The sequence below is a fragment of the Stegodyphus dumicola genome, chromosome 3 (assembly GCF_044657685.1).
Source record: "Stegodyphus dumicola isolate Sdum_Otavi_A_Nest chromosome 3, ASM4465768v1".
Lineage (NCBI taxonomy): Eukaryota > Metazoa > Arthropoda > Arachnida > Araneae > Eresidae > Stegodyphus > Stegodyphus dumicola.
The window spans coordinates 241,120,492-241,360,846 of NC_140770.1; the positions used below are offsets into that span (position 1 = coordinate 241,120,492).

Here is a 240,355-nt window from a genome sequence, read left to right on the forward strand (position 1 = left end):
TAGAAACTAGTTTTAAATCGTAATAAAACTATACACACACACACACACACAAAAAAAAAAAAAAAAAAAAATCTGAAAGCCTTTAGATTTTATATTGCGCCGAAAGGGGCGTTTTTTAACACTTTGCTTGTTACCTTTATTTATTAAATATTGTGTTCTTCGCACTTAAAACATAAAATTCGTTCCAACAGCAATATCACGAAATAATTTTTAAATGAGCATATCTTTAGAATTTCCGATACACAGTCTCGCGCGCGGGAGATAAAAATGTTTTTTCTTCCGTACAGTGTTCCCATTGCTTGCTCTGAAATCGTTGAGTTTCTTAATTAAAAACTCATAAATGCTTTACAAAATATGAAACTAATAATAAAACAAATTCTAAATTCCAATTTTGGGCTTCTAGATGCCCATATTCGGGTGGGAGGTTTTGTTATTCAAAATTTGATGGCTCTATGTACCGTTGTTTTATCACAATGCGGGAAGCATCATACATTTGTGCAGTTTCTTCATTATTTTAATTTCTTAAAATAAAATACAGGGCGATAATATTTGGTGGCAACAGTTTGAAAAGTGAAACACCGTTTATAGTGAAACACCACAAAATGCCAAAACGAAATTAATAACCCTTCTGGGCTAAAATTTATTTTCAAAAGTATCACACTAACAGTAGTAATTCCACTGTTATATTTTAAAATAAACTTAATTCTTGCTGTACAAATAACTTTTTCATGTTACTGTGATGTTAATCTAACATTTAATGACTAAGATTTAATTTGAAATTCCTAATGCCAAATTAAAACTTTGTTACAGCATATAACACAGGAATAGTTTTACTAATTCAAATGTAAAAGCTTTGTCTCTAAAAAATGCATAATAATCTAATAAAAGATACTAAAGAATGCATTGATTATAATAATAATTTTAAAATGCATAATATTCCTTATCCTCTACCAGGATTAAAATTTTAATTTTTAATAACCATTTGTTTATATAATCAGTTCATGCAATTTCATAATTTTCATAAGTTATTTAATATGCTATCTGTATTTGACCCACAATTCATTTTTGATTGCAATAATGGTCTGTCCTTATATTTTCACTTAACAATGGAAGCATTTTAATCATAAGCAACACCCTGTTCTTTTCCATTTATTAAAAAAGCCTACTTGAAACGGAAGAAAAGAGGAAAAAATAAGTTTGCATTATTTATCTGAGATTAAAAGAAAAATGTAAGTATTCTGTAATTCTTCTACAATTTCCAAAATTTTGTTTAATTTCAATCCCAAGATTGCCTGCTTTAGCTGCGAAAGGCAGCAATGAGTATGCTTTATTATTTATAAGCAATTCAGATCCTCTGATGTGTTATATAAATTCATCTAATTGTCATCAGGCATGGTATAAATGTTATTTACCTTAATAAATAATATAATAATCATAAATAGGTTTGGTTTATTTTAAATTTTCAAGTTTTTGTTCTTGCGCATCAGATTTGTGTAACCACTGCTGCATCCAGGGAAAAAACAGGGTCCATTAGATGCTTTGTCTATACATATATTTTTTTAACATATAATTCATTGACTAGAGTGGGACCAGTCCCACTCAACACAAACAAGTGATAAGGAACAAAATGTAAAATTTGGAACATAATTTGGTCTGAAAGAAAAAGTCAAATAGTCTGGAATTCTTCTCTTGCCTGCCAGTATTTGTCATATAGATGTCCAGTCACTTTAGGGCATTCCCACGATGTATAAAGATATACTCCGTGGGCATTCCTTAAGATGAGACGAATGCAGGACAGTGTCTCTCCCACATAGTATTCAGTTAAGGGATGAAAAGAGGCCAAATATAAATAAATATCCCGCAAGGCCATCATGTCCAGTCTTTAACCACACACAGATCGTATTTTATTTTCGAGTGTCAAGATGTAGAAACTTCTTTCTACTCGACTGCAACAGCGATTATCCATAATGGAAATATTGTTGCGTGCGTACGGGTTCGTTATGAAATGAATGCACAAGTCCGATGAAAAATGAACAAAAATTTATTATTATCACAACAGAAATGCTTAAATTTTCTCAAATTATCATGCAGTATCACAATATCTCACAGTAGTTATCTTTTAACTACTTAAATGTACAATAGAACGTAATTCAAAACAGCTAAAGAACGCTAATCCGCGAATTCGCTATAATCAACAACGGCAGTTTTCTAAACAACAACAAACTAAGCAACTACTACAAACTGAGATGTTTTCCTCCTTTTATAAGATTTTAAAATCACGCGCTAGAATTTTCCAGCACTTTCTCGAAATCAAAAAGAGATATTTATTTATTTAACGCACGCGCTCTTGTATTTTTAATTTTTCCGGCTTAGCTTTCTTTTAATATTCGTCACGCGCTGCACTGCGCGAGAAATAAAACCATTTAATTTATAATTGAACTAACATTAGCTTTTTAAACACCAAATTCGTAACACTGCCCCCTTCCCAAGGACTGCACGTCCCGGGCAGTACAATCCCTGGACAGGAAGCTAAACTTACAACTGTGGCATAAATGCAACTGAGGCATAAACATTACATTACAATATCAAACAATATAAACAATAAATGCAATAACTAACTTAAACAAATCAAATGCTATCAAATACTAAATACAAAACAAATACTAAATACAAATCAAATCAAATACACATTTATAAACAAAAAGGACCATGGTCTGATACTATTTACAATTATTTACATTACGTACTATGGCCATAGTAATAAGCTAACCTGTCGTAAGAGTTCGAAGACTCACGGGTCCGAACCACGACGTCATTCGTGTTCAGCACTGTATATGGACCATTCGAAGGTGACTGTAATTTAGGACTCAGTCCTTTTCGTTGAATTGGGTTCCACAACCACACCTTGTCTCCTTTGTTGGATCTCTGTCTAGTAGCTCTTGTGTCGCATCTGGTCTTCATTTTCTCCGTCGCCAAGTTGACTCGCTTTCGTGCAGAACGGTGCATCCCCTCAAACCGGGCCTGGGCATCTTGGATGTGTTCCTCAGGCGATGAAGGCGCATCCGTAGGGCGACTAAACAGGCGTTCACAAAGCAGACGAAGGTCTCGACCGAAGAGCTTCTGGGATGGAGAATAGCTGATAGTCTTGAGTTTCTTTTCGACCCTGGTATGATTTCGGCAGCTTCCCGAGCTCGATCTTTCGGACAAGGCGTCGACATTTCCAGGCGAGGATCCCTTTTGAGGATGGATAGTCATGCCATCAGATGCTGAAAGCAGCTTATTGTTTTTGAAATCTAAGGAAAAATTGTATTTCCTTAAAAAGTCCAATCCGAGTATGCATGGACCTGTAATATCCGCCACATATGCCGTGTGATGGTAGGCGGCACTTCCAAACGTGATGTTTACGTTTAACTTCCCAGTTATGTCGATCTTGTCACCAGACGCAGTCTGAAGGGTAACACAGGATGGCGTCCAAATAAGTTTATCTTTAAACTGTTCAGCTAAATCTTTCCTAATGATGGTAACATTAGCTCCTGTGTCAATGATCATATTGCAAGGAACTCCATCGATATTCCCATTAATGGACAGTCCGTTACTGTTGCCACTCACTGTATAAATTTTAAGCGCTTTAAAACAAGGTTTTTCATTATCTGGCAACCTCCGTTCCTCGATATGGTCACTAATTTGTTTACTGCGTCGTTGCTGAGAAATGGTCTTATTTTCCGTATCTCGGGGTGTTTTGCAGTTTCTTCGTATGTGCCCTTCAACTCCGCAGTTCCAGCACTTTAGAACCAGTTTCTTTTCACTTCTGTTCCGTCTCAAGCCACTGACTTGTCTGGTAAAATCATCTGCTTTATATTCCGTACCCTGGGGCGTTCTGCAATTCCGTCTTAGGTGACCTTCACTACCACATCTCCAACACCTTGGAGCCACTTTCTTCTCGCTCCTACTTCGTATCAAAGCTTCGACTTGTCTGGATAAATCATCTAAACGAGCGATCAATTGGTCCCCTGGGTCGTGGACTCGCACAGCTCTGACTGGGTAGCGATCTCTAAGAGTTGCTTGCTGGGCTGCCTCCAATTTCATGGCGTACAACAGAGCGCTTTTTATGTCCTTTACCTTTGTCATTCGAAGAGCTTTTTGTATTTCACTTATTAGTAATTATTAGTATTATTAGTAATAATACTTACTCTATATATGTTAAATTTAATTAGAATAGTTTCTTCGCGTCTCTCATTTTGTAAAATGCTTAGATACACAGCTTGATATAAACTGTGGCGAAATTTTAATTAAGCTTATAGAATTTTTTGCTTCAGTCAGTAAATTTTCTTGTCTATCATAATAAGTTATTCTTTTTTATGAATCAAATGTCAGTTTTGATTTTGATATTTTTATCGTTTTCTGTTAAAAATTTCCATATCTTTGTTATTTGAGAAGTATGTTTCAAATTGATTTCAAAAGATTTTAAAATAGAATTCGGATTTGAATTCAGTTAAGCATTCTGAACTATATTATTCATAATTAAATATAAAGAGCAAAAAATATTGACTAATTCAATCTATCTTTAATTTTGTCCTGCTTGAACTAACTTCTAACCAATCAAATGCAGAAATTAATGTTAGCAATAAATTTGATAAGCTAGGTGAAAATGCTAATGCAGATAATACTGCCACTAATAATGATATGGAAGTTAGTGAAGAGAATGAGGTTATTGAAATGCAACAACCGAAGGTGAAACCGATAATGGTGAAGCCTCCAATTAAATTTTCGGATTTCTCTAAAAAACTGAGGGCTGAAACTAATTTAGACTTTGCAGCTAAAGTTACTGGTGAGTTTTTAAAAGTTTCTCCGAAAACGGAAAATGATCACCGTCAGATAACAAAATATTTGGATGAAAAAAGTGTAGATCATTATTTAATTACCAGAAAGATGGATAGGCCCATCAAAATAGTTATAAGAGGTTTACCTATCGATTGCCCCTCAGATGACATTTTTGAGGAGCTGGTTAATTTAAAGTATAAACCTCGAAAAGTTACCCAAATGCACAGAACCAAATCTAAGGCTCCTATGCCTTTGTTTCAGGTTCATTTAGAGAATGTACCAGGGGTGCAATCTATTTATGATGTTAAAAAACTGCTATGTTTCTTTGCTGAAATACATCCTTATAAAGTGCGTGGAAATGTTGTGCAGTGTCACAACTGCCAACACTTCCATCACAGTAGTGAAAATTGCAAACTACAACCAAGATGTGTGAAATGTGCAGGTGCACATCGTACTGATAAATGTAATGTTAAAAAATTAGACTCTCCTATTTGTTGTAATTGTCTGCAAGAAGGACACACCGCCAATTATCGCGGATGTCCGAAATTCCCCCGACGCATAGTCGGAAATAAAACTGTGAATAAGAGTGCAAACTCAGAAAATGTAAATAATCGTGTTAAAATGCCTAGTACTTCTAATGCAAATTTGAGTTATTCTGCTGTTGCCTCCGGGCGCAGTTATGCTAGTGTAGCCAAGGGTGACGTTCAAAGATCTGTAAATACTGTTAATAATTTTAATGTTGATATGCATAAACAGACTGTCAGCAGTGGTAATGCTGCTAGTGCTACTGTTGGTTCGGGTATGTTTATGGACTTTCTCAAAATAATCAAAGAGGTGTGTGATGTTTTTAAAGGCACCACAGTTATGAATGTTTTTCAAAAAATCTCGGCAGCCATGCCTGAACTGCGGGCTGCGGAGCATTCAATCGATAAGTTGTTTATATTATTTAATGTTTTTGACAGTGTGTTTTCCAATGTTGAATAATTATGTATAGTGTAAACAATAGGTACGTAAGTATTATTACTTGGAACGCAAATGGTTTGTTCCGTAAGATTAATGAATTGCGGGATTTTGCAAGTGAGCACAGTCCCGACTTATTTTTCCTACAAGAACACAAGCTTGACCCTAAAATACCATTGTGTGTGGCAAATTACTATACCTACAAGTCGCACAGAAGTACTACCGCTCCTCGCCCACGTGGAGGTGGCACTGCACTTCTTGTCAAACGCTGCATTCCCCATTATCACGTGAACATTCCACAGCTCTCAGCCGTAGAGGCCACAGCTATCTGCATCACAACAGACACTAACACTCCATACATTTTTGTCTCCACCTACATTCCTCCCATGAGACCTGTGGCTGTCGTTCAGACAGACCTTGAAATTCTACTCACACTTGGTACACATGTTATTATTGGTGGAGACTTGAACGCAAGACACCGCGCATGGAACTGCTACACTTCTAATGCAACAGGCAGACTGATTTATTCCTTGGCCGCGTCGGCACGGTTTAAATTGGCAGTTCCAAGTACCCCAACACGGTATGCTGCTGGGTCCACCGCAATTATTGATTTTTTCTTGTTGCGGAACACCAGTTCTCCACTGAATATTTCCGTACTGGACGAACTTTCAAGTGATCACAATCCTGTTAGGATTATTCTGGACCTCAGCAGATATACTACATCAGACACCAGGGCCTTTCGTACAGACTGGCAGGTCTTTGCCAAAGCCCTCTCCAACACTCAGTACACTTTACCCACGATACACAAGGGGAGTGAAATTGATAGTTTGGTCAAGGACCTCACTGAAAATATACAAAATGCTTATGCGAAAGCACAAGTTGAAGTTAAACCTGGTATGAAACACAAGCCTCAAGAGCTCAGATTATTGATTAAAGAGAGAAATGCTGCAAGACGAGCGTATCAACGCACCAGACACCGTGATGATAAAAGGAACTTCAATCGCCTGTGCGAAGCGGTCAAGTTTCTCACAAATAAACTCTCACAAGATCGCTGGACTAACTACCTCAGATCTCTTTCTGCAGAGGATAACTCCTTATGGAAAGCAGTGAAGAGGTACAAAAAATGCTATAACGCCATTCCGCCCCTTCACGGCCCTCAACGGATCCATTACACCGGAACTGAGAAAGCAGAACTTTTAGCTCAGCATCTGGAATCTCAGTTCTGCATTAACAACATTTCAGACTCAGACACTGAACAGCTTATTGCTGACTTCCACTCCAATTTTACAACACAGCCATGCACAGACAACATTATCTCAGCCATGCCATCGGAGGTCTGTCTCTATATCATGCGAATTGCGAAAAGGAAGAGCCCTGGAGTAGACGGTGTCACAAATGAGATGATCAAGCACTTCCCTGTCAAGATAATACTCTACTTCACCAAGTTAGTGAATATCATACTACGATGGCAATACTTCCCAACTTGTTGGAAAACTGCCAAGATTGTCCCTCTGCTAAAGCCCAACAAGCCTGCGACTGCTCCTGAGAGTTACCCACCAATCAGTTTGCTAAGCTCAATTAGCAAAATCGTGGAAGCAGTTATTCTACATAGACTAAACATCTTCCTGGATGAGCAGAAGATCCTCATACCCTATCAGTTTGGGTTCAGGCGTAAGCACTCGACAACGCATCAACTCTACAGAGTTGTTGAGTTAATAAGCAGTGGGATGCAACAACATCGTGTCACTGGTGGACTTTTCTTAGATGTCGCCAAAGCCTTCGATAGAGTATGGCTGGATGCCCTCATATACAAATTACACAACCTGGGACTCCCAGGCTACATCACAAACATAATTAAATCCTACCTAACCGGTAGACACTTTGTCGTTCATGTTTCTGGTTCATTATCCACAAACCGGCCTATACGGGCTGGTGTTCCACAGGGATCCCTTCTGGGCCCTACCCTATTCAATATTTACGTGAACGACATCCCCACTACACACAACACAACACTAGCCATGTATGCAGACGACACAGCGATCCTTACGCAAAGTGCATTTGTTAGTTCAGCAATACAACAGCTACAACACCACATCCACTCGCTAGAGACTTGGCTGACCAAATGGAAAGTCAAAGTGAATGTCGACAAGACACATGCCATACTGTTTACTACTAAGAAGAATTTCCCGACTCACCTGCAAATGTATGGTGTGGACATTCCCTGGGTCAAGCAGGTCCCTTATCTTGGGGTGATCCTCAGTAAATCTCTTACATGGAATCCACACATTACACATATTCTCAGGAAGTTTCGAGCTAGTAAAGCTTCACTCTTCCCCTTAATTGCTCGAAACAGTGTTCTATCTATTGATAATAAGTTGCTCATTTACAAAACCATGTTGCGTCCAATTCTTAGTTATGCATGCCCCGTCTGGGCATACTCGTGCAAAAGTTTGAGAAGGCAGTTACAAGCTGCCCAAAACGGGGTATTGCGTATGATATGTAATGCCCCCTGGTACATTCGGAATAGCCAAATTCGTAAAGAGTTAAGAATAGAGGATCTTTGTGATTTTTATTGCCGCCTATCTAGGGCATTTTATGATAAACAGGAACTTCTGGACAATCCTGTGGTTGTTAACTATTGTTATGATACTAGGGACCCCAATTTCAGTAAGCGCCCAAAGGCGATCCTAAATGTTAGTAATGTGTAATTTTGTATATGTGTTATGCAAATTGTTGCTTAAATTCTTTATTGTATATTGTTCTTTTTTCCTCCTGATTGCTTTTTGTTTTTACTAGTGGCACTGAGGCGTCGCACTTCGTATTTTGTTTCTCTTGTGTGTACATGTATTCTTCTGTGAAATTGTTGTTTAAAAATAGTTAATTATGTATGGATTAGTAATTAGGTACTTAAGGAAAAAATATGTATTTAACTATTAGCAATTATGAATTTAAACTCTTGCTCATTTAATTATTTAGCACATTCAGTTACATTTCTCATAATTCGAAACTTTTATCATGTTATTCGATGAGGGGTAGGGCTATGGCGCCCAGGCGCCCTGGTGGTTAAGCACCGCAGTTCAACAAGTAACCAATAAATGCAGTATTTTAACTAAAAATATAATGCAAATCTTTTTTATTTGAAAAGTACATGTCCTCTTTTCTTTCCAAAGGAGGAAAATTCTATCCCATTCAATAGCCTAAAAGATGAGTTTCTTATGTTCAGAAAAATTTTATCACAGTTATAATGTTATGATATTTTCTCGCTGTAAAGTTTCAAATTGGTACATGTAGCTTTTTTGAAAAAAATGCTTTGCATGTGTTATGTTTTACTGGAAAAGATCCCCTATTTTTTATTTTCATTTATTGAACTGATCATTTACTAATAGACTCTAATTATATTTGTTGCAAAAAACTACCAGTTTAATATCAGAATACCTAATGTATGCTTGCTGCGGTATTTAAGAAATATCATTAACTACATAAAACTAAAGTCTGTTTTCTCTTGCAGCAATTATTTACTTTTTTTATTCTCAGTTTATTCTCTTTTTCAACGATTAAAGACTCGCAGTGAAAGAAACAAGTTTAATTAAATAACAAGCAGCACAGTGTTCATTTCCATTTATTATAAAAACCTACTTCAAACGGAAAAGAAGGGGAAATGAGTTAATCTTCTTTTCTGTAAATGAAATAAAGAGACAAATATTCCATCATTCTTTCATAATTCCAGAAATTTATTTGACTTTAAAATCTCAAGATTGCCTGCTTTCATGCACGAAATGCAAATGCACATAAGTTATGTGAAATATTTAACTAATTTCCAATTTAAAGTTATGTGAAATATTTAACTAATTTCCAATTTAAAGTTCTGTGAAATATTTAACTAATTTCCAATCTAATACTTTTTAAATACCCTCTTAATTACTAGCAATCCAGACGTTCTGTAAAGTTATATAAATTCGTCTGATTAGGCATGATACTATAAATGTTGCTCACCTTTGGAGCTCTAAATATACTTGGATTCTTGATTCCCAAGCTTTTATTCTTCTGCCTAACAGATGTATAACCACTGTTGCATCCAGGGACGAAGCAGGTTGCATTACAAGAATTACTCATGATGGAAATTGATATCAAATCAATATTTTCTGTATTGCTGCCTATGTCAAATCCTACGAAAAGTAGAAAAGCTGACGATTGCAACGCCCTCTATAAATAATGCAACAAAAGTGGACCATTTTTGAGAAAAGTTGTAATACCAGTTTTCCCCTCCTTCTTTACACTCCGTGATTTCGTCTCTTCATGTGGCGGGCAGAAAAACGTCCGCGTAACAAAACACCGTCTACTTTGTCTGCTGGGTCTAATAACTGTACAACTCTACTCCTGCATTAAGCAGGCATGTGTTTTGATAGTAAATAAACTTTTGTTAAAATCAAGCAAAACTCTTCAGTGCCATAAAAAGAAAAAATACGCTCAGTTATAAAAAAAAGGACTAATAAATTAATACATTTTTGTAACGATACTAAGAGTTCCATGTCGTCGGATTCAGTTTTTCAATCCGAAACTGTAAGAAAGGTAAAATTTTTTTCATAAAATAATTTTCTTGATTAATCTCTGACATGTGTTGGCTTTTATGAGAGAATTAAATCATTAATACAAATGCATAATAGCATCATTTATTTGGCTGTGAAAATTCCATAAAATGTATTTCTTTGTATAGTGTGTTTTCTAGTTCACGTTAAGAGTTTTACTAACTATTCCAGATGTGCTTAACATCTTAAGCTTTATTATTATTATTACTTTGTCACATCTTTTCTTCTTCAAATAAAATGTATTTTTCAAATAACCTGCATTATATCGAAAGTTGTTCGAACTCTTGAACAGGTATTTTCGGAAGCACTTCCGCAGAGAACCCGGTAAATGTAAACATCGCCAACTTTGGCGATAGTAGTTCAAACCTGGTGACCCATCGGATTTATCCTATTCGCTTGTTCGAAGTTTGCAACATTCCTCTTGCGACCATTTTTTTGAATTATCACTGTCATTGTTCGCATTTGCAGATCTATATTATTCTTCTCTTATTTATTATTATTTTTTCTGAATTTTTTAGCAACGAATAGATAGAAATATTTTCGTAGGTAGATGCCGGTTCTCGTTTCGGGATCGATGAAAGGAGGGGTGAATGCTAATTTGTAACACGGCTGTTCACGTTGTGTTTTTAATTATTAACAGCCCTAAGAACCATGAGGTTTCCAACCTCTAAAATAATTTGTTTTCGTAGACCGCAAAAATGTGCATATGCATTTTAAATAATTAAGTAATGCTTTTATTTTTATTATTGGTTATTGTCATCTAAAATTATGAGAATAAATCAATTTTTATGGCGTAAAATTTTAACAATATATTGTTAATGCTTTTCTAACAACAATCTTTCAGAGGATCGCAGGTGTGACATAAATATATGATGAAATTGAAATAAAAAATATTATTGATTATCTAAGATGACAGAATAGTTTGATGCATCACCATGGTCATCAAATTCAGCAAACCACTGCTGGTGTAAGGAATATATTGTTTTCTGTGTTAACTGGAATTTAAGACAAATTTTTTTCGTATATCACGTTTAACCGGTTAATTTCAGTATATTAATACTAATTTATATTTTTTAAATGAATTTTTATTTCCGTTATAAATGCTTATATATTGTCTTATGCTTAATAATATATTCTTTTCTGTGCTAACTTGAATATAATACAAATTTATTTTCGTATATCATGTTTAACCGGTTAGTTTTACATCTACATGCTTATTATCTGTGAATTTTTACTACCATATGCTTGTATATTGTTTTGTCTGCTAATTTGAATTTACATGCACTAAATATCACGTTTACGGCTCGGCTCATTGTCGATGAACCGCGAGCTTGGCGAGTAAAAATGCAACGGGTTCTCTGCGGATGAAAACCCGTATTTTCTTTATATGTGAAGGTCACTATAAGATATTCTTTTAAGGTATCTTGAAGTCTTTTATAAATTATTCGCTTTAATATAATTTTTTATTTAAGTGATACACAGTATTAAACAAAAGTGAAACAATTCAAAAAAATTATATAACCTGTAACTCCTTTACTGGCATTTTAAGAAAACACTTTTAAAATTTATTTTTAGTTTGTTATCACATATTTGCTATACATTTCAAGTACAATGTGATACATTCTTTCAACTTCTTATCAGCACTTGTAAGGGTTATTTCATTATTAATAACCTGAATAAAGTAAGTGGTTTTTAAAAATTTATGAAGACTGATTGCCCAATTTCTAGTTTGTATCGTATATCTCTGAATCGCAAATAAAATCTAATAGTTATGAAACTTTGGGCTAATCTTTGGAATATGGTAACAGGTAGTTTGGCGACATTTTGTAAGGCGATAAAAGTTACTAGCTAGGACTTTAGCAGTGTACATGTATAAAGTCAAGAGTGTGCACAGTGCCATTTTTGTGCAATTCTGGGATTTTTTTTAAGTGAAAATATGTCGACGTGTACATGGATGATACCGTGTATGTGCAATTCTTAAAAACATGGCAAGCAGTGGGTGATTCTGCACTTTCTCCCAATTTCGCACCTAATCTTCGTCATGATTAAGCACTTTTGTTCCATAAAAGTTCTAGCATAAGCGTAATTCGGCTAACAGATTGATGAAAAAAAAAAATGCCTTTACTTCGTGAAAACAAAATGCTGTCCAAAAAAAAGCAGGGTTGGTCGCCAAAAAATCGCCAAGTTACCATAATCCGAAGATTAACCAAACTAAACTTTGTAGCAACTTATAAGAGTGCAAGCTTCTATCACTCTCAATTGAAATTCTGGGTGAAGAGCAAAATCGCCCACTTATTTGGCCCGTTATGTTTGGCACTTTTTACAAGAGTAAGAGGAATTGGATTTTTGTCAATTTCCTTTGACTCTTTAATTGAAAACACATTTATGTGTACATAGACAAAGGGAGTGCGCAATGGCGAATTTGTGCAATTCTCTAATGTTTTTTCAAGTGAAAATAAGTCAATGTGTACATGGATGCCGAGTTTGTGCAGTTCTTTAAAACGCGGCAAGCAGTGGGTGATTCTGCACTTTCCCGAAAATTCCTTCTGAGTTAAACTTTAATTTGATTCAACAGAAACATGCATTTTTAATATTTTGGTTTCAAACACCAAATGCATGACAAATGGATACTATAGCTTTTAAAATTAAAATGCTTTCGAGATCAGTTTTATCTTTATTTAATAATAGAGATTTAATTTTATGAATCCACAGGAGCAGATATTACTAATTAAAATTTTTCAGATTGCAGATTTTTAAATGGTTATATTATATTAATTTATTTTTTAGATTGAATATCTTTGTGATTCTTCATGGTATATGAGCATAATACAGAGTACATAATTTTGGTTGATCTTTGGATTATGGTAACTTGGCGATTTTTTGGCGAAAATTTGGCGACCAACTCTGCTACAGCAACCCTCTATTTTTTTCGCCGTCTTTTTGTCTTCACGAAGTAAAGACATGTTTCTTTTCTTTTTATTTACTGAACACTTTTTCCAACAATCTACTAGCCGAATTACACTTATGCTAGAAATTTTATGTAACAAAACTGCTTAATCATGACAAATATTAACTGCAAAATTGGGAAAACTCCTTGCGCGTTTTTCAGAATAGCACATACACATAAACCATTTACACGTTGACTTATTTTTACTTAAAAAAACATCCCAGAATTTCACAAAAATGGCATTGCACACACTCTTAACTTTATCCATCTACACTGCTATTTTCTCATAAATTACAAAAATTTGCACGAAAATGCAAAAAAAAAAAAAAAAAACTGTGAATCTTTAAACTTGGTAAAAAGTACATATATGAAATTACCTGATCGTGAAAAAGTATATACCCTTTCCAAGGATGAACATTTCCACATATAAAATAAATAAAATATCCAAAAACATTTACCTCTAAATTATCTATTATATTATAAACGTCACCAACGAATTCATACCGCATACATTACAAATGGTTACAAATACTTAGTGTCTAATATTTAAATTATTTCCATACACATTTACTTCAACTGAAACGTATACCAAATTCCTACAAACATCAAATTCACAAAATAACTATCATTTAATTAAAATATCACTAAACCATGTACACGTCGACTTATTTTTACTTAAAAAAACATCCCAGAATTGCACAAAAATGGGATTGCGCACACTCTTCACCAGTGGCGTAGCTAGGGTGGGGCAAAGGGGGACATCTGTCCCCAGGCGCAGCATCTAAGGGGCGCCAAATTGATGCTACGAAATAATGGAATGTTTTCCATTCTTGGCACACAGAAAGGGGCGCAAATTCTTCAGTTGATGATCCCAGGCGCTGGAAACTCTAGCTACGCCCCTGCTCTTCACTATATCCATGTACACTGCTTTTTTCTCATAAATTAGAAAAATTTCACGAAAATGCATGAAAATACTCAACGTATTCTACTCAAACGTATTCCAAAATACTACAAACATATAATTCACAAAATCACGATCATTAAATTAAAATATAATTAAATTAAAAAACACTACTTAGAATATAAATAAGCACATACATTAAATTAATAAAAATTAGATTACAATCCTAATTACTTTAATCTAAATCATTGCTAATAACAATTTTCCAATAATATCATATTAATTTATTTACTCCTTACATTTAGAACAATGCATAAAAATAATATCCTCAAATGATTAAAAATGCTAACTTACCTAATCTTCAGAATCTTCATTATGTGGCATGCACACTCCACTATTTCACACAACACACAATGAAGCTTAATACAAAATAATATAGTACTACAGCTTTCCAAATTCCCCCCCCCTTTTCCGATTAAAGAACTGTAATTCGTCCATTAATGTCACATGACATATCTCATGATCTCTCATTTCCCTCGCAGAAAATAATACATAATCGGAACTGGGTACTTCTCACATTATTACCGCAGTCCTAAATAGTAACCTTTATCGCCTCCAAAATGTCGCCAAACTACCAGTTACCTTATTCCAAAGATTAGACATAATTTTTTATATAAATTAAAACCAGAATTAGCTATTTTTTTTTTTTTTTTTTTTTTTTTTTGAAAGCATAAAATTTTAACATGATTCTGTATCCATCAATAAAATTTGTGCAATTCCTACTTTAGAAACCCTTAATGTAGAGGATGAGTGCATTTTTCACTGAACCTAAAATGGTACAAATAAAGGAATATTAAAAACACATGCTACTGTTTGAATAAAATTTAAAAAAATAGGGTATGTGTATGTGTGTAATGGGATGATTGGATAGGTCGCTGTTGAACCTGAGATATTTATCTGTGTCGTAATTATTTGGAGTGGCCTTAATGCGTAGATACAAGAATGACAGTTATAGACAGATGTGGCTGAGTCCAATATAATGTTATTGCAGGATAAAGCACTTTCAGAACCACAGTATTGATTCACATATTTTTGTTATGGGTGAAATATGCACAATTTGTACAACTTAACATCTTATTTAGACAAAGGACAATAGCGGGACAGGAAACTATATGTGGTTAGCAGAAGCAAAGATAACCAGGGAAAAAGGGTCAGCAAAAGTGGCAATGGTATTTATTGTGAAAAGTTCCTTTAATTTGATTGGACAAGAATTTTCTCAGATGATGTACTTTAGATTCCAGGAAGGAGATGTAGCCAAATTAAAATGAATAAATTTGAGTTTCATATTTTTTTATCTTACACACACACACATGTGTATATGTGTGTGTGTGTGAAGAGAAGCTTGCATTGTATATTAATACACAATTTTTATCACTATCTTTAGATTTTATTTGTAATGCAGAAGACAGTAGAATTCCACAAATTAGAAATTTTGCTATTAATCTTTATAAATTATTAGAAACATTTTTTATTTGTCCGAAAAGAAGGTCTTTTAAATGATTAATTCACCTTGTGCATGGTATTTTAGAACATTGAATTAAAATTTTTAATAGAAATAAAAATTGTATTTTTTATCCTGTGGTTACCTTATGTTTCAGCAAAATAAGGTGAGTGTTTGTATGTATCCCTTATAAGATAGCTTTTAAAGTAAAAATAGTGCCAAGGTGTCTCCGATGTATTTATGTATACATTAAGTATGCATAAAGTCAATATCTAACCAGCGGAAACTAGGTGATAAGAGAATCCAATTATCTAAGCTTACAAAACTCCCTACTGTCTTGAAGGAAACATTGTAAATATAACAAAGCGAAAGCAAGTGAGACATGAGAAAGACAATTTATGATTTTCATTTCAGTGCCGTTAGTAAGGACCCTAGCTAAGAAAACGACAACACTGTAACTGCTTCCATTGTTAGTAAAAGGCCATAAACCAGGTATCTCCTCGCAACCATCTCCTGTCTATGTTACACTACAGTTTGAAGAACTACAACCTAAATAAGGCTTTAACAATTTAAGAATACTCATTTTACAATTTAAGAATACCAGATTAAAATTTACATGAGTACAAATAAAAATACTAGAGTAATGAGAACTTAAAACAAACATTAATATAATTAAAATTTGCAACATAACATTTCCTCCACGAACCAGGGAAAAAATTTTGAGCATCAGAATTTTTTCAAAACAAAACAGCATTTCAAAATAGTAGCAAGTCAAGTGCCACACAAATAATCAACTCCAAACTAGTTGTTACGGAGAGCAGTGATAAAAAAATTAAAATTTACTCACAAATCATTAAGTTTAACAAATTCAACTCGAAATCTAATTACAACGCGAATAACCCATTAAACAGCAGCAGGAGTGGAGTGTCATTAAAATCGAATTGCAAAAACAAGTTAATAAAATGCACACAAACCAAAAAAAAAAATTAAAACACTAGTGAGCAAACAAGTACGCTTTAAACTTCCAGCAAACCATCAATGACAAGAAAAAAATACTAAATGAAATAAACACTGAACTGAACCAGAAGTTGAAACTTTACCAAAATACCAAAAATCAAGACTAAAGAATCTAGAGTGTTACCGAAAATCTAAGACTAAAGAATCTAGAGTGCACCTAGAAGCAAAAAGGGAGAAAAAAATTAGATAAACTTACTTCAAACAAGGAAATGAAAGTTCCTACAGCCAAATAAATCCTTAAATGCAGAACACTATTGCGTCAAGACCTCGAAACCGAAACTAAAAGAAATTCACACTAATGGAGACAACTACTAAATCCAAACCAGTTTGCAAAAATACAGAGGAAAAACTTGAAATACTCCTTCAAGAAAACAAAACTAACACTTCAAAAACAATTGAAATTCAAATTCATAAACAATTCAAGATCAAACAAAAAAATTCTGAAATTAGTCAATTTGAATTCAACAAAAACTGAACCGAAGCAGTTTACACACCCAGGATTTCCATTTAAACAAAAAAGTGTCCAACAAAAGAAAAAAAAAAATTGCCACAATTTAGAAGAAAACCAAACTACATCAAGGTTCATAAAGAAGTGAGTCACAACGAAGAACAGTTGTTATCCTTACCATTGACTGACATGAAGAAATGTAGAGAAATTGATACCGCGTCCATGTAAGTCGGGAGAAGTAAGGGAATTTAATGAACAATACTCGCGATTCAATGCATTCCCTAAACAAACCACCAGCCCCACTGAAAGATAAACTCAGAATCCACGTCTAGTAAAAAGGTGATGTACCGAACTAAGGCTGCAATCAAACACAACTACCGTGAAAGACACAAATAGTTCTCAAAACAAAGTCTACTCTCCGGAGAGTAATCGAGTTCTGGAAATGAAGTGTATACATTGCACTCTAGGTAGCAATCGAAAGCATAACAACTTCACAACAAGACTAAAAAACTTCAGTCACAAAAGTGCAAAAGCTCACAAGAGGTAAGTGCTTAACTAAAAAAAATTCTTAAAAGTAAAAATCTCAAAATCCATAAATCTCCGAAAACTCAATTCTATGCTCTTTTTAAACCACTTCAAAACACAACTCCTTAAAATACATTAAGCTTCTATAGCAATCACAGTTTTTCAGATAACCACACAGTGTCCACCAGAAAATCAGGAAAAAAATCAAAAGAAATTTGAAAGACAACAATCTTGAAAATAGAAACTAAATACAAAACTCAGTGGAGTTAATTACTCTTAAAATCTCACAAATCAAATCAAACTTCTTCACAAAAATCTCCACAATACGAAACTCGCATAAGTAAATTCTAATTTCACAAAATCAAGTTTAACTTCTTAAAACAAATTTTCACTTCCACTCAAATCAAAGTTTACATTTCCAAAACACATTTCACTTTCACTTTTAAAGTTAAATCTAACACTGCAACAAGTTCAAAACCAAAGCAATGAAAGTATTAAAGCTAAAAAATTGACAAGTTAAAAAAATACAAATTTAGATCACTGTTAAAACAATGTTACACCACTCACTAGTAAACACACTGTCAAACTACCTTTAAACCACTTGAAAAGCCAAAACTATGAGTACAGAGCAAGAATAATATCTTTTAACTACAATTCAAAATTTCAAACAAAACCAGTTACACCTTAACAATTTTTTTTTTTTTTTCAAAAATCTCAACTCGCAATTGCTGTAAAACACAAAACTCACTAATCCTACTGTTATCACATTTTTCTCAGACAGCAATAAATGTTCACAAACTAGGTAGAAATTCATAAAGCTAAACAAGAAACTTCACTCCGGCTGAAAACTCACTTCCAAAAATTCAATTAATCTCTAAGTAAACTATCACTAGTCCCGCGCAACTTTACAATCTAACCAAAATTAACTTAAAGAAACAAACATTTCAGATTTTTCCAAAAAATTAATTCAAAATCAAATTTTTAACTCAATTCTATTAGGCACAAATTTCATAAAATCTGTTAACACACTTCAAGAAGCTTAAAAAATTACTATTTCTTGAACACAAAAATAGTGCTCTGACATTAAATCAATTAATTAAAATTCGAATCTCCAAAGCAATTAGCAAAATCAACTCAACACAAATGCAATTCTCACCAAAAACTTTAAACTAAATGATAAATGGATCAAACATCTAGGTGAGTGCACAAATTTCATCACTTATAATCAAAAATGTAATATTCATACAACATACAAAAACAAAATAGAAATCAAATATAAAATAATACTCAAATAATACACAAAAAAATTATTCTAGTGGTCTGCCAGTAGCCTGGTCATGGCACCATTGTTGAATATCTGAAAATTAGGGGGTTTTGAAACCTTAACACATGGTGTCAGACAAAAACTAACGAAGATGAACAATTCATCATAAGAACAATCATACAGAGGTAGTACAATTAAATTTTAGGTACGCATTGTGAGTAAACCTATGCAAAAAAAAAAAAAAAAAAAAAAAAAAAAATCAATAACAATAACACCAAATTCAATAAAGCTCCATGTTTCTTAAAAAGCCTCCCGACTCAAACAAATGGAGTGACATGACAAACCACCAAAAAAAAAAAAAAAATATATATACACACAAGATAAATAAATGCAATAAAATTATAAGACAAATGCATTTATTAATTTTCTTGAATATTATTATATTTCTAAATAATGGGTAACTGATCAGTCAATCCTAATGTCACACACAATTCAGCTTACAATAATTAATAAACCTTAAGATGATCTTTAACATGTATACTTTAACTTTAACATAACTTAATACTTAATACTTTAACGTGTATCTCATTCTAAATGAACATACTCATATTAATTTGTAAGTTTACTATTTTTGGCATTCAATAGCTCACCATTTAAGCTGATAAAACAAATCTTAAACCTTCATTTACAGACTTAAAATTAAATGGACATTATTCAAGATATTCTAATCACTTAATCTTAAGTTTACACATATAAAACTAATGTTTTTTTTTTTCTAAGTAATTTAAAAGATAGAGAGAAATAGACAAAATTAGAAAAATCACTCGCAGATTTTCCGGAACGTATACCATATTTGACGGCATATAAGATGCACCCTTATTTAGAAGGCCACACACAAGAAAAAAAGTTTCAATAGTCCGTGCGACAGCATCGTACCACAATAATTTAAAATATGGTTTCTTTTAGTTCTCGTATTTCATAAAAGCCAAATAAACAATTATTGAATTCAATTACCAAACATATTTTTATTAAGTAAAATTAACAAACGGTAAGCTATTTTGAACATGGTATGTAAATTTCAATAATGAATGAATGGCAAGAAATCAAACATGATACAAAATAAAGCAGAAACAACAAAAAACACAGATTCAAGGAAAACGTTGCCTATCATGAAATTAGACTTTAATCACTTTCAAAACCATAAAAATCCTTTTCGCTATCATCATCATCGAAAGCGAGAATATCGTCATCGACCTTCTTTGAATAATGCGTCGTCTTCTGTTCCGTCAAGAGCATTACTGATTCTGCACTTCGTAAAGGAGTTAACAATTACTTCAGGCTTTACGTCCTCTCAAGATATCTTTACCCACTCGCACACTTGTGAAATAGAGGGCCGCTTCATTCTACCTGAGGGTGTGATGTTGCTGTCCTATCCACTTGTTCCATCATTCTCACACTTTTTCCTTAAATGGCTTATTCACCGATACATCTAAAGGTTGTAATTGGCTAGTCAGTCCACCAGAAATGACTGCTATCTGGGTTTTTAGTTCTCTCGCTTTATTCTTTATGGTTTCAATTCTATGGGCGCTAAACTGATCCAAAACCAAAAGAGAGGGTTTTCTTAAGAGTCCACCAGGTTGCCTCGCTCCATACGCTCTGTAACCACAGTTTTATTCCAGCTTCGTCCATCCAGCCTTTTGGATGAACCCGTTGGAAGTTTTTCTTTCGGATGAGTTTTTCTTTTGAATATGAAAACTGGCGGTAGTTTTGTGCCATCAGCTTAACATGTTAGAACTACCGTATATTGGGTTTTTTCATGACCTGTGGTGTTAATGGTTATTGATTTAGACCCTTTAATACTCACAGCCTTGGATGGTTCATCAGATGTGAGTGGAATTTCATCCATATTTCCTATTTGACCGAGCTCAAAAGAAGTTTTCTTGCGTGCATTTATAACAAACCTATGAAATGCTAGTATTTTTTCTTAATAATCTGCTGGCATTTTCTGTGCAATAGTTGTTTTTGTGCGCATTGATAAGCCTTGCCTCTTCCTGAACCTATAGCACCAGCCCTCAGACCCTGAAAAGTTCGGATTCCCATGTTTTTCTGCAAGTTCTTTGGCCTCATTGATTATCATTTTGGGGGAAACACTTATCCCAGATTTCCTCTTTCTATCACCCAAATTTTTACGGCATTTTCAAGTTCAGGCCAAGATGAAGCTGGGCATCGAAGGTTATGTTTTTGTTTTTTAGCAGTCTTCAGTTGATCATCCTGCAGTCGCCAAGTACGTATAATTTTTTCAGTAGGCGGTGGACCGAAATGCCTTGCTGCTGCTCTGTTTCCACGCACTTTGGTGTAGTTTAACACTCCTAGTTTATACTGAATTGTATAGCTCAATCTCTTGTTTCCTGTAGTCATATTTTCCAGGGTATTTTTAAAACAAATAGTTTTAAGCACTGATACCAACACATTTATACAGAGTAGCACCGATACCGACACGTGTGTAGGCTGAGTCAAGGAAAGTCTATGTAAAGAAGGGAAGGCTCCATAGACGTAACGTGACCGTCGAACCTGTTCAAACTTCGACATCAGCTTCGAGCTTTGGCGCTTTTTGGCGACAGATATTTCACGCATGCGCAAAATAATTATGGCAGATGTAGAAAAGTTATGTGTGTCTAGACCTTTATCTGGGTTAAAAATAGCAATCAGTATTGAAAATTAACCTGTGTCCTTCACGTATAAGACGCAGGTAACTTTTTTGAGACCAAATTTAGGAAAAAAAGTGTGTCTCATATGCCGTCAAATACGGTAATCCTTCTACTCACAGAGAAAAGTCTCTTTCCTTTTTGTGAATTCATCTCTTTAATTTCTTCTGAAACATACAATCCTTCTACTTGCAGAAAAAAGTCTCTTTCTTTTTTCGTGAATTCATCTCTTAGATTTCTTCCGAAACATACAATCCTTCTACTCACAGAGAAAAGTCTCTTTCCTTTTTCATGAATTCATCTCTTAGATTTCTTCCAAAACATACAATCTTTCTAGTTACAGGGAAAAGTATCTTCCCTTTCCTTGATTTCATCCCTTGGATTTCTTAGGAACATGCAATCCTTCTACTCACAGAGAAAAGTCTCTTTCCTTTTCATGGATTCATCTCCTAGATTTCTTCCGAAACATACAATCCTTCTACTCTCCGAGAAAGTCTCTTTCCTTTCCTTGAAGTCACAACTCTGTTGTGGGAGGTAGTTAACATAAGAGGTAGGTTTCAGCACCATTAGTAAGGCCCACAGCTAAGAAAACAACACCGTAACTGCTTCCACTGTTAGTAAAAGGCCATAAATCAGTTGTCTCCTGTCTTTGTTACACTATAGTTTCAAGAACTACGAGCTAAATAAGGCTTTAACAATTTAAGAATACTCTTTTACCAGATTAAAATATACATGAGTACAAATAAATATACTAGAATAATGATAACTTCAAACAAACATTAATATAATTAAAATTCGCGGCATAACAGTTGTTAACAGAAGAGTTTGGGAATAATGTTGTTGCTTAGTGAAACCAATTCTGAATGCCACATGAACACATGATAAAAACTCATGACTTAACATAAATTAGACCTTTGTTTCTGCTGATGCCTAAGTAGTTCCTTCTTCATTCAAGATCTGGTCTTAATGTTGACATAGAAACTTCATTTTTCATCTCCTATGATAATGGAATCAGCTTGATGTTAGTATAAAGATAACACAAAAATGTGTTGCAGGCATTCAAAAAACATTAGTATCAGATTTACAAAAAGTAATGGGTATTGGATTTCAGAACAAGAATGGCAACATTTTGGAAACTGTAGTTTGTGATCTGGTCACATACTACTATGGTGAAGGTGTACTGTGAATGGCAAAATAATGCTGCACAAATTGAACATTGTGTAAATTTGTGAACCCCACAAGCCATTAGACGTTTTAGCTATGTTGCTCTGTATTGGGTGCACAGCAGGTAGATGAAGACAACTCCTACACTAACAACTGTTCATCAGTAGAAGAGGTTGAAATTTGTGCTGCAGTACCAACTATCGACTTCCACTGATTGGTTTAAGGTTGCCACTGCCCAAAGAATCACGTATTTTCGCTTTATTGGATGAATGTATGTTAGCTCATACAAGAAGAAATATCAGAGAACAAATACCCCTCAATCTGTAAATGAATGCAAGTTGGCAGAGTTAATGTAATGATCAGGGGAATGTTTTCATAGCATTTATTGGGTCCATTCATTATTGTAAATGCTGCTGTGGATTGCATTGTATGTGCATCCATCCTTGTAAACTATAATTTTTTTTCTCTTGGGAAGGATGATATTTTCGAGCACTACAGTATAATATGTCACACAACTAAGAATATATGTGTGTGACTGGAAGAGTATGAGGAAAACTTTATAGTACTTTCCTGCCCTTCTTCCCCATAAAATTTTCCAGGTTTAAATATGAGAATCTATAGGATCTCCTTGATCAAACTGCTCATTCTGTTGATATTCTGCCTCATACTCTCCAGCAGATGTTAACTGTATTGCAGTTATCATGGTTCCATGTCTTAGCAAATACTTTCCAGCATTTTAATGTGCTCCTCTCAGCCCACGTAGTCACTTTAAACATTGCACATGATGGTTATTCTGGACATTAACCAGTGGTCACATTAATGTGAGTTGGCTATGTGAGTGTGTATGCTCATGTATGTATCTATTCTCCAAAATCCAAAATATAGAGATTATCTTTGAATATTTAAAGTGGGTAGTTAAATGATTATTCCGCAACACAGATAATTCCTTTGATTTAAAATACAATATTACTAAAATTAATGTTATTTCAAATGATATTTTTAATATTTGTTCTAAAAAATTGTATAAAACAGAAATGTTATTTTAGTTGTTGAAGTTAAATCTGTATGTTTGAGGCTATATGTTAATATATATATTGAACAAAAAAACTAATGGTTTCTATATTTATACATATTTATTTTATTTTATTATAGGTAATTATTGATAGTGTAGCTCAAGCAGAAAAAAAGTGAGTATATGTATATCAGCTATTTACATCAAATAACTGCAATTGTTCTTAAACAGGTGTATATCTTCGTCTATTCTTATTCAGTTATATTTAGGTTATTTCTTTCTCAGGGAAGAAAATAGTTTGTTTATTTTTAAGTAAGCTTTATTATAGTTATTTTTAAGAAATACAAGATTGAAAAGGGGATTATGTTAAGCATTAAAAAAAAAAGTTATTCTTCCTTTCATAGTTATGTTGTAAAAATAGAAAAATGTATTCTTCCAGATATCCTGTCAAACGTTCTACAATTTTTAAACTGTAATTAGTACTTTTTTGAAAATAAACAGCTTTATTTATCTGTTAAATCATATGACCATATGTTTCATTTCTTTAAAAAATAAGTTTTCAGAAATTAGTTTTTTTAATCCACAACAAAGAATTGCAAATCTGAGAAGAGTTAACATCCAATGAATGGCTAAAAGAGATCATCAATTTAAATCTGGTAAGATGGCATGCAGAAATTATACAATTAAAAATATGAAATTGTAATTTATGAAATAAAGGACAATTATGATCTAGAGGGTATCATAATGTACAAAAAAAAAGCTTAATATTTATTTGTTTACTTTATTAAACATTTCTTTCAATGTAAGTTGTGTTAAGATGCTTCCACAAAAAATTCAAAAAGTTCCTTTTTCTTTCCAATGCCATACTCCTTGCATAATTTTGAGACGGATATGCTTTTATCAATTTTTTGCAGCAATTCCACTTTTTGTTTAATGGACATCGAAACATTCTTTGCTTCGTAGATCTTTTGACAACTCCAGAGTTGGAAACTCTTTTCGACATAATCGAAAGTAGAAGCTTAGTTTTTATAAAATTGCCATAATAATAACAGGGTGCAAAAAATAATAAGCTGGATCAAATTAGAAGATCAAGGAGCAGCACAGTCTGCTACATTAATTGAAATGCCTTAGAATCAGTAAAGATAATTTTAGCCTAGCTTAATAGCATCCGTTATACATTATTGGCTGTGTATCATAAGATTGGTGACGAAAGCCAAGTTGTTTCTCTAAATTTTGTCTTGCTCCTACTGCGTGCTGAATTAAGCCTGAATTGTATTAGTTTAGTTATTTACTATACCTACGTTTATTTCTTGTACATGCTTCAAACTAATCCAAGTCCTGAATAAATAAAATCCCACATATACTTAAGGCTTTATCTAGGGCCGGGGCTCGATATCGCGTGGTGCAGTCTCAACGGGTCCTAAATTCTGCTACAAAGTTTTTCATAAGTTCTAAATTTTCACCGTGCCTAAACTTTGGATCCCAGTGCTTTCCCTAAATCAAATTTCATCTTCCCTAAATTCTGCTGTCTGGTTCCGACATATTCTGCCACCGCTTCTGAGTTTATGGTGAATAACATATCAGTTGTTCTTAATTAAAATAGCGCTAAATGTAATCTTTTAGCCTATGAGTTTTGTTAACAAAATCTATTTTTAGCATATGAAAAGAAATTTTTGGGGAATTTTTCCTCGTGAACATTTCTTAGAGCATTTAAAATTCCATAATCGTCGCCAAGCGTAATGTTAGCATAAAAGGTTGCCATACTCTTGTTATTCAATTACTAATATAAAAAAAAAGTTTAGACATCACAGCATGAGTTTTTACTGAAGCTGTCATGTATTGATAAGAATGTGGTGATGAAAGCAAAATATAATAGATAATGACTAGTCGGGAATATAAAATAGGTGAATGATTTTGGTTTGAGATCTATGTCAAGTAGACACTCAGCTACGAAGCCAAATTTTTAATCTCACAAATTTATGCTTACATGATCGTTTTTCCATAACAAGGTATTTTATTTAGTACCTAAGGCAAATTAAGAATCGGAATTTTTAAAGCCAGAATCTCCACAATTTTATTATATAAGGAAAAATAAAATGTGCGTGCGTAAAGCATTAATTAAAAAAAAAAAAGGTTTGTGACTTGAGGTCTGGACTTTAGATTATTCTGGATAATGGACGTCCGGATTTCGGACTTTGTACTGTATTAATATATATATATATATATATAAATCTGAAAGTTTTTAGATTTTGTATTACGGCCAAAGGTTCGTTTTTTGATGTTTTGTGTGTTACCTTTATTTATATATCATATTCTTAGCACTTAAACCATAAAATTCAATTCAATAGCTGTATCGCAAAATAATTTAAATAGAGCATGTCTTTAGAATTTCCAATACACAGTCTCGCAAGTTGGAGATAATTTTTTTTTTCTCCTGTACAGTGTTGCCATTGCTCACTTTGAAATCGTTGAGTTTGCTAATCAGAAATTCTTTTATGTTTTACAAAATAAGAAATAGGTAATAAAGCAAATTCCAAACTTGGGCTTCCAGATGCCTGTATTGGAGTGGAGGACTACATTATTCAAAATTTGATGTCTCTAGGTATCATTGCTTTTTCACAGTACGAGAAACGTACATACCTTCATTCAGAATTTCTTTAAATATAATGCAGGTCTGTACTATTTGATGGCAGCAATTTGAAAAGTGTTTATAGTAAAGTGCCACAAAATGCCAAAACAAAATTAATAGCCTTTCTGGGCTAACACCCTTTGGGCAAATTAATGCAAAACGTTCCCATGATCTTAGAAAAGAAAAATATATATATATATATATATATATATATATATATATATATATATATATTCTATATTTTCTATGGAATATAAATTAAATAATATCAATACAATCCTTTTATATTAATTGTATTATTATTGATAATATTTTAGTGTCATTTGCTATTTATTGAAAAGAAACTTTTAATATTTCCATTTAAAAATTATAAATTATTAGATGGATTATTTTTTGAATATATAAGTTACATTTCAAAAGTATAAGAATTAAAGTATAAGATTATAGTTAAATATTTAACCTTTGTTTAATATGAAAATACACAGATCTAGTTAAACTGACGGTATGTAAGAGTACATGCTTTTCTTCAATTGAAAAAATGCCTAGGCCTGGCTCTGATGAAATGTAATTCTAAGGTAAAAAGTACCTTTGCACAATGGCTCTTGCGTTGTTCCGTGGAATTTTTTCCATTATATTTATAATTGTACTAGCACTATACACTCCAAAGCAAATTTATAATTAGACAAGATTCATAATGCATAAAAAACTCGTATTGTAAAGAGTGTGAATTTAGCTTATAAAAGCTATAATTCAGAATTTAATGTAATGTAAATGAGTGCAAATGCTGTATATGTGTAATTGATCATTTAAACATATTTTTACATAACCAATCATAGCTTTATGTCTTGTAATATTTCGGTACTTACATGTCAACTGCTAACAGGAGCTTAGCATGAAGATGACTTTTGCAATGATCTGAATATGGCAGGTTTTGATTTGTCCTCTTTTTCAATTCTAAGAAACTTCTTGGGAAAAATCTTCTAATTTATAATACTTTTATCAGCCAAATCCATTTCTTCCTCAAATTTGAGATGTTAACTCCTTGCATCTATAGTAAATAAATTGTGTCTGTCATAAATATGAATTGGCTAAAATTGACTTTCAAATTATATTCTTATCCTCATTCAGGTCTCGCCAGTGGCTGGTAAAGACTGCCGAATACTATAGTTCATCCAAGTTTAAATTCAAGCAAGCAGTCTGGTTACAATATGGGTTTTTTTGGTTTTCCACATTTGTAACATAAATACAAGCCAGTTTTTCTTAGACATACCTTGCCTTAGGCATAAAAAACTCATATTGTAAAGAGTATGAATTTAGCTTATAAAAGCTATAATTCAGAATTTAATGTAATGTAAATGAATGCAAATGCTGTATATGTGTAATTGATCATTTAAACATATTTTTACATAAGCAATCATAGCTTTATATCTAGTAATATTTCGGTACTTACATGTCAACTGCTAACAGGAGCTTTATTAGCAACAAGATGACTTTTGCAATAATTTGAATATGGCAGGTTTTGATTTGTCCTCTTTTTCAATTCTAAGATGCTTCTTGAGAAAAATCTTCTAATTTATAATACTTTTATCTGCCAAATCCAATTCTTCCTCAAATTTGAGATTTTAACTCCTTGCATCTATAGTAAATAAATTGTGTCTGTCATAAATATCAGTTGGCTAAAATCGACTTTCAAATCATATTCTTATCCTCATTCAGGTCTCACCAGTAGTTGGTAAAGACTGCCAAATACTATAGTTCATCCAAGTTTAAATTCAAGCAAGTAGTCTGGCTACAATATTGGTTTTTGTGGTTTTCCACATTTGTAACATAAATACAAGCCAGTTTTTCTTAAGACATGCCTTGCCTTAGTCAAATTGCCCTCATATGTTTTGCCATATTTAAATAGCTTAGCACTGCTTTCATTCTTATCATCTTTGTACTCTTTTGAGTATTGCATTTATTCAACACATTTTCTTTTATAATGCATTATTCCATTGTTTGGAATTAAAACATTCTAAAAGTTCATGCAATATTTCATATTTTGAATGGGTAATTTTCACTTAATTGTTTGGCAGGTCTTGTAGATCTAATAAGAAAATAAGAAATTTAGAATATGTAAGAATTAAACTAATAGGAAAAAAATGAGTGCATGGTTAAAAGAAATGAAAGTTCAATGGGAAGCAACATTTATTGACAAGAAATTATATTGGTCTATCTCTGGTAGTTGTTTTTGTGCAAGTACCAAGATTTCCATTTAAAGTTTTAAAATTTATATATGCGGCTCTCCCCCCCCATATTTTCTCTAATGCAAAAGCCAAAAGCAGCTGTTATAATTTGTTTGTCTGATTTATTAAATATAAAAGAGTAGTAGCTTTTATATAAAAAGGAAGATTTCTTTTGGGGGGGGTTATTTTGAATGAACTATCTTTTAGAAATGATTTACTCAACATATGAAAATTTCTTGCTTTACAAGTCATTTCAATTAAAGATAATTGCTTGTAGTTATTTTCTAACTGTATTTTATATTTTCAGGAATATCCCTGCATGTGATATTTGCTACATAACAGCTACTTCCTTCAGCCATCTTGAAGAACATTATAAAGGACGTAAACACAAGCAGAAATTGTAAATAGTTTACTTCCTACAAAGAAAATGCTTCCTGAATTACATTATTAGAGTGTACTTGTTATTAATTTTACTGTAATCATTACATTTTATAAATTTTTCTTGCTCACATTTGCTTTTCTTACCTGTTTTAATGTACCAACTGAAAAGAATATAGGGTCTCATCTACTTTTACTCAAAGAATTGAAAAGAGCTAGTAGAGATGCACCAATTGCATGACAGACATCTGTTGTCTGGCTTAGTTGCTGAATATTTGACAACTTGATATTACGATCATCAGCAAATTAAATATATTAAAAAAAGTTTTTATCCCTTATATTTTTTCAATTTGAATTACATTAAAATATTATGGCAAAATATTCCTATATTAAAAACAAGAAAATAATATTCTTTGCCTCCCCCCGGCTGATTTTACAGAATACCAGAATATTTTGACTTCTTTAACCCTCTCAATGGCACAGTTTTTTTTTTTTTTAATATGCTCATGGAGACCTGTATTTAAGCAGCATTTATTAACTGAATTTGTACAATAGTCTCTATTTTCATAAATTTTGATTTATTAAAATGATATTTACAGCATTAAAGAAAGTAAAATATTTTAAATTATAAGCTAATATATACCAAGTGGCAAAAAAACTCCATGAATGTCCAATTATCAAAGCCAGCTATTCCACTCTGGTTTGATGAGTATTTATGTACTTTTGTAATTTTCAAAATTGATGTATTTTTGGTGAAATTCAATTGCATTTCTTTTTGTGAAGTATACCGCCTTTTGAAAACATCCTCTCGGTGTACAGAACACAACAGGAAAGATGATCACAATTTTAAGGGGTGATGGAACTAAGACAAAAGTATTAATTTGTGCAATACAATGTGTGGTCAGAAGCCAAGTGATTTGCTGCAAGACAGGTCTCTAAAGTATATGCCAACCATTGTTGTCATTGTGATATTGTAGTTCAAGATCTTTCATTTAAACATTTTTTTTTTTTTTTTTTTTTTTAATATCAAGCATTGTTTCTTGTAAATTTCCATAGTTAAAATGACTTTGGTTTTCCAAGTTCTGTGTACTTAATGTGTTTCTGTATTCACATTCCACCATGAAATGTATTATGAAAATTGTTTCTTTAGCCATATTCTCTCTCTCCATAAAGTTGTCAGTGAAGAGAGATATTTATTAGCCTTTTATGTGTATTATGATAATTAGCAGAATGCTTATTACACCAGGTGAATACTAATGTTCTGTTTTTATGATTGTCTCAAATAAGTATTTAAATTTTAATTATAAAATGAAATTAATTGGTCTTAGGATTGCATATTCTGTGTATCTGAAGTATAGGATACTTCTGTAAAGCAGTCCCCCAAAAATGTATTGATCTAATTAATATGGTCAGCATTTTCAGTATTTTGAAGATTATAATTCTATTAAAGATGCATTTTCTTTGGTAAAATTTTGAATGCGAATTTTATGTTTCATTTATTATAATAAAACTACTTAATGTTTTATCATTGATCCTTAATGGAAAACAGTTTTTTAAAAAGCAATTACCAAGTGATTTTGGCCTTCTGTGATGATGGTCACTTTGGAGTAGCGATGTTCACTGGCAATACTTTTTCATGTTCTTAGAAATTCTCATCATTTTCAGAGATGATCATCTAGAGATGTGTAGATTTACCATTCTGTAAGTCATCTATAGTATATCACAAGAGGGTCAAATTCCACTTACTTCTAAAAAGTGTTTAGCTAAGTCATTGAGAAATATTTGTATTTCTTTTCAGTATGTTTTTCATGGTTCTAAATATCAGATAATTTGCCAATACTAATATAATTGATTTCAAGCATCAATTTAATGCATCTATTATTGAATGGCTTCTGAAATTGATTTTTACTATTGTGTTTCTTTACATGTTTCTTTGGAAAATCCAAATAAATGCAAACAATTTTCATTACCAATTACAGATGCATTCATTACATTCAGTAGCATCTAAGTGCTATATACAATGAATTTGGTGTGCTGTGAATGTGTTGCTTATGAATTTCAGCATTACTTTAAGTACTTCTGAAACTATTAAAATTTATTTTAAAAAAGCTTAATAATCCAGAAATTTCCAATGGTTTTAACTGGATTCAGATTTGTTAAATAATTAAAATTAATGGGGTTTTACATAACAAACTGAATGATATATAATTATTCATTAAACATAATTAAAATTTTAATACGTTCTCGTGAACCTCATTAGTTTTACCAATGGCTGTAGGTTAAGACTGCTGAATATTGGTAGTTCAATCAAGGTTTAAAGCAAAGTGAAGAGGTTGATTATAGTGGTGTTTTTTTGGTTTTTCCCATATGAACCATGAATACAAGGCAGTTTCCGTGAGCAAATTTGGTACTAATGTATTATCGACCATGAAAGATGGCTTCCATCAAACCATGAAAGTTGGTGGAGATCCTGGCAAAGTTGTGCCAGTCATTCCTGTAGAATTCTGAGCCACACTTTTATCTGCAACTCTTACAATAAAATATTAATCTGTCTCCCTGCACAACCCGCCAAATAACCTCTGCTGCAAGTATTCAAATCGCTTCATTTTTATTTTTCTCTTTGTAAAAGGGCTTTTGTCAATTTCTGTTGTTTTGTTAGGCCCATTGATTTTACCAGAAGATATAAGAGAATGCTCTGAGTTAATAGAATACTCTGAGTATAGATTTCTCACATACGTTTGTTCTAGTCTAATATTGTTCTGTCAGCCGTATCCAACCGTTCTTTTTTTCCATTCAAAAGATGTTAATTCTCTTAACCAGCTACAATTTACAATGAACCATAGTATAGTCACACGTGTGATTCTATAGCCCTCAGTCTCATTTTTTTTCCAAACTACAACAATACCAATTAATTTATATCACTGTTTTTAAAAGTAAAAGGTGTGATATTGAGAATCAGTCAAGATTGCAGTAAACAAAAGGGCAGATGTTGTGAGTGTGTTGTGACATTATGCTTATTTGTAATTAATATCAAATCACTGTGTTTGGTGACAGTTTCATAGATGACAGAATAATAAATAATGTCTGTGAAAGCATCCCTTCCTTTAGGCAGGTTTCCTGTATTAAATAACCCAACCTAACCATAACTTTATTTTCTAAGCCTACTCTTTACTTCTATTGCTTTTTACAGATATTAAGTATGTTATAAAAGTATTCTTCATTAATTTTAACATTGTTTTGTATAGAATTGAACAAAATTAATTTTCACCTCAAGCCATTTAATATTAGGTATTTGATATCTGGTCAGTTTGATAGTTGTTGCATTCTTGGAGCTAAGTGTTAATCCAGCCTTCTCTTAAACGTAAAAAATTGAAGTAAACAAACACATATCAAATGTTTCAGACACCCTTTATAACATCCTTATGTCTGGATACTAGTATTTAGTTAGTAGGATATTCCTGTATATGTATCAGCATTTTTTATTCCTGCACTCGGGAGACATATATAAAACAGAGAGGGTAATTCATTTTTATTTGTAATAGATTTATAAATGCATTATTCCTGTTTCTTTCTGCTTTACAAATCATACAGGAGCTATCAAAGGGTTATTTTCTATGTTTTATACTTAAAGACTAGATTTAAGCACATATTTTGGTAAAAGTGCCAATAATATTTTTAAAAAAATGCATATCCTCTTTTTTTCATTGTTATAATTATTGTCATAACTATATACTTAAAGTAGTAATTATTTTTATTATTAATATCAATTTATAAAAATACAGTTTTAATGTAGTAAACATTTCATAAATTAATGTTACTTATGTAACATTAATTTATGAAAATGTTACTTATGTACATTTTATTAGTTTCTATTAGTTGTTGACATTTTCTGTTGGTTATAACCAGTTTTTACCTCAAGCAGGGCAAAAACTAATTTGTACTAGCAGAAAGCCATCCCTGATATGATGAAATTCTGTTTGTATGTTGTCTGTATGTTATATTTCCTGCATTTCATTAATTCTGTCTTAATTATGGTCTTGAACCATGCTTTAATTTAAAAAGTTAACACCATCTTCTCTTTCACCTTCCAAAGAAATTTCATAAATTTTTAAAGAAAGTGATGAAATAAGAAACTCTTCTTCCTGAATATTGATTCATCTTTTTACCTTGTTACTGATTGCTTAACTTTCTGCTTTTTTCATGATTTATCATTGTAATTTTTCAAACTGTCTAAAAGTAGAATTTTTTTCAATTTTTGTACTCATTTATATTTTGTACCTATGAAAGTAAAAAGGACTAGTAAGGAAATATTCTTAAGTTAGCTGAATGCATTAAACTAAATTGATTTTGCCCCCCACCAAAAAAAAAAAGATTTGAGTTTTCAAGATACTTTCTTCAAAATCAATCTGAAAAATAATTAATGAATAAAGTTTTCGGAGTTGATAAATAAAGTTTGAATTAACTGAATAAAGTTTTCGGAGTTTCTTATTCAAGGTAAAAAATAACAAAGAAAAGTTTAAAAAAACTTTTTTATCATGAGAGTTTTATTAAATTTGTTTTATCTTCTTTGCAGTATACCCTCTCGAGAAACATTTTGGGTTGCTATTATTCCTGCATTTAGCATTTTAGTATATAGTTCCACAGAGAATTGCAAATGTTCAATTTTCCTGTATTTGTTTTGGTCAGTAATTAAATAAGTGCCCCCATCCCGGTCTTTTTGAAGTAGAAAATTGATTATTTTAGGATGCCTTTGAAACAATTCGAGCATCTAATATTCATAGAATGAAACTAATTTTAAAAGTTTTAGAATAAAATCTTGGAATGGTAGGAAAGTGTCTGTATTTGTTTTACTATTTTTTTACAATCTTGCTTAACCCTTTGCGTTGCACTATACTTTGTGGTGCTTTATAAATCTTGCTTAAGATGGTATTGAATCTAATTTATTTGCTTACTGACTAGATGAGCTTTTCTAGTTTTTTTAGTAGTCTGTAACCTCCATCTACCTTCGATCTTTTATTGCTGTCAGCATTACTGTATTCCTCTTTCTGAATATCCTCAAAAGCAAGGATGGAATATTCCAGCTAAATTACAATATATTGTAGATAGTGATATATTGATTTTTTTAACATCTAATTCTGGTGGCATAAACATGTTTATTGACACTAAATGCAGAGTGATACTTTCATTGTTGAGAATGAGGCTAATATAATGCAAAAGTTAACCCATAAGTTTTGTTTATAAAGGCATTGTAATATTATCCTTGATATCATCTGGAGTTATCGTAGAACATTAAAGTTAGAAGTTAAAAAACACTGTTCATTTTCTGAAGTTAAATATGAAAATAGTTAGGTACTAGTGATTACTTCAAATTCATCTTCTCTTAAATTTTCAAGCAAGATAGTGCTGCCTGTTTGAATTTTAATTACAGTGATTATATTCAGTTATATGCTGAATTTTTAAAATTATAAACTGAATTTATTGTAAATAATTACCTTTCTTCTCTGAATTTTTGCATAACTTTATAATTACGTTTTCCTAATTCATGTGTGTATAAGATCATCCTGCTCATAAAGTTAACTTTTCCATATTTGTTTGGGATAACCTTACAACAAAATTTGACTGTATTATTGTTATATCGTAATTAATCTTGCAGTGGCAAGTTTGAAATCATTTTAAATTATAGCATTATTATATTTGTCCGCAATCAAAGTGCTCATGTGTAATGAATAGAGTTTTCCCAGCTGATTTTTCTCTGTCCCTAATTATTTACTTAAATTACTTTTTATTTGTAGGAAGAAATGGAAAGACAGGAACTCAAAAAAATTGACTGAAAAAAACAGTGTACCAATGCAAAACATCCAGACAGACTTTTCTTCTAGTGCATTTTCTCATAGCGGTGTACAAAATGAAAATTCCGATACTAGTCATCAGATTGCTACTTGCAGCACAAGAAATGAACATTTAAACGCACTGCTGGAAACACCAAGACATCAGAAAACTAATGTTGAAAATGAGGTATTTGGGAACTCTGGCAGTGCTTACTCAAAAAATAAGTTTTACACTAGAAATGAAAGATTAAATGCAAAGAGAGACAGATATTTTTCAAGAAGTGAAATGGAAGGGTCATTTGATCAAAATCATTTGCCTTATTATGATAGAGAATTCAGATTTAATACAAGGAGCAAATCGGGGAGAGAAAACCAATATACTTATTATGGGCCCAATTATCAAATTGATGATAATTTTAGACAATCTTCAAACAATTATAGAGACAATTGGCTTGAAAACTCTAATAACTGTTCAAAGTGGAAGTATGGAAGCAGGCATTCAGATGACTATGATACGCGAAATACTGAAGTCAAGCATTATCATTCCAAAAATATATTAAATAAACCATATGAAAAAAGGTCTCGTTTTCATAAAACATATAGCCCTGTGGCAGAACCTTCATCTAGTAAAACTATGAATAATGAAGATATTTACACTTCAGGGAATGATTTTCATTCTAATGCAAACATTGAAGCACCACAGAACTCATCTTTATATGGAGTACAAAAGAATAATAAATATGAAGACAAATCATGTAGAAACTCTTCTGGTATGTTAACATCTGTTGATAGTAATGAGCATAAGAATAAAAAAAAATTGAGTAAAAGCTCTGAAATAGCCAGTACTTCCTCAGCTGTATGCAAGACATCTGTTAATTTTGATCTGATTGAGGAGATACCCCTAACTTTGAGATCTTTCTTAAAAGCAAAAAGATTGGATACTGACGCAGAGCATATTAATTTATCTCCAAACACATCAGGGGCAAGCAAAGAAATTGGGAGTGACAGATCAAATGAGAAGAGGCCCCTAATATCTGAAAACATGCCTGACAGAATTGCACGTTTAATAAATCCTTCCAATCAGAAAGATAAAGCTGTCGTGAGTCATTTAATAACTGAACTTTCAAAGACAAAGAAAAAGCTGAATCTCTCAAGACTAAAATTGCAGTCTAGTGTTATAGGAAATGAAAAAGATAAAGAATCAACTGAAATGATGCATGAAATCATAGGAAGTTCTGTGGATGTGCCCTGTAATGAGGAAGAAAGCATATCTCCAAACGTTCCTGCTGAGAATGGACATCTATTGGAAAGAAACAATGTCTCTAATGCATATGAAAGGCAACCAGAATGCAGTAGTCAAAATTCAAAACAGTCAGACTCTAATAATATAAGTACAGCTGACTTTTTGTTAGAAAAAAGCCCACAAGTGAGTGAATCCATTTCTAAAAAGAAGAAAAGTATTAGAATTTCTACCTCACCAAAGTTTTCTAAATTGGAAAAAACACGTGTCTTTGAAGAATGTTCTACTGGTGTTAGGGATGCAGATGTAGTTGTTACTGAAAATACCTATGATGGTTCTAAAGGAAATAAAAGGAAGAAAACATCAACAAATGGGGCTAGTAAAAAGCATAGGTGTTCTTCAGCAGAGTGCCTTGAAGCTTGTATAAATGATGCCATAAATCAATCTAGTAATTCAAAGGCTGTGGAAACAGATAATAGTTCTCAGGTTACAGAGGTATGTGTAATTTATATGTGTTTCTGCTATATTTTTAATATTTTGAGAGCTGTGATTGTTTTTAGATAATTAGTTAAGGCTATTAGTGTCTGTGTAACTAGAGTAGTTTTAATTCTTTTTAGAACATGAAATATGAGCGTAATTTCTTGATATTTAACATAAATGCCCATGGTAGTATCCTTTTGTGGAAATTAGTCTTGAGTTGGCCTTTTATGTATTTTCCCATAACCTAACTTGCCATTTTGAAAATTAAATTTTAATGCTATTATTTCCCTTTAATTTCAAAGTTCCATACAACAGATTTTAGATGATAATTTCATAACTAAGAGACATGAATGGATTCATTTTCCTAATACATGGTTTAGCATTTATAAGCCATTTATAATTAATTACATGCATAGACAAGGTCAAAGTTTTCCAGTTCAAGTTGTAAACCATGTTGGGATCTGCTTTTTGTGCCTGATTATTATTGCCTAATTATTAGTGCATATATTCATTTGGGACAAAAGATATTATACCAGTTTAAAACATTTTAATGCATGATCAATAAACATTTTTGAGATTGTTTTATTTGTAAATTGTGTACTTCCTGATTATCCACATTCTTGCTGAAAAGTCATCAAAAAAATATTCTTGAGTCAAAACACTAAATTGCCAAAATAGTTACGCGGCAACTATGAATGTCACAAAAACTGTGTGGCAACCTAGGTATGCAAGTAGCATATCTGTTTTCACCAGGTCGCAATGCTAAATCACAATGATGCCAGGTTTGTGATTTTTTTTTTTTTTTTTTTTCTGTTTTCTTTAAGTGAAAACAAATTGCTGTGTACATAAAGAGAAAAACTGCACAAAAAGATTTTTTTTTGAAAAAGCTAAGTGTTTTATTACTAATGTTTCTTTCTTTTTTTAATTTAATTGCTCTTATGTAGAATTGTTAACATGGCAGCATTTTGAAAATAGCTATTGCCTTTCACGCATTAGTTTGGCGAAAAATCACTCACCAGTGATTTCGCAAATTTTTGGTTGGAGTGTGGATAATTAAAAAGTATCATTAATTGTGCTATAGCTTTTTTAGTTTTGCATGTCTTCAGATTTCATTTTTCAGTTTCTAACATTTACTTGCATATTATTATGTTTTCTTGCATCTGATTGCTGCATTTTGTAAAATAATTCTAAGAATTTGTAATCTTTTTAAATCCATGCTTTCTTCAAATTATTAGTCCAAAGGGGCTTTGTCCCTGAAGGACTATTGTTTTCGTTTTGCGATTTTGCGTTGAATCACAATAAACGGCGAATCACTTTTCAAACTGTTGCCACCAAATGTTAGAGTCCTGCATTATATTTGAAGAAATTAAATCATGAAAAATTTGCACATATGTTTGTATATTTCTCACATTGTGATAAAACAGCGTACATAGAGCCATCAAATTTTGAATGATGTAATCCTCCTACGAATATGGGCATGTGGAAGACCAAATTTGAAATTTGGAATTTACTTTATTATCGTTTTCATATTTTGTATTTGATTACTTCAAATGGAGCAATGGTGACACTACGGAAAAAAAAAAAAAAAAAAAAAAATTATCTCCAGTGTGCGAGAGTGTGTAACAAAGTTTCTAAGAATATGCTCATTTTAAAATTATTTTGCTACATTGCTATTGAACTGAATTTTATGGTTTAAGTGCAAAGAACATGATATTTTATAAACAAAGGCAACACACAAAACATTAAAAAAATGCCCCTTTGGACATAATTTAAAATGTGAAACCTTTCAGATTTTTTTTTTTTTTTGTAACTTCTTATTCATAGTCAAGTATGCATAGTATACATTTTTAGCATATTATGTTATGATAATAAAACTGTGTTAATTTTATGTTATTAGTAATTGTTTGTCATTTAAGTAAATGTAAATTAAAATGCCATATCATAAAATATATTTCCTTAACCTTGAGCTGTGAAATATGTGTATAATATGAAAGCATGCAATTTAAAAACACATTCTTGTTATGAGCTGTGTTCTTTTTTCCTGTTAAAATAGGCATGCAAGTTTCATTAGTGTTTAATACATATGAATTACTAGCATATATTAAATGATTCTTGATAAACGCGTATATGAACAAGTGTCAGCCCACACAGAAGAATTTTTTGACATTCATACATTCAAGTTGAATGTATGAATTTACCTATATGTAAGTGAGTGAATGTACCTATATGTAAGTACCTATATGTAAGTGAGTGAATTACCTATATGTAAGTGTATGTAAAGAGTGAATTTTTCAAAAGTTGCATATGTGTTTACCTATATAGTACAAAGTCCATAATCCGGACTCGTCAGGACTTCGGCGATTCCGAATTAGGGGTTTTTCCAGATTATAGATCATCAATTTAAATCTGGTAAGATGGCATGCAGAAATTAAAAGATTAAAAATATGAAATCGTAATTTATGAAATAAAGAACAATTATGATCTAAAAGGTATCAAAATTTACAAAAAAAAGCTTAATATTTATTTGTTTACTTTAATAAACATTTCTTTCAATGTAAGTTGTTTAAGAAAAATTTAAAAAGTTCCTTTTTCTTATGTCATGTATAGTGGACTTTCCAATGCCATACTTCTCGCATAATTTTGAGACGGATAGGCCTTTATCCATTTTTTGAAGCAATTTCATTTTTTGTTTAATGGACATCGAAACATTCTTTCACTTTGTAGATCCTTTGGCAGCTCCAGAATTGGAAACTCTTTTTGACATAATCAAAAGTTGAAGCTTAATTTTTATAAAATTGTTCTAACAGTCTGCAAAAAATAATAAGCTGCATCCAATGAGAAGATTTAAGGAACAGCGCAATCTGCAACATTAACTGAAATGCCTTAGATAATTTTAGCCTAGCTTATACCGTCCATTATACATTAAACGCACATGTGTAAACGCATTATTCGTTTACGCATGCGCATAAAGTTTGTAGCTTTGAGGTCTGCATTATAGATCATTCCGGATTACAGACTTTGTACTGTATGTGAGTTTCAAAAAGTGAAAGATTTTTCAGAACTCTATACAGGTTAGTAATGTGTTCCATATTTGAAAGTATTGAAAGAAATTGGCAATGTGCCTGTTTCTTTCAATACTGTATTTGTAATTATATTGTAATTGTTTCAATAATAATACTGTATTGTAATTGTTTCAATACAGTATTGAAAGAAATTGGCAATGTGCTAATTTCTTTCAATACTTTTATAATTTAAAAATAAGAATGGTGCTTTTGCAAAGGTATGGTATAGTTGCCATCTCTCCCAGTTTTTTGTCACATCTTTCTTCCAGTCTTACCAAATCTCTTTGTGCTTTAATTTTTAGCCTTTAATAAGTTATTAGCAATAACTGATATTGCACAAATTTCAATCTTCTACCACTAGTGATTTTCAACATAACTTTTCTTATTAAATTTTATTTGATTTGAAATGTCTTAATATACTATATACATTTGTAGAACATTTTATGAAATTTGTAGAACATTTTATGAAACTTAAATATCAAATCATATTTAAGTGGTTAATATTTGTTTACAATTTTGTTTTATATCAACATATTGTTTTTTAATTTATACGTTAGCTCAAGCACCTTGACTAAATTTGATTTTTTATACAAAAAACTGAGGATAAATTATAATTTTGTAAAATTATTTATTACATGCATACTTATTATTATGTACACCTTGCAAAAAAATAAAATGGGACATTTCTATATGTTCTGTTCTACTGGACTGATTGTTGAAATTTAACTTGTGTTTTCCATTTTTCAAAAGCACTACATAGGATATATATTAGATGTATATTATTGTTCTAACATAGGTATTTTGGCACAAAATTGGACTTTTTCTGAAATAACACACCAATTGTTTTCCATATTTTGATTGTACAACTCAAATTATGGGTATTTTGACACAAAATTGGACGTTTTCTGAAATAACATACCAATTGTTTTCCATATTTTGATTCTCTGATTCTATGCCTAGATATTAAATTTTGTAATTTCTGGTGAGAAATTTAAAATTTTATCTTGGTGCATTTTTTTTCAGTATATGCCAAGAATAATTCACTTGACAAACTTCTTAATTTATAGCAACATATTTACCTTTCCTTTTTTTCATTGTGCAGAAGCGGAAAAAATGTCATCATTCATACTTTCAGATAATTTTAACAAAGTGTGTAAACCACATTTGGCGTTATTGTCGCTTTTAACAAATTTTAAAATACGCCAGTATGTAAATTCATGTTTATCTTAGGAAATTTTGCATAAAAAACTCTTAATTTTTTTGCAGGTATGCTTAGTACTACATCTGATGCTTTAAGATGATGGTAAAAATTTTATAGATTATAATACAAAATGTTTTTGAAAAATTTATAAAAATTGTTTTTAAATGCAAATTTTAAAAATAAATCATAAAGAATAGGTAAATTTTATTTGGAATGAACTTAAATTTTGAAATGTGAAAGGCAGAATCAAATAAGTTTAAAGAAAAAAAAAGGAGAGATTAATAAATATATACCAAATTCAATTAACATGGAGGAGCTAATTTGAGAACTACCCATGTGATTTTTACAAAACTTGGCACTTTGGTATAATTTGTGTCATAGAATCGAAATATAGAAAAATCGTAATGTCGTTCCAGAAAAAGTCCAATTTTGTGTCAAAATACCTATGTTAAGAACAAAGCCATATATAAATCTAATATAAATTCTAAGTCATGCTTTTGAAACATGGAAAACACAAGTTAAATTTTGACAACTGGTCCAGTAGAATGGGAGATATAGAACTGTCCCCTTTCTTGGGTAGGTTTACATTTTAATTAAGTATTTATTCTGAAAATCAATCAAAAAATCTACTTACAAACAATTTTTGTTTCTGTTCTTGTGAAAATTTCTTGGCAGTTGTTTTAAGAATTGCTTCAAAGCAGTTCTTTTCTTTAGCAATATTGTGACAAAAAACTGTTGCGTTCCAGGGGTTCACAGATTTGGAGTGATTGATGACAACACACTAAGTATAACTAAGTATCAAAACTAAGTATCTTTGACTAAGTATCAAAACACAATTTATTAGCCAGTATTACTCAGCTCCCAAAACATGTTTACAGTTTTCGAAAATCTACAACAAACACTCTGAAACAATCAGCGACACAGCCATCAGGCTGTAATGTTGAAGACAGCTTTATGGCAAAGTACAGCTCCCGACTTGGTTCGGTTGTTCTCGTAATCCAACGTACTCTCTAGACTCTGCAACTCATGATGTATTCGACAGTATATTCGCAATACACTTAACAACCAACTCAACACTAGACTATTACTCCACTTACAGGCAGAGTTTATTTAGCTTTTGGCCTGCCTGAATGTTCTGGGCCAAACTGGTAAGAATTCCTTCCACAATGTTCTCCATCTGTTTATGGCATGCCGCCGAGTGAGCAATTTTGTGCCAAATATGGCAACCCTTAACCCCTTTTGTGGGGAAGCTATCATACTACGGCTGGGCATTTTGTAACACTGCCCCTCCCAAGGACTGCACATCCCGAGCAGTACAGTTCTTGGTCCGAAGCCAAATTTGATACAAACAAAACGTAATAAGCAACATAGCTAAAGAAACAAATGTTTACACTATGTACAAGTTATATACATAAATTAATCACATAACAATTTTAAATTATACCAATTAAAGTTCAGAATGAATTTCAATCTCAAGCTTTTAATCAAGTTATACCTGTGTTAAATACTTTTTCTCTGCAGTTCTCAGATGTGTTTCTGTTTTGCATATCACAGTCTGAAGATTCAATCCTTTCAGACTTTTCATCCACAGGAAGATCTGGAAAGGTTTGTTCACCACTCTCTAGTTTATTCGCATCATGTGTACAGTTCACCTTGGTACTTTTAGCAATTTTTGGTATACGCTTATTTCCCCTATTTCCAGAGAGCCAGTTATAAATAGAATCCAATTCTTTACAAACAGAATTATCCTGGTTTAGGATCAAGTTTGTGTCTCTACTAATTGTATTTTGAGAAGTGATTGTATTTTCTTGCAATACCAGAACACGCTGCTCAAGCTGTACATCGACTTAGCTCCACTTTCATCTGTAGGAGCTAGTCTCACAGTTTTTTTTTTTTTTTTTTGGCTGTGTTTTATTTCTCTCACAAACTTTTCTTGTCCAACCTTCATCTCTTCATATCCAGCTTTAATCTCATTATATCTGGCTTTTGTCTCTTCCAATTCGGCTTTTACAGCTCCTAAGAAGTCCGTGAAATTCATTTCCTTTGCCATGGCTTTCTCCTGCAGGCATTCACTTGCAAAACTCACTCCTGACACCAGTTCTTCCATGCTATGGGTTTGCGGAGGAGTGATTGTTGACAACACTTGATAAAGTATCAAAGCACAATTTATTAGCCTGTATTACTCAGGACAGCTCCAAAAACTCGTTTACAATCATCGGAAAACTACGACAGAAGCAATCAGTGACACAGCCTTCAGACTATAACGGTGAAGACAACTTCATGGCAAAGCACTAGAGCAGCGGTTCTCAACCTTTTGACTAATGCTCACCATCTAAACAAAAATTGAAATACTGTAGTACTACCACTGCATTTTGCAGTGACTATTTTTCACTTTCTCAATAGAAGTATTAAAATAAATATATATGTGTAAGAAAAATAAATAATATGTAAAAGAATAAATTAGCAGCGTAAATTAATTTCCCTTCTCTATTTCTAAAAATAGTAACCACTATTTGCACTGCGTCATTTTTAGATTGATCCATGTCATATGACTCTTACATAATTCTGATGATGTAAATGGAATTAAAACTCAAGCAACCAATAGTAATTTTACAACACTATTAACTAGCCAGTCAAAATGCACTGAGAACCAAAACTAACTCAGTCTGAATTAAGATTTCACCTTGAACATAACGCACTTTCTTTCTGTGCTTTCGCCTAGCTTGACTACAGTCTGTCTGCTCCTTTTTTCTTACTGCAGATTTATCTGAAATGTAAATTTTTTCCGTTTAGGCACAATTAATGTGCCAAATATAACATATTTGTTGAAATAAAAAAGGAAGATTTATCTGTCTTTGCCTCCAGTTTCCTATTCATTGTGGATCAACACTTTTACGTCATGAAATTTCTGCTCGTCATTACTTCTAAATTTGTTTTTATCACATATATATATGTGTGTGTAAGATAAAAAATATGAAAACAAACTTCTAAATTTAATTCACTATAACCTCTTTTGTTTTCTATTTCATTTGGAACTTCATCTATCTGTCCTAATAATAGCACTTAAGTCTAAACTGCGTCATTCAAATTAATCGTGCGATCTTACGTAACCCTTAATGCAAATGCCTCTTGACCAATCACCGAATTGTAAACCAAAACTAAAAACTGAAACTTTTGGCTCCCTCCCTTTTTTCTATGAACTGATATGTCATTTTTGCTTGTGCTTTCCACTTGGCCAGACGCCTTTCTGCAATCGTGTGTGCAGCTGCTTTCGTTTCTATGGCAATAATATCAAAATTGTAAGTGTTCTTTTAAATAAATAAAAGGTATATTAAATAAATAAAAGGAATTTAATCTGGCTCGACTGTTTCTTCTTCAAAAATGGAGGGACAATCTAAGCATCAAGTATCTATGCAATTAGTATTTCTACCCATCTACGTCTCAGCATTCGTATTTCAATGCTTCTGAAATTGTTCTGTCATTACATTCTTTGGCCAGTTCTAATTATGAAAAAATCTACGAGTTTCTTAAGCTATGTTCACAGTGAATCATGGGAAAAGTCCTGTTTATTCAGAAATTTTAACCTTTTGAGGCCGGGGCTTTGGTAGCAGTAAAAGCTACCAAAGGACGGGGAATCTTGAACTGAATGCTTTCCCCCTTTAAGAAATCACCTCCTATTTGCAACAAAGATTCTTGTGTGTAGTTTAATGGATTCTCAGAGGGGTGCATCTATGTCGCAAAAGGAAGACCTTTGAAAGAGATAAGAGGTTAAAACCCTAGAGACGTCATATTTGACATTTCACCCTTGAAAATGGGGGAAAAAGATATGGCCACTAAAGTGGACAACCCCGTCTTTTCAAAGGGAGGACTCTATGGCCTCTATAATGGCCATCCCGTCTTCAAAAGGTTAATGCAAGTTTGTACCGCATTCAAGATCAAATCATTCATGTCATGTCATCCAACCACAGTTTCATTACATATATATATATATATATATATACATATATGTTGCCATTTGCACCATTTATTGGCTATTTGTATTAAATATGCACATATAAAAAATTAGATTAAGAATTGGTTACCATTTTAAGTATCAAAATTAGAGTTATTATTCTTCAATTCTAATGTTTAGTGTGGAATTTGGACCCGTTTAAGAGAGATTAATTTCTTTATGTCTGATTTTATTTCACTTGGTTTTAACCATAAATTAGGATCCATTTTTAATTTTGTTCTGTATTTATTTTTCAAATACAACATGAAAGAAAATCCTTGTTCACACAAATAGGTTGTGCAAAAAGGCAATAAAAATTTAATAGCTTTATTTAAAATGTCTTTAAATTCTTTTTTTTGGCTCAACCAAAAGCTAACGAGTGTGTTATTTTTTAAATCTTTAGTGAGAATTCGACCACAGGAAATTTCTATCAATTGTTCTTTTTCTGCTCGCGATACAATTTCAGGTACATTTGAACAAAATAGATTTCTAATCCGAATTTCTTTTTTATAATCCTAAGGAAAATACATAGTGAAATTATTTATCAAAGAAAAGCAATGATTTTTAATATCTCATGCTAATTCTTCTTTTATTTTCAAATTTGTTTTGGTTAGAAAACTTAACTTCGGTTGGAACTAAAACACGTAAAAAGCTTAACATGTTAATATCCAATTCTTTGATTATTAGCTAGAGTTTTTTTCTCATTGCATTTATTTTTTCTCTAATTGTAAACAAATTAACACTTTGTCCTTGTAATCCTAAATTTAATTCATTTAATTTTCTAAAAATATAAGCTAAATAGGCTAAATGCACCAACCATAGTTTACTAAATAAACAATTTTGCAATTTATATTTTGAATCACAGAGGAAAATTTGAATTTCTGATCAAAATTCAAAAAGATGATTTAAAACTTTGCCTCTTGATAACCATCTTACTTCGGAATATAACAAAATCATTTCATATTTGCTGACCATCTCTTATAACAATTTTCACAGCTTGATTCAAAACTATTTTCAGATTTTTGGGGAGTGTTTTAGCTACTAAAGCTTCACAATGGATGGATCAGTGAGTAAATTTAGTTTCAGGTCGAACTTTAACTCTAGAATGTTTTCCTGTCAAAGCTTGAGCTCTGTCACTGTGCACGGCAGTGCACTTATTTCAAGCAATATCATTCTCAGATATAAAATTGTCAATTTAAAGAATTTAGGTACTATTCCGTTTTGAGAACCGTAAAAAAATTGCAGCAAAAATGTATACGCAAATGCGCCAAATCTACCGTACGCACTAATTTCAGATGGCATAAGTTTATATAATTCTATATTTCTTAACATGCCATTGAAATACTAGTTTAATTTTTAAATCCTTTTTTGATATCCTATGGATTTAACATTTTGGGAATTGACAATGACGAAAAGTCTGCAATCGAATTTTGGGTAAAGTGAAGATTCACCCACTGCTTGATATATTATTAAGAATTGCACAGTATTCGGTATCCATGTACTCATCAACCTATTTTCACTCCAAAAAAAAATATATATGTGTAAAAAAAATAATCCCAGAATTGCACAAGAATGGCACTGTGCAAACCCTTGACTTTATCTATGTATACATCAACCTATTGTCACTTAAAAAGTAAAAGAAAATTGACGAAAATCCAATTGTTTTTACCCTTGTAAAAAGCAGCAAACAAATAAGTGGGTGATTCTGCACTTTACTGAGAATTTTTTTCAAAGAAAAGCCATCTTTCATTATAGAAAATTATGTTTGAACAACCAACGAGATGAAATTATGCTATAGCAATAACTCGGTAGTGAAATAGCGATGCAGGCATCCATTCATTATGTATAGCAATTTTTATATAAATTATAATAATGATCTGAAATAGTTATTCACTCTTATGCTTCCATTCAGCCATGTTTAGCCTTTTTTATATAAATTATAATAATAAAAAGGTATTATATGAAATTAACCTTTCATCTAAATTAAAACATCAATCTTAAATAGTTATTTACTATTATACTTATACTTCCTTTCTTGCATTAGTGTTGCCGCAATTATTTTTTGCAGCACTAGCATCAACAATAGTTTGGCTATATTTTACGGCCCTCAAAACCGAATAGTACCATCAGTTATTTTGAAAACTTCATTTGAAGTTGCTCTATCATGAAGATATTCACAAAATAAATGCTCTTTGGCAATTCATTTATCTTCTTTGAAATGTATGTAAACTAACAACTGAGCATTAAAAATGTATGTAAACTAATGATTCAACATTTAGTTAATTATCTCAGTACTTTCATCCAGTTCCAATGTGAAATACTCACTGTGTTTTATTTTTTTTTTTTAATAAACGTCTCTTTTATGGAATTTGCAATTTCATGAATTTATCGACTTACTGCATCATTTGATAATGGAATATTATTAAGTTTTTTAATAAATAGGCCTTTCCAAAGCTTTTTCACTTGAAGTAGCAAAATTTTGCATTACTTGTTTACTATTTTTGAACTGATAATTTCCTCTTATCAATTCTTCAGCTTGATAGAATAAAATATTCTTCAGATTTATCCTTTAAATTGTTGCGCTTATAATCGGAATTAAAAATGGAAACAGCACATTGAGGTTCAGAGTCCATTTCTTCTCTATTCCAAGTAAATCCAAATGATAAATAACTTTCATTATATTTTCTACAAACAATATTTTTCTTTTCGTTTCAATATTCTTGGTGCTAGTAGATTGTCCTCTATGAATCATTACTTATCTGTTAAGTCATTATCCAAACCATTTTTTCCATTTTGAAAACCTAGGTTTGTTTTATTATTTTTTCACAAATATTCAAATGTACAATATATTACGAGTTCTTAAAAACAAATGACAATATTCTCAAATCGCATAGAAACATAAGGAACACAAGGCAACAAAAAGGCAATACTGTTAGAAACAGCAATGAAAATAGAGCAATAAGAGCACTGAAATAGTGAAGACATAAAGTATAGCCTTGCTAATAAATCAATCAACTCTAAAAGAATTAACGAGATAAAATTATCTTTTTATGGGAACTTTTTTTTTATTTCCTATTAAATATGACATCCATTTCTAATACTCCTTTTAAAAACATCATTTATGACCAATTTTTTTATGTCTATGGCTAAAAGAATATTCCTAAAATCTATGAGCTGTTATTGGCCTTGAACAAAGCTCAGATTGCATGCATTTACGAGTGTTAGAGAAAAAACTTAAACAGGGTGTTAGGGTATTTAATTTTTTAATTTATAGTTAAACATACTTTGTTTCTTTGTGTACCACCAGTTGAGAATCACTGCTCTAGAGTACAGTACCCCGATTCAGTTTGGTTGTTCTCAGAACTCAAGGTACTCTTGAGACTCTCCATGTTGCAGTTCGTGATACATTCGACAGTACACTCGATAGCCTCAACGATACACACTCATGATACACTGACAAGACACTCTCGCAATGCACTAACTCGTGATAAGCTCAACAACCAACTCAAAACTAGCCTGCTACTCTACTTACAGGCAGGGTTTATATAACTTTTGGCCTGCCTTTGAGAACATTCTTGGCCAACCCGGTAAGAATTCGTTCCAGAATGTCCTCCATCCCTCTGTGGCATGTCGCCAAATGGGTGATTTTGTACCAAATATGTCAACTCTATCTTTCCTTGCCATTTTCTGGTAACCCTAAGCCCACATTGTGAAGAAGCTGGCCTATTGTGGCTGGGCATTGTGTAACAATGCTGTACTTCTCCAGAAATTTTACCACAGTTTACTCCATTGCAGACAGTTGCCAACGTGCTTAATTTTATTTGACCTAGAAATGAGAACAAACAAGTTTGATAACTGCAGTTCTGCTGATGTTTTAAAATATACACTGGTGTACAAAAGGGAATTTGTACATTTTATTGATTATGATCAGAACTAAGGAGAATATTTTAAAAGAAATTTTCTGTAAGCATTAGTGGATATAATACATGTATTAAGATATTTGTATGTATACACATCGCACAGTAGTCTTGATACACACACATGGTAGTACATAAGACTCATTGATGGTGGAAGATCAAACAAGAAAGGAGGCTAAAAGGAGCTATGGTTCATTCTACTAGTCATACTGCTCTCACAATATGAAATCATACTGGAAATAAGGCACTTTATGAGACCCTATGGCAGTCAGGATTCTGGGAGAGAAAGAGTAAAGGTGAGTTGCCGTGGTTCTCCCAAAGAGCATCCCAGATGTATATTCTACAGGGCTTAGGATTAAATATTGACCTAATCCATCCAGTTAATGTCCTCGTATACCAAAATGTCAATAGTGAGATTGGATTAGCCGTATGTGAGCATTGTGATTCATAATAATTATTAGTGTCGAGTGTATCTCTGAAAAAGCAAACATGGAGCCATAAGATCACTTATAGCTCCATGTACTGTATATATGTACAGTTCTTTAGCCTCTGTCAAAGACATGAGCATCTATGTACACATTCTACAGGATGCTTTTTGAGACATCAAACCTCTGTTGCTATATTGATACTTTCATGAATGATCTGTGTTGGGTACTAGGTCCTTCTTTCTCTTTAGATGTAGGTAGATTGAAAATCAGTGGCTAGGTTTATTGAAATACATCTGTGAAGAGAACTTCGCCTACTGATGCTTGATCCAAAGTCAATATTGTCTGCACTACTCTATATAGACTGGCTTTGGCACAGAAATGACCATGATGTGAACAATAGGTTTACATACAAATTGATGTGATTGAATGGTTAACACTGCTAAGTGCTAGGAGTTTGGTCCTGGGTGAGCAGGCTGGTTGCATAATTAGTTTTTCCCATCTGTAAAGTGAATATGAGCCTGTTACCTTAAGAAAACTCTTCATGAAGCCCCCCTTGGCAGATAGCCCTTGTGGGCTTTGCCATGTTCAAAAAATCTTCCAAACAGACAAAATCCAACTGTGTTGAAGATAAGATCCAACTCTTTCACATCCCCCTGTGTTGAAATTCTCTGCATTATTTTAAGAACTTTTGTGATTGAAATTGAAATATCTAGTATCAGTATGTAAGGGATAAAGCCTTTTGTAGACACATTTTGTATATCACAAATATTAAGTTCGTGCATATGCTGATATACATAAATAATAATAATGTTAGAAGCTATCTAGAAATCTTTTCTTGGAAAGAGAGCTAATACTTGAAATCATTGTAACCATCCTCTTCTTGTGTTGTAAGCAATCTGTTGAAAACATCACTAATACTCGTCAAGTTATTAAACTGTGATTTATTTACATGAATTAAAAAGGATAAGAAAAGAAGATTCATCAAAACATACGTCTGAATTGGTCATTGTCTGCATACTCATCTAGATGGCTCCTTATGATTATGTAATTATGTTACAATTACAGTTGCAAGTCCATATCTTCAGCATTTATTCCATAAGTTAAGATTTTAATAGTATTCCTTTTCTAGGCAAGTTAGTAGTTTTTCTTTTTAATAGAAACTTTCTACACTTCAATGGCTGCTTTAATGATTAGCCCTAACTATATGTTTATTTTTTATTTTCTTTTTAATCTAAATCAAATGATATTTATTTTTAGATCAGAAACACAAACCAAGCAAATATTCATCATTTAATAAGATCTTACTGGAAGGCAAAAATATACCATTATTATATATTAACACTGAAATTCTGTCTAAATCAACTCAGAATTTTTTACGACTATTTTTGTTTCTGTAGTTGATTATGGCAAAACATACAAGGGCTCTATGTGACCATTGTTAACTACCTCTGCAACATCATACCATCTAAGAAATAAATTCTTTTTTATTTAATATATGTGAAGATTGTTAAATACCTCTGCAACATCATACCATCTAAGAAATAAATTCTTTTTTATTTATATATTATATTTTTCAGAGTCAAGGTGTTACAAATTCAGCTTCTGTAAATTGTGAAATTTTTGTGAAAAAAGAACCTCCTGATCCAGGTAACAGCAGCTAATAGTTATACTTATCAGTTCAGTTATTTTTTATTTTTACATTTAACTCGTATAAAGTGAATAGTTTGTGGAAATGAAATGTTGTTTGAAATGTGCATAAATGCATGTTGCATGCTAATATTTTCTTTGGTGGAAAAATGATTAAAATAATAGCAGTCTGTCTTAGTATCATATCTGAGTGCCAACTGAGAGCCAATGTAAATTCGTTTCTTTCTGATGTGAGTTATGTAAGATGACATAAAAAAATAATGAAATAATTAAGACACAATAACACGCCGAATAAATACTAATTCAGAAGTCAAACAACAAAAACCAGCGTTATATTTACAAATTTTGTAAATATAACGCTGATTTTTGTTGTTTGACTTCTGAATCAATAATGAAATAGTTTTTTGGGAGGGTGAATATTTCCATTTACATGCGTATGATATGTAAATTTAAAAAGTAAATGAATAAAATTCTTTTATGAAAAAATTTACTTTTTTTATGCATGATATTTAAGTTAAACAGCAATAGTGAAGCTACAGAATTCTTAAAAAAGAACACTGTTGAAATAAATTCCAGCAAATAATTGGAAAAATTTGTTGTCTTTTTATTTTAAAATAAATATCAATTGTAGCCATCTGACTAATCAGATCCTCTCTGTTAAATTATGTTAAAACTTAACTCAAAAAGTGTCATTTTTAAAAATAAATTTTTTTGTTTTCTTTTCTCATTCTTGAATGTAAAATTTATGAACAAAAAAAAAATATCAAATTGTTATTGAAAGCATTTAATTAAAATTATTATAGACATTTTTTATAACAAAAATGTGCTGATATAATTTCCATATAAAATGCTGCTAAAAAGTATAAAATTTTGAATATGTTCCACAAAGACATGAAAGAAATGAAATTTAAAACTAGTGCAATCCCAAAATCTCCCAATAAAAAAATGTAAAAAAAGCCCATCTTTCTCAACATGCTGCACAGTGTGTTGAGAAACACTGTTTGGGTCATCACTGTTGTAGCTGGTGGTGATTTTGGCTGTTGTAGATCTTAGGTCATGGCGAACAATGCATAGCAATCTCCGCTTTCCTCTGGAATCTGTGTGCTCTAGACGACACACTGCTGGCTGGTAACTTGTTGTTTCACCATTCGTACACCACTTTCAATATGTCCTCACAACTGCTGCACATGTATACAGCCTACTAAATATGCCGTTTCTGATATTCCCAGTTGTTCTTGATGTTCTCAGTCGCCGAGCCATAACGATTTGATCTTTATCAAAGTTTGATAAATATGCTGCTTTTCCCATTATGTTGCTAATTGCGCTATGTTTGGAAAAACAATCCATAGCCACTTTATATACTCCAACATCAGCCTTTCACGTGCAGTTGTTTTTTTTTTTTTTTTTTTTTTTTTTCTTTGCAAGGCCCATTGTTATAACCCCAGGGTGGTCATAATGTAATGGCTCTTCGGTGTAAACGAATACAGTTAAAAATTTTAGATAGCCCCAAATAACAGCTCTAGCACTATTAATTTTTATTAGTTTCTTTCCCTTTTTTACTACCAAACTCTTCCTTTATAGTAATATGCATTGAACCAACAAACTGAAAAGCAATTAATATGCAACTTAAATAATGGTACCAAATAAAATTCATGCAAAAAACATAACAAATGCACAATTTGAATGTTAAATCTTTAAAAATGCAAAATCTTAAAATCATAAGTTTTTTAAATTTTAGCAAATTCAGTATTGTGTATTTTAATTTTTTTTGGGGGGGATGTTCCTTGCATAACAGGATAATTAGTAAATCTTTCTGGAAATTTTTTAAAGAGCTAATTATACAGTTGTTGGGTAGCTGGTGGAAAAATTTTAGCAAATTGAGAAGAAAATTAATTTTCTTATTATTAAATTATGTTTTGCATTAAATATTTATTGATACTTTTGCAAGTTTGACCTTCATTTTTTATTTAATCTTGTTTTTGTTTTAAAATTTCTTCTAATTTTTCTTTTGGTATTATTGACAGGTTATAGTATTGTTTTTCTATGTATGTGTATGTTAATTTGTTCTTGTTACTGCTTGAAGAATGGTTCAGAATACAGTCAAAAGTCGTTAATTCGGACACCCATAATCCGGACCTCAAAGCTAAAAAGTTTCTGCGCATGCGCCACATTGACACATGCGCATAGGCGTTTACGCGTGCGCCTAAGACCTTTTAGGACTGCGCATATGCGTGTGTGCAAGTGCAGAAAAGTTTTCGCGTGGGCGTTTTATGTATAACAGACGGTATAAGCTAAAATTATCTAATTATCTATTTCAGTTAATGTTGATGATTGCGTTGTTCCTTAATCTTCGAATTGGATCCGGCTTATTATTTTTTGCAGACTGTAAGAGCAATTTTATAAAAGTAAACTTGAACTTTCGATTATGTCAAATAGAATTTCCGATTCTGGAGCTCCCCAAAGGATCGCACAAAACGAAAATGTTTCGATGTCCATCAAACAAAAAGTGGAATTGCTGCAAAAAATGGATAAAGACGTGAAGAATGTGACAGAGAGGTTAGTGAAAACAAAAAAATTTCAGTTGACAAGTTAGTCGGTATTCTCGGCACAGCAATAACCGGGACTTGAACGGCGGAACTTTGTAACTGAACAAGAAATCATGTCTGTTTATAGAATTAAAGAGAAAGTAATATCACATAAAACAAAGCAACTTAAACGACTTACATTGAAAGAAATGTTTAATAATGTAAAGAAATAAATATTAAGCTTTTTTTTTTTTTGTAAATTTTGATACCCTTTAGATTATAATTGTTCTTTATTTCATAAATTACGGTTTCATATTTTTAATTTTAGAATTTCTGCATGCCATCTTACGAGATTTAAACTGATGATCTATAATCCGGAATCGCCGAAGTCCCGACGAGTCCGGATTAACAACTTTTGACTGTATGAATTATTGTCAAAATTTAATTGATAACAAAAGCAGGAGTATGAAACTTATAATACCCTGTTTGACAAAGAAAATGTCATACCACAAAAGAGTGATTTGAAATGAACTAGACTAAATACATAGCGAGATAATCAAGTACTTAACAAATGATTTAATTTTTAAAGATGTACAGAGTTAACATAGATATACAAGACATCAGTAAGATGTTTCAGCTACATTTTCGGCAGTTTTTTAATACATCATTGCATCAACCAATAAGTGTCTGAATCATTTGTGCACTTTGAATTTCAAATGTGATCATGGAGCTCATTTTCATTCATAGCAGTTTTAAGATATTTAACCCTTTAAAGGGCATTGGTGTATAAAATATACCAGTTGTTGTCAATTTTTTAACATTCTAAAAAAGGCTAATTTTTCTACACCAAAAGCTGTAATCATAAGTTTTTAGTATTTCCTTTTGATTGTTATGTCGTTTTTGAAAAGTACCTGAAAGGTAACCTACTAGTTGACCATAACACTTAAAATACTCTTACAACAGTAAAGTACTAGTATCAATAAAATCTTATCGCATTGTGTAAACCGGATTAACCCTAAAATTAATTTGAGAAGTAGACTGGTGAAAATCATGAGCACACAAAATAAAATAACCATTGACTGATCTAGAAAGTGAACCTATTTATTAAATTCTTCTGCAATTACTATATCCATTACTTAGTAAATCAAAATATATTCAAACAGTTCTGTAAACTATTGAGTTTTACAATCCATACTCTTACTGAGTAATATTACTTTAACTTTAGCCTTTAGAATATCTATTATAATTACTTTTACAATCAATTAAACATACCAGAAATAGACTATGAATAAATGAACAGTATCCTCACCGGGGAGAAAAAAAATAAAATAAATTTAACAAGTTACACTTTCCAAAAAAAAAAAAAAAAAAAAAAAAAAAAAAAAAAAATACTGCAGACTGTTGCACTTAATACCATTAATTAAAAATAGATAACTTCAGTTATTGCACATAATAATTTTCTATTTTTTTAAGTATAGTTTAACCGAATAAAATATTAATCTAATTCAATGCTATTTCAATCTTACAAGCTTAATCCCTGAGAGGAGCAAAGAGGCTCAAATAATGACACTATTACAAATCAATCCTTACCATGAGGGAACTCCAAAAGTTCAATTAAATAATTTCATGAAGAACTTATTTTTCTTTTACAATTAAACTAAGTTACAATAATTTAAATAAGGTTATAATTCCTTAGTCAATCTAATACTTTTACTTAATCGACACACAAAAATGATTTCTATAGAGTTAGGTTAAATTTATCAACTACAAAAAAAAATTAAAGTTCAACAAATTAAATCATTTCAATCCTTTTAACTGCAGAAATCTATTACCTCAGATAATTAAAGCAAACAAAAAAAAAACTTAGCTTTAACTTCCAGACGGACAGCTATGAGATGGGAGAGAGGACAACCATCTTGGAACAAGTGGATGTTGGGTTACAGAATAAGGCGCAGTCATCTGTTAATAAGAAGCAGGCGAAAGTTCAGAAAAATGGCAATTTACACTATGCAAGATGTAAGACCGAACAAGGTAGGTAGGGCAATGGTGACAGCAGGAAACCATCCCTCATAATGTGGACGACACCGTCCATCATAATGTAGACGACACAGCCGATTCAGTTGAATTGGAGCAAACTGCCGCTAAGATGACTCGCCGATGCTCACAGGGAATATTTTCGTTAAATTCGACTCTGAAGTAGGTCTTAACCCGCGCTTAAGATGAAAGTTCAATCCGGATGCAATGTAAATGATGAAAAGTTCCTAGAACTCCGAGGAGCAAGAAATAGATGCCACTATATGAGAATCTTCATTACTCTCTGGTTACGACGTATTAGTTGTTTTCTTCACGACGATTAGACCCAGGGTTGGAAGCACTTGATGACATATTGAAAAAAAAATGAGTAATACGATGGAAAATTTAGCTAGTATCGATGCTTAAGGTATATAAATATTCTATTATCTCATTCCGTTATTTCACTTGAGCTGACGCAGAAAATTTCTCGGGCCGAAGGCCACGAGAATCCGATACTTGGATAAATCATTAAGTAAGCCTCAGGAAGCCACGGCCTAACAATGGCCATTCCACAAATGGAAATCGCTCGAACATGATTCTGAAAAATCAGCTGCCGCCTAATACAACATCAGTTGGCAAGTGAAAGAGTCCAAAAGGTGACCTCGTCCCTCAAAACAACCCGTTAAAAGTGGACGCGCCGGAATACCAACTTGATATAGCTCACTCTCCGCCAAAAATTAAACCAGTTGCAATTTCAGCATTCCTTCATGTTAACAATCTTGCCAAAGCCACCACTTTGAAACCCCAACGGAAATTCTAAGTCGCCAATCAACCATGCCTCGCGAAGGGGGAGAACTTGGAATTTCAACAACCCTGTAAGCAGTCCCAACGAAGGAATGCTGAAAACTCGAAAAAACGACTATTTTACTGGAAAATAGGGCACTTCTTCCCCCAGAGTAGAAATCACAATGACAACGGAAAATACTATTAATTAAAGCTCATAACTAAAATGCAATTAAAGTTAGGAAAACGAAAGTTATGTCAAATTAAAGAGCTAATTTTTCTGCAACCAATGATATTAAATACTAAGAAATCGACTTAATTTTTATCATAAAAAATGAGTTTATTACATGAAAATTCACCTATATCCATTGTCTGAGTGTACAAGATTGAAGACACTGTTCGCATAAACTCGAATAGCCGAAATAGATTACACTAGAATTAATAAGCCAAATAAAAGAATATATCCAAACTTGTTGTGTAGCTAAAATTTTGAATATTTACAAATTAAAATTTTGATTTTTATGATTCACTTAATTTCATTAAATTTGCTACACAACATTCCTCCGATGATCGGGGAAAATGTTTGGCAGATCCAAACATTTTAGGTCCCACAGACAATGGAAAAGGTTTACATAAGGAACTAATTAAGAAGAGAAAAAAAAAATCATAGTAAGTGTTGGTACCACATGTTAATCACAAAGAGGGATACATTAACCTATTTACAATTAATCCTACCATGAGTCATGGTTAGCACATATATAAATCCTACCAAAATCAATGGTTAGCAAATCCAAATCCTACCATAATTGTATGGTTAGCAAAATCAAATCCTACCATAATCAGTGGTTAGCAAATATCCATTAGTGAAACCGAGCAAGAGGGTCAAGAAGTGTCCCTGGCACATAACTAGGCATACATCAAAACAAAAATAAAAGTGACACACCCTAAGATAAAATGTGTAAAGTAAAATGTAAAATCACGATACCCCGCAAAGGCAAAATCAAGTGAAAAGTGTGTAAACAAACAAAATATGTGTAAATAACAAACAGCACTGAGTATACGGGTGTTCAAAGCAAAACAATTTAAGAGCTACTGGCGCTTGACACACAACAAAAATGTAAACAAATTAAGTTCTTGCAATCACCACTTGAAGTGACACTACCAACACAAAAGTATGTTTAAGGAAATGTCTACTGTATAAATCATAATTTAATTTCACTAAGTACTAACACCCCACCAATATGAGAGGTACGAGTAAACACCGCAACTGTACAGCGCAAACTAAATTACTAATAAGTCCTTGGCAAAAGAAATTAAAGTGAGGTTGCACTAATATGAACAGAAGACAATCACCACGAAGTGTTGGCAATCTAGTCAAAATTCTAACCGAAACAAATCCCGACTACCATGGCTAAGGGATTTCAAGAAGAGAAAAAAAAAATTTTTTTTTGAACTTAAGGAAGGGGAGAAATGGCGGGGACCAGCCCAGCAAAACCAAAGACAACTTGATCACAACTTCACATGCCAAAACATGTAAAATCCAAATGCAACACTCGACCAAGGATAAGCCAAGAAGACTACACAACAATACTAATTGATTACAAAATTTAGCCACCTAGAATACAGTTACCAATAAACAAATAATAATTTAATCAAATTGTATACAAATCACATTATATAATCCAAAATATTCCAATTCACTTTTTAGACACAAAACCATGTGTATCTCTAGGCCTTAGATGGTAAGGTGAATCATGTGACGAGTTCTGTACATTATCTGTCAAAATTGAGTCATCCTTTTGAAGTGTGAGAAAAGTATTTCTCTCAGGTACCTTCGTGAGTCTGTCCACATGTATCGTCTGAATCCGATCAGGATTTGTAATTAAAGAAATTTTATAGTTGACTTTAGTCACTTGCTCAATAACCCTGAATGGTCCCTGATTCAACTTAGAGAGTTTTCTAGCCATACCTGGCTGAACTACTGGTGTGTATAAATACACCACATCTCCCACTTTTATGTCCTTATCACGAGAAGTCTTTCCACGTGAATTTTCCTGCTTATCCGCAGCCTCCGTTAAATTCTAATTGACTAATTTAAAAGCCTTTTGTAATCTCAAAACCAAATCTTTAGAATAGTTTTTTGTGTCATCATAAGTTCTAAAATTGGTTTGCAATAGTAAATCAATTGGTAAACATAAATCCCTGCCATATAAAATAAAAGCTGGACATTCCTGAAGTGCAGCACTATGACGACCAGTTCTGTGTGCCAATAAGGCAAAAGGCAGATGTCTATCCCAATCCTCCTGAGTTTGAGAAACTAAGTGGCTAAGTGAATTAATTAAAGTGGCATTTAATCTTTCAACTACACCATCAGATTGTGGATGATAACTCGTAGTAGTATGTTTAGTAACCCCCAATTTCTTATAAACTTCCATTATAGCTTGAGAAATAAAATTAGTACCTTTATCTGTAACAATGCGCTGAGGTATACCATGAGTTGAAATAAATTGTTCTAATTTCTCAATTATGGATCTGGATGTGGTGTCCTGCAAGGGATAAGCCTCAGGCCATCGTGAAAAATAGTCAGTTACGACCAAAATATATCTGTTGCTTGCCAAAGTAACTGAAAGAGGACCCACTATATCCATCGCAATTCGCTCAATGGGACGGGTAGCCATAGGCATTCTCATAAGGGGAGCCTTATGAGCAGGTCTATGACCCCTCCTCTGGATACAGGAGTGACAGGACTTGATGTAATTGTGTACCTGTTTATGCATACCCTTCCAGAAAAAAGACTTTTGAACCCTATGAAGTGTTCTGTGATAGCCTGAGTGTGCAGCAGTAGGAGAATCATGATGTTCCTGCAAAATTCTTAATACTAGTGTTTTAGGAACAACTAGCCTATCTTGTTTCTGCCAACGTGACTTGGGTTTCTTGTATTTGCAATATAAAATATCTTCCTTTACAAAAAATATCTGAGAATTAGGTGTAAGAGACTTATTATTCTTAAGATCATTTACAATCTGCTGGCAAGAAGGATCAGAAGCTTGTTCTTTTTTTTGAATAATTCTAACAATTCTGGAGTAATGGAAGTTTGAATTAACTGCGTAACATTTACTGCTCTAGATAAATAATCTGCTGTTAAATTTAATCTACCAGGTTTGTGAACAATCTTATAATCAAACTGGGATAAACCCATAATCCAACGTGCAATTCTAGAAGTGGGATCTTTAAGTTTTAAAACATGAGATAATTAAGCTTGATCAGAATAAACTGTAAATGGTTTACCAAGAAGATATTGTCTAAAATGTGCAGTGGCCCAAACAACTGCCAAAATTTCCCTCTCTGCAGTACTGTAACGTGTTTCAGGACCTTTTAATTTTCTACTAGCATAACAAATTGGATGTTGGAAACCATTAGAATCTTCCTGACACAAGACAGCACCCAGTGCATAATTAGAAGCATCAGTACACAAGGAAAAAGTTTTAAGAAAATTAGGTAAAGCCAAAATAGGTTCATTCAGAAGTTCAGCTTTTAAAATATCAAACGCCTGCTGAGCTTCATGTGACCAATAAAATGGAACTTTATCTTTAGTTAGCTGAGTTAAAGGAAGTGCCTTTTGGGCAAAATTTGAAATGAACCTTCTGTAAAAGCCAATAAGGCCTAAAAATCGCCTAACTTCCTTCCTATTTTTAGGTGCAATAAAACTCTGAATGGTCTTTAAATTTTTATCGTCAGGCTGTATAATGCCTTTGGTAACTTTATATCCCAAATACGTAATTTGTTCTTTCAGAAAATGACATTTTGAAGGCTTAAATTTTAAATTATGCTGTTTTAGTGTATCAAAAACTAACTTCAATTTTTCCATATGTTCCTCAAAAGTTTTAGAAGCAATGACAATATCATCAATGTAAATCCCTATTTTTAATGGTGAAAAATTGGCCAAAACTATAGAACTATAGACAAACCTTACAAACTATAGACTATAGACTATACAAAACTATAGACATCAACCTTTGAAAGGAACTAGGAGCATTTTGCATGCCAAAGGGTGTTCGTAACCACTCATAGTGCCCAGAAGGAGTCGAGAAACTACTTTTAAAGGTGTCATCAGGATGAATTTTCATCTGGAAAAACCCTGAAGTTAAATCAAGTGTGGAAAAATAATTTGAATCTCCTAACTGCTCTATCATCTCAATTATGGAAGGCAGAGGAAAACTGTCTTCTATAGTTTTCTCATTCAACTTGCGGAAGTCAGTGACTAAATGGTAGGTGTTATCCGCTTTCTTAACAAATAAAACAGGAGCACTGTAAAGGCTGTCACTTTCTTGAATGATGTTAGCTTCAAGCAGCTCTGCCACCTGTCTATATCTAGTTCATCCCTGAGATGGTAAGGTACTTTATAAGGCTTTTGCCTAACAGGAATATTATCACGCAAGTTGATGTTGTGTAAGATGGTGTCACACCCTGTTAACTCGGTGACTAAGGCAGCAAAGATGTTACTATACTGATTGAGAAGGTGTGATAATTGTTGTTGTTGCTGCTCAGGTAAATGTGTAAGATCAAATTCACCACCCCAAGATTCGAAATCCTTACCTGTTTCTATGGTGGTACTGTTTACTAGTTCAGAGTTATGTGCGATGACATTCACAGGTTGGGCACTGGCCAATTTCATTCCTTTATTGAGATGTAGAGTATTTGGTGAAAAATTTGCAATTTTGACATAAAATTCCTGAGATGGAGAAGGCTGGTTAACTGACCTGGCTATGGAAAATTTACTTTGAGCATGTTTTATTAAAGGTTCAATCAAAACAGTATTAGTAGTAAAATTCGCAGAACGAGTAGTGAGCTTAATGATATTTTCTGAAAAAGGTGGTAATTTACGTTTGGTTACAGAGTAGCAAAATGACTGAGAAACTGAAGTAGAGAAAACATTACTATTCATAGCACTAGGCTGACTTAGATTCCATTTAAGAATTACATTTGATCCTAACAAGTGAGAAGTGGAGAAATCTAAATGCATATTATTGTGTACAAGAAATTAAGTTCCTAATAAAGCACCATACTGAGATGAAAGAGGTGTGTCAGTAATCAAAAATTTTGTTTCAAAATATTGTTGTTGAAATTCTACTATTAAATTGATCTTCTTAGTTATTTTTACTTTTTCTGCAGCTATACCCTTTAAATATATATTACATGAGTCCAATGAGATTTTACATTTACAGTTGCCCCTGACTAGAAGAGAAACACGCTAATGTGACAATCAAAATCGTAAAAAACAACCTTATATTTAGCGTAGGTATAATGAAACACTCAATCGATTTCGAGGGCAGCTAAAGGTCCCTCCTCATCAGGAGAAAGAAATACATAGAAAGAAGAAAATAGGAGAAGGAGTCACAGAAACACGTGGTGCTTATCAGCACTGCACGTGGTTATAACTAGATTTTTAATCAGAGTTGCACTGGCCGCCTACTTTTACTGAGCCAGGCTGTCTGATCGAGCATAAAGAAATATTAGCGAAGTTAAAATAGGGAGCGAGGGGCAAATGCACCTTACGCTCAAAATCTGAACTTTAAATAATGGAAAGCAACCACTGAACGGATTTTTATACCCTCTGGTAGTACCTAGCGCGAGGAGGTAACGCCATCTATCGGCAAAAATAATTGAATTAAGATAGTAGAATTTTAAAGGCATTAGGAAGGACTGGATTGGACTTCAAATCATTAACTAAACTTTCTAAATCTTTGTGAATATGAAAAGCCTCAAGAAAATCCAATTCACCTATGGAAGAAGCCTTTTGGATGATTTTTGAAGACCCAAAATCAAAATTATGGTTAAAAGTCCAGCTATGATACGCTATTGAAGACTTGTTAATTTCGCCTTTTTTGACATAAGATTCATGTTCCTTGATACGAAACTTCAACGCTCTTTTTGTTTGGCCAATATATCTTAAACCACACTGACATGATATACTATAAATTCCCCAAGAATTCAAGACAGAAACGCAATCTTTTAGAATCGAAGGGTGAATTTTATTAATAGGGGAGAAACCGACTTGAAAATTGAATTTCTGGAGAATCCGTACAATTTTATAGCTAACAGAAGGATAAAATGGAAGCACGACAAGGTCATTAATATTATTTCTAACAGTGGAATGTCTTTTTTGATGGGAATCTGAAAATTTTTTGACAGCTTTATCAATAATCACGGGAGAAAATCTACGGTCAATCGCAACTGCTCTCAAATAATTAAGTTCATTGGTAAGCAAAGATTCAGAGGAACAAACTTTTAGCGCGCAGAAAACATAATAGTAAAAAGAAGCCATTTTTTGCTTAACAGGGTGGCATGACTTGGCATGGGGTGGTAAACAAACTGCAAAGGGTTTACGGTACACAGTGGTGCTAAAATCGGTTTCATTGCAGATTATAAGAATATCGAGGAAGGGGAGGGAATTGTTGGATTCAATTTCAAGAGTGAATTGGATGGCTGGATCAATTGAATTCATAATAGATAGAATCTCGGATAAATCCTCTTTATAACCGTCAAAAAGTGCGAAAGTGTCGTCAACATACCGAATCAGTCCGGTACTTGCTGACATTTATATGCACTATTTTGAGATGAAATTATTTGATAAATTATCTTTTCGTCTTTGGATTTGGTTTCAAGAGTGAATTGGATGGCTGGATCAATTGAATTCATAATAGATAGAATCTCGGATAAATCCTCTTTATAACCGTCAAAAAGTGCGAAAGTGTCGTCAACATACCGAATCAGTCCGGTACTTGCTGACATTTATATGCACTATTTTGAGATGAAATTATTTGATAAATTATCTTTTCGTCTTTGGATTCGGTATGTTGACGACACTTTCGCACTTTTTGACGGTTATAAAGAGGATTTATCCGAGATTCTATCTATTATGAATTCAATTGATCCAGCCATCCAATTCACTCTTGAAATTGAATCCAACAATTCCCTCCCCTTCCTCGATATTCTTATAATCCGCAATGAAACCGATTTTAGCACCACTGTGTACCGTAAACCCTTTGCAGTTTGTTTACCACCCCATGCCAAGTCATGCCACCCTGTTAAGCAAAAAATGGCTTCTTTTTACTATTATGTTTTCCGCGCGCTAAAAGTTTGTTCCTCTGAATCTTTGCTTACCAATGAACTTAATTATTTGAGAGCAGTTGCGATTGACCGTGGATTTTCTCCCGTGATTATTGATAAAGCTGCCAAAAAATTTTCAGATTCCCATCAAAAAAGACATTCCACTGTTAGAAATAATATTAATGACCTTGTCGTGCTTCCATTTTATCCTTCTGTTTGCTATAAAATTGCACGGATTCTCCAGAAATTCAATTTTCAAGTCGGTTTCTCCCCTATTAATAAAATTCACCCTTCGATTCTAAAAGATTGCGTTTCTGTCTTGAATTCTTGGGGAATTTATAGTATATAATGTCAGTGTGGTTTAAGATATATTGGCCAAACAAAAAGAGCGTTGAAGTTTCGTATCAAGGAACATGAATCTTATGTCAAAAAAGGCGAAATTAACAAGTCTTCAATAGCGTATCATAGCTGGACTTTTAACCATAATTTTGATTTTGGGTCTGCAAAAATCATCCAAAAGGCTTCTTCCATAGGTGAATTGGATTTTCTTGAGGCTTTTCACATTCACAAAGATTTAGAAAGTTTAGTTAATGATTTGAAGTCCAATCCAGTCCTTCCTAATGCCTTTAAAATTCTACTATCTTAATTCAATTATTTTTGCCGATAGATGGCGTTACCTCCTCGCGCTAGGTACTACCAGAGGGTATAAAAATCCGTTCAGTGGTTGCTTTCCATTATTTAAAGTTCAGATTTTGAGCGTAAGGTGCATTTGCCCCTCGCTCCCTATTTTAACTTCGCTAATATTTCTTTATGCTCGATCGGACAGCCTGGCTCAGTAAAAGTAGGCGGCCAGTGCAACTCTGATTAAAAATCTAGTTATAACCACGTGCAGTGCTGATAAGCACCACGTGTTTCTGTGACTCCTTCTCCTATTTTCTTCTTTCTATGTATTTCTTTCTCCTGATGAGGAGGGACCTTTAGCTGCCCTCGAAATCGATTGAGTGTTTCATTATACCTACGCTAAATATAAGGTTGTTTTTTACGATTTTGAGTTGCCCCTGAGTCCAATAAAAACTTAACTTTATTCCCCAAAATTGATCCCTCTACAATAGGCAAAGACGCCTCACTAGTGGATATTGTAAAAACTGATGGCACCTCCAAAAGGGTTTTAGGAGACGAAACGGAGACTGGTTTCTCCCCACCCTGAATTAGTTTAAATTAAAACTTGGTGCTTGGGGATTCAAAGCATTAGTAGCCACACTTGTGGTATTTGGAGTACCCGAAACAGCTGGTGTAGTGTTATTAGGATGTCTCCTGGCTGTTTGGTTATTTCTAAATCTCTGTTGACCCTGTCTAGAGTGCTGATTAGGCACAATATTTGCATAACAGTCCCTGATAACATGCCCAATTCTGTTGCATCTGTAACAACGAGGCTGTATGGGTCTTGACTGAGTATTTTGTGATATTAAACTCTGCACCTGTGTTTGAAGAGAACCCATCATTTTAGTAAGCTGAGCTATATTTTCTTGTTGCATTTTAATAGCTGTAGTGAGCTCTGAGTTGGTTACTGATGGTGTTGTAACTGACTTTTCGATTGCTGGCTTAGCAGCATTCACAGCTCTAACCTCAGCTGTTGCAAAATCACTACTAGCATGGCTCTTAGCCCACATGTCTTCTTCAATAATTGCATGCTGTTTAGCAGATGCAAAAGTTTTGTGATTCTGTTACAGCAACAAGCGTCGCAAATGGAATTGCAATCCTTCGATGAACACTGACAGAAGTAAATCCTGCCTCTGTGCTTCTGCTGCAAGGTCACTGCTTCTTTCCACTGGTACAGTTTTGTACGAAAGAGCCTCTATACGTGCTGCAAATTGGCGCACTGACTCGTGTGGTTTCTGAAAAGCCTGTATAAGAGCATGGATGTTAGAGTGCAAATTGTGCACTGAACTGAACCTCTCCTTCAGCGCTTTCACGACATACTGAAGACTAGCTTCTTTCTTTAACCTAGGATTATTCCTAATTAATTCAGCAGCCTCACCCGCCACCTTGACTCTGATCACCGTTAACTTGTCTTCATCTGACCAACCCACATGAGTAGCAATGAGATTTATCCTATCTAAGAAGTCATTTAGACTAATTCCCGTGTCTTCACCTGAGAACAGAGGGACAGAATCCAGAGGATCAGAACAAAAAACTGATAGAGCCATGACTTCTTGACTCTCCTCCCAGTATATCATACTATTACTAGCCGCTCTGGCTGCTCGTTTTGACCCTTTCTTTGGCATTTTAAAACTGCAATCAGCAATTGCCAGCACATAAAAGTAGGGATGTATCCCAATGTGCGATTAACAAGTGTGCCTTTTAACCTTATGTTGCAAACATACAGTTGCAAAAATGGGAATCAGTAATCCTCAAACTCAATATGTAAAAATGCAATACAAAATTTTGCACATAAAGAAAATACTTAACTAAACAAATTAAGGTACTGCGTGAAAATGTTTGTGTTTGGATACAATAAAGTTTCAAAGTCCAAATGTGTATCAGTAGTACATGTGTTATGCTACTTCAAGTAATAAGTATAAAATAAGGCACAAAATATGACCACTGTATAGGCCTGTCACTGTAACCAACTAACGAGTAGGGTTTCAGTAAAAGGCCTAGACATGTGGAAGAAAAATTTCACATATATATGCAATACTACACATGACAATCACCAGTCTCAATTCAAAATTAAGTTCAATTATAAGAGCAAGCCAAAAGGTGGTGCAAAAATCACAGCACCAAAAATGTTAAGTTTCGAAAGTCACGGCACCAAAATGTTATGTCGTTATTGAAAAGTACCTGAAATGTAGCCTACTAGTTGACCATAACACTTACAACAGTAAAGTACTAGTATCTTAATACTCTTACAACAGTAAAGTACTAGTATCAATAAAATCTTATCACGTTGTGTAAACCGGATTAACCCTAAAATTACTTTGAGAAGTAGACTGGTGAAAATCATGAGCACACAAAATAAAATAACCATTGACTGATCTATAAAGTGAAACTATTTATTAAATTCTTCTGCAATTACTATATCCATTACTTAGTAAATCAAAATATATTCAAACAGTTCTGAAAACTATCGAGTTTTACAATCCATAACTCTTACTAAGTAATATTACTTTAACTTTAGCCTTTAGAATATCTATTATAATTACTTTTACAATCAAGTAAACATACCAGAAATAAACTATGAATAAATGAACAGTATCCTCACCGGGGAGAAAAAAAATAAAATAAATTTAACAAGTTACACTTTCCAAAAAAAAAAAAAAAAAAAAAAAAGAACACTTCACACAGAATAATCAATACAAAACAAACAACAAAAAAAAAAAAAATTCTGCAGACTGTTGCACTTGATACCATTAATTAAAAATAGATAACTTCAGTTATTGCACATAATAATTTTCTATTTTTTTAAGTATAGTTTAACCGAATAAAATATTAATCTAATTCAATGCTATTTGAATCTTACAAGCTTAATCCCTGAGAGGAGCAAAGAGGCTCAAATAATGACACTATTACAAATCAATCCTCACCATGAGGGAACTCCAAAAGTTCAATTAAATAATTTCATGAAGAACTTATTTTTCTTTTACAATTAAACTAAGTTACAATAATTTAAATAAGGTTATAATTCCTTAGTCAATCTAATACTTTTACTTAATCGACACATAAAAATGATTTCTATAGAGTTAGGTTAAATTTATCAACTACAAAAAAAATTTAAAGTTCAACAAATTAAATCATTTCAATCCTTTTAACTGCAGAAATCTATTAGCTCAGATAATTAAAGCAAACAAAAAAAAACTTAGCTTTAATTTCCAGATGGACAGCTATGGGATGGGAGAGAGGACAACCATCTTGAAACAAGTGGACGTCGGGTTACAGAATAAGGCACAATCATCTGTTAATAAGAAGCAGGCGAAAGTCTAGAAAAAATGGCAATTTACACTATGCAAGATGTAAGACCGAACAAGGTAGGTAGGGCAACGGTGACAGCAGTAAACTATCCCTTCATAATGTGGACGCCACAGCCGATTCAGTTGAATTGGAGCAAACTGCCACTAGGATGACTCGCCGATGCTCACAGAGAATGTTTTTGTTAAATTCGACTCTGAAGTGGGTCTTAACCCACGCTTAAGATGAAAGTTCAATCCGGATGCAAAGTAGAGGATGAAAAGTTCCTAGAACTCTGAGGAGCAAGAAATAGATGACACTATATGAGAATCTTCATTACTCTCTGGTTATGGCGTATTAGTTGTTTTCTTCACAACGGTTAGACCCAGGGTTGGTAGCACTTGATGACATATAAAAAAAAAATGATTAGTACGATGGAAAATTTAGCTAGTATCGATGCTTAAGGTATATAAATATTCTATTATCTCATTCCGTTATTTCACTTGAGCTGACGCAGAAAATTTCTCAGGCCGAAGGCCACAAGAATCCGCTACTTGGATAAATCATTAAGTAAGCCTCAGGAAGCCACAGCCTAACAATGGCCATTCCATAAATGGAAATCGCTCGAACATGATTCCGAAAAATCAGCTGCCGGCTAATACAACATCAATTGGCAAGTGAAAGAGTCCAAAAAATGACCTCCTCCCTCAAAACAACCCATTAAAAGGGGACATGCCAGAATACCAACTTGGCATAGCTCACTCCCTGCCAAAAATTAAACCAGTTGCAATTTCAGCATTCCTTCATGTTAACAATCTCGCCAAAGCCACCACTTTGAAACCGCAACGGAAATTCTAAGTTGCCAAGCCGTCGCCAATCAACCACGTCTCGCGAAGGGGGAGAACTTGGAATTTCAACAACCCTGTAAGCACTCCCAACGAAGGAACGCTGAAAACTCGAAAAAACGACTATTTTACCGGAAAGAGGGCACTTCTTCCCCCAGAGTAGAAATCACAATGACAACGGGAAAAAAATATTAATTAAAGCTCCATAACTAAAATGCAATTAAAGTTAGGAAAACGAAAGTTATGTCAAATTAAAGAGCTAATTTTTCTGCAACCAATGATATTAAATACTAAGAAATCGACTTAATTTTTATCACAAAAAGTGAGTTTATTACATGAAAATTCACCTATATCCATTGTCTGAGTGTACAAGATTGAAGAAGCTGTTCGCGTAAACTCGAATAACCAAAATAGATTACACTAGAATTAATAAGCCAAATAAAAGAATATATCCAAACTTGTTGTGTAGCTAAAATTTTGAATATTTACAAATTAAAATTTTGATTTTTATGATTCACTTAATTATATTAAATTTGCTACACAACATAATTATAAATGTCAGCACTACCCTATGAATGCTCAATATTTTGCAGTTATGAAATTAATATACCTCATTCCAAGGGCATCATGTTTGAAGATTCATAAATTCTATTGGAGGGGAAGACAAAGTTCAAAATCTGTAAATATATGACGTATACATGTGCAATCTTATATTTACTTAATTTCAGTCAGAAGTGATAATTAACAAAAGATTATTTATACAATTTTTAAACCGGTATGCCCATACTGAGGGTACCACGCCAGTAAATGGTAGTACCAGTCTTCTTCTTTTCTACTGTGTGAGATGACAGAATTTCTCTATATTATAACAGTTTATGACGTAATAATTTTTTATGATTAATTTACAAGTTGTTTAGTATTCAATATTATGTTCCCTAGAGGATGGCGAGTTTACTGACCCTGCGCTAGGACTGGATACAAATATATTAGTTTCTTTTTATTCTTTGTTTACTCCTCTACAATTTCATTAGTCTCTGTTTAGCTAAAATTTTAATTTCAGCACTTCATCCTTTCCCAGGACAAAGACTTGTTGTTTTCAAACTTGTTGTCTGACGTCAAAATATTACGCAATTGTAGGGGTTAAAACATGGCACATCAGCCCTGAAAAACAACTGCTGATTTGTGTTTTCCAGAATCCTAGAATGCAACGAAAATTAAAAGTGCTGATTGACAACTAATTTGTCATTCAATGGAAATGGACTTTAGGTCCGTCTCTTAGTGTAATGAAAAAACTGCTGATTTGAAAAACATGATTTTATTCTTTTTGATATTGTCTTTGTTAGTTTCAGATGAGAGATTAGGGAACAGAAGAGAAATTTTCCCTCTGTTGTTAGGATACAAATAAGTGGTTTTTGAAATAAATTTTCACAGTTGGTGAAAGGAGGGAAAATATTTTTAAGGCCAGTTTTAGATGCAAAGCAAAATTTATCCAAAAGTTGAAAAGGGGCCTGTAGGAGGCCAAAGGGGTTGAAAATCGAAATAAGAGCTTTGAGGTGTATCAAATAATACAATCATTTAACAACGTTTGAGATCCGGATGTCCAATATCCAGAATGATCTAAAATCCGGACCTCAAAGCCACCACCAACCATTTCTGTTTTAAGATTTTTTTTGGTATGCTTTATGCATGTGCAAAATCAAAATTTTTCTCCCCCTCATAATATACTGAAGCATTCCGATCCTTTGGCACTAAATAAAAGACCTTATTATTCAAGAAATAATCATTTTAGCATAAATTTGGGCCATCAATAATTTCACTTTGTAGTTGCATATCTGCTTGGCATACATCTCAAACCGAAACATTCTACGTAGAAACCAAAGAATCTCCTTAGATATTCTTTGGTAGAAACTTTGTTGATTTTACACCGACTAATATTTTATATCCTTGATGCCAATCTGGAGAATCATTATTTATTATATTTTTCTTTCATCGTTGCATGTTTATCAACACATGAAAATTTGAGTGATGACTCATGCAGCAATGCCTAAACTTTTTTTTTTTTTTTTTTTTTGTATTAGTAATTTATGATAATCTTTCCTGTTGCATGGTATCCTGTTGTACTGGTATTTTATGGAGAGTATGGTAATCTTTCCTGTTGGCATTACACTTGGCGCCGATTACAGATTTAAGTTAAATGTACTAAGAAATGTTGATGAGGAAAGATTTAACAAAAATTTCTTTTCATATGCTAAAAATAGGTTTTGATAATAATACTCATAGGCCAAAAGATTAAATTTAGTGCTATTTGAATTGAGATTTATTTTCACATAAAGCCAGAACTCGCATGGCCGAAGCGGGCGGCAGAATTTAGGGAAAGAGAGTAGTTAACAGAAGTTTTCCATTGCGATGACAATGCCCCAATTATCAATCAATTAACAGGCGGCGAAATCCGTAGTGTGGTTCTAGATCCAGAAAATACCGCTACCAATAGTGAAGAAAGTGACATAGAGGTTACTGGAAATGAAAAAAATTCAATTGACAGGTTAGTTGGATTTCTCGACCCAGCAATTACTGGACTTGAACAATAGAACTGTGTAACTGAACAAGAAATTATATCTGTCTATAGAATTAAAGAGAAAGTATTAGCACAAAAAACAAAGCTACTTAAACAATTTAATTAAGCTTTTTTTTTTTTTTTTTTTGGTAAATTCTGATCCCTTTTAGATCATAAATGCTTCATTAAATCATGATTTCGTATTTTTAATTTTAAAATTTCTACATGTCATCTTACTAGATTTAAACTGATGATATAATCTTAAATCCGGCATGTCCGAAGTCACGACGAGTCCGGATCTCGGTCTTTCTGCTGTATTACAAGCTATTTGCAAAAAATAAAAAAGGGGAACTTACAGTCCTCGATAATCTAAAGTGGGTATGTGGGGGGGGGCAATGCTTGGTATCATAACATGAAGCATGGTCTTTTTTATGTATTATCTAAAGCATAAAATATTGTTACAAAATGTACAGGCGCGGTAAGATGTCTCCGCAAAGCAGGTTTAGGGTTCCATAAAATGGCAAGGGAAGGCAGGGTTGCCACATTTTACGAGAAATCGCCCATTTTTCAACAAAATTGGCAATATGCCATGGACGCATGAAGAACCTTCTTGAACGAATTCTTACAGGTTTAGCCCAGAATTTTCTCAAACACAAGCCGAAAGCTATATAAATTCTGCTGGTTCACAGTTATTTAGTATCGAGAGTGTGTCTTGTCTAACGAGTTAGTTCGTGCGGAGTCGATCGAGTTGACAGCCGGGCAGCGATTCTCTACTGTGATAACCTGAAGGCTGTGTCTCTGATTGTGTCAGCGTGTTTATAGTAGTTCATTAACGACTGTAAAATATGTTTTTGGAGCTGTCGTGACAATACTGGTAAATAAAGTGTGTTTTGATACTTCATCAAGTGTCGTCGTTATTCACTCCAAATCTACATGAACCCCGTACAAATGGGAAGGAAGGAAGAAAATAACGTAACAACTGGTGTCAGAAGAAAAGAAAGGTGCAACAACTGGTGTCAGAAGTGGGATTTGTGATTGAATGCCAATTGTTACGGTTTTCGTCTGACACCAGTTGTTACGTCATTTTCTTCCTTCGTGTCCGTATGGGGTTCGTAGATTTGGAGTGAATAACGACGACACTTGATAAAGTTAGTTAGTTAGTTCTAAGCACTGGCTCCCAGCCCACCTATCAGGCAAAACCTACCATATGGCTATGAGGGGACAGGCCAAGCCACAAACGCATACAAAAAAAAAAAAAAAAAAAAAAGTAAAGTAGATACATACATTCAAAGCACTCTCGGTGAATTAGTATATAAATGCTTCGTTTCCATTTCTGACTTTTTTCTGAAGTTTAAAATCTTTATAAGTTTTGCTTTCAATTAGTTATTATTATTCAAATCTTCTTTATATTATCAAAATTCATCTTAAATTTATAAGTTACCTCAATTATTTCTGTTTTCAGTAAGATTTTCTGCTTTGTTGTATCTCGATACCAATATTCTTCTTATTCTCATTCACCGTTTGCATAATATCTCTTGCAAATTTTCTAAACAATTTATAATTACTAAATAAATCCTCAAACTTTGCAAATTTATATTTTTCTCTTAACTTCCAATCAGGCAACAGTCCCCGACGAAATGCTTTGAATCGCCAAATTTATTACAAACCTTACATATATCATTCTCCTGGAGGTGGAACCTTTTTAAGTAAGCAGGGAACCTTCCATGTGCAGTGAGAATTTGATTAACATCTGCATCTCCTAAAATTCCCATTTTTTTTTGCTAATTTTTAAACATTTTAGATAGTTTTTGTTTCTTTCGGAGAGATCCCATAAATTTTTCCAGTCTCTAATAAGCTTGTCATATATTATAGTACATGTCTTCTTTTTCGAATCTTGAATAAAAACCTTTTCGGTCCCAACCCCCAGGGAGGCTTCTTTCGCTAGAGCATCCACAAACCAATGTAAATTCAAAATATGCTTCTTTCGTAGTTCTAAATATATATGCTTAATTTCATTAACAATATTATTCTTTTGAAAAGGGCGAGAGAGAGCCATAAGAGCAGATAAGGCATCTGAGTATTAATTAATGTAATATCCCACGGATAATTTCTTGATCCAGGATAAAGCCCTTTTAATTGCCAACAATTCTGCTTTATAAACTGAATTTCTTGGTTTTAAAGTAAATGTTTTATAATCAATTTGAATACCATGGAAAAATACAACAAAGGCACAGCCGATGCTCTCTAAAAACCCTGATCCATCTGTATAAATTTCAATTTCTCCAGCTGAAATATAGTCTTTATCGTAGGATATACCGTAATATTCGCTAGGATGGCTTGAAGTCAGATCGTGTTCTAAAAAAGCCTTGCTGGTAATTGCTTTATCTTCATACATTATTATCTGTTTTATACCATATTTCAGACAAAATTTGTCATAAGTAAATTTGAATTGTTGTGAGAGAGGCGGTACATCAGCCAGTAAGCACGCAACTTCTGTTCTAAATGATCTTGTAATTGCAAGTGTCCAGGCCCCCTGCAATGAGTCTAATTTCTGCCTTGTCTTGACCAGCTTCCCTGCTCGATCACCCCGTGTGCCAATACCATAAAGAATTTTCTGTATAATAACATTTTTGTAAATATCCCTCAGGATAAAGCTTTTGTCAGAAAGAGTGATTGGAGTAAAAGTATTTTTATAATAATTTAAAATTTTTTCTATCTTTCATTGTATTGACTTAAAATGCTCTATAAAATTTAACTTATTGTTGATCACTACACACAGGTATTTAAAGGTATTCACAAATTTTATTCTTTTTTGATCATATTTCAATCTGGGGGGTCTAATATTTCTCCCTCCCCGAGGAAAAAACATACCATTTGTTTTTTCAATATTAAATTCTAAATTTTGCTCAGTACTCCATTTCTTAAAAACATTTTCAAGCAGGTTAAAAGTAGCCTCTATTTTTCTGAGGGAGTCTCCTGCAATAGTTACCATAATATCATCAGCATAACAGGTAATATTCGTATCAGGTACATTTTCTTGTAGTAATTTATTTGCTATGAGCTTCCAGAACAGGAGAGCACTACAGAGCCCTGGGGACAGCCTTTTTTCAATTTTATAATGAAGATTAATTGTATTAGAGTTGATCATAAAAATTAGTTCTCTATTTTCCAGATAAAATTTTAATTATATCAAATAGATCTCTTGAGATGCCAATTTCTTTTCCTTTTAATATAGACAATAGGGAGAACCAGCTAATATAGTCAAATGCCCCTCGGACATCGAAGGAAACCAGGACTACATGTTTACTTTGTCGCTTTTCTCTGACTTGTTGGATCACATTGTATAATGCTAAATCAGTAGACATATTCTTTTGAAGACCATATTGGTTTGAACTTATAATATTATTTTTCGCTAAAAAATGCTCAAGTCTTTTTGTGATGAGTTTATCTAGGATTTTTGCATGGGTCTTTAATAAGCAGATGGGTCTATGTTCACCTGTAGATTTAGGAACAAGAATCAATTTTCGAATTTTCCAAATATCAGGAAAAGTTGTTAAAACCATACATTTGTTGTAAAGTAATATATAAAAAGAGGTGAATTCCCCCAAAAGAATTCTAATTAAAGTAGTCCTGATTCCATTCAGTCCAGGGGCAGTGCCATCTCTGAGGCTAGAAATAACATCAAATATCTCTTCATACATAAACGCCCACTCTACCTCCTTGTTGCCTTCTATAAAAACATTTCGATAATCAGGATAATTAGAACAATAATCCAGCCTCAGGGTGTCTTTAATCAACTCATCATAACATTCCATGGCAGACGTGGATGCACTACAATTATCTCTATATAAAATAACTTTTTCCTTTCTTTTATTTGTAGCATATTTATAAAATTTGTCATAATAAATCTTGTTTTTATTGAACAAATAATTTCAAAAGTCTCTTTTTGTTTTTTTAATTGCTTTTTTAAATACCGCTAAAACTCTTTTGTAAGACACTTTATCTGAGAACTTTTTCTTGCAGCTTTTGTCTTACATCTTAAAATATCTAATTCAAGGGTCCACCAGGTTGTCCTCTGACACCCATTCTTTATTTTACGTCTTGAAAATTTATACATGTTTATTTTAATCTTTTTTTCCAGCCCGAGGACCACATTATTCAAACTGTCTCCATCTCTAATGGACACGAGTTCATTTTCAAGTTTCATAATTTCTATTTTCAGTTTGTTGACAAATTTTTTCGTTCTAAACGAATTGTAAGAATAAGAGAATTCGTATAAATTATTAATTTTTATAGCATTTAAATCAACATAAATATATCTATGGTCACTCAGGGTAGGTTCATCTAAAACGTTCATTTCCACAAAGCTAAAATCTATACTTGGTGACCCTAATACCAAATCGGTCCAACCAACTTCCCACCCGGGAGGAGAAAGTCGGAGGTGAGTCATCTTTGTTGAAAAGTTTCAAATCAGGAACCATGATAAAATCATAAACTAAAATACCTCTTTGGTCCAGTGCCGTAGCACCCCAATTAAAATCACCTAATATTATAAAGTTAAAATTGTACAATTTTAAAATGTTTTCTAAAGCATATAAATGTGCATTCAAATCCTCCGCCAGTGTGAAGTAAACCGAAATAATACCAAAGTTATTTTGACCATCAGACGTGGAGACAGCCACAATACAATCTTGTACTACGTCCACTACAAATTCAAGTTGTTTCTTAGTAATAATGATTGTGGTTCTACCCATTTCTGCATGCACAACTCTCCAAGTCCCCAGAGCATGCGAAATTTTATTTTAAATATAATAGGGCACTTGTAAAGTAATAACGTCTAGTGTTTCTTTGATAATGCTATCAATTGCAGAGAGCCTACAAGCAGCGGCAGCGCAGTGATTTAAATTACAGTTTAAAATTTTCATAGATAAAAAGGTTTAAGGTAAAAAGAATATAAATACATAATAAGATAAAATATGAGTTTACTACCATGTTACATATATTTTATACTAAAATTGGTATAATTAGCTAAAATTTTTTTATAATTAAAATCATAAAATCACAGTCTTTAGATCAATTATAAACAAAATCTAGAACAGCCGCTGTGCATAAAAGATCAAAATTAAAGGTAAGGGAAAAATCTTTTCATTACAAAAATTTACCAGAGTGCAGAAATGTAAATCACAAATAAGGACTATGATTTAAAATGTCCTAGCCGACGAAAATAAAAAAAAAAAATAAATAAATAAATAAACTTTATATATCAAGATGATCCTTAATAAATCTAATTTCTTCCAAATACACAGTACATTCCTTAGAAAGACCATCATGTTCCTCATTATATTTAGTACTGAAACGCCGATTGTATTCCTTGCAATTAGTACAGCGAACGAAATCAGAAGAGCACTTGGAACGCAGGTGATTCTCTGCACACACTCCACAAACGGTTGTGTTTTCACAAAATCTTCTAGTATGCCCAAAGGCCAAGCAGTTGGTGCATCTTTTAGGACGAATATATAATTTTACAGAATAAGATTTCCAATCGATTTTTATTCTGTGATCCTCCAAAATAAAATTTTTACACTCTCGTGAAACATGAAAAACTCTATGCGATATTTCCTGTTCCGAGGCTTTCATTTTAAACAGTGGGCGAACGCAGTTAGCACTACATGAACATTCCATTTCTAATACTAATTATAAGTATTTCGTCTGAAAGATAATTAGAAACATTGTAAATAATAACCTTAGGTCGTATAAATTTTCTACGTTTGGGCGTTACAAGTTGATTAAGTTTTTTGTTATCAATAACCGCTTTTTCCAATTTTCTACATTCTTCTCTGCTCTTTAGTCTAACTACCATATCCCCATTTTTCCTGCAAAAAGAACCTACATCACCGATTCCAATTTTTTTGGGATCAATATTATTTTTTATTTCATCACATACATCGGTATCTTCCTTGAGGGGTTTTAAGATGATTTCTTTATTTCTCCAGGAATCGGTATCTTCATTCCTTTTATAATTGTATGTTTCACTTAATTTTTCTTCACCTCTTCCTCTATACATTGTCAGTTTATCGTGATCTAATAAATCACGAATCTCACAAACTTCTTTGGCACTAAAATCCAGTTTGTCTTCCTTATGTAGATCCCTTTGCATTTTGACATGTTCCAAATTCTTTAGCGCAATCCATTCTGTAATCTTATTAATACCAGAACTCAAAGTTTCAATTAAACCTTTATAAACACGTTTTTCTTTCAAAGTTTCCACTACTTTGTTAATATCACATATCGTATTAAAGATATCATCTTTTGTACAGGTCATGTGCAAATTCTCTCTCACGCTCAGCAGTAGTTTTCTTAGATTCAGACATCTTATGAGGTCAACAATGGGACAGAAACAACAATTCCATACATAAAGATAAAATTTCAACCCAAAATTTAGTGCTTAAAATTTTATAAATTCAGTAAAAATTAAATAGAATCCTTAAATGAAACGCATATATGCACAAATATAGTCACGAAGCAGTTAATAATAAACCGAAATAATACCAAAGTTATTTTGACCATCAGACGTGGAGACAGCCACAATACAATCTTGTACTACGTCCACTACAAATTCAAGTTGTTTCTTAGTAATAATGATTGCGGTTCTACCCATTTCTGCATGCACAACTCTCCAAGTCCCCAGAGCATGCGAAATTTTATTTTGAATATAATAGGGCACTTGTAAAGTAATAATGTCTAGTGTTTCTTTGATAATGGTATCAATTGCAGAGAGCCTACCACCTAAAATTTGAAAATACATAGAAATATGCTCTTACATAAAAGCACAATAAAACTCGAAAGGCAAAAAGTTTTTGTATAGCTGCAAGACAACTTTCAAATGTAAACAAACAGTATCCTTGCAAAGCTTATCTGAGTCCGAAGTTTCATATATTCATAAAAACATGAAAACGGTGTTAAAATCCATGCAAATCAGTTTGTAGGTAAACAAAACCATGTAGAATCACAAAAGTACTTCGAAAGTTGTTTTCATAGTACATAAAATTCAAAAGAACGTCGAAAGCACTCAGTCGCCGCCAGGTCAAGGTCAGCTACACTTAAAAGTAAGATTGTTTATAAAATGCAAAATAATGCATTTAAGCACACAGAAAATAGATAAACATGCATCGGAACATCTACAATTTAAGAAAATATCACTCAAAACCTATAAAAGGATTCCACGACCAAAAATAGCCCCAAAATAGAGCTCACCAACTTGCGTGTTGTTTCAGCCGAGTTGAGTTGGTCCTTCTCAGAACAACTCCATGTACTCTCTAGACTCTCCACGCTACAACTCGCAGTGCACTCGATGATACACAAGAGTATAGCTCTCGACTCAGCACAGTCTAAGAATTAATTTGTGATACACTAAAAGACTCTCTCGATGAACTCAACAAACAACTCGGCGCTAGACTTCGAGACACTCGCTCAATGACTGACTATCAGCTCGCTAGACGAGGCACACACACTGACTGACTGCTGATCAGCAGGGTTTATATAGCTTTCGGCTTGTGTTCGAGAACACTCTGGGCTAAACCGGTAAGAATTTGTTCCAGAAGGTTCTCCATCCGTCCCTGGCATATTCCCTAATGTGACAACCCTGCATTCCCTTGCCATTTTATGGCCCTAAAACTGTTTTGCGGGGAAGCTATCTTACCACGCCTGTACATTTTGTAACACTCAAGAGTACTTGGAGTTCCGAGAACGACCGAGCAGAGTTGGAAGCTGTACTCTGGTGCTTTGCAGTGAAGTTGTCTCCACCGTGATAGCTTGATAACCTGAAGGCTGTGTCGCTGATCGTGTCAACGTGTTTATAGTAGTTCATCGATGACTGTAAAACGTGTTTTGGAGCTGTCTTGATAATACTGGCAAATAAAGTGTGTTTCGATACTTCATCAAGTGTCATCGTTATTCACTCCAAATTCTACGAACCCCGTACGAATGTGAAGGAAGAAAATAATGTAACAACTGGTGTCAGAAGAAAAAAACCGTAACAATTGGTGTCAGGAGTGGGGTTTGCGAGTGAATGCCATTGACTCACCTGCAGAGGAAATGAAGACTTTGATGGACTTCCTAGCCGAGATAAAAGCCGGATATGTAGAGATGAAGGCCGAAATGAAAGCCGGACTGGCTGAGATAAAAGCTGAATATAAAGAGATGACAGCTGAGATCAAAGCTGGACTGAAAGAGATGAAAGCCGGACTTAGAGAGAAGAAAACCCAATCTGAAGAAATAAATGTCGGCCAAGAAAATGTGCGAGAGCAACTTCGACAGGTAAAAGGGGAGCTTACAGAAGAAACTAGATGCTGGAGCTGCCAAAGAATCTGTAAAGCGAAAGCATGTTTCGATAGCCATTAAACAAAAGGTGGAACTGCTTGCTTCAAAAAATGGATAAAGGCATGAAGAAATAGACAGAGAGGTGATTTGTTTCTCTAACCATTCTGAAATTTCACGCTGCTCTGCGGAAGGGAGGGGGGGGGGAACATCGCTACGCGCAATGAACTGGAAGTTGATCTGTCAGCACTATCCTTATCTTCAGGGCAGATGTTTTTATTTTATTCGGCTCATAATTCCTTACTAAATGTATTATTTCATCTCGATGTAATCCGTCTTTGATATGATTTAAGTCAAATTCCTTGTCATTATAAATATCAGGAATACACATCAAATAGTTTTCTGGTTTCAATTTTCTAAATTCGACTATGCGTAATGTATGCTTTATGCATGCGCGCATTGAAAGAAATGTTTAATAAAGTAAACAAAGCTTTTTTTTTTGTAAATTTTGATATCCTTTAGATCATAATTGCTCTTTATTTCATAAATTACGGTTTCATATTTTTAATTTTATAATTTCTGCATGCTATCTTACCAGATTTAAACTGATGATCTATAATCCAGAAAAACCGATAATCCAGAATCGCCAAAGTCCCGACGAGTCCAGATTAAAGACTTTTGACTGTAGTATAAATATTTGTTTCTTTAGTTATGTTACTTGTTTGTTTTATGTTTTGATTGTATCGAAGTTGGCATCTGACCAAGGATTGTACTGCCCGAGACATGCAGTCCTTGGGAGGGGGCAATGTTACAAAATGTACAGGCGCGGTAAGATGGCTTCCCCGCAAAGCAGCTTTAGGGTTGCCATAAAATGGCAGGGGAAGGCAGGTTGCCATATTTGGCGAGAAATAGCCCATTTGGCGACAAAGTTGACTATATGCCATGGACGAATGGAGAACCTTCTGGAATGAATTCTTACCGGTTTAGCTCAGAATGTTCTCAAACACAAGCCGAAAGCTATATAAACCCTGCTGGTCCGCAGTTAGTTAGTATCGAGAATGTGTCTCGTTTAGCGGGTTGATAGAGTTGGCAGCGAGGGCCGAGTGGGTCGTCGAATGCATCGAAGGAGTCTGTTAGTGTATCACGGTTAGTGCACCGTCGAGAGGGCGTGTTGAGCTCCGGGAATGACTGAACAGAAGAGTCGGGACTCGTGGTCTGTGTGTCGTCGAGTGAGTCGCGAGTTGTAGCGTGGAGAGTCTTGAGTGTATGTGGAGTTCCGAGAACGACCGAGCAGAGTCGGGAGCTGTACTTTGGTGCTTTGCAGTGAAGCTGTCTCCACTATGATAGCCTGATAACCTGAAGGCTGTGTCGCTGATCATGTCAGTGTGTTTATAGTAGTTCATCGATGACTGTAAAACGTGTTTTGGAGCTGTCCTGACAATACTGGCAAATAAAGTGTGTTTCGATACTTCATCAAGTGTCGTCGTAATTCACTGCAAATCCACACGAACTCCGTACGAACGTGAAGGAAGAAAATAACGTAACAACTGGTGTCAGAAGAAAAGAAAAACGCAACAATATAATAACTTCAAAAATGCAGCATACTTTTTCAACTGAGTCATAGTGTTTCATTTTTCAAGTTTTTATTTTTCGCTTGAGACATATCTCCTTGTAGCATTATACTATTTCAGTTACAGCATAATACTGTTTACACATGCAGTGTTATATTTGCTAAATTTTTTCCATAAAATAATAATATTGAATTTAAATCAATTTCAAAAGCTTTTTACATAAGTATCTTCAGCTGGGTTGCATCATCAAAGTGCATAAAAACAAATTATTTTTAAAATTTTAAATTTCTAGGAAAATTTTAAGTAAGTTTTTGTTTTCAGACTTGCATAACTATATTCAAGAACCCATCGCTATAGATGTGCATCAAAAGTATGCAAAATTAATTTAAAAAACAAAAATTTAAATTGGCAGCTACCTGGAAAAATATATATATATATCGGAGTGTGCTCACTTATATGAGTTACGACCCCATTCGTATTTTTTGAAGAAAAAATTGTAAATCTGCCGAAAAAGGGTTACATCTATGCCAATAAGAAATTTTATGATCAAAATATGCACATTAAAATTAATCATTATTATTTGCAAAAAATTAAACATTAAAGTTTAATTTTTTGCAAATGCTTTTATGAAATAAAATTTCTTAAAGGTATAACAAATCATATTATATATTAGCATAGGAAAAAAAACACTGTATCTCTGTGTCGATTCTTTATTTTCGTTATTAGCTCTGTTTTTTACTCTGTTCGATTCTTTATTTACTTCTTAGCACAGTAGACATCGAGAAAAAATGCAACAACAAATGTTAGCAGCAAATGTTAACAACAAATGTTAGCAATGATCTAAGTGTTGTGTGTTCCAAATAGAAATGTTTTTCACATTCGGAGCAGCGCATTTTCGTTTTTGTGTGCTTTTTCGCTGGATAACTCTGCGATTTTTTTAATCGTTTCCGATAATTTTTTCCTCCAATAAAGCAATTTATATTTCACAATCTATATCAGTTTCTGATAATTAGTATCATCTGAACTCAAAATTCAGGATCACTTCCATCCTCATTTTCTTCAACACATTCTTTGCCAGTTGATGCATGTAATAACTTTTGCAACATTTCTTCCTTGTAAGATAAATTACGTGACATGTTTCCTGCTTTCTATACTATCACAAATCAACTATTTAATAGTAATACGAATAGGCACGCTGTGTCTAAAAGGCCCAATCCGATCAAAATCATGACTGCTAATCAAAGCTCCAGTGAAAAAACTTTGGAAACATAAAGAGGTTGACCTCAGACATGACTGCGCTGAACCTCAACAATTTGCGTGAAATAGGCGTATTTTGAGAAACATTTGTTTAATCACGCAGGTCCACTATACCCAGTGCGTGCACTCACGGGTTAAAATAAGCATATCTTTAGAATTTCCGATATACAGTCTTGCGCGCTGAAGATAAAAATGTTTTTTTCCCCCGGCACAGGGTTGCCATTGCTCGCTTTGAAATCGTTGAGTTTGTTAATCATGAATTCATTAAAGTTTTACAAAATATGAAATAGATAATAAAAGAAATTCCAAATTTGGGCTTCCAGATGCCCATATTTGGGTGTAAATGTACGTTGTTTAAAATTTGATGGCTTTAGGTACCGTTGTTTTATCACAATGCAGGAAACATGCATACATTTAGGCAAATTCTTCATTATTTAATTTCTTTAAATATAATACAGGGCTCTAATATTTGGTGGCAACAATTTGAAAAGTGAACTGACATTTATAGTGAACCAACGCAAAATGCCAAAACAAAGTGTATAGTCTTTCTGGGCAAATTGCCCCTTTGGTCTAATAAATGATGATTCGCCATATTGACATCAGTGATGTAAAATATTAGTAGCTGTAAAATCAACAATGTTTCTGTGTAGAATGTTTTGGTTTGAGACCATATGCACAACTATGGAACCAAATTATTGATCACACAAATTTATGCTAAAATGACTGTTTCTTTAATAGTGAAGTATTTTATATTTTGCTGAAGTGAAATTAAGGACTATGCACATGATTTATTATGAAGGAAAGAAAAATCAAATGAACATGCATAAAGCATAGAAAAAAAAAAAAAAAATGGTGGTGGTGGCTTTGAGATCTGGATTTTAGATCATTCCGAATGTTGAACATCCAGATCTCAGATTTTGTAATTTATTATTATATATTACATGAGAATCATATTTTAAATAGTTTAATAACCTAAATCATATAATGTAAATTTAAATTAATTTGGAGGTTATTTAAAATGGCATCACCTGCAGTGTTAAAAGCTCCCGAAGTCTCCAAGTTTTTGTGCAGGAAACTCCTGGCTTGCTGCAGCACCATTACAAATGTTCATGACGATGGCTCGTTGTTAATGATAGCCTCATTGTGAAACTATGTGCATTGAGAGGAGCAATGGAAACATTCTGTACACTTTCTGTTATGTCTTGTTGTAGACCATAGAACAGATTCAAATCAATATCATGTGCGATGATTAGTGCATTCTGCATTTCTTATGATATTGTGCAATGATCAACTAGCAATACAGAAGACTAATAAGTTGCAAAGATTCAGTAACTTTGAAAACGACATAATAAAGAAATTTTTTTCTTTCAATATTTCATTGTAAATTTATTTCCCATTGTTGTTTATTTCCTAAATAGAGATTTAATACCAAAATTTGGGTTTTACTCTTCTTTATGTAAACTTAGTTATTTGTTTTTATTTCAGATATTTGGAACTCGGGAAATATTTATGCTGAAGCTGTAGGTAATGCTGGAGAGACCTCTGGTAATATTTTTGATCATAGCTTGCCACCAGTGGAATCTATGATGAATATGTTTGCATCAGGTCTGGTGAAAGTAGAAAAAGATAATGATTTTAGTGATCCTGTTATTGATACCATTAAAGAAATGGATCCCCAGGAATTTTCAAGATTTGTTTCTGATAAGATCCATAGTGCAACTACAATCTTAGGATCTTCAAAACCGCAGGATACTCCTGTTGTATCATCCAATTCAGATTCCGTTATTAAAATTGGTTCTGTGCCTACTTTAAATATGAATACAGATGCAGCTTCCCCTGCAAAAAATGATGAGTTTAACCTTAATAAAATTAACCAAAACTCATTTCTAACCACAGATTCTGTTGCCATAAATGTAAATGTAATTGATGCATCAACAACTGCCAGTTTGAGGAAAACAAGTGAATCTTTATCTAATGGTGAAAATATCAATTATTTGAATGATTTGCTGTCTGTGACAAATTCAAGGAATGAGAAAAAACTCTTGGTAACCTGTGAAGATCTCCAGTCATTATCAAATGAACCTCCACAGTTAGAAGTTTTGGTGAACAAATTAACTCAAATCACAACTTTTGAAGAAAAAGTGAAAAATGATTTACAAGAAGCTAGGCAGAAAATTCACGAATATCAGACTCTTTTAGAAACATGGAGAGATAAAAAGAGACACGTATGTATTTTTTTTAACTAGTTGGGCTCAGTTGAAATTAAATGTATTTTGTATAAATACTGAAAATTTCAAAGTAATTATAAAAAAAAAAAAAAAATTAGCTTTTTCGTTAAAAAAAATAAGTTACTTTTGGTTCACATTGGAAAAAAAAATCTTACGAAATTGATTTTCTTAAAAAAAATATATTATAATGTTAATTTCATTTATTTATTTTCATTATTTGATACAGTACAAAGTCTTTAATCGAGATGTCCATAATCCAGAATGATCTATAATCCGGACCTCAAAGCTACAAACTTAGCTTAGTAAATGTATTATGCACATGCATAAAGGTATTATGCGCATGTGTAGCTTTTACGCATGCACATAATACCTATATGCATGTGCATAATACGTTTACGCATGTGCGTTTAATGTATAACGGACAGTATAAGCTAGGCTAAAATTATCTAATTATCTAGTTCAGTTAATGTTGCAGATTGCTTTGTTCCTTAATCTTCTAATTGGATCCAGCTTATTATTTTTTGCAGACTGTTAGAGCAATTTTATAAAACGTAAGCTTGAACTTTCAATTATGTCAAAAAGAGTTTTGATTCTCGAGCTGCCAAAGGATCTACAAAGCGAAAGTATGTTTCGATGTCCATTAAAAAAAAAAAAGTGAAAATTCTGCAAAAAATGGATAAAGGCATGCAGAAAGTGACAGAGAGGTTAGTGAAAACTAAAAAAATTTCGATTGACAAGTTAGTCGATATTCTCGGCACAGCAATTACAGGACTTGAACAGCGGGAAACTTTGTAACTAAACAAGAAATTATGTCTGTATATAGAATTAAAGAGAAAGTATTAGCACATAAAACGAAGCAACTTAAACATATATGGTTATCTTTTGAATGGGTTTATGGGTTATAATTTGTTTCTGTTTCTAATATAATTGATGGGATACTCGAGTTTCTAAGCATTTCAAAATTTATTTTCTCTAATAAAGAGTTCTTAAACAACTTTTCGCTTTTGGAGATGTGAATTCTTTTATTAAACGTTTCTAAATTTGGCGACTTATCAACATTTTGGCGATTTTAAGATCAGTTTCTTTAGAAAATTTGTAATTCTGAGATCTGAGAATTTTTGGACGATTTTTTTTAAAACATCCTAACATTGATAAATTTCATTAAAATAATGGTAATATATTGAAATTATATTTAAAAAATAACATTAAAATAAAACATTTTTAATTTTCGCTGTCATATTATAAAATTTCATTTTGGCAACTTATTATACAATATTTTGACTCTGAAAAATAAAGAAGGTATAATGCTATAAAGTACAATTTACAAAATGACTCTTAGCAAGAGCAAAATTAGCTATGTAATTAGTTAAAAATATCTTCTTTTTAATTTTTTCATAGTAAAAGTTTTTCCCATGTAATTGTCTCAGAATATGTATCAGTTTTCTCTATAAAATTAATTTTACACTTTTTCCCTCCTTTTTTTTTCCAAAATATTTCTAGCTTTTTGCTGTTACTGAATTGGTAGAGGTAATTTTTCTTTAGTATTTTAGTCATTGCGGCTTGGAAAGTTTAGAAGGATTTGAAGGTTATATATTGGAAAGTTAGAAGGATTTGAAGGTTATATGATTGGTTATGAAGGTTATATATTGGAAAGTTAGAAGGATTTGAAGGTATTGCCAAAATGTTGATAAGTCGCCAAATTTAGAACCGTTTAATAAAAGAATTCACATCTCCAAAAGCGAAAAGTTGTTTAAGAACTCTTTATTAGAGAAATGAATTTCGAAATGCTTATATCCCACGATTCTAGAAGATCCGAGAAATATGTGACAAAATGAAAAATGTCTCCATGGTATCAACATGTAATGGATGTATTTTACTGAAAGTTTGCTACGAATTTCTTACTTTTTGGAAAAAAATAATTGTCTGGAAGAACAATGAAAACATAATATTTGAATGTTTTACTCCTGAGACTAGAATCATTTTCTTAACATGTTTATCTTTTCTTTATTTTCTCTACTTTTCACTAGACACAAGCATGGAAAATATCAAAAATGCTTCTAATCTTGTCACATGGGCAGGTATTATAGAAAGGGATTTTTTTATTAATAAAGAAATTAAAAACTTACAATTTGAAAGATTCATCTAATATGTTTTAATGCATCATACACAGAGCTGGCACTAGGCATTTTCCCACCTGATGCAATCTCTGTGGAGCCTAAATTCTGCTTCCAATACCTGCTCTAAATTCTAAAAGTTTTGCCATTTCTAGATTTTGTTGTTTGGTGTGTCACTAAATTCTAAAAATTCTGCCACAATGGCTCTGTAACCGGCCTTTACCATATATATTTCTTCTGAATGTTCATAATACTAAAGAAATAAAATTATAAATTTTCTATATATTCTAAATGCATTTCATGTTTTTTAGAATAATGGAAATCTTTAATTAAATCCAAAAATTCTAAAATGAAAAGGAAACGTGTTGAAGAAAGAAAATAATAACGACAAAGAACATTATTCTTCAAAGAAAATGTTCAGTTATTATTATGTAAATTACCCAATTGTTTATGATTTCTGCCTTTACTATAATTTCCCATTTCTATTTCCTCATTTGATAGAGTTACTGAGGCAGATTAAATTTAAATTAAATTGTATAATCTTTGACCCACTAGTCGACACTTTTAGTTTGAATTTGACTGTTCTTGTTTAATTACGTCACCGTGAGCTGTAAATGATTTTGTTAGCATCAGAACATGCCTTTGTATTCTATGGTCTTTTTATATAAGAGGCTTATTTAAACCTTTGTCTGATATTTTAGTTATTTTCAGACATAGCGATAGTTTGCTTCACATCATTTGGGGGTTTTCGACTATTTAACTTTTACCAGATCAAGTAAACAATCATAGGTACATTGTAGAGAGGTTGTCAAGTTAGGAGATAAAGCAGTTAGGTTGATGCAGAAACTAGCGAGAGCATTGGTTTGCATTTTGAGACAAATCTCTAATTCTTAGAAAAGATGCTTAAAGAGAAGGAAATCGATATAAAATAGCCAAAATGTTTGGGAAGGCTTCAAATTAAAATGACGGATGAATATTTTGTTGAGTGTTCTTGTTGAGTGTTTTGTTGAGTATTGTTGTAGCTTTTAATGTGTAATTATCCTAATATCGTTTAAGAATCAATGTTATAAATTACATGCATTTTAAACTGTGAAATTTGATTAGATTTTAATTTTAATTGGTCTTTTTTAACAAATATTGCTAAAAAATAAAATTTAATTGGGGCCATGTAAATCCATAATGACTAAGGTTATCTAATTACCTAATTTAATTATTTATAACTGACTGCTTGCCTTTAAAATTTATCTCTACGTATTAAAGTGAGTTATTGCCTTTCATTTATACTCACTGTGGTCACAACATAAAACACAAAAACGTAAAAATTCAAGTAAAACTTATTCTTTGCATCTAGTGAGACTTAAAATAATACAATACAACTTATCAACTGTGGTGCTTTAATAGCTTATTGGAACTTTAAAGTATATTAACTGGGTTACAACCCCTGAAACTCTAAACGAAGCTGACACTAACTGCATCAAACAGAGCCCGACTAACTTTCAACACTTGCGAACCTACATCAGGCCTTTCAGGTTTGTTCTAATGAGCAGGTCTTTCTCTAGACAAGCAGCAGTAACTACATTCAGTCTTTTAAGACAAAATAACATGCCGAACAAATAATAATTCAGAACTCAAACAACAAAAATCAGCGTTATATTTTCAAAATTTTCATAGTGAAAATTTTGTGAATATAATGCTGATTTTTGTTTGGGTTCTGAATTCAGTCTTTTGTTCTGAATCATGCTGATTATGATCTTACTTCTCATTTTAACCTATACCGTTTGACATAAAATCTACCTGCTATTTACTCAACCTCTAGACTAACCAAGTACGTGACAAAATCAGACATTTAAAAAAATCAACATAAAGCTAATTGTGAGTAAAACGTAAATGTCACTTATCTTCTTTCAAATATGTCCATCTGTTGTTAGTGTAAAATATTTAATGCTACTTGATAAATTGCATAAAGTTTATTTTATTCTCAAACTTATTAATAATTATGTTAATTAATTCATGTTTAGTAATAATGCAGACTACTTAAAGATCTATTTTATTTTTAGGATGATATCACAAAAGTGAAATTCAGGCATAGATAACATTTTTAATTGAATTTATTCAGTTCCCATTTGCTCATAGGTCCTTAATTTTTTTCATTAATGGTCCTTAAAAGTACTTAATTTTCATGCGCAGAAATGTGTATGAACCCTGGAAAAGCTTTTCATAAAATTTCGAAGGGTATTGGTTTCCATTACTTTCCAGGGTTATCAGTCGGGGTGGGTTTATGTTAAAAAGAGCTCTTTTCAAGAGACTATAGACATAATGGTCTATAGGTGAAATATAAGGGGACTTTGCAGGAATATATTGATTTCTGTATCAGTCTGCATTTTTTCAAAGAATGCCGTGACATTTTAAGTGTGATAAAGAAATGGAATGGGATTTCCTTTGTAAATATTAAACCTAAAAGTTTTTCTTGATACTACATTCAGTTTAATTTAACATTTTTTTGTATTCTTATTTTTAATTTCCAACTGTAAGAAAATCTTGCGACAATCATAAACTCCTTACTGAAACAATCTTTTCATTGATGATGGAACCAAGTTTATACATTTCTTTCTCTCTTCTTTATTGATAATATATAATATATTCTGTTATGATCATTTAGGTGAATCCATGCTTCATCATGGTTACAGTGTGTTACCATTTATCCCCTGCTAAATAGTTTTCGTATAGAGTTCTACAAATTTTTCTGTGTTGAGCCACATGCCATGGTAAAAGCTGGTGAACATTATGTTTTTTAGCATTTTTAAGTTGTAAATCTTGGTTTATTAATTTATCTATTGTTTGCTACAGGTATGTTTAAAGACTTTGCAATTGATTTCTGCGTCGGCAGATTTTTCTCTTATAACAATTTTACTTTCAAAATGTTAGAAACAAAACCTCCTGTTTTCAGGTATTCATTTGGAATGTTCTATTGAACTATGCTATATTTTTTGGTTTATCATCTCTATGTTGCACCATTGTCATTTTATACTGAGCAGTAGTTTGACTTGGTCATCTTGAGTAACTTAAATCTTAACTTAACTTAAATCTTATTCAAGCTTCACATGAGATTAGACCTACACTGGATCTTGCCTCAACTCATTGCCTCACATTATGCTAGTAAATGCTATGCTTATCTTGATATGTGTTCCATTCAATATGTGGCTTATGCCTAGGAGCTTGTTTCATGCATTTAAGTATTGGAATCTTCCTTCCATGTAGAAGTAATAATTGAGAATTTTACATTTTCCTATTAATAATTTTTTTTTTTTTTTTTTTCCTCTTGCGAATTTTATTACCACGCATTTCACAGTGTTTTTGAATTATCAAATAGGAATATTTCTCTTCAGGAAGTGCAAGAACATATCCTTCAATCCATAGCTTGTTTACATGTCATATTTTAAAAGAAGAATATATTTAAAAGTAACAGATAATGTTTCTCATTTTATATAATAAGGTGTTGTCAGAAAGTTTATTCCTAAACATTTGCTTTTTTAAAATTGTTTATCAAAATTGTACTAAAAATGTATAAACACCATCTGTATAAACATAATATGATTTCCATGGTGCATTGTCTAATTGCTAAGCAATTAGGGATATGTTAAGCAATTAGGCATCTTTAGGCCTAATTGCTAAGCAATTAAACCTAAAGATGCCTAATTGCCTAATTGCAATTAGGCACTCTGTGGACTGCTCTTTAGGCCTAATTGCTTAGCAATTAGGCCTAAAGAGCAGTCCACAGAGGCAATGTCCCAGGGCTTCAGATGAGAAGGGAATTTTTTTAATTTTAATGGTGAAGATTTTATTTTAAAAAATTTAATTTTGTTAGCTGTATTTTTATTTTAACTTTTAAAGACAAGAAGTTATTTATCTAATTAAAAGAAAAAGTTTATTTGTAACTAAATAAAAAATTATGCCTTCAAATGCATCACTGATTAATCAGATTTTGTCAACAGATGGCATTATTATACAAGCCAGGTTAGATGAAAGGCTTCTGTGTAAAGCTAGGGGTTATCAAAAAGAAAAAGCAGTACTCGCTTGAATGTTTTAGTAGAATCTTGCAATTAGCTTTTCTAGAAGAAATTTAATTTTGTCCTTCTTTTGGTTATACAATGCAAAGTTTTTTTAAAGCCTTTATAATTTGAAACCGTAGATGTGTTATTAGCATATAGATAACTGGAGAATGCCTTGCTTCAGATTATCAAATTGCAAAGAAATTGTGTTTTACCCAGTAATAGGTACTTTATGCATTCAAATTCTAAATCATTTCCAAGGTATAAAGAATGTTCTTGATATTTACCAACTAATTGAATTACAATATCTTATGAAAGCAAATGAAAAAGAGAAAACAGTTGACAATAAACAATTGATTTTGTGTGAAAGTTTCTAGAGAATGGGTCAACATTTCCAGTTATTTTTAATTAACACATCATAAAGTTTTCATTTTATTAAAGTGTATAGAGCTGCTTTAATTATTAAGAAAAGGATCACCCATAACTAGAAAAAAAAATATGGTTAAGGTTGGGAGAAACAATAAAGAGGATGCTCTGTTGTCATCTTGGAGCCCCCAAGTCTCTAGGTACGGCCCTGATATCCCTATCTCTTATAATATAACTACAGTAGTGAGTTGACTGCCACACGGCATGTATCTTTGTTGCTGAAGCATTGCCAATTTATTAACCATCTTTTACAAAATAATATGCACTCTTAGTTCCATTCAGCATATCTACTGTTGATTTTTAACCAGCACTTTATAAAAAAAGGATAAGAATTTGTTATTTTGAGCAGCTAGTACAGAAAATAGATTTCTGTTTATCTTGAGTGTATGCCAGACTTCCTTTAAGTAATCTTTCTGACATTTCTGCAAGTAATTGTCTTGATGGAAGTTGTTTCTTTTTTAAGTACAATTAAAATTTTATTTTCAGCAATCTTTATGCTTCAGAGACTGTGAGCTTTGTGATATAAATTAAATATACTGAACAATTCATGAATCTTGTGTTTGTTAGCTGTCATTCTGAAATGAGTTAAATCAGTCTCCACGTGTGCAGGTTTTTTTACTACTGATCATCAGGCCCACATTGGCAGTAGTTGTATATGCTTCGATGGTTTGTGTTAACTAGTCCTTTGCTGGTTTTGCATCAGTAACCCATTGTTTATGATTAAAGAGATTCGTCAGTCCATTTTCACTAGTCTTGAGACCATTATTTAGCTCTCACTCCACAAATTTCTTAATTTAACTAGAACAATAGAGACATTATCTCTTAATGTCCTATTAAAAGCAAAAAGAACTCAGTCAAGATCTTTAGTTTTAAAGGTTTTGAAATTACTTTCTTAATAATTTATATATTGGAGCTTCTTTTAGCTTTGCAATAAAGATCAGAATTAAGTACTTAATATTTTATTTTAAAACTTCTGTTTTTTTTTCTTAGTTTGTCACTTATAACATCAAGTGCTTCTTCATGTAAATTTAGCAAAATTTATATACAGTCAAAAGTCGTTAATCCGGACTCGTCTGGACTTCGGTGATTCCGGATTATCGATTTTTCGGGATCATAGATCATCAGTTTAAATCTGGTAAGATGGCATGCAGAAATTATAAAATTAAAAATATGAAACCGTAATTTATGAAATAAAGAACAATTATGATCTAAAGGGTATCAAAATTTACAAAAAAAAGCTTAATATTTATTTGTTTACTTTATTAAACATTTCTTTGAAAGTAAGTTGTTTAAGTTGCTTCGTTTTTTACGTGATAATACATTCTCTTTAATTCTATAAACAGACATAATTTCTTGTTCAGTTACAAAGCTCTGCCCGTTCAAGTTCTATAATTGCTGTGTCTACTGACTAATTTGTCAATCGAAATTTTTTCGTTTTCAATAACCTCTGTCACTTTCTTCGCTATCGGAAGCGAATTATAATGACGAGGAATTTGATTTAAATCATATCAAAGACGGAGTACATTGAGATGAAATACTACATTTAGTAAGGAATTATAAGCCAAATAAAATAAAAACATCTGCTTTGAAGATAAGGATAGTGCTGACAGATCAATTTCCAATTCATTGCGTGCGTGCTGCGCGGCGTTAAAGATAAACAAAGTTTAGATAAACAAACGTTAAAGTGTAGATAAACAAAGGATATGCCTTTATCCATTTTTTGCAGCAATTCCACTTTTTGTTTAATGAACTTCGAAATATACTTTCGCTTTGTAGATCCTTTACATATTAGTAAATATATATCAGAAATTCTATTTGACATAATCGAAAGTTCAAGCTTACTTTTATAAAATTGCTCTAACAGTGTGCAAAAAATAATAAGCCGGATCCAATTCGAAGATTAAGGAACAACACAATCTGCAACATTAACTGAATTAGATAATTTTAGCTTAACTTATACTGTCCGTTATACATTAAACGTGCATGTGTAAGCGTATTATGCGCATACGCACACGCGTATTCGCAGCCGTAAAGGTCTTACGCGCATGCGTAAATGCCTATGCGTCAAGGCAACGCATGCACAAAAAGTTTGTAGCTTTGAGGTCCGGATTATGGGTGTCCGAATTAACGACTTTTGACTGTATATATGTATGTATGAATACAAAAATGAACATTGCCAAGAAGTTTATTTGAAGTTGCTTTTAATTCAGATAACTATTATGTAATTGGCAGCAACTATAGTTATCAGTTCTTTGCAAATTATTATGGGTATGTAATAATCAGTTGAAAAATAATTGATGAGTATTTGAGTGCTAAAGAGTGTACACATTTTGTTATTGGGTTAATTCATAATTATATCATACATATGATCTACGTAATAAAAACATGACTAATAAATAATAAGAAATGTAACAGCTGTGCATTTATAACATTTGATTACTTAAAACAGCGCACCACTGATTATCACCTTCATGTCTGTTTACATAATGAATTGCACTTTCCAATGAAGTGCACGGGCCTACTAATGGCCGAAGCGTCGTTGAACACTGGTAGTTCTGTCTCAGGTTAGAATGCCACGAACGGGCTGGCTACATGACGTTTCCTTGGTTTGCCCCATTTGTAACTGGTAAACGAGCCAGTTTTAAAAAATCTTCAATAAAGGGATCCTCCTGTTAGGCAGATATCCCTCGAGGCTTTGCCGTAATCACATAAAACAAACTCGTGATGTGCACCACCTAATTTCTAGAGTTGGTATAATTAATGTGTTTTAGGTGTATTACCGAGTGTTCTATGGGGCAGTAAACAACTCGCACATTGCTCATGTATTCATATGCTTTATTTGATCTTCATTTTGCTGAATAGTATCTGCTGGCTGTGAGGATGTAAATATCAGCCATATAGACTGTTGTCATAAAAGGTCTTTTTTTTTCCCCCCCCCAGTTGTTGTTGTTGTTGTTGTTGTCTGTTTGTTTGTTTGAATGGACAGAACAGTAATTATGAGCCATAAAGTTAGTCAAGGTCAGAAGGTGGTCACCAGGTCACAAATTTTCCAGTGAGCTATCAAATTTTCATTGCAATGCAGACAACAGAAAATACACATAGATAATGTCTGATAAATAGACTTATCCAGCACATGTTTTAAACTATTTTTAGTGTATACAGAATTTGGCTATTACTGATATAATTGATTACTATAACCAGAAGTGTGTTTATCTGTTACTTGAAGTGTCAGAGTGGAGATCAAAGTGATTATCTTGATAGCAATCACCTTTCTATTATCTTCCATTACTAACAATAAAGTTTAAAACGAAAAGAATGTGAGCGATACAAAACAACACAGAAGAAGCAAATGTCACTTCAAAGGAAATGTCACTTTCGCCAATCTGAGTGATAACTGATTCTTGTTTGGCTTTCAGCCTGTTTACCAAGTGAAGATGGTAACCCTATTCCACCAAAGGCCGTTTCTCAGAACTGTTGCTGCAAACATTTTGTTCTGGCAACAAATATCGTAATGTGATAAGGGTTTTACGCGCATGCGTCGCGAAAGTTTGTAGCTTTGAGGGCCGGATTATGGGTGTCCGAATTAACGACTTTTGACTGTATTATGTTTCTTCATGTGCCACTCAGTTTTTTAATTGCATTTAACATGTGTAGTCAGGTATTTCCATTTTGCATGCAATTATAATTCACATAAGAGACTACTTGATTTTTTTTTTTTTTTTTTAATTTTTGGCTTATTTTCTAAAAATAAGTGGTTGGGCATTCACTTGGATAAGCAACCAAAATTATTTTTCTTTCAAGCTTCCAGTAACACATTTCCAGATTGTTACTGCAAAAACTTTTGCCACATGAAACATTGTTTTAAAATTTACTGCTAGTCTGCATATTTATTATTATTATTATTATTTATTTATTTATTTTGTTTACTTAGGCCTATAACCTAATATTATTCTCGAGCTGAGAATCATCACAGTATATACCAATTAGAATATCAACTAATAAGTAGGAAATTTACTTAATTGCTTAATGCAAGTAATGTAAGTTATTGCATGCAAGTAAAGAAATAATATATTGTCATCATTTGCCAGTATGAAAACAACTGATCTATAAAAGGATGACATATGATACTATGTAACTATTGAGATTATTCAGCTAATAATTTACTGTTTATTTTCGAAATAAATTTTTTATAATAGAACTTATATCAAACTTATTGTCCTGTGTAATAATATACTGAGTAATTTTTAGGAAAATTATCCTAAATGTATATTTAAATTATTACTGGAATCTTCAGATGACTTTTTTTAATTATAAAAACTAACTTTGCTTTTCTAAAAAATTTAACTATGTTATTTAATTCTGCAATGAATTTATTTATATCTCCATAGCTCCTAGAAGAGGAGGAAAAACTACGAGCCATACGAAATGAAATAATCAAAGCAATGCCTAGTAAGTTTTATAATTTTTTTATATTACATTAAGAATACTATTCTCTTTTTAAAGATGCTATGTTATAAAAGTTCCAATGGCAAACTGAAATATAAATATTTAAATTCTTTAAGGGGGGAGGGGACAAAAATCCCTTCAAATTTGTGGAATCACAAATTTAAAAAAAAAAAAAAAAAAAAAAAAAAAAAAAAAACCTCAGATTTTCAAACCTTTTTCATCGTTTGAATTTGAACCCTGACCAACTTTGCAAAGATTAGTTTTATTATTTCAGTAGGAACATTAATTAAAAAAAAAAGAATGTGATTATTGCAATTTCAGTGGTCATAGATTACCAGTATTGGTGGTAGCATTGAGTGTTGTTAATTTTCTGAAGAGAATTTAGCTTTGCGTGTTAAGTGTTTGCCTAGTTCTTACTAATAAAATAAGCCATTTCCTCTTGCTTAAATTTAATTTGATTTTTAGAAAATGTAAAAGGTTTTTGTTGAGAAAAATTAATTTAGAATTCAAGAGTTTTAATTATGTATTTCATTTATTATACTTCATTTGTATCTATATATATATATTGTAACTTTTTATGTATTTTATTTGTATACGTTTTTAAAAGCCATTCTTAATTAATTAAATTTTTTTGTTGTTTTTGTGTTAATCTATCCTTTTTTCTTCTCATGTAAAGGATTTGGGAACTTTTTTGAGCTGGGGTTCAAGAAAATTTAGAGTTTGTCCCAAATCTACATTTCTTTATACCTATTACTCCCCTTCATTTATAGAAAGGAATTTTTCTATTAATAAAGAAATTGAAAACTGACAATGTAAAAGATTCATCTTATATGTCTCAATGTATCATAGCATCATATACATATACTACGCATTTTCCCACCTGATGCAATCTTCGTGGACTAAATTCTGCTGCCTAGTGCCTTCCTAAACTTTAAAATTTTGCCATTTCCAGATTTTCTTGCTCGGTGTGTCACTAAATTCTAAAAGTTCTGCTACACCGGTCCTTACCATATATAATTTCATATTTATTCTGAATGTTCATATTACTAAAGAAATCAGCACCTTTTCTTATATATTCTAAATGCATTTGGTTTTTTAGAATAACAAAAATCTTTAATTAAATCCAAAAATTATAAAATGAAGAGGAAACGTATTGAAGAAAGAAACCAAACACATAAAGAGAATGAAAATTATTCTTCAAAGATATGTACAGTTATTATTATGTAAATTAAGCAGTTGTTAATAATTTCAGTCTTTGCTATTATTTTCCGTTTCCTCACCAGAATGAAAATCATTTAGATAGTTTTAAACTAAGGTTTTGGGGTTGTAAGACAGAATTTGTTTCATATTGTTGCCGATATTTGAATTTGTTATGCGATTACCACAAGTTACCGAGCCAGCTTAGATTAAAATTAAATTGTGCTGCCTAGTCTTTGACTACTAGTCCACATTTTTAGTTTGACTTTCAGGTTTGTTTAATTGTATTACCATAAGCTGTAGTTGATTTTGCTAGCATAAGAACATGCTTTTGTGCTCTAAGGTCATTTTAAATAAGAGGTTTATTTAAATCTTTATCTGACTTTGTAATTACTTTCAGACACAGTGATAATTTGCTTCACATCTGTCAGGGGTTTTGGATTATTTAGCTTTTATCAGATCAAGTAAAATCTCATACATACATAGTTAATAGATTGACAAGTTAGGAGATAAAACACGCAGAAACTAGAGGGAATATTGGTTTCCATATGGAATCAAACTTCTAATTGTCAGTAAAGATGCTTAAAGGAAGTTGATATAAATTAGGGAGAATGTCTGGAAGGCTTCTTATTAAAAAGATGCATAAACATCATTTAAGAATCAATGTCATAAATTACATGTATTTTAAATTAATAGATTGTGATTTTAATAGTGCTTTTTTAACAAATATATATATATTTTTTAAATTTAATAGTGGCCATGTAAATCTTTAATGACTAAGGGTATCTAACTAGCTAATTTAATTATTTGTAACTAATTGGTCACCCTTATAAGTTTTCTCTGCATATTAAAGGGAGTTATTGCCTTTCATTAATCTTTAACTTGGTCACAAGATACAGCACAATGTAAAAGATAATGTAAAACTTAATTCTTTGCATCTTACGAGATTTAAAATAATACAAAACAACTTTTGACCTCTGGTGCTTTAGTGGCTTATTGGAACCTTAAAATATATTAACTGGGTTAAACCCTAGGAACTCGAAGTTATGACACTAACTGCCTCAGATAGGCAGAGCACAACTAACTTTCAAAACTTGCCAACCATGCTTACATTAGTCTTTCAGGTTTGCTATGATCAGTAGGCCTCTCTTTAGGTAAAGAGCAGTGGTGTCATCAGCCAGTCTTCTTAGCAAATCATGCTGATTATGATTTGACTTCTCATTTTAACTGATGCCATTTGACATAAAATCTACCTACTATTTACTAAACCTCTAAACTGAGCAACTATGTGACAAAATGAGACATAAAAGAAAAAATCAACGCAAAGCTAACCATTATTAAAGCATAAGTAAAATGTCACTAATCTTCTTTCAAATATGTCCAACATGAGGGTAAAACATTTAATCCTACCTGATAAATTTCTATAAAGTTGATTTTATTCTCAAACTTGTTTTATAATTATGTTTAATAATAATGCATTCTACTTGTGGATCTATTTTATTCTTATGACTGTGTCTTAACATTTGGGATAAAAAATTATTTATAGTTTTAAAAGACAACTGAACCATTCAGTCAAATCTAGCATAAAGTTTATTTTTATTATTATTTATTTCTTCTTAATAATATTTATATCTTTTATTATTTATTTATTTATTTCAATATAGGAAACAAGTTATTTCACCTGTGTTTTTTATTTATATTTGTCACTCAACATTATTTATATACTTTTATTTTTACAAGTAGCTGCATGTATTTGAGTTTTAATCAAAAAGAGAACTAATCAACTATGAATAAAAATTAAGGAGCATTTACTCAAACTGTTTTCAGTACAAAGAATCATATTTTAAACTCTTTTGTGTGATAAAAGAAATTCAAATGAAGTCTTGGATTTGGTTTATTTGTATATATCGCCATATGAAAGTATTTAACTGGCCTTTTGTTCTCCAGAAACTGAAAAACTGTATTTTGTAGCTTTGCATAAAACATACGTGTTTTGATTTTCTCCTTTCTTTTCCCATTTAGAAGTTTTACCGAAAGGAATTTCTGAGTCATGCATGGTTCAATCAAAATCTAATATTTCTGAACATAGTTTATCTAGTACTATGGAGGCAGATGCAATGCAAAAGCTAGGTGCAGATCTAAATAATAAAACCTCTTCTGAAATTGCTTCCTTAGATACAGACAAAGATTCCATAACTCAGAATGATGTCACTGATAAACATGATGAAGATATATGCATCCTTAGTCCAACTACTGTTTCTGATGATAATGTAATTCCTGTGATTGATTTAGAAGCATCTCCAGTAAAAGATGCAAGTGCTGAAACCTCAACATTGGATGAGTACTGTTTATTTTACTGGGTTTTTTTTTTTTTTTTTTTTTTTTTTTTTTTTTTTTTTTTACAGTGATATTTTTCTTCAAATTAAATTTATAAATTCTTAGAAAATAGAATGTTATATTCGGAACAAATCAGATATTACATTTTAAATACATATTGAATTTTAAGTATATATATATTTTGTAAGAGATTATTCTAGAAGATTTATATCTTTAAATTATTTACATATTTTATTGTGATGTATTTCTTTTTGCATTTAATATATTTTATTTTCAGGGTGCCTTTTTTAACTAACATGAAAACAGAAGAGAGTAAGTCTAGATATTATTATCTACTTTTTAATATTTAACCATGCATGTAACATAGCCAAAATATTATGAAATTTGGGGCAGGGAAATTACTTTATTTACATTTAAAGCAATTATATTAGACCTAAATATTCTGTCATTTCCAGATGAAACTTTACATGAACTGGAAAACTTTAGTGTCCATGGAACAATAGTGAATTCTATGTTGGTATGTATATATAAAACCAAAATTTTGTTTCTGAATTCATTTAAAGTAATTTATTTAAATCGTTAAATCTTTATTAGTTTTAACTCAGATGGTGCTCTAAATTTTTATATATTTGTGTATATTAGTGTATAAGATATTAAAGGAGAAATATTATGAATCAAAGATTTAGCTTGAATCCTAAAAAGTGTAATGACTTCAGTGTGTAAACTTAAATGCAGTCATGTGGATTTTTTTTGTTACATTATCATTATAAGGTAACAGTTAATATATGTATCTGAAATAATTTGGAATGTTGATGACATGAAGTGGTAGTCATGGTAAGATTTAATATTTCTTTGTTGTCCTCGTTGACAAATAATTTTTTGTAAATTCAGATGATGGGATTCAGCAAGTGCCTGTTCTTGCAAAATTTGAGCACTATACAGAATTTTGAATTATATTCAAAGCAAATAGCAGCAACAAGTTGGGAATAGTAATGCAGGGTTAGTGAATACGACGTGTCTAAGATGGAAGTTTGATAAAAGACTGATTTTCACTTTCTTTTGATCAGTTGTTTGAGTTTTAGTTTGCAGATTTATGTTATTTGCATTTTTCAAGAATCACATTATGTAGATTGATTTTGAAAAGGTGCATTTTAGAGAGATTTATTATAAGCTAATACTATTTTTATGATGAAAAGGGGGAAACACTTTAATTAAAATACAGAATTAAGGGACTATTGCAAAGTAAAATTAGAATTTTGCGTTACATACTTTTTTGAAACCTTGCATATTCCTCTCCTCCAAAGAGAAAGAAGCATAATGACAGGAAAGTCTTTTGAAGCAGCCAAAAATTGTTAAAGCTATGAAAATGAAGAGGATTGTTATACTATGGAAATATTAATCTTGAAATTTTGAACTAAATAATATGGAACACAAATTTGGAACATTATACTTTTGAAAATGAATGCAACTTTTAGAGTCCTATAGAAATTTCAATTCAGTCCAGTTTGGAAAGGTTCTATTCAGGGAAGGTCTTTTAAACTTTCCTTTTATCACACACCTAAAAGCTCAGAAAACTACATAACCAATGCTTAGATTTGTAAAAATGTATAACATTCTAATTTTCATATTTATAATTTATATTTTAACATCATAAATACTGTAATGTTATCAAAATCCTAAAAACAATCTTGTATTTAGAGTAAGTATAATGAAACACTCAATCGATTTCGAGAGCAGCTAAAGGTCCCTCCTCATCAGGAGAAAGAAATACCTAGAAAGAAGAAAATAAAGGAGAAGGAGTCTCAGAAACACGTGGTTCTTCGTGGTTATAAGAACCACGTGTTTCTGAGACTCCTTCTCCTTTATTTTCTTCTTTCTAGGTATTTCTTTCTCCTGATAAGGAGGGACCTTTAGCTGCCCTCGAAATCGATTTGAGTGTTTCATTATACTTACGCTAAATACAAGGTTGTTTTTACAATTTTGATTGTCACATTAGCGTGTTTCTCTTCTAGTCTACTGTAATGTTATACTGAAATTATGGTTTAATTCTTATTTTATTTTTTATTTTCAATTCTGAATTACACAAACTGAAGATTCCACAGTTCTCTAAAGACTAATATTTTCTTCTAAAAATTGAGCATATACTCTTTAACTAACTAGTTAGTATGTTACTGTACTAGTGAATAAGGAAAAGTTGACAGTTATGTGAAAAGACCATTGTTCCTTGTTTAACCCTTTCCGGCACGCTACCGTTTAAAGTTGAAATTTCGATTTAAAAAAAAAAAAAAAAAAAGGTAGGCAGTTTAATTAGGTCTAGAGGAGTACACAAGTAAAATTTTGTGAAGATAGCACATATCATTTTACTTTTGTGGGTGTGCCCAAAGCGGGCACACAGATTGAATAGTGCTTCGAAAAGAGTTCTGAAACGAGCATTGCTGGGAAGCGCGTCAAAGAGTAAGAATTTTTGCCTGCATTTCAAAAATACTAGACTCCGAATACCATAGCAAATTTAGCATTACCTTGGGTGTGCCATTGGAAGACCTGCTGCTCTACACCCCCTAAAAAACTCTTTTTACTTCCTTGTACGAAGTAAAAAGAAAGTATTGTAAACGCGAAAAGTTTCAGGCAGCATATTTCAATGAAAATATCCATTTCGACTGCTATCGAATGCAATTTAACAGTGTTTTTGCATGACATCTGTACGTAAGGACAGAATAAAAGACTTTTCCTCCAAAAAAATTGTAAAACTACTTTAAAATGAATTCTGAAGAGAATATTTCATGGTGTCCGTACGTACGTATGTATCTCACATAACTCAAAAACAAATAGCTTCAGAACATTGAAATTTTGTGTATAGGACTGCTGTTGCAACTCTCAGGGCTACAACATGCAGGTTGCAAATTAAATAATCACAGCAGGGATTATTAATATAAAGATTTTAATATGGATATCTCACACAAGTGGAAAACGTTACATTACTCTAACAAGTGCATACATATAACTGAGTGAAAAGGGAATTTCAATGCTTAGTTCACAGTTAAAGAAAAAATAAGAAGAATAAAAAATAGTCCAATCAAATGCGGCCCTCCTTCTGTCGACTTCGAACAGCCGTTACATAATCGTCTGTCTGAAGCAGCCATCTCCTACATTCTACCTCAGGTTGGCTCAAAGACATACAGTACCTGGTGGAAGAGATCTAATTTCTGAGGCACCTTGATCACACATGCAAATCTTGACACTTTAGCACCTTGCAGGATGTTACTAGAGTCATTAGAATCTGAATGCTCATCACTAGAAATAGAAGAAATAGGATTAGTAAAAGATTTAGTGTATGGGATCAGTGGGTGTGTCTGTTAACTGCACTTCCAATGCAAAGATTTGCTGAATGGGACGAAGCAGCATACCAGCTTGAGTCTTTAGTTCTACAGTTCTCACCTTGCCATCTTTCCCAGGAATTAGTCAAATGACTAAGCAAAAGGCCAATACATCTGTTTTCGATGTCATCTCCTATTCGGACAATTTTACCCAACCGTAGCTCTGACGATGGACCCTTCTTATTTTGGACCAGAAGGCCTAAATATTCTTTCCTAAATCTATGCCTTAAATCATCAAGTAGTTTTTGGCAATGTCTAGCCCTTTTTTCAAAGACCTTTTGAATTGCAGAAATCAACATTGGGAACACCTAAGCTACGATTCTCGTTGAGAAACATGGCTGGGAAATGTGGGATTAAATTATCCGGATTTTCAGACAGATAGGTAAGAGGTCTAGAGTTAATTATTAACTCGCAGTCTCGCAATACTGTGTACAACCTCTTGGTTGTATGAACTGCATTACCGAATGTCCTTTACTACACGAACTAACCTCTTCCACCAGCCTCCCGCACCAAGGGGCTGTGGGAGGATTAAACTTCCATATTATGCATTGTATAGCCGTTTGCCTCAAAATTTTTTCCCAATCGATGTTACTAAGTTCTCTTTGCGCTTCTCTAAATTAGTTCCATTGTTGGAATAAATTATTCTCGGCCTCCCTCTTCTGGCTACGAATTGTCTCAACGACAACAAGAATGCGTCGGTAGACAATGAGGAAGTCAATTCCAAATGAACGGCTCTATATATTGCACATGTGAACAAAACAATCCAAACTTTTTCACTTCCCTTCACATACAAGGGTCCTGCCAAATCAACTCCTACCAACTCGAACACTACTGCTTCATTGACACGATCGCCTGGTAGGGACACCGGTTTGCCATCGGGAGACTTGGCCTTGTATCGATTGCATTTTACACAATTTTTTACGACTTTCCTGGCCGCTCTTCTGCCCTTCACTATCCAAAATCGCTCCCTTAATATTCTGAGTAATATTTGGGTTCCAGCGTGACAATTTTATAAATGATAATATTCGATCAAACGCTGGGTGAAAATGCACCGGTCTGGTAAAATAATTGGACAAATAAATTCAGGGTTGTCTGATCACTCTGTAATGCACGTTTTCACCCTTTTTATACCCTCACTGTCTGAAATGACACTCATATTGGAAATAGAATCGACGGAGGGAAAATACTTATTTAGTACAAATTTTATAAGAGTTTTTTCAGCATATTCCATCTCATGAATGGTTAAATCTCCAGTCTCTCGAAATGCATGTTTACTTTTTGTATTTGTCACAAACCGCAATATCTGTGCGACTAATTGAATGATGGATTGAAAATTCGAAAACCTAATTGCATACTAAGGTATTCCGTTTTCAACTGAATTAAGATTATAACATCTGACCTTCCTTTTTTCTCGTTCTACCTCACAGGTCTCATAAGCCAAATGTTCTAGTGGCCAGTTGTTAATAGATTCCAGGAGCTAGGACGGACCCTCCCACCAAAGAGAATCGGAAAATGAATGAGGGGAAATGCCTCTGGAAAGTATATCTGCTGGGTTTATATCACCTGGAACATGGCACTAACACTGAGAAGGAATCGGACTGTTTATTTCTTTTACCCTATTCGCAACAAAAACTGACTAATCACCATGGTTCTTAATCCACCAGAGTGCTACCATAGAATCACTCCATGCAATAATTTTCAAATCAGGGAAATCTAAGGTGGCTTATACTGTGTGAACCAGTCTCGCACCAATGCAACAGGCCATCAATTCTAACTGGGGTATTGTCAGAGATTTTAACGGTGTTATCCTGGATTTGGCTCTGATCAATCGAATTTCGACTTCGGCGTTACGGTTCTAATGTAGACACATGCACCATAGGAGCTCTTACATACATCAAGAAATAGATGTAGCTCTGAATTCTCATTTATCTCTACATATCATGGAATACTAATTTTCTCAAGATATTTAATTTCATCTTGCCACTTCTGAAAAGTTTTCTGAATGTTGTCTGGCAAGGGGTCATCCCATTTAAATTTCATAGTCCAAGCCTCCTGTAATAGTAACTTAGGTAATAAGGTAGTTGCACTCAAAAAAAAAAAACCCTGCGGATCAAAAGTTTCTTGCTGTTTGATATCGTGAACCCCAGTGACACAATTGTCAACATAAAATGAATGCTTTAATTTATGGGTCACATCATCAAATTCAGCAAGGGAATTATCCAAGAGATGCTCTATCGATGCTAAGAGTTGGAATGGAGATGAACAAACAGCGAACACCTCTCTGCAGTGTCTGTAAATCATAGGTTCTTCAAGAGTTGGAAGAAAAAAAACCTCAAATAATCTCTGTGTTCTGGGATAATACTCAGCCGAAGAAACGCTTTCTCTATGTCCGATGATAAACCAACTGCATACAGGCTAAACCTGTCAATTATATCAGGTATGAGTTGGGCTGAAGCATCGAACACTGGCCGTACCTTCATTGTCTTTCTAGTATGCTTTATAACATACTAGAAAGACAATACTAGGTCTATGGGGCAAATAATAACTCAAATTATCAATTTCAGTTTCACGAACCTTTTCTATTACTTTTAGGTCTTCCTATTGATTAAAAACTACCTTATAGTCATCTAACTAATTTTCCTCATTAATTCATTGACACATTCTTTGATGCCTTTTAAAAGTCATAAATTTATTGTTAGGTAACAGAATTTCTGATTTAAAGGGTAGTGGCAATTCATATCGGCCATCAGAAAGAACGTTTAAATTCTCTTTAAATTGCTTAATGGTATCAGAGTGAGCAAGTTTACATTTAACATCTTCAGTTGGGTCTGTTACGCCAATGGCATCTAAATTCCAGAGTTCGGTTATGCTAAGATTAGCACATTGCAACGAAACTACATTATTGCATAAATTATTTTCTAGTAATGCTGAAGTAATAGCTGAAGTAGTTTCTCTAGATAAGCTGTTTACTTTACCAATCACAGTGTATCCGAATTTAGTCTCAACTACAGTTAAGTTCGAGTTCAGTTTCAGAGAGCTGCCAGTAATAATGTCCCCAATGGCATCTGCTCCTAAAAGCAACTCAATATCATATTCTTTAGCTTGCAAATCGGACAAGGTAATATTTCTTTCTTTTAAGTTATTGGGACCAACTACTTTTGGAGCACATCCACATATTTTGTTTTGAGAAAGTACTTCAAAGTTATGGTCATATGTGCCCTCAAAATTTCTTAAATTAACATCAAACACTAAATGGGAATGAGAACTTGTCTCACTCCCCCCAAACAAACCATGTTTAATTTAGGATGCAGTTGCAAAAACGTGATTACCCTTTCTGAAAGATAAGATTTCTGTGAACCATTGTCCAAAATCGTACGAACTGTAAGTTGCCTACTTTCGAATACTATTTTTAAAACGAGTTTTTGCAAATACACATTTTCATTAACAGTTGACTGATTAGACGATACATTACTTGAAATAACAGTACTGTCAGTTTCATTTGGCTTTACAGGTTTGCCATTTGAGCACATAATGGTATAGTGAAATTTATCACAAGTTAAACATTTTACTTTATTTTTGCATGCCCGTCAACTATGTCCAACTCGTAGGCAGCGAAAACAGGCGCGCTTTTGCACCAAAAGCTTTCGTTTATCTTCTAAAGACATTTTGCAAGCAGAAAAACATTTGGCAGAATTGTAAGATTTCTCACAAAACATACAACGTAAATTTCGCCTACCTGTATTGTCTTGAAAATTTACCAAGGCAGCAGCTGTAGAGCAACCCAGATCATCTGAATGTGGACGCGAATGTGCAGAACTTGAAGTTCCCAACCTGGTACGAGGGAGCTTAATCATCTCCTCACTTTGCACTTCTTTCCGAAGAAAGCACAAAAGTTTATCCAAAGAACGCACATTATCTTGCTGTGACATAGAATCTTCCATCAAGCAGCTTCTTTCCAACGCACAAAGAACAATCTCTGATAAACAGGACTCAACAAGTGGCTCTAAAAATTCAGCAAATTTTTCCTTAGTTCTACCGAGGGTTTCGAGTGCCTTAAGCTTGCTCTCAAGTAAATCATAACGTTCAGATAAATCTCCTTTTATCCGACCAGCAGCATTTTTCATTACTATGGAAAGTAGATCCCGTACATAAATTTGAACCAAAAGTTCATCTCTCCCAAAGCATTCTTTAAGTTGTGCAATCACATTTGAATAGTTTGTGGGAAACTTGTTACCAGTCTTGATGCTTTAGAATCTGCTACCACACATTGTAACAGGTATTAAAATTTCTCTTCATCCACAATAGAATTCGTGAATCGTAATCTTCATGAATTTTTTCAAACTGGGACCAAAAGGCAAGAAAGTCTTTCAGTTCTCAACTGAATTTCCTCAATTCAAGTTTCGGAAGCTTGAATTTCCTTTTTTGTTTGGTTGTTGTTTCTTCTGTAACCGAATTTCCCTTCTTTGCATTTTCTAACAGCATACAAATCAAGCAGAACTTGTCTCGGTATTCTTCTGCTTTCAAAAAATCTTCGGAATATTTGTCTTGAAGGATATCGTCACTTAGCAACAAATTAGAAACTTCTTCTTGAGTTGTTTCTAAATCTGTGAATTTGTCCTGAATCTGTTTAAACAATGTACTGACTTCGTCATTTCCTAAAGTTTTGTTTTCGATCTTCTGAGCTATATTGTTGCAGCATACCATAAATGCTGTTCTCAGCGACTTTTGTTTTGCTTTCAAAACTTTTATATCCATATTTCATCAAAAATATAAAGTAGCAGACGTCAGATTTACTATGTTGCAACTCTTAGGGCTACAACGTGCAGGTTACAAATTAAATAATCACAGCAGGGATTATTAATATGAAGATTTTAATATGGATATCTAACACAAGCGGAAAACGTTACATTACTCTAACAAGTGCATACAGTGAGTGAAAAGGGAATTTCCCCGCTTAGTTCGCAGTTAAAGATTCGCAGTTCAAAATTTCGTATAGTCTGAAAGGAGCCTTAGCCCCTCCCCCCTAGCACACGTGACTATCGCACCCCAATCTACGCTCTTCTCCTGGCCAACTTCGGTGCTTTCCTGACTTACACTCATTCAGCCTTCATCCGCCACCACTGCTGCCTGCGTGTTTTTCCGATCGACACTCTCCGAAAGTATTCATCCTAACTTGCCGTTCCCTTTGCCATTATTGCTTATTCTACTTTCCAGGCTCGAATTGTATCTCAAGACTCTTCTACAAAAAAATATGAAAAGGAAACTTATGCCATACTTCAATGCTTATCACTTCTATTTTTCACTTCACGATCAATAACGTTCGGAAACAGATCCATTTATTCGACTGGGATGAGTCTTACCCAGACGCCCACAGAAACCTGAACTTCGTTCACGCATCGGGAAACAGAATAGTAGATTTGCCAATTTAGAGAGACTAAGCTTCGCAACAACAAAGATAACGCCTTCATATATTATTGCGAATTAAATCATGCTTAATTCCTTTCTGGAATTTTTTTCTAGGAAATAAGTGTTAGACCCTTTGTGATGCACTACACTTTAAAGTTGGTATTTCAACAAGAAAAGTTGTATGCAGTCTATCTAGGCTTAAAGGAGTATACAGATAAAATTTTGTAAAAATTGCACTTACCGTTTCAATTCTGTGGGTGTTCTATGACGTGGAACACTGCACCACCAAAGCTCTTAAAAGTGCGACTAAGCAAGCATTGCAGTGAAGCACGGAAATGAGTAGAAGCTTTTGTATAGTAATGAAAAACACTGTATTATTGTATACATGGTTTTCTGGATATACACAACTTTCTTGAATATATGTGGATAAATGAGATAAATATATGTATATGTACAAGTCCTATATACAAAAATATTTACAAATTTTTCGATTTCATAGCATCGTGAAATTTTCAAATCATGTCACATCTTTTTGATAGAATCATAAACCAACTTTGCAGGTTTTGAACAAAAAACTTGTTTTGTGCGGCTTCTGTTCCGTGCAACAATATGTTTAGAATTCCAAGTAAAAAGAAACTCTTTCCGAGGAGGAAAGAGTTTTCCTGCCATTTATGGAAAATTAATAATAAAAAATTAACTGCAATTAATATTAACAATAAAGAAAAATAAGCTATAAGATATACATACACAAAAAAATCTACACAATTATTGTAAATAAATGGGAATGAGACTGAAAAGCGATAGCAAAATAATTCGTGCAGCTTCCCTAAGTAAAGATGACTCAAGCTACTGATAAGATTCCCCCCTGAAAACTACTCACAAAAATTTCAAGATGCCCATATTAGGACTTCCATAGAACAACCAAACTTCACCCCTCAAGACTGCTTTGTTTGAATCCATTTCCCCAAAACAATGCAAATAGAAAACATATACAACAGATGTCTTCTCCTTAGACAGATGTTCTGATGTGTAATAGCGTGAGATCGCTAAAGGCGCAGTGTTCCCGCTAATGGAACACCCAGTTTTAGTCAATGATTCTGTGCATGCTTTTTGTATGAAAAATGTAAAAAAATATATAACAAATAATAGAGTACGACCAAAATCATATGGAATGTTTTTTTCAAACAAATGTTTTTGTATCACAAAAAAATATAGATAATAAGTGGATTTTAATAACACATCATAAATGAAAATTCTGGGTCTCCTTGTGATATGCTGCCATCGACTATTTAAAAAGAGAAGTTTGAAGTATATTATAAAGGCATTTTTATCCATTTACGGTTGAATTTAACGGTTTCAGAAGCGATTCAATTTGGGTGTTCCATGTAGTGTAACACTGAGCAACAAAGGGTTAAAATTTACTTCATAATTTTTAATATAGATAGTTTGAGTTTTTATGTTTTTTGCCTTGTTGCGAAGTGAGAACTGAATTAATTGAATGAGAAATACTGAATCATCTGTGAAAACTGTTTCTTTTTTGGTTTGTGTGCTTAATTTCTTTTATACATCATTCTAGATTTATTATAGTATTTGAACGGAACATGTGGCAACGATTAGATAATTCTTCAAATGATATAAATTTTGTGCATTCTGAGTTGTAATATGAACGAAATATAACGCTGTTAAGTAAACCTAGCACCAGAGTGTCGCTATGGTAAACAAATAATATAGTGAATTCTAAAGAGTGCATTTATTCTATTGCATCTAATGCGCTATCGATGAAATTGATTTAATTCAACCCAATAAGTTTAAATGAAATGCAAGAAAAAATGTGTATAATTTAATATTCCATTCAAGGAAGTCATGTGGTGTACACATCAGATTTTTTGGTTATAGGATGATTACATGCATATGAATGGAAAAAAAGTAACTTGGGTATATGATATTTACATTTCATATTTACACTTTAGTCTATTTTTTCATGGTGGTACTTCTCGAAGAAAGTGACATCACCTGTAAAAAAGCACAACCCAATATTGCATTTTTTGCACATGTACCAGGATCCATATCAGATTGATTATCTGAAAGCAATTCATGTAGCACTTTCAGTGCTTTAGAAAGGGTCAGCCCTCTCCGATCCCTTTAGAGGCCCACCAGCGGCCGAGCGGTAAAGTCGCTGAACACTGGTAGTTCAGTCCGAGGTTCGAATCCTGCGAACGGGCTGGCTGCATGGGTGTTTTCGTGGTTTTCCCCATGTGTAACGTGTATACGAGCCAGTTTCCATTAGAAAGTCCTCCACGAAAGCATCCCTCTCCTTAGGCAGATAGCCCTAGTGTGCTTTGCCAAAATTAAATACACCACCACCAATCCCTTTAGAAAATAATTAAAAATCCGAAACAAATAAACTAATATTATATCTACAATTAGAAATTATAAACTATAAAATAAAATTAAATAAATGTCTACAACTCAAAACTATTAAACGTAGCACTAAGAAAACTTTGAACGAAAGTGAAAGAGACTGCTCTAGGGAAAAAATCAAACAGCTAACTGATAAAATTACCCTTGACCTTCAGAAAATCACCCTAACAATTTGTTAGTTGATAACCAAAAGTCCCCTCCCTCCCCCCCCAAAAAAAAGGGGGTAAGGAAGAGAAAAACAGGAAATGAAACACAGATGTGGACCCACCTTTCTGTTGTCAGTGACCTGACCGAAGATATGCGTAGAAACAAAGAATACGGGCTCTCAGTTGTCCTAGCTTTTCGGTGAGCCTGATCTGGGAACACCTAGGTTCAGCGTTCGATTTTAGACAAGATTTCAAGGTAAAAATTTAAAACTAATATAGAATAAGGAGATTAGCATTCAGCCCCCCCCCAAAAAAAACATAGAAATTTATTTTCAAACGATTCCTTCTATACCTAAAAAAATCTGGAAGATTTCTTTGAAAAATGAGGGTGATTGGTAAAACCATCGAAACTAGTCCTGTGAAAATTTTGTAAATATAACGCTGATGTTTGTTGTTTGACTTCTGAATTAGTATTTATTCGGCGTATTATTGTGTCTTAAATATATGGACGTGTTTGTGTTCAGCTGCCATCTACTTTAAATAGAGAAGGTTCAGAGTAACCTATAAATCCTTCATTAAATTTTTCTGTGCATACAGAAGGAAATTTTTAGGTGTGGCCAGAACAGGCACACCATGCCGCAAAGTGTTAAGAGGTCCTTTTGAGAACTGCATTGCAACATTCAAAATTGAGATAATAATAGGAGTCGATAGCTCTTGTGTCGTATCGGTTCTTCATCTTCTCCATTGCCAAGTTGACTCGCTCTCGTGTAAAGTTGTGCATCACTTCAAACTGGGCCTGCAGATCTTGGATGTCTTCCTCAGGCAATAAAGGTGTATCTGGAGGGTGTCTAAACAAAAGATCACAAGGCAGACGAGGGTCACGACCGAAGAGCATCTGAGATGTTGTGTGTGTACGAGTTTGTAATGGATTGAATACACAAATCCGATAAAAAGTTAATAAAATTTATTCTTATCACAAGAAATAAAACAAAATGCTGAAATTTTTCCTCCGATATATTTGTGTAATATCACGCAGTATAATCAGTAGCTATATTTTAAACTACTAAAATGTTAAATAGAACATAATTCAAAGTGCAGAGAAAGCTAATCCGATCTCACCTTGAATTTACTACAATCAATAACAAAAATTTAGTAAACAATTGAGGAGATGTTTTTCTCCAGCTTTTTAATGTCATAAGAAGCTTCCGTTTTCTCGACATTTCTGGAAAAGTAGAATTACGAGATATCAATTTATTAAATGTTAAATGCGCATGCTTCTGTATTTTTACATTTCCGGCGTAGCTTTTTCTTAAAATAAGTCTCATGCTTCATTGCACAGGGATATAAATCAATTTTAATTATAATTCTACTAAAAATAGCAAACTAAATACAAAGTCAGTAACAATATGTTACTGCATTAGTGGTTAAGGGAGAGTTGACAGTTAAGTCAAAAGACCATTGTTTCTTGTTTAAGGGGGTCCTTTTGAGTATTGCATTATAACATTCAAAATTAAAATAATAATAATTCTATGAAAATATATTTCATTTATTGATTTATTGTTATAAATGCCTCAGCCTTTTTTTTTTTTTTTTTTTTTTTTTTTTTTTTTTTTTTTTTGCATGAGAGAGTGAAAGAAACAACTACTCATAGGTAGAAATACTCTTGATTCTGAACCAGCATACCCTACAATATACTTTACTCTTTACAAAAAATTATTCATTTGTATAATTATAACTATCATGCATACAAATTAAATTTTTGTACTTTCCACTTTTAAATTACATTACTCATATTCAGTTTTATTGTAACTACTCACTTTTAATGTTATTGCATGCATATGGGCTCATAATGGACTGAATGCATACAATACCAGTGAAAGCTTGACAAAATTTATTTTCTCACAAGAAACACTTTACAGTTGTGGAACATTCCACAAAAAGTACTCATACAACTCTTCTTAGTATAATAGAGCACAATCAGTACTTACAGCTCAAACTACTAAGAATTTTAAACACAGCACAGTGCAAAGCTCATTCAAAAGGCGAAGCTTGCATGGAAATGTCTCAGTACTCCAAAGTCAGCTCTGAACTAAAATTTAGGAAACTAATGCTCTTTTCAGTCTTATATAGTTTTCCTCCAGTCGCCAAGATGTTTCCAGTACCTTCCATTTCTGGAAATTACTGGAAGACATATACAGTTAAAGTTACATATAAGGACTGAATACTGTTAGTTACATATAGTTGTATACACAGTTACATATAGGAATTAAATACAGTATCAAAAAGAGTTATATAGGGACCAAACCAGTTGGCCAAATTTGGCAGCAGAAACATTGCACACACATTTAGTTCAACCAGCTCTCTGCATCTCGTATTTCTGCTTATATCAAAGTGTTTGGTACATTTTAATATCATAGAAATATTAGTCTTTTTCTTGACCTAAATGCAGAAACTTTGTGAAGGTGAGCAATCCAGCTTCTGATCTAAGAGTTGATTTTTATATTAATAAAGCTTCTGGCCGATTATAGGTTGTCAATCATCAACTTTTGTGGAAGTTTTGGTATGTATAACTTTTGGTAATATGGGAGGTCAACATCTCCAACCTCTGCATTGTTTCAAAAGTATATCATTATTTGTTATTGCTGTTGACCTTGGTTATATTATGTACTTCTTATTCAAATAAATTTAGTGTAATATAAAAGATATATCATATTTATGATGTGAGCTTCTGCAGTGTGCTTACTGATATTCATTGTTTGTAAATAGATTTATGTTTTCAGTTATTATTTCTGTATTAGGTTTTTGAAGACTTCCTATATACTTGCTCTAATGACTTCACAGCAAAAAGATTCAGTTTGAAGGTAATTTCATATATGAAGATAAGTCACATTTCAGTTCAAACGTTTATTTGTTTGTTTTTAGACCTTTAGAGTAATATTTGTTAAATATTATTGCAAGGAAAATTGCATAATAATATGATTTCAGAGGAGTTTTAATGATTGGAATGACTTAATTGATGTGGTGTTCTACTCAATTAAATTTTAAATTCTAATTGCATTTCATATAAATTTTAGTATCTAATTATTATTATTACTATTCGCATTTTCTAGGCTCCTACCAACATCGTAAGGTACCGTTGCAAAGCACGGAATGTTACAAATTTAGCTGTTGAAAATGTACATAGTAGGACACTAGTATTTGCATCAGGAAATACTGGGTTTCTTACAGTTTACCTTGCTAAGGTAATCATTTTTTTGTTTTTATAGGTTGTGGTGTTAAGGGCGCCTCTTACTAACCTCATTCATTAAATTTAAAACCATATGTTATTGAAACCTAATTTTAACCAGTCTGACCCTCCCCCTCAAAAAAAAAAAAAAAAAAAGAATAGTCCAAGAGGGAAATAAAACTGAAATATATTTTGACAGTAGTTTATATATTAGATGACAGTGCGAAATAATAATAAATTCTTTACTGTGAGAGTATTTATTTATAAAACCCTTGGCTGCATAAGGAGGTAATTTATTTAATATATTGTAAGCCTCGGATAAAATTTAAATCATGTGGTCATCATATATGAAAGAAGGTGGGATTAAAAGCATTGCCATTTTAAATGCATTAAAATATGACACAGAATACTGTATATATGTGAAAATTAGAGCCCTCTTAAATTTTAAGAAATAAAAATTTAAGTAAATATTTAATGAGAGCATAAATCTGATTAAGATCCATCTGTTTTTGATCAGAATGAAAAGCTGTCTACCTAATTAAATAAAATAAAAAAAATAAAATTTTGCTATAGTCTTTTAAGAAAAATTAGTAAAAATTAATCTACATTTTTTGTTTTCAAGTAACCAGTGTGGATGCAAATCTAAATTGAAATTCTCAGCTGGACATAGCTATTATAATTAGCAATAATTATGGATTTTATGATAGTTAAATTTCTTCATCTTATTCTACAATTTCATTAATTAAAATACCTCATTATAAGAGCCTACAAGTTTTGGAGGGGGGAATGTAACAATAGAAAGAAGGTCTTTTTTTCGGGTAGATATGGTATATGCTTTTATCAAATAATCAAACTTTCTTTTATAGTAATCTTAAAATTAATTGCAGTTTTTTAAACCAGGCAGAATGAATGAAAAATGTGTTAAAGCATTATTTTTTTAGCATACACAGTACAAAGTCCTAAATCTGGATGTCCAATAAATGGAATTATTTGTTATCTGGACTTTTCATAAAGAATTTTCTTTTTCTCTTGAGGTGTAGGAAAGGAGAACATGATACTCAAGAAGAAGAAAATGTGTTGTAAATAAAGTTTTATCTCTAATAGGTGAGATTTTTTTTTTTTTTTTTTTTTTTTTTGAGGGGGGAGAAACAATATTATCTTCAATAATATTGATCATTCTGCTGGTTATTTAGTTTTTAAACACCTGCCAGCAAGTAAATCACATTTTCCTTTTCAGCCTTTGAGTAGTTGTGGGAGGACATTTTTCTGTTATATCTAGCCCTATACGCAGTAAATGAAGTCTGAAGGCCATTTATTTTGGCATGAAATGTTACACATACTGGTTTTCTTTTGCTGGTAAAGCAGTGAAGAAGAAAGAATTAATTTCGGATGCATTTGAGCTTAGTTATCATTACAAATTGCACTCTTCTTTAGCTTTCTGATTAGACCCATCTCTCTTTGTTCAATCTCAACAAATGACACCATCTTGCTAGGTCTCATTTGTTGCTCTTTCTAACTTGACTGCCAGTTTTTCACCAACCCAAGAGGCTAGGACCTCATTTTTCTCTTCAGTTAAAGATTTTCCTTAAGGAGCACTGTGGTTATGTATGCTTGATTTCCTCATTCGGAGATTACTTGAGATGCCAGAAATAGCATGATAAAATTCACCCTAATGCCTGCTTATATTAAAGAAAGTTTATCTAAGTATCTATATTGCCATAGTTCTGTGCCTAACAAAAACACAGGTTTCTTTGTATAATAATTGTAGTTGCAGGCTCATTTACATCTCTATTCTAGTGCATTGTAAGCAAAATGCCCTAATGCTGCTCTAATTATGAATAAAAACTTGGTTCTCTAGTCATACTATGCGATCACTTTCTATTCTTAATGTTGCATGTGAACGACCAAAATGGACTTCGTATCAACTCGTTGACCACCCCTGGTATATGCGGTCTAAATTTTTTATGACTGACTAATATGTTCTGAATGCACTATATTGAATGTTAGTTCAGTTTCCTAGTAATTTAACTAATATTTATATTGGGGGTGTTTTCATTTTGTGTGCCATCTACAGATACCTCAGGAAGATGACAGATGAGTTATGTAAGTAGCTTACAAAAGTTAAAAATAAGTTTTTTACTACATTACAAACAAGCCAGTTCTGCCAGTTTTTTACTGCACTTTCACCAAATCTATTTATAACGTATTTTTCTTATTCTGAAAGTCTTTCACTGCTTTACAGACAGGCCAGCTTTCCCATTTTTTACTGCACTTCCACCATTTATTGCTGTTATGTTATACTTCCAAATGTCTCGAGATGCAATGACTAATGTGAATTTTTTTTTCCTTTATTAGCTTGTGTTCGCCTTTCAGAGCATTAGATTATGTAATCTATGTTTTGGGGAAATCTGCCAACTTTTGGCTCTGAAATTTTGATTATAGTCGTACTAATGTTGATTACTGTTATGTGAATGCTTATTTTTTCCATTCTCTTAATAAACGCTTGTTATCCCTGTGATGAAGTTATAATTAAATTTATTTTATAACACATGTTTGTCTTGTTCTTAAAATTTCTCGTGATTTATTAGTTCATTTTAATAATTCACAATATCTGCCTAAAAAATGTGTTTTTCACCATCTAGAATCATTTGCTTTTTTCTTCTGATTACCTAAATTTTTTACCACAAAATTTTGCTTAACTCCTACCACTACACGGAGAGTATATGTGTTTGAAATTGGCGTTATCCAGTTATCTATTGAGCATCAAGTGCAGCTGTAGGTCATCTGCGTATATCAGTCAATGTCCAGAGTAAGATTGAAGCAGTTCTGTGCATTTCTGGTGTCACAAAACAGTTCCCACTTTTTTTTTTTTTTTTTTTTTTTTTTTTTTTTTTTTTTAAAGTTGGATGACTTTCCTTATTTCATCAGCCTCATTGCAATTTTCTGGTTTCTTTTAATAGAAGCAGAAGATGTATTTAAACATATATTCACAAACTTTTCTGTATGCATAAAGAACCAAAAAGTTACTATGCAGAATGATCTGTTTTCTACTCTGAGTATAATCTATGGATACTCAGTGGAGTCTGATCTTAATGCTCTATAAAGCCTTAGTTGGAAAAATGCTAATGAATAGTGAGCTTTCTAGAGGAGGGGTTCTAAACTGGAGAGAATGCAATCAGCCTTTTATTTAGCTATTAATATTTAGTTTTAGTTTATGAATATAAAAAGCTACCTATATTCAAGTTTTGGTAATTATCAATGTTTTCCTATGCTATTTTTCTAGTTTAATTTTTAAAAAGTTAAAAAATTAACTAAATCAAAATAGATGTATATATATTTTTTGAGTTTGGGAAAAGGGCAATGGTCTTCAAACTCTGTCGATTCACAGAACTCTTAGAACTATAAGCATGGTTCGTAGTGGTCCTTGCAAGTGCTTATAAGTCCTTATATTTGAAAATAAAATATAAAGGCCCTTATAGATGCTTACTTTTTCTTTAAAGCCCTTATTTTTTTGTTTTTAGTGCTTATTTTTTGCTTTTAGTGCTTTTTTTTAATCCCCTTTTTTTAATGAACACGCATTTTTTTCCCGTACCAAGGCCGAAACTAAATTTATATGCAACGTTAGATGGTGAATCATACTCCCGGAAATTGCTTTTCCCCTTTTCTCTGCATTAACATAACCTATGGTGTGCGCGAGGGTACAGACAGGTGCACGTCGTTCTATTGGTTAAAGAATTGCGAAAACGGTAGAAAATTCCGGTACATTCGGTATTCTTTTCCTCCCACCCAAATACTGCACACGTTTGGATTTCTATCAAGATTTTAATAATTTGCATTCTCGTTCCGCGTGGTCAGTTCGTATTCGTGTTTATTATGATCGTTATGCTTATATTATGAGTATATGCATGAATATTTATAATAATATCGTTGCAGTAACTGCTGAAGTATAGATAAACTTCCAAAAATAGGTGTGTTTTTACACAGATTATCTTTCTAAGGAATAATATTCGGAATAGCTTAAATAAAAGAAAAAAAAATCGAATAGTCAAAATAATTTCTTTTTTTTTTTTTTTTTTTTTTTTTTGCCAATACATTATGCAGTACGGAGGTTGGGAGGTTCTCCCCTTTCTTGGCAAAATCTCTAATATTGAAGCAGCAGACTTTTTTTTTTTTTTTTTTTTTTTGTCACTGTCCAATCTGCATTGAATAGAACTTTGCGTTTTTTTTGCTATGTTTTTGCGGTCTGCCCAACCGAAGCAAAGATTGATTCTATTCCGGAAATTTAATGCGGTCTGTTGAAAATTAGAATCAGAAACACCCCAGATTAGTAAGTCTGTTTCTTTTCCTTTATTTAGTTCTTTATTCTTCGAATACCGGCAGCTGTTGATTCCGATTGCGTAATATCACATGTGGAAGAATTACGCAGCGCGTATTGCGCAATAACGTTTGCCGTATTTTGCAGAGATAATTAATTTTGATGTTCAGTCCGAGATTTAGAATATTTCTGAACTCAGAATATTTCTGAGTTCCGTTGGTCTATTTTTATATGATGCACATACCGAAATGTCAAGATAATTCATTTAGGCGAGAAATCTAGAGAACGGCTACAATCTCCCCCACTCCTCTTTTTCCAGTTACTATCCCGAATATTCTAAGTATGTGGGTTAGTTAAGCTTTCACTGCTAAAGGATGACTGCTTGAAGCAATTTCCCGTCTTCTGATTTCAGAAATGTGCCTCTTTTTTACTTAAATTACTTTGCTTGGAATGTATGTTAAGGGAAAACTGTTATGCAATGAAAATTTAGAAAATGTTCAGAATTTTGATTTAAGTTAAATTATTTAAATATTAATATGAGTGGAAAAATAAATTGTATTTATTATTAGGTGCCAAACGAATACAATTAATATGCTTATTATTTATTTTCTATATATTGAACTGAAATTTCATCATTAAATCTTGTAATATAGTTTAGTTCTGCATAGTTTTTTTTCCTCTCATTGTAAACGAATTCTGTAAATTGAACTGTCATTTAAAATTAAAAAAAAAAAAGTTAATTGTTTTCCGTGGTTGAGTTAATGCTTATTCTCTTAATAAATATTGCATTGCTCATATTTTAAATTACAAGTCTAATTTTTCTTTTAAGGTTATGCAGTTGTGTATAATGTAATTAAACAGGTGCTTATTTTTTCCTTAAAATGTGCTTGAAAAGTGCTTATAGGTGCTTATTTTTTTAACTAAAATGTGGCTATGAACCCTGTATAAGGTTTTTTTCAGGAAACCCCCATCCCACCCTCAGAAAAATATATCTTGATTTAATAATATTTCAAGTAGATCAGTATGTTAAAGGTACTTTTTGTAAAGGAAATCAAAGAAAAAAATTGCGTTTCTTATTAAAAAATTTTAACATAAAATTAGTGTAATTTATTTATTAATAGCATTAATTCCTACTCCAGGTATCACCTACGCTTGTAGTGACAAGAGTGTGCTTGTTTTCTTTAACACAAGCTGTGAAAGTGAAGATACTATGTCTCTATTGATGTTATCTGCAGTCATATTTCATATTCTGTATGTAATTTGTTTTTATATTTTGTTTTTTTTGCCACATACATTGAGAAAGACTTTTCACTTAAAAAGGTTGTCCCGAATGACATTAAAATATTTTCAACCATGTGAGAAATTCTTAGGCATTCTGCATAAATCTAGTCAAAATTTAGAAGCTGCTCTTTCTTAAATTTAGATTTTAATATTGAGGCTATTGATATGTTGATGTTTTCCCCTTTCCTTCATTGGAAAGCATTCTGATTTATCATAGTACTTGAATGGATTTTTTATAAAATAAAGCTTACTTATTTCCTTCTTGAAAATATTCTCCTATAGTTTTCTTCAATTGAAAAAAGAACCCCATTGTATAATTTTTAACACTGTCATCTGAATTCAGTTAATTTTACATTAGAAACTTATGCAAACTATTAGTTTTGCATAGCTTTGCATATTATAGCATATTATGGCCACATGTTAAGTCTTAAAACTAATCTATAACTAAATGTATCTTTATATTTTTTAGTTAATAAATGCTAGTGAACTATTGCGAGTGCTTTTTAATTTTATTTCTGATTTTTTTTTTTTTTTTTTTTTCTTATATAATCCTAGGGTTTAACTCACAGAACCCTAGGGTTCCAAAAACACAGTTTGAAGACCACTGTTCTAGGGTAATGTTGTCATCTTAACAATTCCCCATAGCAATGCAGAGTGTGAAAGAGTTTTTCATTCTGTTATAAATATAAGGGTTAAATTTAGATCCAGTATGAATGATGACATACTGGAAAAACTGACCTATTTGACAACTGCTTGGAATAAAATTATGATGCTTCTTTCTTAAAGGAAGCAGAATTTGCTTCTGTTAACAATTGCATGAAAACAGACTAAACTATATTTCTATAAACATTTCAAATAATTAATATATTTTTGTCAATATATTTTATAAAATTAAAGCTTCATGATTGCTCGTTCAGATATTATTAATTAGACAACATGCATAGTATATTATTTTAAAAATTTATTTTTTGTTTATTTTTACTGTTTAGAAATTATTTTTATTTCTGAAAAATTTCTCAATTTTAGAGTTTAGCAGGTCGGCTGTTTTGACAGTAGATTTAAGATCATAAAACTCACCAAATTTGGCAGCAAAAAGCTGTGGTTCTTAATCATGAAATTGTGGTGATTATTTTTCCTGAATTGTTCTAAGGAATAATAAAATAAGAATATAATATATTTATGTATCCTGAGGTACAGACATCACAAATTTCAATTTGCATGAATTACAGTTAGTTTTCATTGTACATTTATTTTTTATATTATTGAATTCTTATTGGCCATATGGAAAATTTATGCTAAAAGTCTCTTGTGCTTTGTAAAATGTAGTTTCCATTACAAATCATGTATATTTACACTAGCAAGAAAATTACAAATTATTATTCTCTACCAGTATTCCCTAATTTGAAGGTAATTACTAATCAACATTCATTGTAGTTTTATTTATCCTTAATATGATCTTAAGGAAAAAATCAAGGAAATTTAACAAATTTTAAGTAAAACAAATTATAATGAACATTTCAGGACTGTTGATGCACTTATGAAAAAACAACAAATACATCAAAAATTTTCATTGCAAAATTTTACTCATCGCAGAATTGCCTTTTCTGCAAACATCATTTTGTGAGATGTTGCCATTGTAACATATATTGCATTCCTTTCATAATACATATCCCAAGCCAAAAAAAAAAAAAATCTGTACCTATGTAAAACCTTGCATGTCAAAATTTCATTGTTAGGATTTACATTAGTTCTGTTAAGAATAATTAGTAGCATCCATAAAGTACTGAGTTTTCCAAAAATTGCAGAAAGAATTTCTAGTAAAATAAGATTCTTTTATCCCATGAATTTTATTTTTTCTTGTCTATGAGTATGTAGTTAATGATTTAGGAAATAATTTATGTGCTGTACCTAAGTTTAATGAATTGACATTGAACAGAGAAGCATTACAGCACAATCTATAATACCTAAAATATAAATGCTACTTCAGTTAAATGGGATATTACTTTTCTGTTGTATTTCTATTCGGAAAACACATTTCAGGAATCAGTAAGTGTGTTAAATTTAATGCGTTTGTCTAATAAAGTAAATTTTTTTCATTCATGATTATTTATTTATAACAGTTTATGCTTTTTGCATGCTTATTACAAAGTTTATGAAGAATATGATTAGCTGATCTTATTTAAAGTCATGAAATAATTAATTTTATTTTATTTATCTATTTTTAAGAATTTAGGTTTGGATTTGTAAATCTGTTAAAAACATTCACAATACAAAAGCAATTTTTTTTAATTTTTTGATATTATGTAATATTATAATTGTTTTAGAAAGTGATTTGTTTTTGTTTCTTAAGCAGTAATAGGAAACTGCTGTACATTGATCAGAAATGTGGAGTACCAACAATACTAATCCACTGTTGTGAATCATTTATGCTGCTCTTGATTTTGAGTGTCTTATGTATTCAATAAACAGTTACCTCTAATAAATTTTCATATGTAATATTTAATGCTGTATTCATTATTTTTTGCAGAATGGCACATTTTTGAGGGATTTTAAGTTTAAAGGTGGAATTTCTAGTATCTGTAAAGGCTGGGGTAAAATATATGTGGCTCTAAGAGATGGATCTATCTACATATGTGATGAAAGTGTAAGTCTCAGAGGTTTCAGAAATAATATTTTACATTACATAATTTATTCTATGTTTTACTAAACTGTTTTTAAAAAATTTTACTTGTGTAAAACTGGTAAGCAAATTGTTCTTTAAAGTGATGTCTAAGGAAATGCAGATTAAATATAGTTATTTTTTGTGTCATTCATTTTTGCTAGTTTGTATGCATTTTTTTATATTTCAATATAAACTAAGACATTTTTTAAATAATTTTTGTCAAAAAAAAGTTTTCTCCATAAACAAGTTTCGTATATGATATCCACAGCCCCTAAATTTTCCTTTTGGCCTATTTCTTTGGGAGGGGGGTAAATTTATCCTTTTGGCCTATTTCTATTTGAAATTTACCCTATTATTTTATTAATTTACCCTACTGGCCTATTAAAAGGGTAAATTTTCCTTTTGGCCTATTTCTTTAGGGGTAAATTTCAAATAGTATGGAGACCAATCATTGAGCCATTTTTTAAACTCCTTGTCATTGTCAGAGGAAGTATTTCACATAGTGTTGAAAATCATTTAGATGATGTAGCATTAAAAAGAAGCTATCTGCAAAGAATGTGGCATGTTAAATAACTCTCTTTCTTGTCTATCTTTCTTCTTTTGCAGTAAAGCTCCTTCAGAATTTTCTATATTCAGTTGAGCAGCTATACAGAATGAATACGCCAAGGTGATTTTCTGTGTCAAGTCTACAGCTTTTAATATTACTGACAGTAAAATTTGGCTTTAATAGTCATGTGTTTCAGGAAATTCAAAATAATATGATGCCCTCATAATCTCACCTGTCTGTCTGTTGAGGGCTTAATTCAGTATTTTCCTTTCCATGAATAAAAACAAATTTCAAATTATATAACTTTCAAAGAAATATCAGATTGAAACTTCTCTTTTCCAAAGACTTTTTTCAAGCCATAGAACTGAAACTGCACCATAGATATTCAGAATATTTTCTACTGCTTGAGATCATTGAAAACTTTGATTTGAAGATAAATGTGAAAGGTTTCAGAACAGATCATTTTTCTGTATTTTGCAACTTTAATATAAAACAATAGCCAAAAATACAGTTCTCAAACTAAATGGTAACAGTATAAAACATCCTGAAAGGATCACAAAGAGAACTGACATGCACTGTTTTTGGCATAAATTTGCATTTATAAAAAATGCTGTAAACTTATTTACAGTTTGTCATATTATTCATTCATTTCTACTAATACTAGCAAATTGTCTTAATGAAATGATAGACATTCTGTTTTACAAAGCATGCCTTTATCTGAAAGAAGAAATTTCTTTTTGTTTGTTTACAAATATAAGCCTAGTGCTTTGAATAAAATAAGATTTAGCAAGGTAAGAGAACAGAAGAGAACAGAACATAGAATTTCAATCTGCCATACATATTCTTTGCCAGAGGTCGAGTAAAATGCTTTTCTAATTAAAAGCAAGAACTTTGTCATATCTTAAGAAGATATATTAAAATTAAATACTCCTTTATTAGTTAGCCAGCTTAGCAAATATTGTGATCTTCATGAGGTTTTCTTTCTGTATGGTATCATAAGATAACAGTTAAGAAAAGAACAGAATTCTTCAAATTTAGTTAAGCTGTGCTTAAAATCTTTAGGCTAATTTTTTATTACTAAAGGAAATGATCTGTGACCATCCTTCAAGGTTGGAAGTTTTTTTTTTTTTTTTTTTTTTTTTTTTTCCTTCCTGCTTTGTTTTATTTCCTAAATATTACTGTGAGTTATAGATTCCTGCACCTTTTCCTATGAAAACTGTTTACATTGGTCACATCAAATGAACAATAAGCTTTGAAAAAAATTAGTAAAAAAAATTTGAATGTTTTGCAATGTTTTTTATGAGAAGCTTAGCGACACCTAATGAAAAGTGTAATAAAACTTTGGTATTATTTGTGATACTATATCTTTGTAAATGGGATTTCTTATAGTCCGTTTGAAAGTAAAAAAATGATAGAATGTTTGATATCAATATTCACGTTGACTTGCTAAGATCATACTGAAATTCAGCATGCTTGTTAAATAGTAAATGTCTGAATGTCTCTTATGAGATTATGGAAGAATCCATGCTCAATCCTGCTCATATGGGGCTCCACTTTATAAATTAAATAAATTAAAAAGCTATATTTAAAAAAATCTGAGTGCTAAATACATGCAGAAAAAAAAAGTTGTTAAGATTGCTAAGGATAAATTCCGTATTAAAACAATTTATCATTAATTAGGATTATCTGCATATATTTTATACCACATTTATAGAGGCATCCCATTATATCTTAATGAAATGATAGACATTCCATTATATCCCATTATATCTATAATACACAAAACTATCTATGGGGGGGGGGGAAATTGACAAAATCATTTAATGAGGGCAAAATTATGCTCACTTAAACTGGAACTATGGGCATACAACTAACTAACTATTCATATTTAGTTATGCAGTCATTTTGAAAATGTGGGTTATATATATATAGATGTATATATAAATTTTTGCTGTGTATTGAAATATGTTAAGTTTTGCAGTTATTGAATTATAATTTTCTTTCAGGAAGAACAGAAATTGGTAACTACAGAAGAATCTATTAAAAGTATTGCTTCGACTTATCAAGGACGCTTACATGTTCTTGTAACCTTGTCATTCAATGGACAAATTTGCATACGGAATGCTGAAAATGGCCTCTTAATTAGATGCCTTAATATGTCTGTGAAAATGCATTCTTCTATGGTTATTTATAATGACTGTATATATTTTAACAGTGCCGATAAGAATCTTCACATCTTAAATATATCAGTAAGTAACATGTATTATTTTAACAGTGCCTATAAAAAATCTTCACATCTTAAATATATCAATAAGTAACATATATTGTTATGAATTATGTATATGTATGGATAATTTTAGTAAAATTATGTGAGAAATTGTGTTTTTCTATATAATCTAGAGCAGCAGTTGCCAACTGGTGGTCCACGGATGGTCCGTGAAAACTTTTTGGTGGATAACTAATGCAGAAAAATTGGGACATTATTTATATTTTTATGAAGATTGATTTTAAAAAAATGATGAGTAATAAAACCTATTATGGAATATGGATTATGCTTTTTTTAAAAAAATTGTAGCTGCTACTTTTAGCAAAATTCCTTCTGAATTTAGCGACTTTTTAGCTACTTTTGCTGGTGTATCAAGTGATATTTGAAAGTGAGAGTTGGCATCCATGAATGTGCTGCTGTTATCAATAATAGCATGAACTGGAATTCTCTTCCCTTTTTAATTACAAACATACATAATGGATTTAATTACATAATGGATCCACATTTCGTCCATTGTCACATACTGATGCAAAAAATCCTATTTATTGCAAGTAAACAGTGACAAACAGCTCTGTGAATCATAGACTCATTATTGCTTTTGTTCCATTGTGAGCACACAAGGCACCCATTTAAAAAACACTTTTTTCATGCCCAACATTTCATGTCAAATCATACACACACTTCCAGTTGATATGTTTACCATCTCAGCAATCTCACGAACTTACACTTTGTGGTCATTCATCATGGTTTTCAACACTTGTTTCATAATTTTCCGTAGTGACTGCTTCATTTGCCCTACCCAAGCATGCCGCATCATTTGTATCCATGCGACTGCACTTGAAATCAGCATACGAACGCAAATGTTTGTTTTCGATAGAGCAGAGTCTGGATAACATTTTTCAAGTCATTGCTGAGCTTGGACAGTAATTTTACCCATTAAATAGCAATGTTTGATCAACACATGAAATTTGTTTTTCTCCATTTTGTCCACAAATGCCCAAGTAGTGTTACTTTTACCACAGTAGCTTTGCTGTTTCTGGTCTGAATGTGAATCAGACACGTGTCATTTCAAGGTTAGTTCTTTCGAACAACGAAGTCAAGTTGATATTACTACGCCATCTGACAGGGACTTATTGAATGATGTGTTATACACATGTAAGATTTTAGATGAATTTCATTTCCTTAAATTTAAAAAGAGGGTGGAGATCTTTTAATTTCTGTAAAGTCTTCATATATTGAACTTAGCATTAAAATTTAAATTTTTAGTCATTTTCTAATTTTCCCATTTAGTATATCTTTAATTTTCATAGCCCATAGATCATAGTTTTGTAGCTAATAATCTTATGTATCTCTTGTTCCAGTCTATGAGCACTTTTGTGTGTTTTCAGTATTGTTAATACAGTACAAAGTCCATAATTTGGACTCGTCGGGAATTCGGCAATTCCAGATTAGGGTTTTTTCCGGATTATAGATCATCAATTTAAATCTGGTAAGATGGCATGCAGAAATTGTACAGTTAAAAATATGAAACCGTAATTTATGAAATAAAGAGCAATTATGATCTAAAGGATATCAAAATTTACAAAAAAAAAAGCTTAATATTTATTTGTTTACTTTATTAAACATTTCTTTCAATGTAAGTTGTTTAAGTTGCTTCGTTTTTTGTGCTAATACTTTCTCTTTAATTCTCTCTTATATAAACAGACATAATTTCTTGTCTAGTTACAAAGCTCCACTGTTCAAATCCTGTAATTGCTGTGTCAAAAATACTGACTAACTTCTCAATCGAAATTTTTTCGTTTTCAATAACCACTATCGGAAGTGCGCATGTATAAACGCTTTACTGGCTTTATGCGCATGCGTAGCGGACGCACGCATCAGACGCGCATGCGTAAGTTTGTGGTTTTGAGGTCCAGATTATAGATCATTCCGGATAATGGACGTCTGGATTACGGACTTTGTACTGTAATAAAAGCATAGTTTTTGCATAAATTTGTAGTCAACAATATGTTTGTATGACTCTCATGTAAACTATTTGTCCCAATCTAAAAACACATAAAGAAAATTCCTGACTATTATTCCATTATCTCATTATAGTTTTTCTCTCAGTATGATGACATAAAGTACTGCATTTTTTCCCATACTTTTCTTTGGGAGATACATCTGTCTACCTTGCAAAAACAAAAGTGGGTAAAACTCCTTTTTTCTGAAAGCAGTAAACAAGTATATGTAAGTGTGATTGTGATTATGCGTGTCACCTTCCTGTGTATTTATCCAAATTATCTTTTTACCGAAAAAGAAATAGAATAATTTTTAATGGGATTCCATTTGTTATTAATGCAACTTTACACAAAGTTATGTTATTTTTCTTTTTAAAAAAATCAAATTGAAATGACTTTTGCTCCATACTCTGTCCCCCCCCCCTTAGTAAAGCAAAAAAAGCATCAGGACAACTTTTAAGATATTTATTTTGGTATTTATATTTAATATTTATGTTGATATATTTACATTTAATATTATAACAGTTATTTTGCACTGACAAAAGTGTCAGTAAAATATCTGTTACAATACAAATTAGTTAGGTGCATTAAACTTTGAAAAATTCTTTATATATGACTATCTTTCAAGAATATCATGTTCAGAATAAGTTGAGCTACTACTTCAAATTAAATTCTGTTTTGTCCCTCCTTCAGCTGAATGCTAGACCTTTATTCATTATTTGGCTTGCACATCATACAGGAATATTAGAAATTTCTTCAAATTGCATAGTGTTGATAATTGTTGGGTTAAACTTTTTGTTGTTTCCATATGTCCTCCCAGTATTTTTTATACTTCATGGAAACTAATTGTTTAGAATCCAAGAGAAGATCCTAAGAACAATTCTGACACATCTTGTAAAACAATAAAGATCTGTATCGGTTTTTCTTGTTGTTTCCTAGTAATACTTTTTGACAGTGCTTCTGTTGCCAGTATTGTTACTGTCCTGTTAAGCACTCTCTTTTATCAACTGATATTTACTTACAGATTTTGCAAGTGGTCAGTAAGTGCTTTTAGTTCTGAAATTACCAAAATTTTTAGTTTCTCAAAAATACTTTGTTGATTATAATTAGGATACCATAGTGAAAGTAAAGGAGATCATATAATATCTAACAGAATGAGAAATGTAAAAATTCAAATTTCCAGTATTACAAAATAATGTTTGAGGTATTAGGTTGAAAGTAAAAATTTCATGTGTAAATTTTATCTCATTCATGAGAGAAAGAATTATTAATTAATTATTATATACAGTCAAAAGTCGTTAATCCGGACTCATCGGGACTTCGGCGATTCCGGATTATAGATCATCAGTTTAAATCTCGTTTAAATTCTAAAATTAAAAATATGAAACTGTAATTTATGAAATAAAGAACAATTATGATCTAAAGGGTATCAAAATTTACAAAAAAAAAAAGAGCTTAATATTTATTTGTTTACTTTATTAAACATTTCTTTCAATGTAAGTTGTTTAAGTGGCTTCGTTTTATGTGATAATACTTTCTCTTTACTTCAATAAACAGACATAATTTCTTGTTCAGTTACAAAGTTTCGCTGTTCAAGTCCCGTAATTGCTTTGCCGAGAATACCGACTAACTTGTCAATCGAAATTTTTTCATTTTCACTAACCTCTCTGTCACCTTCTTCATGTCTTTATCCATTTTTTGCAGCAATTCCACTTTTTGTTTGATGGACATCGAAACATACTTTCATTTTGTGCGATCCTTTGGGGAGCTCCAGAATCGGAAATTCTATTTGACATAATCGAAAGTTCAAGTTTACTTTTATAAAATTGCTCTTACAGTCTGCAAAAAATAATAAGCCAATTTGAAGATTAAGGAACAATGCAATCATCAACATTAACTGAAATAGATAATTAGATAATTTTAGCTTATACTGTCCATTATACATAAAACGCGCACGCGAAAACGTATTCTGCACTTGCGCACACGCATATGCGCAATCGTAAAGGTCTTACGCGCGCGCGCGCGTAAACGCCTATGCGCATGTGTCAACGCGGCACATACGCAGAAAGTTTTCAGCTTTGAGGTCTGGATTATAGATCATTCCGGATTATATGTGTCCGAATTAACGGTTTTTGACTGTAGTATGATTTCCTGATTCAAATTGTGCTGTCCTTTTTCTTCAACAAAACTAATAATTGAGAAATGAAACATTATCAATGCTGTTTTCATGCATAGTGGTTATGAATGCTGGTTTAGGAATAAACATTTATAAATAATTTGTGTAACACTTTACTCTATTCAGTTAGAGAATGCAATCATTTTTTCCTTCCTTAGACTGGTGAATTGGTGTCAAAATTATGTCTTCCATCTGCAGTGACTGGTCTGGAAGTATATAAGGATTTTATTTTCACCATATCTTACAGTGGTTTGGTACGCTGTTACAGCAAATTCAATGTGAGTGCAAATTACACATAATATGTTGTAATGGTATCTGTAGCATTTTGTTTAATGCATGCTCCAATTTTATAATTAAAATAATACATATTGGTGTTTTTATTTTTTAAATTTTTACTGCATTTTATGTATAAAATATGTAAGCTGTAGTTTGGTTAGATAATTAAATGAAGAACTTCATTGTCATGAAGAAATTTTAAACATATTTATAATTTTTAAATATTTATCTTAATAGAGTTCCTTGTTTATAGATAATTACATATAAATAATAGTGAACTTTATAAAAAAAAAAGTGCTTGCATAGGAAAAGTATCTTCTTTTTTTCCTTTTGTTTTATGGCATAGGAATTAGATTCTTCTCATTATGTAAATTTATCCAAAGATCAGAATCTGATTAACAAAAGCTTAGCTTATCTGATTAACAAAATAACAAAAATCTAGTTAAGCAAAAAAATTGAATTACCCCCCCCCTTCAGACCTTTAAATAGCAAAAAGATTTGAAACTTCCAAATGGCATTATTTCTTTCTTCACAAAAAGCTTTCCATCTTTTTGTTCAAGTGGTTTATCCTAATTTCATTGACATATAAGCGTTTGCCATTCCGTTGAAACTGGTCAGTTAGAAAAGGACTTTCGCTGCATAGACAAGTGAATGAATTGCTGCACAAGAATTTGATTGAAAAATCATTTGAGCTGGGAATAAAGAGGTTGGGCTGGGATTTTGGAAAGGTTATATCATAATAATATATGTTCATAATTAATATGTTTACATTATTATACAGCTTCTTTCATCACTAATAATTTAAATGTGTTAGAAAAAAAAACAGATTTTGATAATTTGCCATTTTGTATAAGTATAATGTCCAAAAATTATTACTTTATTGAAAATAATTACTTCTAAAATCTATTGCAGGAGGGACCTTTATATTTTAGGTCCTAATGCAGTAATGTGATACATCACCTGCATACAATGGTTAAGTTATACCAAATTTTTATGAAATCCAAAATTTGTTGAAAGTGTTGATGCAGAAATGAGGTTTATATCTGAAGTACTACCGAAGGGGGGTGAGTTGTGTCAGAAATATAAGTGTACAAGAACAAGAAATGTGCTCTTGTGAAATTTTGTGCTTGTGTGGTTATTGTGTTTTAATATCTACCTAAATTAGCTCATTCGATATTTTTATAGTCTTTCTAGCTCTTGTCAAAGAATTACAAAAGCTAGGAAGATTTACAAAAACAAATTTTGTATTTATTCGGCGTGTTATTGTGTCTTAATTAGGAAGATTAGTAACAGTGATTAGTAACTTCTTACTATAAAGAATAAGTGAAATTCATATACAGTTTCAAGCATTTGCTGTTATATTATTCTAGTAATATCAATAATTAGATGTGGAAAAGTGTCAAAGATTATAAGAAGTGTTGTTGTAAGTGTATGAAGACAGCAACAGTCATAACTAACTAGTAAATGTGCATGTTTTAGCAGTTTATTCTCTTGTTGGTATTTTAATTAGGATTACCTTGTTTTGGAAATGAGCCAGTGAAAGATGTCGAAAGTAAAAAAGTATTTAAGCACTAGTATGAAATATGCAGTAAAATAAGAATTTTTATTTGTTGCAATTCAGTCAAAATTATTTGAGCCTTGTGGACTATACAGTTAAAACTTAATTTATAAGTTTTATTGATGAATATTTAAAAGAACTTCAGAATAGAAGAAGTTCATTCTAGAGATACAGAGATCTGTAGAAAGAAATACAATAGTTTTCCTTCTGCACTTAATTAATATTGATTATTCTCTACTGGAGCAATCATTCTGTATGTGTTTTGAAGTCAATATTAGCTACAATAACTGTTTTTACATAATGCCAAATGCTATTGCAGCATATTCATTCTAATCATATTATTTCTAATTTTCTTTGATTTGCATTTTAAGATTTTTTTTTATTTTTGAAGAAGATTCTCTTTTTTATGTAAATTAATAACTATTGATTTTAGAAAATACATAGAATCTTTATCTAAAGAAATTACCCAATAAACGGTTTTATTTTTTCTTAATTCAAATAATTAGTATCTTATGGGCTACTTATCATCAGATTAATTTTTGAAAAGTAATTGTTTCTGAGTCAATGTTAGGTACTGTTTGAAAATAAATACAATAAAATAAAAGAAATTGAAAGTTTTTAAAATCTTGTTTGATTTTAAATTTAAAATGATAAGGCAGGGTTCGTAGTGGTCCTTATAAGTGCTTATAAGTCCTTATATTTGAAAATAAAATATAAAGGCCCTTATAGGTGCTTGCTTTTTCTTTAAAGCCCTTATTTTTTTTTTTAGTGCTTTTTTATTTAACCCTTTGCGACACGCATATTTAAAATATATTTTAATCTTTAAAAAAATGCCTTGGAATAAGTCAGATGGACTTACTTAAGTGCCTTTAAGGCTTGAAAAAAATTCTGCGCTTTTATTTTTTACGGTGGAAGGTGGGATACCGTTTGTCCCACCATGCAACTAGCACATGTCTTATAGCATATTGGTGTATAGCAGGGAAAAAAATTTATATGTGGAATGAATAAACAAAATAAAGCGTGCATTCTAAAATATTCATAATAAACACACTAAAATGCATTTTGTACTTATTGCATATATGCATGACTTGTAAAATTTTGCATATGCACATTTTACATGTAGTATATATTTAATATTTTTAAATTTTAGGAACAAAAGAAAATATTTTCTTGAATATTATTTTAAGATTAAAATTTGATACTCGTACATATGATACTAAATAAAATATTAAAATTGGCACTTGATTCAAAAACATTTATATATGACTAAAATTGAAAAAAAGTCACTTTCATGAAACTTTGAAAAACATGTTGTTTCATTCTTTTGTAAGCATAGAGGCACTTCACATGTTTCACACATGCAAAATGTTCTTCGTTCTTCTTTCGATATGCTGCAATATGCACATCTCCTCCTGCTCGTTCTCTTTGGTGTTTTACTTACATTTTTTAGTGTCTTTTCTGGTTGTACGAACAGGTTTTTAGTTTTATTTGAACTGGGGATTTCAGTTTTCTTTTCAGCTCTTTCTTGCCTGCAAGTGCCATTAGACCTTCTGTAACTGAGAGAAGAAAATCTTTCATTGTTTTTACATCATAATCAGGTCCGCGAACAAACTTGAATAAATGTGTTTACTATACTCGCATCTAAAAAGTAAAAAAAAAAAAAATCATGTGCCACCATTTCTTGCTTTTGCGGTCTATTTCATATAGTCCTTTCAGTTGATCTATCAGTCGACATATCCCATATTCTTATTGTGTGAAATAATGCTGTTTGGGCACAGTACTTTTTTTTGTCTTTCCATCTCATTCCTTTCTATTAATTTCTTTCATTTCTGTTGCGTTTTCCAAGCAAGACAGGATAGAAACGGATCTTTTATCCTTCCATTTTATGCAATAAATTGAATCATCGCTAACTGAAAAGTCTATATTCTCTTGACATAAATTTGTCTTTTAAATTTTTGGGTAGATACTTCCGATCCATATTTACAGTGCCACATGCATAGATGGGTCTGTGTCTTTAAAAAGCGAAACAAATTATGACTACTTCCCTTTCTTCTTCAGCAATAACTTCAACCTCAGTTATTCTCTCCTGGATTTCAATTTCATCTGAATCAGAACTGACATATGAAACATTTGAGTCGCAATCGGATGGCAATTCAGCAAAAAGATCCAAAGCTACCTGAGGTGTTAATTTTTTCCTAGACATTTTAGCACATCAGAGCATACAACGGATGTAAAAGCGCGCGCAATCACGAAAAAAGTAGATGCAAAAAAGAAAAGAAAAAAAATAATCGTGAGTGCTGCCATCGAGCGGAAATTCAAGTGTGTGGTGGGACAAATTTTAACCCACTTATTTCAACTGCAAAATTAATGTTATAAAATATTGAATACAATTAAGATTTTTGAAAATAAAGTACTTTTGAATATTAAAAAGTATCATACATATCATAAATTGTATACCAAAATTTTTAAAATATTGAAAAATGCGAGATACAGGGATATCACTCTTGTGATCCTATTTTGAATATTTTTTGCTTATAAACTTAAGCCCTGGTATAGTAGTAACATCTACTGAGAAAAATAATAACTAAAATAGATTATTTTTAAAAGATTAGAAAATTTCTAACGGAAATTGCTAACTGAGAAAATAAATATTAATTAGGTGGGACATATATTGACCCACCATGCCGCAAAGGGTTAATGAACACGCTATTTTTCCCGGTACCAAAGCCAAAACTAAACAACTTTTCTTGCTAATATGGAATGGCAGATGGTGAGTCATACTCCCTAAAATAGCTTTTTCCTGTCGTTCTATTGGTCAAAGAATTGCAAAAGCAGTAGAAAATTATGCTACATTCGGCATTCTTTTCCTCCCACCCGAATACTACACACGTTTGAATTTCTATCGAGATCTTAAAAATTTGCATTCTCGTTCTGCTTGGTCAGTTTATATTCCTGTTTATTATGATCGTTATGCTTATATTATGAGCATATGTATGAATGTTTATGATAACATAGTTGCAGTAACTGCTGAAGTATAGTAAACTTCCATTGGAATGGCTTAAATAAAGGGAAAGTAATCGAATAGTCAAAATAATTTCATTTGTTTGGCCATATCATTATACAGTACGAAGGTTGGGAGGTCTCCCCTTTCTCCACAAAATCTTCAATATTGAAACTGTTACAGTTCGCTGCAAAACAAGCAACGGACCTTTTTTTTTTTTTTTTTTTTTTTTATCACTTTCCAGTCTGGATTGAATAGGACTAAAAGTTCTGCGGTCTACCAACCCAAGCAAAGAATGATTCTATTCTGGAAATTTAACGCCGTCTGTTGAAAATTAGAATGAAAAACACCCCAGTGCCATGAGTAGGATATAGGTGTGCCGCAATCAAATACATGTATTTGACATTTTGCAATTTTTTATCATGTATTTAATACACAATGACATTTTTTTTCCCTTAATAATGTCTATTTTAAATGTTTTTATATATTTCACTGTTGTATGGTTGTGTGTGTGATTGTAAGTGTGTCAGCATTTGAATTTTTTCGGCACTTCCTTGATAACTCGGAACTCTTTGGTGTGCCACGAAATTCCAGAAAGATTTTTTGTGCGTCGCAGGTGAGAAAAGGTTGCGGAGCACTGATTTAGTTCTTTATTCTCCCAATACCGGCAGATGTTGATTCCGATTGCGTAATATCACGTAGGGAAGAATTACGGGGCACGTATTGCGCAATAACGTTTGTGATATTTTGCAGAGATAATTAATTTTGATGTTCAGTCCCAGATTTGTTTATGAACACTTAAAAGAGTTTTATTGTGCTTATTAAGCAGAATATTTTTTAGTTCCGTTGGTTTATTTTTATATGATGCACATATTGAAATGTCAAAAGCATTTATTTAGCGGAAAAATCTAAAGAGCAGCTACAGTCTACCCCTCCGCTCCTTACGCTCGACTGTCCGAATATTCGCCAATTTCCAAGTATACGGGTTAGTTAAGCTTTTACTGTTAAAGATGACTGCATGAAGCAAATTTCTGTCTTCTGATTTCAGAAATGTTCCTCTTTTTTACTTAAATTACTTTGCTTGCAATATCTGTTAAGAGAAAACTGATATACAATGAAAATTTAGAAAATGTTCAGAATTTAGATTTAAATTATTTAAATATCAATATGAGTGGAAAAATAAATTGTATTTATTATTAGGTTCCAAGCAAATACAATAAATATGCCTTATTATTATTTATTTTCTCTATTTTGAACTGAAATTTCATCATTAAATCTTGTAATATAGTCTAGTTCTTCGTAGTTTTTGTTTTCCTCTCATTGTAAACTAGTTCTGCAAATTGAACTATTATTTAAAATTTTAAAAAAAAGTAATTATCTTCCATGGTTGAGGTAATGCTTATTCTCTCTTAATAGGTACTTCATTTCTCATATTTTAAATTGCAAGTCTAATTTTTAAAGTTATGCAGTTGTGTATGATGTAATTAGACAGGTGCTTATTTTTTTTTTCTTAAAATGTGCTTGAAAAGTGCTTATAGGTGCTTATTTTTTTAACTAAAATGTGGCTGTGAACCCTGTAAGGGGATTTATATCTTCTACTATATGAAGATTTTATAATACATCTTTTACAAAGCATAAAATTTATAAAAATAATGCATAAATTTATAAATTAATATTATTATTTGTTGTGCTTACTAACAGTGTTTTTTTTTTCTTTTCACATAAATCAGGTAAATGATATGAAAATATATTATGGAGTTGAAGGTTCTGCCCTTACTTGCATTCATGTACATCAAGGCTGGGTAAGAATTCTTTGTTGTAAACCTTCTGACAGATTTTTAAAACATATTTAAAGATTTGAAGTACTAAAAATATTTCATGAAGATTCATTTTATGTTTGAATTTGATCCCCATGTACTGTTGATTTTTTTTCTTTTTTTTTTCTAAGATTTGAGACTGTTGCCCAACCGGGCTAATGGTTAGTGACTCTGACTGCTGTGCTGAAGGGTGCGTTCAAAACCCGGAGAAAGCATGGATTTTTGTAAATGTATAGTGTCTGTGATGCATGGGGCACTCTAAATATACGGTGTTGGTGTGTTGAGTTATGGCAAAGCACACGAGGTCTATTAGCCTAAGGGGAGGGATGCCTTCGTAGAGGACTTTATAAGTTAACCTGGCTCGTATACACATTTCACATGGGGAAAAACACAAAAACGCCCATGCAGCCAGCCCGTTTGTGGGATTCAAACTTCGGACCAAACTACCAGTGCTCGGTCCTAAATATGCGGTGAGCTGGAAGTCCTCTTGAGAGGTTGGTGGTAGGGGGGATCCTTGCACCTGTCCCCCCTCCATCCCCGGGTGCGGTATGTCAGAATTGGGGGTAGAACTGAACAAAGTCATACTGTCACAGGTATGGTACTCAATGGCTCTTGCCAACGACAGGCACAGTCTTGCAGCCCTTGCCATGATGAATTTCACAGGCTTTTTCTGATGTTGCTATCAGACAAGTCACAACAGCTACAGGTTTGAGACTAGCATTAGAAATGGCTTAATCAGATTGTCTGTAGCTAGTGTAAAATTTTGTCAGTTCATCTTCAAAAGTAAATTACAGATAGCAGTGGAGAATTGATAAGGATGATGTTAATATATTTACAATCAAACTGAAAGCCCTAATTCTTCAAAATCGGCCTTGTATTATGTGAAAACCAAGATGCTCATTTGTTGTAACAGAACCTTCATTATATTGTTGCATACGTATGGGTTCGTTAAGAATTGAATGCACAAGTCCGATGAAGAATGAATATAATTTATTATTATCACAACAAATAAAACAAAAAATGCTTAAATTCCCTCAGATATTCGTAAAATATCTCACTGTAGATATCCTTTAAACTACTAAACACGTTCAACATAACTTAATTCAAAACAGAGAAACATAAAGAAAGCTAATCAGCGAATTTGCTACAGTAAAACAACCGCAGTTTTCTAAACAAAACTGATAAAACAACTAACTGAATTGAGAGGTTTTCCTCCTTTTTATAAGCATGCGCGAGATTATTCTAGCAATTTCTCGAAATCGAAAAGAGATATTTATTTATTAAATGTTAAATGCACTTGCTCTTGTATTTTTAATTTTCCGGCTTAGCTTTCTCTTAATATTCATCATGCGCTGCACTGCACGGGGAATAAAACAATTTAATTTATAATTCTACTAATATTAACTATTTAAATACCAAATCCGTAACAATATTAATGTGTGCTATGAAAGGCTAACTTAGTCAGTAGTGCTTAGCAGTCAATTATTCATTATTAATTCTACAAAATAAATGCATATGATAATTTGAAACTATCAGAGGTAAAAATGATACAGTTGAACTCTGCTATAATAAGTTTACCAAAGTTTATACAAATAATACCAACGTTTGTTTTGTTATATCCAGTGGTTTTCTGTAACTGGTTCACGGTGAAAAATCGATTATCTCACAAAAAAATATAAAAATTGACTGATGAATTACACCTAAAATAGCTGATTAACTTTGTCCCATTTGTCTGAAAAAGGGAATAGTGAATAGCTCTTAATTTGTATACGAAATCATATTAATTGTTTATTGTGATTATTGTTATGTACAAATATTAAGTTTGTTTCTCATTCTTTTTCAGTGTCACTATAATTTAAACCATAAATTAATTAGCATAAAAGTAATTGGTTATGCCTTTCTCTCAAATAGTGTATCTTCCTTTAAAATATGCATTTATAAATGTTTAATCCATAAAAATAAAAAAACACTAAAAGTGAACAGTGAAGAATATTGACTATTTAAATAAATTTTACACTATTTATTTAAATAAGACAATTTCTCAGTATTTAGTTTTGAAGTGTTTCCTGATTCTCTAACAATTTTTCCTGAAGAAATATCATTTGCTTCTTGAACCTATTTAGCCAGCCATTTGAGCACAAAAGCAGTCTGTTAAAAGTGTTTTGCAAAGTTACTAGCAGTTATATGAAACATTTATCCAAATATTTGCAGATTGTGGCTTTTTTCATCAGTGAACCATTTCAGCGATGCTCCTTCAGCATCCTTACACTCGATATTTTCCTCATATCTAAAATGTTTCCACAAGCAGAAATAATGCAAATTTTTAGTACCAGTTCTAGATTTAGTTAAATTGTATTTCCTGCAGATAAAGATTTATCTGCATTCATTCTGTATTTTTCCAATACCACTTACCTTTACTTCAATGGAGAATGCATTATGTTAATAGCTCACCACTTAAATGAATTTTTGAAATAGAAATATTTCTCCAGTATGGAGTGAAGAGAGTTATATCAAGGAATATCTAAAATTCTACCATTCTGGAGAAGGTAAAAAAGCATCTGCCGAAAATGTTATGGAGAAAACATTATTGTGGGAAACAAAACAGTTCGAAACCATCATCATAGAATATATCATGGTAAAAAATGAAGTAAGTGCAAATTATCGCATGACGATACAGGGTTCGTAGCGGTCCTTATGAGTGCTTTATACGTCCTTAAATTTAAAATGAAATATAAAAGCCCTTATAGGTGCTTACTTTTTCTCTAAAGCACTTATTTTTTTTTCTTCTGTTTTTAGTGCTTATTTTTTGCTTTTAGTGTTTTTTTTTTTTTTTTTAACGAATGCAATTTTTTTCTGCGTACTAAAGCCAAAACTAAGTAAATAACTCTTCTTTCTTATATGGAACATCAGAAGGTGAATCATACTTTCGAAAATAGCTTTTGGCCCCTTTTTGTGCATTAACGTAACTGTAACATCAGAACACCCGTGTTGGGTGCAAGAAAACCCGTGTTGGGTTTTTAAAAACTTAATTAGAAATTCTTGATTAAATAGTAAAATAACTGAATCATTACAGCCATAAATTAAACAAAAGCCGCTGACGCAGTGATGAAGCTAAAATGCGTCCGCTTCCTCTCGTTTACCGTATCGAAAGCTTGTTACACAAAGCTCTCTCTTCATTTTGTTAAGAAACCTGGAAAGAGAATAATTAGTCCCTTATTGCCGGAAACCACACGAGGGAGTTTCCGCTGCATGTTTCTTCAAAGTTCCACTGTCCATTTTGTCTCAGAACAAAACAGGAACTTCTCATTAAGCACCTGGAAGTCCAAGGGGTGCATGTGTCTAATCGTCACAGTAACCTTTGGTGTACGCGAGTACAGACAGGTGCACATCGTTCTATTGGTCAAAGAATTGCGAAAGTGGTAGAAAATTCCGGGACATTTCACATTCTTTTCTTTCCACTCAATACTACACACGTTTTAATTTCTATCAAAGATTTTAATAATTTACATTCTCGTTCCGCGTGGTCAGTTCATATTCGTGTTTATTATGATCGTTACGCTTATATTATGAGCATATGTATGAATATTTATAATAATATATTTGCAGTAACTGCTGAAGTATAGATAAATTAAAAAAAAATGGGTAAGTGTGTCTTAACACAGATTAGTTTTCTAAGATATAATATTCGGAATGTCATAAATAAAGTAATCAAATAGTGTCTCTCTCTCTCTTTTTTTTTTTTTTTTTTTTTTTAGTGCATTATACAGTACGGAAGTTGAAGGGTTCTCCCCTTTCTTCACAAAATCTCGAATATTGAAACCGTTACGGTTCGCAGCAAAGCAAGTAGCAGATTTTTTTGGAGGGGTTACTTTCCAATCTGGATTGAATAGAACTAAAAGTTCTACATTCTACCAACCCAAGCGAAGAATTATTCTATTCTGGAAATTTAACGCACTCTGTTCAAAATTAGAATGAAAACCACCCCCAGATTGGTAAATCTCTTTATTAATCAATATGAGTATGACAGGGATATCACGCGGAGCGCGACGTGTCCTGCTCAGTAATAAATATGCCGCATCGACGCATGATGGTGAAAACAGGACGAAGCAAATTGGCATTTTCCTTTATTTTAGTTATTTATTCTCCCAATGCCAACAGCTGTTGATTCTGATTGTGTAATATCACATGCGAAAAAATGCACATATTGCACAATAACATTTGCGATATTTTGCAGAGATAAAAGAGTTTTACTGTGCTTGTTAAATGGATTATTTTTATATGATGTACATATCGAAATGTCAAAAGGATTATTTAACTGAAAAATCTAAAGAACGACTACAATCTACAACTACAATCTACACCCCCTCTTCCTCTTTTTCCAGTTATGCTCAACTATCCAGAATTTTCAGATATTCGGCAATTTCCGAGTATCCCGGTTAGTTAAGCTTTTACTGTTAAAGGATAACTGCATGAAGCAATTTCCCGTCTTCTTATTTCAGAAACATTCCTTTTTTTTTTTTTTTTTTTTTTTCCCTTTTCCTTTCTAAATTTATTTTTACTTAAATTACACTTTGCTTGCAATATCTGTTAAGGGAAAACTGTTATACAATGAAAATTTTAAAAATGTTCAGAATTTTTATTTGAGTTAAATTATTTAAATATTAACATGAGTGAAAAAATAAATTATGTTTATTTTTAGGTACCAAGCGAATATAATAACTATGGCTTATTATTATTTATTTTCTCTATTTTGAACTGAAATTTCATTGTTAAATATGTAATATAATTTAATTCTGCATAGTTTTTCCCCTCTCATTGTAAACTACTTATGTAAACTGAACTGATATTTAAAATTTAAAAAAAAATGTAATTATTTTCTGAGTAATGATCATTCTCTTAATACTGAATTTCTCATATTTTAAATTACGTGTCTAATTTTTCTTTTAAGGTTATGCAGTTGTGTATAATGTAATTAGATAGGTGCTTATTTTTTTACCTAAAATGTGGCTACTAATCCTGCAATATCACTGCAGACATAATTCTGGGGCTTTAAAAGTTGTAAATGTATATTTGCATAATGATTTGTGAATGTAACAAAGAATGAGGAATATTTCTATCTCTACATTTCAATTTTTTAATTAATTAATAAATTTTGGCTGAAAGAAGCGAGAAAAAAGCTTAAGCATTAAAATACTGAAAATGTATAGAAAATTAATGCTATGTGTAGCAGTTAATGCGATTTTAAATTCATGTACCTAAGTATTCATTGTGTACTTAGCTGTCATTATTTAATTAGTCTCTTTTGTGAAATTGTATTGTTATTTTTCATGAAAAATATTGGATGTGGGAAGCTAAGTCACTGCATGAGGTTACCTGCATTAAAATTGTTTCATTAATTATCAAATCGTAAAATTATTTTCTTTCACCTTTGTTAATCTGATAATTAGTAAAAACTAAGTCTTGTTTTGTTTCAGTTCATCTTCTTAAAATGTCATCAACATTTTCATGTATAGCATGCAGTTTATCGTCTGGATGTTAATTTTATTTAAGATTTTTTCAATTTTCTAATACACAACATGGATACAAGCAAGTTCCAAAAAAATTCCTCCACAAAGACATCCATCCCCTTAAGCAGATAGCTTAAATGTGTTTTGCCATAATCCAATAAATCCAAGTTTCCAAATTAAGTATAATGTAGCCAAAATATTTCTAACACTTTCTGCTTCTTGAAATTATTGGAAGGCATATGAGGGCCGAATTACAGTTACAGCTACACAGAACATCAGTTACAGTTATTCAGTTACTGATACATGTTACGGTGATACAGGGACTGAACAAAATGTTGCCAAGTTAGGCAACTTTTGTCGATTTCTTTCCAAATTTGGTGACAAAAATTTGTCACCAAAACCATGGCCAGCTTGGCGATATTTTGCCAAATTACCGAAATAGCCATTTACACAATCTTAAATAGACTTGCCTCTGCATTCTTATTTTTCCAGTAGAGCATCACTTCTTTAGGTTTTCATGTTATATTAGACCCCCCCCCAAAAAAAAATCTACATATAATTTTGTTATAATTATTTGTATATGTACAAAATTCATAACATTGTATTAACTGCTATACATAGCATTAATTTTCTATACTTTTTCAGTTTTTTATTGCCTTGTTTTCCTTCTTGCTTTTTTCTGCAGAAATTTATTTGTTAATTGGAAAATGTGAAATATGGAGGTAAAAATATTCCTCATTCCTGTCATAAATCACTGTGTAAATATACAGCATGAGAAACGTATGTATGTGATATTATCATTGTGCAGTGATTTGTGGGTATTTCATTTTTTACTGCAATATTTTTGTGTTTTAAAACTGCAATATCTTAACTTTTTTTTTTTTTTTTTGACAATTTTATTTTATGCCATAGTGTTTTAGCACCGTAATGTTTTCTCCCACTATGTTTCGTACTATGATGTTTTTCATCTTTGTTTTCTATGCGATAATTTTGCCCATGTTGCTTTTGCCTGGTACCATTTAAAAAATGAGCTAAGTCTTTATTTACCCAATGCCCAATTAGAACGCATGCATTTTTCTCAAAATGTAGTGGTATAATGCTGCAAAGCAAAGGTGTGGTAACCATTTAAAAGAATTCAAAATTTTTTATTCGAAAGACTGAACCTTAAGAGTATTTTAAATGCTTAATTGATAATTAAAAGTTTCCAATCTCTAAAGGGCAAAATCATCTGTACATAACATAAAGATTTATTCACTACTGTGTCTTTTACTGAATTGCAAAAATTTCACAGTTTCCATCATAACATCAGCCTTGATTTGTTCATCAGCTCAATCAAAAAATTTAAATAGGATTGGAGAACCTGTTAAATTTTTTCAACTCATTGATAAAGTCAATATAAAGAATCATAATGGATACCATATAAAGCCCTAAAGTATGCTTATTGTTTTATAGAACCCTATTAGTATAATACTAACTAAAATGTCCTTCAAATTGCAAAATGAATTATTGCTCTGTCTGTGGAATTACAACAAAGGTCTGTGTAAATTTTAAATAAACTTTATATAATTAAATAAACTGTAAATAAACTCTACCACTTGTGAGTATTAAACAAAAAATTGAAAATATAATTTTAAAGGGATTCATAGCTTGAGGCTCCACAGTTTTGCATAAGCTAGCTATCTCAAAGTTAAATGCACGATTTAACTTTGGTTTACAAATGGCTAATGTTGGAATATTAACTGGCAGAACTGAGTGATAAAAAGTAAGCGGCAAGTATATATATATATATATATATAAAGCATCCAAACGTCTCACTTTAAGTAGATGTAAATCGTTTGCTTCTTAAGGCCAACAATGGAAGAAGTTATATTATAGATCTAAGTCATAAAAATGGGTTAATTTAGGGTGTACTGGTTCTCAAAGCATTAAGGTTGTACACATGCCTCACTCGGCCTTTGTCTGTAACTCAAAGAAAAATGTGAATGAAGGTAAAGGAACAGTGGCATAAAGGTTTCCTGTTAAATTCACATCAAAGGAATGTAGATCCTATCATCTTAAACATGGCTGATTTTAATAATTAGCTGTTTTTTAGTAAAAAAAAAAAAATGTGAGTAGATAAATGGTAAAAACATATTAAATATATATTGTTGTTGTAACTAAATTTGCGAGCCCGTAAGCATGAAGACAGATTAAAGGCTATTCACATTTTACTTCATTGGCATCATTAATATAAGAAACAAATGCTTACACACAGTAACCAAAGCAATCTATAAGCTGCCCTAGAGAGTTAGCTAAATTAAAGAAGTATTTCAGCAGCTATTTGAAAAAAAGATCAGAAGATCCTGCTTCATAATAATTGCTACCCTACAGTCATGTATACACTGCATGACTTGGTTATACAAGCATTTGAATAGTTCTGATTGCATACCAAGGGATAAAAAATTTCATATCTGGATAAATGTTATTTTTAAAAAAATTATAAAATTTTGGCCAAATATGTGAAATTTGCAGCACTTACTGCAATATGAAATTTCCTACATTGTATTATTTTGGACTTTTTTTTTTAATGGTAACTGCTAAATCTTATCCTATGGTATATTTTTAAGCATTGATTAAACAAAGTATTTTATCAGAATTTTTTAATCCATAGAGTTACAGTGGACTTGAAATAAGCATAAATTTAATTTTTAAGTTACAAATAGAATTCAGTATGTATCTATTATCCTGCACATATTTTATTTCTATTATGCACATATTTTAATTCACATGTTAATTTATATTTGCTCTATTTTTAGGTATTTACTGGCAACAGGAAAGGAAATATTTCTGTTTTTCATTTTGATCCATCTGATAAAGTGCCATGCCAGGTATCCCTCTTTTTTTTTTTTTTTTTTTTTTTTTTTTTTTTTTTTTTTTTTTGAATGTAAAGAGATACTATCAAAGAAGAGTTTAATATGAGCATAATTTTACTCATAATTTTGATTTTATTTATGTATAAACTACCTATCACTAGTTTAGGGGTAAAGTCACTGGTAGTTAAATCCTGAGATCAGATCCTTGTGAACAAGCTTGCTGTATGGGAATTATCATAGTTGTCTCATATGTAATGTGGAAATGAGTTACAAAAAATGTGTAAGCATTAACATCATAATTTTTGGTATCATTTTAGTTTATTATTTAAGTTATCACGTATGTTAAAATAATCTTAATAATCCTTTTTCTTTACTTTACATGAAAATGTATTTAAAAAAATTGCTGGCTTTGAGAAGTAATTTTCAGAAGCATTATTCAGTTGTGTGTCTGCCTTTTACGGGAATTGGAAGGCAGGCACTCATTGAGCCCTGTTTCTGACAAAATGTCCATATCAGAATCACTAGAAATATCACTTTGTAACTCTTTTTGAATCATTAGTCTCATTTGTGTCACCAACTGGCCAATTTACCACGCAAGTATATTCTTCCTGTGATAAATAATGCTTGCATGCAATATTAAACCAAAGTCAAGGCTTCCCAAAATAAAAAGAGAAGTATACAAAAGCGATAAGCAGTAAAAGCAAAGGAAATGTAACAGAACTCCATGTAGTAACCCTAAAAGACTCTACATAGTAGGGGGAAAGAACAAAAAAGGAGTCAAAGAGATATCAGACATGTGAATGTTTTTATTATGTGGCATTGTTTTATTATGTGGCAAGTTCAAGAGCTGACTTCTGTTTGTTTGCATTATGGTTTCCCTCCTACCTCACAACATCTACACCAGAGTTAGGTAGAATGTGATCAAACTGAAGGTCAGGATCCTAAAACTATGTTCAGTTCAAAAGTAATGGACACAAGATGCCATCTAGTGGTCTTTTAAAAAGTGGTTTAGCTTAAAATGCACATATGCATCACCCATCCCTTAAACTCATTCTCTAGTGATGCACGGATGGGATGCCTGGCTGTAAAAGACATTCCTAGGAAATGCATATATGGGATGCCTCTTTGGAAAGGTTTAAGGTCTCCTTCGCCTGTTAAACTTAGGCTCAAGTTACAAATGCTTTGCAATATTCAAACTGAATTCATGTTTGTTTCGAAAAGCATTTTATCTTTCCTCATTGTATGTTGGAGCATTTTTTTCCATTTCGGAGATTCTGTATGTTAGTAAGATGCTTGAAATAAGCACATATCTTATTTCACCTGTGAACTACTACAGAAACCTTTATATGAATATTATCAAGCCTTAGAACCTTTTCTTTTTTTAATTTGTTATATTTAAAACCAAGAATACTATTATAATTTACTATTAAAAATCAGTTTAAAGTCTTTTCCATTCCTTCCTGCAGTAATCAATCTTATAATAATTAATTTCAAAAAAGAAATTAAGATTTATGTGCCTAATATAAGTATATATAAAAGCTAAATGTGTTTATTTTGAATGAAATATAAGGTGTTGAAAAATAAGAGAAACTTTTTTGTAATTTTAATTCTCAGAATAGTGTAGAAATCATAGTCATAGCTATATTATCTAAAAGAAAATAGTATTTCTTTTATGTTGCATTAGATATTGTAGTTGTTATGGATCCAGGTCATTGACATGGTAAAGGAAGTGACACATTTATATTTAAAAGAATTCTGAGATTATCCAGATTCCATAAGAATTGTGTTTTTGTGGGTATACCACCAAACATTTTGCTGTTTCACATATAAGAAGTGAAAAAAGAACAGCTGAAACTGCAGCCAGTGCTTTCCACATTGGTTATTTGATCTAACTACAGCTGCAATAAAGTCTGCAAACTAGTAAAGAGTATATTCCAAGGTGCCTCAAGTTTGATTCAAACAGTTTACCCAACCCTAAGAGTTGAACATGTCCCCTTCAGTGTATTCTCATCTAAAGATGCTACATTTTTGCCAATGTTCTGAAAGCATTTTCATGTTCTTTCCATAGAAATTTTTCAGTTGGCTGTGAATCCACTCCCAAACATTGATGATGACATCAGTGTTCAGAAGTAGATTTATAGCCACTTTCATTATCTACAGACTGCACAGATGTGAGATTTAAGCCTAGTTACCATGTTTCATTGATGGTCACCATGACTTTAAAAATGCATCATCTTTGTCTTCAAATTGCCAAAGGATAGAACTGGCAGTTTGCTTGTATATCACTTTATTTTCATCTCTCAACATGTGAATAATCCAATGGGACATTGCCATAGTGTAAATGTTTTTTTCACAGCGGTTTTTACCCTACTAATACTGATTGTAAGCAATTTCTTTTATGGTTCTGTTGTCCTATTCTCGTGATTAACCACCTTCACAGAATTAATGTTTGACGATATGATGAATGTTTTCCCTGTGCTGTGGTCCATAAGTGAATCACACTATTCAGACACAGGGGCCTATGGAGACACTATACTTGGAGTCTTTGCCAAATAAAATATGATTTGATGTTTTCACTAACGAGAAATTTTGATCGCAATGCATTCTTTCATGACTTCATTCTTCAAGACAGCTATTCTTCCCTTATCATTCTTGTGACTGCCAGACACGACTGAGCAAAGTCTAATTTGCATGGGAGGTAAGGTGGGGGTTGTAGCTCTATTCACCCAAGGACACACACACTGCTGTGCATGAGTAGTAGTTTGCAGCAGCAACAATCTTAGTTAAATTTGAATCCTTATATAAAAATAGGAGCTATGCACTGTGACATCAATTTTCTGCAGGATGCAGAGGGTCATTCAGTGAACATCAGCTCTGTATGTACAGTGAAAGAAAACAACTGCTGGATAGAATGTGCAGTTAAATGGATATGTATGGGACATAATATTTGTTCTCCTTTTTAAGGTATTAATTATTTAAAAGTGTTTCCAACATCCATTGGAAACCAACAAATTTAGCAAATAAGTACAGTTTTCTCCTTTATTGTAATATAGCTAACTTATAGGGTTTTGTTGCACTCAAAATTGTCAGTGAATGGTGATGCCTAGAATTAAAAATTGAAATTGTTTCATGCATTCATATTTTAATAGTTCTGTGAAACAATTTGGTCTCTGCGTATTACCAGTCAGTTTGATATGTTCCTGCAATTTTAGTGGGAATATGAATAATTAATCGAAGAATCTTTCATGAATTCTGCTGTTGGAAATTTTAGAAATTCATTGACAGTTTAATCGTAGCTGAATTTCACAGAGGTATTAAAATTTACTTGTGTACCTTTGACAGATCTGATATTTCATTTGGTATATTTTACAATGAGCATTTTTCATGTTTTAATATATTTATAATATAAGTAACATGAAGTCTAAAATTTAGATCCTGCAGCAGACTTGGTATTGAAATTAAAATGTCCATTTTAAGTTCTCGTTGTGTGATAACATAATTATACTAAATTGATGTTTAGTTGATCTTGGGGTATGAAATAAAATGATAGAAAAATATATGTTGATTAATTATAGTAATTTTTTCGATATTTAGTACAATTCATGTAAATTATTTGCTGCAGATAGCTTCATAATTTCGTATTTGCTATCGTGTACAGGGGGACACAAAAGTTCATTTAAATTTGAAAATTCAATAATTCACTAAGTAATGTAGGTAGACAGGTAACTGCCACACATGCTTGTCATGGGGTTTTATTGAAAGCAAAAAAAGTCCTTAAGATAGCCAACAGATGGTGTTTCTTATGATAACATAAGCAATAATTAGCATAATGATTTTTAGCAAAGGCTGTGTTCTTTATAACTAATGTTCAACATGTTGGCCATCATTCCCCAACAATACCTGTAGTCAAGCGACAATGTTGTGAACAGCACTGGACAGCATATAGTGAGAAATTGCCATCAAATGTTGTCTTTTAGCATCCCAGTGAGGTCAGATGATCACGGTAGACTTGCAATTTCAGGTAATTCCACAACCAAAAATCACATGGATTGAGATATAAAGACCTGAGTGGCCAAGTTTGATGGAAGTGGCGTCTCAGCACGTGATCCTCACCAAACGATGTGTGCAAGAGATATTTCACATGTGTACCAATATGGGGTGGATCCCCATCCTGCATAAAGTCATACCTGCTAACATGTGTTTATGAGCCAGACTAGGGATGATGCGATTCTGTAACATATCAGCACATCTCGCACCCATCAAACTGACAGTTTGAATAGCAGAACCATGCATTTCCTCAAAGAAAAAGACTCCAATCACAACTGATGAGGTAAATGTACATCACACCATGACCAACACCCGGAGGCGAGGATAGAAAAGTGACAAAGTCATGAAGGAACTGGTTCCCTCTCTCACTACAGCTCATTTCATGCATGGTTCTCATGTGGCGTCACTGGCATTTTGCTGCCCAGCTCCATATGTTTGCCAATTTTTTTTTCTTTTCATAAAACTCCATGTCATTTCAAGCATGTGTGTCGCATTATTCTGTGAATTATTGAATTTCCAAATGTTAACAGACTTTTGGGTCACCTTGTATAATAATTTATATTATAATTCTAGTTCAAAGGATGCTATCTAGTATTTGGACGCATTGAAGATTTTAAATTCCACATGAAGGAGGTCCATCTTACAAAATCTGTTTTGAAAGGGAAATGCTCATGGAATACATGCAATTTTGATTTCCCTCATGAATGGAGTGAAGAGGTATGTTATATTTTAGTAATTTTGCTTTTAGCAATGTTAGGAGTTTTGTTACTATATTTATGACTAAATTTTGCAGGAAAAGAAGAAACATATCAACAAGCATGTGTCCCAAATTGTCTTCAAATAACTGTTGTCATCATTTTGGACACTTTTTAGCTTTTTTTCATTTGGGGACCATCTACAGAAACAAGGAATTCAAAGCAAGTAATTACTTGCTCACCACTTAGAGAAAGTAAATTTGTATAATTTGTGTAAAATGTGTAATTTTTTATATGCATGTTAAATAGAATTTATTTTTTTAAAGATGTCTCAAAAATTAACAGCAGCAGTGTAATATCAGAATGTAAAGAATTAAAGATCATATTTTTCAGTTCTAAGACTTTCAGTTTTAAAACATGCTCTCTAATATCAGTACATCCAGTAGAAATAAAAAGTATTTTGATTCTTAAAAAATAAATAAATAAATAAATAAATAAAATAAAAAATAAGAAAAAGAAGTATTAAAATTCATCTAAATGATTTTTTAACACAGCGAAGTCACTCTTATCATACATGCATTCAGACATCTGCAGATCGTTTGAATGCCTGCATCCACTTTCTACACGGTGCTTTTCTCCATCGTGTTAGTGCACAGCACATTTTTTTGGCGAGTTGTTAAATGACATGCCAGTCATTCCTTTGAAATAAGTGAAGTCTTATGGAATGCTACTTCCTTCTCCTTTGTTTAGTGTCAGTGTTTACCTATTGATGCCCACAGTTGCAATCCTGTCATAAGGGAAACCTGCACACAGGGGATGAAACTGCCCAAAGATCCCCAAGAGAGAAGTAATCACTTTCCTTAAATAGGTTATTATTAACATTGTAGCATTCTACTTGGCAGGCAGAAGGGCATCCATTCCAACAGAAATTTGTATGCCTAGTCATTGCAGATATTTGAGAGGATCAGATTTTGGCCTCTATTAATGCGAAAGAGTTAAGCATCATTTTCATTTTCTTATTGGCAGTATTTTTGCTTAAATTAGCAATAAAAGAAAATTTATTACTTTGATAATTAATGATTTGGAAATCTCTAAGGTCCACCTTCACTTTAGTAATGCTTATGTGGGAAAAGAATGTATATTTTCGAATTGGAGAGATGCAGTAATATATGAAGAAAGTTACTGTTGCAAATATTGTTACAAATTCTTGCAAATTTGAAAGCTATTTTCATTTTAATTTAAAGTATTTCAGCTTCATTATTCTTATACATATCAAACAATGGAAGTCAAACATTGTTGCCTCACTAAGATTTAGTTTGATTGAATTGTGTGCTTGTAAGATATCTTCTGTGGGATTAAAACCTGGAAATTTGGCTAGTTAGTTTTTTCACTCGTTACCTTTGATTTGAAGGAGTTAATCAAGTAAGTTTGCTATATGTGGATGTGCATTATCATATGTAATTTTTTTTTTTTTTTTTTTTTTTTTTTTTTTTTTTAAGATTTGAATGCACTTATAAAAAAACCTTGAAGAAGATTGGAAGATTTTATCTTGATATCTCCTGGCAGAGACAGATTTTTTTATTGAATGTGCATGGTAAGGATGTCCATTGATCTTTATCAATCCCATAACATCATTACCATAATGGTTATTGTTTGAACCTGTGAGAGAAAGGTGCAAGCATTAAATACTTGCTGACTTCACCTAGGCAGCAATGTTGCAAGGAATGGGCGAGTATGCTGTGTAATATGTAGAATCCTTGAATGTGATCACTTTTACTATGTGAATTATAAATCTGCTTGAGAATGAGTGTTCTATGGTCTTCTGAGCTGCATCTTTTGTGTCATGTGCAAAATAAATCTGATACTATCTAACTGAAGATCTTTTTTATTTGTGTGTGAACAAGCTATGAAAAGGTCATAAGTGGTCCATCATGCCTGAGTGTATTGAGACAATTAAAGAAGTAAGTGAAACATAACTATATTTTAATTCTTTTGAGTAAAATGTTTAGGAAGTGTAAGAAAGAGGATCTTTGGTTTAAAGCTGCAGTGTTAGGAGAAACTGTGTCTGATAAAACAACAGTTCTTGAGTTAACTGAGTTGATCAAAAAAAAGTAAATATTATCAAGCTGATATTGAATTTGTGAGAGAATTAATAAATACAAGAGATGAAAAGCTAAACTAGAACTTACAAGGTTATGAGACAAAATGAGAGTGAAATAGAAATTCACGATTTTTTAACAAAAAAGTGTAAAAATGCCTACTAAAAAAGAAGGTTGGGCCTTTTTTTCATTAAAAAGGGCATTTGTCACAAAAATGTCCCAAATAAATATAAATTGGAAATTCTGTTAAATTTATTAGGTGAAGGAAGTACTAATGTAATTACTTACTAAAGATGACAAATTGATTAATTATGAAAAAGTGAAATCTATCGTATTAAGAAAATTTCAGTCCATTCCTCAAGCAGGTTGTCAGTGCATCAGCAAAGCAAAATTTATACACAATTTGTTTTGAGTTTAATCAGGAGTTGGAATTACTATTTAAGTGTAAGCAAAATGTCAGATTTACTATTTAAGTGTGAGAAAAATGTCAATAAAACAGTAGATGCCCTTATTTTTCGGAGAAAATATTTTCACCTTTGTTGTAAATATAACAAACCACTTTCCTTAAGAAGCTGAAATGAAACTTTAATCAACTAAAACTGCACACAAAACAGAACATCAAATTTTACATTGTAAGAACAATATTTAAAGTAAGAAATGACTGTTGCCATTCCATTTAATATAATTTTAGTGCTGCCAATAATATTAAATATTATATCACATTCAGCCCTCCCTAAGATTATTAATAAGTTACATAGTCTGCCAGATAAGAAGGCTGACGTGTCTGCCTTTTCGATTGCAAGTTATCATTCAAAGTCTTTTCAAAATCCTCATGTTTGCTAGAGCATGGTAAATCACTGCCTTGGGGATCCTCTTCTATAGATTTTCTTACAGTTTTCGATATGGGTTCAGGAGCTTCAGTTGCCAAATCTTCATTCTGTTGAGCAAAAGAATCTGAAAGTTGTTGGTTTTCATCCAAACAGATATCATGGGCATGTATAGGAGTGTCTCCTCTAGGTGCTAAATATTGTATTGAAACATTGGTTTCACGACCATCTGGAAGTTTAACGCAAGTGTAATCTGGGTTAACCTCAATGAGCGCCAATTCTTGCACAATAGGCTCATATTTATTAGTTCGTGTATGGTTCTTCATTAATACTGTTCCAGGTTGTGTTAACCATGTAGGTAAAGAACGTCCATTATATGAACCTCTAGCATGGATGAACATACATTTATGCGGTGTGACATTTGTTGCTATACATAAGAGTGACCGGATCGAATGCAAAACAGGGTGCAGAACACTCTTCCCAACGTTTGATAGCCATGTTCTTTGATTTTAGTGCCAACTGGATGGTTTTCCATATGATTCCATTATACCTCTCTACTTGGCCATTTCCTATCTACTAGGATTATATGCAGTTGTGTGGCTTGTTGTTATACCAAGTGAAGTTAAGAAGCATTTTAATTCACAAGACATAAATGAAGATCCTCTATCAGAATGTATGTAGGCTGGTATCCTAAAAATTGAGAAAATATTTTGCAGATGAGCAATAACAGTAGCAGATGACATATCAGGGCAAGGTATTGCAAAAGGGAATCTTGAAAACTTGTCCACAGTAGTAAAAAGGAAACGGTTCCTGGCAGCCGTAGGCAATAGGCAAAGGACCTTTGAAATCTAGATTTAGTCTTTCAAAAAATGTAGTTGCTTTAATTAAACGTCCCTTAGATTTATAGAAGTGAGGTTTTACTTCACTGCAGCATGCACATGAATTAACAGTTCTAATTTCTTCTTGTGAATAAGGCAATTTTTTTAATCTTATCCAGTGATACATTCGAGTTATTCCGGATGACAGAGGTCATCATGTAATGCCTTTAAATTTATTTGTGGTTTTATAGCTGCATTTATTCTTGATAAAGTGTCTGCAGTTTCATTTTTATATCCAGGGCGATACATAATATCAAATTTGAAACAAGCAAGTTCTAACTGCGAACCGGATCATTTTCTCATTCTTAATTTTACTGGACTGCTGTTGATCAAACCTAAATGCCATGGATCTTTGATCGGTAAAAACTTCTTCGAAGTGCCTTCCAATTAAATAGTGTCTCCAGTTTCGTAAAGATTCAACAATAGCATATGCTTCTTTTTCAATAGAAGAGTATTTTAGTTCTGAAGAGTTTAGTGTTCTAGAGAAAAAAGCTATAGTAAGACCAGCTTGACTCAGGGTTGCTCCTATTGCAAAGTCAGAAGCATCAGTTTCAACTCTGTATGGTATATTATCCTCAATTGCAGCTCAAGAAGCTTTGGCTGTATCTCTCTTAAGAGAACTGAAGGCTTTCTCGGCATCTTTACTAAGAGGAAAAGGTCCTTTAGTCAAAAGAGGGCGAATCTTTTCAGAAAAATTGGAAATCCAATGGCAATAATAAGCAAACATTCCCAGTGCTCGCTGTAGAGATCCTACATCTTTAGGAATCGATAAATTCATTAGTGGTTTCAGTCTATCACGATCAGATGTTATTAGCTATAGAGCAGGCCAACAATTTTACAAATTTTGTAGAAAATGAGCATTTTTCCTCATTCAGGTTTAGGTTATATTTCTTATAAGCAGCCATAAATCTCTCCAAGTTATTATTATCAGCTTCATTCTTGCCACATATACTTACATCATCAAGATAGAGAAAGGTTTCTGATAATTTTCCATTTGAAATTATTTCATCAATTGTTCTTTGAAAAGAGGCAACTCCATTTGTTTCACCAAATGGAACATGTAGAAATTTATATAGTTTACTATCAGCTTCAATTCCGTGTATGGTTTCTCTTATTCTTTGATAGGAACCTGATGATAAGCACTTCGGAGATCAATATTTGTACTAAATTTTTTATATTTTGATACTTGTGAAATCAACTCTTCAATTTTGTAAAGAGGGTAAGCATCAAGCATAGTAAATTTGTTTATAGTCTACGAATAATCTATATCCATTCTGGATGTATGAAGTTCTCCTTTCACAACAAAAGCTTGTGCTCGCCAAAGAGAATTACTAGGTTTAATTACACTTTCTTTAAGTAATTTACATATTTCTGTAGCTATGAATGTTTTATCTTCTTCAGTTTGGCATCTTGTAACAATTGGTCTACAATCAGACGTTAAATTAGAGAACAATGACACAGGCTATAGGAGCAGTTTCTTTGAACAAATCCCAAGAGGTCGTCTGTCACCTTTAAATTCTATCTCAGAAGAATGATCTTTTAATAAATCATGCCCGATAAGATAGTCTGCACAGAGGTTTTTCATAATTAATACCTCAACATTAGTGTATACATGGGTTTGCAGTTTGATATTATCTAAACAGCCTCTAATATCTGAGCTTGGAGAAGAATTAGCCATGGTTATCCTACCAAAGTATGGTTTTACTTGAATTGGACATCTTTTTACAAAGCACTGATTTATAAATCTTAGTGAAACTATCGGTATCAATTAGGACAATCAGCTGAACTCCATTTACTAGCAGGCCCACCAGCGGCCGAGCGGTAAAATCTCTGAACACTGGTAGTTCGGTCCGAGGTTCGAATCCCGCGAACGGGCTGGCTGCATGGGCGTTTTCGTGGTTTTCCCCATGTGTAACGTGTATACGAGCCAGTTTCCCTTAGAAAGTCCTCCACGAAGGCATCCCTTCCCTTAGGCAGATAGCCCTAGTGTGCTTTGCCGTATTCTCAATACACACCATTTACTAGCACTTTAGTTATTGGCCTTTAAAGGCAGGGAGGAAGCATTGAAGCTGATACTAGTGTGCTAATATTCCATAAGCGGGATAAGTTGGCGCCAAACTATTTTGGCCTTCAAAATTTGGTGGCAATGAAAGCACTAAGATATGATTTTTAAACGTAAACAGAATAGTAACTTTTAGGTTTTGCAGTAGTGAAATGCCGTTATTTTATGTAAATAGAATAGTAAAATGAGATGATAAAATAATAGATGAGTAGAACAAAGTCCAACAGCTTTGCAAGTAAAAACGATACTATTCGGTTTCAAGGACCGTAAAAAATCGCCAAACTATTGTTGATGCCAATGCTGCCAAAAATAATTGCGGCAAGAAATGAAGTATAATAGTAAATAACTATTTAAGATTGATGTTTTAATTTAGATGAAAGGTTAACTTCATATAATGCTTTTTTATTATAATTTATATGAAAAAGACTAAACATGACTGAATGGAAGCATAAGAGTAAATAACTATTTCAGACCATTATTATAATTTGTATAAAAATTGCTAAACATAACTGAATGGATACCTGCATCGCTATTTCGCTACCGACTTATCGCTAAAGCATAATTTCATCTCGTTGGTTATTCCAATGTAATTTTGTATAATGAATGATGCCTTTTCTTTGAAAATATTCTCGATAAAGTGCAGAATCGCTCACTTATTTGTTTGCAGCTTTTTACAAGGGTAAAAATAATTGGACTTTTGTCAATTTTCTTTTACTTTTTAAATGAAAATAGGTCGATGTGTACATAGATAAAGTTACATAGATAGTACATAGAAAGTACATAGATAAAGTACATAGATAAAGTTACGAGTGTGCGCAATGCCATTTTTGTGCAATTCTAGAAATTTTTTTAAGTGAAAAATAGGTCGATGTGCACATGGATACAGAGTATGTGCAATTCTTAAAAACGCGTCAAGCAGTGGGTGATTCTGCACTTTACCCAAAATTCTATTGCCGACTTTTCGTCATAGGCAATTCCGAAATTGTTAAATCCATAGGATATCAAAAAAGAATTTAAAAATTAAAGTAGTATTTCAATGGCGTCTTAAGAAAAATATAAAACTATATAAACTTACGCAATCTGAAATCAGCGCATACGCTAGATTTGGCGTGCTGTTAAATGGGCGCGTTTGCTAGATTTGCCGCTTTTGCTCGTACATTTTCGATGCAATTTTTTTACGGCCCTCGAAACCGAACAGTACCGTAAAAACATAGTCCTATCTATGTAATTCATCATAAAATAGTAGAATGAATAATCCTTGTAAATAATTATTGAGTAAATAAATGTATACACTTATCAGAGCAGAGCACTGCGAAGTGAGTGAGTTTTAAACGTAAACAGAATAAAAAATGGTAAAAGTTTACAATTGGGTGCCAATTGTTTTTTGGCGATTCTTTTTTGACCCCAAGATCGTCGCCAGGAAGGCACAATTTCAAGATGGATGCTACACAAACCCAAAATAAGAAGTCAAAGAATTGCACAAACTCTGTGTCCATGTACACATTGATCTGTTTTCACTTAAAAAAGCATCCTAGACTTGCACAAACTAGGCATTGCGCACTGCCTTAAATTTGTCCATGTACATATCAATCTATTTTCATTTAAATAAAATCAAGAAGCTAAAACAAAATTAAAAGTATCATGGTAACCAGAAGTGAGGTTTCATCGCCAAAATTTTTAAAAAATTGTCGATGATCGAAGGGGCACCCAATTCCACACTAGAGCTGATAAAACAACGTCGTTGAATTCAACACACTAAACAACTTTCGTTCAAAACTTTAAATATTCCACATCATTCGATTGCCATATGCAAGAAACAAAACTAAAAATAATAATAATAAACTAAATAAAATTAAATGAAAACATTCATAAATTATAAACTTCAAGTCATCTGAAATCCAACATTCTCCCATCAACAACAGCTTAACCTTCTGCAAATATTTATATAAATATAATATTAAACATATATATAATAATAATATTAAAAAGTAAAACTTTAGCTAAAATGCAGAATCACCCACTTATTTGGCGCTTTTTACGAGATTGATAAATGCGCCAAATGGTATCCAAGTCGATTTTGCTGTTCTGGAAGGTGAATTTCAGAGCATTTTCGCGCATGCCCAGTATGTATTTTAAATTGAGAATTGCTTTTGAGCGCGAAATTCGGAGCATTTTCGCGCGTGCTCAGTATGTATTTTAAAATTTAGAATTTCTGATTGGTGTACACAATAATAGATGGTAGAGGTGCAGTTATTTTAAACATTTCGAGAATTCGTTCTTTGGGTGGTTCGTGGGAAATTCTCAAATTCACAAAGACCTGGATATCAACCCAATTCACGACCAAATCCTAATTTCTGCACACAACTTCTTTGAAGATATGAGAAATTCTCCCTATGAAGCTATTAAATCACTTACAGACTATGACCCTACTATTGAGCACGTAGTGAAAAGACCTCGAACGATCCACCACAATTCGAAGTGGTGGTAGCGTATATAATGTTTAAAAAAAAATTACTATTCCTCTGCAGTTACTATTCAAGAAAGATGAACTTTGCAAAGTTAGGACTTTATTTTTCATCGATGAATTCTTCGTTTTTCTACTTATTTAACCAAGATTTTTACTTTTACTTTTTATTTTTACTATTTCGTATCGTGTGTTTTAAAATCAAAGTTCGTGGTAACACCAAGTGCTTACTATCACTCATTAGCCCTAGTGAGCTACATGACCTCATTTTCGCCTTTTTACAATTTCCTATTCATTTAATGATTATATCGCAAGTTTAGAAGATTTTCAAGTGTTTCAAAAGACATAGGACTCTTAAATTCACAGATAGGTGTTGCTTTTACTATGTTCGAACTTTATTTATTTCCAAAAACTACAAAAAACTTCATTTTTCGAACTCTGACTCCTCGACCAATCTAAATGCCGGACGCTGATCACGTGTTTCTGCTCTTCTTGACTCACCCAGAAGACCTTTCATTTCGCTTCTTTGGCTTAGCGCGACCATGGAGAGGCTCGTAGAAAGTTACAAATTACAAATACATGAGTTGGAACAACTCAAATTGGATAAAGGTGAACTCACAGAAATTGAAACGAAATTCTTAAATTTTTTGTTAAGCTCACTAGAAATTGTCAATGCACTACTTATTCAAAGTAAAACTGAGTTTTAAATCATGATAAAACACAACCTCAAATTCCAACCATAAGTAAAAATTATGGTTGAAAATGAGAGGGCACGTAGCCCAATTAGTATACATGATAACACAATTGTAACTGATGATGAAAAAACACTAGATAAAGATTCTAGCTCTGAGGACGACTATCCACAACGTTTTGGAGACAAAACAGTCCGAACGAGAAATCCCAGACAGGGTATTAAGAAGATCAAATTAGATAATTTCACACAAATCATTTCACCAATTATAACTCATAAAGATAACAATGGTACTAATGTACCGCAGGAAAATTCACAGAGTTCTAGTCAGGAATCCTGACTGAATTCCTGAACAACACACTACCTCTGATAACAATGAAATGGACACCACTAATGCTGAAGATCAGCAAAATATCACAAATGATAACAACGCACAGGTTAAAACACCTAAAAAGAACAAACTACCTCCGATAATTCTCAAAGAAACTAAATTCAAATATAAAGCGTTAACAGGGTTATTCCATCAACACAAATATAAGTTCATAGGACAGAATATTAAGGATGGTTTTAAAATTATTACTTCTGATCCTGAAAGTTATAAGGGAATTGTTAGGATCTTAAAAGAGATGAAAGTGGAGCATCATTCGTACATTTTGCCAGAGGATAAGAATCTCAAGGTAGTAATTAATGGACTACTTCTCACGACTGAAATTGAGGAAATTAAGGATAATTTAACAGAATTAAATTATCAGATAATTGAAATAAAACAAATGTCACGACGCAGAGGCGGTGAAGTTCAGAAACTTCCACTTTTCCTGGTTACCCTACCTAAAAATGAAAACTCTAAACAAATATATCATGAACGCTATTTATGCGACCTCAGAGTCAAAATCGTAGAATACAGAGGCCGACAGGGACCATTACAATGTTTTCGATGCCAGGGTTTTGGCCACACTCAGGCGGGTTGTAATTATGAACCGAAATGTGTCAGGTGTAGTAAAAATCATTATGTAAAAGACTGTCCGGACAAAAATAAGAAAGATGTTCCCTTAGTCAGTGTAAATTGCGGTGGCAACCACACATCTAGTTTCAAAGGATGTGAAAAATTTCCGAAAAATAAAACAGAAAAGCCTAAAACTTTTTCTAACAGAATAGTTGAAGGTAAATCTTTCGCAGCTGCTCTATCAACAGGTATCTACATAGATACAATTACTGAGGCCAAGGTTTTGATAACATCACCAACGTCGCTATCAAAAATATGCCTAATTATGTTATCACGAAATATGTCAGCATTTTAAATGCTTGTCTTGAGAGAAATTATTTCCCCGATAAATGGAAAAATGCTAAAGTTATTTTATTACCCAAGCCTGGTAAAAATGCTACCTCCCCGGAGGGTTACAGACCAATTAGTTTACTGCCCGGTCTGGGCAAAATCTACGAACGTGTTATCTATAAGAGAATCGAGCCTTACATGGATAAGATACCTCCTGAACAGTTTGGCTTCCGCAAGAATTTGTCTACGACCAAGCAGCTTGTCCGACTGTGTGAATACATCGGTTCTGCACTTTTCAAACATCAGAGTGTCGCCTTACTCATGCTAGACGTGGCGAAAGCTTTCGACCGCGTCTGGCATGAGGGGCTTATTCTCAAGCTTATTTCCTTGGATTTTGACAGAGACCTGATATTACTTATTTATTCATTTATTAAAAACAGAAAATTCTTTGTCAATATTGGTAACGACAACTCTGATCCCAGAAGACTGAACGCTGGTGTAGCACAAGGATCAATTTTAGGGCCTATTCTTTTTATATTTTATGTTGCTGATTTCCCTAAAGTATGCACTGACCCAAATTTTTACTTAGGATGTTACGCCGATGACACGGCACTTGCATATACGTCTCACAACCAAGAACTTGCTATTTCTAAATTGCAGGATAAAATTCCAGAAATTGAGCAATGGTGCACGAAATGGCGCATAGCCATCAATGCACAAAAATTCCAGCTTATCATCATTGGAAAAAGGCACTCTAGAAGTCCTTTTGTAAATAAACTTAAAATCTTTAATGTCGAAGTTCCGCTTGTGAACAAAGCTACCTACCTTGGTGTTGTGTTAAACAATAAATTCACATGGAAAGACCGTATCCAAAAAGTCAGAGGCAAAACAGTTGCGGCTGTCAGAGATCTTATTCCATTAATCGGAAAAAATTCAAAACTCGACTTACGAAGAAAGAGGCATATTTATACTGCCATTATTCGGCCTATCTTTTCTTACGCGTCTCCAGCCTGGGCGACTTATTCAAAAAATGACCTCAAGAAATTACAGATCACACAAAACAAATTTTTAAGACAGATCACGAATGCTCATTTTTATGTTTCTAATGAAACTCTCCATAGAGATTTAAAAATAGAGAATATCGAGAATTTCCTCCATAATGCAAATCGGAAATTTTTTGATAAGGCGAGAAACTGCTCACACATGAAATACTTTAAAGTTTTCGACTATACCGTGTTTCCTGAAGATGTCAAAATCAGACCTTTAGCGGCCTTCCTCACCAGGGACACTAATTTTCCTACTTAATCAGTCTTTTCATGCAACATCATCTTTTCTGTATATATTGTACATAAACTTTCGTATTGCAACTCGAACTCTTTTGTATTTTGTATTTGTATATGCTCACTTATTGTATTTATTTTATGTAATAAAATTGTATTTGCAAATATATCATGTTTTTTCTTAGCATACCTATCATGAACAACTTTAACTCTGACACTCCACACCTTGCTGCCTCTCCTGGTCTTGGGCTTTAGGTTCGATTCTCTGCTTGTGGCGTCCAGTGGTCACCCCCTCTTTCTCTCATTTCCTATTGCCTCCTATCACTCGGTCCAGACACTTTTATGTCACGTGCCCCTCAGGCATACTTGTCATGAGCCGGACACGTTGCATCAAATGCAATATTTCGGCATAATTTGTAATGAATGAATGAATGAATTTCGCTTCTCGCCACCATTTACGTATATAATCACCCATGCTATGCCATGATATGCAATTTAGCAAAACTTAGTTTATGAGTTCTCTCATTTATTGATCTCGCCTTCGGGCGCGGTGTATTTTTAAATACACCTCTTAAATTTTTAACTTTATGGCCTATGGTAAAATGATAATATACTGGTAAGAGCTCCTAGTAGCTAAAGCCAGCAGTAAAGATATGATCCAAGATCCGTTCTTTGGCTGAGCGGAGTGGATTACCCCTTTTCAGGTAAGTGAAAGTATTTTTATTTTTCAGTGTTTTGTAACGATTTTTAGTTTTTAAAATTATATTTTTGTAAGGACTGGATTTTCAAATTTTAAAATTATTTTTAAATGAAAATATTAATTTTTCATGGTTTTGTAAGAATTTTATATTCTTTAAACTTAGTATGTTTTTGAAACGATTTAAGGTTTTAAAGTTATTTTTTTTTTTTTTTTTTTTTTGTAGGATTTACAGTTTTAAAAATTTTCCCTTTTATTTGTTTGGCGCTTTTTACATGAGTAAGAAAAATTGGATTTTCGTCAATTTTCTTTGACTTTTTCAGTGGAAATAGGTCGATGTACATGGATAAAGTCAAGAGAGTGCGCAATGCCATTTTTGTGTAATTCTGAGATTTTTTTTTTTTTTTTTTAATGAAAATACGTCGATGTGTACATGGATAAGGTCAAGAGAGTGCGCAATGCCATTTTTGTGCAATTCTGTGATTTTTTTTTTAAGTGAAAATAGGTCGATGTGTACATGGATACCGAGTTTGTACAATTCTTAAAAACGCGTTAAGCAGTGGGTTATTCTGCACTTTCCCCAATTTTTTATAGGTGAATGTATTTTAATTCTTCAGTGTTTTGTAACGGTTTTAAGTTTTTGAAGCTTACTATGTTTTCTTAACCATGTTTGTTTTTTAAAATTATTAAACTGTTTTGAAAGGTTTTTCAGTTTTCAAAATTTTGCTTCAACTTTTATTTTGTATTTATTTTAACCATTCGCCATTGTAAACGTCATGCCTTGCGTAGTGCCTTCTGGAGGAGCTGCAAATCCGTTAGATAAGACGCGAGAGCGCGCCAAGCAGTGGGCGATTCTGCACTTTCCCCGAAACGTTTAAAAACAAACGCAGTATTTCAAAATTAAATTTTTTTTTAAAATCTTCTAGCTACACTAAATGGCGGTTCGTGGCTAAACTTAGTGGGGGTGCTGTTCCAAAAAATTTTAATCTTTGTTTTAAAATTGTGTAAAAGGAAACCAACATGTATAGAAAGAAAGGTTGATCTTTGGATTATGGTAACATGGTGATTTTTGGCGAAAATTTCGCGACCAACTCTGCTACAACCCCCTATTTTTTTTTATTTTTTTTAAATTTTTTTTCCGCCGCCATGAAGAAATGTTTCTTTTCTTTTTATTTACTCAACACCTTTTCCAACAATCTGCTAGCCGAATTACACTTATGCTAGAAATTTTATGGAACAAAACTGCTTAATCATGACAAATATTAACTGCAAAATTGGGAAAAAGTGCAGAATCGCAAACTCCTTGCCGTGTTTTTCAAAATCGCACATACACAGTAACCATGTACACGTCGACTTATTTTTACTTAAAAAAACATCCCAGAATTGCACAAAAATGGCATTGCGCACACTCTTCACTATATCCATGTACACTGCTTTTTTTCTCATAAATTAGAAAAATTTCACGAAAATGCATGAAAATTTTGTGAATCTTTAAATTCGGTAAAAAGGACATATATGAAATTACCTGATCGCGAAAAAGTATATACCCTTTCCAAGGATGGACATTTGCACGTATAAAATAAATAAAATATCCAAAAACTTTTACCTCTAAATTATCTATTATAAACGTCACCAACGAATTTATAACAAAACATTAAAAATGATTACAAATACTTAGTGTCAAATACTTAAATTCTTTCCATGCACATTTACTTCTACTCAAACGTATTCCAAAATACTACAAACATATAACTCTCAAAATCACGATCATTAAATTAAAAAACACTACTTAAAATATAAATAAGCACATACATTAAATTAATAAAAATTAGCTTACAATCCTAATTACTTTAAACTAAATCATTGCTAATAACAATTTTCCAATAATACCATATTAATTTATTTACTCCTTACATTTAGAACAATGCATAAAAATAATATCCTCAAATAATTAAAAATACTAACTTACCTAATCTTCTACAGAATCTTGAGTGCATGGCGGATCACAAAATGTCCATTTTCACCAGGTTTCTTGCACCGCCATTCAAACTATCTGTAATATCCTTCCTTTCACACAATCTCATTTCATTTCCACATATTGGACATTCATACTTATCCGCAATTAAGCAATTCTTTTCAATTACACATAAACGTAATAAAATTTTCGGATTTACTTTATATACGGCCATGGGATCCAAATATTAAACAACACTGGGTTGATCTTTACAATATGGTAACTGGTAGTTTGGCGACATTTTGGAGGCGATAAAGGTTACTACCTGGGACTTTGGTAATAATGTGAGCAGTACTCAGTTCCGATTACGCATTATTTTGTGTGAGGGAAATGAGAGATCATGGGATATGTCATGTGATATTAATGGACGAATTACGGTTCTTTAATCGGAAAAGGAGGGAAATGGGGAAAAAATCTGGAAATTTTGTATTTGGCTTTATTCTGTGTTGTGTGAAACAGTATTCGTGAATTTTTGGATCCCATGGCCGTAACTAAAGTGAATTCAAAATGGGTATTTATGTATGTATTAATTTAATGTATGTGCTCATTTATATTTTAAGTAGTGTTTTTGAATTTAATTATATTTTAATTAAATGATAGTTATTTTGTGAATTTTATGTTTGTAGGAATTTGGTATACGTTTTAGTTGAAGTAAACGTGCATGGAAATAATTTAAATATCTGACACTAAGTATTTGTAATGGTTGCGGTATGAATTCGTTGGTGATGTGTATAATGTAATAGATGATTTAGAGGTAAAAGTTTTTGGATATTTTATTTATTTTATATGTGGAAATGTTCATATTTGGAAAGGGTAAATACTTTTTCGCGATCAGGTAATTTCATATATGTTCTTTTTACCGGGTTTAAAGATTGTGAAAATTGTCATGTATTTTCGTGAAATTTTTCTAATTTATGAGAAAAAAGCAGTGTACATGGATATAGTGAAGAGTGTGCGCAATGCCGTTTTTGTGCAATTCTGGGATGTTTTTTTTAAGTAAAAATAAGTCGGCGTGTACATGGTTTAGTGATATTTTAATTAAATGATAGTTATTTTGTGAATTTTATGTTTGTAGGAATTTGGTATACGTTTAAGTTGAAGTAAACGTGCATGGAAATAATTTAAATATTTGATACTAAGTATTTGTAATGCTTGCGGTATGAATTCGTTGGTGACGTGTATAATGTAATAGATGATTTAGAGGTAAAAGTTTTTGGATATTTTATTTATTTTATATGTGGAAATGTTCATATTTGGAAAGGGTAAATACTTTTTCGCGATCAGGTAATTTCATATATGTCCTTTTTACCGGGTTTAAAGATTGAGAAAATTGTCATGTATTTTCGTGAAATTTTTCTAATTTGTGAGAAAAAAGCAGTGTACATGGATATAATGAAGAGTGTGCGCAATGCCATTTTTGTGCAATTCTGGGATGTTTTTTTAAGTAAAAATAAGACGGCGTGGACATGGTTTATGTGTATGTGTTATTTTGAAAAACGCGTAAGGAGTATGGTATTGTGCACTTTTTCCCAATTTTGCAGTGAATATTTGTCATGATTAAGCAGTTTTGTTAGATAAAATTTCTAGCATAAGTGTAATTCCGTTAGTAGATTGTTGGAAGAAGTGTTCAGTAGATAAAAAGAAAAGAAACATGTCTTTACTTCGTGAAGACAAAATGGCGGCGGGAAAAAAAAATAGAGGGTTGCTGTAGGAGAGTTGGTCGCCAAATTTTCGCCAAAAAAACGCCAAGTTACCATAATGTAAAGATCAACCCAACACTGTTCCACAGAACATAGAATGAAACTACTGCTATAAAGTACAGCAGATATTTTTACAAATATACCCTCTTTTCCGATTAAAGAACAGTGATTCGTCCATTAATGTCACATGACATATCTCATGATCTCTCATTTCCCTCACACAAAATAATGCGTAATCGGAACTGAGTACTTCTCACATTATTCCCAAAGTCCTAGGTAGTAACCTTTATCGCCTCCAAAATGTCGCCAAACTACCTGTTACCATAATTCCAAAGATTAGCCGAAAGAAAATTTATTTTGAAACTTCATGAAATCTTACAAGAAAATAATTAAACATTTCATAATTACTTTAACCAAAATTGTTATAGTTCAATCTTTGTCTATTCATTTAAAAATAAAATCCATTCTTGTTTTAATTTGCGCGAAAAGATCAATAATTTTCTCCTTGATCTCTGGATGACAACTGAGGAAATTTTTCTTTATTGAAACCATTGCAAGCGCATTTCGTCTTTCCGAATTCCTAGAACTTCTTAGAAAAGTTTTCATTCTTTTCAATGTTGAAAAGCAGCGTTCTGCCTCTGATGTAGTCATGGGAACTCTCAAGAGAATTTTTATCAGTTTCGTAATTTCACTAAGAACATCATCTAGATTATTTTCGAAGATAAAATTCAGTAGCTCAATTAATTTGCAGTATTCATGGATATCAGACCTACAATAGAATACTTTTAGTTCAGTTTCAAGTTTTTCTTTGTCAGTCATTGGATATGCTTCAGTGGTCAGTACTGTAGAATGTCCATTCTTAAAACTAGCGAAGCATTTCTTGTTAAACAGTTTAGCAACTGCTAAGTGTTTAGTGGAAGAATATCTGTGCATTACATCAATACATAGTATAAAGTCACATATTTTCTTACCTTCTGCCATCAGTGTCTTTGAAAAATTCTCACAGCACTTTGAGTTTTTTAATTCTAAAATAACAGTTTTGAAATTTGTTACATATTCATTAACTTTAAACACAGTAATTTCTCTGGATTGCATTTGGTTGTATATTATTTCAACATGAGGTGTCTGAGAAAAGAGCTCTAAGCAAAACTTGAAATTATCATCATTTAGATGTTTTAAAATTCCTGTTGCTTGCAATAGTTTGATCTGCATTTTGACGTTGATTGAATTTCAGTAAGGCAATTTCTTAAAGGTTGCAAATTTTTATGAACTCTGTTTATGGTTCGTATGATGAAGTTCAACCTTGTGGAGGAATACCACATGTACGGAGTAAAAAGAAATCGCGTTTCCAACAACATGCCAGAATTTCGGCACTGCAAGAGCGTCAGTGCTCTTGTCTCTACCCGGCTCGCGTGCTTTCTGTGTGCGCATGCGCAGAACAGCCAAACACCACGCCGCTGGAACTGTGAAACGCGCAGTTCCAAACAGAGACTTTCGTACCTTTTTTCAGAAAGTGGGGTATGGTTACTGACATTAAGCTTAAGGATTGTGTATTATAAAAGAATAAAGAAAGAATTAAAGACTAAAGGGCTCACTATATTAAATATTAAAAATAATAATGGCTAAATCGCAGAATAGGCTGCATCAGTCGATGCTGTGTTTACTTCTCTTATTCTTGGACACGCCTTTTTATGACGTAATATTGGTTACGCCTCTTCTTAAAAACAAGTTGTAAGTATGCTATAGCTTCGTATTTAAAGAAAACTTAAATTATATTTTAACTGAGTTGAAATGGTAGGTTTATAATGTTCTGCGCGAGATTTTTTTAATTATAAATCTACTTTTGTGTGTTGTGTGGTAGTTTTAGCATTTAACGCAACGAATTATCTCTCACAAATGTATTATTAAGATACCAAACGATTGAAACGATCATTAGCAAACAATTGAAAATATTGAATGCATGAATTAAAAATTATAACCGTAACTTCTGAAAATACAGAAAAGAATTCTTTTGCTTAAAGAATCTTTGATTATTGATGAGTGCGTAAAAATCGGTGCTTACTGCAGAATGGATGAGTATCTGAATCTGGATTTCTTTTATCAGTTGGAGTGAAGAGGTAAAAAGAGCGTTATTGAGTGGTGTATGGAGAAAAGTTTGATAGCAATATCGTATAAGTGCCCAATTTGCGGAACAAATATGAAACTGAGCGAAAAACCGTATAGACGGTTTTGAGCGGATGTGTACAGTTACTGGAGGCGAATGTAGGCATCGAATTTCAAGGTCTGTTCGAAAGTGTGATGTATATTTAAAATAACTTTAATGGCGCTCATGCTATCGGAGATCGGAGATCATCATTCGTTAAGTGGTGTTCGACCCGAGGGCCTTTACCACTGCATGTTTATCAATCCCCTAAGGACCTGTAAAAGCTCGTTAAATTCCATAAACTGGAAAAGTCCTGTGCACTTGTAATAAAAGTGCAAAGTCTTCAGTAGTGAAGAAGTTGATCAGGGGTGGCGCCATATATCGGCCACAGATGAAGTCTTCGTTGGATAAGCTATAATAGCAACTAAATTTTGGCATATCTTTTACACATTATCGTAGATTTGACACAGTATCGTACAATAGTAAGATGAAAAGGATGATAAAGATGAAACAAAATCTAGATTAAATAGTTGAAAATAATAAAATATATACAAGAACTACCATCTAACATTATGATGTATAGTTCTGGGCCGTTTATGCGGCTGTTCGATTAGATAGTCGTACTCCCCTATGTTTTTAATAACTTCGTGAGTGGAGTAATCACATTTTTCGTAGAATTTGAATGTAATCTTTAGTAATTCGGCATCTAATGGTAAAATCTTTAAAGAATTATGGATGACAGTGTTCCTAACGAACCACGGAGGGTTCGAAAGGAATCTGAGAGTTTTACTCTGAAAACTTTGAAGCCTTGCTCGGTTAGACCGTGCAGTAACTGCCCACGCCGGAGCGGCATATAGAATTATGGGTCGGATTGCCTGTAGATAGTGTTCTTTTAGCGTTGATATTTAACTTCGAATATTTGCACATCAGAGGGTATATGCTCATTAAGGCACGTTGTGCTTTGTCTCTGATATAATTAACATGAAATTTGAAAGTTAACTTCTGGTCTAGATAAACACCTAGATATTTTACTTGGTGGTCACGTGACACGATTTCTCCGTCCATTGTAATTTCTTCTAAATCTTGAGGGATATTTCCTTTTTTAAAGTAAATCACTTTTGATTTTTCGGGGTTAATTTTAATTTTCCATCTTTTAAACCAGAGTGAAATGTAATTAATGGCATTCTGTAGTTTATTTCTTGCATGATATGGATTAAGTGAGTGACATAAAAGTGCCGTGTCATCGGCGTAGCATGCAGTGAGAATATTTTCAATATTAGGAAGATCATTAATATATAAATTATAGAAAAGCGGGGAAATTACCGACCCCTGTGGTAAACCCGCGTGAATTTTTCTTGTGGTAGAATAATTATCTTGAATCTTAACTTGAAAAGTTCTGTTCTTTAAAAAATCAGCGATTAGATGGATGATGGCAGGTGGGAAATTATAGTTCATCAGCTTGATGATAACATCGTGATGTCAAACTTTATCGAAGGCTTTCTCTACATCCACAAAAATAGCAGCAACTACTTCCTTTTTATTAAAATTTTCACCTATGAATTCTACGATTCGGGCGATCTGCTGAGTCGTTGAGAATCCCTGGCGAAATCCGAATTGATGTTATTTTCACTAATAAAAGTGGTGAGTCGAGACTCGGTAAGCCTTACGAAAAGTTTGGCAATCGCAGCCAGAAGACTGATCGGTCTAAAGTTACTTGTGAGATTTCCAGCTTTGCCAGGCTTTTTAATGACAGTTAGAATGGCGTGTTTCCAATTTTTTGGGAATGTATAAGTTTAACATGCGTTAAAAATATTTGTAATAAGAACGATGCCTTTCCTTGGGAGGTATTGCAGGGCCTTATTAGTGATATTGTCATATCTAGATGCTTTCTTTGGATTAAGTTTCTTTATAATTTTCTGTATTTCTTTGGGAGAAGTCGGGTTGTTTTGATTTTCAGGATCTTTGCAGAGGAAATCGGTCACGTGATTGATAATATTGATATCATTCGGGTGTGAGAAATTATTTATATTAAACTGTTGTTCATAGTTAACAGCGAAGAGGTTGACAATTTTCTTATGATCGTAAATTTTGGTTTATTATCATCTAGAATGGGTCCAATATTGGAGGGAGTGCTTCGGATAGCTTTAGCAACTTTCCACACAGAGTGGTCGATGTGCGAAAGACTTTCAATGAAGTTATCCCAGCAATTGTTTCTGTACTCTTGGATAAGTTTTCTGAGTTTTCGATTGGCAGCATTAAATCTTCTTTTGTCTTGGGTAGAGTGGGAACGTTGATAAATTTTTCTTAGTCTATTTTTCTCTGTAATTTTCTGTCTAATATTGTGAGGGAGCGTATAATTAGTCTGTTTTGGAATAAATTTGGCGTGATTGGTGGCTTCGTTGATTTTACTGCTAAGATAGACTGAGGCATCATGAATTTCGCTGTTATTAGTGATTTTAGTGGTAGCAGATATGTTTTCTTCAAGATGATAAGCATAGTTTTCCCAATTAATGCGACACTTTATAGGCGAAAGACCATGCTTTAAGCCATATAAAGTGAAGCGTACTGGTAGGTGATCTGAAGAAAGTTCATTATCCACTTGGAGAAAAGGTATTTGAGGAACATTGAAGGTAATTAAGATGTCTAATACATCAGAAGTATTTGAGATTTGATGAAGATGCGTAGGTTCATCTGGACCATAAATGTTGATATCAGGGTTGTTGATGATGTAATTATTAAGAACAATTCCGTCTGGATTATTTCGCCTGGAGTTCCAGTTAGCGTGTTTACAATTTAGGTCCCCAGCAATAATAGTTGGATAACCTAAGTTGAGAATATAGTCAAGATCTTGAGTGTTGAGGCTATTGTTGGGTGGCTTATAAACAGCAATGATGAGATATTCTTTATTGTCACTGTTCAAAATACATGCACTTGCTTCAAAGCTCATAAGAGGAAGAGAAAAGATGGTACTGTTTAGGGATTTTTTCATGAGAATAGCTGTACCACCACCACGGTTATGAAGACGGTCAGATCTATAGATGTTGTAGTTGGGAATTTTAAATTTGTCATTCGGTTTGAGGTGGGTTTCACTTAATAAAATTACATCCAGACTGTGCTGGTTGATGTAGTTTTGAATTTCAATTTTTTTATTTTTAATACCATTACTATTATAAAACATAAGCTTGGCATAATTAATATGTTGCATGGTATTTGGATTAGCCGTATGGGCGTAATTATTCATGCTCGTTCTGGATGAATATCTTTAGTGCTGTCATTGAAGTCTTGAGCCTGGAGTCGGGGTTAGAAACCTGCTTGTATTGCTGGTAAATTTGGTAAATTTCAGTAATGAACCCGGTGAATTCTTCAAAGGATTGTTCTTCTGTGTCTGTGTTTACTGATTTTCGTTTATTTTTGGAGGATTGATCTTCTTTATCGTTATTTACAGATTTCTTATTATTCTTGAGGGATTTCCTGCCGTTAACCGTCTTCGGGTTGCTCTTGGTAATCGCCGTATATGATTGGTTGTACGGGCAGTGCCCAAATTACGTGATTGGCTGAGAGTAGCCGGAGTCTGTTGATCTTGCTTATTTTGGGAACTTTTTGGTGTTTCTTCTTCATTAATTTTTTCAATAGCTGTATTTCCTGGTCTTTTGGGGCATTCCTTACTACAGGATGCATGTCCTCCTCCACAGAGGACACATTTCGCAGGAAATTCTTTACCTTTTTGAGGGCACTGGAAGGATTTGTGATTCTCGGCGCATGTGAGACACCGAGGCATATTTTTACATGCACGTTGAGTATGCCCGTACCGTTGGCAGTTGAAACACTGCGTCGGTCCGGGCCTGCTTTTGTACGAAACCACTTTTACTCTAATATCAGTAATGTGGCGTACATGATTAATTAATTTTCCAGCTTCAGTGCGTGGAGTTTCAACATAAAAAACGGGTAGGTTCACAGCTATGCCATCGCGCATGCCGTGCATTTGTTTGCATTTTAGTACTGGAATGTTTTGAGATTTAAGATCATCTTCAATTTCTTTTATGTCTGTGTCATTTGATAACCCTTTTATTATGCTTCTAACCACTTTGTCAGAGTTCAGTAAAAATGTGTGATAGGGAATCTTTCGAGAATCAAGCCTATCCCGAACTTTGCGGTAGTCGTCGGCAGAAAACAGCTTAATCCTGAAGTTTTCGCCTTCTATTTTTCCTTCAACTTTTTCGATGCCTAAATCTTCTTTTATTGCTTTGCGTAATTCTTTCCAATTTATTTTAGGGTCTGTGAAAATAAATGGTGGAATTTTGCCAGCATATTTACGTGGTTGTTTAAATCCTGTGATACAGTAGTTAATTGCAGTAGTCGTGGTGTAACTCGCAGAAGTATCAATTTCAGTGTCTTGTTCCATATTATCTAAGTTTTCTTCGCTAGGAAGAGAGTCAAATTTTGATTGAGTTTTTAAGGGGGGGTAAATCCTCTTCAACCGAGGAGTTACTATTATTTCGTGTGCGTTTTCTGGGAACCTGTTTCCATTCGTCTTTGGTTTTAGTGTTTTGTGAAATGACTATTTTTTCGACTTGTTTTACAAGGCTTTCGGGAGTGTTATAAGTATCATTAAGGGTTTTATGATATTGTTGCCTCAGATTGTTTAGCACAGCTAGTTGCTCACTATTCGGTTTGCCGTCGACGAAATTCGCCGAATAATTTGCAATTTCTTTTTCCAGGGTAAGAAGTAAGTCCAGATCCTTAAGGTGCGTATCCTTTACCGTTTCCATATCGTCTTCGTAAAAAAAGCAATTATAGCGCGTGAGACGGACTCTCAACTTAGAATCAGGATGACCAAAAAGAACAAATTACAGTTCGGAAATGATGTTGCACTTACTAAGCCTAATTAGGCTTAGCATCGCACAGCACAAAAAACGTTAATTATTTTACCAGTTTCGCTCAAAATCAAAAATACTAAGTCACACTAGATGAAGTAACACTTAAATTATATGAAACACATAAAGTTACAATTCAAATGGACTTAGAAATGCAAAATGAAAGCATAAATTGAAGAGCTCACCAACTTCCAAGTAACATCCAAGTCGCCGAACAAGGCCTTGTGCTCATGCTATGCGATTCCGTTGTTGTGATGCACGTGTTACTGTGCTAGCTGAATGTTATGTGAACTGTTTAAAAATGTAATAATAAAAAGTTTTGAATTCTCGAGATATACTCATTAGTTGAGTCTTCTTTTAAAGTACAGAAGTAATTAAATTCAACAAACTACACAAGAAGTTGCATGGTGTCAGGAGCAAAATGGATTTCAGACCACCTGCTCCGCTAACATTCTCCGTCGGAAATGTTAAGGGAAAATGGAAGCAAGAGCTAGAAAACTATTTACTTGCAACGGAAAAAGATGCTAAGCCAGATAAGACTAAAATTGCAATCCTTTTGAATTTACTTGGTACTGAAGGACTCGAAATTTATAACACGTTTCGATTTGAGCCACCTGAGAATAAGGAGAAGTACGAAGAGGTTTTGAAGTCTTTTGAAGATTATTGTTCACCACGGCAGAATGTTGTATATGAACGTTACAAATTCCTTTCGTGTAGCCAGCAAGAAGGACAAACAATTGAATGTTATGTCACTCAGTTAAAGACTTTAGCGTCAACTTGTGAGTTTGCTGAACAAGAAAATGGATTGATTCGCGACCGTATTGTATTAGGCATTCGGGATAGGAGTCTCACCGAACGTTTGCTTCGAGAATCTAACCTAGGATTAGAAAAAGCTATAGAAATAATCCGTGTTGCTGAAACAAGCAAAGAGAACCTCCGGAACATGGAAGATGATCCAGCGACTGTGAACAGCGTGAAGAAATATAGAAAACAGCAGCATCAATCAAAACAGTCAGTGCCACCGAAATTATCGTCTCAGCAGAAGCAATCAGCACTAGAATATGACTGCAAGAAGTGCGGAAGAAGGCACAAATATCGGGACTGTCCAGCTTTCGGAAAGACGTGTGCGAAATGCAAAGTAAAGAACCATTTTGTCGCGAGGTGTCCCAAGAACATTTGTGAAGTTGAAATACCAAATAATGAACTTAGTATATACAATGAACATAGTGTATTTGTTGACTCTGTAATGATGAATCCACCAGTAAACGGGCATAGTGAATTTAAAATAAGTGCAAAATCAATCAAAGATCTAACAAATTTTATTGATGAAGTAAATAAGGATATTTACAAGGTAAGTGAAACATGGGTGAAAAGTATTACAATGTATGTAAATAATAAGTATTTCAAGGTTGATTTTAAGTTAGATACTGGTGCAGAAGTAAATATTTTGCCTTTGTATGTTTTAAATAATGTTAAACTTAAGCCTAAACTTAATGAAACTGATTTGTTCTTAACTGCATATGGTAATTTTAAGTTAAAACCAGAAGGTACTCTTATAATTAATTGTTCAACTGAAAGGCTTAAGAATGTACCTTTACAATTTTATGTTCTTGATGTAAGATCTAAGCCTATATTAGGGTTAACAGCTTGTTCTGCATTAAAGCTAATTGAAAGGATTGATTCTTTAAAGTGCAATATCATTAATAAAAATGATTTAATTGCTCAGTATAAAGATGTATTTACAGGCACAGAGCAATTTCCTGACGAACCATATCATATAACCCTTAAAGATGATGCAATACCAGTAATACACCCCCAAGACGTGTTCCTCAGGCTTTACAGCCTAAATTAAAAGATACTTTAGATAAACTTGAAAGAGAAGGGATAGTATCGAAAGTAAATAAACCAACTGATTGGGTTCAAAGTTTGGTTATAGTTGAATAACCTAATGGGAGTCTGAGATTATGTTTGGATCCTAGAGATCTAAATAAAGAAATTAAAAGGGAACACTATCAAATTCCTTCTCCAGATGACATAATTAGTAGGTTAGAAGGTAAAAAAGTATTTTCAGTTGTAGATTTAAAAGATGGATTTTGGCATGTACCACTAGATGAAGCTAGTTCTGAACTATGTACATTTAATACTCCTTATGGAAGATATAAATTTAATAAAATGCCATTTGGAATATCCTCCGCCCCAGAAATATTTCAGAAAAGAAACCAAAAATTATTTGGTGATATTGAGGGTGTGGAAGTTTATTTTGATGATATCATAATTGCAGGATCTGATGAGGTTACTCATGATATAATTATCTCTAAGGTTCTTGAAAGAGCTAGGTCTCTAAATATAAAATTTAATCCTGATAAATTACAATATAGGTTACCGGAAGTCAAATATGTAGGCCAAATTATTTCAGAGTCAGGTGTAAAAGCCGATCCTAGTCATATTAAAGCAATTATTGATATGCCAACACCAGAATCAAAAACTGAAGTAAGGAGGTTGTTAGGAATGTTAAATTTTCTGTCAAAATTTATACCTAATGTATCTAAAGTTACTTCTCCTTTAAGAGAAATCATTCAAGAAAAGGTAGAATTTAATTGGGGAGAAACTCAGGAAGAGTCATTTAACAACATCAAACAACTGCTAACCAAAGCTCCAATTTTAAAAGTTTTCAGTGGTAATGAAGATATAATTATACAGTGTGATAGCTCGAAAGATGGCCTAGGATCGTGTCTAATTCAAAAGGGTAAGCCTGTATCATTTGTGTCTCGCAGCCTGACTAACAGTGAAAAAAACTATGCACAGATCGAAAAAGAGCTATTGGCCATAGTATTTTCTTTTGAAAAGTACCACAATTTTGTTTATGGACGGAAAGTCACAGTACAAAGTGATCATAAACCGTTAATGGCAATTGTTAAGAAACCATTGCATAAAATTTCGTCTAGAATGCAAAGGATGATCTTAAAGTTACTAAAGTATGATTTTGAGATAAATTATGTTCCAGGTAATCAAATGCTTTTTGCTGATACTTTGTCACGTGCATATCCTGTGAATGAAACTATTAGTGATGATCCTGAAATGCTAAATGTTGTTCACATTATTTCAAAATATTTGCCTATGAGTGAAAGAAGAGTGGTGCAATTTAGGAAAGAAATTGAATCAGATCCAGATTTGCAAATAGTTATGAAATATATTAAAGAGGGTTGGCCTAAATGTTACAAAAAAGTAGATAGTAGTGCAAAAACATACTTTAAAGTTAAAAATGATCTTTATATTAATGACGACTTGTTATTTATTAATGAAAAATTAGTTGTACCTTATGGTTTGAGAAAAGATATGTTGCAATTAATTCATGAAGCGCACTTTGGAATTGAGAAATGTAAAAGTAGAGCCCGTGAAATTTTTTACTGGCCAGGTATGACAAATGACATTGAGCAGCTTGTTTCCAAATGTGAAATATGAGAAAAATTCAGAAATAGAAATCAAAAAGAACCTCTAATGCAACATGAAATTCCAACTAAACCATTCGAAAAAATTGCCCTTGATATCTTGCAATTTGGTAATCAAAATTACTTAGTAGTTATCGATTATTACTCTAAATGGATTGAGGTTTCTAGCATAAAAGATAAGACAGCAAATGAAATTATAAAGTTAAATGCATCTTTGCCAGGTATGGTATTGCAAATGAAGTCGTTTGCGACAATAATCCCTGTAATAGCTACTTATTTAAGAAATTTGCTGAAGATTGGGATTTCGAACTTAAATTTAGTAGCCCCAGATATCCTCAAAGTAACGGGTTGGCTGAAAAAGCTGTAGGAATAGTGAAAATTATCATGAGGAAAGTGCAAGATATAAGTGTAGGCTTAATGGAATATCGAAATACCCCAATTAGTGGAATAAATGTGTCTCCTGCACAACTGTTACTTAATAGAAGATTAAGGACAAAATTACCTATCAGTAATAAATTGTTAAATACTAAGATAAACAAACCTTATTCTAAATTTCGTGCACTTCAAGCTAGGCAAAAATATTATTATGATAGAACCGCACAGAAACTGTCTGAGTTAAAACCTGGAGATAGTATAACCTTGTTCAACTTTAGAACTGGGCAATGGGATAAAGGTGAAATAATTTCAAAACATATAGCTCCTAGATCCTATATTGTAAGAAATTCAAATGGGGAAATATTGCGAAGAAACAGACGCCATATAAAATTTTCAAAATCACCTTACAAAGTTAATAATGATTATGATGATATAGTATTAGATAAAGAGGAAAATTCAAATGGAAGCCCTGAGAATGTTTCTGTGCCTGTTAATATAGGAAATCAACAGAATAATCTATCCAATAGTACAATAACAAGAAGTGGACGGTTGATTAGACAACCTTCAAGATATAGAGAATTTGTCATGGAATAAAATAATGTAACGTATTGCATATATCATTTTATGTAACTTTTTTGTTATTGTATATCATATTGTAAATATACTTGTATTGATATTATTTGGTATTTTTTTTTTATTGTTTATAAACTGGAGGAAGGGATGTGATATATATTTAAAATAACTTTAATGGCGCTCATGCTATGCGATTCCGTTGTTGTGATGCACGTGTTGCTGTGCTAGCTGAATGTTATGTGAACTGTTTCAAAATGTAATAATAAATGTTTTGAATTCTTGAGATATACTCAATAGTTGAGTCTTCTTTTAAAGTACAGAAGTAATTAAATTCAACAAACTACACAAGAAGTTACAGAAAGAATTCCTGGTTTGTGAAGAGTAAATTCGACAACTCAAATCAATGGAGTTGGTTACGCGCGAGTTTCTGCAATTCCCTGATTTTTTTAAGTGAAAGCAGATTTCTGAGTATATGAGCAATGGAGAATTTATTCAATGTCTGATTTTTTTAAGTAAAAATAGATCGATGTGCACATGGGCAAAGCCAATGTGGTGCGCAATGCCGAGTTTGTGCAATTCGGGGATTTTTTTAAGTGAAAATAGATCGATGTGCACATGGGAAAAGCCAATGTGGTGCGCAATACCGAGGTTGTGCGCGATGCCGAGTTTGTGCAATTGTGGAATGTTTTTTTAAGTGAAAATAGATCGATGTGCACATGGGCAAAGCCAGTGCGGTGCGCAATGCCGAGGTAGTGCAATTTTGGGATGTTTAAGTGAAAAAAGGTCGATGTGCGCATGGGCAAAGCCAATGTGGTGCGCAATGCCGAGGTTGTGCGCGATGCCGAGTTTGTGCAATTCTGGGATTTTTTTTTAAGTGAAAATAGATCGATGTGCACATCGGCAAAGCCAATGTGGTGCGCAATGCCGAGTTTGTGCAATTCGGGGATTTTTTTAAGTGAAAATAAATCGATGTGCACATGGGCAAAGAAAATGTGGTCCGCAATGCCGAGGTTGAGCACGATGCCGGGATAGTGCAATTCTGGGATTTTTTTAAGTGAAAATAGATCGATGTGCACATGGGCAGAGCACTACAGACCAGGCTTCCGGCCTCAGGTATAACCAATCGGAATAGTGCCTGACCTGTAGAAATTATCTACTATCTACTTCCGCCACTGCCAGGGCGAGCCCCGCAAACCAGCGGCATTTATTGAGTCTAAGTCAGAAGTTACCGATTCACAGTAATGGTTGTTACAATGGCACCTTTGCAGACGTTGTCTGCTACATGAAAAGATGTAAGTGCTGTACTGAGCTGAGTATTATTCATACGCGCGTGTGATTACAATTGCTCTGATTGTGTAATGTTCCATCGGCAGTAATGGGTTAAGAGCACTGCATGAAATTTAGTACATTGAGTTAGTAAGGTGTCCGGACTTCACTACAAATCGTTATTGGTGAACTTGGCTTAATCTATGCTGCGTATCTGTCCGTGTCACATACTAAAGACATACTGTACATACATACATAGCATGATGATATACATAGCATGAAGATTACATACAAAGCATGAAGATTATACATAGTACTAAAAATTACACATAGCACTAAAAATTACGCATAGCATTAAAAAAATATACATAGCATCAAACATTATTACTGTATTGCTCAATGAACAAATTATATAACTTACTATCCGCACAAATATTGTACTCATTAGTAGCTGTGCACACAGAATATTATAAACATTAAATAGGTCCTAGCAGCCACACGTTATTTACATATTACACAACATATGCGTTTCATAATATGCGCTTACATAATATATAGGATTATAAGATAAATAATTAAATACTCGAATGCAGAACATTGCAAATTTGAATAGGTAAGTAAATGAATGATACTGAGATACGTTAATAACGATTAATAGTGAGTAACTAAAGAATAGTATTTAATACTAAAGCTCATAAGTGCATAACAAAGTTCGCAAATAGTACTATAAGTTTGAAAATTTCTTAATTTAATGCAAAACATACAGCTGTGTTTCAGGAATTTTGTGCGGAAATCGAAATGTGGCAACTATCTTATAACTATTAATACTAAGTAAGCGCATGATAAATTCTAGATTAGATATGCTTGCTTAGTAGGTTACACGATTTGCAATAAGGCATAATTACATAGCAGTAAAATAATAAAGAATATAGGGTGTGCACATGGGCAAAGCCAATGTGGTGCGTAATGCCGAGGTTGTGCGCGATGCCGAGTTTGTGCAATTGTGGAATGTTTTTTTAAGTGAAAATAGATCGATGTGCACATGCGCAAAGCCAGTGCGGTGCGCAATGCCGAGGTAGCGCAATTCTGGGATGTTTTTTAAGTGAACATAGATCGATGTGCGCATGGGCAAAGCCAATGTGGTGCGCAATGCCGAGTTTGTGCAATTCTGGGATTTTTTTAAGTGAAAATAGATCGAAGCCAATGTGGTCCGCAATGCCGAGGTTGTGCGCGATGCCGATTTTGTGCAATTGTGGAATTTTTTTTTTAAGTGAAAATAGATCGATGTGCACATGGGCAAAGCCAATGTGGTGCGCGATGCCGATTTTGTGCAATTGTGGAATTTTTTTTTAAGTGAAAATAGATCGATGTGCACATGGGCAAAGCCAATGTGGTCTGCAAAGCCGAGGTTGTGCGCGATGCCGATTTTGTGCAATTGTGGAATTTTTTTTAAGTGAAAATAGATCGATGTGCACATGGGCAAAGCCAATGTGGTGAGCAATGCCGAGGTTGTGAGCGATGCCGAGTTTGTGCAATTCTGGGATTTCTGAAGTGAAAATAGATCGATGTGCACATGGGCAAAGCCAATGTGGTACGCAATGCCGAGGTTGTGCGCGATGCCGAGATTGTGCAATTCTGGGATTTTTTTAAATGGAAATAGATCGATGAGCACATGGGAAAAGCCAATGTGGTGCGCAATGCCGAGGTTGTGCGCGATGGCGAGTTTGTGCAATTCTGGGATTTTTTTAAGAGAAAATAGATCGATGTGCACATGGGCAAAGCCAATGTGGTCCGCCATGCCGAGGTTGTGCGCAATGCCGAGTTTGTGCAATTCTGGGATTTTTTTAAGTGAAAATAGATCGATGGGCACATGGGCAGAGCACTACAGACCAGGCTTCCGGCCTCAGGTATAACCAATCGGAATAGTGCCTGACCTGTAGAAATTATCTACTATCTACCTCCGCCCCTGCCAGGGCGAGCCCCGCAAACCAGCGGCATTTATTGAGTCTAAGTCAGAAGTTACCGATTCACAGTAATGGTTGTTACAATGGCACCTTTGCAGACGTTGTCTGCTACATGAAAAGATGTAAGTGCTGTACTGAGCTGAGTATTATTCATACGCGCGTGTGATTACAATTGCTCTGATTGTGTAATGTTCCATCGGCAGTAATGGGTTAAGAGCACTGCATGAAATTTAGTACATTGAGTTAGTAAGGTGTCCGGACTTCACTACAAATCGTTATTGGTGAACTTGGCTTAATCTATGCTGCGTATCTGTCCGTGTCACATACTAAAGACATACTGTACATACATACATAGCATGAAGATTACATACATAGCATGAAGATTATACATAGTACTAAAAATTACACATAGCACTAAAAATTACGCATAGCATTAAAAAAATATACATAGCATCAAACATTATTACTGTATTGCTCAATGAACAAATTATATAACTTACTATCCGCACAAATATTGTACTCATTAGTAGCTGTGCACACAGAATATTATAAACATTAAATAGGTCCTAGCAGCCACACGTTATTTACATATTACACAACATATGCGTTTCATAATATGCGCTTACATAATATATAGGATTATAAGATAAATAATTAAATACTCGAATGCAGAACATTGCAAATTTGAATAGGTAAGTAAATGAATGATACTGAGATACGTTAATAACGATTAATAGTGAGTAACTAAAGAATAGTATTTAATACTAAAGCTCATAAGTGCATAACAAAGTTCGCAAATAGTACTATAAGTTTGAAAATTTCTTAATTTAATGCAAAACATACAGCTGTGTTTCAGGAATTTTGTGCGGAAATCGAAATGTGGCAACTATCTTATAACTATTAATACTAAGTAAGCGCATGATAAATTCTAGATTAGATATGCTTGCTTAGTAGGTTACACGATTTGCAATAAGGCATAATTACATAGCAGTAAAATAATAAAGAATATAGGGTGTGCACATGGGCAAAGCCAATGTGGTGCGCAATGCCGAGGTTGTGCGCGATGCCGAGTTTGTGCAATTGTGGAATGTTTTTTTAAGTGAAAATAGATCGATGTGCACATGCGCAAAGCCAGTGCGGTGCGCAATGCCGAGGTAGCGCAATTCTGGGATGTTTTTAAGTGAACATAGATCGATGTGCGCATGGGCAAAGCCAATGTGGTGCGCAATGCCGAGTTTGTGCAATTCTGGGATTTTTTTAAGTGAAAATAGATCGAAGCCAATGTGGTCCGCAATGCCGAGGTTGTGCGCGATGCCGATTTTGTGCAATTGTGGAATTTTTTTTTTAAGTTAAAATAGATCGATGTGCACATGGGCAAAGCCAATGTGGTGCGCAATGCCGAGTTTGTGCAATTCTGGGATTTCTTTTAAGTGAAAATAGATCGATGTGCACATGGGCAAAGCCAATGTGGTCTGCAAAGCCGAGGTTGTGCGCGATGCCGATTTTGTGCAATTGTGGAATTTTTTTTAAGTGAAAATAGATCGATGTGCACATGGGCAAAGCCAATGTGGTGAGCAATGCCGAGGTTGTGCGCGATGCCGAGTTTGTGCAATTCTGGGATTTCTGAAGTGAAAATAGATCGATGTGCACATGGGCAAAGCCAATGTGGTACGCAATGCCGAGGTTGTGCGCGATGCCGAGATTGTGCAATTCTGGGATTTTTTTAAATGGAAATAGATCGATGAGCACATGGGAAAAGCCAATGTGGTGCGCAATGCCGAGGTTGTGCGCGATGGCGAGTTTGTGCAATTCTGGGATTTTTTTAAGAGAAAATAGATCGATGTGCACATGGGCAAAGCCAATGTGGTCCGCCATGCCGAGGTTGTGCGCAATGCCGAGTTTGTGCAATTCTGGGATTTTTTTAAGTGAAAATAGATCGATGGGCACATGGGCAGAGCACTACAGACCAGGCTTCCGGCCTCAGGTATAACCAATCGGAATAGTGACTGACCTGTAGAAATTATCTACTATCTACTTCCGCCACTGCCAGGGCGAGCCCCGCAAACCAGCGGCATTTATTGAGTCTAAGTCAGATGTTACCGTTTCACAGTAATGGTTGTTACGATGGCACCTTTGCAGACGTTGTCTGCTACATGAAAAGATGTAAGTGCTGTACTGAGCTGAGTATTATTCATACGCGCGTGTGATTACAATTGCTCTGATTGTGTAATGTTCCATCGGCAGTAATGGGTTAAGAGCACTGCATGAAATTTAGTACATTGAGTTAGTAAGGTGTCCGGACTTCACTACAAATCGTTATTGGTGAACTTGGCTTAATCTATGCTGCGTATCTGTCCGTGTCACATACTAAAGACATACTGTACATACATACATAGCATGAAGATTACATACATAGCATGAAGATTATACATAGTACTAAAAATTACACATAGCACTAAAAATTACGCATAGCATTAAAAAAATATACATAGCATCAAACATTATTACTGTATTGCTCAATGAACAAATTATATAACTTACTATCCGCACAAATATTGTACTCATTAGTAGCTGTGCACACAGAATATTATAAACATTAAATAGGTCCTAGCAGCCACACGTTATTTACATATTACACAACATATGCGTTTCATAATATGCGCTTACATAATATATAGGATTATAAGATAAATAATTAAATACTCGAATGCAGAACATTGCAAATTTGAATAGGTAAGTAAATGAATGATACTGAGATACGTTAATAACGATTAATAGTGAGTAACTAAAGAATAGTATTTAATACTAAAGCTCATAAGTGCATAACAAAGTTCGCAAATAGTACTATAAGTTTGAAAATTTCTTAATTTAATGCAAAACATACAGCTGTGTTTCAGGAATTTTGTGCGGAAATCGAAATGTGGCAACTATCTTATAACTATTAATACTAAGTAAGCGCATGATAAATTCTAGATTAGATATGCTTGCTTAGTAGGTTACACGATTTGCAATAAGGCATAATTACATAGCAGTAAAATAATAAAGAATATAGGGTGTGCACATGGGCAAAGCCAATGTGGTGCGCAATGCCGAGGTTGTGCGCGATGCCGAGTTTGTGCAATTGTGGAATGTTTTTTTAAGTGAAAATAGATCGATGTGCACATGCGCAAAGCCAGTGCGGTGCGCAATGCCGAGGTAGCGCAATTCTGGGATGTTTTTAAGTGAACATAGATCGATGTGCGCATGGGCAAAGCCAATGTGGTGCGCAATGCCGAGTTTGTGCAATTCTGGGATTTTTTTTAAGTGAAAATAGATCGAAGCCAATGTGGTCCGCAATGCCGAGGTTGTGCGCGATGCCGATTTTGTGCAATTGTGGAATTTTTTTTTTAAGTTAAAATAGATCGATGTGCACATGGGCAAAGCCAATGTGGTGCGCAATGCCGAGTTTGTGCAATTCTGGGATTTCTTTTAAGTGAAAATAGATCGATGTGCACATGGGCAAAGCCAATGTGGTCTGCAAAGCCGAGGTTGTGCGCGATGCCGATTTTGTGCAATTGTGGGATTTTTTTAAGTGAAAATAGATCGATGTGCACATGGGCAAAGCCAATGTGGTGAGCAATGCCGAGGTTGTGCGCGATGCCGAGTTTGTGCAATTCTGGGATTTCTGAAGTGAAAATAGATCGATGTGCACATGGGCAAAGCCAATGTGGTACGCAATGCCGAGGTTGTGCGCGATGCCGAGATTGTGCAATTCTGGGATTTTTTTAAATGGAAATAGATCGATGAGCACATGGGAAAAGCCAATGTGGTGCGCAATGCCGAGGTTGTGCGCGATGGCGAGTTTGTGCAATTCTGGGATTTTTTTAAGAGAAAATAGATCGATGTGCACATGGGCAAAGCCAATGTGGTCCGCCATGCCGAGGTTGTGCGCAATGCCGAGTTTGTGCAATTCTGGGATTTTTTTAAGTGAAAATAGATCGATGGGCACATGGGCAGAGCACTACAGACCAGGCTTCCGGCCTCAGGTATAACCAATCGGAATAGTGCCTGACCTGTAGAAATTATCTACTATCTACTTCCGCCACTGCCAGGGCGAGCCCCGCAAACCAGCGGCATTTATTGAGTCTAAGTCAGATGTTACCGTTTCACAGTAATGGTTGTTACGATGGCACCTTTGCAGACGTTGTCTGCTACATGAAAAGATGTAAGTGCTGTACTGAGCTGAGTATTATTCATACGCGCGTGTAATTACAATTGCTCTGATTGTGTAATGTTCCATCGGCAGTAATGGGTTAAGAGCACTGCATGAAATTTAGTACATTGAGTTAGTAAGGTGTCCGAACTTCACTACAAATCGTTATTGGTGAACTTTGCTTAATCTATGCTGCGTATCTGTCCGTGTCACATATTAAAGACATACTGTACATACATACATAGCATGATGATATACATAGCATGAAGATTACATCCATAGCATGAAGATTATACATAGTACTAAAAATTACACATAGCACTAAAAATTACGCATAGCATTAAAAAAATATACATAGCATCAAACATTATTACTGTATTGCTCAATGAACAAATTATATAACTTACTATCCGCACAAATATTGTACTCATTAGTAGCTGTGCACACAGAATATTATAAACATTAAATAGGTCCTAGCAGCCACACGTTATTTACATATTACACAACATATGCGTTTCATAATATGCGCTTACATAATATATAGGATTATAAGATAAATAATTAAATACTCGAATGCAGAACATTGCAAATTTGAATAGGTAAGTAAATGAATGATACTGAGATACGTTAATAACGATTAATAGTGAGTAACTAAAGAATAGTATTTAATACTAAAGCTCATAAGTGCATAACAAAGTTCGCAAATAGTACTATAAGTTTGAAAATTTCTTAATGTAATGCAAAACATACAGCTGTGTTTCAGGAATTTTGTGCGGAAATCGAAATGAGGCAACTATCTTATAACTATTAATACTAAGTAAGCGCATGATAAATTCTATATTAGATATGCTTGCTTAGTAGGTTACACGATTTGCAATAATAAGGCATAATTACATACACGATTTGCAATAATAAAGAATATAGGGTGTGCACATGGGCAAAGCCAATGTGGTGCGCAATGCCGAGGTTGTGCGCGATGCCGAGTTTGTGCATTTGTGGAATGTTTTTTTAAGTGAAAATAGATCGATGTGCACATGCGCAAAGCCAGTGTGGTGCGCAATGCCGAGGTAGCGCACTTCTGGGATGTTTTTTAAGTGAACATAGATCGATGTGCGCATGGGCAAAGCCAATGTGTTGCGCAATGCCGAGGTTGTGCGCGATGCCGAGTTTGTGCCATTCTGGGATTTCTTTTAAGTGAAAATAGATCGATGTGCACATGGGCAAAGCCAATGTGGTTCGCAAAGCCGAGGTTGTGCGCGATGCCGATTTTGTGCAATTGTGGAATTTTTTTTTAAGTGAAAATAGATCGATGTGCACATGGGCAAAGCCAATGTGGTGCGCAATGCCGAGGTTGTGAGCGATGCCGAGTTTGTGCAATTCTGGGATTTCTGAAGTGAAAATAGATCGATGTGCACATGGGCAAAGCCAATGTGGTACGCAATGCCGAGATTGTGCAATTCTGGGATTTTTTTAAGTGGAAATAGATCGATGTGCACATGGGAAAAGCCAATGTGGTGCGCAATGCCGAGGTTGTGCGCGATGGCGAGTTTGTGCAATTCTGGGATTTTTTTAAGTGAAAATAGATCGATGTGCACATGGGCAAGGCCAATGTGGTCCGCCATGACGAGGTTGTGCGCAATGCCGAGTTTGTGCAATTCTGGGATTTTTTTAAGTGAAAATAGATCGATGGGCACATGGGCAGAGCACTACAGACCAGGCTTCCGGCCGCAGGTATAACCAATCGGAATAGTGCCTGACCTGTTGAAATTATCTACTATCTACTTCCGCCACTGCCAGGACGAGCCCCGCAAACCAGCGGCATTTATTGAGTCTAAGTCAGATGTTACCGTTTCACAGTAATATTTGTTACGATGGCACCTTTGCAGACGTTGTCTGCTACATGAAAAGATGTAAGTGCTGTACTGAGCTGAGTATTATTCATACGCGCGTGTAATTACAATTGCTCTGATTGTGTAATGTTCCATCGGCAGTAATGGGTTAAGAGCACTGCATGAAATTTAGTACATTGAGTTAGTAAGGTGTCCGGACTTCACTACAAATCGTTATTGGTGAACTTGGCTTAGTCTATGCTGGGTATCTGTCCGTGTCACATACTAAAGACATACTGTACATACATACATAGCATGATGATATACATAGCATGAAGATTACATACATAGCATGAAGATTATACATAGCACTAAAAATTACACATAGCATTAAAAAAAATATACATAGCATCAAACATTATTACTGTTTTGCTCAATGAACAAATTATATAACTTACTATCCGCACAAATATTGTACTCATTTGTAGCTGTGCACACAGAATATTATAAACATTAAATAGGTCCTAGCAGCCACACGTTATTTATATATTACATAATATATGCGTTTCATAATATGCGCTTACATAATATATAGGATTATAAGATAAATAATTAAATACTCGAATGCAGAACATTGCAAATTTGAATAGGTAAGTAAATGAATGATACTGAGATACGTTAATAACGATTAATAGTGAGTAACTAAAGAATAGTATTTAATACTAAAGCTCATAAGTGCATAACAAAGTTCGCAAATAGTACTATAAGTTTGAAAATTTCTTAATTTAATGCAAAACATACAGCTGTGTTTCAGGAATTTTGTGCGGAAATCGAAATGTGGCAACTATCTTATAACTATTAATACTAAGTAAGCGCATGATAAATTCTAGATTAGATATGCTTGCTTAGTAGGTTACACGATTTGCAATAAGGCGTAATTACATAGCTGTAAAATAATAAAGAATATAGGGAAGTGCTATGGCTGACATGACTTAGTGCGCATTTTGATTACATGACACTTCTTGGCAATATGCAATAAAAACATAAGAGATAAAAATGGCAACATCCTGTGCTGCCTGCAGAAACGGCTCAGAATCCAGAAATGCCAGCTGCCGCCCTGGAAGGATTCGGTTACATCGTCCAGAGCATGCGCGCTTCGATGAAACCAGAAGCAACGTTTAATGGAAACTCACCGGTAACCAGTTTTTTGGAAAAATTGGATGACCACTTCATGCTGTACCCCGTGCACGAGTTTCAAAAAGTTACCTTAGCTACCAGCGCTTTGAGGCGCCAAGCGCTTAATTGGTTCAAATGTATAGGCAGAAGTCTCTTGGGTCAAGCAGGAAGTCCCACCTATACTTACGAAAATTTCAAGACTGCCCTACTAAAAGCCTTCCCTGTTGAAGGGATCGTGCGAAATTAGAAACGGAACTTTTCAGTATATATCAACAAAGAATCGAAAACCTCTCGAGCTTTATTTTAAGAAAAATTCACGTTTTCAAACTCTTGTATGGAAACCGTCCGGATCCTGAAATAATTGAAGTGATTTTGCCGAGGTTACTACCCCAAGTGCAAGACTTTATTGAATTAAGAAACCCGACTACACTGGAAAAGTTATTTGAGCTAGCAATCCAGTTTGAAAGTAGAAGAACGGCGGACGTCGAAAGAAGACGCCAGTATCAACAGCGAAACCAATTTGGTACGCGAAGACTAAAGGAAACTCAAGCACATGGCTACGGAGAAAAAGCGAATCAGTGGGCAAGGAAACCCGAGCATTCAAAAACAGCCGGCGAACGTCGACAGTTCAATAGCAACCCAGGAAAAAAGTCTCAAGGCCAGGGGAAAAAGAAGGAAAGCACGGAAAGGAAAAATAATTTAAACTAAAACGGATTTCTGCTGACGAGAGGGTGCGGAAATCCGAAGGCCACGAAAACCCCTCTTCCTACAAGTTAAATACAGTAATGGTGAAAAATTTGACTCTTCCGAAGACTGAAGTCTTGGTGAATAATATCCCAGCCACCGCACTCCTGGATACCGGCGCGCAGTGTTCCTGTGTGGCAGAAGATTTTTTTAGGAAGTATTTTCGCAAATACCGCATATATAATGCGGATAATACGACAGTGTTAGCGGCGCAAGGAGAAAAATGTAAGTGTGTAGGTAAAGTACCTTTGTATATCCGTATCAAGGACGAACAAATAAAGGTGATGTTTTTATAGTAAAGAATCTGCAAGCACATTTAATTTTAGGAATAGATTTTCTTTCAGAAGCACAAGCTACGCTGGATTTTAATGAAGCGTCCCTTAAGCTGACAATGAAACCAGTTCGTACTGAAAACGCTGAACCGCCGATGTTAAAACTTGACCACCTGCCTAATGACGAGCAAGATAGAATCCGACAAGTGGTAAGTGAATTTGCTTCGTTATTTAGTGATATTCCAGGATTTACTCAGGTTACTAACCATAGTATTGACACCGGAGATGCAATGCCAGTATGCCAAAAACCATACCGGTATGATAATAAGGAAAAAATTATAGAATGGCATATTACCGATATGCTACGTAAAAAGATCATAACGCCCATCTCAAGTAGTTATGCTAGCCCGGTGGTTTTATGTAAGAAAAATAATGACTATCCTTTGGAGCATCCAAAAAGGTGGAGATTCGCTATTGATTACCGTAAATTAAATTCCATAACGAAATATCCGGTATATCCGTTACCGATCATAGAAGAAATTTTAAGGAACATAAAATCAACCAAATTTATGACGACTTTAGACTTAACGACTGGTTATTTACAAATAGGGGTGAGGTCTGAGGACGTGCCTAAGACTGCTTTTATAACCAAGTCTGGCACTTATGCATTTTTGCGTATGCCGTTTGGCCTTTCAGGGGCCCCGGCAACATTTCAGCGATGCATGGACATTGTGTTAAGAACTGTTCTTGGAAAGTCCACATTTATCTATTTAGACGATATCATTATTACTAGTGATAATCTCGACCAACATGTACAGGATTTAAGACAGGTGTTTTCTTTATTAAATGAGGCCGGTCTAAAAGTTAATGTCGAAAAGTGCAAATTTGCAGCCCCTGAATTAAAATATTTAGGTTACAAAATATCTCAAAAAGGGATCGAGACAGATGAATCAAAAATAATCGCTGTACAAAAGTATCCGACTCCAAACACGGCAAAGAAGCTCTCTTCTTTTCTAGGACTTTGTTCATATTATAGGTCCTTTATAAAAAATTTTGCAGCTATTGCTGAACCATTGTTAAAATTAAAAAGTAAAAAGGCAAGATTCTCGTGGACGGCCGAAGCCAATAGTGCTTTCGAAAAATTAAAACAAGCATTAACGCAAGCCCCTGTGTTGAAATTTCCTGAAAAGGATGAGAATTTAGAAATTTCAGCGGATGCTTCGGATTATGCGGTAGGAGCGGTACTTTCGCAAAATCAACAGCCCGTGGCATTTTTTAGCCGAACTTTAAATCAAACACAAAGAAACTATTCCGCGACCGAGAGAGAGGCACTTGCAGTTCTGTTAGCAGTGCAAAAGTTCCGAGTCTATTTTGGAAAGACGCCGATAACAGTGTACTCTGATCATGCGGCGGTAACTAGATTGTACTCAGGAAAAAATTTATCCCCAAGGTTAATAAGATGGGCACTCAAGCTGCAAGAATATAATCTGGTAATCAAGCATACCCCCGGAAAGGAAAATATCGTAGCAGATGCCCTATCAAGAATTAAAATAGATGAACAAGGGAATACCGTAAAGGTGGCAATGCTCACAGCATGTACAATAAATTCCCGAGAAACTGTAATAACTGAACTGGGTAAGGATCCTGAGTTTGGAAGCATTTATGAGTATTTGAAGGATCCTGAAAATTTTAGCCACCAAGATATCGTGGCGATAAGAAATAGGGCGGCCCATTATGAACTAATAGATGGTCTATTATTTTATACAAAAACTACAAATTCCAACAACGAATTTCGATCTGTTATCCCAGCTAGTCTTAGATTAAATATCCTGCAGGAGCTCCATGACAGCCCTTTAGCTTCTCATGCTGGTATTCGAAAAACTATCCAACGCGTACGCGAGGCAGTCTACTTTCCTGAACTGCAAAAGTTAACAAGGGCGTATGTCCAGTCCTGCCTAACATGTCAAGCAGTTAATTATATTAATTTCCGCCCGGCCGGGTTTCTAAATAGTATTAAATCCGAATTTCCAAGTGAAATAATTGGCATCGATTTATTGGGCCCTTTCCCAAAAAGTCAGTTAAATAAAAGTCGCTATCTCCTCGTTATGGTTGATCATTTTAGTAAATGGACCGAAATTGTTCCCTTAAAACGAGCCTCCGCGAAATTAGTTACTGATTCTATTTTAAATAAATATATTTTAAAATACGGGGCGCCCCTAAAAGTTATATCGGATAATGGTCCTCAATTTGTAAGTAATATATTTGAAGACATGTGCCAAAAACTGGGCATACGTCATTTAAAAATGGTCCCGTATCGGCCGCAATCAAATATAGCGGAACGGGTAAACAGAAATATAGTGAAAATTATCCGTAGTTATGTTAAAAATTTTCATAAAAGCTGGGATAACTATGTCAATGAATTTGCTTTCGCCCTTAGGACCGCAAAACATGATACAACGGGCAAAACACCTGCTGAGTTATTTCTAGGCAGAAAGATTATAACACTGTTAGATAAATTATTTTATGTGCAACAAAGAGCCCCAGAATTTAAAATGGGTGATATAGAAAAACTAATAAAAGAAGCAAAAAAGAATACGGAAGTAGCACAAAGAAAACAGAAGCTCTATTATGATTTGAAACGACGGGGAGTAACTTATAAAGTAGGGGATGAAGTTTTAAAAATTAAGCATTCACTTTCTTCAGCACCAGAAGATAAAACTGCCAAATTTTTTCCACGATTTGAAGGACCATATGTTATAGAAAAAATAACTCACGCTGTAGTAGTGTTAAAAGCCAGAAATGGTGAAACCTGTTCCGCAAACATTGATCAAATCAAGCCCTACTTCGATCGTAATAAAATGCAAATCTTTTCAGATCTTTTGCAGGATCCGGCACGGCAGATACAGCGGGAACAAGCTCCAGAGGTGGAAAAACGACAAGTACAAGGGCAAGCCAATAAGATGCAGGAGCAAGTGAAAAGAAAATTTCCCCGCGAAAAATTAAAGGTAACAAGAAAAAGAAGCCGTTCCACCGTCCAGAAAAGAGAGTTCACGAACACCCCCAGAATGAAGAAGGACGACGTATGTGAAGAGAACCAGGAGAAATGACAGCAACTATAACCCGGCTCTAAAACGGAAGATCGACTCATCCGACAGGACACTCCGCAGTAAATGTAGCCGTACTGCGGAAGGGCCATCAGCGGCGGAGGAAAAGTTACAAGGAAAATTTGAACGGCCAACAACGAGGTCCAAGCAGGAACACGACAGAAGTTTCCCGGTTCCGCCAAGACCAGCTGCCATCAAACGGCCAAGACCACAAGCAGAGGAGAAAAGGAAGGTATTCAAGGGTGGCCGAACTGGTGAAAAAAGGAAGCTTCCAGAGGAAAGCACTGAAGGGCGAGCCCGTACAAGAAGGAGGATAAATCAAACTACTATCTGCAGTACCTTTAAAGACTGGGCCCAGAAAAGGATGTCCGAATATTACAAAGATAAATAAAATTTTATGTTACTTTGCAAACTTAAGTTAATCTTTCATTCTTACTGCAAGTGGCAGATTTCAAGAAGTTTTACCTCATGCGAGGTCTACCTTTATCGCCAAAAGGGCGAGAAATGAGTTGTGACCGATTTTCTTATTATGTTTTTCAATTACTCGTGCGTAAAACTAAAGTTGATGTATAATAGCGTTGTGTAAAGACTTAAATATTGTAAAAAGTTATTGTATAAATTTTATTTAAAACATTCTAGCAAGAGAGAAGTTTTAGTCTGAAAGACTTTTTGAAATGTAGTATTTCAATGTAAAAAGAATTGGCACTTGCTTTGAAAAGAATAGAAGTTAACAATGTACTACTAATGTATGTTTTCAAATGTGTAAAATTAACGGCATGTTGATATGTTCTTATATACATCTGAACTGTTATTTTAAATGTTAAGAAATACCGTGATATGGTAAAAGTGAAAGTAATGTTAAAAATTAGTTATTCGTGTGACTGTAAAGGCTAAATCATGGTGAATAGGTGTTAAAGGTTGAATGATGTAGTTAGGCTCTCTGACGCTACACTTTAGAGTTAGCCACTTTTAGAATAGTACCTCAGGGTTTAGAGTTGAAATTAGGGTGTGTCAAGAGGTCTCGTTATGTTGAATTTTAACACGTTAGTGTTTTGATGGTAGGAGGAAGTGTGGAACACGTAGACAGAAACACATTCGTGTTTGGTGTTCTTTTACAACACATGTCAGAGAGCACGGGGAGAGATAATTAAAATAGTCATGAATGAAATAAGAATGTTAAGAGCAGTATAATTGTATATGTTACTTGCCATTTCATTGTGTAACATTTCATTAAACTAGTTTTCCTTCCAGATCTCTGGAAGGAACCAGAATTGAATAAAAGCTCCTGTTTAGATGCAGTACAGATGAAAAAAGATTGTTGTATATCCTGGAAGCTGCTATTGTAACAAATTTCTTTCTTTTAAATTTCTAGTTTCTAGCGAAGTGTGTTTGTAAAAGATTGGCCTCGCGTTAGATTCTAGAGCTAAAAGTTTTCAACAAGGTCGTTTTAGACCTCAGTTTCAAACTAATTAACTCTGGCGGGAAGTATGTAAGGATCTTAAGTTTTACTAACGTTTATTTTATTTAAAATCTTTACTATCACTTCTTATTTTCTACTTCCGGCCAGAATTATAAGCGTTAAGGTTTTTATGCAAAGTTTGTCTGGCGAACGCCAAGTATTTAAGTTGTGGCCTTTTGCCAAGCGAGAGAGAGGAAGCAGCGAGTTCGAAGCAGGCCGCTTACCTTAGAAGTTACGCAGTTGCTATTTGCCTTCCAGGCCAGAGGTTTTAATCCTCTTGATAAATTGAACGTATTGTAGTGTTCACAGTCTCTGTGCTACATACGCTTCCTGTTATTATAAGGCCAATCTTCCACGTGTATTATTCTAAAGTTAAATTAGAGTTTAGTTTTATTTTTATACTTTTACGTTAGACCCCAAGTGGCGGGTCAGTGTATTCCGAAGTACGGAAGTTATTGTATATAGAGAAAAAATAAAGGGTTTTGTATACCCTTCATGTGTATCCTGTCTACTTACCACAATTAGTGAACATAGCTTTAGTAAGCTCTCTGTTCCGAGTCAGGTCCTTGTATGTTCCCGAAGAAGGTTAGAAGGAACAAAGACCCTGATACGCTTGCCATCAGTTTCTAGGAGAACGACCTCCCGAACTATTAAAGACTCTTCCCGGCTCTTACCTTTATGAATCAACATTGCTAAATACTCATTCCGAAATCTCATTTTTAAATCCTGCCATAATTTTGTACAAAACGCAATCTTATATTTATACTTTTACTGTCTATTTTGTCTGAATCAGTTGTTTCACTGCTAGAAATACTTGGTAAGAAACAAGTGGGAATTAATGGCTTCAGACCATCCGAATTCTCTTCGATATGTGTAAGTGGCCTAGAGTTTATTGTAGCTTCGCAGTCACATAGAATAGTTTCCAACACTTCATAGTCAAGACTTTTCCTGCCCAAAATTCTTCTTAGCATCTCTTTCAGCATTCTAATCATGCGCTCCCACCATCTTTCCTACGAGGCGGCTGTTGGAGAGTTAAAATTCCATTTGATTTTCTTGATAGTGGAAAACGACATGATCTCCTCCCAATCTAAATTTTTTAGAGCATTTTGCTCGAACTAGTGATGTTTGTACCGTTGTCAGTGTAGATTGTATTTACTCTACCTCTTTGAACAAAGAATCTTCTTAAAGCCATAATAAAAACTTCTGTAGACAGGGAATTGACTAATAAAAGATGGACAGCCCTATAAATGGCACAGATAAAAAGCACAACCCATGTCTTTTCGCCAGAACGCAAATACAAAGGACCTGTGAGATCAGTCCTTGTTAACTTCAAAAACTGCAGCAGCCTTTATTCTGTTCTTAGGAAGAGGTGCAAAAGGTGGTTCTGTAGGTTTGGCTTTGAATCTTTTACATGAAATACAACTAGAGCTAACTTGTCTCGCTAATCTATTGATCGAAATAATTCAGTAATTTTCTCTTAAATTGGCAGAGTTCGAAATCCTGCATGCTTTCACAATTCTTTTGCCTTACAAGTCAGTGAATAATCTCATGGCTTCCGGGCAACAAAATGAGGTACTTGAAATTTCCCTCTTCATATCCCAAGAGAAGCTTTGTTCTGAGTCGAACAATATCATTTTCGTCTCTGGAATGTTTGCATGTTTTTCAAGAATTTTATTTTTCTTCCGGCAAAACTTTCCTGCTGAATTAATTTTAGCAAATAGTTTTCCGCTGATTTAACTTCTTCATAAGTTAGCTCAGTTTTCTTAAGTTTTTCTTTTCGTTGGCAGCTTTTAATGAAACGAAGTATCCAGGCAAGCATTCTAAGAATCTTTGTATATTTCGAGAAATAAAGTAAATTTTCAGTGAACTTAACTGAACCATGCTCCACATTACTATCATTTTTTTCTCTTCCGATTCAACCAAATTTTCATAAATGACTTGTTTTTCACTTAATTGTCAAAATTCTTGACTTCCATAACCATTCTGAACCTTCCCACCATTTGCTTTTCAATAAATTCTTAGCATCACAAGCTCTTGAAGGCAAATATGCTGGATTCATATGCCCTGGCACAAAATGCCAGTCATTCGAGTTAGTATTCTTTCTTATTTCTGTGACTCTGTTTCCTACAAACGTATTCCAAGAACTCTCTCTTTTGATCCAAGTTAAAGCAACAGTTGAATCAGTACAAAAATGCACTGTATTGTCTTTCAATTCCAGTCCGTCTACAACTTGACCATATAATCTTGATAAGATCAAAGCTCCCAAGAATTCTAATCTAGGAATTGTAATCTCCTTTGTAGGGCCATTCTTGACTTACTCGTTACTAACTTGACTGAAATCTTCTCATTAAATTCAGAACGTAAGAAAATACAAGCAGCATAGGAAACTTCAACTGGCATCACAGAAACAATGTTGTTACGGAGAACACAGAAAATATATAAATGAAATATATTCAAAACAGTTCATTCAATTACGGGCTGCCTGTACCCGAGGCTGGGTGCGTTATGAATAAAGACAAAAAAAATCTTAATAAGCCAACACTTCTTTATTTTCATCATAACAGTCTTACGCTTCCGAGATCAGTTTCAGTTCTGTCTACAGGCAAAACATTCCAAACACTCAGCACGCAGGCTGACGTCACGAACAGCAGTGCCTCGCGCCAGTTATTACTTCAGTTCATTTCACAACATCCCCCTTTGAGACTCAGGTTGAGTCTCAAGCTCATAACAAACATTATTTAAAAGATCAAGTCTTTTTGGACCTTTTACAAGTCGTCCAGAGGAGTAATATTGTTGCATTACCATTTTATCAGGTGCAATTGCCCCTTTTAACATAATTAAGACTAAAATTAGATTTCTCTGCACCCAGTTTCTTATCAGGAATTATGTTTTTATCATTGGCCTGTATCTCCAGAGGAAAGATGCGTTGTATTGGTCGTACAACTGTTCCATGCGGGTCTTAAGATTAACCGTGCGAATCTTTCCATCATGTGCAGGGATCAGTTCTGTAATTCGGGCTAAGAGCCAACATAAACGTTTTTTGTTATCATCCCCCATCAGTACTATTTCTCCAACTACAGGTTCCCGAGATCGTTTTTCATTATGCTTTTTAACCAGTTGACTAAGGTATTCTTTTCTAAAGCGTTGTCGCAGATCATTTAACCCCTTGGGTACGGATTTATTTGAAAAAATCTTTGCATGTGGAACGGATATAATTTTTGGTTGCTTGGAGTAGAATGTAAAAGCAGTACATTTTACGTAAGAATTTATTTATTTCTAAAATATTGGTGACTTATGTAGTATTAAGATATCTTCAAGTAATTATAATTGCAAAACAAAAATAAATTAATGACAACAAAATAAAACTAAATGAAATAAATTCAAGCTATAATAAAAAAAACCAATTACTAATAATTATGCAGAGTGTGATATTTTTCAAAGCAAGTAAGTAAATACAGTGCTGCTTTGCATTGTTTGCACTGCCCCGTAGTTTCTTTCCTAATATTATGCTTATAACAAACACGACACGTTTTTCCAGGGTGTTGCTTGGACATAGTTGACGGAATGTTTTCAGGAAAGTGTGCCCAATTTTTCGCTGCCAAACGAAATGGTTGTATCGCTACTTGACGGGCGTCCACGACGTTCATAATTTGGCAATGACAATTGCTCCAGCAATTCTTCGGCAATAGCTAAACGAAAGTAAGTAATGCCTACCATGGTTGTGCAGTTGATTTTAGAATATAAAACATGAGCATTATAAAAGGCCATATCTGTTAGATAAAAAAAACATTTTCTTATAACCCTTTACAAATTTTCTCATAACTGAGAAGCACGCTAGCAATTGGTCTTGTTTATCAACGCATCCCATACCTTTATTATACTCAAGCACAGATGCCGGTTTTATAATATTTTCGCTATCGCCACCTTCATTTTTTCTCCTTTTGCCTGTGTTTATCAAATCAGCATTTGAATGTTTCTTGCTAAGTATGGGAATCATCCGCTCCTAGGGAAAACAAATGAATGACGTCTCTCAGACGTCAAATGTACCCAACAGTTTAATATTTTTTGACGTCTTAGACACGTCATCCGCTCCTAGGGAGAAAAAGTGAATGACGTGTCTCAGACGTCAAATGTACCCAAGGGGTTAACAGTTCTTTACTTTAATAGTTTAATAGTTTAATAGTTTTAGTTCTTTACTTTAATCTCTTATTAAAACTTGACGAATTTAATTCTTCAAGATTGGAATTTTTCTTCTCGATAAGAAACATGGCAGTTGTCAGAGGGACAAATTCCTGAGAATCTTCAGAAACATACGTTAAGGGTCTACAATTAATTTTAGTTTCACAATCACAAATAATAGTATAAAGTTCTTCATATGATAACACTGTACTAAAGTACGTGTCAACAATTCTTTTCCTGTACGAACCAACCTCTCTCACCAGCCGCCCCACCAAGCTGCAGTAGGTAGAATATATTTCCAGAGTATCTTTTCAGTTCCCGTTTCCTTTAATACTTTAGCCCAATTTAGTTTTGATGCACCCCGAAAATTTGTCCCGTTATCACTATCGATTATTTTAGGGCGTCCGCGCCTAGCAACAAATCGTCGAAGCGCCAGAAGAAAAGCATCAGTAGAAAGAGAATTTACAATTTCAATGTGAATGGCACGGTTCACAGCGCCCGTGAACAGCGCAATCCGCACTTTTCCTCCATTTTTTAAAAACAGTGGTTCAGCTATATCAATCCCTATAATTTAAAACGTCGCACAATCCGTAACTCGGTTTGGTGGCAGAGGTGTCGGTTCGCTTGACATAGCCTTAGTTTTAAATCTTTTACAAACGATACAGTTAAAGAGTACATTTTTAATCGCCTTTCTAGCTCTGACTATCCAAAATATTTCTCGTAGTATACATTGCATCATCTGAAAACCAACATGACAGTTCTTATTACGTACACTGCTCGGGAAAGGGGGAAAAAAATGGAACAGTTCTATATCTCCCTTTCTTACTGGGCGATTGACAAAATTCAAATTGCGTTTTTCATGTCTCAAAAGCGCGACTTAGGATATATATTAGATTTATATATAGCACTATTCTAACATAGGTATTTTGACACAAAATCGGACTTTTTCTGAAATAACATACCTTTTTTTTTTTTTTTTTTTTTTTTCATATTTCGATTTTACGACTCAAATTATGCCAGAATGCCAAGTTTTGAAAAAATCGTACGAGTAGATTTTAAAATATTAGCTTCTCAATGTTAACTGAATCTGGCAAATATTTATTAATATCTCCTTTTATATTAAACTTTTTGATTTTTCCTTTCACATTTCGAAATTTAGGTTCATTCCAAATAAAATTTACCCATTTTTTGTGTTAAAATTCTATTTTAAAATAATTTTTATAAATTTTTCGAAAAACATTTTGAATTATAACCTATAAAATTTTTACCATCATCTTAAAGTAGGTGTATTTCTAAGCATACCTGCAAAAAATTAGACATTTTTATTCAAAATTTTCTAAGATATACACGAATTTAAATATTTTCGCCTTCTGAAATTTGACATGCTTTGTTCAATGTAGCGTCCAGCATTTTTTAAACACATTTTAAACCGATGTTTTCATGTCTTAATTCATTTAACAATATCACATACAGTGCCATTTTTTTATTTTTTCCTTGGTGGTGAGTTTTTGAACTCTTTTTTTTTTTTTTTTTTTTCCCAGCGGAAAAATAAATTTCCATAACCTCCTTTACACGATTCCCAAGTTTGATAATATTTGGTCTGGTAGTTTTCCTTTTATGACCATTCCAAAGTGGAACTTTAATTATAACCACCATGTAAATTAAACTTTAAAAGTTTGACAGTTTGGTTCAAGTCCCAGCTTTAAAAATATATACATATAAATATAAATTTTTATATTAATTCTCTTAGAAAGAATGTTTTAAGAAGCTAATTTTTCTCTCGTGTTATAGATTGTATAAAAAAAAACATGATCTTTAATATGATTTAGATTGTTTCAGTCGATAAAAGGACATTAGTAACTTCAAAACGCAACGCTGGCGTAACTTCCTCAGCTCTCTCACAACTGAAGATAATTCTCTTTTTGACATTGCAAAGAAATTTAAGAAACCTTTTAAGCAAATTCCTCCACTTCATGGTACCAAAGGAATGATTCATTCAGACGAAGATAAAGCTAACACTTTTGCAGATATACTAGAAGAAACGTTTACTCCCAATACTACCCCTACGACAACAATCATATCTGCAAAGTTAATGATAATGTTAATACCTTCCTAAAAATCCCAGGTCCTTTGAACTTTACATTCCTTGCCACGCCTAAGCTGGTTGCCGATTGTATTAGCTCCTTAAAACCCAGAAAAGCTCCTGGTGTTGATGGTATTTCTATATTTCTACCAAAGCGTTGAAACATCTTCCTATCAATGCCATCACTTGTCTTACTAAGATAATCAACTCTGTCGTCAAATTCTCTTACTTTCCTAATATATGGAAATATGCTATCATCGTCGTCTTCTCAAAACCGCATCAAAATTCAACGTTTCCCGAGAACTACCGCCCATCAGCCTTCTCAGTCAACTTTCTAAAGTAATTGAAAAAGTTATTCTTTATGATCTTAATCAAATTATTCCACAGAGCTCCTACATTCCAGACGAACTGTTTGGCTTCCGTCATCTTCATAGTACTAATCACCAGCTGCTTTGTGACATCAACTATATTACTGACGGTTTCAATTGTAAGTTCCCTTCTGGAGATATTTTCCTTGATATTGCGAAAGCTTTTGATAGAGTATGGCACCGGGGACTTATATACAAACTTCCCCGATCATTGTATTAGACTTATCTCCAAGACAGAATCTTTGCAGTGAAAATTGGCAGTTCTGTTTCTTCCATGAGAAAACTTTTCGCTGGAGTGCCTAAAGGATCAGTACTTTCTCCATTTATATAACATTTACATTTACGATATTCCTAAGGACCCACAAATTACCATTGCCCTTTTCTCTGATGATACTGCAATTATGACCCAATCTTCTACTGTTACTAGTGTCCAGCTCCTTCTTCAACATTATCTCAATCATCTAAAAAATTGGCTCACTCTTTGCAGGATTGAAGTTAATACCGAAAAATCAAAAGCAATAATTTTTCGCAAAGGTCAAACAAATTTCATTCCACCTAGACCTCTTCTGTTTGATGAAGAAATTGACTTGGTTGACGAAGTTAAATATCTAAGAGTCATTCTTTATAAAAATTTACTTTTCAGAAACATCTCAGGGAAAGTGTAAAAAAAATCAATATCACGCTTGCAACTTTGCGCCCACTTCTTGGCAGAAGAAGTAATATGTCCGTTTCTAATAAACTCCTCTTATGTAAATCTATACTTCGACCAGCATTACTCTATGCTAGTCCTGTCTCGGGCCGCGTAATGCCAGACCGCACCTTGAGTTGAACAGTGTTAAACGAATGTCGCATACTGCGCATGCCCAGAAACAAATTTGGCGTAATTATTATGTTGGCGCGATTTGAAAAGAGGATAAATACGGTATGTGGTAGATATACCGCCATCTGATTGTAAACAAATCCGGCGTTTAAGTCTTCGTAGAGTATATGTGCAATGTAAAGTAATTACTGTGTAAAATTAGATTTTTTTCCTGTACTGCTCCAACAACTGGAAAGTTGAACGATACGATCACGTTTAAATTCGATTGAAGAGTGCAAAAAATGGGTAAAGGAAGCCAGCGTAAATGCAGTGCTCCAGTGGATAGCGCGAGCTTCAAACCAAATGCTATTGCAAGATTGCTTTCAGGTATGTATATATTTTCTCATTTCAGTAAATTTGATATGTTACATGTGCAATATGTAATATATTGTATTTTAACACATATACAGTTCATTAACATTTTTTAACATTTCCTAAATTTCTATATAATGTAGCATTAAGAAAGATGTTTTAAGAAATAATTTGTTTCCTTACTGTTTTAATTTTTTCGAAAAGAAACATCATTTTCGAGAAACTTCAAGAAGAAAGTTATTAGTATGTACAGCGTAATTTTATTACAGCTAAAACTGATGCAAGGTACTTGAGTCTTTTATCTCAAAATGTGCTGAAATGTTTTGGTTGAAGTTAATATGATATAAAATAATGTAATGAATTGTGGTATAACTGTAAAGAATTGGTAAAAATAAAATATAATTAGTTCAAATTTACTTAACTCCTTATATTATCAAATATCTATTGAATAGAAAAATCTGTTGAAATATTAAATGTAACAAGTTCTATTTTTAAAAGGCAGATGATTGTACAGCATGTAGGAATTGATGATGATTTTTAATAATCCTAAAGTAATAGTAAAGTCAACAGTAAAGTATATTTTGATGTATGTAATTTTCATCAATGATTACATAACATTGCACTTTAATATAAAGTATGCTTGGATTGTTTTCATGTGTGCTATATATTATTGCAAATTAGTTCTTCATAAAATTGTATATTTCTGCAGTGAAAAAGTATGTATGCGATCATACAAGTTGTAGGAAAACATGTACGTGTACTGCACATATACCAGGAAGACAAGATAACAATCTGTCAATCATCATTTGCTGACTGTATCTGTCAAGCTGACTACACAGACTATAGTAGCCAAAGATAAGTTGTAGAAAGTGTGTTTCAGAGTTGAATATATGAATTAAAGTTAGTAGGATAATTATTCTTAACTAAATAGTAAAATTTAAATAAAATAAAGATAAAACCCCTTATTTCATTTTTTATAAATTCTCCTATTATTATGATGTGATTTCACAACCATTGACCTTCTCCTATTGTTAAATAATTCATTCAGCACTGAACAACATATTATTTTATTGGTATAAAAAATAATATATTTTGTGTGTATGACCAAGTTATGATCTAAGATTTTTCAATACTTGAATCATCCTTTTAAAGATTTTTATAATTTTTTTTTTTTTTTTTTTTTTTTTAATTTCAGGCATTGGCACAGTGAATGGCAGCTGAAAAATGTTGACCCTTGTTTCTGGAAGTGAAATGTTAGATGTAAGTAATGATGTCTGAGACCCTTATCACACGGCATTTGTTTCACATGAACAACTTGTTTCAGACAATTGTTTTGCCTGGTTTACTACTGAAAGAAAGACATGCAACTTTTTCCTTCCTTTCTAAAAAAATTGCAAATTGTTCGTTTTCAATCAATCAGCTATCAGCTTGTTTGTAATGGAGAACCAGTTCCCCATGTTAACCCCAAAGTGATCTATAATAATTGGTTGTTGTGACAAAGCAGAAAAAGTGTTCCAAACAGTTGTTCTTCCAAAACAAACCGACGTGTGATAGCATCTTTACTGTTAATAATACTGTGAAGCACTTAATTGAATGCTTTGCTAATGAATACATACTAGGCAATTGTGGTTATTATGAAAGAGGTGAAATTTCAAATACAATTATTTCAGTTACAATTATTACATATATTATTTAATTTTGTAATAATTCTAATTAAAAATATGAATTAAGAAAATGCAAAAGTTAGTGTATAAGCATACTAAGTAGTTCAGAGTAAGACTTGTACTTAATTTATAGTAAGCACTCATTCACACATACGATGACTCGTACACTGATATAAATTTAGTATGCTTTTATACTGTTTACATGTCTTCTATATTCAGATTTGAATCATCATTTGCCAACAAATTCAGTTAATCAGGCATTGTTGACCTTATTAGTTTCTTGCAGATGTATGAACTTTGGAAACATTTTTTATATTTAGTATAGTTTTTGTTTGCTTTTTAGGTTTTCACATAATATCAACTAGAAACATTACTTCTTCATTTTAAAGGTCAAAGAGATAAAAAAAATTAATTAGTTAATATCATACCTAAAATGTTCTTTTATTACACAACTATTATTTAAGCCATCCAAATGGACGCAATATTTTTATAATACTTTTATTTAATTTTCCAGTATATGTAATTGAAGCCATTCAAATCCCACTTGGGCATTTTCAAGCATATTAGTTGTTGAATATTATATCTGACTGTAAACACACAGGCAAAGTATGTATAATTATTATGTAATTTAACATATCTTTCCTTCAAATATTTCTTTAAAATTACAGGAGACAGGCATACATTTGAGCTTTGATTAACAGACTTAGTGTAGTCGCCATGACGGATAAGAAAACAGATGAATAATAGACCACCCATAATCACCAACATATAATGCAAGGATTTGAGAATAATGATTGTTTATTAGCATAATAGTGCACTGAATATTAGATATAAAAATTATAGAACTGAAAGATTTGTCACGTATCATATTTGCTTATTATTATATATATTGAAAATAAACAGTCTGCTTCTGCAACAGAATAAATATCGAGTGTCTTTAAATGTTTTGTATACCTGGAGCTTTACAGTTCAGTACATTATACAAAGAGCAGTATATAGAATGATTATCGGGTCTGCACAGAAATTTTTAATGGAAAATTCTTGTGTATAGATTTAGTTGATATTTCGTATCTTGTGTACAGATTTAGTTGATATTTTGCATGACACGGCAATATTTCAGACTTTTATTCTAATTACTGTGACAAAACAATTGTAGTATATTACATTATATAGCTTATATTAATAATTTTCATACGTGTATATGTAATATTTTGGCAGGCACAGGAATGACCAAAGCTTGACAATATAACTACATCATAGGCCGGGCATTGTTATGGCTGGATAGAAGGTTGCAAAATGACGACAAAGAAGGATTTAGCTATTTAGATCCCACATCTTTATTCAATTCTCCCAGCAGATCATTTTGCCTTTAGATGAAATTCTCAAAATTATATATTCAATAGTGATTTAAACTAATAAGTAAGATTAAATTTAGACTTTACGTCATATCTGCTTTAACAAACGAAAGAACAAGATGGGAGGAGCAGCTGCAAGGTCTTGTAGCAGCGGTAGAAGAAAGCAGTCTGACGAAAAATGGCATGTATTCAGTATGTGTACTAGCAATTATATAACATGCCAGAATGTTCTCGAAAGTACTGGTCTAGGGTAAGATCCTGAAACTGCAGTAAGTTAATTATAGGTTGCATGCTCGCGCAGAGCAAAACCACTGTATTTTCTATATTTTACATGTATGTAATACATATTCTTTGTGTCTTGGTGGATACATTCTACCTCGTAATAGAAACTGACGATCAAAAGATTGATGAATATTTAATAATTTTGATGAGATTATCTAGGAAAGTAAAATAGTTTAAAACGTATTAAATGTGGTTTTCCAGAATGTTTCCTAGCATAGTTTTTAATCTCAGACTAAATGATACACACTATCTGGAAGTTCATATTCTTGTGTCATAAAGTATGCTTTATTGTAATTAGTCTTAGATTGTAAAGTTACATTTATGAAAATATGATGAGTTAAAAATGTATTGCAGATATTAAACTAGATTTTAATTATATGCAATTTTGAAATTTTAAAGATATTGCTTCATGTAATTATTTTTAATGTTTTTATTAAATTCTTAATTAATGCTATCATGCATGCATTAGAAAGTGAAATGAAATAATACTTAGGGATATCATTTGGCTGAATTCTGTTGTTTCTCAGTTAAACTATTCTGCATTCAAAAAATTACTCAAGGATTCTCACGAATACCAGTTCAAACAGTTCCGAAGTATTTCTGCAAAATATACGTAATTACTTAAGAATTGTATATTTTTGATAATATTTTTTTAGCCTTTACAAGTTACTGCCAAAATTATTTTGTAAATCAGAAATCTTCGAAGGGATTAGTGTGTCACATAGTTACCCTGGTGCCACACTATAACACTGAAATTGATAGATGTATAATTGAATGGTTAATCAAAAATGTCTAATTCCTCTTTTATGATATTTCAAGAATTGATACTACTGAAACAAGAAATATTGGTACATTAACATTTTCTTAATATTCATTGTGTATTTGTTATGATGCATGTATTAATGTCATTACAAGTTAGCATTTGGTAATGTTTGTTTCAACAATTTAGGGTTTGATGAAGTGCTACAGAGATTATCCTTAAAGAATGTGTGCAGGCTAACCACCAACACAAGATATTAAAAGAGCAGTTGAAAATGAAGATTTAACTATAAAGAAAAATCTGACTAATATTATTACTCATAACACTTAATTGTTTCATATTATTGTAAATTTATGTGAGTTTTCCTGTATTCTGTTTATTTTGCAGCTTATGTTATTGTAAATTCATGTATGTTTTCATTCTTGCTCTGTCATGCATTTCATACAATAATTGTTTGTTGTGCATATTAATTATGTGTATATTACATCATTGAATTACTGTATTTGAATTTTAATAAAGCTTTTTACCATTCAGTAGTACTTTTCCATAAAACTCTGAACATTCTAAACATCCCATATCACTAATCCTCGATTCTAAATAATGCTTGAGTTTACTTAATTCATGTATTAATAATGAATTTGAAAAATAATACAATAGTAACATATTTTGAGGTAAAACAAATACTGCTCAATTGGACATTTTTTAAAATGTTTTTTCTTTTAATAGAGGAATATTTTTTAAGGATTTAATAATTAGTATTTGAATATTGTATTAATATATGATTAATAAGTATATGAATATATTGTGTGTAATGAATAAGTAAGGCAGTGAATAAATTTTGAACAATAATTTCATATGAGGAAATATGATCTGCCTGGGTTAAAAAATTAATCTTTAAATGCTATTTATGAGATTATATGGCTGAAATCTGTAGCCCAAAAGCAGTTGAAGCAACCCACCTCCAAAAAAGAAGACATTTTAAATAGTTTCTTCCAAAACTTGAAATATTTAAACATTACACGACCCTAAATTTCTAATGAATTTAAAATACTCATTTCATTCAGTTCAGCTACTGGCCATTATATGAAATTTTCTTATGTTATTAAAATGTTCCTCATGATTTTTCAAGGTGAAGACCACAAATGTTCTGCCCTCATAACTAATGATGATATAATAAGCATGAAGTAGACTTCAGCGTAAGGAATATGGAACTATATATTTTGCTCTTTGTTTATTAATTAGCTTACTTTTAAAAAATTCATATCATATAGTAAGTAATATTCATAATTCTTCTCATTTTCTTAATATTTCATTGAAGTATTTAAATGTTAATTTAATTAGCAATACATAATAATGTCAAATGCATATATTATTATACAGAATGGGATTCTGACCATAACACTCGGGCAAAGTGATATACATGTTAATTTTTCAACAAGTTTCTGTGTTATGCTTTTTACTCTCTACACAGTGTTTAATTTTTAATTATTATTTTTTATTATTTGTAGGACCTTAAATCCTACAAATAATAAAAAATAATAGTAATACCAGAAAGTGTGACTTTCTTATATTATCCAACAGGAGACCTACGTTCACATCTTATAATTCTGAATTTACAGTTTTCTTTTGTAGATGACAGACACCATATATTCAAAAGAAATTAACATGCTGCTGGATATATGCATGTGTTTTTCATATTTACAGCTGTTGCATGTGATGTTATGTAATCGAGTAAAAAATGAAAGAATTAAGTTTATTGACACCAAAACAAATGCATACTTCGATATAAAGGCTGCATAAAAATGAAAATGGCTAAATTAAAATAGTGAATTGAGGTTGTAGAGTTCTCATTTATTTTTATTAACCAGCTATTTTATGATAATTAGCTTTTCTTTCTTCCTTTCCATTTTCCTGCCAGAATGCTAATTTTGAGTGTATTCGTATGAGGTAGAAAGCAGTAGTATTGAAAGGAAGAGGTTTTAGGTGGTAGAATCTATTTGAATATCATACTACAATATTAGGTCTGAGATAATTTGTGCAGTTTCTTTCTGTGTAGCCTTCAGACTAACTAAAATTTACTTAGTTGAATTCATTTCATTACTTTTGATTTACGCCATAAATGCAGGCTGATTCTGTATGAACAAGCTGTGCGCTCTGTTAATTTGTCAGAGTCTATAAAAGGGTTTTTTTACACCTATTCCAAACCTCTGTTGTAATTTCCAAAACATAACGAGAAGTCGCTTAAGTTTTCCAGAGTTCTCACACAGTATATATTACCAAAGTGGGTGAAACTCGTATAAGGTGTAAGAAAGACCGAAAGGAGATTTATTAAATCAAGAAAAGTAATCGGTGGAAAGGGCATGTAATCTTAATAATGAAAAATCGAATTTTACACCAAATATTCAAACTTTTGTAAATGTTTTATATTTAATTAGCGAGAGTTAAAAATAAAAATTACCTTTATATTCATAACATAGGTTACATTCTGTTAATTTCCAATAAATAAACATAAAGAATACATTGACAAAATCATTGTACTAAGCTATTTTGGTAAAATAAAATCTACTATTTTCATTGTACTTCAAATTTAGGTTGTTTTCATGAAATTCTTTTATTAAACATTAACTTATACTTGATAATCAATCTTCAAGTTCGAAAATAAGTTAACTGTAATTGCATTTGTTTTATGATCAAATATTTTAATTTGGCATTTGAGCATTTCTTTTTCTGTTTGACATCTCTGCTCTGTTAAGGTTATAACCAGTTAAATTGTTACTGTGTCTCTGAAAAATCAACAGCATGCTTAAACACCATTTTAAAAATATTTCTGTGTGTGGTATTTTATCAGTAGAAGTTTTCCTAAATAAATACAGAAGTTGTTATGAAAGCATTTGAGAGTACATGTCTTGAAAGAGAAACAGTATTCATAATGTTTAGTCAATTATGATATATTAACAGCTATCATAATTGCATGTATGTTGTATGCATTATACATATATACATATATATATATGCATAAAGACCCAATTTTGGCAATAAGTAGAGCTGTTACAAAATAATCATGAAGTCTAATGGAACGTACTCGTCACACATACTGGGGAGGAATCAAATTTATGTACGTATTTGCCACTCTTAAAGAATTTTTGGGGGGAATTACAAATGTACCAATTTCTTATTAATATATAATCATTTGTTAATATTAAAGAAAAATTTATTTCTTAACTTAACTAAGCCAGCTAAGTCATAGACCGAAATATGTGTTTCTGCAGATATTCAGAACTTCCGGAACTACGAATACATTCACAGTTACAAAATATGTAAAATATATTTCTTTTAAATGCTTGGAATATTCGGAAAAATATCTAAATTCAAAGAAATGGTAAAATACGTTTCACTTGCAGATTCTTTGTTATTTATTTGATTATATCACCATTAATAACAATGTTCACCCCACAGAATAAAAAATATATTGTTTATGTACTGAAGTCTTGGTTTGTTTCCCTTGACAAGTCAATTCATCTATCATCAATGACAATAGCTACCTTTTAAATACTTTTAATTTTGGCACTTAAAATGTTTGCATTTCAAAATAATATTTCTATGCAGCTTTTAAATAATTTTTAATGCAACAGAAATCTAAATAACTTCAAATGCTGGCTAAAATTCATTCCAATAATTCATCGCTTTAAATTTCTGTTCCTTGCAGATGATACAGGAAAAACCTTTCTTAATAATATATTTCTAATTCTACCAGGAATTATTGATAAATAACCCGATGAAAAAATTGATACAGGCATAGATGGAGGAGATGTAAATAATTATTACGAAATAATGTGAAGCAGTGTTTGCATTCAAAATGTAAGATGTTATACTTATGAAATTCTGCACTTTACTTTGGAACTGTACGAATTTTCGCTCAGAAAAAGACTGAAATTTAGGATATAATAATTGACTATTTATTCATTACACTTTTAAGGAACAAAAACAATTCAGAATTTACCATACGTTCCATTCGTACATACGTAAAGAAACACGGACATACCTAAAAAATATAGCAAGTGTTTGCAAATAACATTGAAGAAATTTTACAATTCCTTAATGCTGTTTATTTAATTCTTTTAAATAAGAAATAAAAGCGCGAATATACATTAACAAACTAAGCGGGAAAATCAAGTTTACATTACTGAGAATTATAACATGTAAACAAATTACATCTAAAAACGAATTATTATGCACAATATATGGTAACAATTATTAAATACACTGTTAGACAAATTAAAATGAAACATATATTAGAAAAATAAGCAAGTACAATCGGTATGAACGTTAAAATAACTAATAAACAAAGTTCCACAACATTGAAGTTGTAAACATCACTCGACCACACTCGACAGCCATGGAGATCACGAATAAGCTAGCGTAAGGTTGCTTTTAGTCGCCAATATTTCTTCCCGCGCCAAAGGTATACCATCAAGCATGCGCAGTAAGCGAAATTCGCTTAACACTGTTCAACTCAATGTGCGGTTTGCCATTACGCTCTCGGGCCACGCTGCCAAAACTCACCTTCAACACATCCAAGTTCTTCAAAACAAAGCACTCAGAGAGATCATCGACGCGCCATGGTTCATTCCAAATTTTTATATCCACCGTGATCTCAAAGTACATACGATTCAAGATTATATTCAAAAACTTGCCAGAAATTTCTTCTACTCAGTACTCACTCATCCTAATAACTGCATCAACTCTCTTAGATGTTCTCCATTTCCCAGAGAAAAGCACAAATATCCAAATATCCATCTGACATTTTCCATCCTTAACATTTTTTACTTATACTAGATTCTTCAGTTCACTGATTTGGACCTTCAAGAAGACACTCACCTTTTTCGTCTTTTTGTTTTACTGATTTTCTTCACGTGATACAGAGTAAAAGGAGGCGCTGCTTTCTGAAACTCAAATTCACTATATGCTCTTAGTATAAGAATCGGGTCACTCAGTGGTACAGAATAAACACTGCTGGACTGTTTTATTTCTTTGTCATTTAGCAAAAAATCTTTTAATTAAAATATTTATTCTTTAGATTTTTCTCTATACTTTGTTTATAGTTAAAATGTCTAGAAAATGAAAAGCTGTCTTCAACTAAAACGCAGTTGATGCAATTGATATTTTAAAAAAATTGACAAGAATGCAAAATTTATGGAAGGTCTAGTAATCGAAAGATCTTAATTTTCTTGTGTGAGCACTGAAAATAACTGTAGAAGGAAAGAAGAAAATTAGGGAGAAAAGTAATCAAAAATTTGAAGGCGAATTTGGCTGTCAGACATACCAAGATATTTAAAAGAGTTGGACGCTTTTGAATATACTTTCAGGATACTTTAAAGACTTTAGGTGTTCAAAGAGAAAACACGTGGACGTGTACATCGGCAAATACCATCAATTCAGCTTGTGTTAACAGAAAAGACAAAAACGATATCATTGCAGATTAAAGTAAAGAGCGACTGGTTTTAGATTATATGGTTCGGTTTTAGACTGGTAGTTCGGTCCGAGGTTCGAATCCCGCGAACGAGCTGGCTGCATGGGCGTTTTGGTGGTTTTCCCCATGTGTAACGTGTATACGAACCAGTTTTCCTTAGAAAGTCCTCCACGAAGGCATCCATCCCCTTAGGCAGATAACCCTAGTGTGCTTTGCCATAATTAAATAAACCAAAACCTCTCGATGAAACCAGCCTTTCCTTTCATCTCATACCTTCAAAAGGCTAACCTCTAAAGATTGATAAAGGCTCTGAATTAAATACTGATGAAATGGATTGAATTGGATTATTAAGTTGCGGCAAAGCAGGGCTATCTGCCTAAAAGGAAGGATGCCTTCGTGAAGAACTTTCTAAGGAAAACCAGCTGGCATACACGTTACACATGAGAAAATCCACGAAAACGCCCATGCAACCAGCCCGTTTACCGGAATTCAAACCCCGGAGTGAACTACCAGTGTTCAGTCACTTTACCGCTCGGCCGTTTCTGGGCCTTTATGAAATGGAAGGCGATAACTTTATTTAAAATGTTTGTCAGAAATACCAAGATGTTTCGAAAAGTTGGATGCTTTTTAATATACTTGGAGAATGCTTGAAGAAAAAGAGCATGAATAAAGCAGAATGCCAAAAGAAAAATAAATTTTTACGTAAAATTTAGTATTTGTATTTTTTTTTAATTTAAAACTTTTTAATCTTATGATATTTGATTCTTGCGATTTGAAAAATAAAATATTTATATATATTTCTAAAAATATGATTAACATTTTAAGAAACCAAATGTAGGATGATAAAATTGTGTAAAAGCAATGGGCACAATGATAAAACTGTTTAAAGCAGTGTATGCTAGTCATCCTAAGTTAAAATGTCGGTTATACATCTCTCTTATTTATATATATCTTTTCTGAACGGAACATTGAAAGGCGTGTTAACTGTGTTTTACTGTATTTTCTCTTTTAATATACGCAAATTTCAAACGCATCGTCGTCTGGGTTGCAAAGTATTCTTCCGAAAGAAACGCAATGCAAATAAATGAAATCAAATTCTGGAAAATTTATATTAATAAATATATTTTAAATGCTCAGCTCGAATGAATAAATAGAAAATTTTAAAATAATTATCTGAAGAGACAATGCAACACTAAAAATTAAAATGAAAGTCTAAAAATTTAAAAATTACCTAAAATAGTAACTATGACTAAAAATATAATATAAAGAAAACTATTTAAAAAATAAATAAACGATGCACCTTTGATTTATACTACGCAGTTCGAATGAGTAAACAGAAATTTTTAAAACAGTTATTCGAAAGAAACCATGCAACTTAAACAATTAAAATGAAATTTGAAAAAGAGAAAAATACTTAAAATTATAACAATTATAATTAAAAATATAATATAAAGACCATTATCTGAAAAAAGGCACGATTGTCACTTTTTTCCCTTCACGCACGAGGTAGAAAGGGAAAGGAAAATAGGTTGTCATATATTAAGAAGTTCGCCAAGTGAACTATTCTTGGCGCAAACTGTGAAAAAAAAAGCGCCAATATAACTGTTGAATTTCTCACCAAATTTTACAAAATTTAGTATCTAGGTATAAGAAATCGGCCCAGTAGAAAGGGAGATATAGAACTGTCCCATTTTTTCAGCAGTGTACATTTCTGATTAATAACTTAGTGAAATCACATTTTTCTGGCAACAGGATTGGATACAAAAAAGATTCATGGTCATCTCTATTTAATATTTTCGTTTTAACTCTCAGAATACCATCATCATCAATGTGCGTTTCAATAAAATTAGTGAGCGTTTCAATAAAATTATATTTCTTATCAGTCAGATAATAATTTTGAACCAAACGAATTAAAATTTTCTCAGAATTTTTGATTTCGTACTGCGAAAGTTCAATGTTTCTATTCTTTTCAGAACCATCTTTACAATTATTTACAAATCTAAATATCCATGTTCTTCTAACCAATCGCGAACAATTGTGGCCCGGTGACATGGCGCAATGTCATCCATATAAATCCCATCGTTGTTTGAGTACGATGAATGGCTGTAAGTGTCCATGAATGGCTGTAAGTGATCTCCAAGTAGCTGAAGGTATTCATTACCAGTCAATGATCGGTTCAGTTGCACCAGAGGACCGAGTCCATGCCATGTAAAAACATCCCAGACCATTATGGAACCGCCACCAGCTTGAACAGTGCCTTGTTGACAACTTGGTCCATGACTTCGTGGGGTCCGTGCCACACTCGAACCCTACCATCAGCTCTTACCAACTGAATTCGTGACTCATCTGACCAAGCCACGGTTTTCCATTCGTTTAGGGACCAACCGATATGCCCCCGAGCCCACGAGAGTCACTGCAGGCGATGTCGTGCTGTCAGTAAAGGCACTCGAGTCGGTCTTCTGCTGGCATAACCCAAGGAAAACAAATTTGCCAAAGCACTTCGCATTTACACATTTTCTACGCGATACTACTGCTATCTGTATATTTGCATATTGCTATCCCATGACTTTTGTCACTTCAGTGTAAGATGTGCCTTCAAAGAGCTCGAAGAAAAATTTAAAAATGGTTTCTCTCTGTTTTAGAGACAAAGCTAGCTTTTTAAAAGAAGTTAAGCTTTCAGATTTCTTTTATGCTTTGCGATCTAGTACAGTATTCGTATTCATGTCGGTAAAATGAATGAAATGGTTCAATAGGAAGGCACTTAGATAGTATAGTGAAACTTGCAAATGCAACGATAAGTGTTATTAATGAGTTCTGCATAAATAAACTTGAAAAAAAAAATAATAAAAAGAAGCATATGTTCGCTTACGGGTCAAAATAAACTAATACGCTACCAGCGTATCACGGACTCCAAGAGACTACTAAAAATATTCTAAAGCAGTATTTCTCAACTGGCTTTACTCCAACGACCGGTAAAATATTTTGGAACGTTCGCGCGGACGCGTAAGTTTAATAATTCGACCAACTGGCACAATTTTTGGACAGTTAGCTGGATATTTCGTGGACCGGCAAATATTTCTTGTGGACCGGTGCCGGTCCGCGGACCTCTGTTCTGCGGTTGAGAAACACTGTTCTAAAGTATTGTTACGAATTTGGTATTTAAAAAGCTAATGTTAGTTCAATTATAAATCAAATGGTTTTATTTCTCGCGCAGTGCAGCGCGTGAAGAATATTAAAAGAAAGCTAAGCCTGAAAATTGAAAATACAAGAGCGCGTGCATTAAATAAATAGATATCTCTTTTTGATTTCGAGAAAGTACTGGAAAATTCTAGCGCGTAATTTTAAAATCTTATAAAAGGAGGAAAACATCTCAGTTTGTAGTAGTTGCTTACTTTGCTGTTGTTTAGAAAACTGCTCTCATCGATTATAGCGAATTCGCGGATTAGCGTTCTTTAGCTGTTTTGAATTAAGTTCTATTGGACATTTGAATAGTTGAATAGTTAAAAGACAACTACTGTGAGATATTGTAATACTGCATGATAATTTAAGAAAATTTAAGCATTTTTGTTGTGATAATAATAAATTTTTGTTCCTTTTTCATCGGACTTGTGCATTCATTTCATAACGAACCCGTACGCACGCAACAATTTTTCAGTGGATTTTCAGTCAGAAGTGGGATTTGAATGCCAATCACAAGAGCGATCGAAGAGCAGTTAAGACAGCTGATATCAGCCTTTGCTGCAATTAAAGAGGAAATGAAAACAGGTCAAGAAGAAATGAAATCCAATCAGGAAAAGATTGAAGCGGGACAGGAAGAAATGGAAGCGGGACAGGAATCCGTTAAAGACGAGGTGAAATCTATTAAAGACGAGATGGAAGCAGGTCAAGAGGCAATGAAAAGAGAAATTACCTGCGTAATAGAAAACAAATTCGAGGCTACAGAAGGTAGAATAGACTCTGTCGAAAGTAAGGTCGGAGAAATTGAAGAAAAAGCCTCCTCCGTTAAAGAACAAATAGAAGGGAGACTTTCTGCTGTGGAGGAACGAATTGAAGGAAGAGTTTGTGCCGTCCAACACCAAATCGAACAACAAATTGATGATAGGGTTTCTGCAGTAGCCAAAGAAGTAGATATTTTAAAGAAATTCGTAGCGACGGCAGGGAACAATAGTGATAGTTTTAAATTCTTGCCGATGCCTGCTCGTCCACCTCTGAAGCTATCCACATATGATGGGAAGACCTTCTGGCAGGTGTATAAGACACAATTTTCTATCGTAGTGGATGCGAATGGATGGGATTCCCAAGATAAGGCCTGTCATCTCGCCGCTTCTTTAAGAGCCGTCGCAGCGGATATCCTTCAGACTCTTCCCGAAAACAAAAGGTTAGATTTCAAAGCTCTATCCGGCGCTTTGGAGCTGCGCTTCGGCGAGAAATATTTAAAAGACTACAGCAGGCTCCAATTAAAATCTCGTCAACAGAAGCCTACCGAAACACTTCAGGAGCTCGCCACGGATGTTGAAAGGCTGTCACATCACGCCTTTTCGGAGTGCCCGACAGAAACAAGAGAAATCCTGTCGCTGCAATATTTCATCGATGGCATCCGGGACCCTGAAATACAGAAAGCCCTGCGAATGGCGGATGTTAAAGATGTAAAAAGCGCTCTGTTGTACGCCAATTGATGGCTCGTTTAGATGATTTATCCAGACAATTCGATGCTTTGATACGGAGTAGCAGTGAGAACAAATTGGCTGTAAGGTGTTGGAGATGTGGTTCTGAAGGTCACCTACGACGACATTGCAGAACACCCCAGGGCACGGATAATAAAACGGATGAGTTGACAAGACCAGTGAATGCTTTAAAACGGAATAGTGGTGAAAAGAAACCGACCCTAAAGTGCTGGAATTGCGGTGTTGAAGGCCACCTACGAAGGAACTGCAGAACACCCCAGAGTACGAAAAATAAGGCATACGATTTAAACAGACAATTAAATGCCACGGGAAGGAAAAGGACCGACAAGAAACCAAAGTGCTGGAACTGCGGAGCAGAAGGCCACGTGCGAAGAAACTGCAGAATACCCCGATGCACGGAAATTGAGACCATTTCCCAGCGACTACGGAGGAAGCAAATGAATGACCATATCGAGGAACGGAGGTTGCCAAAGAATGAAAAACCTTGCTTTAAAGCGCTCAAGATTTCTACAGTGAGTAGCAACAGTAACGGACTGTCCATCAATGGGCATATCGATGGAGTTCCTTGCAATATGATCATTGACACAGGAGCTAATGTTACCATCATTAGGAAAGATTTAGCTGAACGGTTTAAAGATAAACTTATTTGGACGCCATCCTATGTTACCCTTCAGACTGCGTCTGGTGATAAAATCGACATAACTGGGAAGTTAAACGTAAGCATCACGTTTGGAAGTGCCGCCTACCATCACACGGCTTATGTAGCGGATATCAAAGATCCATGCATACTCGGATTGTACTTTTTAAGGAAATACAATTTTTCCTTAGACTTGAAAAACAATAAACTGCTTTCAGCATCTGATGGCATTACTATCCGTCCTCAAAAGGGATCCTCGCCTGGAAATGTCGACACCTTGTCCGAAAGATCCAGCTCGGGAAGCTGCCGAAATCATACTAGGGCCGAAAAGAAACGCAAGACTACCAGCTCTTCTCCAGCCCAGATGCTCTTAGGTCGAGACCTTCGTCTGCCTTGTGACCGCCTGTTTAATAGGCATACGGATGCGCCTTCATCGCCTGAGGAACACATCCAAGATGTCCAGGCCCGTTTTCAAGTGATGCCCCGTTTTGCACGAGAGCGAGTCAACTTGGCGACGGAGAAGATGAAGACCCGATACGACACAAGAGCTACTGAACATTAATTCCACGAAGGAGACAAGGTGTGGTTGTGGAATCCAACTCGACGGAAGGGACTTTGTCCGAAATTACAGTCACCTTGGGATGGCCCGTACACAGTCCTAAACAGGCTGAATGACGTCGTGGTTCAGATTCGTAAGTTTTCCAACTCTAAACCTAAAGTCGTTCATTACGACAGGTTAGCTCATTACTATGGCTATAGTACGTAATGTAAATAATCGTAAATAGTATAAGACCATGGTCCATTTTGTTTTTAAATGTGTATTTGATTTGATTTGTATTTAGTATTTGATTTGCATTTAGTATTTGATTTGTATTTTATAGCATTTGATTTGTTTTATTTATTGCATTTATTGTTCATGTTGTTTATTATTGTAATGTAATGCTTATTAATGCATTTACGGCACAGTTGTAAGTTTGGCTTCCTGTCCAGGGATTGTACTGCCCGGGACGTGCAGGTGACAGGTGACGGAGGACGGGGACGCCTGGTGTTTAACAGGGGTAAGCAGGCATATGTCATACGCCTTCCACTAACCAGATGCAACAACTCCCTGGAGCCGCACAAGGCCGCACCTGGAGCTTATTGATATTCCATTCAGATTAAACATGGCCATACAACGGCGACATTGGGCTACATTGAAATTTGATGTACATTTGTGGGTGGGGCAGTCTTGTTTGTACATTAAACAGAGCATAAACACACATGAAATGTGCACATAAATAAATAAATAAATAAATAAAAAGAATACATGAATACTAAAAACACCTATAACATTAAAACACCTAAGACGCTTCAGACACGTAGACACCTAAACACTTAAAGACACTTGAGAAGGTACACACACTTAAACACTTAATACAATACACAGTACTATATGCAATTGAGGTAATACAATGTACAGTGACACAATATGTAATAATAAACGCATATAATGCAATACTCACATGCTCAGAAGATACGTAACGCAGTGCACATGTACACAGTACGCATTACGCAGGACACATGAGTGATATTAGCATGTTAACGCGGGCAGTGCAGTAGCGATAGTAGTGTACAATCAATATGGCTTTAGAGGTAATACAATATGTAATAGAGGTAATAAATATACAATATTACAAAGTGCAATAATAAACACATATTATGCTGTATTCATGTGCACAATTGATACCAGACACAGTACACAGATACATGGGATGCAGTACGTAGGACACAGGATGCAATGCAATATGCAGCGGAGATAATATAATATACAGTAATACAGTAATAATCACATATAGTGCAGAATTCATATGCATATAATTTACATAACGCAATACACAAATACACAGAACACTTTACGCAGGACACATATGTAATAATCGGAGATATTAGCATATTACGCGCACAGTGCAGTAGCAATAATAGTGTACAATCAGTGTAGCCATAGAGGTAATACGATGTGCAATAGAAGTAATGCAATATACAATGATATAAAGTGCAATAATAAGCAAATGTAATGAAATACTCATAAGCACAAAAGATACAAAAGGTACAAAACGCAGGAAATGATATGCATGACGCATAAGTAATAAATTAATGCATTAGCATTTACGCGCGCAGTACAGCAGCAATAGTAGTGTACGAGCAATGCCGCCATAGAGGCAAGTACTTGTACAGGGTATACATATGATGCGATACGTATTAGACATACATAAAATACAATATGCTGTGATAAGCATATGTAAAGCAAGACTCATGCACAATTGATACAAATCGCAATACACGGATGCGCAAAACGCGTGTGCTTAATATACAAAACACTATACACCGACACATAAAATACTATACCCATTGCACATAAGTAACAGAGATATAAACATGTTACATACATTGCGCATTAAAACACATTACGCAAATTTCATTATACTCATAATTAAACATTACATCAACATAATTAAAACACCCAAGTAAACATAATTACACATAATTAAACATTACAATGTACACATTACGTATTAAAATCAAATATAAGCATTTTCCGCGCACAGTGTTGTTGCAATAGCATAATTACAAATCAAATGGCAATTTCCAAAGTTTGGTTATTTCGTACACAGGCGCACATTTCAATCTGGCGATAAATTGCAGTCTGGCAATTATTGCAATCTTGCAATTTACAATAATAATTACATATACACATATACTGTAGTGCAGTACTCATATGCGCAAAATATACAAAAGGTACAAGAAGCAAAATGCAGATATGCAGGAGACGATATGCGTGACACATAAGTTATAATTCGGAGACATGAGTATATTACGAGCGCAATACAGAAGCAATAGTAATGTACATTCAGTGCTGCCATTGACGCAAATACTTATTCAGTGACAGATGCATATAGTGCGATACACATTGGACATACACATAAAATAAATATGCTGTGATAAACACATATAACGCAATGCTGAAAACAAAATACACAGATGAACAAAACGCATGCGCTTAAGATACAAAACACTATACCCCAACACTTAAATTACTATACATAGTGCACATATGTAATAAACAGGGATATAAACATGCATGACATATATCATGCTTTAAAAAAAATTAACATATGATGCGCTAGGTCCGTTATGCACGTTTGTTGCACAGATTATAGCACAATTAGCGTAGCACAGTTAGCGTAGCTCAGTTAGCACAGGCACTCAGTATACTGCGGTTGAGGACTTCTGTGAAGAACGGCGATGGACGTTTTAAGTCGGGTGACAGACGTCTTGACCCTGTGTGGCTAGGTAGTTAACCATTTGGCAAATTTTATTCACCACTGCACGGTTTTTAACCGTGAAACGGAGAAAGGCATCGAGATCGGTGGTAAGCTCTGGAAGGTGCATGGCCGAGGTAAGAGGGCATGCGAACAGGTAGTGGTTAGGGTTGCCTTCTTGTCCGCATATGCAGATGTCTGTGGTGGATATGCCATGTCTGTGGTAGTACGTGGGAAAGGGCCCATGCCCTGTTATAAACCTGGTAAGCGGCGGTATGGAGCAAAGTCGGCTAGTTGAGACTTTTGGTAGAAAAATGTGAGCGCGACGCCCCGTGTCGCAGCTGTCCCAGTCGCGTTGCCAGGCTGTAATGGTTGCTCGTGTGAGCTGTGACTTGAGGCAGGAGGATGGAGCTGGTAGGTTCACTTCTATGGCCTCATGGTTGGTGGCTGCCTCGTTGGCTAGGGCATCTGCAGCTTCATTGCCAGCAAGGCCCACATGGGCCTTCACCCATATGAGTCTTGCTGGGTTGGAACGATGCTGCTGCAGTAGACTTTTAATGTCTTTGATGATTGGTGATGTATGTCTGTGATTTTTTATGGCATGTAGTGTTGACTGGCTGTCAGTGCAGATTATGGGTGAGCGGTAGTTGAAGCGTGCAGCGTGTGCTATGGCCTTCAGGATGGCGAGTGCCTCAGCTTGGAAGATGCTATTATGTGGTTGGAGATGGCCCTTCCAGCTTGTGATGACTTCATTATGGTGGATAAGAAGGAAGGCGCTGCCGACTCCTGCGTCCTGCTTAGAGCCGTCCGTATAGTAGACAGGATGAGCGCTTGTGATGTTTGAAGAGGGAGCTTTTGGGATGCTGATGATGACTCCTTTGTCACCTGGATGTTGTCTGCTGTGATGCCTTAGGTGTTTGTAGGAGGTGGGGCTGAAGGTGTGTCCATTAAAGGTGGCATCTTGTCTGAGTTGTAGTATCCTGGTGGTCGCTGTTTCCGCGTGGCTCTGTGATAAAGGGGAGGGATGCCGACTAGTGTTAGTGCTGCGGATGTCGCAGTGGTTCGAAAACCTTTGCATATCATAAGCGCGAAAGGACGCTGGTTAGTGAGTAGCTGTTTTTGCTTTCTGCCCTGCATTGGATTTGCCCAGATTGTTGCGGCATACAAGCAGATGCGTTCTATGACGGTTGTGTACAGGATTTTGTTGATATGAGGATTCTGACCCCAGTTGATTCCTTGGAAAAGTTTGGCTTTTCTGGCTATTGCGTTTGTTTTGCTGCGTATGTACTGAAGATGGGGGATCAACGTGAGGCCTCGATCCCAGATAATCCCGAGGTATTTGAGCTCAGAAACGATCTTGATATTGGTTTGCTGTAGCTTGATACAGGGTTTCCGTGTTGGGTTGGTGCCTGGCTTTGGAATAATTAATGCTGCGGATTTATCGATGGAGAGTGTGAGTTTGAGTTTGGTGCATAAGGTGTTGAAAATTTCACATGCGGCTTTACCTCTTTCTTCTAACTCATTTCGCGTACGTCCTTGGATGATGATAGCCGCGTCATCCATGTAGGCAGTGATCTTTGCATAGGGCGGCCATGCATAGGTGAGGACTGTGTTGAACGTAAGGTTCCAGAGGAGAGGGCCGGCACATGAGCCTTGTGGGCAGCCTCTCTCCTGGACCTTGACTGTAATGCCTTGGTTGTGTGGCACCATCAGCTTGCGATTGCTTAGATAGTCGCTGAAGGTATTGAAGAGATTTTGTGGGCAGCGAGCTGTTCTGAGGGCCTGTCTAATGGCAGGCCACCAAAGTGTATCCAAGGCGCTGCGCAGATCGAGAGAGATGAAGGCACTGTGAAGTTGTTGTTTCCTGTTGCTGTGGATGATGCGGCGAATTTCTTCAAGTGCGTGGATGGTGGATCTTCCTGGTCTGAAGCCGTATTGCTTACTACTGAGGATATTATTACATTCAAGGTGGTGACTGAGGCGCTGGACTAACAATTTTTCATAAATTTTGCCCATGGCTGGGAGCAGGCATATCGGTCTTAAGGAACGGGGGTCTTGTGGGTCTTTATTCTTTTTGGCAAAAAAGACAACATGACCTGTTTTAAAGGCAGTTGGAAAGATTTGAAGTTTAAATAGGCCATTGAATAGATGCAAGAAGAAGGCAGGTTGTGCGGCGAAAGCAGTTTTGAGAATATTGTAGTCCAGGCCGTCAGGCCCTGGCGCTTTCTTTGTTGAGAGGATTCTAAAGATTTCTGAGATTTCTTGCATGCTGAAGTCTATGTCATTTTCCGTGTCAGGGCAGGTGGTGTTCTGTCTGATGCTGCGTTGTTCAGCTGTGTCTGTGGTTGGATCATCGGGAGGAAAGATCGCGTCATCGTGATGGTGGCCGTGGCGGATGTAAGGTTATTGTCCTGTGAGCCTGCGGCTTGTTGAAGATGAAGTTGATGTGGGCGAAAGACTTTATTGGTGCAGATTTTGTGCAGGATGCCAAAGGGGTTTGCATTTGTGGTGCAGAAGCGTTTCCAGCTGGTAGTTTTAGAGGTAAGGATATTTCTTTTGTAAGATGCTCTCTCCATTCTGTAGAGGGCTAGATAATGTGCCTTTTCTTCATCTCCTATGACTTTGTTGATCTTGCGTCGTAAGGCACGGCATTTTTGCCGTTGTGTTCGTAGGCTCTTGGTCCACCATGTGATCCCATCGAGTTTTTTGGCAGTGCGCATGGGAAGGACTGCATCGCAGCAGTTTTGGATTTCTTTGGTTATGCTAGCAGTTTTGGATTTCTTTGGTTATGCTAGTTGTGAAGTTGTCAAGGTCCTCAGCGTTATTACAGCTGTGAATTGTTGGGATGGCGTCTGTGAGGAGGGTTTTGAGTTGATTCTTGAGCCTGTTTATTTTACTGCCTGGGAGTCTGTATCTTTTGAGTATTGGGATGGTTGCATTGTGTGTCAGCTGGAAGTGTATGAATTTGTGGTCTGAAAGGCTTTCTGTGTCTACCACTTCCCAGTTTTGCAGGAGATTAGTTGCGTTGCTGCTAGAGAGGGTTAAGTCAGGCCAGCCCTTGTGATAAGTGTTGTCAAAGGTAGGTGGTGCTTCTAACGAGTTGTGGAGGTGCAGGTTTTGCGTGGCAATGTAGTCCTCTAGACTCCGCCCCTTTGGGCTTGGGTCCGGGTATCCCCAATGCGTGTGGTGGGCATTAAAATCCCCACCAATGATGTGCGGAGTGTGTGGACACTTCTGCTTGATTGTGTCTAAAGCTATTGTAGCATCTTGTATAGAGTCTATGGGCGGGGAGTAAAGTGAGGTAATGGCAAGAGCAAGATTGTTTGTTTCCAATAGGATGGAGACACAGTCGCGCTCTGTGAGAATGTTGATGGGGGACCAGGCTGGATTACATATGATAATTGCAGCGCGCGGTGGAGAGTCCGAAGAGACAGTCTGCTTTTGGATGATCCTCCAAGTTAGTGGGAAGCCTGCTATTTGCCCTTCTTTGCAGTATGGCTCTTGAATGAGGATAAGGTCAATGTTTTGTTGAATTGCGTGTGGTGTGGCCTGTGTTGCTGCGGCTTTAGCTCGTTGTAGGTTAATATGTAGACAGCACAGAGGACTGCTAGCTGCAGTGAGGTGCTGTTGTTGTTGGTGAAATTGGCACTGTGCGCTACTTGCGTGCTGCCTTGCTGGCTGGAGGTCGTCGTAAATAGTACTTCTGCGGACGCGGTCCACGTAGTTGCTGTAGGAAGGGCAGGTGGTATGGTATGCTGGGTGGTCGCATGGGATGTTACTTCTTGTCCTGTGGTTGTAATCAGCACAGTTGATACAGGCTGGTCTTTTGGTAGTGCAGATTTTGACGTTATGCTCACCTGAGCAGAACGCACAGTATTCCTTATTGCGACATTCGTGCTGCAGGTGTCCAAACTCCTGACATCGGTAGCAGCGTTTTGTGCTGAAGTGTTCCGTGATACGGTGGGCTCTCCAGCCAATGTACAGACGTCCGAATTGCATAATCCTGTGGAAGGTGGAGGGTTGGCACTCGGCGATCCATTTAATATTTTGGTTTTCTTTTAGTCGATGTAGTAAGTTAATTGAAGATTTTCTGACACCAAGTTCTGATTCTAAGGATGCTTCTAGGTCTTGCTGTTGCAAAGTGGCAGGTAGGTTATGGATGGCAATGCGCGGGAGTCGCGTGGTAGGGCTTTTGAGCTTTACCAATTTTTTAGCACTAGAATTTGAAAGTTTCTCGGAAAGCCTGTCGTAATCTTCTGTAGTAGCACACTCTACGGCTAAACCTCCTTTTTGTATGTGCCTGATTCTATGCACTTTAACTCTTTGGTAGTGGAATCTTTGGTAGTGGAAATTCTTCTGTGAGTTTTTGCCTTAAGTCTTTGCTGGTTAATTCCTCTTGAGGATAGATGAGTAGTGTAGGTAGTGATTGCGGCTGTGGAGTGGCAGCTGCGACCTGGGAGTATGTGCGTACAGCAATTGTATGCAGCTGTGTAGGGTTGCTTGGTAAAAAAGGTACTGGAACGTCTGGGGCAAGTAAAAGTCCTGTATTTGAAGCACAGTCGTGGGTCTCCTTAATGCCTGGGCCCTTTAGGGCTTGTGTCTTGAGGACTCTAAGTGTTTTGGTGATGGCGTCTCTTATGTCCGTGGGGAGGAGGTATCTTCCGCCTCTCTTGCATGTAGCAATGCAGTAGCACTCTTTATAAAGTGCTTGGATCGTTTCTTCGTAGGTGTGCTCCGTAGAGGTGAGTAATGTTTCTGGAACTATGCTGCTGACATAGGTGTCTGGATCAGACATCCTGCGGGAACTGTGACTTTTGCGTTTGTTCTGCAGCTTGTGAATGTGTATGCGGCTGAAGGAACATAAACTTGAAATCCTTTGCACGGGATAATTGTGCGCTTATGGCGTAAAATGTAGGCACTGAAGCAGCACTAGAAATGCGCTAAAGAAGCTGCACTTGAAGTTGAGTATTTTAACTCAGTGGAAAGAGGTGTTGAGCAAATATTAGTGACACTGAACTTGAAAACACACACTGAACTTCAAAACACACACTGAACTTGAAAACACACTTGGTGACACTGGACTTGAAGAGACTTTGTAATACTGAATGCACTGTGACGTTGTGGGCACTAAAGAACTAAGAGAAACTGTGCACTAATATAGTAAGCTGAGGCCTTAAGGATAAGTACTTGTCATTACGTGCTCTATTATGTTAAGTGGCATATTAAGTAATTGGCAATATGATACAGAATGACAGAGCTGATACCAGTAGCTGAATAGCAAAACAATGTACAATGCAAATATTATATAAGTTTGTTACGCACAATACAGACACTAAACAACAGACATTAGATGAAGTGCTTTTCAGTCATGAATAGACAGAATTAGTGAGCTTATAAATGCGACACTTCAGTGATAATGGCTTCACAGGGTTGTAGTGGCGTACCAGAGGTTTCGAAAATCGTAAAAGTAAGAGAGAACAAAAAGTTCAGTTAGGAATGAGAAAAAAGGGGGAGAATGTAAGGAATAATTAGGGAGAAAGCTTGAAGAGCGGAAAGGTGGTGGTAGGAGCCGAGGGTTAGAGAAGGTGGTTAGAAGTGGTGCTGAGTGAAAGGGACTTTAAGTATCGGAGGAATATAAGAAATAAAAAGTGGATTAAAGGCTATTACAAAGGGAGAAAATTGGAATTGAAATGGATGTGCTAAGGAGATATATTTTAAAGAGCTGGTCTTACGCTGAGAGGGTAGGTGAGAGAATTATGGGACTAGGTGAATAAAGTGGGGAGTTATGGGAGAAATAAAAAATCAATTAAGGGCATTAAAAATGGAATAAAATAAAAATGGAACGGGTGAATTAAAGAGTTATATTGTTAGAAAGCTGGTCTAAGCAGAGAAGGGAGGTGAAAGAATTACGGAGCTAGGGGAGTTAATTGGGGAGTTATGGGAGAAATAAAAGGCCGATTACAGTCTAATCAAAATGGGAAAATTAAAAGCGATGAGGATGTATTAAAAATTTATATTGCTAAAAAGCTAGTCTTAAGTAGAGAAGGGAGGTGAAAGAATTATGGGATTAAGTGAATTAGATGGGGAGTTAAGGGAGAAATAAAAGTGGGAAAAAGCGATATAATTCGATTAAAAAGGGGGAAAGAACAGGGAGTGGGGGAAGAAAGTTGTTGATGAGATAGGGTTGTAGCTTTGGTTATTAGGAAATGAAGGCAAAAGAAAATATGGTTCTATTGAAATTAGAGCGGGAGGTATAGTGTAAAAAAATTATAATATAAATTTAGTATTAAAAGAGGAGGGGGGCGCTTGTATATTCAAAACTATTAAGTGAGTAGGATTCTGTAAGGGGAAGAAGAGAGGATTACGAAAAAATGGGTTTGGGAGAGGTTAGTGCATTAGGGACCGGGAAATTGGAGAAATAAAACGAAATTAAAGGTAATTAAAAGCAATTAAAACGTTATAGATAGAGAATTAATAGGAGTTAAGATATGAGAGTTGTATATTTTTGAATCGGAGGCTAGGGGTCTTCTATTAGAAATTGGAGTGTCTAAGTCAAGAATAAAGAATTAGGGGGGCTAAAGGTAAAAGTTTAGACTTAGGCTTAGGAGCCTCTGGTAACTCTGAAACGTGAGGGACCAAACCATATGGCTCGACCCTGCGCAGCTACACGTAAAAAATTGGACGGAGTTTGTGGACTGTAAGTGATCAGTCGCGGGAAAATATGTGCACAAAAAGATCCAAATATAAAATATTGCATAAAATCAAAAAAGAACTATAATTACAAGGTAAGCAAAGAAATACATGTAAAAGCTTCTTTAGATCGTACGTCTAGCGTAATTACAGGCTGAGATATTGATTTTTACAATTTAAAGCAAAATTAGCACTTTAATAAAAATGTGGGAAAGGAATCAAAACATTGAATTAAAACAGTTTAAAATGCATTTAAAAATGCAGCAATTAAAACAAAACATACATGAGTATAAGTGACATAAAAAGTTAAACATATACACTTCAGATTGGAACTTTATACAGATTATAAACTGAATTAGTAAGGTGGTAAATTTAATACTTTGTCAAATTTCAAATTTGCGGAAAAAGTTCTAAAAGTCCGAAAAATAGAACTAGAAAAAATTATTTTAGATATTAAAACTGTATTGCTATGGATAGGTAATCAGAGTCCTACCTTGTACTTTCGCAGATGGAGACTTTGTGATTACAGGAAGCTGAGATAATGAAATTTACACTTTGAATCCATTTTTGGCATTACAGTAATCGGTCTGAGAACTTAACCCTAGCAGGGCACCACGTGGCAGCGGGCCGCAGGTCTTCCGTCGAACGCACGGCGTAAAAGGTCCATACAAGACTCAATCTTTGCGGAATTTTCAAATTTCACTAAAACACTTTAAAATGAAGATATCCAATAAATTCTGGTATTGGCGTAATCCTTAGAGTAACACGAGCACATACAAATAATAATTTATGCTCTTGCTGCAGAAATACCGCGGATGGCAACATATTTCCGAGGAGCGCACGTGTGTCCAACCTAGTCCTCCGAGTCTGGGAAGCGCTTTTGTCCGGGACGTGCAGAGCAGAGCACTACAGACCAGGCTTCCGGCCTCAGGTATAACCAATCGGAATAGTGCCTCACCTGTAGAAATTATCTACTATCTACTCGTACTTCCGCCACTGCCAGGGCGAGCCCGCAAACCAGCGGCATTTATTGAGTCTAAGTCAGAAGTTACCGATTCACAGTAATGGTTGTTACAATGGCACCTTTGCAGACGTTGTCTGCTACATGAAAAGATGTAAGTGCTGTACTGAGCTGAGTATTATTCATACGCGCGTGTGATTACAATTGCTCTGATTGTGTAATGTTCCATCGGCAGTAATGGGTTAAGAGCACTGCATGAAATTTAGTACATTGAGTTAGTAAGGTGTCCGGACTTCACTACAAATAGTTATTGGTGAACTTGGCTAAATCTATGCTGCGTATCTGTCCGTGTCACATACTAAAGACATACTGTACATACATACATACATAGCATGATGATATACATAGCATGAAGATTACATACATAGCATGAAGATTATACATAGCATGAAGATTATACATAGCACTAAAAATTACACATAGCATTAAAAAAATATACATAGCATCAAACATTATTACTGTTTTGCTCAATGAACAAATTATATAACTTACTATCCGCACAAATATTGTACTCATTAGCAGCTGTGCACACAGAATATTACAAACATTAAATAGGTCCTAGCAGCTACACGTTATTTACATATTACATAATATATGCGTTTCATAATATGCGCTTACATAATATATAGGATTATAAGATAAATAATTAAATACTCGAATGCAGAACATTGCAAATTTGAATAGGTAAGTAAATGAATGATACTGAGATACATTAAAAACGATTAATAGTGAGTAACTAAAGAATAGTATTTAATACTAAAGCTCATAAGTGCATAACAAAGTTCGCAAATAGTACTATAAGTTTCAAAATTTCTTAATTTAATGCAAAACATACAGCTGTGTTTCAGGAATTTTGTGCGGAAATCGAAATGATGCAACTATCTTATAACTATTAATACTGAGTAAGCGCATGATAAATTCTAGATTAGATATGCTTGCTTAGTAGGTTACACGATTTGCAATAAGGCATAATTACATAGCAGTAAAATAATAAAGAATATAGGGAAGTGCTATGGCTGACATGGCTTAGTGCGCATTTTGATTACATGACACTTCTTGGTAATATGCAATAAAAACATAAGAGATAAAAATGGCAACATACTGAGATGAATGAGTACTAAGAATGAAGTTTCTGAGTACAGTAAGCAAAGCACAGAATACCATGGTACAATGATTAAACAAGCATGAAATTTTGTACAACTGGCAACACATATTATTGATACGCATACAGGATCTTGCTTACATTACTTATGGCAATGCTTAAATATACATAATATAATACATTCTTAAGATAATTTGCTTATGAAACATACTTATAAGAGTGTCAGTTCATTACTTAATGCTGATGGGAATCCACTTACATATATATACGTTGGATTATGTATTTACTACATTCAATTTAAGTGGAAGGCATAAGATTACGATTATAATGGTTAAATTAATATATTAGACACGTTAATGTGTTGACAACATATACTGTAGTTACAAAATTCAGATTAAAATGAAAGCATATGATATCAATTATAATAATTAAGTTAATACTATAAACACATCGAGGATGATTATTACAGTCAAGTAAAAGTCACATAAAGTGTAGTATTTAAGGTAATACGTTAAATGCATCTAACGAATAGGATAAGAGTATGATGAAAATAATATGGACATAACAGTAGCAAACAGATATTACTTATCTGGTAGCAGGGTTATGCGCTGGGAGGTATTAGGTGACAAATGAAAAGTGTACCCTGCAGAACTTGATGATCTTGTGAAGCTTAAAGCACGCACCCCTCCGTTCTAGTAGCACTTTTGTCCATTCCCTCCAATATCTATCTGAAGGAGGACGCATGTGGTGCGCCTCTATCAATATGCATGTAAATGCATAATGGTCTGGCGTTCCGATTAGTCCACATTCACAGAGATCACAGTCTCTAAGTCCAAATCTGTGTAGGTAATCAGGAAACGGGCCGTGCCCAGAGAGGAACGTAGTCAATGAAGATGAGTTGGAGAAGACAAGGTCTGTAACTTTTGGGATAAATTTATACGTCCTTCGACCTGTCCGGGAAGTATCCCATCTCTGTTGCCATTCTGCGTAAAGGTCGCCGCGTGTAATCTTTTTGAGATAAGAGGAAGGCAGAGGTAGAGCATGTTCTGGCAGGAAGATACCCGAAGCCGCTTGTTTTGCCTGTTTATCCGCCAGCTCGTTGCCGACTACACCTGTGTGCGCTGGTACCCAGCTAATGATGGAACGATAATTGAGTGGGAGGTTGACTAATGCCCTTTGTATGTTGAGTACGAAGGGGTCTCGGCTGGCTGGTCCTTCTACGGCGGCTATGCTCGACAGTGAGTCACTATAGATATAGACAGTTTCTTGGTGACCATATGAGAGATCGATTACTTTTTTAATAGCTAGCAATTCAGCTTGGTAGACTTTGTTGTTCGGATTGAGTCTACGTTTCCAGCGGTATTTGATTTCTCCATCGATCATTGTGCATAAGCCGCATCCAGTGCCATCCTTTGTTTTGGAACCATCCGTGTAGATGGCTATTGAGTTCTGCCGACAGAGAAGTGTCTGCGTGTATATATTTTCCGCGAGGTTATGCTGGGCTGGGTGGCAGGGATAGTCAAAGATCTTGTGCATATATTCCGAGGTATGCAAGTTCCTGTTCCAGAGTTTATAGTCTTTCCCAAGTCGGAGAGTATTGGAGATGGCCGCCTCTCGCTCTGCCACCAAGTCTAGTGGTGGTATCCCTGTTAGGACTTACAGTGCCGCTGTTGAAGTTGTCCTGTATCCTCTGCTTATTTGCAAAAGGTGTGGGCGTTGGAGTGAGTTAAGTAGGCGCCTCTCTTGTACCGTTAGATGTTTTGCCCAAATGCCGGATCCGTATAAGACTATGGCCTGAGTAACGGTGAGATACCAATGTTTTAGCAGTTTCGATGAAATGCCCCAGGTTGGAGCCGCGGTTCTCTGCATGTAATTTTTAAGACTGTCTGTTTTTATTTTTAGATACTGAAGATACGGAAGCCAGGATAACCTTGAGTCAATGATTAAGCCCAAGTATTTGAGTTGTTTAACTATCTTGATGGGGTTGCCATAAAGTTTGATGGATGGATTCCTTTTGAGAGGTCTTTTGGCGCCTATGAGCAAAGCTTGGGATTTTGAGGCAGAGATCGTGATCTTGTGGTCCCTTGCCCAGAAGCTAAACTTGTCGAGGTAGAATTGCGCTGTCATTTCTAATTTGGATCTTCCATGGACTATAATCAAGAAGTCGTCCGCGTAGGCCAGTATGTCACAGTCCTGGCAATTGTCATCAAATTCCTTGAAGATTGAGTTGGCAACTATCGACCAAAGTACTGGTCCAAGGCATGAGCCCTGGGGGCATCCTTTCTTTAGGTGATGTCTGACTATACCATCGTTCGCTGTATACTGGAGTGTGCGATCGCTGAGGTAACTATGAATTAGCTCTTGTAGTTCTGCCGGGCAGTTCATCTGAGATAAAGCCTGTATAACGTCTGGCCACCACAGGGAGTCAAATGCTCCCTGGATGTCCAGACTAATGATCAAGGAGTGGTGCCCCTTGTTTCTGTTGCACTCTATCAAGTTCATTAACTTGGAGATGGCGTGTTCTGTAGAAAGTCCTCCTCGGAAGCCAAATTGCCTGGGGTCTATGGAATTGTTTCTTTGTAGGAAAAAATTTAGTCTTCCAAGAACTACCCTTTCTAGCAGCTTGCCAAACGAGGGGATGAGACATATTGGCCTGTAGGATGTGGGTTGTTGTGGATCTTTGCCCGTTTTATGGAAGAGTGCTACCTCTGCATTTTTGGTCGATTTCGGAAAGTGTCTATTCTTCTAACAGGCACCAATATACTCTTCGACTAGGTCAGGCGCAAAAGCATAAATCATGCGTATTACGGCATTGTCTAGCCCGTCCGGGCCTGGTGCCTTCTTTGTGTTTAGGTGTTTGACGATAGCCTCTATCTCATGCCTAGTAGGAGGGGGTTCCAAAGAAGTTTGATATCTGGTGAAGTTATTGAATGAAGTTCTTATCTCTGATTGCGCAAGGTTGTCATCTGTCGGTGGGTCTTCTTTGAAGAGTGACTTAAGTATGTAGCTGATTGCACTAGTGGCTGTTGGAGCTATTGACAGGGGGATTTGTGTTGGTCTAAAGACCTTGTTGGTTGCAATCTTGAAAACCTTGTCGTATTTCTCAACGGTGCGAGAGCAGTATTCGCGCCAGGAGTCTTGCTTGGCTATAGAGATCTGTCGCTTATATTGCGCTTGTTGTATTTTGTAACGGGCGAAGAGTGCCCTGCGGACCATTGGCTCCTGTGTGGATTGAGCTTGCCGTCTCAGTTTTCTGAGTTTGCTCCGTTCCTGTGACAATTGGGGTGTCCACCATGAGGCTGATGTCCGAATTTAAATTTTTTTTGTCTTGAAAGTCTTGCGGCAGGCATCAGTGCATTGGTCAATTAATTGGTCATAGGCTTTGTCTAGAGCTGCTCTGGTCGTGCTATTCTGAAGTGCTGTTTTAATAGAGGGGATGAAGGGAGAAAGGTGTTGTTCCAGTTTTTGTGTCCCACCATATGCCGTCTTAAATCTTTGTTTAATTACAATGCTACGTGAGGATTGCAAGTTAAACATGATAGCTTGATGGTCACTAAGAGAAGGGAAGTCTGCTACTGTCCAGGCTGCAATATGTGAGGATAGCTGTGGTGTTGCCAAAGAGAGATCAGGCCAGCCTCTGGCACGTATTGTGTCAAAGGTGGGAGGGGAGTCGCTTTTATTGAGGATGACCAATCCATGAGAACTTATGAAATCTATGACAGGAAAGGAGCGAGGACTGTCTGTTGGTGAGCCCCAAAGGCGGTTAGCAGCGTTAAAATCCCCGCAGATCAGGATGTGGGTTAGAGGAGTATGGTGTAAGAAGTCAAGTTCAGTTAGGAGGTCGTTGATACTGAGACTAGGGGGAAAGTAGCATGAAATGACCATGAGGCTTCCCTCTATTGAGTCCAGAATGATGGCAATTGTGTGGTTTGTCGTTCTCCAGACCATGGGATTCATTGCACCGTTATAGACGATCATAGCTAGTTAGTTATGGGAAAGAAAAATTTTGTTGTGTGAAGTTGAGCCAACTGGAAGACCTTCTTTAGTAATATAAACCTCTTGAAAGATACCTAAGTCCGCCTGCTGTTGGAATTGGACATGCAGCATGTGACTTGTGGCTACTGAGGATCTTTGTAAGTTACATTGTATGACTTTGAGAACTGGAATTCTTGATCTTTGGGTGTTATCTAATGTTGTCCTGCTGTCCGCAGGAGTTTCTGGACCGCAGTCCTGTATACAGGACATTGTCTTGAACTAGCCGCGTGGTGGCAGTCGTGATCTGTACCTTGTTGCTGATTTGCAAATGTGCAGATTTTGCATATAGGATGCTCCTTGCAGGATCCTATGGGCATGGAATGTGGGCCTGCGCACTGCACACAAGAGGGTTGTTCTTGGCAATTCCTGCTGATGTGGCCTAGACCTTGACAGTTGAAGCAACGAGGGACACGGAGGTATCTTCTAAAAGGGCAGGAGAAGAAGCCTAAGTAGATGCGGCCGCTAGATCCAAGCCTGTTGAAGTAGTCCCTATCCAATTGGATAATCCAGTTATTCTTGGAGTTGGATTGGTGTAGGGGAGTTCTTGGGTGGATAGTCCCTACTTTATTGGACGGGAGATGTAACTCAAATGCCGTAACGATGTCTTTTGTAGTGAATTCTTCCGGTGCACCAAAGAGGATTATCGACTCTCTTCTTGGCTTTGGCTCTCGAAGGGTGAGTGAATCTTTTAAAGATGGTACTTGTTCTATTGAACTTTTCAGCTTGAGTAATTGATCGCGGGTGTTACACCTGACTAAAAGCTCTTTGGATCTTGTGGTGCGAATCTGCTCTATAGGGATGCCCAATCTAGAGGGGTTTAGCTGAGAAGTAAGCTGCTTTTGGATGGCAATCGGGGAAGTGGTGGAATCTATGGGGGCTAGAAGTAGGACGTTGTCCGACAGCTTTTTCTGTGGCCGTTTCTTTTTCCGTTGAATCAAGGTGAATGGACCTCCCTCGTCTTCTTGAACTTCCTGCTGTGCCTCTGCAGTGGTGGGGAGATGAGAGGAGGTTGGAACAGAAACTGATGTTGAGGAAGGTTCGAATAATGTTAGCAATTTCTGCAGGGAATCTGCTTGTCCGTTGTAGACTTCCAGTTGTGCTTGATGGGAGTTTATTATTAATTCCTGTTCAAGCACCAATTTCTGAGCCAGGTCCACAAAGTCCAGGACTGCCCGGGACGTGCAGTCCTTGGGAAGGGGGCAGTGTTACGAATTTGGTATTTAAAAAGCTAATGTTAGTTTAATTATAAATCAAATAGTTTTATTTCTCGTGCAGTGCAGCGCATGACGAATATTAAAAGAAAGCTAAGCCGGAAAATTGAAAATACAAGAGCGCGTGCATTAAATAAATAAATATCTCTTTTTGATTTCGAGAAAGTACTGGAAAATTCTAGCGCGTGATTTTAAAATCTTATAAAAGGAGGAAAACATCTCAGTTTGTAGTAGTTGCTTACTTTGTTGTTGTTTAGAAAACTGCTCTTGTCGATTATAGCGAATTCGCGGATTAGCGTTCTTTAGCTGTTTTGAATTACGTTCTATTGGACATTTGAATAGTTAAAAGATAACTACTGTGAGATATTGTAATACTGCATGATAATTTAAGAAAATTTAAGCATTTTTGTTGTGATAATAATAAATTTTTGTTCCTTTTTCATCGGACTTGTGCATTCATTTCATAACGAACCCGTACTCACGCAACAGTATTAATTTATTTGCTAAATAAAACAACACTCATGTAAATAGCATGCCATTCTTTTTAAATAAGCCTAACCTAACTACTATATAAACATATTTTCCTAATTCTATAAATAGTTTTGTTGCCACTTCTAAGAAACTAAACTAACAATAATTATTAGTGGCCAAACGACATTAAATAAAAAATTAAAGGAAAGTAAGTAAAATTGAAGCACGTATAAAATAAAAACTACATTTATTTGAAATCCAAACATCCTCCCACCTTAACAGAAACAACTTAACCTACTAGAAATAGTAAAGAATGAAAACTTTTGAAAATAAGCACAAAACTTAAAATTAAAAGGAAACACATAAAAGAAGTAAGTTAAAGTCCAAACAATTCATAAAGTGTACATGTCTATAGTCTTTGGATAGGCCTCTTCCACTTCTCGTTTTTATGTAGAATACTTCTGTACAATTTCTGTATTCCTGGTGGTGCTTTTGAAAAATAATAATGGTACCAATTTGATCCGTAATGCCTGCATCCATTATTTTTCTTTTCATCAGTTTTGCAGCTACAATTATTTGAGTAACTTAGAGAACAGAGAGAAGAATGTCTTTCAAATTTTGTTTTTCTCTTTTCCTTAGCTATAGAATGTTCATCAAAATTTTGTTCTGTGAAGGGCCAGTTAGATGATGATTCTAATAGCCAAGTGGGTCCCTTCCACCATTTGCTTGATAACAGTTGTCTAGCGGATCATCGTCGAGAAGGTAAATCAGCTGGATTCTGGATCCCATGAAGGTGTGAAACATGCACATCTATGACATCATCATTCTATGACATCTATGACATTCTATGACATTCTATGACATCTATGACATTCTATGACATCTATGACATTCCCAATTCGGTCAATTGTTTAAAGACATAGGTATCAAATATTTTTTTCGGAATTCAGCCTTTTTCTGAGTCTTCAAGTCTTTTTATTGCTACATCTTTGTTGGTTAGGAGAGGCAAATGATCGTCTTTCAACGGTAAGGCAGCTTTGTACCGTCCCTCATCCTTAATTTTTAGAGTCTCTTGAAAATAGTTTTTCGTAAGAAATTCATTTCCTTTCGTGATTTTACTTCGCCTGGATCGGATGTTCCTAAGATGTCTAAAGAAAAAAGGTCAGAAATATGGGAATCTTTCACAAACATTGCTAAGTTTTTACGGCTACAATACAACTAGAAAGTACTCTTTTTCTGTCGGTAAAAAGTGGACAGCCACATCTGAACCTATTAAAAGATTAATTTGCCCTAATGAATCTTCAGAGTCATAAAATGGCATATTCATGGACTGGAGCTCTTTATTCTACGGCCCATTTAAGGCAGAAGGTACAGTATCACAAAGTGTATCTTGCTCATAAATATCAAAAGTACAAACAAAATTATCGTCTAAATTCTTTAGATTAATTTTGTAGATATTATGTAAATTTTAATATGTTCGTTTTCCTCCAAACAGGGCGTGGCTCAAAATCTGTTGCCTAAAAGGTATCAGGCCTAGAGTAGCAATTATATCCTTCCTTAAATACGATTCTGTGTCATATAATGCTCGAACACAAAGTGTACAACTATTTCCAATTCATTTTACTTTCAGAGTTTGCAAAAGTACTTGTTGTGTGTTGCTGACACTGAAAAGATTCACAGAACTTTCTTCCTTGCTAGTTTCTTTTTCATTGCTGTTCAACATAGGCTTCTTAACATTTGTTTTATTTTAAAGCAATTCTAAACACATAATTACGCTGTGATTTTTATGGCAAATAGCACATTTAATAAAACTCTTGCATTTATTTGCACAGTGACCAGCCTTTAAACACGAAAGCAGGGCCTTTATCTTTTAAAAGTTTTTGCTTTTTAAAAGTTTTAAACAATTAAATGAATCATGTTTTCCGCTGCAAAACATGCACTTCTTAGTAGGAGTAATCTGCACTCAACAAACTTGCTGCCGTTGATGATCGTTCGTGAACAGTTTTAATAGATTTAATCCCACAGGTCTCTTCGTTCTTCAAACCAAAACCAGCCATAGCTAAATTTATGCGTTCTTCGGATTCTACTTCCGATTTCAGAAATTTAAATAAACTGTCCAGTCTACAGTTTGAGTCTGGGCCATGGTAAGCATTTGCACTTCTTTGATAGGCTCTTAAAAAATCCTCAGGCAAGCACGATTCAACTAAAGGATAAAGTAATGCAGCACTTTTATCTGTAGTGCCGCCAAGGGTTTCCAGAGCTCAAATTTGTTGTTCCAAATTGTCATATAATGCACATAAATTATTAGAGGAACTACTGGAATTTGCATTTCTCAGGACCAGTTTTAACAATTCTCTCACATAAACTTCCACTTGCAAGTCATTTCGACCAAAACGAGCCTTCAAATATTCTATGGCATTGGGATAATTAGCAGCTGTAGAGGAAAACTTTCTATAACCTCTCTTGCATGCGGACCCTCAACAGTCGCTTGTAATAAATATTGAAATTTATCACTATCAGAAATCGTGGTATCTTTGTCAATTTTTTCAAACTGAAAAAAATAAATAAATAAATAACCATTTCTTAATTTCACCATCAAATTTCTCTAATTGAAGCTTTGGAAGTTTAAATGTACGTTTACTTTCATTCTCATTCAAAATTAAATTCGAAGTACTTACATTTTGTAGATTCTGAAGAAAACCTTTCACTTTAGTTTCGATTCTGACGGCGTTGTCAGGATAATCTTCAATAGCATCAAATTATGCTTCAATTTCGTTTTCAGTCAGTGTGCTAAGAAAGCGTACGTGCGTATCTTCCAAACGTTGAAACAAACGAAACAAAAACATTAAGCTCCGACAGTAATTCAGAAACATCTATCTCACTTTTCTTTAAAATTTCTCTTAAAACGTTTCTTCCATCGCTCTTGTTATTGGCATTCAAATCCCACTTCTGACACCAAAAATTGTTGCGTGCGTACGGGTTCGTTACGAAATGAATGCCCAAGTCCGATGAAAAATGAACAAAAAAATTTATTATTATCACAAAATGCTTAAATTCCCTCAGATATCCTTTCAGTTTTACAATATCTCACAGTAGTTATCTTCTAACTACTCAAACGTTCAAAAGAACTTAATTCAGAACAGCTAGAGAAAGCTAATCCGCTAATTTGCTACAGTCAACAAGAGCAGTTTTCTAAACAACAACAAACTAAGTAACTACTACGAACTGAAAGGTTTTCCTCCTTTTATCAGATTTTAAAATCGCGCGCGAGAATTTTCTAGTACTTTCTCGAAATCAAAAAGAGATATTTATTAAATGTTACATGCACGCGCTCTTGTATTTTCAATTTTCCGGCTTAGCTTTCTTTTAATATTCGTCACGCGCTGCACTGCGCGGGAAATAAAACCATTTAATTTACAATTCTTGATAAAGACTTGATAGTTGAATACTGTGAAGATTTTGCGGTAAAGTGCAGAATCGCTCGCCTATTTTCTTGGCGTTTGTTTGGCGTTTTTTTACAAGAGTAAGAAGAATTGAATTTTTCTCGATTTTCTTTGACTTTTTAAGTTAAAATAGGTCGATGTGTACATGGATAAAGTCAAGGGAGTGCGCAATGCCATTTTTGTGCTATTCTGGGATTTTTTTAAGTGAAAATATGTCGATGTGTACATGGATACCGAGTATGTGCAATTCTTAAAAACACGCCAAGCAGTTTGCGATTCTCCACTTTCCCCAGATTTTGCATACTTAGCTGCTATTGGTAGAGGTGGTTTATTTTGGTCAACAGAATTCATGCTATTCATAAATACCTCGACTAGACTGGAGATGGGGAAAATGCAGAATCGCCCACTGCTTGGCATGTTTTTAAGAATTGCACGTACTCCGTAGCCATGTACACATCGACCTATTTTCACTTAAAAAAATCCCAGAATTGCACAAAAATGGCATTGCGCACTCCCTTTATCCATGTGCACATCGACATATTTTCACTTGAAAAGTCAAAGAAAATTGACAAAAATCCAATTCTTCTTATCCTTGTAAAAAGTGCGAAACAAACGCCAATTAAATAAGTGAGCGATTCTGCACTTTAGCCCTGGAGATTACGGTCCAGTCACCAAGTGAAGCGAAATCGTGCCAAATCTGGTAACCTCTTGGCTTAAATACGAATCAATGCTTTCCGATCATTTATTGCTCATTTACTGCTTATTACAATTTCTTAAATTTCGTGATAAAACGCTTTACTCCATTTTGCTACTGTCTTAAAAATGGTATATGATATATGAAAACTTTTAATATTGTTGATCCTATAAAATACATAGTTATTAACTTTTAAATATACTTAAGGTAAAGTGCAGAATCGCCCATTTATTAGTTTGGCGTTTGCAAGAGTAAGAAGAACTGGATTTCTGTCAATTTTCTTTGACTTTTTAAGTGAAAATAGGTCAATGGGTACATGGTTAAAGTCAAGGGAGTGCGCAATGCAATTTTAAGTGAAAATCGGTCGATGTGTACATGGATACCGAGTATGTGTAATTCTTAAAAATGTGCCAAATAGTGGGTGATTCTGCACTTTCCCCACTTTTTCGTTGTTTCTCTTGAAGTCCTGTTTTAGATATTTTTGAATGTTTACAGGTTGTTTAGATATTTTTGCCTGTTTACAGAATTAATTCAAATTCGCAACCATCTAATATGGCGATATGATGAGTTAAGAATTTTCTAAAACGCACGAAAACAACCGACTTGGCGACTTCGCAATTTTTTGAAAACGTGCCAAACTGGGCCTTAATATCCAGTTTTACCAATACCTCTGCATTTAAAATATTATAAATCTGTACAGAAAAGACCAGCGAGAACAACGAAGCCCCCAGAAAAATTAGAAGATTATGTAGTATACATTGCAAATGTAGAATTATCTAACACATATTATTGCGTGCGTCCGGTTTCGTTACGAATTGAATGCACAAGTCCGATGAAAAATGAACAAAAAAATTTATTGTTATCACAAAATACTTAAATTCTCTCAGATATTCTTTCAGTTTTACAATATCTCACAGTAGTTATCTTCTAACTACTCAAACGTTCAAAAGAACTTAATTCAGAACAGCTAGAGAAAGCTAATCCGCGAATTCGCTACAGTCAACAGCAGTTTTCTAAACAACAACAAACTAAGTAGCTACTACGAACTTCAAGTTCGCTGGATGCGCCGCTGATTAACTTGCAGGATTTGCAAGTTTTGTTCCGGCTGTCTGAGTTAGTTGCTATAGAGCGTTGAAAGTAGGAGAATGAGTGAGACCTAAGTCGGGATTGCAGATGTTGAGAGCTCGTGACTACATTGTCACGTAAGGTGTGAAGAAGTCGTTAATACGTTGCGAGATTTCAGGTTAGAAATGCTGAAGAGAACATTAAATGTACAAATTTGCAGAAATAATTACATAAAAGAGAAATTTTTCTAGTAATCATCAGAGTAACAACATATGGAATAAACCAAATTTCATCACATAATACAGTCTAGCAATCCTATAAGTTCTGAGTCCATGATAACGGGATGGGGGTGGTGTAAACAGAATCATGGTTTCATGATAACAATCGAAGATACTACGAACTGAGAGGTTTTCCTCCTTTTATAAGATTTTAAAATCGCGCGCGAGAATTTTCTATTACTTTCTCGAAATCAAAAAGAGATATTTATTAAATGTTACATGTACGCGCTCTTTTTTTTTTTTTTTCAATTTTCCGGCTTAGCTTTCTTTTAATATTCATCACGCGCTGCACTGCGCGGGAAATAAAACCATTTAATTTACAATTCAACTAACATAAGCTATTTAAATACCAAATCCGTAACAATATGATGAAGCTGTAGAATCGACTGAAAGTATATTCTGGCTACACGCAATGATAGAAGAACTAAGTTCAATGCTGGCTCATAAAGTCTGGGAATTAGTTGAAAGTCCCATCGATAAGTAGTATGTTATTAAAAACCGCTGGATATTCTCAAAAAGGGTAATTTAGAAACAGTTTACAAAGCAAGACTAGTAGCAATTGGATTTAATCAAAGAAAAGGAATTGATTATGAAGATCGATTTAGTCCAATAATATTCGTCACGCCCTGCATATCTTGTAAACGAGTATATCTTGTAAACAAAAGTATATATCGATTAACACAATCAGGAAAGTGCTGGTATGATAAATTATATATCTAGTTGGCCTTGGATCATACCCCCTATTAACCCATTTCTTTTGTGTGCTCTGCAACCGCTGTTTCAGACTTTCACTACTAAGAACATATAGTGAATTTGAGTTTCAGAAACAGTGCTTCCTTTTAGTCTGTATCACGGGAAGAACATCAGTAAAACAAAAAGATGGAAGTAAAAGTAAAAGGTGGCCGCCGTCAGTCGACGAAAAAGGAAGTGTCTGCTTGAAGATCGAAATCAGTGAACTGAAGAATCTAGTATAAGTAAAAAATGTTAAGGATGGAGAATTTCAGATGGATATTTGTGCTTTTCTCTGGGAAATGGAGAACATCTAAGATAGTTGATGCAGTTGTTAGGATGAGTGAGTACTGAATAGAAGAAATTTCTGGCAAGCTTTTGAATATAATCTTGAACCGTATGTACTTTGAGATCACGGTGGATTTAAGAATTTGGAATGAACAATGGCGCGTCAATGATCTCTCTGAGTGCTTTGTTTTGAAGAACTTCGATGTATTGAAGGTGAGTTTTGGCAGCGTGACCCCAGACAAGACTAGCATAGAGTAATACTGGTCGAAGTATAGATTTGTATAAGAGGAGTTTAGTAGAAACGGACATATGACTTCTTCTGCCAGGAAGTGGGCGCATAGTTGCAAGCGTGATATTGATTTTTTTCACAGTTTCTCTGAGGTTTTCTGAAAAGTCAATTTTATTCAAGAATGACTCCTAGATATTTAACTTCGTCAACCAAGTCAATTTCTTCATCAAACAGAAGATGTCTAGGTGGAATGAAATTTGTTTGACCTTTGTGAAAAATTATTGCTTTTGAATTTTCGGTATTAATCGTAATCCTCCAAAGACTGAGCCAATTTTTTAGATGATTGAGGTAATGTTGAAGAAGGAGCTGGACATCAGTAACAGTAGAAGCTTGGGTCATAATTGCAGTATCATCAGCGAAAAGAGCAATGGTAATTTGTGGGTCCTTAGGAATATCGTAAATGTAAATATTATATAAGTATGGAGAAAGTACTGATCCTTGAGGCACTGCAGCGAAAATATTTCTCGTGGAAGAAATAGAACTGCCAATTTTCACTGCAAAGATTCTGTCTTGGAAATAGGAAGCAATAAGTCTAATACAATGATCGGGGAAGTTTAACTTGATAAGTTTGTATATAAGTCCCCGGTGCCATACCCTATCAAAAGCTTTCGCAATATCAAGGAAAATGGCTCCGGTAGGGAACTTACAAGTAATATAGTTGATAACATGAAGCAGCTGGTGATTAGTACTGTGAAGATGACGGAAGCCAAACAGTTCGTCTGGAATGTAGGAGCTCTGTGGAATAATTTGATTAAGATGATAGAGAATAACTTTTCAACTACTTTAGAAAGTTGACTAAGAAGGCTGATTGGGCGGTAGTTCTGGGAAAACGTTGAATTTTGATGCGGTTTTGGGAAGACGACGATGATGGCATATTTCCATAAATTAGGAAAGTAAGAGAATTTGACGAGAGAGTTGATTATCTTAGTAAGACAAGTGATGGCATTGATAGGAAGATGTTTCAACGCTTTGGTAATAATACCATCAACACCAGGAGCTTTCCTGGGTTTTAAGGAGCTAACCGCGATTCAATTCGCCTATAGGTGGCACTTTCACGCATTAATGTGGCGGATAAAAACCGGTATTTTGATTTGTGATCTGACTTCGTACATTCAAAAATGGAGTTGCTTAGCTTTTCCGAAATGTTTGGTTTTGTTCAAGGAAGCGTAAATTCTGGCTGTGTTACTGAAGCAGAGCGAATTTTAAAAAGCGGATTATTTGGTAATGCACGGAATTTTACTTAAAAAATCCAATTTGCAAATTTTGGCTTCCTATTCAAGGATAAGTTGTATATCGTCCTGATCGCATGAAATCGAAGGATATTTCTCTGTTAAAAAGGAGAAGTAAATTTTTTAAAAAAAAATTCTTGTTCATGTAAAGAAGGAACTGCTGGCTGTTGTAGGAAATTGCGTCACTGTTTTATTGTATTGCGACATGTAGCTGATTTTAACGTTCACTGATCATAAACAAATGATTTTATATGCGTTTAACTTGGGATTTACAGAAAATCTGTGC

At 33.7% G+C, this 240,355-nt stretch overlaps 1 protein-coding gene and 1 long non-coding RNA gene across 4 annotated transcripts; both read left to right on the forward strand.

The window, feature by feature from the left end:
* Positions 1–10,107: 10,107 nt before the first annotated feature.
* On the forward strand, positions 10,108–148,558 carry LOC118201401 (uncharacterized). Of its 3 annotated transcripts, none has more exons than XM_085813967.1 (19): positions 10,108–10,350; positions 23,992–24,026; positions 29,013–29,105; positions 34,876–36,646; positions 50,808–50,877; positions 83,282–84,021; positions 95,002–95,062; positions 98,279–98,597; positions 98,871–98,905; positions 99,049–99,110; positions 112,739–112,801; positions 113,051–113,182; positions 121,290–121,406; positions 123,978–124,220; positions 128,572–128,691; positions 134,979–135,050; positions 143,368–143,439; positions 148,045–148,188; positions 148,265–148,558. In XM_085813967.1, exons 1-19 carry the CDS (start codon positions 10,309–10,311, stop codon positions 148,313–148,315), a joined length of 4,242 nt encoding a protein of 1,413 aa, XP_085670093.1. In that variant the 5' UTR covers positions 10,108–10,308; the 3' UTR covers positions 148,316–148,558. The 3 variants fall into 3 exon arrangements, with proteins under 3 accessions (XP_085670093.1, XP_085670094.1, XP_085670095.1); XM_085813968.1 differs by having other exon boundaries at positions 98,432–98,597; XM_085813969.1 differs by lacking the exons at positions 23,992–24,026; positions 29,013–29,105 and having other exon boundaries at positions 10,109–10,350.
* Positions 148,559–199,103: 50,545 nt separating this feature from the next.
* Positions 199,104–203,939, forward strand: LOC146998304 (uncharacterized). The gene is made up of 3 exons (XR_015040058.1): positions 199,104–199,387; positions 200,568–200,632; positions 203,623–203,939. It is a non-coding gene; the product is annotated as an uncharacterized LOC146998304 (long non-coding RNA).
* Positions 203,940–240,355: the final 36,416 nt, after the last annotated feature.

What these genes read in the sequence shown, in the direction of transcription:
- LOC118201401 (XM_085813967.1), top strand. Translation starts at nt 10,309, where the DNA reads ATGTCGTCGGATTCAGTTTTTCAATCCGAAACTGTAAGAAAG. An exon ending in ATAGTTCTCAGGTTACAGAG is followed by an intron (nt 36,647 to 50,807) that starts GTATGTGTAATT and finishes TATATTTTTCAG; the next exon opens with AGTCAAGGTGTTACAAATTC. An exon ending in CAAAAAGATTCAGTTTGAAG is followed by an intron (nt 112,802 to 113,050) that starts GTAATTTCATAT and finishes CGCATTTTCTAG; the next exon opens with GCTCCTACCAACATCGTAAG.